At 55.6% G+C, this 224,887-nt stretch overlaps 58 protein-coding genes across 58 annotated transcripts; 27 read left to right on the top strand and 31 right to left on the bottom strand.

Annotated features, from left to right (window-relative positions):
• Positions 1-6,704: 6,704 nt before the first annotated feature.
• B0T26DRAFT_634916 (uncharacterized protein) lies at positions 6,705-12,454 on the top strand (the record flags this gene model as incomplete). The annotated part of the gene is made up of 4 exons (XM_060436672.1): positions 6,705-7,710; positions 7,868-8,351; positions 8,652-10,545; positions 10,607-12,454. 4 exons carry the CDS (start codon positions 6,705-6,707, stop codon positions 12,452-12,454), a joined length of 5,232 nt encoding a protein of 1,743 aa, XP_060302321.1.
• Positions 12,455-13,013: 559 nt separating this feature from the next.
• Positions 13,014-14,544, bottom strand: B0T26DRAFT_684310 (putative cytosine deaminase). Its single transcript, XM_060440835.1, has 6 exons — positions 14,277-14,544; positions 13,920-14,006; positions 13,777-13,831; positions 13,395-13,605; positions 13,199-13,261; positions 13,014-13,109 (listed from the first exon to the last, which is right to left on the bottom strand). Exons 1-6 carry the CDS (start codon positions 14,373-14,375, stop codon positions 13,103-13,105), a joined length of 522 nt encoding a protein of 173 aa, XP_060302320.1. The 5' UTR covers positions 14,376-14,544; the 3' UTR covers positions 13,014-13,102.
• Positions 14,545-21,730: 7,186 nt separating this feature from the next.
• B0T26DRAFT_736377 (uncharacterized protein) lies at positions 21,731-22,969 on the top strand (the record flags this gene model as incomplete). The annotated part of the gene is made up of 6 exons (XM_060443318.1): positions 21,731-21,780; positions 21,844-21,885; positions 21,965-22,223; positions 22,319-22,642; positions 22,711-22,851; positions 22,955-22,969. The coding sequence occupies 6 exons, from the start codon at positions 21,731-21,733 to the stop codon at positions 22,967-22,969; spliced, it is 831 nt and encodes a 276-aa protein (XP_060302319.1).
• Positions 22,970-24,807: 1,838 nt separating this feature from the next.
• On the top strand, positions 24,808-25,068 carry B0T26DRAFT_626865 (uncharacterized protein; the record flags this gene model as incomplete). Its single annotated transcript, XM_060436192.1, has 1 exon — positions 24,808-25,068. A coding segment is annotated over one exon (261 nt), but the record flags the coding sequence as incomplete, so codon positions are not given.
• Positions 25,069-26,530: 1,462 nt separating this feature from the next.
• On the top strand, positions 26,531-27,481 carry B0T26DRAFT_684282 (uncharacterized protein). The gene is given in 3 exon segments (XM_060440834.1): positions 26,531-26,567; positions 26,583-27,070; positions 27,188-27,481. 1 exon segment carries the CDS (start codon positions 26,637-26,639, stop codon positions 27,024-27,026), a length of 390 nt encoding a protein of 129 aa, XP_060302317.1. The 5' UTR covers positions 26,531-26,567; positions 26,583-26,636; the 3' UTR covers positions 27,027-27,070; positions 27,188-27,481.
• Positions 27,482-28,914: 1,433 nt separating this feature from the next.
• Positions 28,915-30,583, bottom strand: B0T26DRAFT_669849 (uncharacterized protein; the record flags this gene model as incomplete). Its single annotated transcript, XM_060439112.1, has 5 exons — positions 28,915-28,965; positions 29,208-29,789; positions 29,865-30,081; positions 30,119-30,235; positions 30,492-30,583. The coding sequence occupies 5 exons, from the start codon at positions 30,581-30,583 to the stop codon at positions 28,915-28,917; spliced, it is 1,059 nt and encodes a 352-aa protein (XP_060302316.1).
• A 754-nt stretch (positions 30,584-31,337) lies between these two features.
• Positions 31,338-32,682, top strand: B0T26DRAFT_20257 (uncharacterized protein). The gene is made up of 2 exons (XM_060433748.1): positions 31,338-31,711; positions 31,793-32,682. Exons 1-2 carry the CDS (start codon positions 31,660-31,662, stop codon positions 32,395-32,397), a joined length of 657 nt encoding a protein of 218 aa, XP_060302315.1. The 5' UTR covers positions 31,338-31,659; the 3' UTR covers positions 32,398-32,682.
• Positions 32,683-35,194: 2,512 nt separating this feature from the next.
• Positions 35,195-36,757, top strand: B0T26DRAFT_19758 (mitochondrial targeting protein). Its single transcript, XM_060433725.1, has 4 exons — positions 35,195-35,337; positions 35,399-35,468; positions 35,531-36,367; positions 36,429-36,757. Exons 1-4 carry the CDS (start codon positions 35,302-35,304, stop codon positions 36,728-36,730), a joined length of 1,245 nt encoding a protein of 414 aa, XP_060302314.1. The 5' UTR covers positions 35,195-35,301; the 3' UTR covers positions 36,731-36,757.
• Positions 36,758-37,416: 659 nt separating this feature from the next.
• B0T26DRAFT_19797 (uncharacterized protein) lies at positions 37,417-39,629 on the bottom strand. Its single transcript, XM_060433728.1, has 2 exons — positions 38,117-39,629; positions 37,417-38,022 (listed from the first exon to the last, which is right to left on the bottom strand). The coding sequence occupies exons 1-2, from the start codon at positions 39,403-39,405 to the stop codon at positions 37,629-37,631; spliced, it is 1,683 nt and encodes a 560-aa protein (XP_060302313.1). The 5' UTR covers positions 39,406-39,629; the 3' UTR covers positions 37,417-37,628.
• A 425-nt stretch (positions 39,630-40,054) lies between these two features.
• Positions 40,055-41,458, top strand: B0T26DRAFT_842659 (60S acidic ribosomal protein P0). The gene is made up of 3 exons (XM_060447564.1): positions 40,055-40,355; positions 40,422-41,185; positions 41,239-41,458. Exons 1-3 carry the CDS (start codon positions 40,182-40,184, stop codon positions 41,243-41,245), a joined length of 945 nt encoding a protein of 314 aa, XP_060302312.1. The 5' UTR covers positions 40,055-40,181; the 3' UTR covers positions 41,246-41,458.
• Positions 41,459-41,702: 244 nt separating this feature from the next.
• On the bottom strand, positions 41,703-45,185 carry B0T26DRAFT_634999 (muts domain V-domain-containing protein; the record flags this gene model as incomplete). Its single annotated transcript, XM_060436680.1, has 4 exons — positions 41,703-43,589; positions 43,724-44,512; positions 44,613-45,009; positions 45,127-45,185. 4 exons carry the CDS (start codon positions 45,183-45,185, stop codon positions 41,703-41,705), a joined length of 3,132 nt encoding a protein of 1,043 aa, XP_060302311.1.
• Positions 45,186-47,623: 2,438 nt separating this feature from the next.
• B0T26DRAFT_745474 (uncharacterized protein) lies at positions 47,624-48,661 on the top strand (the record flags this gene model as incomplete). Its single annotated transcript, XM_060444566.1, has 1 exon — positions 47,624-48,661. The coding sequence occupies one exon, from the start codon at positions 47,624-47,626 to the stop codon at positions 48,659-48,661; it is 1,038 nt and encodes a 345-aa protein (XP_060302310.1).
• Positions 48,662-50,886: 2,225 nt separating this feature from the next.
• B0T26DRAFT_635031 (glycoside hydrolase family 38 protein) lies at positions 50,887-54,207 on the top strand (the record flags this gene model as incomplete). Its single annotated transcript, XM_060436684.1, has 2 exons — positions 50,887-52,776; positions 52,837-54,207. 2 exons carry the CDS (start codon positions 50,887-50,889, stop codon positions 54,205-54,207), a joined length of 3,261 nt encoding a protein of 1,086 aa, XP_060302309.1.
• A 520-nt stretch (positions 54,208-54,727) lies between these two features.
• B0T26DRAFT_669841 (nucleolar protein 14) lies at positions 54,728-57,638 on the bottom strand (the record flags this gene model as incomplete). Its single annotated transcript, XM_060439111.1, has 4 exons — positions 54,728-55,339; positions 55,382-56,755; positions 56,818-57,276; positions 57,339-57,638. 4 exons carry the CDS (start codon positions 57,636-57,638, stop codon positions 54,728-54,730), a joined length of 2,745 nt encoding a protein of 914 aa, XP_060302308.1.
• Positions 57,639-57,976: 338 nt separating this feature from the next.
• B0T26DRAFT_631302 (uncharacterized protein) lies at positions 57,977-59,033 on the top strand (the record flags this gene model as incomplete). Its single annotated transcript, XM_060436334.1, has 2 exons — positions 57,977-58,334; positions 58,414-59,033. 2 exons carry the CDS (start codon positions 57,977-57,979, stop codon positions 59,031-59,033), a joined length of 978 nt encoding a protein of 325 aa, XP_060302307.1.
• A 3,187-nt stretch (positions 59,034-62,220) lies between these two features.
• B0T26DRAFT_736367 (uncharacterized protein) lies at positions 62,221-64,883 on the top strand (the record flags this gene model as incomplete). Its single annotated transcript, XM_060443317.1, has 2 exons — positions 62,221-62,696; positions 62,771-64,883. 2 exons carry the CDS (start codon positions 62,221-62,223, stop codon positions 64,881-64,883), a joined length of 2,589 nt encoding a protein of 862 aa, XP_060302306.1.
• Positions 64,884-66,428: 1,545 nt separating this feature from the next.
• B0T26DRAFT_633453 (serine/threonine protein kinase-like protein) lies at positions 66,429-67,876 on the top strand (the record flags this gene model as incomplete). Its single annotated transcript, XM_060436541.1, has 3 exons — positions 66,429-66,551; positions 66,624-67,227; positions 67,299-67,876. 3 exons carry the CDS (start codon positions 66,429-66,431, stop codon positions 67,874-67,876), a joined length of 1,305 nt encoding a protein of 434 aa, XP_060302305.1.
• Positions 67,877-68,946: 1,070 nt separating this feature from the next.
• B0T26DRAFT_19659 (uncharacterized protein) lies at positions 68,947-72,087 on the bottom strand. Its single transcript, XM_060433717.1, has 2 exons — positions 71,002-72,087; positions 68,947-70,938 (listed from the first exon to the last, which is right to left on the bottom strand). The coding sequence occupies exons 1-2, from the start codon at positions 71,983-71,985 to the stop codon at positions 69,232-69,234; spliced, it is 2,691 nt and encodes an 896-aa protein (XP_060302304.1). The 5' UTR covers positions 71,986-72,087; the 3' UTR covers positions 68,947-69,231.
• Positions 72,088-78,387: 6,300 nt separating this feature from the next.
• On the bottom strand, positions 78,388-82,236 carry B0T26DRAFT_624713 (uncharacterized protein; the record flags this gene model as incomplete). The annotated part of the gene is made up of 4 exons (XM_060436147.1): positions 78,388-78,536; positions 78,602-80,014; positions 80,132-80,367; positions 81,860-82,236. Coding segments are annotated over 4 exons (2,175 nt in total), but the record flags the coding sequence as incomplete, so codon positions are not given.
• A 1,378-nt stretch (positions 82,237-83,614) lies between these two features.
• On the bottom strand, positions 83,615-84,381 carry B0T26DRAFT_669834 (uncharacterized protein; the record flags this gene model as incomplete). The annotated part of the gene is made up of 4 exons (XM_060439110.1): positions 83,615-83,926; positions 83,986-84,063; positions 84,135-84,211; positions 84,273-84,381. The coding sequence occupies 4 exons, from the start codon at positions 84,379-84,381 to the stop codon at positions 83,615-83,617; spliced, it is 576 nt and encodes a 191-aa protein (XP_060302302.1).
• Positions 84,382-87,029: 2,648 nt separating this feature from the next.
• Positions 87,030-88,752, bottom strand: B0T26DRAFT_684234 (PPPDE putative peptidase domain-containing protein). Its single transcript, XM_060440833.1, has 2 exons — positions 88,163-88,752; positions 87,030-88,064 (listed from the first exon to the last, which is right to left on the bottom strand). Exons 1-2 carry the CDS (start codon positions 88,259-88,261, stop codon positions 87,393-87,395), a joined length of 771 nt encoding a protein of 256 aa, XP_060302301.1. The 5' UTR covers positions 88,262-88,752; the 3' UTR covers positions 87,030-87,392.
• Positions 88,753-89,229: 477 nt separating this feature from the next.
• Positions 89,230-90,763, top strand: B0T26DRAFT_745463 (P-loop containing nucleoside triphosphate hydrolase protein; the record flags this gene model as incomplete). The annotated part of the gene is made up of 4 exons (XM_060444565.1): positions 89,230-89,304; positions 89,362-89,433; positions 89,497-89,982; positions 90,212-90,763. 4 exons carry the CDS (start codon positions 89,230-89,232, stop codon positions 90,761-90,763), a joined length of 1,185 nt encoding a protein of 394 aa, XP_060302300.1.
• A 1,322-nt stretch (positions 90,764-92,085) lies between these two features.
• B0T26DRAFT_669831 (uncharacterized protein) lies at positions 92,086-96,357 on the top strand (the record flags this gene model as incomplete). The annotated part of the gene is made up of 3 exons (XM_060439109.1): positions 92,086-92,419; positions 92,527-95,478; positions 95,573-96,357. 3 exons carry the CDS (start codon positions 92,086-92,088, stop codon positions 96,355-96,357), a joined length of 4,071 nt encoding a protein of 1,356 aa, XP_060302299.1.
• Positions 96,358-101,265: 4,908 nt separating this feature from the next.
• B0T26DRAFT_745461 (uncharacterized protein) lies at positions 101,266-103,109 on the top strand (the record flags this gene model as incomplete). The annotated part of the gene is made up of 2 exons (XM_060444564.1): positions 101,266-101,273; positions 101,348-103,109. 2 exons carry the CDS (start codon positions 101,266-101,268, stop codon positions 103,107-103,109), a joined length of 1,770 nt encoding a protein of 589 aa, XP_060302298.1.
• A 1,316-nt stretch (positions 103,110-104,425) lies between these two features.
• B0T26DRAFT_632023 (aspartic peptidase domain-containing protein) lies at positions 104,426-105,876 on the bottom strand (the record flags this gene model as incomplete). The annotated part of the gene is made up of 2 exons (XM_060436411.1): positions 104,426-104,937; positions 105,012-105,876. 2 exons carry the CDS (start codon positions 105,874-105,876, stop codon positions 104,426-104,428), a joined length of 1,377 nt encoding a protein of 458 aa, XP_060302297.1.
• A 3,156-nt stretch (positions 105,877-109,032) lies between these two features.
• Positions 109,033-110,718, top strand: B0T26DRAFT_19103 (WLM domain-containing protein). The gene is made up of 2 exons (XM_060433681.1): positions 109,033-109,434; positions 109,487-110,718. Exons 1-2 carry the CDS (start codon positions 109,257-109,259, stop codon positions 110,617-110,619), a joined length of 1,311 nt encoding a protein of 436 aa, XP_060302296.1. The 5' UTR covers positions 109,033-109,256; the 3' UTR covers positions 110,620-110,718.
• Positions 110,719-111,418: 700 nt separating this feature from the next.
• On the bottom strand, positions 111,419-116,941 carry B0T26DRAFT_634922 (P-loop containing nucleoside triphosphate hydrolase protein; the record flags this gene model as incomplete). Its single annotated transcript, XM_060436673.1, has 16 exons — positions 111,419-112,130; positions 112,246-112,326; positions 112,398-112,864; positions 112,946-113,130; positions 113,194-113,258; positions 113,320-113,370; positions 113,435-113,506; positions 113,582-113,780; positions 113,867-114,121; positions 114,192-114,354; positions 114,427-115,127; positions 115,218-115,451; positions 115,524-115,803; positions 115,894-116,102; positions 116,164-116,701; positions 116,762-116,941. 16 exons carry the CDS (start codon positions 116,939-116,941, stop codon positions 111,419-111,421), a joined length of 4,392 nt encoding a protein of 1,463 aa, XP_060302295.1.
• Positions 116,942-118,180: 1,239 nt separating this feature from the next.
• B0T26DRAFT_632959 (something about silencing, SAS, complex subunit 4-domain-containing protein) lies at positions 118,181-120,047 on the top strand (the record flags this gene model as incomplete). Its single annotated transcript, XM_060436492.1, has 3 exons — positions 118,181-118,582; positions 118,622-118,853; positions 118,924-120,047. 3 exons carry the CDS (start codon positions 118,181-118,183, stop codon positions 120,045-120,047), a joined length of 1,758 nt encoding a protein of 585 aa, XP_060302294.1.
• A 2,179-nt stretch (positions 120,048-122,226) lies between these two features.
• Positions 122,227-124,321, bottom strand: B0T26DRAFT_19138 (inosine-uridine preferring nucleoside hydrolase-domain-containing protein). Its single transcript, XM_060433686.1, has 5 exons — positions 124,111-124,321; positions 123,818-124,063; positions 123,671-123,756; positions 122,938-123,618; positions 122,227-122,868 (listed from the first exon to the last, which is right to left on the bottom strand). Exons 1-5 carry the CDS (start codon positions 124,159-124,161, stop codon positions 122,466-122,468), a joined length of 1,467 nt encoding a protein of 488 aa, XP_060302293.1. The 5' UTR covers positions 124,162-124,321; the 3' UTR covers positions 122,227-122,465.
• A 526-nt stretch (positions 124,322-124,847) lies between these two features.
• B0T26DRAFT_745455 (uncharacterized protein) lies at positions 124,848-126,542 on the bottom strand (the record flags this gene model as incomplete). The annotated part of the gene is made up of 1 exon (XM_060444563.1): positions 124,848-126,542. The coding sequence occupies one exon, from the start codon at positions 126,540-126,542 to the stop codon at positions 124,848-124,850; it is 1,695 nt and encodes a 564-aa protein (XP_060302292.1).
• Positions 126,543-127,304: 762 nt separating this feature from the next.
• Positions 127,305-130,858, top strand: B0T26DRAFT_745454 (uncharacterized protein; the record flags this gene model as incomplete). The annotated part of the gene is made up of 2 exons (XM_060444562.1): positions 127,305-128,451; positions 128,514-130,858. 2 exons carry the CDS (start codon positions 127,305-127,307, stop codon positions 130,856-130,858), a joined length of 3,492 nt encoding a protein of 1,163 aa, XP_060302291.1.
• Positions 130,859-131,262: 404 nt separating this feature from the next.
• Positions 131,263-132,017, bottom strand: B0T26DRAFT_631761 (WSC domain-containing protein; the record flags this gene model as incomplete). Its single annotated transcript, XM_060436386.1, has 2 exons — positions 131,263-131,389; positions 131,686-132,017. 2 exons carry the CDS (start codon positions 132,015-132,017, stop codon positions 131,263-131,265), a joined length of 459 nt encoding a protein of 152 aa, XP_060302290.1.
• Positions 132,018-132,949: 932 nt separating this feature from the next.
• B0T26DRAFT_684163 (metalloprotease) lies at positions 132,950-136,014 on the bottom strand. Its single transcript, XM_060440832.1, has one exon. The coding sequence runs from the start codon at positions 135,547-135,549 to the stop codon at positions 133,153-133,155; it is 2,397 nt and encodes a 798-aa protein (XP_060302289.1). The 5' UTR covers positions 135,550-136,014; the 3' UTR covers positions 132,950-133,152.
• A 41-nt stretch (positions 136,015-136,055) lies between these two features.
• B0T26DRAFT_684162 (apolipo protein O-domain-containing protein) lies at positions 136,056-137,454 on the top strand. Its single transcript, XM_060440831.1, has 3 exons — positions 136,056-136,253; positions 136,372-136,464; positions 136,540-137,454. The coding sequence occupies exons 1-3, from the start codon at positions 136,227-136,229 to the stop codon at positions 137,251-137,253; spliced, it is 834 nt and encodes a 277-aa protein (XP_060302288.1). The 5' UTR covers positions 136,056-136,226; the 3' UTR covers positions 137,254-137,454.
• Positions 137,455-137,577: 123 nt separating this feature from the next.
• On the bottom strand, positions 137,578-139,022 carry B0T26DRAFT_684159 (mitochondrial carrier domain-containing protein). The gene is made up of 2 exons (XM_060440830.1): positions 138,765-139,022; positions 137,578-138,636 (listed from the first exon to the last, which is right to left on the bottom strand). Exons 1-2 carry the CDS (start codon positions 138,848-138,850, stop codon positions 137,721-137,723), a joined length of 1,002 nt encoding a protein of 333 aa, XP_060302287.1. The 5' UTR covers positions 138,851-139,022; the 3' UTR covers positions 137,578-137,720.
• On the bottom strand, positions 139,023-140,896 carry B0T26DRAFT_684155 (vacuolar protein sorting-associated protein 26-domain-containing protein). Its single transcript, XM_060440829.1, has 4 exons — positions 140,219-140,896; positions 139,695-140,167; positions 139,496-139,637; positions 139,023-139,407 (listed from the first exon to the last, which is right to left on the bottom strand). Exons 1-4 carry the CDS (start codon positions 140,433-140,435, stop codon positions 139,286-139,288), a joined length of 954 nt encoding a protein of 317 aa, XP_060302286.1. The 5' UTR covers positions 140,436-140,896; the 3' UTR covers positions 139,023-139,285.
• Positions 140,897-141,647: 751 nt separating this feature from the next.
• Positions 141,648-142,693, top strand: B0T26DRAFT_632191 (ribosomal protein L6, alpha-beta domain-containing protein; the record flags this gene model as incomplete). The annotated part of the gene is made up of 4 exons (XM_060436425.1): positions 141,648-141,693; positions 141,984-142,287; positions 142,398-142,575; positions 142,637-142,693. The coding sequence occupies 4 exons, from the start codon at positions 141,648-141,650 to the stop codon at positions 142,691-142,693; spliced, it is 585 nt and encodes a 194-aa protein (XP_060302285.1).
• A 1,318-nt stretch (positions 142,694-144,011) lies between these two features.
• Positions 144,012-145,154, bottom strand: B0T26DRAFT_669817 (uncharacterized protein; the record flags this gene model as incomplete). The annotated part of the gene is made up of 2 exons (XM_060439108.1): positions 144,012-144,154; positions 144,215-145,154. The coding sequence occupies 2 exons, from the start codon at positions 145,152-145,154 to the stop codon at positions 144,012-144,014; spliced, it is 1,083 nt and encodes a 360-aa protein (XP_060302284.1).
• Positions 145,155-150,667: 5,513 nt separating this feature from the next.
• On the bottom strand, positions 150,668-154,450 carry B0T26DRAFT_631630 (nucleoporin Nup120/160-domain-containing protein; the record flags this gene model as incomplete). Its single annotated transcript, XM_060436373.1, has 2 exons — positions 150,668-153,729; positions 153,802-154,450. The coding sequence occupies 2 exons, from the start codon at positions 154,448-154,450 to the stop codon at positions 150,668-150,670; spliced, it is 3,711 nt and encodes a 1,236-aa protein (XP_060302283.1).
• A 312-nt stretch (positions 154,451-154,762) lies between these two features.
• On the bottom strand, positions 154,763-156,481 carry B0T26DRAFT_684142 (DNA repair protein RAD51). Its single transcript, XM_060440828.1, has 4 exons — positions 156,251-156,481; positions 156,032-156,179; positions 155,715-155,912; positions 154,763-155,676 (listed from the first exon to the last, which is right to left on the bottom strand). The coding sequence occupies exons 1-4, from the start codon at positions 156,344-156,346 to the stop codon at positions 155,102-155,104; spliced, it is 1,017 nt and encodes a 338-aa protein (XP_060302282.1). The 5' UTR covers positions 156,347-156,481; the 3' UTR covers positions 154,763-155,101.
• A 584-nt stretch (positions 156,482-157,065) lies between these two features.
• On the bottom strand, positions 157,066-158,271 carry B0T26DRAFT_633513 (uncharacterized protein; the record flags this gene model as incomplete). The annotated part of the gene is made up of 3 exons (XM_060436545.1): positions 157,066-157,731; positions 157,879-158,154; positions 158,218-158,271. The coding sequence occupies 3 exons, from the start codon at positions 158,269-158,271 to the stop codon at positions 157,066-157,068; spliced, it is 996 nt and encodes a 331-aa protein (XP_060302281.1).
• Positions 158,272-162,336: 4,065 nt separating this feature from the next.
• On the bottom strand, positions 162,337-164,139 carry B0T26DRAFT_18411 (uncharacterized protein). Its single transcript, XM_060433632.1, has 2 exons — positions 163,488-164,139; positions 162,337-163,433 (listed from the first exon to the last, which is right to left on the bottom strand). Exons 1-2 carry the CDS (start codon positions 163,791-163,793, stop codon positions 162,510-162,512), a joined length of 1,230 nt encoding a protein of 409 aa, XP_060302280.1. The 5' UTR covers positions 163,794-164,139; the 3' UTR covers positions 162,337-162,509.
• A 4,133-nt stretch (positions 164,140-168,272) lies between these two features.
• On the top strand, positions 168,273-169,820 carry B0T26DRAFT_634479 (uncharacterized protein; the record flags this gene model as incomplete). The annotated part of the gene is made up of 2 exons (XM_060436636.1): positions 168,273-169,081; positions 169,169-169,820. The coding sequence occupies 2 exons, from the start codon at positions 168,273-168,275 to the stop codon at positions 169,818-169,820; spliced, it is 1,461 nt and encodes a 486-aa protein (XP_060302279.1).
• A 741-nt stretch (positions 169,821-170,561) lies between these two features.
• On the bottom strand, positions 170,562-172,219 carry B0T26DRAFT_18293 (uncharacterized protein). The gene is made up of 6 exons (XM_060433627.1): positions 172,126-172,219; positions 171,919-172,025; positions 171,706-171,724; positions 171,319-171,592; positions 170,775-171,234; positions 170,562-170,701 (listed from the first exon to the last, which is right to left on the bottom strand). The coding sequence occupies exons 2-6, from the start codon at positions 171,957-171,959 to the stop codon at positions 170,695-170,697; spliced, it is 801 nt and encodes a 266-aa protein (XP_060302278.1). The 5' UTR covers positions 171,960-172,025; positions 172,126-172,219; the 3' UTR covers positions 170,562-170,694.
• Positions 172,220-173,808: 1,589 nt separating this feature from the next.
• On the top strand, positions 173,809-175,663 carry B0T26DRAFT_17868 (ChaC-like protein-domain-containing protein). The gene is made up of 6 exons (XM_060433605.1): positions 173,809-173,911; positions 173,990-174,090; positions 174,227-174,258; positions 174,375-174,424; positions 174,610-174,614; positions 174,836-175,663. Exons 2-6 carry the CDS (start codon positions 174,035-174,037, stop codon positions 175,473-175,475), a joined length of 783 nt encoding a protein of 260 aa, XP_060302277.1. The 5' UTR covers positions 173,809-173,911; positions 173,990-174,034; the 3' UTR covers positions 175,476-175,663.
• A 978-nt stretch (positions 175,664-176,641) lies between these two features.
• Positions 176,642-177,144, bottom strand: B0T26DRAFT_622939 (uncharacterized protein; the record flags this gene model as incomplete). Its single annotated transcript, XM_060436106.1, has 3 exons — positions 176,642-176,771; positions 176,835-176,941; positions 177,073-177,144. Coding segments are annotated over 3 exons (309 nt in total), but the record flags the coding sequence as incomplete, so codon positions are not given.
• Positions 177,145-182,101: 4,957 nt separating this feature from the next.
• B0T26DRAFT_669808 (uncharacterized protein) lies at positions 182,102-182,909 on the top strand (the record flags this gene model as incomplete). Its single annotated transcript, XM_060439107.1, has 4 exons — positions 182,102-182,176; positions 182,391-182,633; positions 182,693-182,753; positions 182,800-182,909. 4 exons carry the CDS (start codon positions 182,102-182,104, stop codon positions 182,907-182,909), a joined length of 489 nt encoding a protein of 162 aa, XP_060302275.1.
• A 1,666-nt stretch (positions 182,910-184,575) lies between these two features.
• On the bottom strand, positions 184,576-185,701 carry B0T26DRAFT_632927 (Pyruvate/Phosphoenolpyruvate kinase-like domain-containing protein; the record flags this gene model as incomplete). Its single annotated transcript, XM_060436489.1, has 3 exons — positions 184,576-184,832; positions 184,939-185,586; positions 185,653-185,701. 3 exons carry the CDS (start codon positions 185,699-185,701, stop codon positions 184,576-184,578), a joined length of 954 nt encoding a protein of 317 aa, XP_060302274.1.
• Positions 185,702-185,918: 217 nt separating this feature from the next.
• On the top strand, positions 185,919-187,313 carry B0T26DRAFT_684059 (uncharacterized protein). The gene is made up of 4 exons (XM_060440827.1): positions 185,919-186,191; positions 186,267-186,315; positions 186,386-186,669; positions 186,731-187,313. Exons 1-4 carry the CDS (start codon positions 186,101-186,103, stop codon positions 186,883-186,885), a joined length of 579 nt encoding a protein of 192 aa, XP_060302273.1. The 5' UTR covers positions 185,919-186,100; the 3' UTR covers positions 186,886-187,313.
• A 678-nt stretch (positions 187,314-187,991) lies between these two features.
• Positions 187,992-189,927, bottom strand: B0T26DRAFT_17676 (uncharacterized protein). The gene is made up of 2 exons (XM_060433591.1): positions 189,442-189,927; positions 187,992-189,378 (listed from the first exon to the last, which is right to left on the bottom strand). Exons 1-2 carry the CDS (start codon positions 189,836-189,838, stop codon positions 188,147-188,149), a joined length of 1,629 nt encoding a protein of 542 aa, XP_060302272.1. The 5' UTR covers positions 189,839-189,927; the 3' UTR covers positions 187,992-188,146.
• Positions 189,928-191,780: 1,853 nt separating this feature from the next.
• Positions 191,781-192,866, bottom strand: B0T26DRAFT_625552 (hepatocellular carcinoma-associated antigen 59-domain-containing protein; the record flags this gene model as incomplete). Its single annotated transcript, XM_060436169.1, has 3 exons — positions 191,781-192,061; positions 192,148-192,548; positions 192,619-192,866. Coding segments are annotated over 3 exons (930 nt in total), but the record flags the coding sequence as incomplete, so codon positions are not given.
• Positions 192,867-197,330: 4,464 nt separating this feature from the next.
• Positions 197,331-198,233, bottom strand: B0T26DRAFT_745433 (uncharacterized protein; the record flags this gene model as incomplete). The annotated part of the gene is made up of 1 exon (XM_060444561.1): positions 197,331-198,233. The coding sequence occupies one exon, from the start codon at positions 198,231-198,233 to the stop codon at positions 197,331-197,333; it is 903 nt and encodes a 300-aa protein (XP_060302270.1).
• Positions 198,234-201,621: 3,388 nt separating this feature from the next.
• On the bottom strand, positions 201,622-203,763 carry B0T26DRAFT_684042 (WD40-repeat-containing domain protein). The gene is made up of 2 exons (XM_060440826.1): positions 203,400-203,763; positions 201,622-203,337 (listed from the first exon to the last, which is right to left on the bottom strand). The coding sequence occupies exons 1-2, from the start codon at positions 203,663-203,665 to the stop codon at positions 201,945-201,947; spliced, it is 1,659 nt and encodes a 552-aa protein (XP_060302269.1). The 5' UTR covers positions 203,666-203,763; the 3' UTR covers positions 201,622-201,944.
• Positions 203,764-207,584: 3,821 nt separating this feature from the next.
• B0T26DRAFT_631528 (uncharacterized protein) lies at positions 207,585-209,087 on the top strand (the record flags this gene model as incomplete). The annotated part of the gene is made up of 1 exon (XM_060436357.1): positions 207,585-209,087. One exon carries the CDS (start codon positions 207,585-207,587, stop codon positions 209,085-209,087), a length of 1,503 nt encoding a protein of 500 aa, XP_060302268.1.
• A 972-nt stretch (positions 209,088-210,059) lies between these two features.
• B0T26DRAFT_631259 (kinase-like domain-containing protein) lies at positions 210,060-211,426 on the bottom strand (the record flags this gene model as incomplete). The annotated part of the gene is made up of 2 exons (XM_060436330.1): positions 210,060-210,584; positions 210,653-211,426. 2 exons carry the CDS (start codon positions 211,424-211,426, stop codon positions 210,060-210,062), a joined length of 1,299 nt encoding a protein of 432 aa, XP_060302267.1.
• Positions 211,427-212,741: 1,315 nt separating this feature from the next.
• Positions 212,742-215,583, top strand: B0T26DRAFT_633758 (nitrogen permease regulator of amino acid transport activity 3-domain-containing protein; the record flags this gene model as incomplete). The annotated part of the gene is made up of 4 exons (XM_060436566.1): positions 212,742-213,600; positions 213,676-214,075; positions 214,152-215,217; positions 215,302-215,583. 4 exons carry the CDS (start codon positions 212,742-212,744, stop codon positions 215,581-215,583), a joined length of 2,607 nt encoding a protein of 868 aa, XP_060302266.1.
• A 319-nt stretch (positions 215,584-215,902) lies between these two features.
• On the bottom strand, positions 215,903-218,108 carry B0T26DRAFT_17353 (uncharacterized protein). The gene is made up of 2 exons (XM_060433576.1): positions 218,106-218,108; positions 215,903-217,916 (listed from the first exon to the last, which is right to left on the bottom strand). Exon 2 carries the CDS (start codon positions 217,797-217,799, stop codon positions 216,222-216,224), a length of 1,578 nt encoding a protein of 525 aa, XP_060302265.1. The 5' UTR covers positions 217,800-217,916; positions 218,106-218,108; the 3' UTR covers positions 215,903-216,221.
• Positions 218,109-223,301: 5,193 nt separating this feature from the next.
• Positions 223,302-224,555, top strand: B0T26DRAFT_635315 (Got1/Sft2-like family-domain-containing protein; the record flags this gene model as incomplete). Its single annotated transcript, XM_060436709.1, has 4 exons — positions 223,302-223,524; positions 223,781-223,901; positions 224,201-224,351; positions 224,403-224,555. 4 exons carry the CDS (start codon positions 223,302-223,304, stop codon positions 224,553-224,555), a joined length of 648 nt encoding a protein of 215 aa, XP_060302264.1.
• Positions 224,556-224,887: the final 332 nt, after the last annotated feature.

Here is a 224,887-nt window from a genome sequence, read left to right as displayed (position 1 = left end):
AGCCGACAGGGAACGACGTCGCCCCCCGCCCGCTAGACTCGAGTCAACTTCAATGTCCTTTTGCAGTGTTATCGCGCGGAGAATGGGGGGGAAAGACGGCAACATCGCAAGACAAAAAGCCTACTGCATCACCCCACGTCTCGTCAGACGGGGTCCTGAAAGCTCGACTCTGCTATGGATGTCTGTAGTTAGTGCAATATTTGCAGTGTTCTTGCACGTCAACCGCCATAAGTACCTGGTCTGCCGCTCACCTCCCGTTCTGACCTCGTGAACCAATCGGGCCTCCACACAATAAGAGTCATGCCCTCGTCATTTAACGCTCCAACCACAACACGAGTATCTGCCTGGCGCCCATTGACTTTCCCGTCCTCGGACTGCGGCCAAAGACTGGATAGCCTTGTTGGCGGGGAGGTGACAGGGCCTCTCTTGCGTCGGATTTCTCGATTTCCACGAAGTATAGGAGCAAAAGAGAAATGGAGAGGAAGCCCGGCCCGCAACGGAGCGCCTTGTCGACACGGTCTCAAACACTCACAGTTCTGGGGAATGCAGGTTTCTTTCTCTCTCCCCGCCGGGCCGGGGGGATGGGAAATGGGCGCTTGAGCCCTTCCAATGCTCCCTGTCTCCACCGATGGTGGAAGCTTTGATCTCAACGCACAAAGGCGGCGGACTGACCGGTCTGTCTCAAAACGAATTGATCGAACAAAATATTCAAATCACCCCTTCGAAACTGGCGTTGCCCGCCGCCTTATGTTTAAAAACTACGGCTACTACTCGAGCGTCGGTTTTGGCCGATATCCAACTTCTGTGGCAGGTAGACTTGGGGGCGATGGCCCGCGGGATTATCCGCACGGACAACTCGTGAACTTTTGAGATCATTACTCCACCACCAGTGGCGCTGGTCCCGAACCCTGAGAGTTTCGCGCGCATTATCCGACAACGCGAATGAGTTACCGATTGGCGTCTCGCCCTGGGCCAATGGCTATCAATGTTTGCCAAATGCTGAACTCAGTGATGTGTTTTGAAGAAGCCTGGCAACTCGTCCAAGAAGTCTAGGTACCAAAAGTGGGCAATGGTACGGCGAGGCTGTCAGACATGACGCAGAAAGGTGGGCACTGGGCCGATATGCTAACTGCCCTAGGGGGGCGCTGTCTAATAATCCATCCATTTATCGGGTCGTTTGAATATACGGAACACTCGGCCGATCGAACTTCGACCAGGTCTTTTGTAGCATAGGCCGCCAGCTATTACTCGAACGGAAAAGTCATAGCTACTCTAAGTCGCTAACAGACGGCGATGCATGGACGTGCGTTGTCGAATCGTCGCTTAATAAGATGTATGAATAGCAGGCCAAGAACGGGTTCTGTTGCACAGCATGGCACCTAGGCAGTCCAGTGCGTGATTTACCAGACTCGCACTGGCCCAGAACCTCATCCATTCCATCCCATCTCCTCTCCCTCTCCGGTCCCTCGTTTCTTTCTGGGGGGACCAGGGGAGGACCCGAATATCCGCCCATGGGGTTAGAGTCCGACTCCCAACTGTTTCATCCGGTAATGCGCCATGACGACTGAAATGGGCTCCTTTGGGGCACGGAGAATTGATATCTAAAAAGGCCCGCCTTGAGCCTCACCGTGGCAATTATTGTTCAATGGCGTTGGGCAGCACAAAGACGCCAGCTTGATCGTGACATACGCGTGGCTTGGGCCCAAGAGGGGCGATGTATTCGCAGTCCTTGTAGTTGGTTCGAAAAGGCTAGAACTGGGGGTTTTAATATCCGTCCCGGAGGAGACGAATGGCCAGGGGGGTGGGGGGAAGGCGGCACATTATTAATTTTTGGGCCCCGAACTTCCACGACCATCCCTCAAAACCGAGCGAGTAGGGTACACTGGAGGACAGATTAGTTGCAGTTTGAAGTTTGAAACACAGCAACCCAGTCCTATCTAGCGAAACAAACAAAAAAGCAACAACAATCCATCCTCCGGCGGATAGGGGATGGTGATATTATATACCGACGGCGGTCACCAGCGGCCAGGAAGGGAGGGAAAGCGAGGAGTGGAGACAAACAACAGGTTGCGTGAAGCGAAATGCTAGAGTGTCGTCGTTGCGCCGTTCTAAACTCTACCTAATCGGGTACCTGACTGGCCACTGTCACGCATCCCACCTGCAAGCTCGCGCTCCTACCTGGGGTCATTAGACCAACCTCATGCCCATTCTTTGCTGCATGCCAGGGCTGCGCAATGGATGCCGCTAGCGAGGCCTTCTTTTAGGGAATATAACAATTGCAGCATCGCCACTGCTACCGATTCCATGACCGCGACGCCCCGTATATATTGGTAGGTATGTACACGCGCAAAATGACACGATGTTGTCTCTCTATTCTCGGCCCGTATGTAGTACATATGGTTCATGGCCGACATAGAGCGCATGGAAACGGGAGTCATGTTCACGTAACCATCCATGTCTACGAGGTATGGAAGGATGTACCTGCCCAAATAACACAGTACATATCCGTACATACAGTACGGACTACCGATGCAGCTCGTGTGGTGGGTTGCGCCAAGACGTCGGGGACAAGTTCATGGCAGGGGAATAAATGGCAGACCCTTTCGACATCATCGCCGATCCCCAGGCACATGGGCCGGCCTCAATGATGTGTTCCGTAACCCAGAGCATCCCGCCCTTGGTTAAGATATGAAAAGGGTCGAATTTCGCAGGCGTAGCAAATATAACATATCTATCGGCATGCTGTCATTCACGTTATATGTATATGTACGGTATACAACGTATTGTATGTATGCATGTACTGCAGCAGTACGGTAATACTCGGAAATGCGACGACGAGCAAGATAGGGATAACGTTACGGGGTCGGTGTAGGTTAATTTGCCGCCGTTGGCTTGACTAGAGAACCAGGGGCCGAGGTAGGCAGGTCGGCGCCCACGACGCGTCTCGAATACGCACACAGTACAGCTGTCTTCAGACCTCAAACCCACTTAAAATCCCATTACCGTGGAGCTTATTATACTCCGTCAACCTCCAACTCGCCTTATTTATGTATCTGCTCTCTCTCCGCTTCCAAGTCGTAAGCCTTTGAACGCCGCTGGCGGACGGCCAAGGCGTGCTGGCTTGGTTAGCTGCGGGCAGTGGCGGTGGGGAGAGGGGAAACCGGAGTAGGTAGGAGGTGTCAAAGGGTATTCGACGTTTACGCGCGACCGACACATGGCACGTACAACACATGGCGGGCGTCTGCCGGCTGGCGAGAAGGTACAAGGCAAGTACCTTACCTTATTACCCAACATAAAAATATGGGAAAACGTCCATAGTCGCTCATGCCCAGCCAACAATGGGAAGTCCAAGTCGAGACTTAGGATATGAACAGAAAGGTATACATGTATAGGGCAAAACCCCCATGATGTTTTTTTGCACTTCTTTCTTTGCCCTCTTCTTCCAAAAAAGAGAGTCTCCTACTGTACTAGGCGGAGGGGGGAGGGCACGTAGTACGTATGAGCAGAATCGGCAAACGCTTGCGAACCGAATCGCGATATGCAGCGGCCGTTGTTGGGCGATGGATAGAAGGCGCGCGAACAAGCTGGGGTTGGGTCGAGTGTGACGAACTTACTTGCACGCTGCAGTGCGAAACAACCTTTCATGTATGAAAGTTTTGGCTTTCGCACGAAACCAAGATATCTAATATCTACACGGGTGCCCCTTTTTTCATCCCTTCTCTCGTCCTCGCTCAGGTTCAGTTTTCTTTCTTTTTCAGTCCGATGCTCGTTCGCGGATATGGAGTGCGGCAGGAGATATACTCCCGCATATATATGTGTCCCGTGCCGTGCCTGCCCAGAGACGAGAGATACCACGTCCACCGCGGGGAGACGCATGGGGTTCAAGATGTTCAGTCCTCGCCACAGTAGACAGATATCCGTTGACTAGTAAGAATGGAGTCATCCTCGGTTTGCTATTTGCTGTTCCCACGAGCACCTGGACAGGTAAGAGATATATAAATTATATCTGCCCATCTACGCGCATTCGTTCTTTGCATGGGTTTCTCTTCGACTGATCCCCTGAAAGGGTTGGTTCCATTGGGCTGCCCGCATCGCACAAACCCGGCTTTTGTGCCCGTCCTTGACTCGGATAAGTAGCTAGGTAGTGCACGAGTGATGCGATGCGATGAGCGAGATGCCGTTTAGTTTACGTGTGCGCGCAGGCATCCCAACTTCCCCCCCCTCACCTCAAGTCACCCGGATACACTGTATCATGTCGACGTCTGCCGATGGGGCCCCAAGTGGCATCTCATCCCATCCTGGCCTGGGTATATCAACGCACGAGCGAGAGAGCGAGAGCGAGAGAGAAAAACGCAGAGGTCTGAGGTGGGTCCTACGCCTACGTACTTTACCCTAGGTTATTTGGTTCCATGGGCCTTCCCGCCGCAGGCTCCATAATAATCCCAAACCTCCCACATCAAACAGCCACGCAGCACGGGGACGGGGGACGGGGACGGGGCCGAGGGGGTTTTTTCTTCACAAGTTTATATGCTGTGTGCCGAGTATGCAGAAATGCATCAAGCAATGAAAACAAACCTTGAAAGCCAAGCTATGATAGCGGCGTGATGCGAAAAAGCAGTTGCCCAACTTCACCCATTTCTTTTGAGGGCGGTGGGTGCCAGAGGGGTCGGCCTCTGACCTCGTCGCGCGTGGTGGAGCAGGGCAAGTTGCCACCTCAGTTGGAGTATGTTTGTTGGAGTATGGAGTGAGGTTGAGGAGGTTTTTCTTCGGCCCAGGAAAGAGACAGGTAGCGCGCAGGTACATTGGATACTAGGAAGGTACTGGCCAGGTGGCTGCCCGGGGGGGGGGGAGGTGGGAGGCTTGCCGCATTGCAGCGTGGGCGGTGCGGGAATGCTAATCCCTGCAGTACGCGATATCTTACCTCCACACGCCAGCCCAGCCCTGACCCACTCGCCCGGAGCGGTGTTGGGTAGGCAGGCGGGCATGTTGTGACTTCTAGTCCATGCCCGCCCGTGTGGGCTTCATTCAGGTGGATGGAGTTTGCCGTGTATGAGGCGTGTGAGGCGTGTGAGGCGGGTGAAGGCGCCCGAGATGCCCAGCCCACCCAGGCCATGGCATGGGGCACCGCCTTGTGGTGCCCCAGTGCAGCGGCGGGCAAAAGCAGGTAAGGTTAGAGGCAGGTACTTAGGTCTAGTAGCCTGTAATAACCCAAAGCGGGAGCTAGAGAAAGTACCTCCTAATATACCTGGAAGGTGCCGTCCAGTACTGTGCGCGTACTACTGATACTGGATGTCTGTACGGATGGAGTAAGGTAAGGTACCAAGCACTTTTACCTGACCTTGGCTTTCCTTGCTTGCCATTTGACGTTTCTCGTTCGTCTCTCCATTGTTGCCTTTGCCCACATATCTCTCCCTTTCCTTTTCCTCCCCGTCGCGAACTTTTGCACGTGCAATCCGACGCGGCCGGAGCTTGCCTGTCCTCGACCCCAACGCAGGCACCTCAGTTATTAGACATACCGTACGGATACCCGACCTTAGGTACTTCATAGCCAGCGCACAGGAGGGACGGACAGGCCTTCCTTCCCCTTCCGACCCTCCTTACTTCAAGTTGCCTTACTTACTACGCATTGGGGCATCCATACCATCGATACATACACCTCGCGGCCAGGATTCCCTTAGACCGCGTACGGGCGCTCTGTGGACTCGCTCGCCGCACGCACTTGACCTGAGGCCTTGCCTACTTAGGCTGCTATCTGTCTGAGGTTCATCTGCCTCGCGTACCTTTTGTACTTCCGGTCTAGATCTCTCTTGCAGCGCCGTACATACCGTCCATACAGACCGTCTTCGGCCCCCTCGACCGCACCGCACCCCACTGCACCGCACCTGGGCTCTCCCTGACTTAATACTTCACCACGACATGCCGCCGCTTGAGAAGCTGGCCGTCGTGTAATCCCCCACGCCCTTTTTGCGGCCTGCTGCCTTCTGTTTCCTGCCGCCGTTTTTATATCTCGTCTCGTGGCCGCCGCCTAACCAGGTTCCTTCTTCGGCAACTTCGTCACCGCGCGCTGGCCACGCTCCAGAGCCCATCTGAGATCTGCACTTCGCGTTTTTGCGCACACGTATATCACCACCGCCACATCTTTGTCCGCATTCATCATCTTCCCCCTGCCCCTTCCCCAGAGGCCTAGAATCAAGGTTTGGGCTCAGGCTCAGGCTCCGGATCAGGCTCAGGCACAGTTTCAGAGTCAAGCTTATTCTCAGGCCTGCTGTCGCCCTTGCTTCTCACTCTGTCAAAAATCAACTGCCCTCCGCCTCTCCCTCTGCAGTGGTTGAGCGCCGCCACCACCGGCGCCGCTGCTCTCTCAAAGCCGTGCCTGCCTGCCTGGCTCGGCTTGGCCAAATTTGCACTTTAGGACTAGGTCTAGACGTTTATTCAGCACGGGGCGCCGGCACGCTGACCGTCCACGTCCACGTCTGATGAAGACCGCCATCGTCACATCGCCCCCTGCCACCACTTCGTCTCGTGTACCAGGTACCTGCGTACTTTCCATGTCATCGGGCTTCGACTCCCACCACCAGCCCTTTTTCCTCTCCCTTTGTCTACACATCCTGTTTTGCAGCAAGAACGGCGTCGACGACGACGACGACGCCCCTCTCTACTGACGCGCGGAGCAACCTCCTCCCTTCTGCGGTCGCGGCGCCGCCATGGCCCAGAAAACCCAAAATGTGAGCCACCCCGAGGACCGCTCGAACCCACCCAGTCGCACCTCGTCTGCCAAGGACGGCGCAGGAGGGCCAAGCTCAACCAGGCACTCGGCCGCTTCTGGCTCTGCCTCTGCCTCGGGGTCCATATCTACCATCCTGCCCAGAATGTCAGATCCCAATCCTATTTCTGTTTCCTCTTCAACCACCCACGAATCTCCACAACCCATGGACAAGTCGGCGTCGGCGGGCTCCCACGCCGCCTCATCCGAGGATGCCTCGGGCGGGACCGCCTCGCCTTATGGCACGCGCTCACGGAAGCGCAATGGCGGATCGCGCATCAACTATGCTGAGGACAAGGATATCGACATGGAGCTTTTTGAGATGTATCCCGAGCGAGGGCTCACCGCCAACCCAAGACATGCCGCGTCCTCCAATGCATCATCATCGGCTGGTGCCACTGCCACCGCTACTGCCATCACCACCGCCGCCGTATCGGCAACATCAGCGGCAACAAAGGCAGTGTCGCCCGCGCCCGCGCCCGCGACGACGGTAGCAGCAGCCGCCCAGCCTGCTCAGCGCTCTGGCAATGGATCGGGTCGGAAGCCTCTGCCCTCCTCAGATGACAGCAGCAGGCATCACGCATCCCACCAGCACAGCTCCAAGGAGAAGGAGCATCAAAATCACAGCCACCACCCGTCGCCAGCAGCGTCGACAACGGGCACCGGAGCCAGCAGCACACCAAATGGCTCGGCAAGGTCAAAGAAGCGCAAGGCAGAGCAAATACAGGCGTCCGCCACCACCAGCAGCAGCCAGGCGCCGTCGGTTTCCCATGCGCACTCGTCGGCCGTGTCCAAACGGATTGTGGCGAACTCGTCGCATGGCGCAAATGGCACGCGCAGTGGGGGCGGGTACTCGGAGACCAACCTGCTCACGTTTGATAACTGCAAGTCGAGACCCAAGAATGGGAGAATGGTGGCCGACGACGGCACTGTGCTGGAAGTGAACGGTAAGTTTTGATCTTCCCAATCTACCTAGTCTAGTCTAGTCTACCCAGTCGCCCTCGCCCATGTCTACCTAGGCAGTGGTCCGCCTAGTGCGACTACCAGGTGGCCTAGGTGACGTTATTCCCGGAGAGAATTCGCTGCTGACTCGGGACGGTGCAGACCACGTTTACCTGGTGTGCGAGCCGCCGGGAGAGCCGTACTATCTGGCGCGCATCATGGAATTCTTGCACGTCAAGAACGACAACTCGCTGGCCATTGATGCGCTGCGGGTCAATTGGTACTACCGGCCCAAGGACATCGGCCGCAAGGTGCAAGACACGCGCATGGTTTTCGCCACGATGCACTCGGACATTAGCCCGCTGACGGCACTGCGCGGCAAGTGTCAGATCCGGCACAAGGCAGAGATTTCCAACCTGACCGACTACAAGAAGGCGCCCGACTGTTTTTGGTACGAGAAGCTATATGACCGCTACATCCAGAAAAACTATGAGGTGATCCCGACGGCCCAGATCATTAACGTGCCCGAACACGTCAAGCGGGTGCTCGACGAGCGATGGCGCTATATTTTGGTGGAGCAAGGCCGGGGCAAGGAGCTGACGAGTGCCGTCAAGACGTGCAAGCGATGCACCGGCTACTGCGCGAGGTATGTATATGTGCGAGTGTGTGTGTCTGTGTCTGTGTGCGTGCGTCGACGAGGGGTCGTGTGTGTGTGAGTGGGTGTGCGGGCTCTCTAGGCTGGGTCTGGCTTTTGCGTTTGCCGTGAGCCAGAGTCTACCTGGTCGGTCGGGCTGGCTGTTTTGGGGCAGATGTTTTTTTCTGTGTTATGAGATTGGCTGGCCCTGGCTGCATGTCCTATTCCCTGCCCCAGGCCAGGTCCCGTTGGGGAGCCCAGGGCAAGGGGCTCCCCCCCAAATGTGGAGTTAAGCGCTGACACATTGGACAGCAACGATTCGGTCGATTGCGCCGTGTGCGAACACACGTACCACATGAACTGCGTCAAGCCACCCCTGCTCAAAAAGCCGTCGCGCGGCTTTGCATGGTCGTGTGCCGCATGCAGCCGCGCCCAGGAGCGGAAGCTCGAGGCCCGTAACACGCCCAACGTGGACCCCAACAACCACGACGCCGACGACGACGAGTATCCCGACGACGAAGAGGACGACGGCGCCGGCCTCGACACGGGCCGCACCAGCCGCACCAGCCCCGCCGACGACGACGCCCACCAGCCCGCCACGGCTGAGCAGATCTACCATGCCAGCCTGTGGCCCTACCGCTACCTCGGCATCCACTGCAAGGTCGAGGATGCCCTCGACTACGACGATCGCATCTTCCCGCGTGCCAGCACCCGTCTCGGCCCCCGCCACCAGGCCGTCGTGCTGCCCTGGCCCGGCCGCCCCGTGCAGTACGTCAAGCCGCTGGAGATCAAGAAGTCGGGCCGCAAGGACGGCAAGCTCAATAAGGAGCAGCAAGCCGCTCTTGAGGCCGAGCGCATCAAGCGCGAGAAGCGCCCCAAGTACGTCCAGGACGAGCCCCCCGGATGGGTTGAGAGAGGCGGGGACAGCACCGTCACGGAGCTGTTTAAGCCTCCCGAACGCTGCGGCGTCAGCATGTCGAGTGACGCCATGGACGAGTACATGAACAAGGCCAGGAAGAAGGTCACATCCCTCAAGCTACCCCCACGCTCTACCAACCTCGAGGACGTCGCCAGGGACGTGCTCTACAACAACCTGTTTGACCCCGAAAAGGCCTTGAAGGAGATGGACTCGACCCCCCGGTCTGTCTTCAAGGAGCCGGAGCTCACGCCAGCCGAACAGAAGAAATTCGAAGAAGGAGTCGCCAAGTTTGGCTCGGAGCTGCACAGCGTCATGAAGCACGTCAAAACGCTGACTCCGGCCACCGTGACCCGCTATTACTACACCTGGAAGAAGACGGAGCGAGGCAAGGTGATTTGGGGCAACTACCCCGGCCGGAAGGGCAAGAAAGATGCCAAGAAGGCCGAGGCAGCTGCCAACAAGATTGCCGACGATGTCGCAGACGACCATGACGACTCGGCCTTCGACACGGACAAGGCGCGCGACAAGAAGAAGGAGTTCATCTGCAAGTTTTGCAGCACCAAGGCATCGCGCCAGTGGCGGCGGGCCCCCAATGCTTCAGTGACTGTGGTGGCCGAGAGCGCAGGCCGCAATTCCAACAAGGACAAGGGCGGTCAGTATATCCCCGCGCTTTGCCGGCGGTGCGCCGAGTTGTGGCGACGCTACGCCATCCAGTGGGAAGACATCGAAGAAGTCGCCAAGAAGGTCGCCCAGACTGGCGGGCGCGGGTGGCGACGCAAGGTGGACGAGGAGCTGTACAAGGAGCTCGTGGCGGCGGACGAGATGATGAACAACACCCGCTACCTGACCCCCGACCCAGTCGTTGCGGCAAGCCCGGCCAGTTCTCTACAGGCGCAGGCGACCCAAGAGCCGCCGCGCAAGAAACTAAAGGGTCTGCCAGACAAGGATCCCGACCTGACGGCCTCGGAATCGGGCAGCGTAAGCGGCGCCCCCCATTCCAAGAAGAAGGAGAAGGCGGCCGAGAAGCAGCCAAAGCAGCAACCAGCGCCGCCTCCGCCGCCGGCGCCGGTTGCTGCTCCGCTACCCCCCATTCTCATGGTTCCGAAGCCGCGCACTCTCCCCTGCGCCATATGCCACGAGCTAGAACCACTTGGTGATCAGCATCTGTCCTGTAAGGAGTGCCGGTTGGCTGTACATAGGAGCTGCTACGGCATCATGGAGAATCGCGCCCCCGGGAAATGGACCTGTGACATGTGTCTCAATGACAAGAGTCCCCAGGTATCAATAGTAAGTTTTCCCAGTCTGTTGGCACAGGTATTTGTGCGTGGTTTTACTAACTCGAATACAGCATTACAAATGTGTTCTCTGTCCTGTAGAGTTCACCGAGCATGACTTTGTCGAGCCGCCTAAGGTGTCGCATAAGAAAAAGACGGAAAAGGAGCGCGAGCGCGACCGGATCGAGCGCGATAACGCGCAAAAGGCAGCTGACTACTACCGCAAGAAGCAGGAGGAGATGAACCGTCCCGTCAACCCAAGGGAGCCTCTAAAGCGAACCGCCGACAACAACTGGGTTCACGTCACTTGCGCCGTCTGGACGCCCGAGGTCAAATTTGGCAATACCAAGGCCCTCGGACCAAGCGAAGGCATCCCCTCGATTCCGCGCGCCAGATATGCCGAAATGTGCAAGGTGTGCAAGAAAGACGGCGGGGCGTGCGTCCACTGCTATCAGTGCCGCACCCCGATCCATGTCGAGTGCGCTCACCAGGCCGGCTACGTCCTCGGCTTTGATATCACTCCCGTCAAGGGCTCCCGCCGCGATCAGCACAATATCGTGTCCATTAATGGGGATACGGGTACCATGTCAGCCGCTATTTGGTGCAAGGATCACGCACCGACCAAGACGGTTGTCCATCACATGCACGAGGTAGTGGACGAGAGCGGCATGAACGCTCTCCAGCTCTATGCGCAGAACTTCAAACAGGCCGACCTGACCTTGACGGGCTGTGCGAGAAAGGCAAACCAGATCACGCTTGCTTCCTCGAGGATGTCGACATCGTCAGGAGCGGCTCCGGCGAGCCAGCAGAACCGGCGGTCGTCCAACACCAACATGGTTAACGGAGGGTTTAGGGAACCGTCCCCAAGTGCCCTGCAGCCCGACGGCAAAATCTGCCTGACGTGTGGCTCCGACGTCAGCCCCAAGTGGCATGCTATCGACCAAGCACAGGAGCGAGAGCTCACCAACGGCTACTATGGGAATCTCGGGACCGAGGCACAGAAGTTTGTCGAGCAGCGAAGTTTCCAGTGCCACAAGTGCAAGAAAGCAGGACGGAAACCCAACCCACACGCTCCGCGGGAACCGACACCTCCTCCGGAGCCCGTTCGGTCAACATCCCCGAGGATCCCCAGTCTCCGATCGCCGGCTGGCGCCGAGCAACGACCTAGGTCAATAATGTGGACACCGCCCGGCCAACTACCAGGTGCACCCATTGTACCTGTCCCGCCTCATCCCGGGGTATCAGGCTTGCCGCCCGGAGTCCAGGCTCCGCACGTGGCCCCGCCCCCCTTGCCGCAGACTGTCGTGCCACGAGGACCGCCTGTGCCGACTCACCCATATGCTACAGGCTCCCGGACATTTACAGATTGGCACCGAACCCCGACCGGCCACGGGCCTGCTCCGGTCCATGAAGTCAACGGCGGACCACCTCCTCCACACTCGCCAATGCATCCGTTGGCCCCCCCTAACCACCTCCGACCGCAAACCATGCCAGCTATTGGTCACGGACCGCCGCCGCACCCCCCTCCTACTCAGAACGGGCAAATGGCCCAGCCTTTTGTGAACGGAATGCCGCCATCCCCACGACGGGTTGCCGGCCCACCACCGCCGTCGCCCCAGAACGGCGGACCTTATATTCCATCTCACCACAGTCTTGGTTCAGCTGAGCTGCGGCACCATCATATGCCGATGAGCCAGATACCGCCTGTTGTCCCGGGGCCGATTGCTCCAGAAGCGCAACAGTCTCTCTACCACCTCCGCCAGTGGAACAACCATGGGCCTCCGCCTCCCCACCATAGCAGCCCCCCGCTCCCCCGTGAGAGTATCCCGTTGAGCCGAGAGCCAAGCAATCCTCCGCCACGGGATAATAGGCCGGCCAGCGGGGCCAGCGCGAGCCCATCGCTTCGCAATCTCCTTTCTTAGTGAACAAAGGGGCACAACCGAGGATGTTGGCTCCAAACCCGACTGGGCCCGGGACACGTCAAAAGAGCCGTCCACAGGGGCTGATTGGCGATGGTCTGGAGGCGTACCATGGTCATGCTGTGCAATTTCACCGGCCAGCCAATGTAAAATAAAACAACTGTACTTTTTTCCTGCACAACATTAGATTTTTTTTGTTTCACCTTTCCCGTTCACCCTGTCAGCTGAGTGGTGGTTGACGGAGGTGATGGGGGGGTTGGGAACAAGGAGTAAAAAAAGGGGGAGCAGCATGGAGTCAATTCTTTTTCTTTTTCTTTTTCTCTTTTTCCATGAGGGAGGAGTTCAGGAAACGGTTTTATTTGGGACTGGGACTGGGACTGGGACTAGGACTGGGACTGGGACTAGGACTGGGACTGGGACTAGGACTAGGACTAGGACTAGGACTGGGACTAGGACTGGGACTGGACTGGTGGATGGAGCGGACATATTGCTCTGGCAGTCGCTCAGAGCGCTCGATCTTGGAAGAGATCCAAAGGGCATACATGCATGCAAACAGCGTAGTGTAGCTATCTGGCTAGTTGACGCAAACGTCTAATAAAACTACGGAGTGCCTGTCTGTCTGACTATCCCTTGTCTCCTTGTGTGTATTGTTTACGAACTATCCAAGGCACGATGTCCATTTAGCTGAGGCTTGACAGCAGTTCCCGCTAATGTTTTTCCTGAGCTTGGAACTAGCTGCTTACTTACTGCTGCTCTGGGGCTTTTGCTTCCTTGGAGTAGACGCGCTCTTCGACGCCAATGTCTTCGTTCCTTTGCCGATTGCGCGTGCGTGCATGCGCGTTATGAGTGAGCAAATGTGACGTGATATTTACCAATTTCAAGGGGTTACATTTAGGTAGGTCAAGAGAAAAAACAAAACAAAAAAAGAGAGGAAGGCACTCACCACAGCTCAGGCTTCTCCCTGATAAACCGCTCCATGAGCTCGACGCACGCAGCATCGTCCAGCACCACCACCTCGACCCCGCGCTGCCGCAGGTACGCCTCGCCGCCCAGGAACGCGCGGTTCTCCCCGATCACCACCCGCGCGATGCCGTACAGCAGGCACGCCCCCGTGCACATGTCGCACGGCGATAGCGTCGTGAACATGGTGCTGCCTGTCTCAGCCCAGCCCAGCCCAGCCCAGAGGGGGGGTTGTTGGGGCTGTTTGTTAGTGATGGGAGTCTTGTTTCTATGTGTTGTGTTTTCATGTTTATGTGTTGCTTGTCTATCTGTCTGTTTGTTCCCTCTTGGAGTGGTAGAGGGGAGAAGGAACTTAGAAGGCAGACCTTTGTAAGCGCGCGCCAGCAAGCGGCCTGAGTTAAACAGTGCCGAGGTCTCGCCCTAGTAGACGGGTAGGATGAGTATCAGCCGTGCAGGAGGCATGAAGAAGTTTCGTCTGATATCCCAAGCAAACAGGGGCAAGAATCACATGGTGGATGGCCGAACCCAGCTGCACACGCATGTTGTGTCCTCGCCCGAGAAGCTTGCCGTCGTAGGCGACGAGAGCGGCTCCTATCTAGGCAGCCGGAGAGGCGAGGCGCAGTTGGGTCAGTCATTGGATATCAAGTCTTAGTTATTTTCCTTTCATTTCTTTTGCACTTTTACTATAGAGCCACAGTGGACTTGCATTGCTTGCAAACAACTAGTTCGGAATGCACAGGCCGACCAACAAAGAAGGAAGGGAAGGCATGACTGGAAACGAGAGTCGGGAGGACCTGGATGAAACAAGACGACCAACGACGCAAGAAACGCACACGCGCGTATGGCCCAGACGCATAACACATACCGGGATTCCGCCCTCCTGGTACGACGCCTGCGCTTCGGCAAATGCGATGGCCATGCCGGCGGCATCGTCGACGGTTGCTGGAGTGGCGGTTAGCTCCATCCAGGCTATAAATTGACGATTTGATGTCGCCCTGATGTGGAATAATAATCACGGCCGAGATAAGCCGCGGAGAAGTGGTGCGGAGTTATCCATTACGGTGTACCTTGGTATTCGCGAACACGGTGCTACACGCCACCTCTCCTCATTTAGTTTAGCGCGGCAATTCCATCGCCCCACGCGACTTTGCGTCCTTGCGACTAGTTCTAGACATAAATGAGAACCGCTCCTCCCCGTCGTCTCTTTCTTACATTCTAGACCTTTGCCCTTTTCCTCATATTCTTCGTAATTGCACCAGCATGCAACGCGGCGGCCGCACTTGTGATCCTTCATTTCGGCTATGTCTCCATTCGTCCTTGTTCTCTCTCATACGCCCTCGTCACATCGCGCCGCCGCTTTCGTCTGTTCTCGCCACCATCCGGAACCCACCCCTTTGTGCTTACCGTTCTAATCTCTCACGATACCTGCCATTTCATCTCGATGCCCGCTCAACTCTAGCCTTCGCAAGCCTTGCGTCACTTCGCCCGCGCATGCATCCTGGACGTCCAGTTGAGGATTCCATCGCCTCTGCGAATCAGGTTTCCTCAACTGACGATAGATGACATTTCGGCCGTCTTGGAAGAGGGCCCAGGCCACTCTAGCCGACCGTCTCGTCCACTGCCTCCTGTATATACTCGCCCCTCGTCTACAACGTACTTCAGGGTCGCATAGTATTGAGCGAGGTGGGAAGATGCTGCGTCATCACGGAATCTTTGCTAACCCCCGCTGATCATAGCATAGCCGCTAGTAAGTCGGGTGGGGGACTTTTGGAACACCCCTGCCTATGGAACAGCCCCTGAATCGGACCCCGCACAACACCACAAACTTCAATTGCCAACAACTTTGTCAATTAATTAGCTACAATGATGAAGTCTTCAGTATCGGATTCTCCTGATTCTTCTCTTTCAGAATAACTAAGGTCCTCTCTGCCAGCCTCTCTCTGTGAGGCACGAACCTCCTCAATTCCAGCGAACTGCGTATTAGGGTCGACTTGGACCTTCCTTCTCTTTCGGCCTCTTGTGCGTTCTAGGCTTTTTTCTGCAGCCTCCAATTGATGCGCCGTATTGGCTAGTTGGAAAACCACGTAATCGAAGGCTTTTGCGGCCTTGCGTATGAAAAGTCGGTCGTTGGCAGTCCGTTTCTGGCCGGCTAGAAAAACCTGCCCCTGAATACGGAAATCCTTCGGCTTTTTAGGGGTAAACCATATAGGCCGGCCCTCCGAATTCTTATTTAGAATGGGGTTATGGACCTCTTGAAGGTCTATAGAAACCGTAGAGGTCAGTTGACCAACGTCGCCGTTAGAATTCTTAATAACAAGGCCGTTGCTTAGGGACTTCCTGAGGCTGACCGGCCAGAGGCCTGTAGCTTTCCAGCCGGCTTTGATATTAGATTCAGTCATTCCATAGACCCTGGCTTGCCGGTAGCATTCTAGGAAGGCCCTCTTTTCAGCAACAGTGCCTTCGTCGAAGCCGGAAACAACCTCGTTATGCTTGGCTCTGTACCGGGCTTTTAGAGGGCCGAAAACCGATAAATCCAGGGGCTGGAGAACGTGGGAGGTGTGGGCTGGTAGAAATAACAATTGTACGTTATTAGAAAAGGCTAGCCACATGAATTCTTCGGTGGTATGACTACCGTGGCCATCTAAAATAAGGAGGCGCTTCTCCGAGGGGGTAGCTGGCCGAGTCTCTGGAAGAAAGATATTGCGGAGCCATGCGACGGCAGTATCATCGTCAGACCAGCCGTTTTCAGTGGGTTTCCACTTCCAGCCCTTAAATGGCTGTAAATCGCGTGGATACCATTGTTGTTGAAGGCTTCTACCTTTGAAAATGACGACTGGGTTCAAATACCGGCCGTCAGCGGAAATACATTCGATAATCGAGGTCCAAATTCGGTCTCCTTTCTTCTTTTTCTGGAATTTCTTTCTTTCCTTAGATCCAACAACCAGGCCGTTATCTCCAATGCCAGAAGCAATGCCAGTTTCATCCATATTATACCTATGCTTGGCTGGAACAGCCTCCACGCCTGGAGGCTTCAAATAGTCAAACCAAGGCCGGATAACGGCCTCACAGGCTCGATCAGCACGGTTTGCATGGATTCTCCGAGGCCTAATTGTAGAAATAGATGGATTTCTAGCCAAAAGCCGGCTAGTCCAGCGTTTTCCGAGGGTCTCGTTATCTTCGAGCATTCTTCTAGCTAGTTTCCGAATTTGGGCGTGGGTTGGAGGGTGACCGAGCGACCCTTGGAATAGAATCCATTCGGTTAAGCGTTCTTCCATAGCTGGAGAAAGCTTTTGATTAAGAATTTGGGCCTTGGAGGCTGGCTCGGAACCACGAACCCGATTAAAGAGAGTAGTAGGGGGGATGCCGTGATTTTCAGCAGAGCTACGGAGTAAGCCGGTTTCTGCATACTCTGCCAGCGCATTCTGCAAATCCAACTGAGTATATCGCTTTATCTTTCATTTCTCAATTGAATGGAGAAAAGAAGATAAGTATTGAAGCAGAATTGGTCGAGTTGCAAGCGATTGAAATAGGTGAGTTGGGTGGCGAGCGGCAAGTCCTTGATGACAAACCTTGTTCCAAATCCAGGGGTGTTCCATAAGCAGACCACCTGACTTAAAAGAGAATATATCCAAAACGAAAGGAGAGGTCGAAGTAAGTTGGTGCTACGCCACCTGCGCGTCTCACCACAGGATGCGGTGCCAATTGGTCGCAAGCTGCTTAGTAATACCAGCGATTTGGGCCAGTTATTCGATCTCTTGACCGGACGTTTTCGTCGCTAAGTTAGGTGGGGGGGTAAGCGAACACTACTGATTTAGAACATTCTGTATAAGCAGGAGTCCCAACTAACCCTCCAACAAAAGAAAGGGTGATCTTTTTATTTACAAAACTTCAATACAATCTTTGATATCCTCTGAATCATCCGCTTCTTCCGCATCTTCTAAAACCTCTGCTGCACGCCCTACAGCTCTCTGGGCCTCACGAATAGTCTGAATATTCGCAAAGGTGGTATTTGGATCTTCTTCAACCTTCTTCTTCTTTCTGGCTCTTATTGATTCGAGAGTGTGTTCTAGACCTTCAATCTTTCGCTTCCTAATAGCCAGTTCAAAGGCCTGTTCATCCAAAGCCTTACCAATCTTTCTGAGGAAGAGCTTATCCGCTGGCATTGCTTTGATGATGCGTGCGAACTTCTTTGCCTGCTCAACGTAATCACGTGCCTTTCTAGGAGTCCTCCACTGCACCCGATCGTCTCCATAATCCTCCAGGATTGGCATACGGAGTGTGCGAACCTCTGGGGTAACTATAGTAGTTCTTAAGGGGCGTGAAGTATTAGAATTCTTGAGGAGGAGTGGGCTTCTTAGCGGTTTGTTGACATTCAAGGGCCAAAGGCCTGATGCCTTCCATCCTGACTTAGCATTACTCTTAGTAATTGCCTCTGTGCGTGAAATCTGGTAGCATTCCAGAAACGCACGTTTTCCGGCTACAGAAGAGTCGTCAAAGGCGTTAGCAAGAAGGTCCTCAAGCCGTCTGCGATAAAGTCGTTTTAGGGGGCCAAATATGGCCAAATCTAGGGGTTGGAGGACATGGGAAGTATGGGGAGGCAGATAAATAATGTGAATATTGTTTTTGAATGCCTCCCACATATAATCGGCAGTTGTGTGGCTGCCATGGCCATCAATAATAAGGAGTCGTTTCTCAGAGGAGTTTGCTGGCTTGGTGAGAGGAATGAACACATTTTTTAACCATTTGAGGCTTGTCTCATCGGTAGTCCATCCTTTCTCAGTTGCTGTAAAGAACCAATCCTGAAATGGCTTCATATCCAAAGGAAACCATTGTTGTTGAACGCTTTTCCCCTTAAAAATGACCAAAGGAGGAAGGCAACGGCCAGCTGCTGAGATGCATTCGACAAAAGTGGTCCAAGTGCGGGTTCCAGGCTGTTTTTTTGAAGCGCCTTAAAGGCACGGCTTCCAATGACAAGGCCGTTGGTTCCTCTGCCTTCCATAATACCAGATTCGTCCTTGTTCCAGCGATTCTCTGGCTTAATCGCCTTGATAGCTGGTGTTTGGAAATGGTTGAACCAAGGTCGAATTGTTGACTCTGTAGCGCAGTTGACGCGGACCGAATCGACCCTCTTGGCCCTCTGAGTCTTCAAAATTCGATTACGGTTAAGAAAGGCACGGCACCACCCCTTTCCAAGTGGTAAGGAGTCCCCCCTTTCAGCTAGAATACGGCGTGCAAGCTCCCTGATCTGTGCATGTGTAGGGGGCAATCCTAAATCTTGTTGAAGAAGAATCCATTCGACTAAACGATCCTCTTGGGTCTGTGTAAACCTTTGCTTATCTTGATGAGCAACATTTCGAGGTAGGGAGCCATGTAGACGGCCATAAAGGGTGGAGGGTGGAACGTTCCATTTTCGCGCGACTTTGCGTAATCGATGTGTTCTGACGGCTTCCTCGCAAGCCTTGCGGAGGTCTTCTTCTGTATATGAAACCATTGTCAAGAGAAGAATAAAACGAATTGAAGATGAAGAGAATTGGAAAAGAATTGGTTGAGTTATGGGCTTTTTATATAAGAGGGTTGGTTGTGTTCCTCGCTTATCTAGAATGTTCTGGATCAGTGGCGTTCGCTTACTCCCCCACCTAACTTAATAGTCTCCTTGATGACCAGCGAGAAAAGGTCAATAATCGCGGCTACCAGCAATACCGACTTGTAGACCCGCGAGTGCGATGAGCTCGCCAGGGAGGTCAGCATCATGGAACTGCCGAGGACGAACAAACCATGACACGCCACTGGAGGCCCCCAGGGGAACAAATCGGCCTGCACGTGCCGGGCCAAGGGGAGCACGCTGTTGAAAATGCCCTCGACCGCGGGGGCATCAGCCGTAAGATGTAGGTCTTCCCAGAGTTCCTCGCCAAGGTCGTCGATGTCCTTATCACGCATATTCATGACGCAGTGCGTCTGTGGACTGATGGCGTGGGTCTTGTTGCTCGCGGCCGCCGCGTCCGCCTGCGGGCCAGCTCGTCCGCCTGCGCTAGCAACCGAGAGGCAACCACCTATTAAACAAGAAGGTCAATGAAAAACAAATTCAAACTCTGCCGATCACATGCAGAGCTCTCTGCTTTCAGGGCTTCTGCAACGTACCGAAATACCCAGCTCGCAGATGAACGTCATCCATCGTAGTAGTCTCATAGAACTCGGCGAGGTAAAGCTGGTCGATAGCTGCGGTTGTCGAGACACAGCCCACTATGGCAAAGACTACTTACTTCGTGTATTAAGCGCCAGAGACATGTAATTTTCAACCAGCTACAAGGAAAAAAAAAGACCGGAAGACTCACCGCCCAAGATGATGGTAGCGATAAACAGGAAGGTGAGGGCACATCCGAACAGGCAGTTCCAGAATTTTTAGCTACCTGTTGAGGAAATCTGTTAGCCTGGTCTCTCAGAGTCTTCGCTGTGAGGAGTGGATTACGGCTAGGTGATGCCACTGGCGCGTAGCCTGGCTGCGGCTGCGTCCCGGGGCCCAAGTACTGCATGGGCGTGGGGCTAGCAGACGGCTTCTTCTTCGACGGAAGCAAAGGATTTTGGCGTTTCGGCATAGCGACGGTGGCCAGCTTGGTAGAGCGTTGCGTATTGCTTCGGTGTTTGAAAAACGAAAAGGGTAAACAGGTAGGCCTGAGCGAAGAAGCGGACGGAAGCTGTGAAAGGAGGGCAATATCTTGTAAGTTACCAACCCGGCTGCCACAGCTCTATTTATAGGTGGGAGTCGTTGAGCCGTTGAGGAGATTCCATCTGCGCATTTCTAGCCTATCTCGCCGTACTAAGGCTGTGGGTGCCGCTACCTCGTGTCGTCGACTCCTTGAACTCCTGCCCCCTACGCCCACCGCGTCGCTTGGTGCCCGAGGCCCCGGACTCGTACCACGCCGAGCCAATCGCCAAGTATACGTGGACGCCGAATCTTAGCACCCGTAGCATATAGATTATAGATAGAGTCCCCAGCTTCCCACCTCCCTATACATTGCCCCTGTATGTGGGAGAAAAATCCCTCGTCTTAGCCTCATTGCAACCCGTTGCGGATGCAGGGTGCAGGCGTCGCCGAGAGGAACACTTGACATGGGCAGCCGGATCCCTTCGCCGTATTAACGCTGAGGTTTTCTACCCCGAAGAAACCGTGACGGTGGCGACACCCGGGGGGGGGGAGGGCGATATCGTTAGGCATGTCATTGCTAAGAGGGACGTGTGATGATAAAAACGGGGTGAAGCCGTCCCCGCAGGCTAGGTATTCAATCTCAACAAGAGAAGACTCAGCCGCACAAAGCCTGGCGGAAATGTATGCGCAATATACTATTCCTTCAACCGGACCCCAAAAATTGCGCGCTAGTCTATCAGGTAGTCTAGGCAAACTAACCGCAATACTAAGTGCCTTCGTCTGTATGTCGCCGGCAAAGACTCGTAGGAGGGTGTTGTGATTTCAAAGGTGAACGCTAGTTAGCTGGCGTGGTTGCATCTAGGCCGCTGAAAAATACAATCACATGATGTCGAGGGCTCACTTACAGCCTCGCCTTAATGTCACGTAGGCAACCTGCGATATCACCCATTGAGATTGTTGAGTCTGTTGGATGTGGGCATATGAGGGGTACGGGTAAGGCTACGGATGAGGAAAAGAGTTCCAGACTACCTAGTCCAAACCACCACATTTTCCCCCTCAGCCGAGTTTACGGCGAAGTCCAATTCCATCAGTCCAAACCACGTGGGCGATTTTCTAACGGCTAGAGAAAGAGGGTTCACGGCCGTCCACGTAAATGTGGCAGGGAAAAAAAGGACCACACCAAAGGGTGGGGGCGGATAATGGTGCCCGACCAACTTGTATTGCAACTGAGAGTACCGCGCCAGTTCTACTTCATCTCACCAAACGGGTGATGGGAACGCGAGTAGCAGACCCTCCTCAATGTGGCAGATGACTCGCGAAACACCTCTTCAATGTGGCAGATGACTCGCAAAGCACCAAGGGTTTAATCCGCACAAACGGCGAGCACAGTCTTCGGCCCGTTTTCAAAGGACATGGAGGCTATGCTGAAGAGGAAACTAGTTGAGAAGCCGTGTTTCATTGCCAGCCTTGGGTTTCCTTGGCTCTTTGACAGATGGGTGTGGGTGCGCGCAGAGAGTCTCATAAGTACCTGAGTGAAGAAAGCGGGCAAGATTTACCATGTCTATAGCAACCAACTCCTATTGTATCTACCTTGGGCACTGGTTGGCGTCTTCTCTGGAGCCCGACTTTTGATCAACTCAACCGGCTTGTGCAGCAAGCAACTGGCAAGAACAAACATGGCGTCACGGACCAGAACAGACGATTACGGCGCGCCGCTTCCGCCCAAGTTGGATGCTCTGACGGAGAAGCCGACCCCCTAGATCATCAAGCGACAACTTCTCGGGGTGAGGGTCTTGGTCGAGTATAAAGATTCTGACGACATATTGGCCGAGTAAGGAGCCTGATCACCTACCCCGCGGACTACGAGTCTTGCGATTCTAGACAGACGGCTGACTTGCATATATCGGCAGCGTTGTCGCCATCCACGGATTTGGGGCGCACCCGACGGACGCTTGGACGTTCGAAGGCGAGGGCAAGAATACAAACTGGCTCACCGACGAGACCATGCTGCCGGCTGCTTGCCCAAAGGTGCGCATTCTCAACTTTAGCTATGACTCGATGCAGATGGGGGACAATCCGGCCAGAGGGTCGATCCCAAATCTCGCCATGAAGCTACTATCAGGGCTAGTGGAGAAAAGGAGAGAGTGTCAAACCCGGCCCATCATATTTGTCGGACACTGCCTCGGCGGGCTTATAGCGCAAAAGATGAGCAAAGCATCTCCCGAGCTTGCCAACTTGGACCGGCTCTAACCACGTCTCGACAGGCGTACATGATTGCTATGATGCACACGTCCGACTACCCTTTCATATACGACTCGATCACGGGCTTCCTGTCACTCGGCACTCCCTACAAGGGATTCTCGTCTGCCAAGAGCCTGAAACAAATGTATGCAGAGATCGTCCTCGCACAGATGCGTACAGAAAGCAACCTAGGCAGCTCTCTAGCCGAGGATAATGATATGCTTGTCGGCATCGTCTACGATTTTGCACGCAAGATCAACACTCGCACGTCTCCGCCTGTAGTCTTCTGCTTCTTTGAAGAGAGACTTACCAAGTTCGGGGCTATTGCCGGTGTCGAGACCGACTTGGTGAGTAAAAACACCCGGCACGGAAATGGCCTTGGCCTGTAGCTGACGGTAATTGTGCAATCGTTTAGGAGTTTGTTGTCAACGAATCGTCAGGCACTTTGAACGGGCACCCCAAGGCCGGATTGTCTCTGGGACACTTCGAAATGAACAAATTCGAAGACAGCGAAGATTGCCACTACCAGTCTGTTAGCTATGAGATCAAGAATATGGTAGAAAAGTCTAAGGATATCCTAGGAGGTCGAAGAATAGGTAATCAAATTCCCAAGCTGCTTTCACATGTAACACACACCTTCTCTCTCCAATAAGTCGCAGGTCCCATATCAGTAAAGGGGCGGCGGGCTTTGATCATCGCATTCCTGATTCCTGTCCCTCATTCGCAGGGTGCCCCCCCTTTCTCTCTCTCTTTCTCTCTCTCTGTCCCTCTCTCTCTCTCCTTCTCTCTTTCTCCTTCTCTCTCTCTCCCTCTGACTAAAAGGTGTAGATATCCCTTCGAAGACGTCAACCTCAGAGCTCTCATATTCACTGTCGACGATGCTTCTCTTTAAGGAAGAGCCTAACTTTATAGGCCGCGGGGGGATGTTGCAGCGGATTACGGATAAACTAGGCAAGACGAAGATGGTAGAGCTGTGCGGTGATCCCGGGATCGGGTATGTGTATTCTCTCTCCTAGATTAGAGGATCAGCTCTCTCTACGGGCCCTCTCGATACGACTACTAATACGAAACGAGTAGGAAGACGCACATTGCTATTAAATACGCACACAAGTTCGGCATCGACTTCCCCAGCTCCAAGGTCTACTGGGTCAACGCCGCCAGCGTAGAGCAGTTCGAGCAGTCATATAGGCTCATTGCCAGCGCCTCCCACCTGAGTGACGCGGGGAAGGGCGGCGTGGCCGAATCGGTGCACCACCACCTGAAACGGGAGTCTAGCGGCTACTGGCTGATGGTACTGGACGGCTTGAACGAAGGCGCGGATCTGACGGCTACGGACGGGCCCCACAAAGGGAGGTCGCTTCTGGACTTCGTCCCAAAGTGCCACATGGGCAGGGTCTTGGCCACGACTCGCTCGAGGACAGTGGCAAATCGGCTGGCCCAACAGAAGGAGGACAATGTCGTCGAAGTGCCCGCCATCAACGACAGGGATGCCGCCAAACTCCTGCTAGGGTCGTCGGCCGTACAAGACGAGGCCAAGCTAAAGTCGGCGGCCCGCGTAGCCAAGGAACTAGGGCACTCGCCCGTCGCCCTAACGCTGGCCTACGCGTACCTCGACACGGTCGAGAAGATGCCCCTGAGCCGTTACCTGGACGCGGTCCGGTCGCAGCAGCAGCCGCCTGCTCCAGGGAACCACCACCACCACCACCGCGCCACCAAAGAAGAAAAAGAAGAAGCCGGGGTGCGGCGGGCATGGCAACTGCTATTCAGCCACCTCGCCGCGAAGCGCCCAGAGACGTCGTGCCTGATGCTGCTCTTCGGCGTCCTGGATGTGCAGAGGCTCGGCACCTCATTCCTCGTCGAGGCGGTAGCCGACAAGGACGTCGAAAGGCACATCAAGATCCTTGTGCGGTACGGTATGGTGGAACCCTACGTAAACCGCACTGCCATCTTTGTCACAGACCTGATCCGGCAGTGCACGCGGGCGTGGCTGGTGGAGCACAACCAGCGGCCTGTCTACGAGGAGAAGGCCCTGTCGCTGATGAGCGCTGCTGATCCTGACGCCGAGGCCGAGGAGCACGACAGGTGCGATGCCCTGACCCCGTGCGCCCTGGTCGTCCTCCAGCTCCATGTCCCGTCGTCGCCGGGCGCCGCCGTCGAGGTCAAGCGCAACCGCGCGCATCTGCTCTTCAAGATGGCCACGCACATGGCACACCGGGGGCAGCACCAGGCTGCTATCCAGCGTTTTGAAGACTGCCTACAGGACTACCACGACCTTGGCCTCAAAGACGACGCAGAGAAAGCGCAGCATGCCCTCGGCGAGGCTAGGGCGGCCAAGGTGGACTACCACCATGCCGCAACCGAGGAAACCGAAGAGCCGCCCCCGCACAGCTCTTCCCTAGTTCCGGCCAGCCGAGGAGGAGGAGGCGGCGGCGGCAGCGGCGGCAGCGGCGGCGGCAGCGGCAGCAACAGCGAGACGCACGAGAGCGCGCTCGACGGGTACGCGGAGAACTACAATCTCGCCCTTAAGCAGGCGAAGCAAGGCTATCTCCAGCAGGCCGAGATATGCTACCTCAGTGCCTGGGAAGCGTCGGCCCGACGCTTGGGCGGCGACCACTTCATCACGCTGCGAATTCTCGGCAGCCTGGCGCAGGCAAGGTGCTCTCTCGGGCGCGTGGACGAGGGGTGGCCCATCCTGCAGCAAGTGCTCGCCATGCAGCGCAACCTACTGGGACCCGACCACCCCGACACTCTGGTGACGCGCCACAATCTTGCGTTCGTGTCAGAGCATCTACTAGCGTCGGACTCGCCCATGCGGAGAGCGCCGCAGATGCGTCTTTTGTGAGATGTGAGGAGTGAAAAAGAGACAAGCAAAGGCAGCAGGCCAAGCACCAGCCCCCTTTTCCAGCGCAGAAGATAGGGGGAGGTGGCGGATTTATTAGCTTTTTTTCTCCGACTTTTTTCTCTCTTCATCTTTCCCGTATTGTCAGGCTACGTCTGCCTAGATTGATTGTCTTAATTAGTTCGCTTGTTATAAGTCCCACTTGCGGTCCCCGTCTCGATACTACCGCTAGGACCACATGGATGGTGACGCTCTGAGAGCTGATGCCGCAAGTTAATGCTGCCTTTCCATAACTATCGAGGCCGCGCGCCATCATCGTCGCCGAAAAAGGCGGGAGAGATCCGGCGTAGCTACGAAAGGGATCCGGCTGTCCATGTCAAGTGTTCCTCTCGGCGACGCCTACACCCTACATTCGCAACGGGTTGCATGCAATGAGGCTACGGCGAGGGATTTTTCTCCCACATACAGGGGCAACGTATAGGGAGGTGGGAAGCTGGGGGCTCTAATCTATATGCTACGGGTGCCAAGATTCGGCGTCCACGTATACTTGGCGATTGGCTCGGCGTGGTACGAGTCCGGGGCCTTGGGCACCAAGCGACGCGGTGGGCGTAGGGGGCAGGAGTTCATGGAGCCGGCGATATGGCAGCTGCTGCGCCATACTAAGACACATCGGGTTGCAGCTCTGCCTGGAAATATTCAGCCCCAGTTCGGTGAGTCCAACGATGGTGTGCACTCCGTCCCGCGCCTGCAACCATACAGACAGCCATGACTCGCCTGTAGGAGCCTTGATTTATGTCAGGGGTAGCAGAACCAGCCCTCTCGGCCCCAACGTTGCAAGGCGGCTCTGGCATGTCAAGTGTCAAGTGAGCTTTGAGGGCGCTTTCTAAAAACTACTCATGTCCAAATCTCCAGTAGCAGTTGAGCATGTAGCCGTAGGTAGAGCCAGGGTCCTGGTGCGGTATAAAGATTAGAACGGGCGGCAGTGACTTGGATAACAGGTAGCTGTCTGCATCCCGGCACACAAACACCGATCAAGATCAGAGACCAGCGAGCTGCCCACTAGGTTTTTTTTTTTTCTTTTTTCCCAGGGAGTTGTCATTAACATCACATACCTACAGACAGATCCGGGAGAGCCTCAAGATTAGCATGTTCAACCGCTTGGTAGAGCTCCTCGGTCCCGTATCTGGGGCCAACAAACAACAGGCTCTCGGGGACGGACGCTACGGGCAGGCAAAGCAGAAACCAGCCAAGCGAAGACCCGTGACCGTAAGGAAACATACCAACCTACCAGACTAATAGTGTTTTTTTTTTCTTTTTCTTTTTCTTTTTCTTCACTAACTTGCCAAAAACAGGCGCCACCAAAGACAACGGAACCGGCCGCCAACAAGATGTCTACACCGGCTCTCCCAAACTCCAATGCGTCACATGCGCTGCCGGCAGCCACGGCACCGGCAGCCACGGCACCGGCAGCCACGGCATCGGCAGCCACGGCACCGGCAGCTATGGAACCACTGGTGCCCGCAAATGATTGGCGCTACTACGATCCATTGCCACTGGGGGGTGCAAGCCGGATGAAGCCCCGGGGTCTGCAGGGCGACGCGGCGGCGACGGGGGGCGCGCTGCCGTTTCCACCACCAGAGTGTGGCAGTACACAGCCCCCGGCATGCTCTACCAGGGCAGTCAAAGACCAACCCTTCCAGGGCCCGAGCCGCAGCAGACATCTCTCGACGCGCCCCACCAGGGCAGTCAAGCCGCCTTCCCCTTCCACAGCTCAGCCGGAGAGCCGGGAGCCGGCACCAATGCCATGGCTTGGCAGGGGGCGACGATGGTCGGCCTGGGGGAGCCACCCCGACGTGATGATGAAAATAAGATACCGTACTACACAGTTGTGATGCCGGATGACAAGCGAGAGGAGGAGGTAAGCCCGCCAGAAGAACTAGAAGAGAGTCAGACTGATGAATCTGAAGGGCCGGAAGAAGAGAGCCAGAGTGATGAATCCGAAGGGTCGGAAGAAGAGGAAGATGGCGAGGGTTGCCAAGTTCACGAGACCTACCAAGATGGTGAGGACGAGGATAGCGAAGACGAAGACGAGGACGAGGATAAAACTTGCTAGAAGAGTAGTAGTAAGAGAGTTTGGATCCCCGGGGGGGAGCAAGGATTTTCCTAGTATAGTACCTGTGTAAAATGAGTAAATTAGTTACGATTGCCCGTGCTCAGGGTTGCCCTGGCGGCTCTCTTGAGCTTCCTCTTTTATTGAGTTTCTTTTCCCTACCACACTTCCGTACTCTTTATTACGGTTGCCTCCGATCTCCTCCTTACAGAGAGGGCTAGTGATACGGGAATGGCCTCAATTGCGCGTGTCAATTGTTGACACGGCCCCGCACGTGCATTTGGCACGAGCACCACTGTATAATTACATAATCAGCACCATAGACTACCTAGTCTATGGGCTCCCACTAGGCGCACAGGTCTGTGCGCTTACATAAGCCTGAAATTCGCTTACATAAATCTAAAAATGCATCTAACGCAGCATTTACCCCGCGCAAAAAAAGGAGCTCTCAACACCAACGCCAGTCCATCATCCTTAATTCGCCAACTAAAGAGATCTACGAGGAGCGTTTAAAAGAGTTCGAAAACAAGTATGGCTTGACAAACCTTGTACAGGTTGGCTATATTAAGGAGACATGGCTCCTACCGTTCAAAGAGAAGCTTGTCTCTGCATGGGTCGACCAACAAGCTCATTTTGGAAATACAGCTACCTCTCGTGTTGAAGGGATCCATGCGCTTCTTAAGTCGTACCTTCAGAGGTCAACATTTGACCTTTTTGAAGCATGGAAGGCAATTCGGCTTGCATTGATCAACCAACTCTCTGAACTACGGTCTAATCAAGCCAAGCAACAGATCCGTATACCCCTTGAGCTCGACAAAGCTCTATATAAGGCTGTACAGGGCTGGGTCTCATACGAAGCACTACGGAAGGTTGAGAAGCAGCGGCAACTACAGTGGAAAGACCCTCCTCAACCTACTTGTACAGGTACTTTTACCCGTATCTACGGGCTTCCATGTGTCCATGCACTAACTGGACGTCAAGAGCCTCTTCTTCTTGAAGACTTCCATCCACACTGGCGCTTAATACGTAATGGGGCTCCACTTCAGCTTTTAGAGCCCCATCGTATAGAGCCAAAAGCTACAACTAGTAAGCTTCCAGCGTCAAGTACGAAACGGGAGCCCAGTGAATTCGAGGTCGTTGAGGCAACACAGGCAACACGGGCTAAGCGGCCAAGCCAGTGTACGGCTTGCGGTGAAATTGGCCATATACGGACCTCTCGGATATGTCCGAAGCGTTATTCAGATATTGTACGGATTGATTGAATGGCTGGCTGGATGGCTGGATCGTTGCAGTGTTGGCGATACGTTGGTGTTGAGAGCTCCTTTTTTTGCGCGGGGTAAATGCTGCGTTAGATGCATTTTTAGATTTATGTAAGCGAATTTCAAGCTTATGTAAGCGCACAGACCTGTGCGCCTAGTGGGAGCCCATAGACTAGCGTAAGGCGGGCAAGGAAGCGGTATGTACAGGCAGTACTATTCTGCCGCCTACGTGGGGCATATCCCCGCGGCAGGGCACACAAGCTCCCTTTTCCACCTTCCAACCTTCTACACACATCCAAATTATACCATCTTTGGTCACCACTGCAGCTTTCCCTATCAGTTAGGAAGATACTGAGCACTAACAAGTATAGTCGGTACAATCAAGATCGCGTGGCTCCTCCACACAGCTAACTACTTGACATAGACTCGTTTTAGTTCTTTGTATGGCAAAACCGGAAATTTCTAGCAAAAGACATGAACAAGCCACTATTCAGACTTTGGACATACGCACACGCACACACACGCACACACGCACACGCACACGCACACACACACACACACGCACACACACACACACAAAATACGACAGCCCGAATAATGCTAAAGCGAGAACCACCAGAGTTTCCGTACATAGTCCTTATAAAAAATAAAATAAAATAAAAACTAGGCTCCCGTCCCGTTTCAATCTCGACCGCATCCCATACCGTGGCCACCAAGACGATCCAGGTACTCCCGTACTTTGCAAAAGTCCACATGCACGAGCACCCCCGGCGGCTCCGTATCATCTGTCTCCCATGCGCACACGCTGCTGCCGTTGGCTGCTGGCCGTCTTGGCCTCTGGATAACATAGGAGCGCCGGCAATCCCGATGGTCCTTGGGAAGATGGGATAATGTCGACTGTAGCCCAGAGTCGCGTTGTTGCATTTCTCGGCATGCTCGAGCAGTTTGAAGGACCCGGCGAGCGCCTTGTCCTGGTTCTCGTTGGAATAGTCGAGGAGGCGGACCAAGGCTAGAGGGCACGATGTGATGGCAAACTCATCTACATCCATGTCCGCTCCTCCTCCCGTGTTGTAGTAGAAGCCACCACGCGCTTGTTGGACTTCAAAGTAGCCGAGCCTAGAAATGGCGCAGTGCAGCTTCCATGTTCTGTCTTCCCATGCTAGCAGGTAGTCGCAGAAGCCGCGCAACATGGCCAAGGTTCTCGGATCCGTGTTGGTGGCCGCCGGATGGAGGATCGCCAAGAAGTCTTGGCCTGACGGGTACGGGCCGGGAAAGTCGCCGCGGCCCTGTCAGACGACGTGCAACGAGTCCAGCCCATAGCGCCGCAGAGCGTTGCATATGATGAGGGCCTGGTATCTCACGAGCCTCGCCGTTTCCGACTTGCCAAGCTGCCGGGCAACATCGTGTGGCGGCGATACTCGTAGCTCCGACTCCAGGACCTTGAAGTCGCCGTGGTCGACGACCGAGACGAGCATCATGTCAACAAGAGATGCACCACTTTCATTCTTGTAGCCGTTCGTCGTCCTCGTCTGCCGGCGGGATCCCGGGTCTCGGCTTATAGATGAGCTCGTAATGCATCTTGCACCAGGCGTGCATCAACAGCGTCATCACCTACACCTCGAGTGTTTTCCCAGCGACTGCGGGCTCGGTGACATCGTCCTCCTTTAGGCGGACCCTGTAGTGGCGAGCAAAATATCCGGGAAACAGGCTTTGCCGTCGTTTAGAAGCATCCCTGTCCAAGGTTGGGTAGGGAAACGGGCCTCATTTGGGTGGTATAGGGCGATTCGGAGCCCCGCCAGGTCGTGCATGTCGGAGAGGATTTCCTGTGCCGTCTTATACTTCCGGCCCCAGTCGCCCTGGCGCCTGAGGATCGTCCGTTCCGTCAATGCTAGGGCTTTTGACCCGCCGGCCCCGGCAGACCCTTCTTTCCTAGGTCGAAGACCTCGTGGTCGATTTCGAGCGCATCTAGTTCGCGCACGAGGATCTACTTTCCTCGCTCGCTCACTTTCTCGTATACCAGGTATCCACCATTAGCGTAATTCTTCATGAAGGTCTCGACAACACAATCTCTTGTTGCCATAGTACGTGGCTCCATTCCACAGTCCGTGTGTGCTGTACGTTTGGGGGGCCGCACTTGCTACTCTGTCTGTGCTTAATGACGTCTGTTGATGGTTAGCTGGGAGCGGACTGAATAATAGGGCTGACTGTGCGGCTTTGCACGGCACGACCAGCGTATACACGACACTTATAATATCTGGCAGTGAGTGGTTGCCTTGGTATTCTTCCTAAACGGGGGCCAAAAAAAAAGGATTCACCCCCAATTGCAGATAGGCTGAGATGCACGTGTAGATGTTGTGTTGCCATGCTTCGCCCCCCGCCCACCCCGGCCATTCGGGCTGTGTAGAAGACGGCAAAAGGGCTGACTTGCGCGCCAGATTCCACAGCCCTGCTTCTTATAATGATCTTTTTACCCACTGAGATCACACACCGAGCCTCGCCCCCATCACACATACGCCTGCTCTCTGTTATTGGTTTTTTGTTAACAGAAATATAACCAGAGCCCCCTCAGCTAGCTTCCAAGGGCCACTACGATCCAATGGCTGGCAGCACACCCAAGACCTACAAAGAGTATGTCAAGTTTTGTCAACAGCTAAACCCGGGCGTCGGCGGGGTGACGGCATTCATGGCCGAGAGCCGACTACCGCCGGACTCGTGTCAGCTTTACGCTGTGAGCCTCAACCTCGACAGCAACATGGATGACAACCGTCATATGAGACAAGTACACCACAGCAACCTTCCTTCGGTTCTCGCTGCCACGGCCCCTGGCTGAGCTCTGGTATTGGTTGTCGAAGATATCCACCCTTCCATTCTTGAGATCCTTGGTTCCACGCTGGAGATCGACCCTATCTTTTTTGCTAGCTATATCTCGACAAGCCTAGAGGATATAGAGGTAGACTCGCCGCCCCCCCCTCCGTGGCCCTTACCCCGTCGCAGATCCAGTCTCGGAGAAATTGGTTCCATATCCATTATCAAAAAGTCGTCGACCTGAGCCATGATTGTCCGCCGCAGCTCTCTCCGTGGGTCTTGAAAACTTCTGGGAACGTGCGACGCTTTGTGCGACGCCTGCCGCCGCTCCAAGGCCGGCAGCTAGGCATTATGCGTGGCTGTTGCGCCATCCTGACAAAAAGCCTCCGCCGGTCCATGGTCGGTACGTGTTGGACATATGAGAGGAAAGTTGAGGGGGGGGGGAGGGGGGGGGAGGGGGTTGCGTCACTAACAACCTCAAAAGGCATTATTCTTGTCGATTCGTCGACTTCGGATGTTGTTCCGGACCCTATGACGAGCCCCGATAATGGACTTCGGTTCCGCCAGGTTTCTATTCACAACGGCTTCGAAAACTTCGAAAGTCCGCTGTCGTTTTCATCTTTCCAATCGCTTAGACCCGGGTCCCAGTGCGGCTTCAACAACAACAACAACACCGGCCGTCAGGCAACCATGCTCAACCAGACGCTCAAATACGTCTCCGAACAGCCAACCCTCTTCGGACAGGCCGGCTCCGGTCCCCTCAGCTTAGCGTATCACCCCTTGAAGATCGTTATCTCGAATTGGATGGTGTATAGTCGCATCCTAGCGCGGGTTTTGAAGCACTACGAATACTCCCTCAACGACACGCAGTCAAGAATCTTCCGGGAGGACATAATAGATCTCCAGAAATGGCGACAGCGCGTCATCCAAACGCAATTCAAAGTCCGCTCTACCAGCGAGTATATATCCCACCACTGCGCGATGGAGCCCGAAAAGGCTGCTGCTGACTGGGGCCTGGTGCTGAAGGACTTGGACGGACTCTCGCTGAGTATTACGCAGTACGGCCAGTCTCTCGAGCGCACTATCTAGGTGGCTACAACTATAGCCATGCACCATCATCATCGACGGTCAGCTAGGGAGGCTATGCTTCTCAAGCGTCTCACTTATATGGCGCTCGTTTTCGTCCCGTTATCCTGGGTTGCAGCTCTGTTTAGCATGTCCGACGATTTCGCCCCCGGCCAGCCACGGTTCTGGGTTTACTTTGCCGTGTCTGTGCCTTTCTGTCTTATTATTGTAGTCAGGACGTTAGCGATTTCGAAACTTTAAGTCCCGACCGTCTCAGAATCTCAGCCACAGCAGCAGTTTGCCGCGCGTTTTTGAGCTTGTACATACCTCTGTACCTGTGATTCCCCTCCTCCCAACCAGACAGAGGGCAGGCCCAAAAAGCGCGGCCGCTGACCCCCGAACCACTAGATAATGCTGTTGAGGGCCTAACATAGAATGTATATTGTAGAAGGATGCTGGTGATCGATTATCGGAGATAGGAGTGTAGCTTAGGAGCTCGCCAAGCTGTTGTGTTCGCACGACTCGATATAGGTGATCTGCATACTCGGGCCCGCCATCAAGGGTTGCTTTTGGATCGATTGTATGTGTTAAGGCTATCCTCTGGTACAGCCTGGGTTTGTTGAGGGAGTTGTAGTCAGGAATCCCTTACCTGGGGGGTCCCTCCTGCTAAGGCCTAGAGTCCTGCTAAGGCCTAGAGCAGTACAAAGACTTGTGTGTATGCACGATGACAGACGACGCCTTTGCACCGCATCGTCTGGTCCTTGGACATCTGTACGAGCAAAACGACGTAAAATTTCCCATCCCGTACTGACGATGCAGCGGGTACGTGTGAGTTGGTTGAGCCGATTCTCCTTTGGCGCCATGAGCCATTGCGGAGCCCTGTCGTCTACTACTGGTAGTCACTGGCTCGGGAAGTCTTGGGTAGGCAGCTCTCCCTGTACTTGGGTGTAATTGATTGGGTTTGCCAAATATAATAACGTGCGTTCTGTCTTCGCTCACTCACTCAACAACGACAACATGGCTTCAGTTTGACAGGCAGAGCACTGACATCAATTGGATTTCGACTTCCCTTATACCTGCCTCGTTATCCCTTACTGGTTGTTTCGCTATGTCTTTTCTTCCTCCCCGTGTCCGGTTTTCCAACAGCACGGCTTCGGTTTCTCTTTATCTGACGTGTCCTAACCCGACCCTGGTATCAAATTGGTACTATCAATGGCCAACGACTCTTCTTGCGCGTCTTGCCAGCCGGTGGGCAACCATGCGCGTGCCTGATGATCATCAGAGGCAAGGTATACCCCCCATACAGAGTACAGCGTATGCGACCTTAGTCTTTAGTCATGGCACAAGGATGGGACTAAATTAGAACTGAAACCCCCCTCTCCACAGCGTATCATGAGGTGGCCAAAGGTGCCGTCCTGCTGGGAACTCGGCCAGAGTCTTCTCGCTGCACGTCTGCGTACTTACCTTGCCTACCTACCTATGGTAAGGTATGTACTTACCGACATCGTGGACTTTCCGTACGCAAAGGCAAGGTACGCCACATCCAAGTTCCAAACTTGGTGGAACATTCTTGATAAGGTATGGATAAGGTTTCCCAAAGGTTGAGATGGGCCAAGGTAACTTGAAGTATGCGCCTAGGGTAGGCAGGGCAGGCAAGGCAGTTGACAAAATGCCTACGTAGCGTATTCAGGGGAATAAACTTTGTCGCACGCACCCCCAACTTCCGAAGGACAGGGATGGAATCGCCGTCGGTTGATGGTGAATCGACTTCGTCGAATCTGTTTATCGGGACCCCCTCGGAATCTAGAAGAACCCGCCATTGCGAAACCCACCAGCGGTGTATTCACTCAATGACGGTATTGAGTAGTAGAACGCGCCTAGGGTTAAATATAAATATCTGGACATATGCCTCCTAGACATTCTTGCAGGTCAAGCCAATGCATGCATTGCCTTAGTCTCGCTTATGTGTCGCGAATGCGTCTCTCTTAGTCGGAGTTGTGAGGCCGGTCCGAAGCTGAAGTGAACCCCGCTGTCGGACGGTCGGTCAGCCACTTTGACAGGGGCGACCCCAGCTCGCTTTTTGTTTCCATGTGCATCTTCTGAGGCTGCTTCTAGCGAGATCTAGATAGAAAGGTACCTCAATGACACCCTGGCGGCGCCGCCCTTGGCCCCTCCCGCAGCCCGTCCGAAAGCGCAACATTGGGCATCTGGGCACTAAGGTGGGGGCGGGGCCTGCTAGGCCATGCAGGGTCCTCCCTTATCAGCGTCAGCCACACTCCAGAGTCTTCGATTGATTTCCATCGGGAGGGGCTGAATGCGCAGGTAGAGGGAAGGCGGCGAGTCGATTGGCGTCCCAATGAATTTCAGCCTCCTGCTCCGGCCCCTTGCGCACCTGCCAAAGATTATAAGCTTCCGCAACAGTTTTTACCAACTTCTCTCAACCTTGAAGAAAATCCCCGGCTGCAACGATAATAACTTCCTCTGCATCCTATCCACCGAAATACTGCCAGACAGACAAACCCAAAGCCTTTTTGTTTCAGCTGATTACTGCGCTTACCAGGTATGTGATTGCTCTGTTCAACTCCGAACACTGCCCTCCTACAACTTTTCGCTGCATCTCTCGTCTTTCACCCACCCTGTGCTCGGAACATCCGCACAGCCTTGCAGCGTTGCGAAATCCCTCCTCTGCCGGGCTTCCTCAGAGAAGCCGATGGCATATGATATAGGGGCCCTTCGTTTTCTGCGTTTCTTTTTCTTCGCCTTCACCCAACACTGTTAGCTCACCCCGCTGCCTCATCTAGTCCGGCCATTCTCGCCTCGACGCCCAGGCACAGGCACAGGCACCCCTGCTACCAACAGCAGCAGCCTTGAACACTCCGCTCTCTCTCTGCACTTTATTGCCCGTCAAACGGCCACCACAAATTCGAGATGGTCAAGGAGACCGCATACTATGACGTCCTCGGTGTAAGAAACCATATAACTCTTCGTGCCACTATTTGAAGCCGCGCCCGGCTAACAGACCTAGGTCGCACCGACTGCCACCGAGGCAGAATTAAAGAAGGCATACAAGATTGGCGCCCTGAAGTATCATCCTGGTACGAGTTGCCTCCAACTCCCACTGCGATGTTCCGAGTTCTGACCTAGTTGCCCTCTCTAGACAAGAATCAAGGCAATCCGGCTTCCGAGGATAAGTTCAAAGAAATATCAAAGGCCTACGAGATCTTGTCAGATTCCCAGAAGCGCCAAGTCTACGATCAATATGGCGAGGCCGGTCTAGAAGGTGGTGCCGGCGGCGGTGGCATGGCGGCCGAGGACCTGTTTGCCCAGTTCTTTGGCGGTGGCGGCGGCTTCGGCGGCGGTCTCGGCGGCATGTTCGGTAGCGGTGGCATGAACCACCAGCGCGCGCCTCCCAAGGCCAAGACAATCCACCACACACACAACGTCTCGCTTGAGGACATTTACCGCGGCAAGATCTCTAAGTTGGCGCTGCAACGGTCTATCATCTGCCCTAAGTGCGAAGGCCGCGGCGGCAAGGAAGGCTCGGTACGACGATGCAACTCTTGCGAGGGCCACGGCATGAAGACGATGATGCGCCAGATGGGTCCCATGATCCAACGCTTCCAGACGGTCTGCCCCGACTGCAACGGCGAGGGCGAGATCTTCAAGGACAAGGACCGCTGCAAGCAGTGTGGCGGCAAGAAGACCATCGTCGACAGAAAGGTGCTCCACGTTCACGTAGATCGCGGTGTCAAAAGCGGCACCAAGGTCGAGTTCCGGGGCGAAGGCGACCAAGCGCCCGGCATAATCGCTGGAGACGTCGTGTTTCAAATCGAGCAGAAGCCCCATTCCCGCTTCACCCGCCGCGATGACGACCTCCTGTACAACGCCGAGATAGAGCTCGTCACAGCCCTCGCCGGCGGCACCATTTATATCGAGCATTTGGATGACAGGTGGTTGAGTGTCGACATCCTCCCTGGAGAGGCTATTGCACCGAGTAAGTTGTGGTCACGCAGATTGGCGGCTTCAGAATTGTATTTGCTAACTCGTAGTAATAGATGCTGTGAAGATGATTCGCGGGCAAGGCATGCCCTCCTACCGTCACCATGATTACGGCAGCATGTACATTCAGTTTGCTGTCAAGTTCCCCGAGAAGAACTGGACCACCAACCCGGAACACTTCGATGCGCTAAGGCAAATCCTCCCTGCCCCGGCCGTCGTCAATATTCCTCCGAAGGAGTCCATGTCAGAGCCTGCGGATCTCGAGGATGTCGAGGGCGGCACAAAGGGCTTCAGCGGCGAGCACATGGAGGAGGACGACGACCCCCAACCGGAGCGTGTCCAGTGCGCTTCACAGTAAATGGAGCGGAGTCGAACGCTTGGAAGTCATCAAAACGCCTCACGGGTCGGGCGTTCACGGAATCGGAGACCAAACGCCCCCGCATGGTTTCACGCCATCCTCCGACATGTGAAAAGAGACAATCGCGGGGTGTCTGGCGTGTCTGAAGACGACTGCATGGGCCTGGACTTTGTCGGGTTCTATTCTCGCATTTTGGAGAAGATTACACACACGCGCTACACATCCGAGCCGTGACCAGATGGGCATGGGAGGGACGAGGAACGGAGGGGAGTGGCAGGGTAATGACAAAGCGAATGATGAGGGGCGGCATTCCTGGGGATGGATGGATGGATAGAGGATTTTACACACTTGCACATCACGTTGCTAATTTTTTCTGGCATGCATTGACGGGTTCTGGCTCACCTTTTTGCTTTGTTTTGGTTTGATATATGTGTTGGGTGGATTTGGGAAACCCAGCCTATCGTCTTGTTTTTATCCCCGGACATGAAAGACGGCGTTCTAGAGCGAGGTGAGTGAGAGATAGACATCTGCCTTGTTATGCGGATGCACGTAGAGGCGGGCGTGCTTGCATGCCTACCTTGGGCTATCTCTTCCCTCTGGGACGGTCACGCAACTGCCCTGCCTCTTGTTTCTAGCGAATGGTTACGAGCATGTCATAAAAATGTGATTTAAACTTATGAGGTTTTTTGCCGTACTGTGTCTGTCAGCCAATTGCTTGATCTACATTTATGCTGTATGACTAGGTGACCAGGTATGGAAAGTAGCGGTAGGTTCTGGGGAAGCCAGCGAGCTAGAGCTTCAGCATAGACTGCCGTGCCTTTCCGCCTCCATCGGATACGATATCTGTCTATTTATATACACAGACAGAACAGGGCAGAGTAGAGAGGGATGGACCGCTTCATTCAAAGTCCATCGACGTCTTGCGCAGACTGTCAGTCGAGTACAGGATCTTGTGCAGGTCCTCTGCGCTCACGCCCGCGGCGGCGTCTCCCCCAGCGGCGGCAGCAGCAGTAATCAGCCCCGGCGGCGTCTGCAGTACGTTGCTCCAGCCCGACCCTGGCGCCCAGCCGAGCACGGCCGCGAGGGGAGGGTTTGCTGGCGAAGAAGCGGCCCGAAGACCGCTGTTCGGGTCCAGAGTAACAAGGAGGCGTGCGAATGCTAGTGGTGCGTCGGCGGCGCCGTAGAGCACGGCAACGTCCAGCGGAAACGCGCCGCCGGGAGTGGCAATTGTTTGATGATGCTGGAGCGTGCTGGCGCCGGCGTGCAGCGAGTAGCAGAAGACGGCCGGGACTCTGGGGGTTGGGGGGCTATGTTAGTATTGGGGTCATGAGTGAAATGCGGACTTGGGAGGAGAGGGCTGAAGTGAGTGAGTGAAATTGGACATACCGCTCAGAAACGACAAAGACCCAGTTGGCGACGGCGCCGTCCTCCTCGACGAGCTGGCACGCATAGAGCCGGCTGACGGCGATCTTCTTGGTCTCTGTTTCGTCGGACTCGCCAGGAGTAGTAGTGGTCGTCGGCACCACCGCGGCGTCGTGTGCGTGCTCGAGGATGTTGGCCTTGGAGAGCAGCGTGCCATCTGCCCAGTCCCACACGAACAGGTGGTCGCCGCCGCCGCCCGAGATCAGCAGCTCGGGGCGGCCCGGCGGCACGCACAGGCGGCTGACGAAGTCGTCGTGGCCGAGGCAGAAGCCCTCGATGATGTGGGCCTGGTCGAGGCGGCCGCGCGACAAGCGGATGTGCTCGTCGCGGTCCGCCGTGATGATGAACTCGCGCGGCCCCGCCGTGGCCACCACCACGGCCGTCAGCATCGACACGTGGCCGAGGAGTAGCGTGTGCTCGAACTCGGCGCCGTTGGCGGCCGCGGCGGCCGCGTGCTTCTCCTCGGCCGTCTTGAGCTGCAGCGCGAGCTTCTGGTTCTCGAGCGCCATCAGGTTCCGCTTCGTGTGCACCGTGAACTCATTGGCCTGCGGCTTGAATAGGGCCTGTGCCTGTGCCTGCGCCTGCGCCGTGGCGGCTGTGGTGTCTTTGCTTTCATCTTGGGGCTGTTGCGGCAGCAGGTGCTGCTCCTTCTTCTCGTCTGCGGGAGTAGGGATAAGGGGGAGCGCGTATACATCGCCGAACTTGTCGGCGGACAGGATAGTCTGGTTGTTTGGGGTGATGGCGATGGAACACGGCCGCTTGGGCATCATTCTTCGGCTCAGCTCCTTCAGGTTTCCGGCGCCGTCGTGCTCAAAAACCCAGATGGTCTTGTCCGACCCTGTGATGGCGACAATATGACGGCCGTCGGTTGTTGCCGAGAGCTCGTGGATGAAGGGAACGTCGTGAGGGGACGAGTAGCTGGGCTCATGGCTACCGCTCTTGTTTCGCCTCCGCCTCCGGTTCCCGGGCTGGGGGGTTTCTTGATCTGCGTCTGCGTCTGCGTCTTGGCTGTTGATCACGGGCTCCTGCCCTGCCTCCAGCTTCCTCCGCTTGCTGGGCGGTTTTGACTGCGGAGCGGGCGGCTCTCGGGGTTGCTGAGAATGAGATGGAGCGCTTGGCCCGCTGGCTTGCTGCACTGGATATTTCCAGGTTCCCAGGGGTTCCAAGTTCAAGTTGAACGAGTGGATGCTGCTTCCCCGTGCGGCGAACAGGATGTCGCCGCAGACTTTGAGCATGTGGTATGGCAGAGCCATTACGAGTTATAAAAGAAGACGACCTTGGCTCTGTAGCATTACCTAGCGTTGATATTTGATGCGCCGGTATGTGATTCACTCAAAAAAGGAAAAGGAAAATCCTGTCCTTGTCCTCTCTTTCTCTAAAAGTCAAGTCTTGCCCCTTGCTGCCACAGGAATTGTCTACCTGATGTTCACAATTGTAAGCCACAGTTTCATTTTCTTAGAACAAACATATCTGTCTAACGCACCGTCTGCTGTTGAGCCTTGGAATCAGCTAAAGTCAGGTCAGGTATCTTACGAATACTTGACCACCTTTTTCGTTGAAAATTGTTAGGGGCCGAGCCACGTGCGGCTGACCGAGATGGCTACGGCCTAAGTTCTCAGGGCAAAGAGACTCAGAGGCATCCAGACAAATCACTAGGATGCGCGGCCGACTTCTCAGGAAAAAATTGCTTGAATCGCGGTTTCTAGTTTCTACGCACCGATCGCCGGCCAGATCCACCACCTCGCTTGTCCTCCGAACTCTGTCTTGGTATCCGTAGTTGGTACGAATTAATCCGCCCACGGATACGTATCCGTACCGTCCAAGGACAGCCAATGTGGGGCTCGCGGTTGTTAGCCATTGGCCAGACCCCACCAAGCCCTAGAATGGCTGCACCCACCCACCACAGACCGTGCGCAGCCAATTCGTGCTAAATTTCTCTCGCGAACTTCTCACCATCGAACATCTCTCTCCGTTTCCTCATCCTGCACTTCTCGCCCTTAAACATCCTGCCTTCAGTAACAAAGAAGATATGGGGGGCAAAACTGGAAACAAGGCTGGCTACTTCGACAAGCTGAAGGGCTTGTTGGAGGAATACAAGTCCATCTTCATCGTCACCGTCGACAATGTCTCGTCGCAGCAGATGCACGAGATTCGCCAGTCGCTCCGCGGCCAGGGTGTTGTCCTGATGGGCAAGAACACCATGGTAAGCCTGAAAAGCACTCTTTTTGCGATCGCCGAGCCCCGTCTAATTTTTTTGGTCTGTTTTTAGGTTCGCCGTGCTCTGAAGACCTTCATGCCCGACTCGCCCGAGTACGAGCGTCTTCTCCCCTTCGTCAAAGGCAACATCGGCTTCGTTTTCACCAACGACGACCTCAAGGAGATCCGTGACAAGATCCTGGCCAACAAGGTTGCCGCCCCCGCCCGTGCCGGTGCCGTCGCGCCCTCGGACGTGTTCGTGCCCGCTGGAAACACGGGTATGGAGCCTGGCAAGACCTCCTTCTTCCAGGCCCTCGGTGTCCCCACCAAGATTGCCCGTGGTACCATTGAAATCACCACCGATCTCAAGCTCGTCGAGGCTGGTGCCAAGGTCGGTGCCTCCGAGGCCACCCTCCTGAACATGCTCAACATCTCCCCCTTCACCTACGGCATGGGCATCTCGCAGGTCTACGACCAGGGCAATGCCTTCCCCCCCGACGTCCTCGACATTGGTGAGGAGCAGCTCCTGAAGGCCTTCTCCAGCTCCATCACCACCATTGCATGCGTTTCGCTTGCCATCAACTTCCCGACCCTGCCCTCGGTCATCCACTCGCTGGTCAACAGCTACAAGAAGGTCCTGGCTGTTGCCATTGGTACCGACTTCAGCTGGCCCGAGATTGATGAGCTCAAGGACCGCATTGCCAACCCCGATGCTTATGCCGCCGCTGCGCCCGTTGCCACTGAGGCGGCTGCCGCCCCTGAGGCCAAGGCTGAGGAGAAGAAGGAGGAATCGGATGAGGGTTCCGACTCCGACGAGGGTGGATTCGGTGATCTCTTGTTAGTAACCCAACACCCCTGCTTCCGGTTCATGCAGCTAACATGTCCAACAGCGGTTAAACGTAACGATGTCATGAAGATGTTCCTAGACCAGCAACCTTGGTCTTGGTCGAGAAAAGGTTTCATGGATTTTTATCTACGACTTTATAGAGATCAGTTTGTTGTTAAATCAAGCACATCGCACCTGGCGGACCAGTCTGAGGCCCACTCGCTTGTGCTCTTGAAATATGTGCGGGACTCATCCCTGACGCAGCACCTTATTTCTTCACCGTCAAAGGTTAGTTCGAATTCCCTACCAGTTACCTCACCTTGCCCCCTTCCCGTGTCGATGATTAGAAAAAATCAAAGAGCTTTTTAACCCTGATATCATTGATGAAAACCCATTCAAACAACTACTTATGAGACACAACCCACTTGCTACAATTTATACACATACTATACATTTTGGGGTATCAAGGCTAACTTAAGAAATTATACAGACAGGCCCTGGCCGTTTCCCAATTTCCATGCCATAATACTATGATACAATTGCCGCCGGTTTATGCGTCTCGTAGTCTCTCAATGTGCCCACTGGTAGATCCCCGAGGAGCTGCTGAGCAATCCGTATAGCGGGCCCTGGCAGTCCTGCCAGACGGGCCACTTTAAGCGCGTGACTTTGCCGGTTGACACCCTTTCGTAATCTGTGAACGTAAACAAAGCCGCTATGTTCGTCTTCTTTCACATCGGTGCAGTACGTCTCCACGGACCCTGCTGTCCCCCCATCCTCCAAGCGCATGCCGCGCTCAGTCACCAAGTCTGCGATCTTGTGAAAGTGCGTTGCAAACAACACCCGGCACCTATTGACGTGGACCAGGTGGTGCAGAGCAGCAAAAGCCACGGCGGTGCCGTCCTCGGGCGTGGTGCCGCGGCCGACCTCGTCCATGATGACAAAGGAGCGCGGCGTGGCCTGGCGCAGGATGGCGGCCGTCTCGAGCATCTCGACCATGAAGGTGCTCTGGTCCTGGAACAGGTTGTCGGCCGAGCCGACGCGGCTGAAGATGGCGTCGACCACGCTCAGCTCGGCGTAGTCGGCCGGCACGTAGCAGCCGATCTGCGCCAGCACAGTGATGAGCGCGTTCTGCCGCAGGAACGTCGACTTGCCCGCCATGTTCGGCCCCGTGATCAGCCACGCCCGCCCGTGGCCTGGCGCGCCGACCAGGCAGTCGTTGCGCTGGAACGTGCGCCCTTGCTCGGCGAGCCCGCCCTCGACGGTCGGGTGGCGACCGCCCATGATTATTGTCTGTTGTGTTGTCGTGTTGTTAGTGTTAGTGGTGTTGGTGTTGTCCTTGAGCACGGGGCGCGTCAGCCCCTTCTCGATGGCGAGCCGCGCAAACGACGTGGCGATGTCGAGCTCGTCCAGCACGGCGGCGTTTCGCCGCAGCTTGACCAGGCTCAGCACGACTTGCTCGCGCAGCGCCGCGAACACGCGCTGCTCGGCCGCGCGCATCTGGAACCGCACCTTGTCGAGCCGCTCGCCTAGCGCCGTCCACTCGGGCTGGTGGAACGAGCGCGTCGACCGGCTTGCTGATAGTGTCGTGGTAGTAGCCGCGGCAGCGACGTCTTTGCCCTTGACGTGGCAGATGTGGCCGAGCCCGGGCGTCCAGCGGAGCGTTAGGCTGGCGGCGTTGAGACGCGCGCGCAGCGTCTCGGTCAGCTCGGCCCGGTCCTGCGAGAGCGCTGCCAGCTCCTTGTGCAGGCGGGCCAGGCCCGGCGAGGCGTTGGGCTTCATGATCCACACCTCGTTGTCCTCGCCGTAGTGGTCGCGGAGGGACGTCGTTGCGGCAGCAGATCTCTTCTTGCCACTCTTGGCCGCCGCCGCCGCCGAACTCGTCGCCGCCCCCTTGGGCAGCAGCAGGCCGTCCGCGTCGGTGCCCTCGGTCTTGACGATCTCCTGTGCCAGCGCAATCATCTCGCCCGCCTCGCTGTCTTCGATCTGGTGCTGCTGCACGAGGCCCTCCTCGTCGATGGCGTCTTTGATGCGCTGCGCTAGCTGCAACGGCTGGTCCAAGCTGATGCGGCCGATCATGGTCGATAGGCAATCAGCCTGCTGGCTGGGCTTTGTGGGAGATGGCGACGACGACGACGGTGGTGGCTGCTCCTCTAGTTTGTGGGAGGCGATGGAAGCCTGGAGCAGGTTGACAATGTCCTCAGTTGCCTTGACGGTGCTGGCAAGCCGGAGGAGGTCGTCCGGCTCGCCGCGGTTCATGGCGAACTTCTGCACGAGACGCTGCGAGTCGTGGCTTCGGCGCAGGAGGATGACGATCGAGTCTCGGAGATCCTCCTCTTGGATGAACCAAGAGACAAGCTCCTGCCTTAGGTTGATGACCTCCAACGAGGTGGACGGGGAGCCTATGGCACACACACGCTCGTGTCAGCTAGGTCTTGGGGGGGGGGTCATTTGCGGTCTAATCTCGACAGACAAAAATACCAAGCAGGAGCAAAGAGACAAGCAAGCCTACTTAGCCATTCGTTGAGAAGCCTCGCGCCACTCTTGGTGACGGTCCGTCGGATGGCGTGCAGCAGGCTTCCCCGAAACACATTGTCCCGGATGGTCTGCTTGATCTCCAGCGACCGCATGCTATTCTTGTCGATGCCCATGACCTGCATGCTCTCGAAGCGGAGCGGAGGCTGCAGCTTCATGCTGAGCCCCCGCAAGCGCTCCTTTACAAAGTGCAGCAACAGGCTGCCGGCCCGCACCTCGTCCTCGGTGAACTGCTCGGCCGTCTGAGCCGGGATCTCAGACTCGAGCATGGGCGCCCACTCGGACAAGGTTTGCAGCTCGCCCTGGGGAGAATACGTTACGAGGTACCTCTCCTCGGCGAGGATGGACAGGACCGAGTGACTCGGGCCGGCCTCGAGGGCCTTGTCCAACACGACTTCGCGGGGAGACACGCGCGCCAGCACGGAGCCTAGCGACGAGAGCGTCGCCGGCTGTGTATAGAAACAGCCCGTTGACAGGTCGAGCCAGGCGACGCCCACCAAGGCCGAGTCACCATGTGATGGGCTACTACTGCCGTCTTCGGTAGAAGAGGGAGCAGGCCCGGATGCCCTAGCCTCTGGGAGGTGGATGGCCATGACATAGTTGTTTGCATACGGGTCCATGAAGTTCTCGTCGATGAGGGTGCCGGGGGTGACGATGCGGGCTACTCTGCGGTCATGCAGCAGCCCCCCCGACTTGACCTTTTCGGAGGGACCGTTAGGGAACTCCTCTGCGATGGCTACGTGGCGGTTGAGGTCCTGGACCAGGACCTTGAGGAAACGGTCTAGCTGGAAGAAGGGAAACCCGGCCTAGCAGCACAGCGTCTATCAGAATACAGTCGATCTACTTGGGGAAGAAGCGGGCACGCGGCAGGGCACATGAGAGTCAGACAGAGAGAGAGAGGTATACCATGGGCACGGGGCCAGCGCTAGTCCGCTTCTGGGCGACCTTGAGATTCAGGAGCGGGCCATACTCGTCAGCGTGCTCAAAGTACAGCTCGTAGAAGCCGCCGACACGCGTGAGGAGCACGCAGTTGTCAAACTTTAGCATGTTGCGGCGGGCCTGCAGGACCACAGTCGGGTAGGCGGGGCTATCCTCGGCCTCCGCCGCGGCAAGGGGCAAGGGCGGCTCAGCGACGATGAGGCCCTGAGGCAGCTCGCCCAGCGTCACGACGGTTTTGGTCTTCTTGCCGCGAACGTGGGCCAGAGGCAGGAATGCAGCTCCAGCACGGGTCTGCGGCCCAGGAGTGCCAGTGCCAGCCGAAGCAAGCAGTCCAAGGGTGGCGAAGGGAGTGGCCGTTCTCGTCCTCGTCCTCGACCTTGACCCCGGCCCCGACTTCGACCTCGAAAGCGTGGTCACATTATGGACCGTGAACCGGCCGACAGTGGCGGCACTACAGCACAATGGCGAAAGAGACGCAGACGCAGAGCCTCTGCACGCAATCCGGACGCGCGGGACTGAGTGCGCGCGCGGGAATAGCATCAAGAGTGGCCTGTTCAGTCTCCGTCAAAAAGAGAGTTCGGGGGAAAGTAGCACCGGGTGGTTTGTTTGCGAGGATGGAAACCCAGGAAACAGAGTTTGACGTGATGTGCGCTATCTACAGGTAGAAAATTATTAGGGTGCCGACAACGTGATCGCGAAAACGCAAAAAAAGGAGCACCCCTGTCTTTTCCCTTAGGTCCCTACTTACCTCGCTCAGGTGCACGTCAGTGACACTACCTGGCAATGGATGCCGAGCAAGGAAGACGCCCTAGGAGGCCAGGGGCCGACATCAAGATCAGATCTGTGTCTCCATGACATGGAATAAAAATATGGTGCAAATAAGTTGTGTCGCACTCCGGAATGTAGGTGCCTGGGGACACCAGATGGCTGACGGAGTTTAGAGATGATGAGGTGTTATTCGAACAGCCGCCATCAGTAGCATTGAATGGTAGGGTGGGTTGTGGGTTGGATGCAGCACCACCAGGCTACAGCTTCTTCAAAAGTTCAGGAAACCTAGAAAGGAACTTGACGTCGCACAAGGACAGGCGCGCTCCACCTCACCTCAGTCATTATGCATCACAGCCCTTCCATCCTAGGCGGCCCGTCTTGTTTACTCACCATGTCTCGGAGTGTAGTAATCATTCTGTGTATTTTCTATTCTGTAGTGCACGTACTAATGAATTGTCTGCGGACTTGGCCTACGGATTTGTACACTCCTTACTTCCGGGTTTGTAATCGGGAATATCGGTTATCAATGGTCGGCTGCGACAACTTGCCTTACAAGGCTTTTACTTACTAATTTATGTGGGCCGAATCCTTACATAATCCGGGCCGTTCTAGACCATTTACCCAAAAGGTCTGAAGCGATGCTGGAGAGCGGCAGAACAGCAGCTAATGGTGTAGTGCCAATTATAGACCTGGAATAAGTTGAGTAAGGAGCAGCGAGCAGGCTCAGCAACATTCAGTCGGGATGCCTCGTCTGTGGTTACTAGTTATTATGGTATGGGTCATTATTATTGCGTATGGCATAGCAACTTGGCAAGGTAGTTGGCCGCGGTAGTCGAAATCGGATGTCATGCTCCGTAAAATGGTCGGGAATAGAGGCAGAGCTGCCGATTAGTCTCTGGCTAGTCCCGAAAACCCGATGGGCTCCGGTGGTCTCCGGGATTCCGCAGGGCCCAATGAAAGCCGCCGCCCCCTCGAGCTAGGCTATATGGAGGGTGGATCGGCGACTGCCTCCAAGACTTCTAATGAAATCATGAAGTGGCACAACCAAATCCGCCCACGAAATCTGATTAAATATGGCAAGACCAAATCCCGAAGCTGCTAGGCCTTGTACGGGCGGCAGACGGACGGGATCCTTCGCTCTTGCCTTACCAGTGCTGCTGCTGCTGCTGGGGGCAAAGCAAAGCGAGGGCCAAGACAGTGGAGAACTGGAAATGGATGGGGCCAATGGCGCGCTGGCTCGGGCTCGCCTGATTTTAGGATGGCTCGATTGTCGCTCTCGGCCCAACTGCACCTCGGAGGCCCATTTGCCAGAGTCTTGTCGGCATCGACCGATTTGTGCCCGAGGTGGCCCAGTTCTGTCCTCATTTCCATGCTGTCCCGAGCACCTCTCAGGCCATTTCCCACCGGCTCCGCCTGCTGCCACCCCCTCAGCTTCCCTCGAGCTTGCCTCTTCAAGGTAGCCAGCCACCTGGGACCTGCCTTCCCTCGTGCTGAACTGGCCGCCAGCCGCCGATTTAACGGCCCCCCCAACTTGGCGCTTGAAAGTCATGAAGCCACCCAATTTATAACCTACCCAGAGGTAGGTACCCAGGTAGCCGTCGTCAGGAGCTCCATGCCAGGTGCCAGGGCGGTAGGTCGCTGGGTCCCGTCAGGTCAGACCCCATCCAAGGACGTCACTTTCATACGATTTGTAATTCCATTTAAGGCATTCAAATCAAGGTATAAAGAAGGCAAGTCGGCTTTTGGCTGGCCTACCTGGCACACCCTCGGGGTTTTGCTTAGTCCGTTTAACTCCTGTTTCCTACTTCCTCGCAGTATTAGGATTACCTGATCACCTTGGTCTCTGTTCCATAGATGCAAGTCGTATATACCTTACCTTGCAGACGTATCCGTACATACATACCTCCCTCCCTTGCTGCATCGCATCTTGTGCATCCCATCCCATCCCACCTGCAAATCCCCCGTTCCATCGCACTCCGCCGAGCTCACCCTTCCCGGCCCCCCTACTTCACCAAAGCCGCGGCAACAAGACAAGGCAATCGAAACGAATGTGAAAAGAAGGGACAGCAGAACATCATTTTCATCCTCGAATACCATATCGCAGCAATATAACCATGGCGGCGTCATTGCCGCCCTTCTTCAACCCCCAGGTCCCCATCACCCCTCCGCCAGATCAGCCCATGTTTACAAAGAGGCCGTTCCCCCCCAATATGGCATCCATGTTTGCTCAGGGGGGCAGCTATCAAGCAGCCGGCAACACCTCTATCCCACCAGCCGCCATGTTCACCACCAACCCTCAAGACAGCAGCAACAATAATAACAGCAACCCAAACCAACCGAACAAGAAAGATGCCCCCTTACCGCCGTCACTACAGCAGCAGCAGCGGCAACCGCCGCAGCAGCAGCCGCAGCAGCAACTACCACCATTATCAATGCCGCCCTCGACGGCGTTCCCGTTCGGCGACCACGATCTGGCCAAGGACCCCCGCTACGTCGCCATGGCGTCGCGCATAGCCAGTTACTACCAACAGCGGTGCCGAGCCATCACCAACTACCAGCAGCAACAGTGCCAGGCGTGGGCGAGCATGCATCGCAAGAAGTGCCAGGAGATGATGCAGGCGGCCATGCTGATCGTGGCCTGGTACATCCGCGATCGCATTTCACGGCGGCGGCGGCGGCAGAAGCGCGCGTTCAAGCGGGGGCTGGCGCGCAAGGCCGCCGTCCTCCCCATCTCAGCCTCGCGCAACGGCGCCGGCGGAGGGCGCATCACCAAGGGCGAGGCAGTGCGGCGGTGGGTCATGGAAGTGCCTGTCCCCACCGCGGCGGCAGACAAAGACCGTGACAGCGATAGCAACGGGGCTGCTGCTGCTGCCCCCGTGCACGACGCGCTGGTAGACGAGGAGGAGGCCGCCTTCTTCCTGGGCCGGGAACCTCCGGCGCCCACGGGAGCGGCGGCGGCGCGGGCGGCGGAACGGGACAAGGACGCGCACCTCTTCAGTGTCGCCGATCACCTCATCAAAAGCCAGCTGGCGCGCATCGACGTGCCGCTGCTCGGCGCGCTGTCGTTTGACGAGAGCGACACGGAGAGCGAGAGCTCGTATGATGACGACGAGGACTACGAAGAAGACGCCGGGAACCGCGAAGACGGCGACGTGGATGCCATGGTGGAGGACGGCCAGGAAGGGGGGACGAAGAGCTCGATGATGAAGACGACGAAGACGCTGAAGAGGACGACGACGAGGAGATAACGTCCAAAGGAGTGCAGCTGGGCACCAGCAAGCCTACCACGAGGAGTTCCGTGTCATGACTCGACTTTTTTTTTCACAACTCTATTTTCATTTATTACTTGTTTGGATATATCATGATCATGGCGGGTGGGCTCGACCCCTTCTCGGCCGAGATAACGTTGGGGGTTCTTGCTGCTTGGACGGGGAGCTGGACGGCGCAACGTTGGATTCACAATGTCATTAGCGGACCAGCAAGCGTTGCGTAGATATTCATACACGCCAAATATGTATTTGGTTTATTTACTCGACCTCCCTGGAGGACATACTGTGACAGTATTCAGATAATAATGCCCTACAGCTTGATACCCATACACATACGCTAAACATCAACATTAAAAATCATACACTCACATACATACGTACCTACATTTTTGTGTGTTACTCGTGGCGTTGTTATACGTACGACACATCTACGGACGACACATCTCGGAGTAAAATCGGTTGCGCCGGTCAGACACAGGATCATGTACGCGCCGCGTTTCTCCAGAGCAGCCCACCCATTTTCTCGAGTCGTAGTTTCCGGCAACCGAACACCGAATTGCTGCACCGCCGCAGCTGAATCTACCTAGGTACCTTAACAACATCCATGTGCTGGAGCGCAAAGCGACAACTTCCGCCGATGGCGGCACCGGAGGTAGGTGAATGGGGCGTCAAGGTAAATCCGTAACATGGAATTACCATCGGGGCTTACCTGGGGATATATCTCCGGCCAAGCCGGCTGGGTGCCGTAAGCCCTACTAGCCGAGGGCTCATTTTTCGCCTCTTATTCATCATTTCCAAATTTCCATCGTTTGTTTGATTAATCCTTGAAGAATGAAGACAAATCCCCGGGGTTTCGCTTGTGTTGTTTGTTTGTCATCCTGTCGGATTCGCACTACTTTTTGCGCCCGTCTTCCCGACCGAGCGAACAATTACATTGTGCACGATTACGCGATTATTAATGGTTGGGGAACTTGTGGCCTGTCTAGGGCCCTGGGCGGTCCTTTCCAGCTGGCCATCCATGTTGTGGCCCGCCCGCGCGGCTCTCGTATACTCGCCACGTTCGCCCACCCGTACGGGCACAAGCGTGAAAGAGACTCGGCTCGGGGAGTTCAACTGTGCCGGCGGCTAGATCAGTCAGATCGTGAAAGTACCATTTGCAGCCTATTGTGGGATAGGAGAGAGCATGCATTTGATTTGCTCATTGCGACGCGACGCGGTGGTAGGCCCCTCCTCTTGGGATGGATGATGGGCGTTCGGCGACAACACTCCTGGCTTCGCAAGTTAGGTGTCTTTCTCACCGACTACGGGTGGCGCCACGGGGAACGATGCTCTGCCACTCTAGATCACACCCTATAGGTACCTAGGTACCTAAGGTATCCTGTCTCTCGGACACTGCCTATTGCCTCTGGAGCGTTGCGTATGAAAGGCTTGTTAACTGTTCGCAGTTGTAAAATCTTGAACCCCCAAGAATACGGAGTTCCAAACACGCACAGAGACTACTCCATAAGACGGAACGTTATTGTCCGCCTAGATGGCCACGCGGTTTACGACTTCGGCGCGGTTTCCGAGTCCGCTCTCAGGAGCCAGGACAGTGGAAGAGAGCGATGCGGGACCTGGCTTGGCCGTGAATTGACCATCTTGGCGCTTCGAGTGCCCGCATTCTGCACCAGCTGATCATCCCCACATCGCCGTGCTTGTTGCTGGCTACGGTACCCCGCATCCGCCCTGTGTTTCAACGGCTGACAGCTTCCAGCTTCCAGCTCTGGCGGGATGGAGCTTCCCTGGTCCCGTGTGGAGCACACCTCAGGTGCCTCGTCTCCCCGCCATCCGTCAACCTATCTCTTGTTCCAATCATCACACAACTGCTGAATGAAGAAGGTATCAATTGCTGCTTGGTGCTTGTGTGACGGCACCTATCTGTTCTTGTGAAAGAGTGGCCAATTAATATTTGGCTCGGTCTCTTCCAGCCCATATTGGTTGCTAGCTTTGCTCTTCCGTCCTCTCCGATCCGCATTGTCGTACGGATACCACTTGTCCTTGTCCAAGTCGGCAACAACAAGCAACAAGCTCCCATTCAGCACTTTGCACCCGCAATTCCCCTTCTACGGTCGAGCTACCAACACACCCTCATCAAAGGACGTAGCACTCCAAAAACACCACCCAGAAGCCAAACTTAATTGACTCGACTCGACTTGGCCGACACGATGGGTGGGGAGTCAGTCGCCCAGAGGGCGCCCAAGAGCGACTACCCGCTACGCGCCCCGAAGCCCGTCGGCCAGATGATATCGGGCATATACAAAGAGCGCATTGCCCAGTTCTATGCCGGCGGACAATGGGAGCACAACAACCTTCGCGCCATGATGAACGAGGGCGTCGTCTCGGGCGAGCCTCACGTCAAGCTCTCCGTCTGGGATGCCCCAGACCAGACGAGGCCCACTTTTGACGACGCCGTGTCCCACGAGTTCAAGGAAACGTCGGTTGGCTCGTGGTTTGGCCCGTCCTGGACCACCCACTGGTTCAAGGTCGTGCTCAAGGTCCCCGAAGACCTCCTTGACAAGCACCTGCTCGAGCTCCACTGGGATGGTAACAACGAGGGGCTAGTCTGGACCGAAGACGGCAACCCGCTGCAGGGCCTCACGGGCGGTGGCGAGCGTGTTGAATGGATCCTGCCAGAGTCGTTCCGCGACGGGAGGGAACACACAATCTACATAGAGATGGCCTGCAATGGCATGTTTGGGAATGCAGCTGGCGGCGACGCAATCCAGCCACCCGATCCCAACAAGTACTTCCAGCTCAGCCGAGCCGAGATTGTCGCTGTAAACCCCGATGCCCGCCAGCTCTACATCGATATCTGGATCATTGGAGACGCCGCCAGGGAGTTCCCTTCGGACTCGTGGGAGCAACACAAGGCGCTCAACATCTGCAACAAGATCATTGACACATTTGAGCTGGGAAACAAGGACTCGCTCAAGGCCTGTCGCACGATTGCTGAAGATTACCTCGGGCCCAACGTCAACTCGGCCAAGGTCTACGACACGGGTAAGGAGGCATTGGTGTTTGGAATTGGCCATTGCCACATCGATAGCTGTTGGCTCTGGCCCTTTGCCGAAACCAAGCGCAAGGTCGCTCGATCTTGGTCCAACCAATGCGACCTGATGGATCGGTACCCCGAGCTCAACTTTGCTTGTTCCCAAGCTCAGCAGTACAAGTGGCTGAAGCAGTTGTACCCATACGTCTTTGAGAGGGTCAAGAAGAAGGTCGCCGAAGGTCGCTTTCACCCCATTGGAGGCAGCTGGGTCGAGCACGACACCAACATGCCCAGTGGAGAGTCGCTGGTCCGCCAGTTCCTATATGGCCAACGCTTCTACGAGGGCAACTTTGGTAAGCGCTGCCAGACCTTTTGGCTGCCTGACACGTTTGGATACTCCAGCCAGCTACCCCAGCTCTGTCGTTTGTCCGGCATGACTCGGTTCTTTACCCAGAAACTGAGCTGGAACAACATCAACAAGTTCCCTCATACCACCTTCAACTGGATTTCTCTGGATGGTAGCCAGGTCATATGCCACATGCCCCCAACAGAGACGTACACTGCTGATGCTCACTTTGGCGACGTGAAGCGCAGCATGTCGCAGCACAAGTCTCTGGACCAGGACGCCACGTCGCTTCTCGTCTTTGGCAAGGGTGACGGAGGCGGCGGTCCTACCTGGGAACATATCGAAAAGCTTCGTCGCTGCCGCGGCATCGCCGATACCGTCGGCCTCCTGCCGCGTGTCCACATGGGTAACTCGGTCGATGACTTCTTCGATGCTCTGGAGCGGAAGGCCAGTTCCTTGACGACATGGTACGGTGAGCTCTACTTTGAGTTCCACCGTGGGACGTACACGACTCAGGCAAACAACAAGCGCAACAACCGGAAGTCGGAGATAGTATTGCGGGATGTAGAGCTGCTCGCGGCACTCACGTCCCTCAAGAACAAGTCGTACAAGTACCCCAAGAAGGATATTGACGACATGTGGGAGTCGGTTCTCCTTTGCCAGTTTCACGATTGCCTTCCAGGGAGCTCAATCGAAATGTGCTATGACGATTCCAACAAGGTGAGATAGACTCTTTTTGCTGACCTCTATGAAGTCATGAAACATCTAACATTGTGATAGATCTACGCTGAGCTTTTTGAAACCGCGGGAAGGATACTTAAAGACATCTCAAAGGCGCTTGGTGTTTCCGAGGTCAAGTCCACGACTATCGATAACGGTATCGCACTAAACACCTTGCCGTGGCACCGCAAGGCACTTGTTGACATTTCTGCGAACGAGGCTGCCGTAGCCTGTGGAACCGGTCCGCTTTTAAATCTGCGAGCGTTTAAAACCTCCGACAAGAGTCCCACGGTTACTCTTCACAAGTCTTCTGAGGGAGTCTTCATCCTCGAGAATAATCAGCTCAAAGTCGAGGTGAAGGCTGGCTGCATCACGTCGCTGTTTGACAAATCAACCGAGCGAGAAGTAATTCCAAAGGGCCAAAAAGCCAACCAATACGTCATCTTCGATGACAAGCCCCTATACTGGCAGGCCTGGGACGTCGAAGTCTATCATCTTGACACCCGCGAGGAGCTGTCATGTGGCGAGACAAAGGCGCACGAAGAGAAAGACCACCGGGTCAGCGTCGTCACCGAGACCAAGATCAGCAATAAGAGCCACATTGAAACTATCATTACCCTGTCTGCCGCCATTGACGGCGAGCAGTCATATGTCGAGATTACGAGCAAAGTGGTGTGGCATGAGACCATGAGGTTCCTCAAGGTTGAGTTCCCCGTCGACGTGCGCAACACCGAGGCCAGCTACGAGACCCAGTTCGGCGTCGTGAAGAGGCCCACCCACTACAACACCAGCTGGGATATGGCCAAGTTTGAGGTATGCTGCCACAAGTTTGCCGACCTCTCAGAGCACGGCTACGGCGTCTCGATCCTCAACGATAGCAAGTACGGCTTCGCCACTGTGGGCTCGCTCATGCGGCTGTCGTTGCTACGCAGCCCCAAGGCCCCCGACGCAAATGCCGACATGGGCACCCATCACATCCGCTGGGCCATCCTACCCCACGGTGGTTCCCTCGGCCCCACAACCGTTCGCAAGGCTTACGAGTTTAACAACCCCCTCAAGCTCCTATCCATGTCGTCGGACGACAATAGCAGCGTGGCCCGCTCTATCCTTACCGCGGCCGAGCCCCCGGTCTATCTCACCCCCAACTCAGACCAGTCGCTTGTTCTTGACACCATCAAGCGTGGCGAGGACGACGAGGACATCTCCCACGGCGACCTGCCTGCAAAGGACGGCCGCAGCGTCGTGCTGCGCATCTACGAGAGCCTCGGCGGCCGCGGCCGCGGCACCGTCGCCACCACCTGGAACGTCGACAAGGTCACCAAGACCAACTTGCTCGAGGACGACCTCGAGGAGGTGTCCCTCAAGGACGGCAAGTTCGCCATTGACCTACGACCGTTCGAGGTGGCGACGTACAAGCTGCATTTAGCGTAGAACTGAGTAAATTGAAACCCCAATTTGCTGCTCTGTATGACTGCGTGAGGGGCGGTAGATCTGGTATCCAGGTATTACTTGGAAGAATCAATTCTTGTCTTGCTTGGAATGAGGGAGAATGCGTCACGACATGGATATGGAGAGGATGGGAGGATGAGAAGGGGGGTATGCAGAAACATGCGTCATTTAGTACGCAATGTATTGTATGATTGACCTGTTTTCATTCATATAGGAGTTTTAAGCCTGAACTGAAATATATGCTTGCCATTCTGTTTAGTCTGAACCCCTTACCATCTGAAGATCTCATGGATCATGTTATCTTAATCTCAGAAGGTTATTTGTCAACCAATAAAGTACATCTACTACAATGGGGGAACACTCGCTATTTTGCGGGAACAGAATAATTGCGAGTTTTTGATCAAAAAGCATCCATTGCAATGACATGCGAATATCAAGAGATAGGTATATGCATGTATATATACAAACGCAACACACAAGAAAATAAAACCCCAGTGCGCTCTCACCGGCCCCCCCGGGCTTTCGCGTTCTTCTTCTGCCGCGCCGCCTTCTCCCTCTCGTACTGGTTGGCGGCCTGGCCTTCCGAGCCCTGGATCTCGGCCACGAGACGCTTGTACTTCTTCTCGTAGGCCTCGTCCTTCTCCTTCTTGACGCGGAGGTTCTCGCGGGCCATGAACGAGGCGTCCTTGCGCAGCTCGCGCATGGCGCCCTTGCGCTCGCGCTTGTGCTCGGCGCGGAGCTTGGCACCCTCGGCACGCTCGCGGTCGGGGTCGTAGTGTTTGTTGGGGTCGAACGAGTCCTCGAACTTGGGCACGTAGGTGCGGATCGCCGAGGGGCGGTGGTGGTGCAGCTCGAGCGGCCGGCGCGAGATATTGGCCAGCTGCAGGAGGCGGGCGAGGCTGCTCGTAGTGTCGGCGAGCTTGCTGACGAGAGCCGCAGGCAGGTGGGCACTGTTGGCCTTTGATGTCAGGTGTTGGAGGACACGTGCGGCGGGCTGGAAGGTCTCGTAGAAGGCAGGAACGCTGCACCACGTCTCAGCGGCTGCCTTGAGGACGGCAGCGGTGGTGCTGATAATGGCAACTTTCAGCGAGTTTGCTTCACTCTCAGTAGGCGCCTGTGAGCGTGGTTGGCAGTGTGCACAGTTCAGCTTTCGCACTGTCGTCTCTCTGGCACCCTTGATCCGGATCCCCGTGGCTGGCTCGTGCAATGGGAAGAGCCCTAGGTTCTCCTGGGGTCTCTGGTGGGCAAGAGAACAGAGGGTGTTCAGGCAGAAATTCATCAGTTCCGGCACGTAACGCTTGGAGAGCTGCTGATACTGGAGAGCGAGGATTGACAGGTAGGTGCCCGTGGCGTAGTCGGCAAGAGATTGGGGTATTTTCTGGCCGAGAAAGCGGGCGATGGTGAGAATTGCAGGAGTGGCTACTTGGTGGAAGTGGTCGGAGGTAGGAAACGTTGTTCCAATTGCCGTGAAGATGACCAAATCCCCGACTGTAAGTGCCAGGGGTCTGTTATCCCCAATGTCCTGGATGTGTGCTCGGTAGCCCTTAGCCACTTCGATCGGGAAGGTTTTGGCCAAGGAGTGAATGTGGCGGCTCAGATTCTCCAAAGTAGGAAACCAGCCTGATTCAAGATTGTCGCCTAGGTAGGCGACATATTGAATCAGGGCTTGCGAGAAATTACCGAGGCTCTCCTTGTTTCCGCTGTCCAATTTCGGATGATAAAGGGCTCTGATCCGCTGGACAGCCACCGGAAGTTTGGTCATGTCGACGCCCTTGAAAGTTTCAACCATCTCAGCGAGAGTCTGGGGGCAGTTGAAGGTATAGGGGACTCCATCTTTGTCGTCTCCTTGCTCCTTGGACGACGCCTGGAAAACAGAGTCTTTTGACTCGACCGCGGTCAGGAGCCCCTTTACAAACTCGTCGTCATCGGGATCAAAATCTTGCTCGTCGTCGCTTTCTTCGTCGTCCTCCATATCGTCGCTCTCCTCTAGCTCAATGTCGGAGCCGCTTGTGACTAGGTCATCATCAATGAGGAAGTCGTCTTCGTCGTCGAATCCCAACTCGGCGGCGGTCGGGCGTAATTTTATGCCCTTTCCAAGACCGAACTCGTCGTCGTCGCCGCTCTTGAACGGATCAAACACCGGCTCATCAGCAGCAGCAAGTTGCTTCTTTACTATGTCGCCGCGGTCCTCATCCTCGTCGTCAGAGACCCATTGACCGCGCATCCGCTTAAGCCGCTTCTCCTCCAACTCCTTAAGTCTCTTCGCCGCTTCTTCTGCCTTCTCCTCCTCCGTCTGCGTTCGCTCGGCAGGCTGAGCTCGCTTGTCCGTGGCGAGGAGCCTCACCCGGAGATCGTAGTCCTTGTTAACGATAGATTTGTCCATCCCTGCGATGGTAGCTGAGGGCCTTTCGTCATTTCCGTCCTTTGCAGCTGGTTTTTGCCTTTGGAAAAGCAATGATTGTAGCTCTGGTAGGGACTTGTTAAGCTCCATTATTATGTCTTCATCCTCTTCCTTGGCAGCTTGTCGTTCCTGGTGGCAATGTTAGTATGTATGCGTGCGACAAGAATGAGACGGGCCCTGCGAGAGCTTACATATTTGTGAGACTTTGACTTTGCAATGACCTCCTCGTAGATTTCCTTGCTTGTCTTTTTCTTCTCCGGCTGTTTAGCATCCTCGTCTGCGTCGTCGTCATCGCCATCGTCGTCACCGCGCGGCCGTCGGCGCTTTAGCGATTTCCTGTCGGGATGCATCCCATCGTCGGAATCGTCGTTTGATGGCAGATCCTCGCCATCAAAGTCGTCCATTAAAAGCTCGTTGCCGCGGAGTTTGAGAGCCTTGCCCATATGGGTGAGCTCTTCGGTACCTTCCTCGTCCTCGTCCTCCAGATCGAACATGGAGTTCTTCTTGTGGCTCCTCTGCTGCTCGCGGGTGAATCTCTCGATCATCTTGTCCTCGAGCGACATGGAAGGGTCGCTCTCGCCAAATCGCCTATCGATAATTCCGCCGACCTTGTTGCGCCGCTGCATCTCGACGAGGAGAGTCTCACGCCGCTACACATTGCCCAGTTAGCCAATACTAGCAGCGCACCTGTCTGTCAGAGGGCCGAACAAACCCTCTCCTCGCCCTTGCCCTTGGCCACACCAGGCCGGCCATGAATGCCCTTAGAGGCCCTGTCGTTCGCGGGGCGGAGGGTGGTGACATCGAATTTGGGGCCGCGGGCGTTTGTCTTGAACTGGAAGGGGTTGAATTGCTCGCGGATGCTTTCCAGGGCCTCGGACCGTAGAAGGCGCTTGTCGCTTGTCCCCTTTGCGTCCTGGGCGATCTGGCGCTTCTGCTTCTTCGACTTCTGCGCGCCAATGATCCCCTGATCCTTGAGGGAGGCCTTTAGCCTCTTCAGCTGGGAGCCAGGCATTTTCGCTTTGCAATTGACTTGACTTGCTCAACAAGGGTGTCGAGGACTAACCTTAGCATTCGACCATGTTTTTTCCCTTGCTCTCGAAAAACTTGGGGTTCTGTTGCTTATCTTATCGGATCGCCCCGCCTGTCTGGGGAAAACTTTCGGCGGTGAGCCAGGGCATTATGATGCGGTGAAGTCAACTAACGTTTTAGGCGTCGTGCCACTGGTGGTTGTTGGAGCCTTTGAACCCAGCAATCCATGAACTGGTATTCGTCTCGTTGCTGCTTTCGTTCAATGGGCGCGCAAAGTCGACCCCAACGACATCCATCTTGACCGGGATACATGCACGCATCATGGCGTGGCCTGGCTACGACCGGGTGATTGTTGCGGGCACTGGCCTCTGGATTGCCGGATTGGCCGTGGCGTTGCACTTCTATCTCAAGCAATGGACCGACGAGGCCGAAGTCAAGCCCCCCCAGCCCAAGACTCAATACATCACCCAAGATACCGAGGATTCGCTGAAAACCAAGACACTCGACACACTGCTTGGCCATTACAACTACGCGATTCGGGATACGGCATCCAAGATCGTTTGTGACCGAGCTGTCAACGATGAGTTAACTGTCGAGACACTTCTACGGGGCATCACTCGTCCCGACTACGACGAGCGCATGAAGAATCTACGCGCCCTGGCCATCATCACAGACCCTCGTGAGTCCGGGTTCCCGTCTCCAGGCCTCTGCCGCGTCGCTACCTCACTTCCGTGACCAACCCACTGACTTGGATCTAGAAAGCCTCCCACTGCTCAATAACGAGAAGGCATGCGCCGCCCTGGTCAGGTCGCTGGAACTATCGCTCGACCCAGAGCAGGAGACACTAAACCATGAGTACTGGGACGAATACGCGATGCGAGACATGACAGAGAAGCTCTGCCTTATGTTTATCAGTCAGCTGATGAACCGGTACGGCCCCGAAAACATCGTCAAGGCCAAGTTTGTCGAGAAATGGCTCGCCAAGCAAAATTGGGGAGCCTCGAAGGAGGAGAGACTTCGCAACTTCAACCACCACATAGCCCGACGTCGCAATCGTATTGCGGATATCGCTGGCAGAATCAAAAACTATCCGTCCGGCAAGGACGCACTGGACAAGGTCGGGCTGTACTCGGACGATGCAGACGAGGACCTTGGCCAAGAGGTGGGATCGGGAACTCAGTTCAATATGATTCTTCCTGTTAACCTAGACAGTTTGGCGGAAGATGACCCGGCTCGGATTTTGCTTCAGAGCCTTCAGACCGTGGACGAACAACGAACTAGGAATCGGAACCGCGAGGCCATGGTCCTCAACGACGGGAGCCGCCCATTCAACAGCGACGATATCATCCAGCCGAATCTTGGGTCGCCCTTGGGCTAGCTTTGGCGCTATTTCTATGTATATTTACGACACGAACAATGGTCACCGCCCAAATTTATCCTTGAATACAGAGGCATCTTAGCCTCGGCACTCGACAGAGATGCCCTGGGCGCATATCAGATACCGGCTCAAACTTCTGGAAGTTTTGCAGCAACGTAGCACTGTGCCTCCAAAAGACGGCAGGTTCGTGGACACCTAGATCCCTGTTATCAAGTGCCGGGTTCTCAAATAATATCAGAAGAGAATATCGAATTTGACCTGGCCAGGCAGCGGACGCGGCTGCTGTTTGGCAATGACCGGGATCACCCTGGGTATTTTTTAGCGGTGCCTTGCAGCCAGCAGCCAGCCGAACGTGGTGCCGTTTGATGACGGGACGGTGCTGCCGAGCGAGAAGGCAAAGTCTGGTTTAAGCTTCCAGAAAGCCTGGATCAGGATTCTGTAGCACAGATAGTGTGCATACCCATAAATATCTTTCGGGTATCATCCTTCGAGAAGCTGTGTTTCAAGCCATTGTTAGGTCTCAAACAGCGTTGTGAAGCTTAGGGTCTTGTCACAGCGGAGGAGGTTCATGCCCATGGAAGAAGACTGCCTGGTATCTAGCAGGTATGGATAACCGTTTGCTCAAGATGAAAAACCGAGAGCTTCTTGACACGCGGTATGTGGAGCGGCGTGCCTGTCCTAGACTAGGCAAAGTTCAGACGAAAAGGCGACTCGCGGCTCAATAGCTGATAGCCGACTAAGACGGATTATCCGGGTTTTTGGACAGCACGGGCGGAAAGGCAAACGGCATGGTTCACGCTTGGGCTACATCGCAGCGGCACTTGGGGGAAAAGAGGTGGCTGGTCCCGGTATAAGTCTTGAACATTATTGCTCGGAACGGACTTAGCGAACATCGCGATATCCGCACTCACCCACTGTCGAGAGAGTTGACGGCTAATTATATGGAATAATCTGTCATCCGTGTTCGGTCTGAGGTCGTGGGAGGAGCATCGGAATGGAGTCAACGGACATGCGGGTTTTAGGTGGGGCTGGCGTGCCTGACAGCAAGGGATTCCACTCCCACTGCACCCCTGAAGCTCTGCATCGCCCATCTACAGTACCTAGCCTTGTTTTTCTTACTTGCCAGCCCTGCCCTGGCGGCGGTGTCAGCAGCGGATTCGTATCACAAAACTGTGCATAAGTGCTTTGAGGTTTGATCCGAGAAATGCTGTGCAGGCGGCCATATATGCACAATGGATGAAATATTAGGGCAGATTCCTTTCAATTAGCGCCATGTTGTCCAACAAAGGCCACATGTCAGGCAGGCAGGCAGGCTGGGTGGCTGGCTTTTCTGTCGTCGACATTCCCCACAGAGACGGATCGGCAAGGGGCGTTAGGCTGGTGGTGGGGAAGGGTCCGAAAGGGATATGGATACAACCGAGGTTCATTGGCAGATCTCAACGGGCTGGTGGGCTTAGGTTCCTTTCTTTGGATGATGCACTGGCGAAAATAATAGGTAGCTGCGCCCAACGGACTGTGGCCTACGACGAAACACGAGAAGATGGTGCAACTCTGATCATCTTGGTTGCAGCGTACTACTGGTGCGAGGGCGTTTGTTTTGTTGACTTTTTGTTAACTTTTGTCTTTCAATCTCTCGCCACGAGGCAACAGGGCGCGAAGGAAGAGAAAGGGGTGGGGGGAGGGGGCCGTTCGAAGAGCTGTGTTCGGCACGAGATTGGAAGATTATACCCACGAATACCCACTCTCCTGCAGAAGAGCGGTTGCAAAAGAGAAACGGGCAACCGCCCTACAGCCTCCTACGCTACGCAGCTAGCCAGCCCCCACCTTCCCACCGCCATGTTGCTGAACAAGCCACGCAAATGGGTAATAAATCCGGGGAACCATACAGAGGAAGAGAAAGGCTCGCGCGGCGTGTTTTGAAGTTTATTAGACACTTGCATGTTCCAGGAGGAGCTATAGATGCAAAGAAAACATACAAAAAGACGGTGTCCTCCTGCTGGCTGCTGCGTGTCTTGTTTCGCGGGGGAATTGTTTTCGTTGCTACTACGTACCTCTTTCGTATGTACCTACACTATTTGTGCGTACGCACACATGTACGGATACACGAGAAGTATTAGGTAGGGTAGGCAAGGTAGCTTTTGCGGCCGTTCTTGGATTGCCTTTTATTGTTATTGATTATTTTCCCTTTTTCGTTGTTCGCCTCTTCTCTTGTCAAAACTGCCCGCTCGCCAAAACTCGTTTGTACCATTTCATCCCAGTGCACCTCCCTCTTTTCTTTATCACCCCTCCCATCTTTTTTTGCTTTTTACTTGCCTATCCTCATTCGACCCAATTTACCAGCAGAGAAGCCACGTCGACTCCCCGCCGCCTATCTCCACTGCTGTTTATCGTCAGCCAGCACCGAACAGCAGCTTTTCCGTCTTGTCGCTGTTGATCAATTCCCCCGCCCATCTTCGCCGCTTCCTTCCCGCCTGACTGTCTGACTGGCGCCCCGTCATTCCATTCAAGACACTACCCAGGTGCCTGCCAAGGTGTGGAAGACGGGTGATGGTTGCATCAAATTCAAACCTTGGGACGAGCCCTTTTTTTCTATTTTAGCGGCCGCCTCTGTCCGTCCCCGCGCTTTGTTTTGCAAGCAACCAGCCCGGTGGGAAACCAAGACAGGCTGTCACTTGGATACGCTACAGAAACGTCAGAACACTGCATCAATCAATCAACTAATCAGCCAATCAATCAGCATTCGAGGTGTTTCTTTTTGTCTTGGTACCGGCCAGAAACAGCGACCTCTTCTACCGCCATTTTCTATTAGGCCGCTCACTCGCTCGCTCGCTCGGTGGGGAGCGGGAGTCGTGTGGCTGTGTGGTCACCGTGGGTGGCCCAGTTGGGTGTCAGGTGGGCACTTCGACTGCAGTGGCCGGCTCGATCTGCGGCCCCCTTTCCACCTGCTAGCGCCGAGGTCAAGAGGTGTGTGAGGTGCGGTTCGGGCGGGTGTGCAGCGGTGTGGTGTGGGTATACAGCGGTGCACGCGCGCAGTGACAGCAGCAGCCCCTGTGCCAGTCCAGTGTCACAGCAGGCAGAGCCTGATTTAGGGTGCAGCAGGAGGTTGCAAGGCAAGGTGGGGTGTAAACAATAAAATTAGTGCCACCACGACAAGGTTCCAGCGAAAGCTGGAGACTAAGCCGCCAAGATGTCCTCCACAACAACCTACACCACCACGACTAGACACACGCTGTCGAGACGGACGGGTCGCGGGCTGGGCGGTATCGCTACGGCATCGACTCCCAACCTCAACCAGATCTTTGCGACGCAGGGCTCGTCGTCTCAGCTGCCCTCGTCGCGTCTCGCGCCTCCCGCGCTGTCGCGCAAGGCCTCCTTCGCTGCCCTGACGCAGAATTCTCTCGCCTCCATCCCCGATGATTCCGAAGCCTACGCCTACAACTCGGTCCTGACTAGCGAAAAAATGCCGGCCCCCTTCACCCCGGGTCGCCCCGGCCCCCCGGCCGACGACTTTATTAACATTGGCGACACGGTCGACGTGCCCGGAAACATGCTGGGCACCGTCCGCTTCCTCGGCTCCGTACAGGGGCGCAAGGGCACCTTCGTCGGTGTCGAGCTGCAGCGCGAGTTTGCTGCACGCGGCAAGAACAGCGGCGACGTCGATGGGTAATTGCCGTCATATCCTGTGTTTTTTTTTGTCGTTTGGGTACACCCCTGCTGACCTATTGCGCGACGGACAGTGTCTTTTATTTCACGACGTCGGTACCCGGCGCCGGGATTTTCCTGCCCCTATCCAAGGCCGTGAAGCGGGAATCCCCCCCAGTGTCGGCTAGCACGTTTCCGCTCACGCCCACCGGTCCCGCGCCCGCCGGCGGCCTCAAGGTCGGAAACCAAAACTCAACAAACTACACACCTCCTACGCCATCGCTACCAAAATTCAGCCAGTCTGTCGGCCCTGGGCGCGCTGCGAGCCCCGTCGGTAGGAGGCCGCGCACTTCGCTACAACGCCCTGATTCACCAGTCAGAAAGTTGCAAATGACACCAGCCCCACGCCCCTCCATCGCCACTCCAGGCCCCAAGGTCCCGACTAGGTTTGGAAGCCCAACTTCTAACAAGTTCGCCCAGAGCGTTCGTGGCACTGCTGGCGACCCAAGCAAGCGAGCGCCATCAAATGCACAAAAGGCCAGCGTTGGACCACGCAGTGCGTCTGCCCTGGGCAACACGTCAACGCCAAATTTTACCGACGACGAGACGACGCCCGTCAGTATTCAGAGGCCTAAGCCGAACGGCAGTGTTGGCTCGATATCCTCGTTTGCGCTAAAAACGCGCCCAGGGTCAAGAGCCGCCTCCCGGGCTGGCAACCATGCAACCGACGAAGAGCTGGAAAGACTTCGAGCTCAGCTTGAAGACCGCAATCGGCAGCTCCGAGACCAAGCCTCAACCCTCCAGGACATGGAGAGCAGTCTCACAGAACTGCAAGGGCTGATTGAGAACTCGGACGGGCCGCCGCAGGCTCAGCTGCGCCGCGGTAGCTCAGAAGACAGGGACAACATGCAGCTCCGAGCTTTGCTAAGGGAGAAGAACGAGAAGATAGCTATGCTCACGGCCGAGTTTGACGCGCATCGGGCCGACTTCCGGAGCACTATTGATACCTTGGAGATGGCGAGCACAGAGACAGAGCGCGTGTACGAGAAGAGGATTGAGGAGCTAACGCAAGAAGTCCAAGAGCTTCAGGACAGAACTGCCGACGTGGATACGGTCGCGACACAGCTGAAGCAATTGGAGGAGCTGGTGCAGGAACTCGAGGAGGGGCTGGAGGATGCTAGGAGAGGCGAAGCCGAGGCCCGTGGCGAAGTCGAATTCCTCCGTGGGGAAGTAGAACGCACACGCTCCGAGCTCCGCCGAGAACGCGAGAAGTCTCAAGCCACTATGAATGGTGCGAGCATCCCGTCGAATGGCGGCTCCATGTCCAAGGAGTTGGAGCAGAAGGAGGACGAGATCCGAGGCCTGAAAGCTATCATCCACTCGCTGAGCAGAGACTCGGTGCCTAACGACCATCCGGATAGGACTCCCACCCAGGGCGGCGGGTCGTTCCGCTCGCTTAAGGGCGAGTCGATCGGAGACCGCCTCAGCCGCGAGAAGCTCGAGCGAGAAGTTGCTGACCTCCGCGCCGTTCTCGAAAACAAGTCAGGCCGCGAGGAGGAGCTTGAGCGCGAGCTTGAGATGCTGCGGAGAGGTGGTGCGGGTTCGGGTGGGCCAGGACATCGGGGCAGCGCCATGACGATCGGTAGCACCAATGAGAGGAGCTCCTTCCGCGATTCCCGGGGTACTGTGGTGCTTGCTCCGCGCAGCCCCGAGGCGGCGCACAAGGGTCTCGGCCTTAGGCACAGCCGGGGCCACACGCTTGACACGATGGCCGAGAGCGACACGTACAGTACAGCAACCGAGAATAGCACGCTCTGGTGCGAGATCTGCGAGACGTCCGGCCACGACATCCTTACCTGCACCAACATGTTCGGCCCTGAGCAGACCCAAGCCAACGGCGCCGAGAAGACGGCCGCCCGCGACGGCCATCCTCGGCCAGTTCTAGGCAGCCTCACGGTTCCCGGCGTACACGACGACATTAAGCCTGCACCGCTATCGCCCGTCAAGCCCAGAGCCCCGGTCTCGGCGCCAGCGCCCCCACTGGCGCCCGCATTTGCACCGTCGAGCGTCCGGATCATTCCGAATCCGATGGACTCGGGCCCCGTGGCTGGCAAAGAGAGCGGCGTCGTCGATGCTAGCAAGTGGTGTGCGCTGTGCGAGCGCGACGGTCACGATAGCGTCGACTGCCCCTTTGAAGATGCATTCTAAGAGGGGAGAAGAGGGGGAATTCATTATCGCTCTTGTGCTCTGTTATACAAAACTTTGTAATCAGCATTGTGTTTCTTTGATAATGGGAGAGGGTTTTGGCTGGGTGCATTGTGGGGTGGCATGATGAACGAATCTCTCTCGGGTTACTGTATAGTCTTGTCAGCAAAACAAATGCACTCGTCGGCGGCACGCATTTTGCAGGTTTGTAATCCTCTTTTCCCTCGTCGTGAGTGAGAGGGTTATCCTTTCTGGGGCGGCCAAAATGAGAGAGAGAAAGAGAGAGAGAAAGAGAGAGTAGATAATTGATGGGTCACGATCGATAGGATGGATGGATGGATGGATGATTGAGTAAGAAAAACGACAGTTTGTGTGGTTTTTTGTTTGGATGGTTTATCTTTACTTTATCTTTTGTAATGGATGTTCAGTCGTTGGGATGCAGCAATGAGGCGGGCCGTTGGGGAAAGGGGTCGTGGTAGTTGTGGTTGTTGTTGCTGTTGTTGTGTCTGAGAGAGGGGAAACGGGAGGCTCTCATCGTTTCTCAGACTTTTTTTATCCTTCCTCTTCTTTTCTGCGCAAAATGATACCAGTACGCTGCAATGTTTTATCACTCTTCTATCGCCTCTCCTTCACCTGATGCACTGGGATGGAATAACAGCTCATGTTTGGATGAAGATGCCGGAGTAGGGATGGAATGCTGGATTGCTTTCGTACCTTTTGCGTAACGACAATGATGGAGCAGCATGGGATGGTGAAGGTGCGGTATCAGTCAAGACTAAGCTTCTGACGATATATCAGACAAGGGAGTCCAGCATCTATCTCTGAGACCAGAGTTGTACATGTACAATACACAGATGCTCGGCGATCTGTGGTCTCAGCTTGGCAATGACCTCGGAGCCTCCCTCGAGCAGAAACAGGAGTCTTGTATGAAGGCACAATAATCAAGAAAGACATCCAAGCCCAACTGGTCGAGGGATGGGTCTGCATCAGAGTCTAGATAAGAGTCCCAAGAGAGCACGGGTTGAGCAGCTGGTAGTTGAAATGGTTCGTGTAAGTCAAACAAGGACTGGGACCACTTTATTACAATCGTGAGTTCCGACGCAGTTCGAGGACAGAAAACACGCTAGCCCGGATTCGGTCAGCACCCACTCAGTGACACTGACACTGCCTACAACGGACCGTGGAAATACGTAGTATCCTCGCTGCTTAGCCCGGGCAGGATAGCTCCCTCTGGCTGACCATTCTTCCTTGCTACTCTCAGCCCGTGCAAGACAAACAAAGTCGCCGGTAGCGATATTTTCCCACCTTTATCGACGACTGCATCCCATCCCATTCAATTGACTCGCCATCCTTCGACGTCAAATCCGCAGTCCCTCCTTGCGCAGCCGAGGTGCTGAACCGACAAAGGACAAGTTCTCGTTGACATTGCCCAGCCACGACGGGACGGGCCCATCGCCACAGACTGGACACAAACTAGCCACACAAGATCGCATTACATTTGTATTGCATTCCTCGATAGTTACAGACGTCTAGACACCCACAGCAGCCATGGCGCAGGTCTTTTTCGATATCCTAGCCTCCACCTTTGGAAGCTGCCTGAGCTGTTTCCCGGGATCGCCGACGCTCAAGATCAACAGCCGCAGCTTCAAGATCCTGCGACTGCTAGGAGAGGTAGGCAACAAGTCGCTTTACCATCCCACACGCCCGGCTCACACTAACCACCGCTTTTAACAAAACCAACAGGGCGGCTTCTCGTATGTCTACCTGGTCCAAGACACGTCGACGTCGGAGCTGTTCGCGCTGAAGAAGATCCGCTGCCCGTTCGGCGCCGAGTCGGTGGCCCAGGCCATGAAGGAGGTCGAGGCGTACAAGCTGTTCTCGCGCAGCCCCAGCATCATCCACAGTGTCGACTACAGCATCGCCAGCGAGCGCAGCGACCCCCAGAGCAAGACCGTCTACGTGCTGCTGCCCTACTACCGCCGCGGCAACCTGCAGGACCTGATCAACGCGAACCTCGTCAACCACACCCGCTTCCCCGAGAAGCGCCTCATGCTGCTGTTCCTGGGCGTGTGCCGCGCCCTCAAGGACATGCACCACTACCGCCCTTCCGGGAGAGGAGCCGCCCAGGGACAGGGGCAAGGGGACCCCAGCGGGAGGAACCCCGAGATGCGCGCCAACGGCGTCGACAAGAACGTCGAGGCCGGCAAGCAGCGCCGCGGCAAGCGGCCCATGGAGACGGGCGCCGACGAGGACGACGAGTCGGAGCAGCAGCAGCCGCTCATGGCCGACGAGGAGGGTGTGCCAGGCAGCGAGATCAAGAGCTATGCGCATCGCGACATCAAGCCAGGTGAGTCCCCCTTCCCCCCCCCTCCCCCCCCTTTTTTCCGCCACATATTTCTAACACCACGAGCCCTCCAGGCAACATCATGATCACGGACTCGGGCGCCGAGCCGATCCTCATGGACCTGGGGTCGATCGCGGCGTCGCCGCTGGCCATCACGTCGCGGTCGCTGGCTATCGCGACGCAGGACACGGCGGCCGAGCACAGCACCATGCCGTACCGGGCGCCGGAGCTGTTCGATGTCAAGACGGGCACCGTGATCGACACCAAGGTCGACATCTGGTCGCTCGGCTGCACGCTGTACGCGTGCCTGGTCGGCAAGTCGCCCTTCGAGATGCGCAGCGACGAGACGGGCGGCTCGCTGAGCATCTGCGTACTATCGGGCGACTGGCGCTTCCCCGACGAAGGGGCCGCCGCGGCTGCTAAGAAGACGGCCGCCGCCAAGAAGAGCAGCGCCGCAGCCGCAGCCGCCGCCGCTGCCGGCTCCGGCGCCATCCCCTCTGCCCCGCCCGACGACGACGCCATCAGCGAGCCCATCCGCGACATCGTGCGCAAGTGTCTCACCGTCGAGCCCGCCGAGCGCCCCGACATCGACGAGCTCATCGATATGGTCGAGTGCGTCATCGAGGAGCTGCCCGACGATGGAACCGCGTGAGATTGGTGAGTTGGTGAGTTGGTTTTCCTTTCATTAGCAGCATGTTCATGTTCATGTTTGGTTTGGTTTGGTAATGAGAGCCTGCGCGTGATATGTTACTACACTCGCCTGTGGGCTGCCTTATCTCTTTTGCCAGCCAAGATAGTATCTAGGGATGGATAGCATGGTTTTGGTATTTTTTTTCCTCTCGCGGCGTATCGGGGCGTTTTTGAACGTTTGGGACAAGGGTTGTCGTTATTTACTGGGTATTTTTTTTCTTGTTGCGGCCTGCCTGTTCTTTTCTTGTATCATAGGTTACATTATGTACCATACCTACCCATACAGCTCGTGGGTTAGCTATTTGGTTTGGTTTCCATGATCTTTACGACTTCCATCTTTGGGCCGGCGTTCAATTTTTCGAATTCTCATCATCTGCCATTGCTACCTCCTTTATCTAGGTATGTAGACAGCAGAGCCGCTGAAAAGCATACTCGCGTCATTGTCCGGCCAATCAGTGAACTACTCTGTGCTTGGGATGGATTTATATTCGAGTCTCTGCTCGCTGTTCGCTGCTGGCTTTCGCTACCTAGCTAACCTATCAGAATTATCCGAGACCATTACATCCGTGGATCTTGAACCCCTATTACCGGGCCGCGAACACATCAGAAGCACAGATTGCTCAGTTTCCAAGACTATTGCTTCGATAATATACATGGGCCTCATCGTCTCCCCATCACCCGCTGCTACCATCATTACCACACTGACCGACCAGCTGCCATTATGATTACTCTTCTGTAAGTGTAGCATGCGGGAGACAGAAACGACGATAAGAAGCCCAAAGGAATTGCGCCGGCCCTGGTTCTGTCTGACCAGACATTAGGTAGCCAAAAGAACAAAACCCAGTAACCACACGTGCGCAAAACCGCCCAAAAATAAACAGAAACTGTGTGTTCAGAGAAATTTATTCAGAGAAAGATGAGAATCAAGACAAAGCAAAAAAAGCAAAAGCTCGGGTAAAAAGAAACGTCCGCCCAAATATGTATCCCAAACATGACCAAAGGGTATATAGTATACAGGCTTCCATCCAGAGTAGGAGGGCGAAAAACTGAAAAAAGAAAACAAGGCTAGGAAGATATGGAAAGCCGGACACGGAAATAAGCCGTCGCTATGTGTGTGAGAGGGCATCGAATATGCGTCTGTGATTCGTAGAGAGATCATTGTCCGAAGAAATAGGACGATACGTGGTAGCGCGTAGCTAAAGTTGGACATGGTGGAATAGGAGGGGAACGTGAGCGTTACAATAGATACGCGAATCGTATTATCGTGTGTCGCGTGCCGTGTCGTGAGATGGTTAGAAGCAACAAGAGAAAACCGTGTCAGATCTGCGTCCGCTGCCCCTTGCCCAGAGTCAGCTGGCTGAGACTCAGAGTCCTCGCCGCCTTTTTCCGCTTCGGGTCGTCGGATTCGGCTTCGCCGTCGTCATCTGGGCGCAGTTCTTCTCCGAATGCCCCATAGCTGAGTGGGGGCATGTCCTCTCGCGGCGTCTGGAAGTCGTCCTCGGTGAGGTTGTCATCGGCCACTTCCGACTCTAGTGAACGTATCTCTTTAGCCCCTGCTGCCTCGGTTCTTTCATCTTCATCTTCGTTGTCGTCGTCGTCGTCGTCAGTCTCGAAAACTGACAGCGCCTTCACTGCCTCCGGCGGCGGGACCAACAGGGTTTTCACTGGCTGCGGCTGTAGGGACGAGTGTCCGCCCGGAGAGGGCGGCGCCAGCCGCTCCTGCGACCGTGACTCGGACGGCCCGCGCACCATGGCAAACATGGTGGTTGATAGTGTATTGAGACGCTCCGAGAGCTTTTTGACTTGGGCTTCCAGTGCCTGGCGTGCGGCGCGCTCCGTCTCGAGCTGTGCGGCTAGTGCAGCGTACCGTTCATCGCTATTGCCCCCAGCTTCGCGGCCTACGGCAGGCAAATTCGCGGCTCCGCGAATGGTTGAGTTAGATGCCGGACGGTCCAGAGAGTTGGCAGGAGGGGCCGCAGTTACGGTGAGGGACTGAGACTGTGCAGCGAACGAAGAAGGAGGATGCAGAGAGCCAATGAAAATCGGAGCATCGCCAAAAGAGACCTGAGAGTGTGAGTCCGTCTCGACCGAGCGGCGCGAGGCAGCGTATTTTGGCGTCTCCTTCAGGTCGGACGATATGGTCCGGTAGATGGCGGGGATAGGAGGCGGGGGGCTAGCCGAGTATGCAAATATAGGCTTCCTCGACGACGACTCACCCTGAGATGGCGTCGTGTCGCCAAAGGGGGTCTTGAAGCCGGGCACGGCGTGACAAAGCTGACCCACAACTCGCTCAAGCTTGTGAGCGCGAAACTCGAGGTCGCCAATGCGCGTGTCGATGCTTGCTACCTGCGTGATCTTCATGCCGGCCATGTCAGTTGTGATGGGGCCGAAGTTGAAGGGTTGGGGCGGCGTCTTGGGTGGCCTTTCGACGGCGGGGCTCTCGGGCGCGCTGACATCTATCAAGCCCGTGTCGTCTTCCTGTGCGTTTGACGACAGCGGCGACATGAAGCCCGGGTCGTAAGATTCGCGCCAGTAGCGAATCTCGTCGCTGCGCCGGCGGGCCCCGGGACGTCCCCCCATAAAGTCCTGCAGGCCAGAAAGGCTCCGGGATCGTCGGCGCACTCCGTTACCGCTGTCACTCGTAATGGCGCGACCGATTTCGTTGGGATCTTCGGGCTCGTTAGTATCTGCCAGCCGGCTGCCACGCCCGTGTGAACTGGCCGGCCGCGGCGATAGTCCGGCGCCAAACTCGGTGGTGCGCAAGCGCGGCTGGAGAAATAGACGACTTGTTGTAGTAGCAGCGCGTCGCCGTCCCCCGGTAGCAGCAGCAGCGCCGGCTCCTACGCCAGCCCCGGAACTAGCTCCAGCTGCCTCAGCCTGGAGCGAGTCACGGGCACTCTCGATGGCCATGATATCATCCGGCCCAATCGAGTGCGAACGTAAAGGCATGTTGAACTCGGTAATGGGCAACGAGGCAGAGCGCCCCGGTGGATTCTCTTTGAGTCGGCTTGTGGTGATAGGGTCCTACATGCCCCCTTGTGTTAGCATCGGGTCGCCTCCCGTAGGGGTAAAGGGGTAACCACTCACGCTGCGGTGCTGCGACGAGCCAACTGGCCCCGAGTCGCGCCCCGAGTCCTGGCTGCCGCTGCCATTCTTCTTCTTACTGCGTCCAAATAACCTGCCCAGTGCGGACCGCAAAGTCGACTTCTTTCGTTGCGGTGAGTCCTTGCTCTGGGTGGTCGGCGCTTCGCTGACGACTGAATATCGGACGGCACCTAGAACTGGGTTCGTGGCCCGCCTCGAGGGCGGCGATGGCTGTTTTGTCCTGGGCGGCGTTGTTTGGTGCGGCGAGATATCTGACGGAGACGTCCTCCGGGGCGAGATCCTTTGCGGGGGGGATCTTGAAGCCGGGCGTCCGCTAAATACGCTTGGGCCGGTTGTCGGAGGCGGAGGCGGTGGCAGGTGCAACGGCGGTTCCGGCTGAATGTCAATGTCCGGGTCCGTGCGGCCGGGCTCGGAGATCTTGACGGGCGTCGATGGCAATAACGGCAGAAGCACTTGAGGCTGCTCATGTGCCTGGCCTTGCGCTGGCTCGGGTTGCTCGGGTTCTTGCACTTGCACTTGCTCCTGCACTTGCTCTTGCCCGTGCTCCAGGTCTTTCTCGTTCACTGGTTCAGATCCGGCTTGGAGCTCGTCGTTGAGCTCTTGCTCCCGCTCGACCTCACTAGCTTGCTCGTACGGAGGCTCAGTATCGGACTCAGGCTCGAGCTTAGGCTCGGGCTCGGGCTCAGACTCGATCTCAGGCTCGTCGTACTTGTCGACGGGTGCTTTTATCTCGGGCTCGACGACAGGCGGGATTGTGCTCGCGATGCCGGTCCCTGGCTTCCGCATGGGGAATTCGTCATCGGTTCGTGCGGTAGCCTTGGTCGAACCCGGTCTCCGAATGGGGAACTCGTCGTCGTCAACAGGGACGGGAATCGGGATCGGGGCCGAGATTGTACCCCGGATGGACTTCTGGGGACCGGGCTTGCCGCGGCTGGTGACAGACGCGGACTTCCATAGGCTGGGCATGATGTTGAGCTCGGCTCGGCTCGGCTCACGAGTTTCTGGTTACAGAAGGTGGCGAGGCTGCCGCTGAGGGAGAGGAAGCCCGAGGGGGGTGGGTAGAAGTGGTTGATAAGTCTGTCGACCCTTCCGAGCCATCTGGGCATAACCAACGGGCCGAAGGCGAATCCTGAGTCGTGTGGGCTTTTGTCTCTCGGCGGGCCTGTCTTGGATGATCCCAGCGAGCGAGGAATGCGCTTCTCGTCTTGCTATATTATGCGCCGTTGAGAGATCCACATGGCCAACAATGCATCTCCTTCTTCGCCCGCACCGCAAGTCGAGGATGAGCGGTTTCGGCGGATACTCGTCACTGACTGGGTATGGTACCGTCCGTAGCGTGAAGAGTGTGGTGTCACTGGCGTGTATGCCCGAGCCAGTTAATGGTCTTGTTGATCCGGAGAAGGAGAGGGTGGCGGCACTTCGGGGACGAATAATATAGGTGGCGGCTGACGGGCAAGGAGGGGAGGGGATCGCGAGACAAGCTCATGGATAGCAAGTGGACGGGATTTTAGCAGAACGGAGCAGGCTGGCCCACTACATCATGTATCATGCCCGACTCCTGCGACGGGTTGGTCGACGCGGAGCTGCAAGAGAGGAAAGCGGGCCTACGGAGCACCCTACGTGCTTGCTTGGGTTTCTTTTCCTGCCTGAAGGGGCGAACAACGGCGGGCGAACATGCCCCCAATGAGTGACATGCTTGCGGGTGCCAATGGCAGGTGCCTGGTATTAAATGCTATGTGTCCAACAACATCCCAAAGGTACTTGCAATGCATGCCGGCCTGCCAGGCTTGCCCAGGCTGCGCTGCAAGAGCCAGGATGGACTGGACTGATACGACTGTGATGGAGGGGGGAAGAGGGGTGGTGCGCATTTTTGCGACCAAGGGCTGCAGATGGAGTGGGCCAGCTTGGGTTAGAGTCTTGGCTCTTGGCTGTCACTCTCAGGTCTTGTTGTTGGAGACCCTTGCGCTGCGCTGCGGCGCCCGAGTCTGTGTGCCTGTGCCTCGCCAGCCAGGCCAAGCCAGGCTCGGGCCAGCCACCTCCAGCGGGCCAGCCCTTGTTGTCGCTTATCAGCCAAAGGGGGAGTGAGTCTGGGAGAGCCTCACTCACCCTCGCGTCTTCAAGTCTCGGACGCCAAGACAGATGCGAGTTTCCACGTGTGCTTTTGCTCCAAATATTATTCTGCACATGCCATGTTGTCTGAGAGAGCTCCAGAGCTAGACCTATAGTCTCAGGCCTGAGGCTATTCAGTCTACAGTTCTTGATTTCAGACAAGCAATAATGTCCAAGGTAGGCTGTTGGAAAGAAGGTCGCCGGCCGAGTCGGGGCACAGGGCGGGAAGCGGAAAGCCCTGCCGAGAATGACGAGCCCTTCCCTCCCCTCCACTCCACTCCCTCCCCCCCCCCGACGGAATGGAGCCGTTCCTATTGCTTAAATGCGGCGCGAGGGGGCGTGGTGCGCTTGCTAGTACGTAGAGTATTCCGGAGAGGTCGAAAAGAAGGAAAGCCTGCCGCCACGAGGCCGCAGATGGGCCAGCCAATCTTGGTCGCCTCTCTCTATTCTTTCATATTAGTCTACTTTGAATTCGTGCTCCGTGTAGTATGGAGAACACGAGTGGCATTGATGCTGTGCCCTCCGGCCATGTTCCCGCCGTCTGTGTATTTATGCCGTTCGGTTGGGCCTGGTAGTGATTTCAAGTAGAGTGAAGACGAAGATTGCATCCAAGCATGACGGATGGATCGCTTCTCGAAGCCCCCTCTTGGCTTCCAGGGACACCTGATCACCAACGGGTCGCTCCGAACCTGGCAGCCAAGGCATCGTTAGGGGCTCCGCTTGCTGACATGCCTACCGTGGTTAGCACCGCGCCCTGCAGTGTCGAGGACCGTGTTGTGTTGCGTGGACGGATTACGGATTCTATTCTGCTCCGTTGTTGACGAGCAGGGCGAGATTATGCCAGCGACAATCCGATGGTGTGGCCGGCGGTGACATGAACCTGCTTAGGTACTGAGTAGTCCAAGTGCGGAAAGTCTGGCGGCACAGAAGGACGGAACGACGGTGATCCGCTCCCAATTTCACCTTGCACCGATTCAATGTCTCTGGCTCTGGAGTTATCTCGAGTGAATGGACAGGCACTGGAAGCCCGTTCCATTTCTATGCCTATAATCCACACTATAATAGGTATGAAAGTCAAACCTAATCTAGCATATCGTACAGGAAGGCACGCCCAGTCCAGTGAACATTTCTGGTAGCTATAGGTCAACTCGTACCTTCCACATTGCGTCTTGATCTCAGATCAGGTGAGGAAGGTGCTAAGTGCAGGCCAATCACCTACATAGTAGACCCAACAGGGGCCTCTCTCGATCTCTCCACCAAGGTCCGGGGTTCCAGGCCACACATGGCCCGATCCGAATCGAGCCCAGCACTCGTCATCCACATCCACACTGACACCCTATCTCATCTCCCATGCCCATCATCTCCCTATCATGCGAAACCAATGTGGCACAGTGACGAGGGCAACACGTTCAAGAAAGATCAAAGCTTTCCGATCCTCTCTTCTGCGAGGGCCCGTTTGGCGAGTTTGATCGACCCCCACAGGAATGGGCCTGTGTGCATCTTTGGATATTGGTCGGGGATTGTGTTTTAAGATCTGCTGTCCCCAGACCTTTGAGCATCTGGGAAGCCGGGCCCGGCATCCGTGCCCAAGCCGATAATCGCAGTCATCAACATTCATTTAGGAGAACAGACCAAAAAGGGCTGCAGCGTGCAGATGGCCGACCACCTCAGCTTCCAGTGTTTCTCTCGCTAATGACAGCAACAGCAACACAGACGCCCGCGGTTTCGATTATTACCCCGTTGCATATGCAGGCGCGAGCCGGCAGCAGCCCAGCCAGCCAGCAGGCAGCTTTGCCAACCACAACCGGGCAGGACGACTGAAGCTCGACAAAGATGTTGGATGACTCTTGGTTCTGCGCTAGTTATCAGTCGAGCTGCATGCGGGCTGCACCACTGCAGCGCAGACGCAGCAACAGACAAGGGGAATCTAACGCGCTCAGACGGACCAATTGAGGGCAGAACACTGTCATTTCACACGCGCGGCAGTCTCGCAAGTCGCAACCTACAGTGGCAACACACGAGCGAGCGAGCGAGCTGCACCTCTCTGTTGATTGTCTCAGCAGGGCAGTTGCAGCTTTCTGTTTCGAGGGAACCCAACCACGGCCCCCCTTCCCTTCCCTTGCCAGGCTGCCCAGCTCGAGTGCAACGTCGCTGCCAAGTACAATTCTTCTAGCTGCTGCGCGCACGGGCAAGTGCAAATGTGAGTGCGAGGGTTTATTGCCTATTGTTTGTTTGTGCTCAGGTTTGAGGGGACCGCGGACAATCCCAAGCGATGATACGCTGCTCTCGGCCAGGGCACGCACTATCCAGTATCCAACCCCCAGCCATGTCTAAATACGACGCTCAAACTTCCCCTATTCGTGATCGCACGTTCCGGTCAGATAGAAACGCTAGCGGTCTGTCTACGCTACTAGCACCTTTGACGCCATCCAGTTTCATCCTTGGCTTGTCAGGAACTCGAGCCTCGGATTCCTGGAAGGGTTTATACGAGGAAGTGCCTCGTAGTGCAAGATACATAGCCGCCGCCTCCGTGCGATAACAAAGGCGGTTCAGACAAGTGTTCTACAATTATTCCGGATAGTAAGCCTTAGAAGCTGCATGTACTGTACGTATGAGGGTCGTTGCGACTCGATTCGCCAAAAAGAATCACGGCGCAGGTCCGCTGCCCCCGCCTTGAGCTGCCGGCGCGCAGGGGGTCGTCTCCAGAGAGGATTCCGGTACCATACGGACACCCTAGCAAGGAACTCAAGCCCACGGATACGAAACCTGAAACAGGCAAGGGCAGTGTTGCATCCGTACATAGTACGTCTGAACTTTTTAACTTTTATTTCCCACTTGGTCATGGCATGTTCTCCGGGTTTGACAGAGACTGGTCTTCACAAGCTCACGCACGGTGACGGGGCAAGATTGGGAGAGGAAACAGCCGACCCCTAGTCACGTCTCTGCTGTGCGACCACCCCCTTTTCTCCGCGATTGGAGCCAGAGCTTGTTTTGAAAATCCCCATGTTTGCTGCACTTTGTGGCACGAGAGAGGCAAAGAAATGATTCGCTGCATCACTTACTTGCCCAACAAAGAGAGCCGGGGGGTGGATGAGAGAGGGGGGGGGAGGATGAATGAGCCACGAACCAGACACTACTTCCTAGCTCACACTGGCGGACCACGAGGCACATAATTCCCCGAACGATCCCGAACCAGAACCGTTCTTTGCCCTTACCACAACGTAGCTTCCTCGGATGGATGCGGTGTCAGTGCTCACCAGACGAGGTGGCCGCGAAAATAACAGCTTTAAATATAAGAAACGCTCTTCTTTTCTCTCTTCCTCAAAAAAGCTATATATACAATTCACCGCCCTCGACTGCGCGTCCCTTTCCTCACCCCCTGTACATACATAAGTGACACTAACTGGTAATACACTCCAATCCCTGAATGTTCGCCTGGTACCTGGGAAGAAGGAGAAGGTTATCGCAAATAAACTGGCAGAAAAGACCTTTGATAGGTACTTTTAGAGGCGAGATTGGCCTCTAGAATCCTGGAATAGTGTTCTACTTGTTATTACCACATTTGGCGAAAAACCTTGAGGTCGAGCCGCTCTTCAAATCTTTAAAGGTCCCTCGCTAACAAACATTCAGGAATTGGATTGTAAAGCGGCTGCTAGATTGGGTTTCGTTTTGTCGACAAGGCAACATGCTCCAACGAGCAGGAAAAAAAAGCAACGGCCAAGAAACAAACACAAGCCGTAGCTCTTGTGCCCTTAATTATCCTTTTAAACAAAAACTCTTGAAAGGTTAAATTCTATAATAGTAGTCCCGACTAACAGACATCAAGAACCTGATCCGGACCTCTGTGCTTCATGAACCTCAACTTAAAACAGCACGCCAAGGTGCTGTACTGCTTGTTTGTCTGTCACCGGGAGGCTTTTATCTAGGTGTCCTCCTCTTTGCGAACCACTACAGGCCCGCTGCATACAGCATACATAGACACACATGCACAGAGACAAAACAGCCAGCGCGCTTCGCGTGGGTCAACGTGGTGTGGCGTTCCTATTTTGACATGTGATGACAGGACAGCTTTCTCACGGGGTACATCCTGTGGCATGTAAATCAAGGAGCAATGGCAGTGGATTTGCATTTAAATAGGTATATGCAGAGCCATACCCAGGTGTTTGTTTGTTATTTTTCCTTTATCAGATAGGGTGGTGGGTATAGGCCGTTTCGCTATTATGACAGACTTAACGTTGAGTGAGTCGTTCCTCGGCAGAGTTGAAGAAATGAAGAAACGTGAAAATAGAATAGGGATGAGCATACACTATTTCGCTAGTGTGATGAAAGTAACGTTGCAGCTGTGGAAGTCATTCCTCAATACAGTTGCTGAAGAAATGAAGAAACGGCGATGGGTAAAAGCCGTGTCTCGAACTTGAGTTCAAGGCTACGGCCTACAGAAGCACAACTCTTCAGCTCTGTATGACTGACATGTGAACAAGCTGATGAATAAAATAAAACAAAATATATACACACCGCAAGTACTAGTACAAAAACAATAAAAGGTATTATGAGTAGCCTGGCCTCCCAAAGCCTCTTGTATGTCCCTCAGCGGCTCGTCACTTTATATCTTAAAACAACTAATCATTTGCTTCTTGCACCCCCCCCCCCCCAACCCCCACAGCGTCTAGCTAGCAGGGGAGGTCGGTCATTAATAAGTAGAGAGGCGATATCATGTATCCTCCGTTATTCCCCCTTATTTCCCCTTTCATTTCCCTTTCCCCTTTTCCTGTCCCTTTTTCCCATTCCTACGAGTCCCCTGTCGTCAAGGCACCATCATCAGAGACGCAACCCCCTCAGATCCTGCAGCACGTCAGCCACGTCCTGGATGTTGACCCGCGCGTCTCGATCGCCGCCGACGGCGCGGTTGACGGCGTTGACGGCCAGAGCGGCTGCCACGCCAATGGCCGCCTCGCGAAACCCTCCTCCCACTGCGTCGCGATTTCGGTCTCGGTCTCGGTCTCGAGCTATCGCTGTCGCTTCTCGCTGACGCGCAAGCTCCCGCTCGGGAGACCCGAAATCCGGGGGCGGCCGCCAACGGGGGTTGACAAGGCCGTGGAGGCCGGGGGTTAGGTCCGGGGGGCGGCGGGGGAGAGGGGCGTCCATGCGAAAGACTTGCGGGTTATGGGGCAGGTCCGGCGGCAGTCGCAGCGCCGCCCGCGGTTGCAGGTGTGCGGGAAACCTGCCAGGGTCGTTGATCTGCGGCAGCCGACGTCTGTTCCCCGCCGCGCCGGCGCCCGCCGGGTCGACGAGGTCGGCGAACGGGTCCCGCTCCGTGCAGGTCGGCCGGTGGTGGCAGTACAGGAAACCGTGCTCGTTGCGCTGGAACGGCGCGAGGCACTTGTAGCACCACTCGTGCGAGCAGACGCCTATGTGCATATAGTCAGCAGGTGTGTAACAAGTCGGGAGAGTAGATAGGGGTAGGCAGGCTCACAGGTGATGTGGTTGCAGCCAGTGTACTTGTGCACGGCCTTGTTGCACTCGGGGCAGTTCTTGCTCGTCTTCTTGATCATGTCCTCGGAGGCCTTCTCCTGCTTCTTGCGCTGGCGGTTGCGCCTGTCATACTCGTCGCACGTCTCGCCCTTGTGCCAGGGCACGTCGTGCGCGACGCAGTGGCTGAAGTCGCAGGCGGCGCACTTGAACGTCGGGCACGTGTCGTCGTGGATCTGGCCCGACTCGCACGTCGTCGACAGACACCACCTGAAGTTAGGCACGTCCTTGAGCGCCGCGCGTGTCGCGAGGCCGTCGTACCGCACAAACGTTTCGCCCGAGGCGAATCGCTTCACCTCGCCGTGCGCGAGCACCTGCGAGCAGTCGGGGCATTTGAGCCGGTCCCAAGTGCCGGATTCAAGACCGGACGCCAGCCACTGCTTCAGGCAGTCCTTACAGGCCGTCGGCTTGTGCGTGCACTCAGCGGTGACTTTGACGGGCAGCTCGCTGATGCTCTTGTCCTCGATGCAGATACTGCACGTCTCGCTCTTGGGCAGCAGCCATGTCTCCTCGTCCGAGAAGACCTCGGCGGCATCGGCCGGGAGCTCAAAGCGGTACGTCGCCCCCCAGCTCACATCGCCCGAACTGGCGAGGCAGCCGTCGTCGCCGTCGCCGTTGTCTTCGTCTTCGTCTCCGAGACTTAGAGCAATGCTTCTGCGCGGTAGGTCGAGCTTAGTCTCGGCCCCTAGCGGGCATATGTAGGGGAATATCCGCAGGGCCATGTAGGTCCGGATAGACATCAGGTCAAGGCCGCGCCGCACGTACGACGGGTCGGGGTGGTAGACGTATTCCCTCCCCTGGCCCTTGAGTATCACGTAGCACTTTTCCGGGTTGACGTCGATGGCGATCCAACGGCAGCACCACTTCCCCTTGATCCTGCTGGCCACCCAGCTGTTCCCCTGCAACAGGCCAGGCCGCATGCCATCCCGGCCAATGAGCACTATGCGCTGGGCGTCGGCGATGCCCATGTGGTCGGCAATCTTGCGTCTGAGCTCGCCGACGGTGGCCCCGGCCTCAATGGCACTGACCAGGCCGTCGGTGAGGTCTCCGTCTAGCCGGCCGTTGGTCTCGTCTTGCCAGTGCGTGAACTTCCACCGCTCGGCGTCTTCGGGGCGTGACATGCTGTACCATATTTTGCGCTTTTCGGGGGTGATAGTGTCATGGTCGCCGAGCTCTTGGCCGCCTGAATAGAGGCGAATTTGCGCCGCCGGCGACACGGGGTTCTTCCTCTGTGCATATCGCTGGAATATGTATTGGATAACCTTGGAAATGACCAAGCCAACCCTGGCGTTGAGCTCGAAGCGGGTGTAGCGGGGATCGAGAGGCATCAGTTCCACCTTGACGTAAGGGCGAGGCTCTGGCCGGGGATGCCGGTGGTGGTGGTGGTGATGGCGGGGCGGGGGATGGCGGTGGGATCGTTGTCTCTCCTTGGGGGTTTCCCGGTCTTGTTCACCGTCAGGGCTGGGGCCACGACGAGCACGATGGTGTGTCCGGCCCGGCCCTTCGTCACGGTGTCGGTCTCGATCTCGATCTCGATCTCGGCCACTTTGGGTTTTGGAAGCTCTGCTAACGGGAGCCGTCCGGGAGCCAAAAAGAGGCGCCCAGAGGTTAACCAGTGGTGAGGGTCGGGTGGCGGCGCCCTTGTTCAAGCCTCGGCCGGTTGCCGGTCTCGGGCCCCGCTTCTCGTCGAGTTGCGCCATCTTCGTTTCTCTCCGAGTAGACTTCCATGACACTGCTCCGAGGGAGGAAGCGGGGCGGGGCTCAGTGAATAATGTAGGGTGACGGGTACGGGGACGAAGAGGGTGACGTGGACGGGGAGAGGGGCATGATACGGTTTGGTGGCAAGGCAAGGCAAGAAGGCAAGACAAAGTCTAGATAGAAAGAGTCAGGGCGGGCGGAGCAAAGTTAAGCTAATTAATTGTACTGTTGAAGGCGAGGCTGCGTGGGATGGGATAGGATGGGATGATGCGGCCTTGCCAGAACGGCATATGTATCTAGAAAGCAAAAGCAAAGCAGAGCAAACGCGGGGTGTTGCACGTCAACGGCAAACAGGAGCAAGCAGCAGCAGCAGAAGCTAGGACGAGGTGCTGACGGATGGATGCCCGAGGGATGGGCCCATTCGCATCCCACATTCCCTCCCGTCTCCAAGCCAAATGCCAAGTGGTCGGAATGGCGGCGGCCTAGCCAACCCTTTCCAGCCCTTTCGACCCGAATGTCGGGTGTGAGCGAGTCGACGTCGTTGTCCACATCACGCCTTGATTGGGTCGAGCCCATGCAGAACACGTCCGGCAACCCAATCGTCAAGATAGTTGCCACTGCAGGCAGGCGTTGGGTTCCATCATGGCGTGGCTTAGGACTTCAGGTCAGTCTGAGTGAGTTTGCTCAGGTAGTGCTGCCAGATTTGCAAGTTCAGAAAACCAAAGGGAATTTTCGGGAAGTCTCGAGCATTCCACGGCATCCTTTTTTCCAGGCAGGCACCCAACCCAACCCCGCATCGTCAGCTCAGTGGCGGACGAGAAGCGGGTGCGAAGGTGTGTGTGGCAGCAGCGGGCCGCTCATTGGTCGCCCTGTCAAGGTGAAGCTCGGGATCGAACACGCCCCTGAACAAGGGTGGGATGCCGTCCAAGGCTGAAGGTTGGACGGTATACTTTGTAGGTTGGGGGCAAACTTGCAAAATGGTGTGAAACCGGTCACCAACAGGTACGGCTGATACTGTCGTGGGAACTGCTGTGGGGAAAAAAGAACAAGCCTTCTGGTGCATAGTAAATGGGCATATCGTACATAGGAAACAAATATATTACTTTGCGGCGGCCAAGGCCGCTAATGATGAGAGAAAGTTTTAAAGGAGAAAGGCTTAAACGCTCTTTGAAAAGGGGTGAGGTCTGGATCTAATATTAATTAACTCGAGGTTAGCGTGACTCTAATAATTACGTACCTTACCTAGGTAGGAACGACGGTGAAAAGACTACCTAGGTAGCATCATTCCGGCTCTCGATATCACAAGCACATCAAATATTTACCTCTCCAACGCCAAATCCTCCTCTATGTTGGTGTCTGCGTGGTGATGGGCATAACCCATTTCACTTTGGCGACAGATCTAGGTAACCGTGGAAGTCGCTCCTCGAGAGAACGAGACGAAAGAAAAAATCTTACCCAGCTGGGAAGGCTGCCAATCTAGTGACCTGGTCAGTTATGATCAAACTTCTTGTCAATAAAAATTAGCCTGCCTCCGGGCTGCACGGCGCGCCTGAACATGAGCCACCAGTTAACACCATTACCCGAGTCGTTATACACGACGTCCTGCTCCGGGCCGGGGACGCCGCTCTCGACCTCATCGATAGTCAGGGCTTCGCTGCCGGGGTAGCGGTGGTACGAGCGCAGGCCGGCAATGACCAGCAGCCGCAGCGGCATGCCGGACGACCGCAGCGCGCGGGCCAGGTCGACGATCTCCCGGCGCTCGATCACGCCGTGGCTGTAGCCGCGGCAGTCGAGGAACAGCATCTCGAGTTTGGACAGCTGGCGCCAGTCGACGTGCAGGTAGGCCGCGCGCTCGAAGTCGAGGCAGTCGTGGATAACCTCGAACGCTTCCTGCGCAGAGGGGGACGCCCGATTTGGGATGTCGATGATGTCCTGGGCCTGCAGAAACCACGTCTCGGGCGATGTGGTGAGCATCAGATGGCGGATGCGCGAGCAGATGAACTCCGGGGCAGGGCTGGGAGTGGGAGAGGCCTGCTCGGTGGGGTAGTTCGACCGGGGGACCTGATATTCTGTCTCGTTTCCCTCCTGGTCCTGGTTGGGGGGTGGAAGCGGGGGGAGCCGGTATTTTGTCCGGGCTTGGGCTTCGTCGTCGTCGGCATAAGGCAAGAGCCGCAGCGCCATCTTGGGGTCCCGCAGCAAACGCACGGCCGGGGCCAGCTGCGGGAGCAAAGGGCCCCAGATGTCATTACTAAACCTTGTGATCACCTGGGGGATGATGATCAAACTGTTAGTCGTCCACTCCCGAAATATTTCTCGGTCGTAGAACCGAGAAAGCGATTTAACCGCGAGGGGGTTTTTCAGGATAGCCAATCGCAGGTAGTCTGTCCTGTCATGGTCAAAAGATGTTCTGATACATCCTCCCTGTTCCCAGAACTATGTACGTGTCAGTTCGGCTGCATCGCAAGACTTCGGCGAGACTCCGATTCTGTCTTTTGCAGAATTTCCACCCAGGGGCTATGAGTTCAAAAACGCAAACATCCCCATCGAATTCGTAAAGTTCGAACAGGATCTGCGTGATTATCTCGGGTGGAATGCTTCTAGACATTGTCACAGTGCTGGGAGCCATATAACCAACGCGCTTGGTCTGTAAACTCACGGCGAATTCGAGGGTTGTTATAAGTGCAAAGTATTAATTTTCGTGCCCTGCGGCAACAAAGCAATCCGTGTTATCTGTTTGGCAGGAACAAAGCACTTGTCAGCGGACAGAGACTACCAAATAAGCCCCTTGATTACCGATGCTCTTGTCATTCCGCTCCATGTCGACCATCCATGCCTAACATGATTGGCTGGCCCTTTGGGGAACTCGCATCGCAAACAAATTCGGGGGTGGTACTCGCAAAAGTGCGTAAATATGTTTGCCTCTTTTCCTCAACTCCATAAAAAGCCCCTTCCGAGACAAAGACTCTATCTCCACAGCATCCATAACCCGCCACCATTCCACCTCGTCTGACGTCATCAACTAAGTATCGTCTCCTCGTATGTATTAAGACCCCATAGCTTTTTTTGTAAGGCAATCGCTGGGGTATGTATTATGTGGTCGCGGATGCAAAAAGCCTGTCCAGAGGGTTTCCGGGGGCAACCAATACAAGAAAGGAAGGGAAGAAAAACCGACACGATCAACGCTGTAACTCGCTAGGGTGGGTGTGTTGCTGTACACGCTCCACTGCCGAGGCTCAGGCGTCTGCCTCTCTCCACCTGCTCAAAGCAGCGCGGCAGCAAAGAGGCCGGCAGCAACCGCAGCGACGCCGTTTCCAAGGTAGGCAAGGTTCGTCGGAGCGGCGGCCTTGGAAGTCGAGGTGCTGGGAGCAGTAGTAGTCGCCGCAGCCGAATCCGCGGTGCCGGTGTTGCTGGTCGTGGGAGCGGCGGTGGTGGAAGAGCTGGGGCTAGCAATCGTGGCCTTGGCGGGGTCAAGAGTACCGCATTGGTTCTTGATCTCCTTGCACTTTCCTTGCGCTATGGCATCCATGGCATTTGCCGCCTGGCATCTCGCGAAGGCAGTTTCGCACTCAAACTGTAGCGTCCTCGTCAGTTACACAAGCTCGCCTGGGATGAAGGCATAGTAGCACCCACAGTCGGGATAGTCTGGATGTATTTTTCCAGCTCCGGAGTCTTGCCGTCCTGGCAGGTGCAGGTGTAGTTCAGGGTTTCCTAGACCGTCAGGCCACGTCAATCATTGTTCACCGTCTCTAGATTCACCCAGGAGACGAGGAGGTCCATACCGTTATGCAGTCATCCTTGGTCGGGCTCTGGGCGCAAAGGATGTTGCAAGTCTGATACTGGGCGTTGCACCATTGGCCTAGCCAACCGGCAGTCAGTCTTCCGCTCGTGATTCAAAGTGAGGGACTTGGGGCGCATACCTTTGGTTACAGAATCCACGGAGGCGGGATCGATTGTCGCAGAAAGGTTCTGGGCGGAAGCAACCGCGGTAAACGCAGAGAGCGTAGCGAGGACGACGTTGTAACGCATGGCGAAGGCGGGGTGAGGTGGCTTGTGGTATTGAAGAGTTTTGGAAGTCGATGCTCGTAAACAATTCGGCGGGATGCGGCGAGAAGCGCAAAGAATATTGGGGTGGATATGCAAGACTGAGTATACGGATGCAAAGGCGACCAACGTGGGGGTTTCTTGATCAACCTGTGATGAAGTGATGAAGACGCGGAGGTTGGGTGTTCGGGAGAAGAAGTAGTCCGGGATGAGGGAGAAACGCCGTTTTGAGGAAGGCACGAAACATCTTGTTTGATTGCTCCTGTGTTTTGGCCCTGGGTGCTCGGCTCTGGGCGCGGGAACCCCGGCAGGAGGTGCCCATTTGGGAAAATCAGAGGCGGGAAAGCGCTGGGCCTCACGATAGCACCTGAAAACTGTGGCTGGTGCGGCTTTCCGTCGTTGGGGAATGCAAGCCAACCGGCAATCTGGCACCCAATTGCCCTGACACTGCACTTGCGCTAAGCTTTGGCTAGCCCGGGGTGTGGAGAAATCCCATTTCCCTTCTGTTGGCGATTCAATGCGACGGGCTCGGGCTCTCCCTGCCTGTCTACGCAGTGGTTCACCACGGGCTGCTTTGTGCGTCCAGGCCGAAGAGCCGCTGGAGCATGTCAATCCTACAGAGTATGACTTGAAGGGCTCGAGATACACAAGGCGGCGTGTAATGTGTATGACGTGGCCAGTGGACAGCAAGGACCACACCTTCTTGTCGCAATGTTTCGATCCAAGTGTAAACCACGCTACGACCATCGATTGCTGCGCGTCTCATATAAGTTGCCTTGGCGTTGCGACAACGGGAAAGCGCGATGTGTGTGGCTTGGCCGGGAAATGCGGCCGATAGCTTATCAGTGCAGTAGCCACTGCAGGTACAACACACAGCGGGAGTCGCTGCGTAATTGAAAATATTACCGAGGCAGGTATGGCTCACGGGCCAACCGGGAAGATCTCACGCCCATCGACGGCACAGAGGTTCTCAGATTGGGTACGTGCCTAAAGTATTTAACACCTGGACCCAACACAATGAGTCCTTCGACACTCGCCCTCAAGCGTGCTGCGTCTTGAAACGTAATAGCCTGCCGCATCTCTTTATCTAGTTGTTCGCTGTTCGCTCTAAAGTGCATCGTGACTGATGGACCGTGACTGGCAACAGTCTGATCAACCGAATTGGGTTTTGGGCCGGACTCCAATATCGAAATTTCTTCAAGCCCGGCGTGCGGCTTGCAGCGGGAGCCAAATCTGCCCAGAATCTATCAGTCAGGCACCTGTGTGTCCCCACAGGGTTCCAAAGTGCTCCATGATCCAATCAGAAGAACCAATTGGAGACACGATATGATATTTTTCTTCCGTTTTTGTTGTTTTTTTCTCTCTAATTCTTCGAGGACATGACCTTGTCGAACTGGAGGTCGGCCAGGGATACCTAGTGTGTGTATTATGTTTGTTATCGACTTGCCTCGGTTTTGGGAGGATCCTGAAGCCACCTACCTTACCCTTCCTCAAGCTCAGGTTTCCACAAGTCATATATCTACACTTGAGTGTTTTTTTTTTGGCCCCAGAGCGCATCGGGACTCGATGTGCCATCAAGGCCGGCACAACTCTAGGATAGCGATGTTCACCTCACTGAGGCGGGCACCTTGGGTACCGGGCAGCTCTTGGATGTGAATACTCTAATCAGAAGGTTGACGGTGCACTAACGCAAGAACCCCGGGTGCTAGGTATGGTACGTACAGAAGTAACAGGCTGCGTCAACATGACGCTTCCAGGTTAGCAGATCTACATCGGCTGATAAGCCGGGAAGAACAGACGACATGAGTTTCGTCCGAGCTCTTTTAGTTTTGGGCCACTGCCAAGCATGACGTTCCATGCTGCAGGCTGATTGTTGAATGTTAGTGTGAGGGTTTCGAGCCTCTCGAACCTCTCGGATCTCTCTTTGTTTGTATGCAGATTCGCAACGCTTTGGTGCTGCCTGGACACTGAGGCCAGTTTGAGTATAGTCCCGAGTAAGTTGTTAAGTTGCCAAGCAACTCGGTCGCCAACTAGACCTAAATCCACTGGCCTCCTTGAAAGGTAGAAAAGGGGCGGCGGCACGTGTAAGTCCCAAACGACGATCAATCTTGTCTCAACAACGGTTGCCCCAACTCACCGTGCTGAACCATTTCATTGTGGATTACGCAGCATTGATAGCAATGACACACAAAACAAGAGCGCAATTATCTTGGACAGCTAGCTTGCGAATGACTTGTCTTGTTTTGTGTGACCTGCCCCGTCCCATTTGGACGTCTCTATTAAACTGTCACAGTCATCAAGTATATTCGTGACATTGACTGCATATGCCCTTGGTAATCTAGTCACTACCATAGCTACCTTTCTTCAAACCTCTTAACCACGGGAAATATGGCGTCGGAAATCGCTCTCGTTTCATTTGAGACTGTCGCCGTCTTCGACATCTGCATACACAGCATTGCTGATGACTCCACGGTCAGGCAAAGCGCCGAGGACAGGCGGATTGGGTACAGTGGCGGTACCGCTACTATCAAGGGCTTCTGGGAGCAGATTCTAGAATGGAATGACCACGAGATGGGCAAGGTGTAAAGCCTTGGCAGGCTGTCTTTGATGACCTCGCAGAGATGGGTTTTTTGCTGGAAACTGTCGTGCGTAACCAGGGGAGGGAGACAGTGAAAACACGTACCCGGGCATCACATAGTGATTCAAAGCCATTCTCGCCAAAATATGACTGGAATATACATAACCAGGGCTGGCCTAGTTATAAATACTTAGGTATGCACAAGTGGAATTCAATCTAGACCGGCCTGAGGAAACACGGAAAGCACACCACGACCATCAAGTAATCCAACGAAACGCTTAAGCAAGGGTAATTTTTTACCCTCAAAAATAAACCCCAACTCCCTTGGTATCAAAACAAGCACGAGGGATTCTCCCCAGAACTCCGGGAACAATGCAAAAGATCAAACCCCATATGACCAATGACCATGTTACTGCCCTCATGACGTCGGAGCTCTTTCCGCAGCAGGCAGGCTTCTGCCGGCAGAGTCGCGAGCTGGAGCCTTTCCCTTGCCCTTACCGTTGCCACCGCCCCTACGCTCGTCCTCGCTGTTCCAGTCGATTTCCTCGGCAGCCCTACCCCGGGGCTTTTTTGCCTTCTGGTCCACGAGACGCGGCTGCTCACTCGATGACCTTAACATCCTAGATCTCTCATCTGCGCGGTCGTCGTCCTCGTCTAGGAGCTCGCCGTCGGCGGTATCGAAATCCGGCGCCTCGATCCACTCCCGGGGCACGACGCAGGGCAGCGCGACGCCAATGCTTGCCGCTCGGTTTAGCCATCCGGGGCCGGGACGTCCCGTCAACTTCATACATAAGTATGCAGTGAAGTGGTTGCAGTTCTTCGTTAGGAGATTGTAGGCTGTGCCGAGAAACTCCTGCGAGGCGTCGCGGATGATAGTGTCGATCTCGCTCTGGGGCGAGAGCGTGAAGCCTTGCAAAATCTCACATTTGAACGTGCCTCCAGGCGGCTCCGTCTTCGGCCTCGTCCAATAGACACCCGTCACCCCTCGTCTGTCGTGCCCGCCGTATGCGTACTCCTTCCCGTTGATGACGACACCCGAGTGCAGCAGCGACGTCCCCAGAAACCAGAGCGTTGATGATATACGGCCCGGCTATGATTGCGCATCAGCACCGCACCAGCAAATAAGGCCGGACTTCAGGGAAAAGGATGTCCACAGTAAAAAGCAGATAAAATAGGCAGCGTTCTTACGGGAAGGAGATCGTAGACGTGGATGACGACCTCCGTCTTCTGGAGCGACAAAGTCGACCGATGCGACTTTGCGAGCTTTTGCTGTTTCCGAGGAGGCATTGTTTTAGTTGGAGCTTATGATATGCTTGAACAGGCGGAAAAGCGTCCCTCTCGGAAAGCTTGCGGCGATTGATTGATGCCGAATGCTCCGAGGTTGGCTTGGGTGGGACGAGGCAAGACAATCGCTGGTGCTCGTGGTCTGCCAAGCCCAAGGCTGAAAGACAAAGAGGATACGCCGCAACCAGATTAACTACCGGAATTGGAACGGAAAGCAAGCCTCAATCTAGAAACACAAGATCCAGGCAAACAAATAGGGCAGGAGAGTTAAGTGTAGGTAAGTTGGTGACTTATCATAATGGTAATAAAAGCTTCCTGATATTCGGCGGACGTTAATCAGCCCCAGTCACGCGGGGACAATTGGCGTCAGAAAGAGCGGCCCTGGGGGCTCGCGGGAGGAGCAAGCTCGCCGCCTGGTGCGCGTACTGGCAGCTGGACTGGATTGTATGGAGTATGTACGAATTGACCAATTAGGGGGTGAGCGTAGTGATATGATGTAGAGCTCACTTTACAGTAAGCCCGAGCCCCACCTCAAGCTTGATGAACTGATGAGCTCGGTCAAATAATCTTCCGGTAATCTGCTAGCAACCCCACCCTCAGGCTCACCAAACTAGGCTAACTGGCGCAAAGGATTTTCCCGTCAAAAGCTCAACGAGAGAAAAATCTTGAACGATTCACAAAGTGATTTCCAGCGGACCAGAACATCAGGCGATCGCTGGACGACCCGTACAAACCGGCACTCTTCCCGGGTTGCCGCGGATCCAGAGCGCTCGCTCGGCTCTGATCAAAGCTGGTAGGCAGCCAGTGCCTAGAGGCTCGTCACGACGACTTCTATTCTTCGTTCTCCCTTTTTCGCTTCTCCACTACGTCTCCTTCGAACCTTTGCAGCTAGCTCTGCTTTTTTGAACAAGCCTGTGCTTGACTGTACCGTCATCTACATCTCTACTCGTCACTATAGCAAGCGAAACAAGATGGCCCCCAAGAAGCCCGTCCAAGAGGAGAAGATCCTTTTGGGTCGCCCTGGGAACAACTTGAAGAGCGGCATTGTGGGTCGCCTAGTTGGCCATCGTCCCGCCAACCCTGCTAACCCCCGTGGGCGATAGGTTGGACTGGCAAACGTTGGCAAGTCCACGCTCTTCCAGGCCATTACCAAGTGCAACCTGGGAAACCCCGCCGTATGTACGCCCTCGCCCCTACCCTCCAGATGATAGACGTGCGCCTACTGACTCGGCGCGTAGAATTTCCCATATGCCACCATTGATCCAGAGGAGGCTCGTGTCATCGTCCCCGATGAGCGGTTCGATTGGCTGTGCGAAAAGTACAAGCCTAAATCCAAGGTTCCTGCCAATCTCACAGTCTATGACATCGCCGGCTTGACCCGTGGTGCCTCCACCGGCGCTGGCCTTGGCAACGCTTTCTTGTCGCACATCAGGGCCGTCGATGCTATCTTCCAGGTTGTTCGTTGCTTCGATGACGCAGAGATTATCCACGTTGAGGGCGACGTCAACCCGGTGCGAGATCTTGACATTATCAGCGAGGAGCTAAGACTCAAGGATATCGAGTTTGTAGAGAAGGCGCTCGAGGCCAAGAAGAAGATCACTCGCCAAGGCGGCCAGAGTCTGGAGCAAAAGAAGGCGAGAGAAGAAGAGGCCACTATTGAAAAGATTCTGGCGTGGTTGAAGGACGGCAAGGACGTCCGCAAGAACTCCTGGGCCCCCAAAGAAGTAGGTCCACTTCGTTTGATTTTCTTTCCGTTTCACCAGCCTTGGCCCCACCCCCCTACTTTCCTGATGAGAAACGGCTACAAGCCTGCTATTAAACCCAGCTCGATGAGCACTCAGACAACTTGTTGTTGAAGGTGTATTGATATCAAAAACATTCTCTGAAATATCCCTCAAACATTAGTTTGATCTTGCACTAGCTACACAAGTCAGTCACTAACTATTGTTTCAGGTCGAGGTTATCAACCCCCTGTTTCTTCTCTCTGCCAAGCCGGTAGTCTACTTGGTCAACTTGTCAGAGAAGGACTATATCAGAAAAAAGAACAAGAACTTGGCCAAGATTGCCGAGTGGATGAAGGAGAATGCGGCGGGGGATCCCATCATCCCCATCTCCGTCAGCTTCGAGGAGAGGCTAACGCGCTTCGAAACCGAGGAGGAAGCTCTTGCGGAGTGCAAGGAACTAGGCGTTGAGTCGGCTTTGCCCAAAATAGTCACCATGATGCGCAAAGTCATGAACTTGGGCAGTTTCTTCACTGTTGGCCCCGATGAGGTCCGGCAATGGACTATTCGGAATGGCACCAAGGCACCGCAGGCAGCAGGCGTCATCCACACTGATTTCGAGAAGACGTTTATTCAGGCCATTGTCTACAACTACCAAGTTCTCAGGGAGCTTGGCGATGAAGCAGAGGTCAAGGCGAAGGGCAAGATGATGACCAAGGGCAAGGACTACGTCGTCGAGGACGGCGACATCCTGCTAATTAAGGCCGGTGCTGCCAAGGCTTGAGACCATTCCGACGCTTCCATAGACACGAATATTATGAGCACCAAGAGGTCGTTAAGCAACGCTCTTTGGCATGAACTCATGTCTTTTGAGTCTGTTCGTTAGGAACAGGCTGGTACTGCAGGAAACTTAGCAGATCTGCGGAAGTTGCATGCAATTTTGACCGCAATTTCTATACCGATACCTGTCAAGTTCTGACTTTGGGAACGGAATGCGCCGGATTTAGTCTTTCGGTTGATCTCCTGAATTTCACTAGAGGGGGTCGGGTTCTATGTATCCTTTGCCTCACATATACGGAAAGGATTCTTATAGTGGTAAGGGTAACCTGGAAGGGCTTCCCGTCGGGGAACGATATGGCATTATGCCCGGCGAGACGGCTAAGGTCGGGCTGTGTTTATCACCAGGACGCCGTGCCGTGGATCCAATGTCTCGGTTTCTTCAAGTAATACTGCCGCAATCTATGTTTAATACAATACCGGGCTTGGGTCCGCGACATTGATGGTGCTTTGGTTTCTGGGCAAGTGAAAGAAAGATTAAAGATTAATGGTCAGGTCGGTATCATCCCGTCCCTGTCATGGGACGGAACGTTTAAGCAAGTACGGATAGCTTTCAAAGCTTGATGGTGTAGATATGAAATGGTGCTAGCAGGTCTTTGCGATGCAGAAGCCTCCCTGCAAGAGGGCCTGGGGGTTATTGCTGCATCGATCCATGGCTTGCATGTTGGTGTGCATTGTGCTCTCTTGACTGGAGCTTTTGGTCCTGAGCTTCCAGGCCAGGATGCCCAGGCTTCCACCCAAGGTGAAAGACAGCCCCGCTTCTCCAAGTCCCGGGAGATCGGCGCAAGCCCAAGAGCTTAATCTGATTGGCTGCAGACATCTGGCAGTGCCGCTTGGTGCCTGAGTTACCCCAATATCTGAGGTAGGCTGCTGATTCTGGTCTGGGATGGATTGATTCAACCTTGCAGAACCGACAAATTCGACCTGTTTCAGACGAAATCAGCAACCGAGCCAGCCATTTTACCTAATACACAACAACGCTGACATTGTATCGTTTGCTAACCTGAATAGCGCTGCCCCCAGCCATTGCCGTTTCTGCCGCAGCCCGGAGACTCCGAGTTCCGTTCCCAGACCAACTGCCCGACCCGAGCTCCGCGTTGAAGGAGAACCTCGATCGCGTCAACAGCTCGAAGACATCGAGCCGAGGCCTATCGACCTCGCCTCTAAACTCGAGATAGACATCGCGGCGAGATCGATTGCATGGTGCCAAATGGTGGCCCAGTCGCAACAGAAACTACACCGAGAGGAGTTGCGACGCGCGTTGAGTGAATGCAACCTCTAAACCCATTCCTCGCCGCCTTCTCCAAGAGCCCCTTTCTCGTCCAGTGCTCGCCGGCCCAACAGCACATTCTGCTCGTCCCCTGTACCGATGTCCTCCTAGACTCCCGCGACACCGAGACCGGCGCGCCGCTGCTGGCCTCGATAGCCTCCGAAGAATTCCTGGGAAGCCATGTGCTGCGCATTCCCGCACCAAAGGCGCACGTCGCGGGAGGGAGGGATGTCACGCAGAACCTGCGTGAGATGAGAGGCAAGCCGAAGGTCTACAACACCCTCAACGGCAGGAGCATTGTCATCAAGGATAACTACCTGTATACCAACAAGGGTACGCGCTGGGCCACCCTCCCACCCCCCCTCCCCCTCCCCCCTCCACCCGCTCTCCGCCCAGGACACGCCGCTAATCAGTACTTTTTTTTTCTTTTTCCTTTCTAGGATTCAAGGCGTTGGCCCAATCTAGCCTGCTGAACGATGCCATATGGTACCCCGACACCCTGGATCCGAGGGCCTTTCTGGTCTACTATATATCGCGCCCACTGGTTGGATCATGGGACGAGGTCAAGATCGCGCCAGCCATACTCCCCCCATCGCCGAGCATAAGACCCGGCCCCTCGCAGAATGTTGCCTCCGAGTCGAGCGAGTCTGCCGGGCTCCCGCGGAAAAAGGATATCAAGAGCTTTCACGAGCTTCTCAACAATTTCCCCGTTATTGCCAAGCAGATGCAGGCGGGCTTGGAGAAGCTTTTGCGCGAGTTCACTGTGGTGTTTGAGCGGCCTTTGCCTCCGCCACCGTCTGCTGTGGATATCCCGGACCCCGAGCATGTGGGACCGATAGCAAGCGCCATGATCAGGGCCAGGTCCAACAGCACCGGGAGTCCGGGTGCCACGAGGGGAACGGCCAATGGACACCGGGTTGTCGAGAACTTTTTTGCCGAGGACGACGAGGACGTCATGAGGGTTTCGCTGGAAACGGCCGTAACCGCCGCCATAGACCTGTTTCAGAGTGTCGACAAACACCAGCTGTCGCTGCTCGGCGCGACAACTGAGCTGACCGGCCCCGTTGTCGAGCGACTGATCGAGCGCTATATCACGGAAAACGTGCATCACCTGTTATTCCCGCGACTGGCGGCTCTTCGACGGCCAGACGACCTCGAGTTGGAGGCAAAAATACGGCAAATGGACTTTATTGACATCTCTCAACTGGGTATCCTCATTGATGGGGGGTCCCAGGGAAAGCGGGACGTTCTCTCGCGGCTAGGACGCGCCGTTGAAGAGTTCCGAAGAATGCCCAACGCTACCTGCCCGCAAGAAATGATGGAGATACTCTTGTCCACAACAAAAGCGGCGACCCATTTCACCGATGCACCAACGCCGGGACAACCGAAAGCTCAGACGTCTGAGAAACCCATAATGACCATCAACGCAGATACCCTGGTGTCCCTTCTGTTATATGTTGTGATAAAGGCACAGATCAAACATCTCCAAGCACGGCTCACATACATCCGTCATTTCATTTTCATAGACGATGTGGATAGTGGCGAGATTGGATATGCCCTTAGCACATTCGAGGCTGTTCTCTCTTATCTCGACCGTGAGTCTGGAGGCCTTCGGAGAGCTAGCCGACGGAACAAGGCTCTGTGGGATTCTGTGTCGAGAGGCGACATACCCGAGCTCAAGAACATTATGGAGCCAGACTCGCACTGGGCAGAGGAAGATGATTTTGCCGTCGAGTCTACTCCGTCTTCCAGGAGGGCGTCCTCCAGCGGCTGGAGTTTCACAAATGGAGCGTCCAGGCGGTCGTCATCAGCCTTTACTGTCTCAGAGAGGTTCTCGCTAGGATCTGGACTCGGTCATGTGTTTCCGTTCCAGAACGAAGATGGAGACAGGGGCAATGGCGGCAAAGACGAGTCTCCGCCGCCACCATTCAAAAGAATTAAAAAGGTGTCGATGGAGACTAGGAGCATGTCTATCGGTTCCGAAATCTCATTCCGGTCGATGCCGGCGAGTATCGGCACATTTGCCAGTGGGGTCGAGGGAGACACGTCGATTGAGCGACTCTCACAAACACAAGACGCCTTTGGGGAGTCGGTACCCATGATGGCCATCCAAAACCAGCGGTTAGAAATCCTAAAGTATCTCCTGTCGCTCAAGCAATACTACTCGGCCGAGGTCCTCCTCGACGACCAAAACAACGAAGGCACCACCCTGCTCAGCGCGGCTGTTCAGCTGGGTCAGCCTGACATTGTCAACGTGGTTCTTGACATTCTCTTGGAATCAACCGACGACGATAGAATGCGCGATTGCCTCACGATTCAAGACACCCGCGGGCGTAGCGCGGCTCACTACATATTTCATGCTCCGTTCTTAATAAAGAGAATTGGCAAACTGCTGCCATGGCGGCAAAAGGACAAAAACGGACAGACACCCTTGTTTGCGCTATGCCGGTCCTATGACCATCCTCGCTACCACAGTATGGTGGAGGAGGGACTGGAGGCGGCAACCAAGACACAGGCGGACGGCCGGCTACTTCACCTCGATGACCATGTGGACACCAAAGGGAACACTCTGCTACATATTGTCAACGACGCCAAGCTGGCACTGCGGATTCTCCAGCGCTGTGATGTTGACGTCAATGCGACAAACGAAAAGAGGTTCACGGCGTTGATGGTGGCCAGTAAATATGGCCGCTTCGACATGGTGCGGGTGCTGTTTAGCGACCCCCGCGTCGACGTCACTGCGAGGGAGCTGCGAGGGCTGACCGCCGTAGAGCTGGCCAAGGACGACGAGCTCCGCAACAAAATCGACGACCTGGTTCTCTTCTCCCTGATCCCAGGTCCCGATTCACGCACGACCGGTGTCGTGCGGTCCTATTTCGTGGAAGACGCCTCGATCCGTTTTGTGCTCAAGTCCGGAGCACCTGTCGACAAACAGAGCTATGCCGTTACGACTTGCCGGCGTTCTCTGACCGACTTTGAACACCTGGCGAAGCTGCTCCAAATGGAGAACCCGGCCTCGTGGATACCGTCGCTCTCAGATCTACGCTCACCCACGCAGATCCCGTCCAAACCAAGTAGGGCGGTGCTCAAGGACCTCCAGGTGCGGATGGACTGGTTTCTGCGTGTTCTGTTGTCTCACCCCACCTTTGCAACACACGAGATGTTGTGGGAGTTCTTCCTAGTGCCCGACTTGCAGCTCGACACGATGGCCGAGCGCAGCAAGCTCAAGGCAGATGCGCTCGCCGAAAAGGTGCACGACGAGCTGGAGCCGGTTGAGGACCTCAAAGAAGTGGAGCAGTTTGTTGACCATGCCCGCGACATGGTCCGCAGCGTGCATTTTTCGACAAGAAGTGTCGCAAGGCGGGCAAATGTAATGGGGAACGCTGCTAGTGGTAAGTTTGGAGCAATAGTCCATTCAGGGAGAAGAGGGGGGCGGGGGGGGGGGCAGTTGCAGACAGAACCGCCTCGCGCTAACAACAATTATAGATCTATACGATGCTTCACAGATACTCACCAGAGCGCTCAGCGCGCTGCCCTTCTTGCCCTTGTCACATAGTTCGGCCTTTGACACCTATGTGCGGAGTCTGGCGCCTTCCCAGTCCTCACCCTACGCCCTCTTCTTCACCACGTTTTTCGCTCTATATGGCAACGTAGAGGCCATCCTCAAAGCACTTGCACGGCCGCCGCAAACCATCGCTAAGATCATAGGAATCCGCCGCGAGGTCGAGCGTGGCTACAGCTCCCTCAACCGGTCGTCGCGATGGCCGCTGGGCCTTCTCGACGACACGCGGCAGCGACTCAACGAAGAGCGCGAGGAGAAGACGCGTCGTCACGAGATTGAGGCGGAGCTGCTCAGCAAGGAACTCAGGTATACCCAGCAGACGGTGGCGCTGGAGCTCGCCGGGTGGCGAGACATGCACGAGAAGATGGGCCGCAAGGCCATCAAAGACCTGGCCAAGGGAATGCTCATTGCCGAGAAGATGCGGCTGGACGGACTGCAGCGTGCACTTAGGAAGGTGAGGGATTCTGCGGCTGCAACAGCGCCCGCCGAGGTCGAGGAGCCTGTGGTGGACGGCACGCTCCAAGGCGTTGGGGGAGAGCAGACCCAGGCAGGCTCCTCACTCCCTTCTTCCGTGGCAGCAGACGAGGTCGGAGGCCGCCAGAGCGTGACAACAAAAGGAATGGCAGAACTGCTCACCGACACACCGCTCCCAGCGGATGGCGAAACGCCCGGCACTGGCGAGGAGGCCAGCAGTGGCCTTGCGGCGTAGGGGGGGCGTGTGTGTGAGACGAGGCGCCCTCGAAAAACGAGCGGGATGTCGGATCTACGCGGGAACGAAAGCCCCTCAAAAAATAAGATATCAGCGATTAACCTGTTGGGCGGGAGGGGGGAAGGGGCCGCGTGGCTCAGCTGGGCCGGCCGAGACGAGGCCCGGCGTATAGCGCCTGGAAATAACCTGCATTGTACACATACTATCTTTTCTTGTTTAGTTTGCTTGCCTTGTTCTTTGGCCCCCCTTTGCCGTCACTGACGGCATGAGGTCCTCGAAGGTCTTGTTTTCGACACATGCAGATAATACACATAATATCCAGGCTGACCGACCGGCTTGTCTGTCTGTTTCGGTGGTTGGTAATCAGTTGGACTAATTTTCTGTAACTTTACTTCTTCACTTAGGGAGACGGGAGAAACCTTGGATGGCAACGGGGACTAGGGGTTTCCAGGTAGGTAGGTAGGTAGGTAGGATGGGACAGGACGAGATAGACTCGTCTTTTTTTTTCTGGTTTGGGCCAGCTTTACGAATACTACCTGATATTATAATACCGAGGAATGTGTTACTGTGTCTTTCTGTGTCTTTCTGTGTCTTTCTGTGTGAGTGAGTGAGTGAGACTGTGGGTGAGACAGAGAAACACGAGTTTGAATCTTGCTTCCTTTCTTAGAGGCGGGAGGGCTACCCTGCAACGGTTTGAGATGGTAGACTCCACTGCAAAATGCACGATGAATCCGGGCTGGGAAAACGGGTCGCAGGAGGGGTGAGGAGGAAGTCCAAAGTTCCGAACAAGACGCAGTTGCATTGCAGGTCGGCAGATTGACATGACTCAACAAGAAGAAAGTGAGTGCTTCATCAGCCCGGGAAGGAAAAGAGCGGTCAGTTGCTATTTTAGATGGGTCACCTAAGGTGAGGTAAGTAACTCTGTCTCTCGGAGTTGCGGATACAACGTCGTCTCAAGTCTCAGCCCAGACAACTGACTGACTGACTTGTCGGCTCACCGAGTAATAAACACCTAGGTCTGGTGTCACAAAAGGGACAAGGTACGAATACGTAGTAACAACAACAAAAATGCATGATGCACCAAGGAATCATCCAGAAAACAAAACAAAAAGCTTGGTATTGTGAGTCACCCTCGCCTCGATGGACACAGAAACGAAACGAGACAAGGCAGCTTGCTGTTAGGTTAGACTAGCCCAAGAAAAGCCAACATGAAACAACAAACCGGCCGGAGTCCCGTCAGCGTCGACATCATCTCTCTCTCTTTCTGGGAATGGGTCGCACTAAAGGAAGTAAAAGAGTCATAATTCCCTAAAGAAAGAATCGTTCACTACAATCAGAGTCCTAAAGCGCAAGATAAGTCAAGAGGAAAAGCGGGGTGGCATGTCGTCGGAGCGCTACGAACCAATCGACACGAATGCGACGGGTCGAATGTCGTAAGGCGTCGCGCCGCCATTGGCCACGTCCCCCCGGACGCGCCGCATGAAGAGATGCCGAGAGCGCCAGCGAATCGAGATCTGACGTTGCAATGCGCGCCGGGGGGGGGGGGGGGGCGCTCAGGCTTCCGTCGTTTTCGCGCCAGGCCCAGGCCGCGCCGCCGCGCTGGGCCTTCTGATCGTCGACTGCTTGCTCGTGGGGTGGAAACTAGATGGAATTTTCCAAAGAAGCTCAGGTCGTCAGTTCGGTTCCGGCAAATTTTCTTCCCCTCCTCCAGACCCAAAACAGTGGAGGAGGCAGGGTAACTTCAAACCTGAGGCTTACCGCTCTCACAGAGAGCGTTGCACAGCCACATCCGTCCGTCCCAGGTTAACGGGCGCTTAAGCCGAGGGAGATTCTAGATTGCGGCAAGACGAGACAGACTGACGGCCGATTGATTGCCGGCCCTCTAACAATTTCAGTAGCCGCCAGTCTCTTTTTCAAATTTCCAACGCGACGGGAAGTTGGAACCGACGGGCGGCTGTTTTGTGTTGCCCCCTTCCATCCGTCGACCCGCTGGAAGTGAGGTCTATGGCAGCTGTCAAGTTAGACGACTGACTGTTAGCGCCCAGCACGGCATCACAGCCCACCCCTTTAACAACACCACTGGCAATCTTTTGTATGCGAAACTCGCAACCGCTAGCTGGCGGCGGAGGTACCTGAGGCGGGAAGCGCCCGCGCCTCTCTCGGTCCGCGCTTCCCTTCCCCCAGGCCCTTCCCAGCGCCTAACCACTATCCGCAACCGTAACCAGAGCTTGTTTACACAGCAGGAATGGGCCGCCGGGCCCCTTCGTTGTGCCAATCTACGGCACATATTAAAGTTAGGACGCCGGCAGCCGGGCCCAACTGCTGGTAGGCGCGACCTTCAATCTCACCGCTACGACACGACAATTTCAGTAACCGCTCGCTTCGTTCCTCTCTCCCATCTAACGCTGTACGTCTTGTCTTTTTGCCGGCTCCTTCGTGCAAAATACACGCGGGCGAGTATCATCATCAGCCCGACCAGGGGGGCCCCCCGAAAAGGCTCCGGCTCCCGGTCCCAACGACAGCGTTAGACGGCGCCGGGGGAGACGATCCTGGGCTGCGAGAGAGACCGCCGTCTCTATTTTTGGCGTCGTCATCTGACCTTTGCGATCTCTGTTGTCTCTCTCTCTCCCTCTCCCGCTAGCCTAGGTCCACCCTAGATTGCAAATTGTAGAAAGACACACAAGGCAGCGAGCTCGCAGCATCAGCTCGATTAGTTACAGGCAAGTAACAACCAGACGCTAGGCGACGGCGGCAGATGGATAGATGCCCAACTCTGCGAGCGGGAAAGCAAGCATGCGCTGTCTTAGGTTCGAGTCTGGAGTAGTATTTGCATTGTAGGCATAGTCAAAGTATGATGAGTTGTTTGCGGGGAAGACTTTGGTCTGATCAAAATCCAGGGCTTTCGAAGAGAAAAGTGAAAACCACATCCCGTAGCGTACTACCTTAGCTTGGGTGTTTGTTACATCCGCAGGTCGCACACTCGCCAGTCAAGAAGCTCGTCCCGACTCCCGTGCAGTTTTCGTCGCGGCCTTACGGATCAGGCTTGCAGAGAATGCAGGGCTGTCGGGCAAAAGAAAACGTGCGTATGATGCGTGCGAGTCCATCGTGTCGTGGCTCGAGTCGCCAAAAAGCCGCGCCTATGGATATCCGAGAGTGTGGCATCGTGGCGGCACCGCACCCGTAGACCGTGGAGCGTGAACCGTGAACCGTGAACCGTGAACCGTGAACCGTGAACCGTTGGGCGCGCCGCGCATGGAGAGAGTCGCGAAGCTCTCCTTTTTCCTTACCAAAATTTCATCCCACTGGGATTGATTGACACGGCACCCCACCTTCCCCACATCCGCGTTTGGCGCCTCGTCCCACCACAAAAGGCGGCCGAAAAGTGGGACGGACGCTAGATAGAACTGGGGCTGCCATTGCGGGCTCTCGGTTGCAACTGCAAGCAGCCCAGACGGGCCACTCACAACGCACGCAGGCTTGCTGGACGTGCGAAGCCATGTGTCTAAATATGACTCATAGACGCCCGCATGGCGGTTTGCATGGGCAGTTGCTCCGGGGCCAATCACGGCGCCGCATCGTGCATCGACTGCTCAAGTCTCAGGGAGTAGGGCCGCTTCTCTTGTCATCTGCTTCGTCGTTTGAGGTTTGTCTCCCACTCTCGCTCAGCAGTTACAGCAGCAGCAGGTGTGAGTGTGAGTTGTCAGTTTTTTCGTGGGGGAGGGGGAAAGAGCGAGTCTGAGGTTGCTGCTGGAAGAACAAGGACGAGGAAGGAGCTTGGGCCAACTGAGCTTTCAAGGTCTTCTTGTTTACCCGAAAGGGAAAGCCCGCACTGGCCCAAACACCACTTGCACTTGCACCTGCACTAGACTGACGACCTCTGTTTGCCTACTCTCCGTTCTTTTCTTCCAATCTGCTAAGCTAGTTAAATTGGCAGTCTCTGGCTCTGGCCTGCCTCTTTTTTAATTACTCGTTGTGTCGAGGCAGAGCAAGTGCTCTTGCTAATTTGCCACGCCATGCTCTCTCTGCCGTCTGACGCTACAGAGCCGCCGAAGCCAACCCGCGGCGAGTAGGTACGTACCTACTCCCGCGCTTCTCGGATGTCTGAAAGCAACCTCTTACATGGCTGGGCTCCTCCATCGGGCCCTGCTTGACGTCGAGCGACATGAAGGGTCCTCGGTGGGCGCCATCGTCTCCGCGTTTCAGGTTTCCTATTTTCATCCACACGCCCAGTTGGTACGTACATCGTACATACCTCTAGCTGCAGCTCTAGGGTGGAAGCTCTCTCTTTACATACCTTGGGCAGGGTACATACCTTAGGCAGGGTACGTACCGAACGATGGATGATGCCCGTCGGTTTCTTCTCGCGCGGCATCCATCTGCCCAAACCTAGCCAAGCCAAGCCCAAAGACAGACACGCTTCGCGGTTGTCACCCTCCATCGCCAGTTGTCGCGCCCCGGAAACCAGTGCCTTGCCCGCGACTCGATCCATCCATCGTAGGTCCGCCGCCGTCCGGCCACCCATGGCCTATGAACCTCTGCGCTTCCGGCAACCCTCTGGCGGGCGAGGATAAGTATAGCCTCTCTCCCTCGTCTCATCTGTTCATGTTGTTCATTCTCAAACATCGCCTTCTCTATCCTGTCCTGTACTCTCATCCCTTCCTCTACCCCAGCATATCAACAAGATCTCTCAGGCAGAGGTCAGTCAGGTTGAGAATCGCCGACGACAGCAACACCGCGCCACCACTCCGTTCTCCGTCTCTCCTACCCTCTCTTATTCTATCTCGTCGCTATAAGCCACACCGGAGCCGGCCTCCCTTGTTGTCCTCACGGATACTTTTGCTGTGCTCTAATCTATAATCTGCCGTGTCGTGTGTCGTAGTCGACGCACTGCTTTGATCAGTCTTCATCATGTCCACGTAAGTCTAAGCCGTGTTTGGCTCCCTTTCCTCGTGTCGTCTGCTGTGAGCTGACCGAATTTCTCCGTAACCAGTCTGGCAGCGGATGTCACGTTTGACTTCACTTTTCCACCATGCGATCCCACTACCCCTCCGAGCTTTACTTTTGATCCGTCTCTGCTTGAGATCCCCTACAACCCTGGCCACGCTCGCTCCAGTTCGCATGGATCCGTCTACTCCTTCGAGTCGTCGCCCTCCGACTCGGTCGCCGCTCCCAGCACTCGCCGGACGACGCCGGCCCGCTCCCCCATCCGCACTCACGGCCCGCTGCTCCTCCCCAAGATCCGCAGCCAGGACCAGGCCTTCACGCCCTCGTGCCTTGCTGCCCCTGCTCCTAAGCGTGCCCGCACCATTCCGGCTCCTGTTGCCCGCAAGAGCAGTGCCTTCCGCCCCTCGCACGCCCGCAGCTTCACCAACCCCGAGACCATCCCTTATTCCGCCGCCGTGTCTTTCACTGACGACAGCAACAACTTTCTTTGCTCTCCCGTGAGCTTTCCCCAAGACTCTGCCGGCCACTCTCGCCGCGCCTCCACGTGCAGCCTGGACAATGTCACGCTCGAGAAGTACGGCTTCCCGACCTACCGCCAGATGCCCTCGTATGTGCCCACCGCCCGGTCCAGCTGCAGCCCGACCCCCCCGCCGCAGCCGCAGCAGCTCCAGGCCCACCTTTCCCAACCCGACCAGTTTCTCTTCCCCCAGCAGTATGTGCCGCGCGCTCCCTCGCCGCTGGCCGCTGCCGCCACCATCACGCCCGATCTAACGCCCTCCACTACTCTCTATTCTTACCTCACCTCGTCGAACCCGGCGCCGTCGCTGGTCCGCACCATCTCGTTCCCCCTGCGGGACCCTCACATCAAGAACTTCTGGTGGGACGTTCGTCAGATCCGCCCCTGGAGCAATTTCAATGCCTCGGCCATTCTGGCAATGCCCGGCGCTTCGGCCTGCCTCTCTATGCCCGTATCTACGGCGCTCCTGCCTAGCCCAATGGCCACCCAGAGGCATCCCGAGACCGAGTCGGCCCTACACTCCATCTATACCTCGTACTACCTCCCCAAGCTCAACAATGCCCTAGCCCTCTCATCTCAGCGACCGTTGCAGCTCTCCGTCCCCTCGAAGAGCGCAGTGGCCGCCGTGTCCCCCAATAATTCAGGCATGGCAACCGACTGCATGTTCGTGGCCAATGTCGCGGGCGAGTCCGCCTCTGCGGCTGCCATCTTTGGTGGCAAGCCGACGGCGCGCGTCGTCGGGCTCGTGAAGAGCTTTGACCGCTTCAACACGGGCATGCGCGTCGAGGGCAATGTCAAGCGGGTCGAGTACCTCCGCGGACTTGCACACCTCCACCACGCCATGCGCGAGCACGGCTGCCGCTACGGCTTCATCCTCACCGAGATTGAGATGGTGTTTGTGCGCAACGGTGGCGACGGCACCCCGCACTTTGGTTATCTCGAGGTCGGCAGCGTGCAGCTCGCGGCCGCCGCCCCTGAGGGTGACACCCTCGATGGCGCTGGTGTCCCCACCGACGCTGAGCAGGTCCAGCTTACCGCGTGCCTGACGCTCTGGGGTCTGTGCATGCTAGCGGGCGATGAGCCTATGAACGGTCATGCCCACTGGCGCGCTGACATTGGTGCCCCTGCCGAGGGCACTCGCCGCAAGGCTCTGCCTCGCGATGACTGGATGCCCCAGCCCCAGCTGGCTGAGAAGCGCGAGGCGAAGCGCTCTCGCGGCTGGGTCTGGCCCGAGGATGCCATCGGCCGAAAGGAGCTTGGCAAGCGCGGCGTCCGGTACGGCGCTTGCTGAGTCCTGTCTCTAAAGGGCTCTGGGCTACTCTCTAACCTACGTATGTCTGGACTGGATTCAGACATGCTTCTGCAAAAGTCTTCTGGTTAACGATTGATGCCGAAATCTCTCCTGTCTCTGCTGGGCTCTGATAGGAACAGAGTATATATAACGTACATACATAGATGAGAGAAGACTTATGAGCCTAATTTTTCTTACTGTCTTTTTTTTTTGGCTGGCTCAAAAGAAACGGGAAGCAGAAAAGCTCTTCAACTGGGAGGCAAGATCTCTGGGGCATATTCTTTCCTTTATCGTGGTGTGGTCTTGGAAATGTTTTCGTCTCTCACGGTCATGGGCATTGCAAATGGCAGGGCACGGGGGATACCTGGGGGTAGAAATGATATAGTTTATTGCTAGATATTACTAGTTGTGAGTACTACGGCCCTAGCCTGACCTTACTTAATACAAACTACATACATACATTACTACCTCTCGGGCCTTGCTTTGGTGACATTCTGAAGTGAAGTGAGAGCAGGAGAGCAGGAGAGCAGGAGGCATAGTTGGCTGGCAGACTTGCTTCGTACCTACATACCTTGGGTGGAAACTCGAGGTTGTTTTCACTTTCCCGGGATATTGAGCCGTCTACAAACGAGTTGCCGTGTTGAGAAGTAGTTTTTTTTCTCTATTTGGTAAACACAAGTTCCAAACACACACATAGACCCCATTGTTCCTATCATATCGTTGCTTTAACTTGTGGTCATTTTAGTGTGTGCGTGGTGATGGATATAAGCCATTGATCTAATTATAGAAGTCGCTCCTTGAATAGAAGAAAGATCGGACCAGGTATCAATCACTGCGAAGGCGCTATTGCATTTCACATTTTGGTAAAAGAAACAGAATGGGGGAAAGACGAAGAAAGCCGCAGTAAACGAAGAGAGGGGAACAAACACGATAAAAGCAACAGTCGATTCGTCTATTCAACAGTCAATGGTGTATTGTATTGCGGCGATAGAAGCGAAGAGGATAAGAACTGATCCACAGTCCACATTATGAGAACTCCCCGTGCGCGTGCTCTATGCGTTCCCCCTCCACGGTGATATTCTCTACGCCGCCAATTGGTCGACTGTCTCAAGAGAAAGAGAAGAAGAAGAATGAATAAAAACGAGAAAAAAACAAACAATGCATACCACTCTTTCTTTCTTTCCCCAAAGTTTCAGTTACGGGCGAGTGAGTGGTTGTGCTTCTTTTCTATATACATGGTTTCCTTTACACGCTCGCTCGCCCCTTACATATATGGATATATACATGAATACATAGAATGTCATGGTAGGGCTGTTCTATTCGGGCTTGGGCGCAAATCCCAGCTTGAGGTCGCCGCCGTGGAAGACGGTGAACTGGGCCTTGAGGAAGATGTCGCCGTAGATGGCAAAGGGGAAGCCCTCGCCGCTCTGGAGGCCGCCATAGCAGAGGGTGGCCGTGTCGAACGAGTCGGTGTCGGCGGGGGCGAAGTTGATGAGCTCGCCGGGGACGACGGCCTTGTAGGTGCCAATGTTGAGGTTCAGGTCCGGCAGCTTCTCGGTGCACGAGAAGACATAGCCGCCGATCTGCGCGTTGTTCTGCGCGCTGGGCACCTCGGCGTAGTACGCCGACGTGATGGCGTCGGGCAGCATCAACAGCGTCGTGCCCGTGTCAGCGATGGCCTCGTGCGGCACCGCCACGGAGGCGCCCGTGCCCACCGAGTATCCGTCGGCCGCAAACTGCCAGAAGCCGTTGGTCGTGTTCACGTCGACAAACGAGACGGAGCCAGTGAACTCAGTGGGATCGATAAAGCCAAAGTTGTAGTTGCCCGCTGTTTCCCGCGTTAGCATGGAAGACTTTAATAACCCATTGTCATACGGGGTTTCGGAATTCTCTCTCTCTTACCCTCGGCTTTTTTTAGGTTGGCTGTGAACAGAGGCATGGCCAAATTCTCCATGGCGTTGGCGAAGAAAGTCTTTTGCTTGGTCGGGCTGACCTGATTGATGGTGTCAAAGGCGAGGCCAAGGAGGCCCGATGACGCAGTGTCGTTGGTGAAGGAGCCCGACACTTTGGTGGCAGACTCGACCGCCTGGGTGTCTACTGTCACGCCGCCGACTGTGACGGTGTCCATGTAGACGTTGCCAGAAGAGCCACTGCCGTCTCCATAGCGAATGCTCCAGACACTTCCCTCGAGTAACTTTGAAGTCGTGCTCTTGGCCATGTCATAGAGCTTCTGACCGCTCTGCTGGGCGGCCGGGGTCTCGGTGCTGAACACCCACAGATCAGAGGATCCAGTATCAAAGTTGAGCATCAAGGTCTGGGGCGGCGTGCCGATCTGGACAGGAGCCAGGTATTCGACGTCGAACAGCTGGGGCGTAGCAGAAACCTCGCCTTGACTGTCGTCATCCAAGGTCTGGTTTCCGCCATTCATGGTCCCATTTCTATAGATTCCTGCTCCTGCTCCTGCACCCGAACCGCCGGCCTTTTTCGGTTTAAGGCCTAGCTCGATAAGGAGGGCATCGAGAAGCTCAAGCAGCTCTGGTGGAAAGTCGAGGCCGAACTTGGCGTAGACCTTTGCGAGAGCCCTGGGGCCCTTGCCCAGCTGCTTGAATCTGGAATTGTGGACCTGGGAGAGAGTGAATGTCGAGCCTCCAAGCGTCGAGATCTTGAAGTCCTTGGGGCGGACCTCAACGACGCGCGGGGCGCCAAAGACCAGACCCGCTGAGAAGAGAAGAGAAGCCGCGGCAGCAGCGTGGGTGAAGAATTTCATGGCAGACAACTAGGGGAGCTAGACAGCCACCAATGGACGAGAGAAGGATGGGGAAAATAAATAAAAGGAGCGTGGTGAAAAGAAATACCTATCTACTATGCAAGGAAGGTAGGTAGGTCAAGAGAGTTAAGAGAGAGCGAGAGAACACCGCCAAGACTGGCTGGCCGGCGATTAAGGAGGGGCAGAAGCACAATATCACACGAGCAAAAACGACAAACGAAAGACGAGATGGCAATGAAAATCATCAGAGGGACAAACAGGAAGATAAAGCGACGATGCCCATGCTAGAGGCAGGGTAGGGAACGAACGGGGCCCGCCGTATAGTGGATCTGGGGCGGACCGATGAAGTTGTCAAACAAGCTTTCGCCAACTGATCGCCATCGCCGGCTCTTTCATGCATTGCCATTGTCGACGGGGGGTAGAGGGAGAGGAGGGGGGTCTGTTTCAAGGTGATAGATCTATTCGCGGGCCTATCACAACACGCAATCAAGACGAGACGGCATACTTTCGGTTTGAAAGCGCTAGGGAAATATGGCTGGGTCTGGGTATGGGCCGTCACCCTAGATGCAGATGGCCGGGGGAGCCTTCCACACGCAGGCACTGTTTTCGGCCGACCACTGTACAGGCTGATGTACGCGGAAGGAAGGTGCTGTTCGTACTGTATGTATGTAGTCTGCCTGCCACTGGGGAAGATTCGGGACCATAGACAAGACAAGGGGTATCATACAGTACGACGCCGGTTTTGATTGCCCGTACGGCATTGTAAACAGCCCCGACTTCGCCAAGACTCGAGACACGAAAGGCGACGATCGTCAATGGCTCGGAATCCTCTCTCTTTACAGCGCTGAGCATACTGTACTGTGCGTATTGACGCGATACCGAGTGGAACCGAGTGGGTTCCAGGGACGGAGTAAAATCTAGAGCTAGGGGTTGGCCAGTGGGAGCCGGAATCGAAGCATCGGACAGTGACATGGATTCTGTGGTGAATTGCGGTCGCTCTTCATCGCAATTTTGCAGTAGTGGAATTGATGCCTGCAAACAGGAGCCAGCTTGGCAGTGACGGGCTCCTCTCACTGGTGACGGCACTGGCTGGGCTTACAGCGACAAACGCTCCCAGCCGTTGGGGCGCCCGCCTAGACTTTCCCGCTTGGCCGCCGCGCCAATCGACGCCAAACCCGACACGGAAGCTTGCCAACCTGAAACACAGCTAATTGCGAATAAGCTCCTCAACTGCTTCTTGCGGCCTTGCCAGGCTGCTCATGATAACGGCCGCTTGGCGGCTCCGCAAATGACTGCACCTCTCAATTACAGACTGCCGCGTCTCCCGAGAGGCCTCGAGAATCCACTACACTTGGGCAGTGGGCGACTACAGTACGTACGTACTATGCAGTAGTATTCTTCGAGATGCTGCCGCCGCTAGGAATTCGAGTTTACATGTCAAGGGCCCATTGAGCAAGTTGATTTCATGTGTCGTCTGTGCGTGTCAGTGTGTCTCTCCACGCTCGCCATGCGGGCACATGGCGGAAACCGCCCCGGCAATTGAGCCGAGCAGGCGGGAAACAAGTCTGTGTGAGCCTCTGCGCCTCTCTGGCTAGGCTGGTTCGGGAAGCAGGTGCAACACAGCAACGCACGCCTGTGGGTAGATCGTGGTAGATCAGGGGCGCCGCGAGTACAAGCCACCCGCGGACGGCGGGGTGCAGACGGAAAACACTGCAGTTCGCGAAAAAGGGGAAGGGTGACCAATCAGTGTGCTGCAAGGTCCATATACTACAGACTTGGTCGGCACTCTGTTGCAGAGGAGCATGTATAGTCATGACGCTCTCTTGGTGCAGGTCATGACACTTTTTAATAACGGAGGAAATGCTCGCTCAATATCGAGGGTGGCGACGGTTAGGGATAAGTTGGTCTTTTCATGCAGTGCGTCACCGCGAATGATCCTCTGTCGGGCTTCCTCGGAGCCTGCATCAATGCAAATATTCCGGACCCTTCTGTTTCTAACGTTAGCGAACATTGGAAGGCACGATTCGATGTGTTCATGACTGCCTCTGTGGGGCCCCTCTGTCTGCTCATGACCTGTTGCGTTCCACAGACAGGCATCCCATCCCGAAAAAGCGCAAACCGTGGTGCCGAGCGAACTTGTCAACAACAAACCCGGGGTCAGAAACGTCGGAACGAATCTATGTAGGTAGTACCTCCCTACGGTGTAACAACGGGCAATTTTGGAAGCAAACTTGAAATGATGACCGAAAATCTGTAAGTGCTAGTAGTACCTTCCTTGCCTTGGTAGAACATTGCATGAAGTGGCGCCATTCACAAGGACTCAGTCCCTCCTTCCTTGCACTGTAGAGACGATGTTTAAAGCCAGCCTTTGGCACTGGCGTGTAGACGGGCCATAGCAATGTGATCCGAATCCCGTACCAGAAAGGACGAACCAAATAGCTTCCTCTCAAGTGAAAGACGACGGTGGCCAGACATATACCTCCCACTTAGAACCTGCGAAGTCACCGCAAGCTATCTGCTCGTAATTTGCGACAACAAATCCCTATCGGAGACAAGTTCCAACTATGTGCGCATACCTAAGGTGGTAAGGTAGTTAACTCGCCAGTCTACCTACCTTGGCTTTGTCGGGACGGACCGAGGATCAGAAAATTAGCAGATATGGCACTGATCGAACAAACAAAGACATGAAGAGGCGAGTTTGTTATCTCCTAGGATACAAATGGAATTCCAATAGTAGCAGTACCAAAACAATTAAAAGGTACTAGACTACATTTACCCCTTTAAAAAGGGGCAGCTTTCAGATGACAACTGGAACCAGCTGTCAGTCTATGTCTGCCAGCTGAATTTGCGGTTGCATCAAGCGCCGAGTCGCCAAACATTACCAAGCAAGCCGCCTAAAGTTTGCCTCTCATCAGTGGCCGTCCGCCACTGAATACCTTACCGCCTAGACACTTCGGTAGCCTTCGCCCAGCGTGGGCGGCGACGGGGCAAGGCAAGGCAAAAAGACATGACGTGGCTGCCTGCCTGACACGCAATTCTGGCCTTTAGCATCACGACGTTGCAGCAACAGTTAACAAGTATACTGTAGCTGCTGACAATGATATGGAATTTGGATTAGATTGGTTTCTGGACGGTTCCTTCTGTGAATTCCAAACCCAACTCATTTTATACCGCCAGCGCCCTGCCTTTTAGCTTCAACCTACACAGCCTTCCGGCTTCACCTATTCCGAACTTTGCTGGCGACGCATTTCCACCCTCTTCTACTTGCACCTTTCCACGTTTTCTTCACCGAAAAAAAATCCAAGAGAAATACCAGAGGCAGCAACAAGACCTGGGCGCTTCCGCGTGGGCAGAAAGAAAGAAAAAAGCCATCACCCAAAATGTCTGGCCACGACCCGCTCGTGCTCTCCTTCTCCCACATGAAAGGCTTCGGCCGTGAGAAGGAGGCGCTGCACACACTCAAAAAGATCGCGTCGCTGGTGAAGCCCATCATGCGCGCCCGGGGCTGGAAGGTCGGCGAGCTGGCCGAGTTCTATCCCGACGAGCACAACCTGCTCGGTGAGTGTGTCTGTCTCTATCATCTTCTGAGTTAATAGCTAACACCATCCAGGTCTCAACGTGAATCGCGGCCAGCGGATCCTGCTGCGGCTGCGCTACGCCGGCGACCGCACGCAGTTCCTCCCGTTCGAGCAGGTGGCGGACACGATGCTGCACGAGCTGTCACACATTGTGCACGGTCCACACGACCAAAAGTTCCACGCCCTCTGGAACCAGCTGCGCGACGAGCACGAGGGCCTGGCCCTCAAGGGCTACACGGGCGAGGGCTTCCTGTCCGACGGCTACCGACTGGGCGGCAGCACCCGCCGCGTGCCCATGCACGAGGCCCGCCGCCTGGCCCGCGCCGCCGCCGAGAAGCGCGCCACCCTCTCAACCGGCTCGGGCCGTAGGCTAGGCGGCGCCGCCCCGCGCCCCGGCGAGGACATCCGCCGCGTCATCGCCGGCGCCATCGAGCGGCGCAACCAGACATCGCTGCAGGGCTGCGGCAACACCAAGCACAGCGAGCGCGAGATCCGCGACCTGTCCGACACGGCCACGCGCAACGGCTTCAAGACGCAGGCTGATGAGGACGCTGCTAACGACGCTGCCATCGCCCAGGCCCTGTGGGAGCTCGTCCAGGAGGACGAAAAGGCCCGCTACGGCACCGCCTACATCCCCCCCAGCGCCGAGCACCCCGCCGGTAGCAGCCAACAGACCGACGCCGGCTACGGCCTCGACGGCGGCAGCAGCAGCACGTTCTCGCCGCCACCGCCCATCCCCACCGGAACAAAACCGGACCTGCCACCACCACCACCTCAACTCGACGACAAGGAACAAGAATGGGAAGGGAACGAACCAGCCGCCGCGAGCTTCTGGGCCTGCGACGTCTGCACGCTGCACAACGCCGCTGACCAGACAGCCTGCGACGCCTGCGAGACGCCACGGAAGCCGGCAAACCCGACAGAGCGGACCGTGATCGACCTGACAACGAGCCCGCCGCCGAAACTATCATCCTCATCCTCAAAACCTAGGAGGCGACGGACCGGGAGTGGTGGTGGTAGTCGCGCCGCGAGACTCCCGCCGCCGCCGCCGCCAGCACCGGTAGCTGTCGCAGCGACGTGGCAGTGCTCGTTCTGTGGCAACGTTATGGAGCGGCAGTGGTGGACCTGCAACGTGTGCGGGCGGATGAAGGACAGTTCCAAGTGATAGACTTGGCCAATGGTGTGTGGTCAGTCAATAGGGGCTAGTAAGTCGCTTATGGGGACCGGGGGATTCTCTTCTTTTTTCGCCTTTTTTTCAAGGGGGGTCTTTTTGATTTATTTATTCTGTCACGGTTGGTCTGTCGGTCTAGGGGCGGCGCATGAAAGGGATTGGAAAGAGGGAACCTAGGATTTTGGCTTTCGATGATACCCCGGGTGGAATTTCTGTTATTGCTACGACTCATACTACTACTACATGCTCTTGCAGCTAGTGTTTCTGCTGTTGATGCTGCTACTGATGATGATGATGATGATACCGATGAAGGTAGTACTACTACATTGGTGTTCCGTGGGGGTTTCCCGGTCTATTTGTTTTGTTTTGTCTGCTCAAGGAAGGGTTTGCACAGTTCGATCACCAAAGTGAAATGACTGGTACCCATCACCACGCACACACTAAAATGAACACAGTTAAGAATTTGCCGCGGTATAGCAGAATGTCAAATATTTGAACGGCACTGCTCCAACATCCTAGTCTGCTTAGTTTGACTGTCCCCACCAACTCGTCGAGAGGAAGCCATTCACAAAGGAAAAGGAGTATGGCCTAACCCAGTTTTTTTTTGGCACACAGCCTGCTATAACAGCCCAGAAATGTTTATATGATGTATAGACTGCGTCAATCCACACTGAAAACAGCAAGTTGTTTGTTTTGTGCAATAAAATATCAACCTCGTGAATCCTTTACGGATATGTCATTTCCATTCCTCAGCTTCACGTACTAGTCACAACAGCCAATACTATCAGCAAGACTAGCCACGCACCGGTGACGCGACGACATTCTCGACGCGGCCGTCCTTCATGTACACGACGACATCGCGGCCGGGGCGTATGCGCGCAGCGAACGCGCCTAGGCGGTGCGTCACCGTGAGGACGGTGAGGCCGCGGCCGACGAACTCGTCGCGCACCACGTCGTACATAGCGGCCTCGGTGGCGGCGTCGACCGACGACGTCGCCTCGTCGAGCAGCACGATAGGTTTGCTTGCCGATGACGAGGAGCTGCTGCTGCGGCTTTGCGCCACGCCGCGCGCGAGCGCCAGCAGCTGCGCCTGCCCGCCCGACAGCGCCGGGAGCGACGCCAGCGGCGTATCTAGCACCGCGCTGTTTTTTTGGTGCTGCTGGCGCTGGGCGGCGAGAAGCGGGACGCGGGCGGCGTCGCCGCTGGCGTGTGCGTTTTCGGTGACGGAGTCCTGTGGTTCGGTCTCGGCGGAGGCGAAATGCTGCCACAGCCCGACTTTGTCGAGAATGCCGACGAGCTCGCCGTCGGCCAGCGTGCCGGATGAATCGAGGTTGAAGCGCAGCGCGGCCTGGGACAGGAAGAAGGCGTCCTGCGCGATGGTGACGAAACAGCGCTGCCGCACCGTCGCGCACGGCACGCGGCTGATGTCGACTCCGTCGACGGTCACCTTGCCAGACTGCGTCTCGAGCAACCCCAGGAGCGAGAGCAGAAGCGAGCTCTTTCCGCTGTCGGTGGTTATTCCACAGAGGGGCCAAGGTAAGCAAGTGCGCGCGAGGTAGGGCGGGGAGACTGGATATGAGACGGGGAACATAGGGGTCAAGCAGAATGTTCGGCACGCACCTCCCTGTCCGGCCGCAGACGACAACCGTCTGGCCAGGGGCAACATCCAGAGTCACGTCTCTAAAGGCCTGCGCCTTGTCGCTGTTTCCCATATTGGTTGTCAGCTTGTGAGCCTTCTGACACGCCAAGGCCAGCCACCTCTTGACACTCACTTGTAAGACGCCGAAAGATTCTCAATCTCGAGGTGGCCTGCCGACGGCCACGCCTTCGCCACGGCCTCGGCCTCGGCGGCGCCGTCAGAAACAACACGATCATCCTGCGGCGTGTCCCTCTCGACGGTCCGCAGCCGCGCCACGGCGCCGAGGGAGACCTCGAGATCCGTCCACGACCGGATGAGGCCCGTGAGGGCGGCATTTGCCTGGAGGATGACGGTTAGCGTCACACCGATTTTGCCGCCAGCGCCGCCGCCGCCCGCGGTTGTTGTGTCATGCAGGGCGACGGACAGGGCGACGATGCTGATGGCCAGGCCTGCCACAAGCAGGTCGAGCACCACGTTGAGCCACCGGTGCAGGCACATGAGGAGATACCAAGGCCGGCGGCTGAGATCGAGGTTGTGCGAGGCCTCGTCCGCCATGTTGCGCTGCCAGCCGAATGCTCGGATTGTTTCGACTCCTCTGGACTGTGACGGGAGAAATTTAGGGCTGGTTCATCCTGCAAATACGACAGCGTCAAAGAAGAGGGGGGGGAGACTGGAACTTACCGTATCTAGCAGGGTAGTAAGCACGGCCGACCGTGACTCGAGCTCGAGCAGGCGCAGCTGGCGCGTCGTGCGTAGATAAAACTTCTGCACCACGTAGACGATGGCAGCACAGAGCGGCAGGGTGGCGCCCATGATGGGCTGCACGGCAAAGATTAGTGATGCCTGCATGCCGAGTCTGAAGGCCTCTGTTTCCTCGTAAGCATTGGGGAGCAAAGCCTTCCAACACGGTCTCTAGAACTAGGACTCACGGACTCCCAGAGTCGAGACGGCCATGGCGAGCCGCTTGTCCACGAGCTGGATATCCTGGCTGAAACTGCGGTTCTTGTGAGCAGCTCGCTTGACAAAAGGGAGGCATCAAGCCGCGCAGGGCGTACTGGTTCAATATGGTGCCCGTGTCTGTGGCGGAGAAGTATGAAAGGGGGGCTCTATGGCACATCGTCTCGGTTAGCATCACACCGAATCTATCGGGCGACCAACACGCATACATACCGCAGAACGGTCTCTGCTAGACGCTTGTGCAGGAAAAGGCCTGATATCGGGGCAATTCGCTCCACCCTAAACCTGTCCCGATATCAGCTCACAGTGGCCGTTAGAGGGAGCTTCCAAGTGAAGCTAAGCGGCCCAATATAGGCATACCACATGATGCCGTTGGTAGAGACCCAAGCCATGATGTACAGCAGCGCGTAGCCGACCACGTAGAAGGTAGTGTGGCTCCCGGCAGCATCGGTCCACCACTTCATCCAGTACTGCGGAAACGTGATGAAGAACGAGTACCACGCCGCACAGGTAACCATCATTGCCACGTTCGCCACGCCGGCGCTCGCAAAGTAGTACCCTGGCCGTTGACGCACTTGATCAGCTCCCACAATCTCTATGTATGTGTGTGTGGCCGGTGGATGATTGTGAACAGGCAGAGCATACCGTAGAGAGACAGATCTCCCGTGGCCCGGTTTGTTTCTGCCGACGTCTGCGTCGCCGTCTTAGACGACCATTCCACCTTCTCCTCGACTGCCGTAGCCTGTTTGGAACCATCGCCAGGGACCCGCTGCTCGTCGTCTGCATGGTGGATGAGCTTGGCAATCAGCTGGTCCTTTGCCTTGAGCTGGCTCCAGTGGCCCTGCTCTTTGATGCGCCCATCCAGCACGATGACATGGTCGACGAGTTCGAAATGGTGTGCTACGGCAATGCTGTCAGCGCGCAGGCAGGCTTGGGTCAGACGGATACATGCTGGGCTGTGTGAACATACTGGAATTGGTAATCCAGAAGACGGTCGTCCCCAAGCGCCGGAACAGGCCCCCTAGACCGAGCAGGTTCTTCACGATAAGCTCCTCGGTATTGCCGTCTAAGGCACTGAAGGGGTCATCGAGGATTGCCACGTCGTAGCGCTGAAAGACGGCGCGGGCGAGAGCCTATGGGTTGGAGTGAGCATTTGCCAGCTTCTGCCGCGGGATCAGTCCAGGAGCCTGCTCCGCAATCCTTACCACGCGCTGCCGTTGTCCGCCCGACAAGTTCATGCCGTCGCCGCCCACGACTGTGCCATCTGCCTCAGGGAGAGCGGCAAGGTCCTCGCCGAGACAGCAGGCCTGAGTGACGCTTTGATACCATGTCTCGTCGACGTCGGCGCAGGGCCCCCAGATTACCTCCTTGATGGTCTTGTTAGCCAGCCACGGCGTCTGCGCGCAGTAGGCAACACGACGTGTCGATAGCTCGATTGTTCCAGCCGTGATCGGAGTCTCTCCCAGAATGGCTCGCGCCAGCGTGGTTTTTCCCGCCCCAACAGGACCCGAGCAGACCACGATCTTACCCAGGGCCACCTCAAGGTCAACGCCGTCGAGAACCGTCTTGCTGGCGCCGTTGCGTTGCCAGGCAATGCTCAAGTTCTTGATCGAAATCGCTAGCCTGGCCGGACTGCGGGTGCTGTTACTATGGGCGTCCTGCACGGGACCGATTCGTTCGTCCTGGCGTGCCTCTTGTAGGCTGTCCTGGAGTCGCTCAACACTGGCATATGCGGTCACCGCTCTGGGGCCAAATGTCATGACCATGTTGGCCGAGTGCGTTACCAGGCCCAAAACAGCAATGGTCGGGAACGCCGTCTTGGTGTCGAGAGCTCTGCCAGAAAGCCTCGCGAGCACGGCAAAGAGGATAATGGTGATGACGGGCGTGAACATGCCCAGCGCGTTTGCTTGGGGGTAAGGTTAGAACCGAAAAGAAAGGCCGACCTGGCTCTGGCAAAGCCCAAGACACCGAGTTGGGCGACGACCCGGGCGCTCACCGCTTGCATTGTATATGAAGCTTATACGCCGCACGTGGCCCGCCATGGCAAGCTCGTGTTTTCGTAGTTCGATCATCTGCCTTTCGACGGCGTCTTGCATGCCCAGCATCTTAATGTTCTTGATGGAAACCAGCGCGGCCGTGGTCGTGGAGATGCGCTTCTGTGTTGCAACATTCCACGCCGTCTGGCGGCTCTTCATATGCTTAGCCACATATCGGCTCGTCTGCGAGCAAGCTGGAAGGGGGAGCCGGCTTTAGAACAAGACAGAGCGGCATCAGAGACAAGGGGCTTGGATTCGAGGCCTACCAACGATGATGATGTATGGCACCGGCCACAGCCTCCCTACCTGCCTGTGGAGCAGCACCGTTCCGACGATCACTTCAATAAGTCGAGCCCAGATTTCATGGAACATTTCAGCGGCGCCCTCTACCGCGACCACGTCGGTCGTCACGAGAGCCACGATTCGGCCATGGCTGAAGGCATCGCTTGGCGCGAGTAGGGTACGTTCGTGCATGAGGCCGGTGAGGGCAGCACGGATCATGACTTGTAGCCGGTTCAGGCTATGCTGGTACACGGCTGTTGATGCCTGTAGACATGGTGCTTTTTAGGGCTGACCAACTGGTGGAGATGGGGGGAAGGGGACGGAGCAAACGAGAACCCTCGGGCTGGGACATACTGCGAGGCCTCCATAGACGGCGATGGCGGCAAGCACGACAAGATAGCCGGTATCCGGATTTTCGTCTGCAGACTGGGCAAAGTCGATTGCAAACCTGATGAGGACTGGCTGCGCATAACGGAAGATGACGACACAGAGCCTAGGCACAACAACCGAAACGAATGGGCCGGCGAGGCTCTTGACAAGTACCCGGGGGAGCCATGGTGCGCCTAGAGCGGTCTTCGGTTTAAAAACAGGGGGGAAACACCAGGTCACGGTCATGTCACTTACGGCTTTGCGTCCAGGCCTGCAGGATCCTCGACCTGAGAGGCTCTGCAGCCAGTTTATAGTCTATGGGCGGGAGATCGCTGACGGCCAAGGCTGTGTTGTAGTATCCTCTCCGGAGGACCCCGTTGACCCACAGGAAAAGGACTCTTCCAAAGACGCCGGACCTTTCCTCGGGGGTTGGGACGTGGCCACGGCTGTCGAGCACGTCAGGGCCCTTGCTCAAAGACTCGACAATCAGGACGACAAGTTTGGCGACAGCCCGTGTAGCCAAGACTGCGCGAGCGTGGCTGTCTAGATGGCGCAGCGAGGGCAGCGTGAGATGGACCACGTCGCAGAGCAGAGAGAGCCAGAGGTAAACAGAGATTAAGTCCGAAGGCCTTGCCGATCTCTGGTGCTCGAGACGCGACAGCACGACCAGACCCAGGGCAGCAACCGGAGCAGCGACTGACGCGACCAGCTGGAGATGGGTGACGCTTCCTAGGCGCAGAGAGAGGAAAGCGGCGGCGGCAGTTTCAAGAGACAGGAACAACAGGCTCGCGAACTTGATGCTTGTCAGAATGGTGTCTGATGCTGCCGTTACGATCATGTTCGAGCAACTCACGAGCTTGACATGTCCAAGCCAACCGTCTCTGGCCTTGGCCGGTCGCCGGCTGAGCTGCCGCAGCCGCCGAGGGAGCAACAGGACAAAAGCAACAGAGAGCGCCGGAGAGACGAGATCTAGGATCAGCTGCGGAGATAGGCGCGTACTAAGGGAGGAGGACAACGACGACAAGGAATTCATGGTTTATATATGTGAGTGTGTGCTTCGGATATGTTCTGAGACTTAATTGGGCAGTTTCTAGGCTCGAGCAGCCATTTCAGAGTCACTCATGTGAACAAAAAGGATCACGACATTCGACAACGGCATCGCCTCCTCTTCCCCTCGTATCGCCGTTGGGTGGAAATAGCGTTCCCGCTTCCCGAGACGGCCGTCCGTGTAAAGTGTTAATTACTACCTTTCATGCTTCTCAGCCGTTGCTGGGCCCCAGTCCAGCATTGGATTGGATTGGGGCTGGCCGGCAACTGTTTGGGTTGATAGTAGAGCCAGCCATATTGAATATTGGCGTGTTTTATATCTTCGAATTCGCGTCACTGTAGAACGATGTGGCCACTGCAATTGCAGTAGAAAGGCTATGCAAGGTGAGGCCAGGGTCATAGCAATGGAAGGTAATAACAAGGTCAGTAAGGAAAAGTGAAGTGAGTTGAGGTCCTGGGCTACAGTTGTGGTCGAAATCAATCCACCTAGTCTGAGTGCATCAATGCAAACCGTGAATTCATGTCTCTGCAATTGCCACTGCACGTCCCTGCCTTCTGTTGGTGCAGTACAGGTCAGACAATTCTTCGAATCTTGGGCGGCGATGCGTTGCTGCGAACAATGGAAGTGAAGTGAACTGGAACAGACAACTGGAACTGGAACCGGAGGCTCTAGGTTCTCTATTGAACGTAGCAGGCAGTGCAGTGAGTGGGGTCATTTGGCGCCGGTGCTGATGCAAAACCCAGGCGCCTGCCTCAGTCTCTATTGTCAAGTCAAAACCGGTCAGACTTCCTATTGTCCCTTAATCATCCTTTTGGGGGTTAAGGTTATTTTGCGACTTTGGAAGGGGCTCAAAAATGGTAACAGTGTCTTGGAAATGCGATGGAAGAAATTTTTTTTTGGCACAGCCGCGTGAGCATGCAAAATGCACTTCCCCTCCTCCAGCTGCCCTCCTGGAGTAGAGACCTGAACAACGACCTGAACAGGAAGGGGGCCAAATCAAGCCAGCCGTCCACTGTACAGTACAGCAGGCGCCAACTCTTGACCCCACAACCACTGCAGAGCATGCATTTCAAAACTCGAAGTCGATTTGCGGCACCCGCCAAGAAGCAGAAATCTCAGCCATCGATCGGCACCCAGCTTGCCCCTCCCGTCATTCTATATCCCCATGTGGATCGAGAGACGAGTATGAGCATGTCGGGCGCATCATGAGTGTCGTGTTTCCAAATGGCTATGACATCCTCCATGACCCGCTCGCGACGAGCTGAAGGTCTCCTCCACCCCTCGCATCCCAACATCCATCGCACCCAGCCGCTCGCGACGGCAAAGACGCAGAACCAGCCGACCTTTTCCCCCAATTCCCACCGCCAAAAGCGACAGCTCGATCATTCCGAAGGCGACTTCTCCCTCGTTGTGCACAAGAAGGCCAGGATCGCTGTCGAGATATCATCGAGTTCGTCTCTGCATCCAAAGAGCGCGAAAGCGGCCACCGACGCGAAAGCAAGCCTCCCCCAGGCTGCGCCCGCCAAAACCCCCAAGCCCAAACCCGCTGCAGACGCGGGCCCCAATCCCCCGAAACCGTCACGCGCGCCCCCTCCTCCCGCCGTCGCCACGGCCACGGCCACCACGGTCGCCACAACTACAATCACAACCACAACCACCTCCAAGCCCGTTGCAAATGGTGCTGCCCGGGGCAAACAGCCGCCGGCTTTCCCAAAACACAAGGCGAAGGTGGTCAATGGGCTCAAGCATGAGCTGGACAGGCTGCAGCCGCAGCCGATAGAAACGAAGGAGCAGGGTCGTAAGCTACGGTCGCAAGAGGCAAGCCGCTTCAAGAGCGAGCTCTCAGCCTACTTTCTGGACTATGACGAGGTCATTGGAAACGATCCCAAGGAACAACGTGAGTATATTGCGAATTGCCATCCTGCATCCCCAAAGACGTCAATTGCCAACTCGACATTGTTTGCCAGATTTGCTCAACCTCGACACACCTCTTGTAATCGCCGAGTCGTCACCCTCGCAACCCCACAATTCGGCACCACTTGCGACGGCGCAGGGCTCCTTGCAACCCCGCGCACGCGACACGTACCCGGTGCGGAACTTTGGCGATGCCCTCTTCACCAAACTGGAAGATGCCCAAATAATCGACATGGGGTTCCTACCCGAGGCGAGCCGGAACCCGACGAATACGGTAGAGGACCCGCTGCCAGACTTGGCGTACGAGCCTGCGCATAAGAAGGCCGAGCGTCTCGAGCGCTCAATCCGCAACTCGGAGAAAGGACGGGCTCAGCACGAGAAGGACCAGATCATCCGGCTGCTGGATGGCCTGCAGGGGCCAGATTGGCTGCGCGTGATGGGAGTTAGCGGCATCACGGAGAGCCGCAAGAAGACGTTTGAGCCGGCCCGTGCGCACTTCATCCATGGCTGCCAGACCATCCTGGATAAGTTCCGGCGGTGGGCTGCCGAGGAGAAGCGCCGCAAGCTGGCCAAGGAGCGCGCTGTCGCAGAGGCCGAGGCTGCTGCCACGGCCGCAGCAGCCGCCGCGGCCGAGAACGAAGCCGAAGTCGACGAAGAGATTGGCGACAGTGAGGCCGAGGTGGTAGAAGAGGAGATCGCAGACAGCGACGTCGAGATGGTCGATGCCGAGGACGGCGACACGGACCAAGACGTCGAACCTCCCGACTTTAGCGACATCGACGCCTCGGTGGCTAAGCAGCTCCAGGAGGAAGCCGAGGCTGCCGAGGCCAAGAAGTCAACAACAGCGACGACGAGGCGAACTAGATGGAAAGCGCCGCCGCCGCCGCCTCCGCCCTCGCACTCGCGCCAGCAGCAGCAGCAGCAGCAGCAACAGCAGCAGCAGCGTGTAGAGCAGCCCGAGACGCAAGCCGAGTTCAAGTCCTTCTTCAAGAAGAAGTACCAGCGAGACGCGGCGCTCAGCAAGAGCCGGCGCTCGGGCCGCACCGTCCTGGCGTGGGGCCACCCGGTGCCGGACATGGACGCGGCCGAGTTTGAGCTGCCGGTCGAGTACCTGGACCAAGATACCCTTCGAACACGGGCCAGGAAGAAGCGGCTAGACCGGCGGGCGAAGCATTGACACTGAGCGCATCATTGCGAGTGTCGGTCCTGCAAGGTAGCGGGCTATTATTGTGGTTTGTGTTGTCTGCGAAAGCGCCGGTGTCAACTGCTTTGGGGTTCCTTCTTCATTTCGTTATCCGGAGCGGGAGTCATTTTTTTATTTTTCATTATTACGGGGAGGAAACTAAGTACCCGAATCCTTCAAGATTTTTTGAGGCTGTTGTCAGTATTTATTTCCGGGTTGCATACGGGGCGGCGGGCGGAAGGCGCATCTTTTCTCAAACACCCAGCATAGGTGGGCAGTGAGAGAAAAACACAGAAGGAGCGGAGGGTGGTCCGTAGGTCCTGACGAGTGACCACCGACGGCGCCCGTATTGTACATACAAGCTGCGATCCCACTTGATCACCCTATCCATCTATACACTACCACCTACCCGTCTGCTGGCCTGTTGGTTCTTGGCCATTGGCGGGCCAGCCTGTCATGTCGCGAGCTTTCCGAGCCTCTGTCCATGTCTGATTAGGATGGGTTGTGGATGGATGGCAGGGACGAATCCTGCCAGCCGTGGTCTAGGGAACTTGTCATGGTTGAGTTCATAGGGATATACTTGGTCAAATTCCGAGGTCAAAAGCCGGCTTGCTTCCCCTCTCTTGCTCTGTGTCTGTGTCTGTGCCTGTGTCTATGTGTGTGTTTTCTTGCTTCAAACGCAGCTCAACTCACAGCTCCTGCGTCTAGATCCAGCCTCGGAACACTATTTACAGCAGCCACTTATACACACATAGGTCCTAGTGTTTATTTGTTCCACTCGCCCTCCCCTATCAGCCCATCATCCCCCTATTGTCTCGTCGTTGCCCAACATGCCCACGCTCTCGTCCTCGTGAACCAACACGTTCCCGCCCAAGCCGGCCTTGACAGAGAACGATGTCCCTGACCTCGACCACAAGGTGAGCCTTCCACCACACACATACACATACACGGCCCATACTGACCACACCCCAGGTCTACCTCGTCACAGGCGCCAACGCCGGCCTCGGCAAGGAGCTGGCGCAGATGCTCTACACCAAGCACGCCAAAGTGTACATCGCGGCGCGGTCCTCCGAGAAGGCCGCCGCCGCGATCAGCGCCATCCATCAGGCGGCTGCACCCTCGTCCCGCGGTGTCCTCGTTTTCCTCCCGCTCGACCTCGCCGACCTGCCGACTATCAAGGCGGCCGCCCAGCGCTTCCTCGCCGCCGAGACACAGCTGCACGTGCGGTGGAACAACGCCGGCGTCATGACGTCCGACAGCGGGCCGCTGACGCGCACCCCGCAAGGCCTCGAGCTGAACCTCGGCGTCAACTGCGTCGGCACCATGCTCCTCACAAAACTGCTGACCCCTATCCTGGCCGCTACTGCCGTGGTCTCCCCACCGGATACCGTGCGCGTCGTCTGGCTGGCGTCGTTCGGCACCGACATGTTCGCCGCCAAGGACATCGGGGTCGATCTCGACGTCATCGCCTATATCCAAGAAAAAAAGGCGAGAAAGTGCCCCCCGGCACGGCGCGGTACGGCATCAGCAAGTCGGGCGTGTGGGCGCTGGCGGTCGAGCTCAGGCGGCGGTTTGGCGGTGGTGATGGGATCGTCAGCGTGCCGCTTAATCCGGGAAACCTCAGGGCGGGGCTGTTCAAGGCTCATGACGCGTGCCATCGGGTAACCCGTGCGCTACGGCGCGCTGTCACAGCTGTATGCGGGGTTTGCGCCGGACGTGAAGGCTGAGGGCTTGGAGGGGAATTGGGGTGAGTTTTTTTTTCTTTTTTTTTTTTTCGTTATGTCTTTATTTCTTGTTGGTTGCTTGAGATGTGGCTGACTGATATTGCTGCTGATGGAACTGCAGTCATCCCCTTTGGCCGCATCTACCCGATCCGGAAAGACCTCGTCAAGGCCACCAAGACGGTGGCCGAGGGCGGGACGGGCGGGACGCATGCCTTTTGGGAGTGGTGCGAGGAGCAAGTACGGCCGTATCTCTGATGAGCCTGTTCAGCATTGCCCGCGTCTATATCTATCCCATGGTTTGGCCTCGGTATCGAGCCATATACGCCCCTCCCCCTTTTGTTTCCCAAGATGTACCCACCATCACAGGGATTTTGTTGTTGGGTATCTACAAGCAGTTCGTCCTTAATAGACTAGAAATATCACCTCTCTCTGAAAAGACAACAATAGATGGTCCCTGATCCGCACGGGTAAGAAGAACCATAAGGGCGGGACTCACAAGTAGTGATTCAGTGCTTGCTTGCTTGCTTGCTAGTCTATCAAAGATGCGGTAAGCCAAATAACTCGCTTCTGTCTGTCTGTCCAGCTCTAGTACCATTCATCTACCTACCTACCTACCTACCCACCCATGCCTACACATTCTCCAAGCCAACAAACAAAAGCCCCTGCCCCATCCATCCATCCGCCTGCCTCAAGCGCCAGCGGCGGCAACGGCGGCAGCGGCGGCAGCGGCGGCAACGGCATTGGCAGCATCAGCGCGGGACACGCACTCCTCGAGGACCTTCCAGAAGCGCGGGATGTCGAGGCCGCGGGGGATTCGGACGCCTTGGGCTCCGGGGGGTAGTAGCGTGGTAGTGATCTGGCCGGTGCGGGCGCCGGCGTGGGCATCCTCGTACGTGCCCTCGGTGACGACGGCCACGTCGAAGCGCTCCGCGGGCGGCGATGATGCTGACGCGGTTGTCTTGAGCGGGTCAAAGTCGTAAAAGGGGATCGCGTCCTCTTTGTTGTTATTGTCTGTGCCGATTTCTGTTAGTATGGCTGCGACGGCGAGCGGGTCGTGCAGCGGGGGCCCTTCGGTGATACCAAAGACGTCGCTTTGGGGGGGAATAGTGTTAGCTTTGTGGGTTCTACGGGCAGACCGAGAGAGGTTGGCCAGTACGAACCTGTACGTCTTGGCGAAGAACATGAGCAGCTCGACGAGCATGGTGCGCAGCGTCGTCTTGCCGGGGCCGGTCTTGGGCTGGCCGTCGTGGGCGTGTCCGGGTCCGTGTCCGGGACCGTAGAGGATCAGGTCGCGGACCTCGCGGGTGGTCAGGACCTGGTGGGAGAGGTCGAGAGTGACGAGGGTGGTCTTGGCGGCGAGGGCCTTGTTGTTGAAGATGGCGGCGGCGGCCTCGGGGTCGGCGAGCACGTTGAACTCGGCGAACTGGGTCCAGTTGCCGATGCGCGGCATGCCGTCGACGTGGCCCATGACGGCGGGCGTGAAGCCGCCACCGAGGGCACCGCCCATGAGCGACAGGCCCTTGATGTGGCCGACAAGGTCGGGGTGCTGCATGAAGAGCGCGGCCACGTTGGTGAAGGACCCCGTGGCCACGACCCAGGCCGTGCCGGGCGCCTCGGCACGCAGCGCAGCGGCGGCAGCGTCGACCGCCGGCACTTCCCGGTTAGGGGCCACCAGCGGCTGGGGCAGCAGGTCGGTGCCGTCCAGGCCCGACTCGCCGTGTATGTCGGTGGGCGCGTGCATGGGCGGGCGGGCCAGGGCGTGCGAGGCGCCGACGAAGACGGGCACCTCGCGCGCCTTGCCGATGGCGGTCAGGATGGACGATGCATTTCTCGTCGTCTTCCTGGGGTTGGTCAGTAGGGTTGCCAATGGTTGAGTGTCAGGGCCACACTTACTCGAGTGATGCATTGCCAAACACAGTTGACACTCCGAGGAACCGAATGGTTGGGTGGTATGCTGCGAGAAGAATGGCAAAGGCATCCTGCCATCAGAGCACGATTAGCGAGTGCACTGTTTGCTTGCCAGATGAGCATGATGGTCACTGAGGTAGATATTCGTGGTCGACAACGAGAGGGGGTGACTCGGGCCCCCGGAGAGGTTTGCCGACCTTGGCCGGCATCTGTGCACGGCGCGGACTGTATCGGGCACGGGGGTGACGATGGAGCCGGAAGTGATGCGGGACGGGACGGGACGGAGGGGGGCAAGGAGGCCTGCGCGATAGGACCCGGGGCCGTGAGTGGAAAGAGGGGGAGATGGTCGGGACCACCCGTCGTCCAGACCAAGCAAGTCTGAGGCATGGATAAGATATTTGCCCAAGGTAGTTGCTGTTACTCACATCGTGGCCCGGATCGCAGTCCAGCCAGACGGGAATTGGCGCATCAGCCATCCTCTCGGTCGGCCTGGGGGCTTCGTTGTTGTTGTTGGTAGTTCGCTGAGAAAACAAACGAAGATGAACCTAGATGTCTAGATGTCTATAGTCGCCGGCAGGTTACGGAGTAGATAGTAGATTTGCACGGAATAGTTCGTAGCTAGATCAATCAAACCAACTTGGCAAAGTCAAAGTGGAATTCATTAAAATAAAATAAACCAAGGCATCAAAGCAAAGGATCGACAGCCAAGTCTAGGTCCAGGCGGGATTTAAAATGCTGATTAGGGGACCTCGTGTGTTTCGTTTCTTGTTGGCACTGGCAACGAACGGGTGGAAGCAATGCTATGCCACTGCGGCGTTTATACCGCCGTGTTCCCTTACGTATGTACTAAAGGAAGGTGGGTGACTTGCTAGTGGCTGTTAATGGGTGCTTCGAGAACTACCTATCTGACTTGGCTGCGGCGGGTATCAGATCGACCCACCATTGAATGCGTGGCGGCAAAAGGCGAAGCAACTAGATGCCTTGGCTCAATTCTAGTAGATTTCACGAGTGCCCGATTAGAAAGCTGGCTTATCCCCTGGGGCTCAACGCAAACACTTACCTCGGCGAGAATTGCATCGCTCGATATCCTTGACACGAGACACAAAGAACATCACGGCCCAGTAGTTCATAGATACGGAGGCGTATATTCCTGCCACAGCCACTATGTCTTCTTGTTGCGCTCCACGACCTTCATGACTTCCTCAAAACTGCTCTTGTCCCCCTTCCTCTTTTTAGAACCTCGTTTCCTCTTGGATTTGTCGCCGCGACCCCCGCCGTCCTCGCCATCGTCGTCGTCGTCGTCGTCGTCGTGGCCGCCTCTCCACGTCGACAGCTTCACCTTTGCGTCTTCGGCGTCCGCCTGGTCCTCGGCCCGGCTCGAACCAAAGCCGAGATCTAGGTCGTCGTCGTCCCGGCTGCTCTCCAGCAGCTTCTTCTTGAGACGCTGTTCCCGCTCTGCCGCCTTCTGCTCTTCCTCCGACTTCTCCGCCGCGCTGATTGCCTTTGCCTTTTGTAGTGCCGCCAGGAGTGTTGGGTCGTTTAGCGAAGGCCCCTTGTAAGACTCGGCTGACGTTAACGCCGTCTTGGAGTCCTTGAAGTAGTTTCTTGCCGGGCTCGAGGCCGCGTCTGGTTTTGGGGGAGGCCCCATCAGGGTCGCCGAGGGTTTTGCCCCTTCATCTGGTAGTGCGGCAGTGGCTGTAGAGGCAGGTCCTTGCCCTGCGACGGCTTCCTTGGCTTCGCCCTCTTCTGCAGAAGAGTCGTTATCTGACCCGTCCTCGAGACCTGCTAGGGGATCGTAGTCTGACCCGGCATCATCAAAGATGGTAATCTCCTTTTGCTCTTCGGCGGCTTCCCGCTCGGCCTGCTCCGCCAGCTGCTTTTTGTAAAACTCGGGTACTTCCATACCGAGCACATTGCCTGACGTAAAAGCCGCCGTTTCCTTCTCCTGCTCTTCCCAAGGCTTGGGTTCGATTTTCCGAATCTTGCGTTTTTCGTAGCCGTCCTCGTCGATAATGATCATGACCTCGCGGCCCTTACTATCCCTTTCTATCCTCGTCCCCGGCGTCTTCTTGGCTCCGATCTTTTTGAATTTGGGACCGAGGCTCGACTCCGCCTTTGCTTTGGCTGCATCCCTTGCTGCCTTCATCTCGGCCAGAATCTGGTTTCGCGATCTTTTCTGGCCCGTGTTGAGCGTCGTGGTGGCCAGCTGGCCCTTCTTCTGCACCTTCTCTCTCGTGATCGCATGGACCTCGGCCGACTCCAGTTTCTCCAAGACATCGTCGGGATCCTCTTCCAACTCCGCCTGTGCCTCTTCGCCCGCATCTGCGGATGCCTTTGACTCGTCTCCGTCGCCGCCGCCGCCGTAGACATCCTCTCCCTTCCGTATCCGCTCCAGGAGCTTGAAGTCGAGGCCCTTGACGAGGTGGGTGCTGGACAGGTCGCCGCCGGCTATCTCGCTGCGCAGCCTGTCGTACGTCGCCTTGTCTATCTCCTCATTCTTTAACGACTCGTCGAGGGCCTCCAGGCGCGCCGCCCTGTCGTCTTCGTCGTCCTGGTCCTGCCTCGTCTTGGCGCGGTCGACATAGCCCTGGGCGAACTTGCTGCCCTTGGGAAGCGAGGTTTTGTGTTTTTTCTGGGCCTTCTCGAAAGCCTGGTGCTGCCTCTCGGCCAGCTGTCGAGCAAAGTCGTTCCTCACGCCGCCAGCGGCAGAGCGAGGCGTCATGGGAATGTTGGACTTCAACCTCGAGCCCAGCGCCGGGGTGCTGCTCGTTGCCGGTGCGCCATTCCTCTTGTCCCCGTCGGATTTGGATTTGGCCGCGTTCGCCAGCAGCAGCTTGCGGAATTGTTCGTTGTTCATCGTTGCATGGTTTTTTTCGAGGATGTCGCCTTGGATTTGAATACCTGCTAAGCCCAAGACCTCTCAGCCCCTGGAGGCGAGGCTAGTTCAGCACGTCGGTAGGCTTGGTGTGTAAGTTGGTGCCTTATTTTGAAGGTATCCAGGATGTCTACAGCAGTGGTGTTTGCTCAATCGCAGCGGGTGGTAGTGCCGCATTACGGGTTCGGCAGGCGGGGTGCAGCGCGGTTGGCGGGGAGTGGCGGGGCAAGAAAGACGCTGAGCACGTGCTCACGTGCCTGTGATTCAGCAGGCGACACGTCAAAGCGCCCGTGTGGGTGATACCTCCCGTCAGTTCCCGTCTCCCGAACAGGACCAACCAACGGGACATTGGGAGTCATTCATTGACGGACTTGGCGAGTCCTTGCTGCTTTGCCACCTACAACAACCTGCCAGCATTGCGCATCGCATTTGCTTGTGCGAACCTCGTCCAAACCATGGCTGCCGTTTCTGCGCGCTTTCAAGATACACGGCTGTCGCTATAATATTACATTGGATTCCATACTTTATAATTGCCTTTTGGCGTTCTGAGGAGCAGCTGAACGGTCTCTGAGCGCGTGCAACCCGACACCAGAACGCGGCTCTATTTCATTTCTCTTCGCATTTTTTATATTTCTGCACCTCACTTACTCATTTCTTGCCGAAAGATGCCATGGTCAAACTTGCTCTCTTCGAGATGTTGAGAAACCAGCGAGATTGAGATACACCAATCAAAAGTCGCTCAAGATGGGGAGTCGTCTTGAGAAGAACTCGGCGGCGGTGCGGAAGCGCATCGAGGAACATGGCTTCACTGACGAGGCTGGCGACGAATACGAGGCCAGCGAGTTTGGGGGCCTCGGGGACTATTTCCGGAGGAAGAAGATCAAACTCCAGAACCTCGACGTCGAGCTGCGCACCAGTGCCGATGGCAAACCCCAGATCTTCAAGGGCGTCGTCGCCCATGTCTCGGGCTACACCCAGCCCCCTCTTCATGTCCTGCACAAAGAGCTTGTCCAGCATGGCGCCGGCTTCCTACAGTACCTCGACTCCAAGACCATGGCCACACACATTATCGCCTCGACCATGCCCCCCAAGAAGGCTGTCGATTTCTCAAAATATCGCATCGTCAAGCCCGCCTGGGTCACGGACTCGATACAGGCCGGCAAGCTCCTGCCCTGGACCGACTATCGCGTCATTGACGACGGGCCCAGGCAAAAGACCTTCAGGTTCGATGGCGGCAAGCTGTTCACTCAGTCAGCCCAGCAGTCTCCCCAAGGATACCGCGAGCAGACCCAAAACAGCTTTTACACGGCACAACTGCAAAAGTCGGCCCGAGGTCGTGGCTCCCAAGACCCCAGCAGCCCCTTTCAGCCGCCGTCGGCCAGAAAGCCGCCCTCTGTCTTGGTTGAAACTATACAAGATGATTATGACAACGATGGCATGGAAATCGATCTGCAGACTGAGACCGCCGCAACCCCTGAGCGGTCGCCTCATAGACCTCCCACCACCCCCCATAACCAGCTTGGGGGTCATCTTGGAGAGGCGGGGTCGGGAGAAGTCTCGTACGGCCCAGTGCCTGATCAGGAGAAAGAATTCCTGAAACCCCCTGTCCCCGAGAAGCCGGGGAACGGTACGAGTCTACTAAAGCACACAGTGATGACCTCCGAAGAGCACAACGCCATCTTGCTCTCTGATCCCCACATTCGCAAGTCCTCGACTGCCAACCCAGACTTCTTGAAACAGTACTACTCAGAGAGTCGCCTACACCACCTGTCTACATGGAAGGCTCAGCTCAAGGCACGCATGCAGAGCCTCGCTGCAGAGAGAGGCCCGACTAAACCAATCCAGCGTAAAGGCATGCGCCGATACATTATGCACGTAGATTTTGACAGCTGTAAGTAACGTACGTACTAAGCAGAGCCGAAACTTGGTTGCATGCTAACAGTACGCTGCTAGTTTTCTGCGCGGTATCCCTCAAGCGCGCTCCAGAGTACCGCGACATGCCGGCTGTAGTAGCCCATGGCAATGGTAGTGGATCTGAGATCGCGTCTTGCAACTATCCAGCCAGGAAGTTTGGCGTCAAGAATGGCATGTGGATGAAGCGGGCCCTGGAGCTCTGTCCCGACTTGAAGATCCTGCCGTACGATTTTCCTGCCTACGAAGAGGCAAGCAGGCTGTTCTACGACGCTATACTCGATGTAGGCGGCGTCGTCCAGAGTGTCAGCATCGATGAAGCGCTCATTGATGTCAGTAACATCGTGCTGTCCGAAACGGGTTCCGCGGGTGTTGGCGTCAGCGAAGGAAGCATCTGGCGGGAGCAGGAAAAAGTGGACAAGATTGCATCTGACCTCCGCATCCAGATCAGGGAGAAGACCGAGTGTAACGTCTCGGTCGGCATGGGCAGCAACATTCTTCTCGCAAAGGTTGCCCTCCGGAAGGCCAAACCCGCCGGTCAGTACCAGGTCAGACCAGAGGACGTCCTGGACCTCCTCGCCGAGCTCAAGGTTGAGGACCTTCCGGGTGTCGCATACAGTATCAGCGGAAAGCTCGAGGAAATTGGCATAAAGTTGGTGAAGGACATACGTCAGACCTCCAAGGAACGTCTGATTTCCGTGTTGGGGCCAAAGACGGGCGAGAAGTTGTGGGAATACGCGCGAGGCATGGACCGAGCCGAGGTGGGAGAGCAGCCCATCCGCAAGTCCGCTTCCGCAGAGGTGAACTGGGGGATCCGTTTTACCAACCAGGAAGAGGCCGAAGAGTTTGTCCGCAGCCTCTCGAACGAGCTGGAACGCCGTTTGCTGAACGAAGGGGTAAAGGGGAAGCACCTCACCATGAAGATCATGCGGCGGGCTCTCGATGCCCCCCTGGACCCGCCGAAGCACCTCGGTCACGGGAAATGCGATACATTCAACAAGAGCGCCGTTTTTGGCGTTGCGACGAACAGCGGCGAACTGATTGGAAAAGAAGCCGTTGCTATATTACGGTCTTACAGGTTTAGTCCGGGTGACCTTCGGGGTCTGGGCATCCAAATGACCAAGTTAGAGCCTCTCAAACTGTCCGCCGGTCCAGAGGGAAGCCAGAAGAAGCTGAGCTTTGGAAACTTTGCTACAACTAGGCTATCGAACAAGAGGAACATGGCAGAGCAAATTGACGATGACAGCAGTCCAGAGAAAGCCAAGGGGCACGACGTGGACCAAGACCCCATCACTGTCGACCCCCTAACCCCTCGGAAGCCCAGAGTCCACCCAGCATTAGCGTTAGCAAAGGCGGGTGCTGCGGATGATAAGGCGAGGACGCCTTTGAATATTTCCGGGACACAATTCATCATGCCTACGAACCCCGACCCTGCAGTGCTTGTCGAGCTGCCTCCGGATATCCGCAGCAGGCTGATGAACCAGGCTCAGTGCAAGTCGGTCGTTCAGTCTAGAGAGGCGTCGCCAGCCGCCACGTCGCGTTCCCAAAGCCCAACCTTGACCGATGACATCCCTTCGGATGTTGACCCAGACGTCTTCAACACGTTGCCAGAAGAGATGAAGGCTGAAGTCCTAGCATCCTATGGCCGGAGGCGACGCCAGGGCGGTGGCCAGGCAGTTCTTCCCCAGTCACCAAGGAAGGACAGAGTGGTCCATCATGCAAAGGACAAGGTGACGCCTACCAAGGGGGACATGAAGAATCTATTCAGTCGAGCCCGAGAGCAGGAGAGGCAACACGATACGGAGGCGAAACTCTTGCAAACCAGTTTCGTGGCGGGCAAGGGCGCAACCGAGGCAAACGACTTAGTGGACGAACTAGACCCCGAGTTCTTAGCTGAGCTGCCAGAAGACCTGCGCCGCGAGGTTGTTGAGGATCATCGGCGACGGCGCCTCGCGCAGCGGTCTGGTCTGAACTTTCAGCCTCTTCCACGGCGACGAGGCGCTGAAGAGGCGTCCGAGGACGCGCTGCCAGGGGGGCAGATGAGACTGAGCTTCCCCCAGCGCCCCCCAAAGCTATCGTTTACGCAGTCGGCACTGTCATCTGCGAAAGAGATCAAGACTATGCTCGGCGCGTGGCACAAGGCGACGCAGAAAGAGGGCCCACACAGGGAAGACGTGGAGGTGCTCGAGAAATACCTTGGGCGGGTCATTGTGGAGGAGCGGGACATGGAGAAGGTGCGCAAGCTCGTCAGGTGGCTCGAGGTGACCATCGAAGACGGCAGCGACGGACGCGGTAAACAGGCTTGGGCGGGTGCGCTTGCGTCGATCAAGCGGGCTATCCAGGGCGCCATGAAAGCCAGAGGCCTGGCGCCGATGGATTTTGGGTAAGCCGTGCAGGCGGTCGATCTCGACTGCCGGTATGTTGAATGCATGAAACGACCACCCTCTGCCCACGAAGATATGTACGGCCTTGCCTTGTAAAGCCTGGCAATATCTCGATCATGTTGTAACGCAAAACAAGTCCCAATAATGTACGATATAAATAGAGGTAATATACGCCGAATGATAAGTTAAAACACGCTTCTCTATACATTATGATGTTCGGAAGTAAGCTTCTTCGAGCGCAATGCCCTGCAATACCTTAGCTATATCAGATTCATAGAAACAGCAGCCGCTACTGCCACCAGCCCGGCTGCCCACGCTACTCTCAGAGACGCGGCGCCAGCGACATATACCTAGGACACGGGAAATATTAGTAAAACAGACCGGCGCAGGTAATGCAGACCAACTATTTAACTCACCGTGATCTTGAGGCTCCCGCCGCAGATCTGCGTGGCATCGCCCTCGCAGGTGAGATTGCACGCGCTGTCTGGGAACTGTTTGGACAGGCTAGACAGCTGGGATGCACACCAGCATTCCCTGCAAGGTCGGGGGCGGGGGGTTAGCAACGTCTCTGGAGTTGGCGGTGCTGGTTTCTTTTTATTCTTGTGGTTCTGATGAGGGGGTGGTAGGAGAAAGCAGGAGAGAGACGGGAGAGAGACTTTGGCCAAGTCACATAATTCACAACTCATAGCGCACGACATCCAGAGCACGACATCAAGCAGCACAACGGCTCCTCGCAGCAAGCGAACGGCTCCCAGCATGGCGTGGCACGTACCGAAATAAACATGCACAATGCAACCACCCCCCTTGGACGTAGAAGAAAAAAAGCATACCTAGCATACTCCAGCCCGGCAAATTTATAAACGGACCCGCTGGCGCGACAGAAGGCCTGGCACGTCTGCACCGTCATGTTGCCCGGCAGCACCTCGTTGGTGCCGCCGTATAGCGCGCGGTTGCCGGCCGTGCCGGCCAGGTCCGTGGTCTCGTTGTAGCAGCCTATGTACGAGAAGCCGTTGCTTGGTGATGTGTAGATGCTTGCAGTCGCCGTGGATGTTGTTGTTGCCGTGGTTGTGGGGTCTGTAGTGGTGGTGGTTGCGGTGGCGAGGGTGATGAGGGTGAGGATGAGGAGACACAAGTGTGGGAAGATGCCGGTTGGGTTTGCCATTTTATTTCTTTCTGTTTGTTTTGATCTTCTCAAACGATGTGGCTGGCCGGTGAGATGGTTTCGTTTATTATATGAGCTGACCAGTTTGAATAATGACTGAATATTTCCTCAAATCTGCGTTGGAAAAACAAAAACAAAAGATGAATCGTGCAAAGCAGCTGCAATTATCACAGGTAAAATCAAAACATAGCCACGAGACCCATGTGCGAGGTCGTGTGTGTTGAAAGAAAAAAAAACCTCCCGATTCGAGTCTTTCTCAAGCTTACGGAAAAGAAAAAAAAGGAGGCAATCGCCAGCCACGTCGCGCGTCGGCAGGATAGGACGCTTAATTATATTGAGCTTGCACAACGGAATTCGGGAAGCTAATCTTGTCTTCTGCAGCAGCGGCAGCGCCTCCCCGGTTTTGATTCGACGTCCTTTTCTTCTGATAGGCAAGGTATTGATAAAGATACATATGTAGCACCTGAGCAGGGTAGGTACAGTACCTTGGGTAGGGTAGGGCTGAACCTGTTCAGCTGTATGCATGTTGTGATTGATACGAGAGGCACGGATAGCTTGCCCAGTCTGTTTGCATGCAGGAGCAGTAGCGTGAGGGAAGTAGGTTCGTGAGCTCTTGTCTTTTTTATTTCTCTAGTATAGTAAGTGGTAGGGACTGAGCTTTTGCTTTTTTGTCTTCGATTCGCTCTACAAACACCAAAACCAGTGCATATGAAGCTCGTGGCCGGGCCTGCATTTTGGCCTGGCATACAGTATCCGTACATACATACGGGAATGTCTCAGTCCGACGAGCGGCCTGTCAAAACGAGGGTCGCACTGCATGTGGTGGCTTGCGCCATCATGTCTAGGCAGAACCACTATTGGAGCACCTGTTTACAGGTTTGGAAAGCCTTGTCGAAGGCTCAGTGGCCGCCGAGATGATTATGAAGATGGACTAGTGGATGGAATCTGAGACCCCCATCTTCGAGCTCAGATCAAGAAGATCTATTGCAAAGTGTTGGCAGGTCCGGCACGGGGCTATGGATATTGCGCTGCTGAATGCAACTGTGGGCTTAGGTAGTCTACACTGAAGTGGTTCCCTAATATACATCACTTCCATGTGCTCATACACTACGTATACATATATAACAACATGACCCTACCTGCTGGACCGGCCGCTGGACCCCCAGCTTCCCACCAGAGCCATCGCTTCCTCTCCGCCATCCGCCAGCCTGTCGTCTCTGAGCAGCTCGGCCATACATATCCACGGGTCACGACTTCCGCCCCATTTCAAGAGGCTCTCTTTCAGCCGCTCGCCGTTCGTGAAATTCAGCGCCCCGCCTTTCTCGCCCGAAGCGAACACCACATCCCACACGCGCCGGGCCAGCATCCGGTCAAACAGGTAGCTGTAATATGTGCTCCCGTAACCCGACAGGTGCCCAAAGAAGCCTTGCCACCGCGTGCCGGGAGGATCTGGGGCCATCCTTCCATATGTGCGCTGGACCTCGTGGAACACTGCAGTAGAGTCGAACAAGTGATCCTTGGCCTTTGAGGAGTGGAGCTCTTGGTCTAGCATGGCGAGGATGATCTGGTGTTCGGTGTCGGATGCCTCAAACCTCTTGGAGAGGCGGAGTTTCTCCGCAACTAGGTCGTAAGGAAGAGCGCTGCCAGTCTCGTGGTGGCGCGCAAACAGAGCCAGCACGCTGGGGTCCGTCGAAAAGTACTCCATCAAGGTGGACGGCAACTCTGCCAAATCCGTGGCGCACCTTGTCCCTGACACGTTCTGGAATGAAGTCCGGGCCAGAATGGAGTGGATGGCATGTCCCATCTCGTGGAAGAGCGTCTCCACCTGGAAGAAGGACAAGAGCGCGGGCCGGTTGCTGGCCGACGCAGTCTGCGGGAAGTCACAAATAAGGGCAATGGTGGGAAGCTGCTTGACTGTGCCGGTCTGCGTGGAAAAGGCCATCCCGTCGTTAGCGGCCTCCTCGCGAGACGAGAACTGAGGCATGACTTCGGCCTCTCTGGTCTGCGCGTCGACCTCGGCCAGTTCGCCCTCGAGTATCTCGCGCGAGCACCGGAGAGTGAAATGGGCTGGGTTTGGCGACTTGTCGGGACGATAGAATAGATCGCAGTAGAGGACCGCAACATGCCCATCGGTCTCGGAAAAGACATCGAGACGGCGGACATCGGAATGCCAAGTCTCGCCTGGGGAAGTCTCGGTCGGCCGGAAGCTTATGCCGTACAGACGACTGAATAACCTAGACAAGCCCTGCATGACCGAGCCCAGGGAAAAGTACGCCGACAGAGAGTCGTCGGGGCGCTGGAATACCATCAACGAACGGCGGATGGACTCGGCATAAAAGTCCCTGTCCCAGGGCTCGAGCGTGGTGGCATCTGGCTGGGTGATCTTCTTGACCGCCAGAAGAGCCGCCATCTCGTCGTCCACCCTGGGTCCGTTGGTTTTGGCCAGGGCTCCGAGAAAGCGAGTGACGGATTCGGGGGTTTTGGCCATCATGCGGTCACGGAGGGTGAAGTGGGCGTAGCTCTCAAAGCCCGAGAGGCTTGCCAGTTTGGCCCGGAGATTCATCAACCGCTCGAGCCGGGCTACCGAGGCGGCCGACGCGGTGCGGGTAGCATTGTAAATCAGCATCCGGGTCGATGCGTCCCGGACGGTGCGCAGCGCCCTGGCGGGTCGGGAGCCCATGGTGGGCATGTGTACCTTTCCGCGTTGGGTCAAAAGCCGCGCCTCAACCGGGTCCATGCCCACTAACAGGCTGCTTGGGCGGACAATGACGGTCTGGTCAGGGGCCATGTCTTGGACAAAGTTGGACGCCACCATGCTGATCTCGGACGAGAGCGCGACAAACCTGTCGCGGTCCGACTGGGGCAGGTTGACGCCCGACTTTACAAAGTCCAGCTTCAGTACCTCTGCCACCGCCTTCTCTTCGTTGGACCACGAAGCAGTAATTTCGGGGTCGCCCATGGCCTTGCATAGTTGGGTGTGCAGCCCAGTCATGGTGTTTAGCTGGTTCATGTATTCAAAAACCATCTGCCATGCCTCGTTGGCCTTCTGCTGCGTCTGGTGTGCCGGATGTGTGACCCGCACAAAATCCGTCATGTCCAGCACCCGGCAAAGAATGTCGCTTAGGCGGTCCAGGTCCCGGACAATGCTGCGGTACTCGTCCGGGGTTGACGCTGCCAACACCTTGTCCACGATAGCTCGAGCCCTGTCGACGCTCACCCGGGCGAAGGAGAGAAATCCCTCGGGCCGCGTGAGGAAGGCATTTCTGAAGAGACCGGTATTCGCGGCGCCGGCGGCACGCGTTTTGAACTGGTCCCAGACCCGGGGCGAGTCGAATATACCGCGCAACAGATCGTCGTCGTCGTGCTTTGACCCGCCTTTTGCATGGGTGACAGGCCTCATCTTGCTGGTCGGGGCAAGCGTCGAGTAGCCAAGCCACCGCCGCCGCTGGCCGCCAACCGGCAGACTGCTTACGGGGGACGCGCCGAGACAGCTGGGGCAGACCCATCTCCGTGGTCGGAGAGTCGGAATCATGGTGTAGGCTGGGAGGGCTTGGTATGTATGGTAACTACATCATCGACAACCCTTGGTGTCAGTGAGCTGCTAGCCGAGGACCTCGAAAGCAAGATCTATACACAACCTCGCCCTGGCCGTCTGGGTAGAAAAGAAGCTCGGGGTGCACATACATGCCAATAGGCCTAATGTAGGTAGATTTCTATCTCTTAAGCTGCCTTTTGGGTCAGACAAGAGCAGCTGAGAAGACCCCACCGTTGCGCAGACTTGCACCTGCGTCCGAGCAGAAAATCAAAGATTCAAAATGGTTGAGACAAAACCAAGAGGCAATGCGGTCTTTGCGAACGTATCTGCCTACAACTCGCTCTATAATGGTCTGCTTGGCGTGTGTTTGTCCATGCGGTAAGCGCGGGCCGCCGGTTCAAGTTGCAGCGGACAAGGAGCGTTCGCGTCCCCAAAGAAAAGATGCTTGAAAATAAATCCTGAAACCCCCCTCCAAAAAATCCCGAGCTGCTGGGGCCGGAAATAGCCGCATCTTGCATCTGCATCTGCATCTGCACTGTAGCAGCAGTAACCACAACCCACTTCCAACCAGGTTCCTCCCCGGCGCAGAGCTCGTCTGTCATCGCCGCGAGAGAGTTTCCAAAACCTATTCGCTTCTCGCCCATACCCCGAGGAATCCCTTAATTGAGTCGGCGATGGCTGCCAGAGTGCTGTTCCAACGGGTAAGTAACCCACAAACCCCAACTGAATTCGCCTAGCCCCCTGCATGGACGTCTTCCTTCTCCCTCGTCCGTGATTCAAGCCATTGACTGACGCGCACACTCTGGATCGGACAAACAGCGAGCTGCGCCGTTGACGGCTGCTGTGCTGGTAGGCGGGATTGCCTTTTACCCCCGGATCGCGCACGCCGAAGCTCCTGTGGACCGTCACCTGGTGCGACCTATATTCCGCCCCCCCCAAGTGTCGTTGACTCGCTCACAACCTGGCCATTCTCTAACATGACTACAGTCCAAGAAGCCCATCTACGATGACGACTACGACGTGCTTCCGGCGGCGGCAGCGGCGGCCACACGGCCCCCTTCCACGACGACAACGACAAAAACCACAGAAACCGCATCATCGGTTATCCCTGTCCTAGCAGATGCGTCCACGACCACCACCCCGGCATCCATCTTCGGCCAGCAGCAGCAGCAGCATCAGCGAGGCCCGACGCCGACGGACCGGTTGGCAGCACAGGTCCGGCGAGGGCGGCTGTTCTTGCACGCGCAGACGTGCGCAGCCGAAGACGCCGTCAACCAGGCCATGTCGCGCGCGTTCGACCTCGAGCAGTCCTTCACGTCAACCATCGCATCCCTGGCGCCGCCGCGCGAGAGCGGCGAGAAGCTGATGCCTGGCCTGATCTACGTGCTGGTGGCGGGGATGGCGGGCAGCATCGTGGCGCGCAACCGCAACGTGGTAGTGCGGGCGGCGCTTCCCTTGGCGCTGGGGCTCGGGGCCGCGCGCCTGGCGATCCCGCTCACGGCGGCTAACGTCGGAGAGCTGGCGTGGCAGTACGAGCGGCGGTTCCCGGCCGTGGCGGACGCGCACGTGCGCGCGCGCGAGGGCGTCGAGCAGGGCATCGCCTTCGTCCGCGTGCACGCCAACCTCGCGTCGCGCAAGCTGACCGAGGCCGTGACCGAGGCCCGTGAGACGGTCGAGTCTTGGGTCCGTAAGGGGAAATGAGTCTTTCAGTTCCGCTGTCGATGGAGAGAGGGGGGGGACAAAAAGGGGGAAGACGGGTTGTTAGAGTGAGCGGATTATTAGACGTTCAGCGAGGCGAGCAACCTCTAGCTAGAAGAATCACCTGCTTTTTACATATCCCCTAGGTCTACAATGTATCATATGGGCCCAGGCCAGGGGTGAATATATTAGCTTTGTTCAGAAGCGACCGTCTTTATGCTACTTATGTGCAGTGATTCCAGTTAATTCGCAATATGAAACTTCGGCGAAAAATACTATGTAAGTACGTAATCCGGTACGAGAATTAATCGCACTGCCAAGTTTAAACTGAGAAAAAAACATGAATACAATTATGCCATTATTATGGTAAGCAGTCTATCTCATTAAGTGACGCGCGTCCGGGCGTGGGCCCAATCTTGTGTTGTAAAAGTACAGTATGCGAATAGTCTAGAGTAGAAAAAGAAGCATAATCATAAATCCCGATTCGTCTCCTTTTCACCCAGAGCCATGTAGAAGTGCAGCGCCCTCTCATAGGTCCACATGGTAACGGCGCTGGCCGGGGCCGCTTTGATGAGGCTCACCGTGAGCCCGCGGTAGAGCCCCCGGAAGCCCTCGTGCATCAGGATGGTGCGTACCGTCCCCACCGTACCCGAGTACTCGGGGATGTTCTTGTGAACGTAGCGGCTGCGCGTGGGGCCCTGGACCTGGATGCGCTTGCGGACCAGGTCGAACGGAAACGACCCCGTCTTGGCCACGACCGACGCCACGACGCCGGCGACCGCGGCCGAGCTGCCGCCACCCACCACGCCCGCCAGGAGTGGCGCGTTGTTGTGGTCGAGCCGGGCCAGCTGCGGCCGCAGCGTCTCGTACACGGCGAAGAACATGCCCATGAACGGCACGATCTGCGCCAGCCCGGGGCTCAGCCCGCGGAAGAAGCCGCGCACCCCCTCGTCCTGGGCGATCTGCACCACGGCCCGCCGCAGGCTCGTGTAGACGCGGTCGTTGCCCTGCGCGGCGAAGCGCGTGCGCAGAAGGTCCAGCGGGTACGTGGCGGACGTGGCAGCGGCTCCCGACACGGCGCCTGCCAGGAACGACTCGGCGGCCTGCGGCAGCTGGCTCTCGCCCACCGTCTGGTGGATGGCAACCGTCGCGGACCGGTACGCGGTGAACTGCACGGCGCTATAGCAGATGTAGAGAAGCTCGGCCGGCACGTTGCCCTTCCAGAGACCCGTTATACCCTCGTGCTGCATGACGTGCCGGAGCGTCTGCAGCGTGCCTCGGTAGACTGGACCGCTGCTACTGCCACCGCCATTACTAGCAGCAGAAGGAGAGTGCGTCTGCAGCTGGAGACGAATCTTGACTACGTCAAGCGGCGCAATGACAAACCTGCAGATGGCTACGGCGCCAAGTTAGCGTCGATTGGTTGTGCTGATGCGATGCTCTGGCAGCGCCAGAATGCAGGGGGCACTGGAGAAGATGGGTGGACGGCGAGGGGAGGCAATGGGAGTTCGCACCGCGAGATCAAACCGGCCGTGGCCCCGGCAGCAGTGACCTGCAGGCGCGAGCCTTCATCTTTCAGGCGTTCCGGCCTGCTTGACATTCGAGATTGGTCCAGGCCGCTGCAGATCGAAACTATGCGAGCAGTACTTGAAAGATATTTGGGAGATGTTGCTCGTTCGGACGCGATTAATGTTAGGTCTGGTAGGATAGAAAGCGAAGGAAGTTAGGTTGTTGGGTCTGTGGCTAAAAGCACAGCATGCGGCGCTGTGAGGATAATAGAAGGTATGAAGTAATTGTTGGCCTGTGCTTTCTTGGCGAACAGTTCCTTGACAGTGTTTTGCAGCAAACGGCTTGCTGCCGCGGCGCCAATAGCAAGCGCAGCAATCCGAACAATCCGAACAGTGACGCCAGTGCTAGAAAAATTACGGCAGTCTCTCATGTTACAATGCATACAAATTCGCCTACGTCCCGTAAAAGAATACCCGCTATCGCCTGCCTTTCCCGTCCGAATGCTCGCTTCCTTTCGCTTTCTCATTTACGCCTGCACTGTGGCGAATTTGCTCTCCGGCGGTGCTGGGAACGGTTCTTGGGCGTTGGCCAGTTCTGGAGCTTGTCGGTAGAGAATGATTTCCGACTGCTTGAAGTACCTCCTCGCATCTACACACGCGCACACGCAGAGCCGCACATGTTAGAATAGGAATCGTCATCTTATTGGACTAGTCAGGAAAGGAGAGAGTGGACCTGCCTTCGTCAATCAACACTAGGCTGAGGTAGTATCTTGTGGAAAACTTCTTGTTGACGTCTCGGAACGTAGGCGTGAGGTCGAAGCCGCCGAGGAAAAGTCGGATAGGTATTGTCTCTCCCCTTGACGGCGAGCCGTCCATGATCTGGCAGGTATGGTTCGTCAGCAGTCCGCCAGCGACGTATTTTGGTTCCGTGCTTACCTCGAAGCGCACCAACGTTTCGCTCTCGTTATATTGGTTAGGCGCGGCGCCCGTTGTCTCACGGCGGATAATGCTGAGCTCCATGTGCTTGATCTTGAGGCGCACCAGCAGAAAGTAGATGCGGCCGACGATGACATCTTTGAGGTGGTACTTGCTCTTGCTGTACTCGAACTCGATGTGGAGGCAGTCCTCGATGCCCACGTCCATCTTGATGCTGCTATTCATCTCGGGAGGGATGCGGTAGCTGTAGACCCAGATATCCTTCTCGCGGATCACGTCGGCCATGCGCCTCGACACCGTCACGCGCACAAAGTATCGCAGCTTCACGTTGATGCCGTTGTACGACTCGTACTGCTTCTCCACGTTCTTGAAATTGAAGTCGAACGTCTGCGGGTGTTGCAGCTCGCCCGGCGCGGCGAGCTCTTGCACTAGCGAAAGGAACTCGTAGTGGTTGCCTCGATCGAAGAACATCTCTGTGTAGCCGGTAAGCAGGGCGCGCCAGGGGCTTCAGGGCGAAGGCATACCTATGGTCCCAATGAACTGCACCTTGATTCCCGTGTGCTCTAGCCGCTTGCCGTCCTTTGGCCGCACTGTCACGGCGCCCTTCACCGACTCGCCGTCCATGTAAAGGGGGGCCTTCTCGCGCCGGTTCTTGTCGAGCTTGACGTCGACCATGGACCGGTCGTCGCCATCCTCGAGGACGACATCGATGTCGACGGGTGTCGCAAAGAAGTACGACATGGCGTCTTTCGTTTTCAGGCGTCGGTTCTGGGGAGGACGAGGGATGGCATGCGGGTCGGGTAGATGCTTCACTGCGGAATTACCTTGCCAATTCGGAAGGTCCCTTGAACCGCATGGACATAGGCCGGGGCGGAAAGAAGGCCGTCAAGGTCTGGGAGAGAGGGGCGCGAACGTGAGACAAGCGGAATATGCAGCAATTGTTAACAACTGGGAGGACGCGACAGCAGTGGTGATGTTACAAGCTAATCCACCCATCGGCGAGCAATGCGGCAGGCGGCGTCCCTTTCCCCTACATCGTGGAGAGAGCTGCACTGAAGTGGGGCGCCGTACCGAGCCACTGCTCTCACAGCCAGCTCCAGACCAATGACGCGGCCCGCCTCGCTGACAAGCTCCAATCGGGGGGCCACCAGCTGTCTATGCTCAACGATAGGTAGCCAACAGGACTTGTTCAACGAGAACTGCTTGTTCAACTCGGTTCACGTCCATTCTTATTTCGGTAGGTATAGAAAAATGAAGGGAATAATTGGGATATCAAACTACATGCTCTGTATATATGGGTTTCAGTTTAACTGCCCGAAGTTGAGTTAATCAACCTGGAGCTCATTACGTATCGTGCATCAGGACGGAAACTCCAGAATAGTGGCCGTTGCAATGAAGATAGAGACGTCCACTCATAGCTTGTCGCCTATTGCTTGTCCTATCTAGCCCAAGACACGGCTCAATGGCCTATCATAATGTATCCGTAACTTTCAACCCCATTTCATTGCAATTGCAGGTAACTTGGTCGTGCTCATCTCCACAGCCGAGAGCATCCGGGAATGTAAAAACATGGTGCAGGCAGCCCGAGGCCAAGATAACTGCAATCTAAAGGCACATCTTAAACGACCTCAGGGCAGATCAAATTATATAGCGATGTGGCAAGCCAGAGGCTCTGGCTGTCAAGCCGAAAGGTTGGAGTTTGGAGAGCACGGGCCACTTTAAGCCCCACTCTGCCACCAATCTTCCGCGCCAGCCAATGGGCAGCGGCCCTCGGACGCCTGCCCTAAGGAACGAAACCTAGCCACAGAGAGGCGGCGGCGGTCGGCACACACAACTCGAATTATTCCGGGGTCCCAAATTCGACCTTTGTTTCAGGCCTTGCAATTATCTGTCCACCTCGACGACGAAACCGACACCTCATTCACCCTCCTCACTCGCCATACCGACGCAAAGATGCGCTACATCCACAGTGAGGAGACCTTGGAGGTCCCTTCTAATGGTACGTCCACCAATTCTCCGCATGGCATTTCCCACCCGACGAGACGCACGGAGAGAGCGATTCCCTAGGAGGATGGCCCGCAATCGACGACGACAACAATGGGTCTGGGAATAACTCAAGGAGAATAAGAGGAGGATGGGGGACATGCAACCGTCTATGCACAAATAACGCTGCCGGTCCTTGGGGAACGATGTACTCAAACGGGCTGGCTGGCCCGTTTTGGGCGCGAAGCACCATTTATTTTTGGAGACGGGCGAGAGAATGCTGACCGGTCGTGTGTCACTTTACAGTCAAGGTTTCCATCAAGTCGAGACTTGTCACAGTCGTGGGCCCGCGAGGCAAGCTTGTGAAGGACCTGAGCCATCTGGCTGTCAGCTTCTCCATCCTCAAGCCGGGCGTGATTGGTATCGAGATCCACCATGGCAACCGCAAGAACGTCGCCACCCTCCGTACCGTCCGGACGCTCATCAACAACTTGATCATCGGTGTGACGAGGGGCTTCAAGTACAAGATGCGTTATGTTTACGCCCATTTCCCCATCAACGTAAACCTGAGCGTCAGCCCGGAGACCGGCTGCCACGAGGTTGAGATCCGGTATGTTATATTCGAGGAGATTGGTGGATATGAGGGGAAATAACTAGGCCGTGAAGCTGTCGGCGTGTGGTTGTATCGGACCAGAGGCTGACGTCAAACTTTCTTGGCAGCAACTTCATCGGCGAGAAGATTGTCCGGAGAGTGATCATGCAATCCGGCGTCAGCGTCGAGATCTCCAAGGCGCAGAAGGACGAGCTTATCCTCACCGGAAACTCGCTCGAGGCTGTCTCCCAGAGCGCTGCGGATATCCAGCAGATCTGCAGAGTGCGGAACAAGGATATCCGAAAGGTGCGTCGAAGTCTACTGGATCCTCTTTGTGGCAAGACTTGCATGCTGACATTGAGCACAGTTCCTTGATGGTCTCTACGTCTCGGAGAAGGGAAACATCGAGGACGTCGTGGTTTGATTGGACTTTCGGCCTTGGGTTTCTTTGTGCTTTATGGGTCTCACCGGAGTGCGTGGTAAGGGGCATGGGCATTTGATGTTTCGTAGCGAAAAAAAAACGCTACTGCAAAATGGGCAACCTTCTGGAAGAACCACCCTTTGGTGCTTGCCAAATAGCATCACGGCATCATCGTCGAATACGTCTCTTGGTCCTGTGATGTCAGTATGTGCTCCAATCCGAGCCGTGTCAAAGGAAATGCACAAGCCTCACTTCTGGCCCATCCTCTTACCCCGTACAGAGAGGATATATTCAAGCTTGTGTATCCGTAGTTGTTGGGAGGCCTTTGTTGGTTACCCTGCTAATTAGTATATTCTTACACTCGACCACTCCCTTAGCATTCTGGACTCACTTTAGATACAGATTTTGTCAATATGACCCAGCTAAGGAATACCTTTCATCTCGCAGTCTAGCATATGGCACAGGGGGAGTTTCTCTGCGTAATCAATACTAGCTTCCCATCCAATTCATGTCTTTCATTGAGATCTCGCAGCATCAGATTCTCCTCCCAACCCTATTTCTCCTCCTGCTGCTCTTGTTGCAGTACAGAAGAGGTAGATGCAGATATAGATACACGTATATAGTGTTGTGTTGCGTCCCTTTATGCGACAAGTATGGGCTGAGTTGAGTTGAGCTGAGCTGAGTGACCAAATCTACGGTAGATTGCACCGTATTTCACATGCATTAGGTACTTTTGTGTAGGTAGATATGTATGAATGAAACAAGATAAAATTTCTCATTCTCATGGCCATTCTCACTTTTCTCTCGTCACATATAATCCATCCCCAACTCTTTCTTTCTCTTCTCGCTCCATATCTGGTTTGGTATCCTGTCATGTCGCCGTCTGTCCGTCTGAACTCTTCCCGAGTGTCGTAAATCGCTCTTGCTCTGTCCTCTCCTTCTAGGGCGGCAAATGGTATTATAAAACGAGTAAGGGGGAAAAGGCGAAATCTTTTTTTGTTTGGGTCTTCCGTGATGAGGAAGAATTATGGCGGCCCTGCCAAACGCGGCTTGGGTGATGGGGTGTTTATGTAATCTAGTATTGTGCATGCGTGAAATATGCCTTACGAGACAATGGTATATGCAACGGTGTATGCCACGCAAACACCGTGTTATGCAAAGGGGGCGTTGTAGTTGTCTCAGTACATGAGCCGAGTGAGTATATACAAAACTGCGGTAAAGGGGGTGAGGGCGTTAATGGTGGATGTGGGGTATCATGATTCATCCAGCGTTCCAGGTGAAGTGTGGTCTAGCGGCGAGGAAGACGCGCCGGGCTGCTTGGTCACCTGGGCGATCTGGGCGATCTCGGTGCTGCTGACGGGGCACGCGATACCCGGGTTTCTGTTCTCGTCACCCGACTTGTGCCGCTATGCCGCGAGCGTCGGGTCCTCCTGTCGCTGGTTCTCCTGTCGCTACTCAGAGAGCCTGTTTACGAGCGTTAGCAGTGATTCGTAGGCGCACAATAGGGATTGGGATGATACTCACTCGGACTGTCTGCGGTGTAGGAATCGGACCAGTAGCTGCTGCTGACGTCGCTTCTCGTCTTTCGGGCCGGCTTCTTCTTCTTGTCCTTCCGCAGGCCCAGGAGGAGCAATATGGTGCCTATGGCAGCTCCAATGCCTAGCAGGCCCAAGCCGCTGCTCTTCTTCTTCTCCTTTCGCGAGGCCACAGTGCTTGGTCGGCCGCCGCCGCCAAACCATCCGCCGTGCGTGTCTCGATGCGAGTGAGTTGATCCACGGCGGGTGTAGCGCTCTTCCTCGATTACGGTCTCCGTCTTCTTTTTCTTAGGACCGAGTCCTAGCAAGGCCATTATGCCGTGCCACAAGCCGCGAACCACACAGCACGCGCATATCAGCAGGAGCAGGGCGATACCTGCAAGTGTACCGATGACGATGCCGGCAATGGCGCCGGGACTCAGAGAACTGGCAGTGCCGCCTGGCGTCACGGCGGCGGTGTTGGTCGTGGTAGCGCTAGCGGCCGTGCCCGTGAGGACGCCGCTGGTGACACGGAACGGGGCGCTGTACTGCGTGGTGATAACCTGCCCGCCCGTGGTAATCACAGTGGGGACAACTCCTCCTCCACCGGGGCCGAGAATGTTATCTAGACACTGACCTCTCCATCCGCAGTACTGCTGGTTCGTGCAGCAGACGGGGCCGCAGGCAATCTGTCCCGAACCTGCGACAGGCACGCAGTCTGGACCTCCACCGCCAGCCACGGGCCCTGTCGGGGCGGGAATGAAGGAGCTATAAGTGCTGGTGAAGGTCTCGGTGAGCGTCCATGTCGTCGTGTGTAATTGGTAGCCGCCGTCCTGTCTGCGAGCGGGTTGACCCTTAGGATAGGGAACGGCAAGTGCGCGGTGTGCTGAGGAGGCAAGTAGCAGCAGCAGTACTGACACCACGCTTGGCGAGGAATGCGATCGCGGCATGATGATGGGCTGGCAGGGGTTTGCCGTCTCGGATCAGCGGAGTCGGGTGCGGGGTGATGCGAAATGCGGCGCAAAAAGCCAGCCGGAGCCGCTCAAAGACGATGTCGCGAGCACAAAGCTAAGCCCGGCGCAGGCCTTCGCTGCCCGATCTCGCCCGTGCCGCCGAGCACCAAGCACCTGCTCTCACCGTTGAGTCCCCACTAAGTTGAAATAGCTCTCTTGTGGTCCGTTCTTGGTGTTTATAGTACAACAACGCCGACCGTTGCGAAGACCGACTCAAGTGGGTTTGCCAAACCCAGTTGAAAAAATAACGTCGCTGCTGCAAGTTGTGGCTGGATCAAAAAAAAAAAGGCGCACGCAGGGTTGGTGAGTGTGCGGGCAATGAGCGCAGTGGATGAGCGATGAGCGATGAGCGATGAGCGATGAGCGGGAAGCGACGATGCGATGAGTGAAAGGAATTCAGACAGTGTCTCCAAAACCCCAAAACTCGGATAGAATGAGAGAGTCGGGAAATTCGCGAAATCTGCAGGTCCGGGTTAATTGTTTTAGGCCAAGGGAGAGGAATGTAAGAAGAGGAAAAGGTCGGGAACCTGTCAGTGTGGTAATGTCTGCAGGTTTTTAAAAAAAGATATTAAGCGGTGGTCGGGCAGGGTCTGCTACTTCTCCCAACCTCCCGAAGCTGTCGACGACACCTCGCACTGCGCCCAACCCCTCGTTTTTGCGGTTTTACAGTCTTTTCGGAGGGGGCGGCCTGCGACGCTGGACTTGCTATTAGACCCTAGCCTGGTTATTAGCGAAGAGTTCCTTTCGCTTCGGGACTTCAGGGGGAACCTGTCCTTTTGGCCGTCTTCGTAATTGAATTTGTTCCTGGTGGTGTGTCAATCGGTCTAAGCTGTCAGTCGGTCGGTAAGGTAGGCACGGCTCGTCGCGCATGAGCAGCTTCCTTGGATGAGCTGGCAGAGAGAGCTGCAGGACCAAGGTTTGCGCTAGTTCGCCTGCTCCTGTCTAATGGGGGGACGACCGCAGCTCCCAGCATGTTTACTCGTGCAGCTTTCCCCATCAATCCACCTTCAGCCCGCTCACGGGACGATTATCGCTGCCCCTCCACACTCTGGCAAGCTCTTATCGTCGCGTGTGGTCCATGCACCCCTGTCGGTCACGCCCACCTCCGCACCTGAATACGCACTAACCCGTACACGGTGCGTTGTAATGGAAGCAATAGAAGCATCCCCTTCAGACGGTGTCCATGGGACGGGCGGGCCCGTCTCGGATTGAGACTGGACGGAACTTGAATGCAGTTGCCTCGTATCTGGAACTTTTTAAAATGTCACGCACAATCTAAAGATTGAATATTTCAGACACAGTCTTAAGCCTTCAGGCAGATGCGCCACAGACTTGATTATGCCCACTAATCTAACCTGTGTACAAGTATCCTAGAGGAGAAAATAACCTCGCGATAGCATCGCAAACCGCCCAGCTCAAACGCCGCCCGACAATGCAGACTAAATAAACAACAAAAAAAAAAAATCGAAAGCGGGCTTCCCAATCCATAAAACCACAAAGCGACAAACCTAGGCCTCCCAGCATGCAATAAACAGCCTCGACACTTTTGTTGTTATATACAGCACACAACCCCTAATTCACAGAATTTAGATATCATCCTCAACCATGCCGAGCACGTCGAGCTCCGTCCGAACCATCCTCTCGAATTCTTCGCGGTCGATGCCCGACGCACGCGACAGCATAAACAAGCTCCTGATGCTCCGCGAGATGTGCTGCTTGACGCCGAACTCGCTCTGGTCCCGCTTCTCGGCGCTCTCCTCGAGCTTCGCCACCATTACAGAACCGTTCGAGCTCGCGCTGGAGGCCGGCCGAGGGTGCAGGAGATTCGGGTTCACCGCCTCCTCGTCTCCTCGTGACCGGCTCGAGCGTGCTGACGGCGACCGCGGCGGCTCTGCCAGTGTCCAGGCGCCGCTGGTCTCGTCTAGCTCGGTTTGTTCCATGCTGTCATGCGAATAATTCGGGGGCCGCGCCAGCCCCAGGGGCGGGGGGGCTTCGATACCTTCGACCTCCTCGTCGGGGTCGTGGTTGTCCATGACGGGTTGGACAGAGTCGTACTGCGCGTAATAGGCGTCCTCAGCAGACGAAGGGCGGTTCCCGTTGGCGGGTTGAGAGGTTTGCGCTATTGACTGCGGCGCAGGAGAGCGCTTTATGGCCGGAGTCCGCGCTGGTGTTGCATCGTATCGACCCCAATAGTCGTCGTCGTCGTCATCGTCGTCATTGTCGCCGTCGTTTGCATCGGCCATGGAGACGCTGCTCGCCCCGTTTGCCCCGTGGGAGCTGGCACCGTTTGGCTGTCTTCCACCCACCGAGCTTGACGCCTCAAAGGCCTTCTCGGCTTGGCTGACAGTTTCAGACCCCCCAAAAGAGGCGAGAGGAGAAGGGTCGCTAGCAACTCCAACTTCGCCGACACGCCATCCATCGCCGCTTCCCTCCTTGTCGCCTGTGCAGTGCACCAGGCGCACGAAAAGGTTGAATTCGCCGAGGACGACAAGAGTCTGCAGTGTTTCTTGGTCTAACCTCCGATACTTGATCTGAACATCGTAGTTCCAGTCCACTTCAATCTCGCCAGACACAGGGTGGGGCTGTAGGCTCTCTCTCTGGGCGATCACCGTGAGCTTGGACACCTTTGCCGTGTCATAGGTGAGCAGGCGGATCCACGGCTCAGTGCTGGCCGAAGACAAGAGTTGAACACGTTGTCTGAGAATTGGAGAGAGTAGCGGCAGAAGGGTGGTGGGCGGCCGGGTCGAGACGGCTGCTCCAGGCAGCGCGGAGAGCAGAGGCGCAACAAGGCCTCTGACATCCGGTGAGCTGATGCCCGTTGTGCTCATGATGACTGTTGGTTCGCTGTGTGAATGTTGGCTGCGATGATAAAGGCGTGGTCCAAAGCTTCCTGTCGTCTGGTCTGATGTGGATCCAATTTCCGGTATAGAAAGGGAGCGCAACGGCCAAAATATGAAGGGAGTGTTTCGGCTGGTGAAGGAAACAATCACATGCCGGCCTCGTCACTTTCCGGTCTGAGTCAAGCTGGTTGGTTCGGTGTGCCTGTAACAACGGCTAGGAAGGAACCTTGAAGGCCTGTCGTTGGTAAGGTAAAAAAGGTGTGTATAGAAATAAATAGGCGAGCGAGCAGAGACGAGAAAAACAACAGAGCTTGTTGGAAATAAACCTGCTAGCACCTAACTTAGGTATGAGCTGCAGAGAAACGTCAGGAGGTCTAAACCCGTGAGCCGGAGGCTCGTCTCGACGGTTACTTTAGGCCCTACAGATCCACGAGGATTCAATGGATCCCGGGCAGTACATACCCCACCCAACTCGATTCTGTTTGACTTGCTTTGCCTTGCAGTTACCTAACCTCACCCGCCTGCCTGTATTGCTAACACGCCGTGTGGCCCTTGCGGTTGGCCGCCACAGCGCACTGCAGCACTGACCACCTGCACCTTATCCACTGCCACTTCGGCGTGCGCTGCCGCTCGTCTAGTTTCGGGGCATTTCAGCCAATTCGAGCCGGCCCCGCAATGTTACTTCACCCTGGCCCCCCTTTCGGGCGGAGGGAACAAATGTTAGCGCCTTGCCCCTCACAGGCAGAGGTCTCTCTTGTGTCTCTCTCTGCGACAAATTGCCCCCTGTAGCCGGTAACACAAACAGCTTGCTCCTTCCATTACCGTAATTACCACGGAAGTAAATTGCTAGAAGCGGACGGCCTGCCTACCTGCCGGGCCAACCACACCAGACTCGAAGGCGGAAGACGGAAGCTTTCACGTGGAACCCGAGACCGCGTGAGCAAAAAAAAAACCGGACTGTGCAATTGCATTACATTGCATGTCTTTTGAAACTTTGCAGACAGGCCTTTTCAGAACTCGTGCTTGTCTCGACTATACAAAAAGGGGGGACACGTACGTAGCCCTCTGTTACTTCAACTGTTAAACAGCATTTTTAGGTCCGTGAGGTGAGGTGCACGCAGGGTCCAAGTTTCTACAACTTTAGTTCTAGCCCTTCGATTTGGGGTTAGCCTGGCCTGGCTGTGGGGGAATAGATGGGTAGATGGGTAGATGGATAGATGGATGCACAGAAACCTGGAAAACGGGTTTTTAATGGGTGCCGATCTCTGCTGTAGTAGGCATGTACCTCATGGGTTATAATGCGTGTCTTGTATACAACACCAGGTCTGTTTTAGTGTGTGTTTGTCCACGAAACCACGAAACCGCGAAACTGCGAAACTTGGGTAACTGTTCGTCGCCTGAACCTGACACCTTGGCGAGGGGAAACGACTTCTATTGGAACTTGGGTGACTGTTCGCTGCCATAAACCTAACCTACCTTAGCTACTAGCGAGGGGAAGGGACTTGGGCCTAGAGAAGGAGAGCGGACGCGTGATGTGGCGCCGAAGCGCTCGCTCGACAGAGTTTATGACGTGGGCTTCGCAGCTAGAGGCGTAGCTCACCTTAGTCTGCATGTCCAAGTGCACAGAGAGAAGTCAACCTAGCAGCACAGCCTCGTGGCGAGAGACGAATCTCTTCGGCGTCGTTTCTCTTTATTATCGAAGTCTAGTCTATTTTTGTCTCGCCTTGCCTTACCTTGCGTCGTCTTGCGTCGTCTTGCAGAATCATCAGAGGTATACTCATGAGATGTCTGTGGGTTGCAAGGTAGTTGCCGTGGGTTGCCAGAGGAAAATGGTAGCTTGAAGAAGACAATGACCGAGATATCTGTGGGATACTGTAGAAAGCAAAGTAGTTGCCGCGGGTTACCATTTCCATTTCCATTGTTTAGGTGGTGGTCAGGTGGATGGATGGACGTGCCCTACATGCATAATATCTTATTCTTCTTCCTGTTTTCAGGTCTCGTTATTTCGAGAAAGATTTTACTTGCGTCAGCAGAGCCAGTGACAGGTCCTGGCGCAGTGGCCGTGTGTCTTTTCTCTCTTCCTTTTTAAGGTCGTTCACGATCATCTCCCGTGACGACATTCCTCTCTAGCTTCACAGGTTCTAGAATCGCAGGGGTCTATGCATTCCGGAATCCGAGGAAGGCTGCTGTGTCGAGAGCGAGTCTGACTGCGTCAAACTGTGCCTAACTTACTCAGACCGCTACTCAAATATTTAAGGCCCTAATAGGTAATTCCCGAGGGCTTTCCTATGTCTCTCGGGGGGAAAAGAAGGAACAGCAAAGTTGGCCAACAAAGCTCTGGCCATATCCGTCCGCTAGTTCCCCAACGGAGACCTTGTTACGATCTTTACATCCTGTAACCGACCGAGTTTGGATAACTTCCCGGCCCGCACTACACGGAAGCTGCATCAAAAGACATCATCATTCCTAGGGGTGGGTGGTTACATAAAAGGTTTCCCCTGTTTATTATCGAATCGTACACGCAAAGGGTCCTTTTTTGTTCCCTTACTCCTTTCCCGTGCCTCCTATGACGCCAGCCAGCCAGCCAAGGTACTTTACCTAAGGTAGCTATCAAGCATCACCCATCAAATCATCCTCGGCCGAAAATCCAAACTGGTTATTCTGGATCGCCACGATCCTATCCAGTTCCTGCTGATATTGCTTCCGGATATCGCTGAGCGTCAGGAACCTCCGCCTCTGCGGGTCCTGGCTATTAATGCGTGCAGAGAGCCGGTCGATCTTGCACTGCAGCGCATGGTCATCGCCCTCTTCCTGCTGCCTCTTAGCCAGCGGCTGGGACGCAGCTGCCTCTGCCTCGAGCCTCAGTGCGAGGTCTCCCAACTGGCTCTCCAGGTCGTCGCCTGCCCCCTTTGCGGGCCTCGTTGCGTCGTCCTCGGTAGGCACGTCCTCCAAGATGTAGGCCTCCTTCGGAGCAACGCAGCTCAGCGCGTTGATGAGCAGCAGGTACTGGCGCGTGACCTGCGTGTCGAGCGGGTCGTCGGCCCCGACCCTATCGCCCTCTCCCATCTGCCGTAGTTTCTGCAGTCGGTCGAGCAGGATGGCCGCTCCGCCGCGGTAGTCGTTGTGGCTGATCCTCCAGGCGTAGAGGACTTGATGATACGGCACGTTGTTGAACATGTCCTTGGTTGCCCTGCACTTCTCGAGCAGTATGTCGTCGACCTTATTCTGCAGCCCGGAGAAGGGCAGGCTGATGAGTTCCGTGTTCTGGCCCGTTTCGCACATCTTCTCCACTAGCTTCCGTAGATATGCCCTCTGCATCGCCTCGTCTTTCATCGAGAGTAGCGCCGAATGGGCCACGTCAAAGTGGGATATCGTAGTTGCGGCCGAGAAAAGGCGACTCAGCATTTCCATCTTGGTTCCTGCCGCATCCTGTTTGTGGCCGTGGGCAAACTGGAGCGCTAGACGTGAAAACTCGATGACATACGAATACGCCTTTTGTTTGTCGTACAGATTGACGACGTGGGCGTAATAGTTGGGAAGCCCACTGCTAAGGAGATTCCATTCCGTGTCGTCGAGAAGCCCCGAACTGTGTCGCTCGACACCATTCTTTGATATGCTCAGGCCGATCGACGCCTTTTTGAAGTAGAGCGATGCGGTATCGTAGTCTTTGAGCGCGAGGAAGACACGGCCTTGGACATAGGTAGAAAAGGGGCCGCGTTCGGCGAACGAGGTAAGCTCCAAGGCGAGGTCAGGCCGGTCCTGCTTCAGGAGTCGGCACTGGAGGAGCCATGTACACAGCACGATAGAGCTGCTGGGGGAGCATAGGTCAAGCACCACCTCCGTGATGCTAGTGAGCAACGGCAAATTATTGCTCTCTGGCAATCCAAAAAGATGTCCAGTGAGGCCTTCGAGGGCCGTGATGGCATACGTGTCCTCGCCGCCACGTTTTCTTAACGGAGAGGCGGTGCCAGAGCCAGAGCTCGCCCGGTCCGCCTTTGGTATAGGTACGCTCAGTTCCGTCTTTGCCATCCACCTCAGATGCTCCAGTCTCCGAAGAGCATCGATAAGTCGCCGATACTCGGAGCCGATATCAAACCGGCAGTGGAGGGCGTCCTCTTCGCTCTCGGGATCAAATTCCATGTGGAGGAGGAGGATAAGCTGGCTGAAGAGAATGCGCCAGTGGAGCTCGATCGTCTCCTGAACAGCGCGAACGACTACCTTCCTCCCAAATCGCGTAAAGGGCTCTCTAAGCTCCTGGGAGTTGGCGTCGCTGGACGCGCGAATCATGCCGAACAAGTCGTCGTAGAGCCTCGGTGTCACGATTCGGAAATTCTGGCCAAGAGCTTCGACGACGGGGGCGCAATCCTCTTCTGAAAGCTGTGACCAAAACCCAGCCTTGTCGAAGAGGCTCTGGATTCGATCCTCGTCGGGCTCGGTCATGTCTTCGAATAATTCCGCCCTCAGCGCGGCCCTGCTCTGCTGGACCATGCTGTCCGAGAAGGTGTCCAGGAAGTTCAGCCCAGCAAAAATGAGCGCCGCTACATCCTCGTTTTGCTTGTCGGGAGAATGGAGGTTGTAGTAGATACGGTCAAGCTCGCTGCATTGCCTGACGGCAGAGATGCAGTCGGCACATGCCACCCAGATCATTCCCTCTTCGGGATCGTATACCAACGACAGGGCCTCGCCTCTCTGCTTGTCAAGCTCGAGCAAAAGACGCCAAAACCGCATCCATTGAGTCTCGCTCGTGCCCCTAAATTGCTCGTAGTCTACGCCCCCGTTCGAGGTGCGGTCCAGTGTTGTGGATGAGCCGAGGACCGAGCATATGGATTCCGCGATGCTCTTGCCAGCCCTTGGCGAGGTCTCTTTGTACGTGCCTAGGCCTTTCTCATACATGCCGAGCGCCGTCTCGATGGTGGTCTTTGAAAACCGTCCCGGGAAGAAGATAAGATCGAGCCATTTCTCGGTAGAATCTACCGGATCGCAAGGCCCCGATGTCTGCGCGGCAGGTAAGGCGTTCTCGACGAAAACGCCCTTCCATCCAGCGCCAAACGGCGCCTTGGTGTTTCTCGGCTGCAGCTGCAACTTTTGCACTCGGTAAGTGGTGTTGTTTTTCCACAGAGTCCATAGCTCAGGGCCCTCGGCCTGCTGCGCCACTGAGAAGTCGGCCAATGTCCACACGTCGAGCGAGGACGGGCTTGGAGGTGTCAATTGCGCTTCTGGGAAACAGTCTGCGACATGGATGGATCCCTGGTCGTTGGCCTTCACTTTCCAAAACTTGAACTCGCCGGCTCCGATCGGCGAGTACGTCACAACGAGGCACTGGCCGGGCGAAGTGTCTAGAATCTGGATCAGGTTGCCCTGAGAAGGGTCGATTGTCCATTTGCCAACCTCCTGGGGATCGCGCTTGGCATTGAGTATGTCGCCCGTGTAGAGAATCTGACCTGACTGTACGTCCCAAACCCGCATGCGATGGTCCAGACAGATTGTGAATAGAAAGGACGTGTCGTCGCCGCCTATGCTCGTTATCGCCGTCGACGCAGCCGCCGTCAGCTCCATGTTGATCTTGTCGTAGCGAACAGTCGGGTTCCGCTGGAAGGGGACCAGCCCGCGCAGGCTCTGGCCCCATCCCGCAACATTGTAAATGGTTTCCTTCCAGGACGTCGCATTGGTAGCTGGGGGGAGGAGGGCAGAGTCAGTAAGCCAATTCAGCAAAGCGCAGCAAATCTGGGCCGCGAGGAACTGACCGTCGTGGGACCGATTCCTGTCAAACTTCAGGATGCCACCATCATGCATAGTGATGATCAGCTGGTTGGGATTGACAACGACTAGCTGGTGCGGGTGCTTGAACCCGAAGCCAGGCGGCGAGAAAGCCTTACAGGCCTCGCCCAGGCCGCCCTCCGAGATCGACCGCTTTCTGAAGTGCTCTGGCCGGAGGGTGATGGAGTAGAACTGGCTCGACTGGTCGACGACAAACACGTAGAGCGCATCGTGGTCGGGGCTATCGGCGAACCCGACGCAGGAAGGGCGTATCGGGGACGGAAAGGCTAGGTTGAGGATTAAGGGCGCATCTGCGTCTTTCTCCTGCTTGCACACATCGGCGGCGCGAATGCTCAGGACCGTGCCATGCTCCAAGACGCGCCAGAGGAACGCCCGCGGGGAGCTGCGGTGCTTGCGGTAGTAGATGGAGGAGGCGGTGGCGAGATTTCTGGCGCGATAGAGCCTCTCGTCGTCGTCGGTAGCGGCAGCGGCAGTAGGAGCTCGTGTCAAGGCGGAGTAGGCAAAGGAGGCGCTTTGGGTCTGGGGCGCGACGCGGATCTGGGCAATCGACGACTGCACCGGCTCCAGATTGAGCCGCGCTTCCTTGTAGAGAACCTCGAAATCCCTGGAGCTCATCTTGCCCCCATGCGCATCTATTGCCGGCAATTGACGAGTCTTGGCGTGTGGTTGCGCGTCGTATGTCGTGTGGGTGCAGACGCGGTCTCGGTCGGGTTGAGCTTTTTGGTAGGCAGAATCGCTGCCGGTATGGTTGCTGTCCAAACGGGACTCAGGCTCAGCTCAAGACTAGGCGGATAAGGCAGATAACGATAGTCGCTGCATCCAGTCTGCTAAACAGCGTTTTCGGGCGATTCAAAACTGACAATTAATTCAGCGAGCATAAAATTCATTTACATTGGAAAGGTAGATAGAACCTATCTTTAATAAAGAGGCTAACAAATCAATACTAGTCGCCGGGGAGATGAAAGTGGCTAAAATTTCGTTGATATGTGGTATCAACCCCCGATGCGTAAATCTCAGTTGCGACTCTAGAATAATGCTTATTATACACTTAAATGCACCAAGATCCTGAGCAAAGTCCCATTCCGTCATAAAAATGCCAACACCTGAAGCCAGCACACCATGCCATGCAAAAACAGAAAGCTCCAAAGTCAGCCCGCAGAATCTCTCTCATTATCCCATGTGCCATGCATCGAATCATTCCATGTCTCCTCACACCTCACAACAAGGCTCCGTAAGTCCCTTCAAAAGATCGCCTCAGAATCCTCCTCACTCTTTCTCAAGGTCCTTGGGAGCCGGGTCGCCAATGCCGTCTTCGTTAATCGCAAACAAGCAATCGCTTTCCGGTAGACACGGGCTGTCGTAAATCTTTGCTATTCTTGTTTCGCCGCGACCCTTCTTGAGACTAATGCGCGTCGTACTTGCGTGGGCAATGATGTTGCCGCCAATCGGTTTCTTGGGATCTGGGTTAAACATGGCAGACGGGCCACCGTCGACTTGCGCCACCACTTGGTTGCTGATCACAACAGCAATGCCGAACTCGTCGGCAAGGCGCTGGAGTGTGCGCATGAACTTGGCGAGATGGGTCTGCCGCGAGCTCAGCTCGCCTCGGCCCACGAAATCCGTCCGGTACAGAGAGGTGGCCGAGTCTACAATAAGGAGACTGAACCGGGTCTCGCACATCATTGCCGCCGCTTGATTCAGAAGCTGCAGTTGATGGTCCGAGTTGTACGCGCGCGCATAGGCCACATTGTCGAGAACCTCCTCCCCGGACAGGCCGTACCGGTTGGCCACCGCCAAGAGTCGGACCGGACGAAATGTCCCCTCGGTGTCGATATACAGAACTTCCCCTCGCCGCCGCCCATGTCGAACGGTAACTGACACGTCACGGCCAGCGTGTGGCAGATTTGCGACTTTCCCGTTCGGAACTCGCCAAATATCTCGGTCACGCTGCCCGTCTCGACGCCTCCGGCCAGGAGTGTGTCGAGGTTCTTGGACCCAGTGGTGATGGATATCAGCTCGCTGCGGCGCTGGTGCATCTCTGTGGCTGTGGTGAAGCCCATGGGGACGAGTTTTGACGCTTCAGAGCGCAAACAAAAACAGAGTCAGCAACCACGGCGCATCCTTTTTTTTTTTTTTTTTAAAAAAAAAAAAAAAAAAAAAAAAAAAAGGAAAAAAAAAACCATAAAGCGAATTTACCTTCAGCGAGGATCTTGCCGGCCTTCTGCTCCGAAATGCCCTTGATCTGCTCTAGCATCCTCCGCGGCGTGTAGGCCACAGATTCGACAGTGTTGTACCCGCCATCGACAACCAATTGGATGTCGCGCTTCGTGAGGCCAGAGACTCCCTAGAGACGCGCGTCAGAGCGGCCAGACTAGACAGTACGAGAAAATGAAGAGAGCCATGGCCGCGACATACCTCGAGGGCTGAGAGCGGAGTTGGCGCGCCAGGACCGGTCATTCCGCCATCGTCGCTGTTGACAGCATCTTCATCAAACTCTTCGTTGGTCGCCATATTTCACAGCAGTCTTTATGTGAACACGGGGTCTTTTGGTTTGACAAATAGTAGGGGACGAGATTTGCGGCAGTCAAGGCTTGAAACCGCATCCGGCTTTTGGTCTGTTGACAGAGGCAAATTCGCCAGGCGCGGGGCGCGTCAGCGAGGGGAAGGAACGAGACACGGAAGCACATGACCACTCTCAGGCTTCGGTCTCCACTTTTAAGCCACTGTGACTCGCGTTTCCCCAAAAACCCTAACCCCGCGATGTATGGCCAACGGCAGCAACGACGTAAGACCGTTGATTTCAAGTGTAAAAGACTCGAGACAACTCCCCTAATTACGGCATAAGGTTTTCAACGCGTATGGAAGCTTCAGTTAACGAAGCTTCCGGTAAGTGAAATCCCCATATGTATTTGTGTAAGTATCTTTATCCATTTATGCACCAGGACTGAAAAGAGAAATCCAGAGGCCACAAGAAGACTTCCAAATTTATGCAGTAGACTTCCACCCTTCTAAGAAAGAAACAAAAAGAAATGCCTTCTCCAGATGGCAGGTAATCCAGGGAGCCGTTCATATGCAGACGGTATGTAGGTAAATATCAGGGCCAGTGTGGCCATGCTGGGAATAAACCAACCCCTCCCAATTCATCTCTTCTTTTGGGTGGCGATAACCGCCGTTGATGGCTTTCAGCGCTGTTCGGAATAGGCTTGCTCAAATTGGCCGACAGACTTCTTTCACAGCCGGTTCGAGGGCCTTGCAGCCCAATCACCCCGGCCTGACTCGTGGGCGCCCTCCAGATCCGTGGCGCCAACGCTCCCAGAGAACTCGGGCGGTATGCCAAAAGTCCCGGCAGAGATAACTTCAAACCCATCATTGACTTTGCGTGTGGATTTGTTGAGGTGCAGGTCTCCGGGCCCAAAGATGGGCTCCGGCACGGACGGCGGCTCCCGGCTCTGAAGCACGGATGAGAGGGTATCGCTCTGAGAAAGAGCCGAGAAGCCGCTTGGCGTCCGGGCTAGGGTGTCGAAAGGATCGCGAAGATCCTTTTCCTGCCATCCTTGGGGCACACCACTATACCCCAGGCGGTTTTCGCGGAGATTCCTTGCCATGTAAAGTCTCGAGCTGCGCGATGATGTGTAGCTCCTGCCGCTTGCGCTCCTTGCGGACCGCGGCTGGGACTCCGTCGACTCTCCTGACGAAGACACCGAGCTCCGCTGACTAGGCTGGCGCGGGTTCCGTGGAGCAGACGTTGGTATGTAAGTCTCGTATGCGGGTTTCGGGTGGGCTTGGTGCTCCAACTTCTTCAGAGTATCTTCGCTCAAAACGCTGGCTTCTCGGTTAGGGCGCCTCTTGGGTTGCGTTGCGAACTGGGAAACAGGCGGCACAGGTACCTGTGGTTGCTCCGCGGGGTTCAAACTGGCTAATCGTTGAGAAATGGAGGCTTCAGTTGGGCTTTGTCTCGGCGCTGCTCGCCCGAGGTTCACAGAGGAGACCGGCACTGGTCTTGCATCGTAAAGTTCGTTGCCTTTCTCCGAGTCCAGGACCACAAGAGTTGTGGAATATCCCGTCTTCGGCGTTGCCGTCTCGTTGAGCGACGGCGGCCTCGAAATCCATATTCCGTCAACTTCGACGCCGCTTTGGATGGCTCGAATTCCGAAGGGGATGTCATTGGTCCGCTTGTGAGGGATGCCCGACTTGCGCATTTCCTGCAGCCGCGCCCTCTTCTCCTCTTCTAATATCTCCTGCTTCCTCAGCAAACGATTTGACCACCACAGCTTGACTAGCCCAGCGCAAAACACCACCACCATTGCCATTGCGAGAACCTAGCCAACAATCAGCGAATAAGTTCTGACCCGCGCAAACGGGGAGAAAGAGAGAAATCTTACAAAGGTCATTTGCTGCCATAGCGCCCAAGATATGAAGAAAACCGGCCCCGCCATCTCGGTTTATCGACACACGGCCGGAATATAGCTAGATATTGAAGGGTCTTGGTAGCTAGATGTTGATCCCCGAAGCTTCAAGAGGATAGCGAGCGGCCCAGCTCGCCGCTGGGTGAGGAAAGAACAGCAAACCGCTCGGTTACGAGTTGTCCCGTGCGTTCAGGTGCGTATGTTGAAAGGAAAGAGCGTCAGAGCAACCAAGTCCGCTCCGCCCAGACCCAATCTGGGGGGTGCAGCCTGGGGCAACCTGTGTTTTAAAGTCCAGACGAAAGCCCCTGCTAACTCTTTTGAAGCTCAGCTCACGCACTCCGAGATGCTTGTCGGGGCAGATAAACCACAGTTCAGCTCTGGGTCGTCTGCATTTTGTGGATTACTTGATAAGTCTGCCGGCAAGCAAGCACCGCAGCTCAGCCAGTACAGGGGATGCAGCAGGTACACGGTGCTCTTCGGGTCGTCAGGTCCAACTGCCAGCTCGCGAGCCCAGGGCTATACGAAGGCGTGTAACGAGTGACGTTTGAGTGCCGACGGGGCTCTTTCAACTCGCGCTCGCGCTGAGATATCCGGATGGCGGCGTTGGCAAGGCTGATGGAGCAATGCAAGGGGCCGCCAAGTCGAACAGTCGATGTGCTGCCAGCAACAGTGACATAAGGGAGCGACAAGTTGCGGTAGGGGCGAGAAGCTGTGAAGCGCAAACGAAGGGCGCTTGGGGCAGGATGAGATCTCACTTACACGGCGCCAATGGAGAGACAAACGGAAGAAATAGCCATGGCTTTGGCCGCTTGGCCGTCAGACGGGCCTGGGCAGGTTCTTGTATGAGACGGTCTCACGGATAGCAGCAGGCACTCAGATAAAGCGCACACCGCAACCACGGTCAGGGCAGCGTAAAGGCGACCCGTCACAGACTGAGAGCTGACGAGTCTTGCCAGGCTAGAGCACTTCATCCATTTTTGCCACTGCACCCTAAACCCAACTAATTTCCCCTTGCTGTGTACCTAGGTGGGCAACACGTCTGCCATCATCCAAGGTCTTCTTCGCAGGGCGGGGCGTTCCTTGCAGCGAGAGCCGAATTCGGCAGGCTAAATAGGCACAGGCAAGGTATAGTACCTTAGGTATCCAGCACGAACCAGAGAAGGCGGACGGCTAGGGTCATGGACTTCCAGATCATGTTAAATTCCCGACCACCAAGAAAACCCGGCTCGTGGACCAATCGTGCAGCCACTAGGCGGGAATGTGCTGGTGGTGAGGTACAGTACATACAGTACAATGGAAGGAGAAGATTCGGGGGTCAGGTCAGGGCCGGCTGATTTGGTGTCCAAGCAAGAAAGGCAGGTCGCGCCCGTGTGAGAGGGTTATGGTAGTGCAGTCTGGCCAGCGATGATCACTGTCCATAGGAAGCACAAGTATAGTATTCGCAGTCGAGACTTGGGCCTGACCCACCCCTCGACCGACGTTTCTGATATTGTCTGGTATTCATCCAAATTAGGGCCGCCCTGGGGGAGAGTGTCTCGTGGGTCATCAGCTGTCGCCCGGCAATTTCATCTTTTTCACGGAGTGAAAATTTCGATGGATGCTATACTCCCTGCGCGCATCCATGACGGCGAGGAACGCGATGCCATCGTGGATGGTCCTGTTGATGTCGATAGCCTGGGCGAAAAGCACAATTTGTGGAGCGAGGAGTTGCTCCGAAACCATTCTGAAAGGGGGGCATTGAAGGCTTGAGAGGGTTCAAGACCTGCCTAAAAGGGAGAGTGCAGCGGAAAGTTGAACGAGCGGAATGACAATATTGACATGAGTAAGGTCGAATTTAATACACGAGGTTTTTTTGTAGAACTTGACGAGAGAGCAAAGCTTGCCCTGTACAGATAAAGTGTTCCTATTCGAGGAATCAGCCGGCCCCATCACCCCGGATAATTGACTCCGCAAAAAGAATGATGGGCGGATCTGTCGTCCTAGGTTCCCCAGAAACTGCTGCGTCAGCCAAGCCCAAAAGGGGAATGCCGTCTGAACTGACGGACTGGGTGGGGCTCATCCGAAGACTGAAGAATAATCCTTTCAAGTTTAGAAAAGTTATTGATATTTTACGCAAGCCAGAGTCACGCCATAGGCAGAATCTTGACCACATTGCCATCTGCCACCAGCAGCTAACACAAAGTGTTGGAAATGATTCCTGGGAAACCCCCCATCTTTTGACAGATATAATCAACACTTTGCAGCTGGCCGATGGCAGTAATTTAAAGGCATTAAACGGTATCTTTCCAGCTTTCTGTCTAGGAGCTTCCACAACGTGAACCCAGAAAATACAGCACTCATGGGATTTGAACCCCCAGAGGGTAAACTCTCAGCAAGTAGACGAAAGACAGTTAAAGCCATCGAAAGGCAATGTCGTTTTCTTCAAGACATAGCTAGAGAAAGATCCACCTCTAAATACAGGAATCCTGCCTCAGTTACCAACCGCATAGCCCCTCCGTCATAGCGAATGAGCCAATATTCTCCGAATGGTCTCCTTATCGTGTTCAGTAGTAAGGGAATATGAAGAAGGGTTAGGGTTAAATGCATACATCCCATTGTCAAAAGGGGTTCGAAAGGGAAAGGGGTGGATACCTACCCTGGTAATGTTGACAAGCTAGTTAGAGCGAGCACAACAACAAGTACTCTACAGACATCCATATTGTCGGGAAAGATTTCCCACTACGAAGAGTAAGGAAAATAATGTCTACTTTATCCAAATGCCACTCCCATTCGGAAATAATAAGTGCCTACTTGGACGCCAACCAGCATCTACGAACTCTCCTCAGCTTCCTCTCCCCCTGGCCTAGCAAATCACCAAGACAACAAAGATGGCCGACAAGAAAGCAAACAACCTTCACATCTCTTTTTGATGTCATTTTATAAAAAGAGTTAGACGGTAACAGCACATCCAAGGAATATCAGGATTCCACATTGCATTTCCCCCCTACAGCCCCGAAGTAAACACCACTAGGTAATGACCTAGTTAGCTAGTTTAAAGTGAAGAAATCGAAGCCCGGCCTCTTTGAGGAAGAAATATACAACAGAAAGTCCCAGAAAAAGAAAACACCACGACTGCAGATCAGCGAGTAAGCCACCTTACCTTGTATTATCATCCCTAGCGGCGGTGGCGAGCTGGCGGTGGCGAGCTGGAAGTAAGTTGTGCCGAAACGGTCCATGGCAAGACGTGAAACAAACTTGATTGTGGCCATGAGTAGTGCGATGCAATGCAAAAAGATGGCAAGATGGACCCTGAAAAGATGAGAAAACTTCTCTCATTCCATGACCCCAGGGAAAACTGCCAACGGAGATGGTGATCGTCTATCCATGTCCTGTTCAAGAATACATATCTTTTTCACCAAGAACCTCAAATTTGCAAACATACCTAGCCAAGGCAAAGCTAAAAAAACGAAACGACAGAGCTGCCAAGGCGCAATCGAGCAAGCCACAGGCACTCCGTCCGTGATTGATGTAGTAAAGTCTTCATATTTCTCAAACACCTAGCTAGCTACGCTGTGAAGCCCGCCGAAACCCTGCATTCGGCAGCCTAGGAATAGCTCCCAGAGACAATTTGATTCGCGGTCAACAGCTAATCTTTCAGTCAAGATCCGGCATCAAGACCTCCAATCTTCCCGGATTCGGTGAGATGCCAAAGTTACGTAAAATAAAATAGAAAATCAAGTTAAAAAACCAGAAACTCCAGCGTACGTACCGAGGAGAAAAAAACATGATGCGCATGACTGCCCCTTTTTGGCTCTCCGCAACGCAAAACAAAAATAGGGCCTATACCTCCTAGATCATATATGCATGACGAACAGAGCCAGTGTTGAAAGTGTCGCGGGTATCCTAAACGAAGGTAAGAAGCGAAGTATCCGTACCCGCTCATGAGATATCGTCAAGTGTGTGTTGCGCAAGGCCGTAAAGGAAGTTTCTCTTCCTAAGATTCATCTTTCCGGAAAAGAATAAAATGCGTGGGTTCGTTCCCATGGCTCCGACCCAGTCGAACCCGTACAAGCCCCGCCACCCAAGCCCACCAGCTACATAAATATACGTAGATATATAGATATGCTCCCCTTCCCAATTTTGACGCCGAACATGTGCCCTACCAAGGTAAAATGCAAAAGGGACGGGAAAAGATAAATGTTTTTTAAAAAAAAAGAAAAAGAAAAAAAAGGAGTTGAAACAAAAGGAGCCTCTGGTGCAGTCCCGACAGATCAGAACTACCAGATGCACTACCGGATGTCTAGTTGAAAGGGCTTAAAGCGACCTCCTATGGTGGCGCAGCGGGGGCACTTTCTGCGCGCGCCTTGCTCGCCCATCAGAACGTCAACGCAGGCCTGGCAAAGACCGCATATACATTCCGTACAGGCATAAGACTCGCGCAGGAGAGAGACCCCTTGACAGGCGGCGCAATATATCTGCGTGTTCTGGGAGTAGCTTGGGGAGGAATCTGACAAGCCCCTCGACTCTATGTGGAAGTTCTCCCCGCTTTCGCCGCTCTCGACAGATGGGAACGGATCGGGAGCTTCGGGATTGTATGACGGAGGTGTGAGAGCTTGCTGCAGCGGAGATGCTTGGTAGCTCGTAAAGGCATTTTGCGGGAAAGGCGGAAGAGATGCTCGGTGGATGGATATGGGTGATTGTGGAACCTGGCTTGTCAGGCGTGGGTCGAACATTGAAGGGAAATTCAGACTCACTGGAGTTCTGTCCTCATCTATGCCTTCCGTAGCCGAAGCCGCCGCGTCGATCAAATCCTCCCAGCGTTTGCCAAAATCACTCGAAGGCTCGGCCGAGAGTGCTTTCCTGTCATTGGCTCCGGGCCTCAGAAAATCAGGGTTACCGTCATTCTGCAGCCGGCGAAGCCATTCTGCAGCGGCGCCCTTTGACTTTTTCCTCTGATGGCCCCTCTTGGTTACGGACTGCTTCCTCGGTCGGTTGGGGCCCAGCGGTCTGTGCAATGGTGGCAGCGTGGAGGAGCGACCAGGCGGAGAGTTGGAAAGCGAGGCCGAAAGGATCGAGGGCAAAATCTCTCGTCGTCTTCCCAAATCATGGCTAGGGAACGGCACGCTTGTCACGTCGCTGTTGGCCAAGTGTATGGGCGGCAATTCGATCGACGACCTCGGTACTCTCCCTCCTTCGTGGTCTGAATGCCAGTCCTGCAGAGCAAACTGTTTAGCAAGAACGGAGAAGCGGAAGTCACCCACACTCACCCCCTCTGAGTCCCAGCCGGGCTCGGTCTTGTGGTTGTGCAGCTGAGCGAGCGCGGCTGCAGCGGGAAACATGGCACCTCCCGAGTATTCATCGAGGTTTCGCGGCGTGCCAGGAGCGCTGGAACCGTCTCGGCGATAGGTGTGGTTGATGCCCTTTGCTTGGTTGACATGCGGGGGGCCCAGGGCTGGCTGGGTTTGGGGTCGCTCGCTCGGCGGGGTGTTGATCATGAGATGGAAGCTCTCTTCGGTCGCAGGCAGCTTGGAGATGTAGTGTTCGGGGTGAGCTCGTCGGATGTGCTCCTGCATGGAACGGAACCTCTTTTCCTGTTTTTTTGGACGACATTGTTAGCCAGCTGCTGCGGCGCTTGGCCTCCTTCGGTCCCATTGTCCATGGAATGGCGGGCGGCCTAGGGAGCTCCGGAGCAAGGGCGGGGAAACCGGGCGGGATTGGCCGCCGTAGGAAAGAAGAGCTCGACGGCTCGTGGCGTGGGCAGCAACAACGAGAGCGACAGCGACTCACCCCGATGCAGCGCTTTCGACAGCTGGAGCCATCTTGATTTCGCAGTGGACACACGACCTCATGGTTGGCGTCGGTTACTGAAAATGACGAGGTGAGTGACGACCTGGGCGGCATCTTGGACACCCCACCACCATTCAAAGCCGATGGGGCGTGGCGGGGAGCGGTCGGGCGATAAGGTAGCTGGCGATAAGAATATGTAAGGTTAGAAGGCCGTTAACTGAGACTCAATTGAGATGTTGCCGGCTCTGGAGAGCGAAGCTGTCGCATTTGGCCTTTGTAGGCTCTAAGCTCAGAGGAGAGTGCTCTGCTCTGGGGGTGTGTTCATGAGAAGGTAAGCTCCAAGCTCCTCTTCTAGGTGTAACAAGAGGTGTTTCGAAGAATGTGGGTGGTTTGGTAGAGGCAGTGTGGCCTGGGGTGGGAGCATAGAGGACAATCAAGCAACTTGAATGGAGGGCGGGGTGGGGAGGGGACGGAAAGGGATAGAGGGGGGGGGCGTGTGTGAGAGAAATCAAGGACAGCACACAAGCACTGCCCTGACTTGACATGACTGGCCTGGACCGAACTCGACTCGACTTGACAGTCTCGACTTTACTTGACCAAGCACCTAAGCACTTGCAGCGGCAAGCAAAGCAGAGTAATCCGTATGTACGTACATACATAGATCCATCCATCCATGCACAGAGCATCCGGACAGGTCCTGACTCCCGACTCGATTTCGGGTGCTGCTCAAAGGGGTGTCCCATGTACCTAAAACTGCCAATGGATCTGTATGAATGACCGAAAGCAGCTCACATTGGGAAGTCCCATCCCCTTAGTCTAAGTCCACGACTTCACGCACTGCAATTGCTTTGCAACAAAGAGGGAGGAGGGAGAATAAGGACGGCCCGGTGCTGACGATGATGACTTGTAGTAGGAGACAATGTAATCAGGCAGTGCTAGGTAACCCGTTGTGCACCAACTGACAAAGACAGTTTATGTTTTTTTCCCCACCGCACACTATGTGCGAGGGGATCCCGTCGTCCTAACAGGCCCAAGTTAAGGGATTCCGTGGTGGTTGGGTGTGGAAGCGGATGGCCGAACAACCTAGGCTATGTCGTCAGGCTCGATGGGGGCGGGAGAGGGGGACAAGTCAGGTGCCGACTCGCTGTGTCGACAGCACAGAGCTTGCAGAGGGGAGGATAGAAGCTGCGAAAAGGGCGGCTCCAAAACCCACCCACGCTTGATCTACCGAGCGCCCAGGGTTTGGCCCAGCCGCCGTGGGATCACCCCGGACGATGCACTGTTACAAAGCTTCACCGTAAATCGGCTAGACCAGCGCTACACTCACTCTATTTCCAGGCTGGTTTGTCTTCCGCCCAGCCCAGCCCAGCCCAGCCAAGCACCAAGCTGACTGAGCTGGGCAAGGCAATACCTACCTACGTAGGTAGGTAGGGTGGGAAGCTAGGCAGTTGTGCCCAATAAGAAACGAGGAGGCAGTTGTCTGGTGGCTGTGGATTGTGGCTGTGGGTTGCGGCTCGAAGTTTGCGCTGCTCGCCGACTCGACTCGAGCGTGTTGAATGACATGAATGGCTTGGTCTCTTGACTCAATCAAGGGTTGGATGGCGAGCGGCCTAGAGGAGGGGGTGGGGTACAGACATTTTTAAGAGCACTGCTGTTCGAAGACGGAGCCGAGAGGCGGCTGTGATTGGGTGGTCAGCGTCTCTGGAGCTGGGGGTAGGTACCTAAGGTAGGCAGGTCGAGCTGGGGGATGTCAAGCTTCAGGTTCCCAACGAGCTAGGGAGCTCCCAGACAAGCGGGCATGGCTGGACGGGGGGGCAGTGAATAGTGATTTTCTTGGTACAATATTCCGTAGAAATAGCCCGCCCAAGCTGCAGCCACGAGGACTGAAATAGCCCACAGAACTCACTACCATCTAGCGGCGGCAGAGCAGACGAGAGTCTTGAACCCATCTTCCCAGGCTAGTGGAAGTTGCAGAAATAAATGGCCACGGTCTGCGGCCCTCGATTGACAATGCAGTCCACAAACCTGCGCCCTCGAGTTGGAGTTGGCCCTCCTAAGCTCGGGGCCCCTGCTCAGCGCGAGCGATTGAGGGGTATGAAATCCCGTCATTGTGGGGCTTCAGGGTTACCCTATGCGGGTCGGTCTAAGGGCTTTTGGTGGGGCGGCGTCCTTAGTCAAGGCGAATTGCCCCTCACCCGTTGGCACCACAATGCACGCCAGAGAAAGCTTTCACATGTTGAAGCACGGGTCTTGCTTGCGAGGAAGCTCGGGCATGGAGGGGCGAACAGCATGTAGGTTGAAGTATTTTGAGCTGAAACTGCAGCTATGTCGCAGCTTGATCGACGCTGTTTGGTAGATGGCGGTTTGAACAAAACCAGCTGCACTCCTAATATTCCCATTGGGTGTTGGAGGCAGCAGTGGGATGTCAAGGAAGCTACTGCGGGCGTCCTGTCTCCGCTGAAGGCGGTGAGGATGCCGTGCGGGTGCGAGGTGAGAAAGCCTTCTGGGCCGGTTCCCAGAACGTCAAGAACGACCTTTGATTGGCGCCTGTCATCACATCCAATTCTCTCAAAGCAGAGCTGGAGCTTTCCAACCTGGAATCTATCATTCCCGTTTGATATCGCCGGAAAACCGGTCGAGGACAAAATACCGTCGTGGCCCACAATGGCACCAGCCACTCCCTCACCTGGCTGTGGTGATGGCTGGGCACTGTCCTGCCAGCAACCCCTCAAGCGCTCAATTGACTGTATAATCCATAAGGTTGGTGTGGATGGCACTTCCAATTTAGTCCAGAGCCAACCAATATCGCAGCTTGGAGCTGCAAGCTACGGTATGTGCGAAGTACGGTTATTGGTACTTATTGGAAATTGTGTAACAGGGTATCCGTATGGCGATTGGTTTTGATTGACAGGAAGCTGGCTCACTCACCTGCCTTACCTGCCTTACCTGCCTAGGTAGGTACATTGGTCAATGCGAAACCACGACATTGATACTATCATGAACACCCGACGCGTTAGGTTCTCGGGGATATTATATCATACCTCACTCGAGGCTAGACTGAATTGATCCCATCCCTTGCCTTGCACTGGCGTCTCTCAGGTCAACGGCGGCCCAGCCATTGGAAATCCCTGCCGGTCGATCAAACGCCCCTTTCCAGAGCTGGCGCCCCGGGCTTTGAAACCCCAAACGAAACAACACTCGAAGCGCATCGAATTGCTATTTTGGGTCTCCTCTGTGGCGGCTTTCTAGCCCAGACGACCGCTCCGGCTGCCCGGAATGCCTTCGCAGAGCTGTGCGAGCATCGAGGACAGCCACGATGGCCTAAGCGTCAGTCTGAAAACCCGAAATTTGGTCCCAGACTCACAAGTCGTTTACTGTTGTCTCGCCTGGCTTGGCTGGCCATGATGCCCAAGTCGAAAGGTTGAGCTTGCCACTTCGTCATTGCTGTTTCTCGAGGTGGCACAGCTCACACCCTGTTTGGCGGCCCGATCGCTGTGTGTGTTTGGATCTACACAACACGCATGCGGCCAACCCGAGGAGAGGGTCACGATGTGTTGCTGCAGCGGCCAGGGACAGTCGGTCACAGACGACAGTGCTAAGTTTAGGGCTGCAAGGGACAGACAGCTAGGGGAGAGAGCAAGCTTGACTCCCTGTCGGGTTATTATTTATTTTATTTGTTATTTCTTGCTCTCTTTGGCCGGTTGGTCTGCCCCGAGAACTGCAGACCGGGATTGAGCTCGTCCGGCCACCACGGCCCTTCACGAGTCTCGGATCCTCGTCGTCTCGCGTCCAACTTCCCAACAGGCCATCCGCCCTTCCATCCATTTTATCCCTTGGCACGGCACGCACGACCTGGGCGCTATGAGGTTGTGCAAAGCCTTTTGGCCACCGCGTACTCTGGAAATTCGTACGACGGATTCTGGATCGCACCGGCCTTTTGCAAGCCAGCCCTTGTTTGGATCCGTGCCATGTTGCTGCTTTTGGCCCTTTCCTTTTCTCTTCTTCTCGTTCCGTTCCGGGGCCCGGGTTGGTGATTTCGATTCGCACCCACCGCCACTTGCACCTCTCTCTCCCTACGCGTCCCTCGGCCAGCTCATCATGTCCCAGGTGTTTCGCGTCGTGCATATCAAGTCCCAAGTTCCTACCGCTGTCTCTTGTCTTCAATTGCCATTTTGGCCAAAGCTGGCCCTCTATATCCAGAGCCTTGTGTCGTTCCTTGACTTTGACATATTGGTCACCGTCTCGCGTCGTAGGAGCCGTCGAAAATGGCCTTGACAGTCCGACATCTCAATGGCGATGCTTCGTTTCTGCTCACCTTTGAGCCCCTAACACTCGAACCCAGTTTGAATGGCGGGCCCTCCCAGAAGCCCTTCCATATCCTTCTGGATCCATGGATCACGGGGCCGTCGACCTACGTCCATTCCAGGATATCGATAACCACCCACCAACACCCGCCCTGCATATCGTCACTGCTCGAGCTGCCAGAACCCGACCTGGTTATTATCTCGCAGAACATGAGCGATCATTGCAACCAGGCCACATTAAAGCAACTGCCTGCCACGGGGACCAAGACCATCATCCTCGCAGAACCGGCCGCAGCCCGCACGATACGCAGCTGGAAGTACTTCGATAGGGGAAAGGTCCGTACGATACCGAAATGGGAAGACCCTCGAGTCGCCAGCCGCCAGACTGTTGTGCGGATGGCCATCCCGTCCGCGCTCCCTGGTGAGCCGGGGGAGGTGACGGTGGCCTTTATTCCCCAGCGAAGAGACCTCTCGGGGCTCCACAGTGCGGTCGGCATCACGTACCGGCCGCCCTCGGCGGTGCTGTCGTCGCATCTCCGTCAATCTCGCGCGCCAAGCACTACGTTATTCACGCCCCCGGCGACCCCTAAGTCCCGTCGATCCATGGGCCATCTACGGACCGCCTCCTCGGACCGGAGGGCGGCGGCGGCAGCAGCGGTGGTAGTAGCACCACCACTACCACCACCACCAGTGCCAAGTCAACCCCCGACGGCCGTGACAAACTTCACGCTGCCGACCCCACCGACCTCTCCCGGTCAAGAGTCCCTGCGGTCAGTGCGCTCCGTGTCGTCGCTGATCACGGCGCGCAGTAGCTCGTACTCAGCGGCGTCGCAGGCGTCGCTGGGCCGGCCGCTGAGTGTGCTCTTCTCGCCGCACGGCATCGACTACGCGTCGCTACAGAGCTACGTGACGAGCCACCTGATCTCCGAGGCAGCGCTGCCACTGACGGCGCTGCTGCACTGCTTCGACTCCATCGACAACCCATGGTGGCTGGGTGGCAACATCCTGCTCGGGGCGCCGGCCGGCGCAGAGACGGCCAGCCGCCTCGGCGCGCGCGCCTGGGTCTCCGCCCACGACGGCGACAAGCTCGTCAGTGGCATCGCCACGGGCTTCCTGCGCACTAGGAAACGCCGCCGCGAGGACGTGCTAGCCCAGCTGCGCGCGTCCGAGGCGCTGAAGAGAGCTACTGTGTTAGCCAGGACGGCGACCCCAAAAGGTGGGGGCGCAGCCACTGAAGTCATAGCCCTGGACACGGGCGAGGAGGTCGTCGTAACCAACGAGGCGGTCTGGGGGGTGGATGCCTGGGGAAAACAGGCTGCGGATATGGGCGACAGGCCAAGCAGCAGCCAGCAGCAACAGTACCAGGCGCCCCTTTCAGGAGCACAGGGGCTGGCGGTTGTTGCTGCTGCGCGGAGCCTCCCGCCGACTCTGCCGCCGCTGTCGCGGGACAACGGCCAGAGCTTTGCCATCTTGGAGGAGGTCATGGCTAGACCCTCCGTGCTGAGCTAAGCAAGTGAATCACTTTCACTTTCACTTTCACTCTCTTTCATTACGGAGATGGCGGTCTGTGTGTCTGAGAGGGAGTGAGAGAGTGGCTGGCCACCCCGGTATACGCCTCTGTTTCTTCTCTTCGGCTGTGTGCGTGTCGATTTGCTCGCACCTCGTTCATACACTGTATATATATTTTTAATACCAATTTGAGCCCCCATGCGGGTGGTTGTATTGTATCTGCTTCACTTCGTCGACTTGGTTATATCTTGGCCACGGCCCTTTTATCATGTCAGGCCATTGATTAGGACATTTAGACAGACCACAGCCACCGTTGATAGGACTGAAGGTGATTGTCACAATACAAGGACCATGGTTCGTCACAATGCATGCAGCTGGCTTTCCTTAGCGCTGACCTGCAGAGTCCGAGTCCAGAATGTCATCAAGGCAGATAACTCTCCTATCTGAGGACTCGCTTTACTTCTAGATCGCCGGGAGAAAGATCGCCGGGAGAAAGACCGCCTATCTGGCTGACCAAATAAACACACAATACAGCTTTGGATTTCAAGACGCGACGCGACCCCTTCGTTCCCTCTCTGTCTCTCTCTAAACAGTCCGAGGGGTATCATCTCTCAGTCTTTCATTTCTTTTGGCTCTTTCCCTCTTGTTTCTCTCATCTAGCCGTGCTCGGCCTCGTAGCCTCCCCACTCGCCATGCTTGTCTGTGGCTGTGCCTGACGATGTCCCCCCCCTTCCAGGAAAATGCAGTTTAAATCCAACCAAAAAATGCCATTATCGTCGTCACAGATAGAGAAAAAAGAAAAAAACATGTCCACCCAGTTCAGCCAATGAGAAAAGAGCAAAGGTCATGCAAACCGCTTAGCAGCCTCGAATCATCAGTTGCTACCGCCACGCAAAAAAAGTCAGGAATGAAAAAAAAAAAAAAGGTCCCCAGGCTTTGCTTCAGGATAATTACTTGATTTGGCGGAGAATCTCGATCAAAAAGTCCTCAAAACTCAACGTGATAAACCCGTCGCGGTCTTCGTCGTACTTCTTGAAGACGTCGGTCATGCGCTTGAGGCTGATGCAGGCCTGGACGAAGAGGTCGAAGCTCATGCCGCCCATGCCGCGCTTGTCGTAAGTCTTAAAGAGGACGGCGATGAAGCTGTCGGTGAGGCGGTAGCGGAAGGCAATGAGGGCGGCCTTGAACTCGTCCAGGCTGATGGTGCCGTTGCCGTCGTTGTCGAACCGGTCAAATAGCGTGCGCCACGAGGCCAGGAACGACCACAGGCCGCAGAATTCCTCGAAGCCGATGGTGCCGCTCCGGTCGCTGTCGAACATGCGGATCATCATGCGCACCGTCTGCGGGTCGAACGGGGTCCAGTCGCCATTGACGAGCGCCGCCGAAAGCTCCTTCTCCGACAGCTGACCCGTGCCTGGTATCGCCCATACCCAGTCAGCGTAGCTGCTTCCTTTTACATGTCACCCCCAGAATGCCGTGGGCGCACGCAGAGACTCACCATCCTTATCCACGGCTCTAAACAGCGGCAGCAGAGTCGGGTCGGCGCCCGTGTCGCGAGGGGCAGGGCTGGGCGGGGGCCGCGATACTGTTATCGGCGAAGGCTGGCCTCCGCTAGTAGGAGATGGGTTGGTCATTTGGTAGCGCTCCTGGGGTCTCGGGGATAGTCGCTCGGATCGGTAGCGGTCGGTGGGAGGAGGTCGCTGCTCAGATGGGCGCGGTGGGGGTGGCTTGTTCTCGTAGCGCAAAGAGGGAGATGGCGCAGGCTTGTCTTTCTGCAATCCGAGGAGAAGACTAGGTCAGCTTCCTTCTGCGACGCAAGAGATTGCGCGCCAAGCGCGCCGCGGCGCCTTATGGTGGTTGAGGTGTAGGGGGGAGGGAGGCTCACTTGCTCTGGTTCCGCGAATCTAGCAATAGCAAGCAGGAAAACGGTCAGCAATCAGTATACCCAAGCCTTGTGTTGTTCAGGTTTGTCGATTGTTAAGAAATAGACGCAAATGAAGAAGCAAGCGGGTGATATTCGTAGAGCAGAAGGGCGGGAATATGGTAAGTCAGGGCACCGTTCCCTCCCGTCCCGAGCGCATAGGTTGCTTAGACTCACCGAGGCAGCTCGTCCGGGTTGTAGCCTCTGTTGTAGGCCATATTTGCAAAAAGAGCCCGTCAGGAGGGCGACTCGGCACGGATCGACTGTTCTTGTCGTTCTTCTTTCTATATGTGACGGTGTGTGTCAGAGGCAAGGCAAGGCGGGGGGGTCTGGAAGTTTGGGAGGGGCGCATAGGCCCGCCCGAGGGGTTCCTTATTTAAGTACCTCTGTCTAGTGTTCCTTTCCTGTAATCGGATTGGTCCCAGCGGCTTCTACCCCCAACAGTCACTGCAACCGACTCAGCCGCACACGCACATCTTCGATCCAGAAGCTACAAGGCTGTTGCGGCGCCAAGGACGTCTTTAGGGGCGTGGTGTCCGGTGCTCGTACGTCTATACGGGATTTGAAGAAGCTGGGGCGAGCTTTTCACAGCGTCTTCCCGCTTCTGTAAACTTTTAGGTGCTGCCGAGCTACCTGAGCTACCTCCCGGCCCCTACCTTATGACAGTGCCTGATGCGACCAAACCACAACCCAATGGTGGAGAGTGACACATCCCCAGGCTCTGTGGTACAGTATATAAGGTACCTTGGATACCTTACACAGTAGTCGAAAATGAGCACCTTACGGACTATCCTTAAGTTCCAGGTAACATCGGGCTGGAGATCTAGACTAATAACAGCAAGCAGAACGACGTGAGGCTGAGAACCAAGGTAGGCATCTACCTGACTGCCTCGCATTCCAATTGGAAACTGCTAGGCGGCACAACACTGGGCACTGGATCTAAACCCCGACCCGTTACGTTGGCCGGACGCAAATACACAGAAAACCGGCGCGGCGTCCCCCCAAGCAGAAGCAAGCGCGAAAGGTGGGGCGGATATCGTCTCCTCGTTGTTGGCCTGGGGGAAGGGCAACGAGTCCATGTGAGACATGGACATGGTCCCGTGCAGAGCGAGCTAGTAGGGAAACCCGATGCAGGTCATTTCGAACACCCAGCAGCAAGTAACGGATTTAAGGAAGTGCCCAAGTGCCACTATTACCTATTGCCTCGATGCACCCTACCTGCTCTGGAACTCGGGATGTGCAGGAAGGGGGCTCTTGCCTTTCACGGTTTCAGCATGAGTTTGACAGCTGCAGCTGCACGTGCTGGCCCTCCTTTTCTTGCGTCCGCCTTGCTCTCTTCCATGGAGATCGGGAATCGGGATTGAAGCCTCTGGTTCCACCGACAGGCACCTTAGATACTGGCCTTAGTATTGCACCTCATATTTGAGTTCCACGCGGCCAAGGCAACCTAAGCCCCTCAGGTAGGTGAGTTACACCTAGTCCCACAACGCAATAACAAATTTGGCCAAAGTGATGGCGGCCCGATGGGGGAGCCTTGGTCTCGGGAGGCAGGGATCGGTCCGGTCGGCTTTCCTGTTTCCGGGAGCACCTCCTTTGACGGAATCTCTAAGTAAACCGAATTACCTAAGGTTGCCTTCTTTACAAAGCGCAGCGTTTCTTCCAACTTCAAAGTGGCCGGGAATTTGCCAACAGGAGTCGGAGGACCCCTTTTTGGAAATAAAAGAATGCCGCCTCTCCCATGGTCGGCGTCTTGCGTGAGGTCTCATAGGCAAGTTAGTGACCGACCGTAACTCTATATCCGTACCTGCCGTGTGTATGCACATCCATGCTTGCCCTACGGTACACTCACGGAATGACCTTAGTGGGGCAGACGACGTAAAGGCCGTACATACCAGGTGCGCCTGCCTTCTGGTTTCCATCTTTCTACGTGAACATACTTTCTATACCTTCCAGTTCGGGACTCGGAATCGCGTTGGGAAAGTACACCTAAAGGCTTTGGACGGGAAGGTCCCTGGAAAAGCGAAGGGCTCGGGCATAACTAAGGTCAGATACACGTGCGGAACGGTTTCGACTCTGCGGCTTTTGCGCAAAACCCAACAGGGACATCAAACTTATCCTTTGACGCAACTCTGTATGATCCGACACTTCATTTTCTTTTTTTAGGCCGAAGGTTGCATCTCCTTCCAATCCACGGCTACGACCGCGGGAATTATGAACGAAGCAGCAGCTAACTGTTGGCCCCTTTTAGCCCATTGAGTTTTTTTGAGGGTTGTTGAGGCCAAGTCGAGCGGCCATGTCAGACAGGGCTCCTCCCGCCCAGTCCAGCGACTTCTGGCTGTTTGGATACGGGTAAGCAAGCGACCATCACATGTTGTGGGTGAATCGCGGTATCTCGCGCCTCGACCGCCCCCAAACAACAGAAGGAGAAAGAAAATAGCCAACAGCAGCATCTGTCCGTGGGGGTTCTTAACTAAAACCTCTGTAGAAGTTTGATCTGGAAGCCACCGCCACACTTTGGTAACTCACCTGTTCCCAAGCCCGTCCCTCCCCGATACCAATTTCTCGGCTTCGACAACCCAACACCCTGACTTTTCTGGCTATGGTTCGGTAGCACGGCAGCTAACCAGGCCAAGATAGGAGAATCCCAGGCTGGGTGACGGGCTATGTGCGCCGGTTCTGGCAGGTAGGTTAGTGTTTCTTACCTGGCCTCACAGCCCCCTGCCGTCCTCTTTGCTCTTCCTCGAGGAACAACACACTCCCATGCCGCCTAGGGGGGTCGTCCATCATGCGGTTCGGATCTCATCTCAGTACCAGTTGCCCGGTTCGTCACCCCCTGATCGGATACTTAATACTAAATCTATCCTATAGGCGAGGTAAATTAGTTGCACCATTGCTCCCGATGCCGATGGCTCACAGAAGAGGACACGCAAGAAGAGGCGAGGCACCAACGTCCGGCGGCCCCGTCAATTGAGTCGTATATATGCTCTTTTGGCCAAACCCAGCCCTCTAGGGCTGCCTCCAATCTCCAATGCAAAAACCTTTCTTTGCCCTTTGCTCAGCCGACTGCAACTGACACTGCTTTTCCACCCCCCAGCGAAGACCACCGCGGCACCCCGGAGGCTCCAGGACGCGTAGTGACGCTGATTGAGCGGTCCTACTGGGAGACGCTGACGGACCATCATGACTCGGCACCCAACCGAGTCTGGGGCGTCGCGTACCGGATCTTGCCCGACCGGGTTGCCGAAGTGAAGGAGTACCTCGACATCCGCGAGATCAACGGGTACTCGATCCATTACACGCCATTCCACCCAGCCTCCGAACTCCGCCCCCATCCCGTCGTCTCTCTGCAAGCAACGCAACCCGGGGCTCCCATCCAGGCTCTTGTCTACATTGGGACACCAGACAACGACCAGTTCGTCGGACCTCAAGACCCCCAGCAGCTTGCCGAGCACATCTATCTCAGCGAGGGGCCCAGCGGCCTAAACCGGGACTATCTTTGGGGGTTGGAAAAGGCTCTAGACGGTCTCAGCCCAGAGAGTGGGGACGAGCACGTCACTGATCTGTCAAATCGGGTCCGGGCGGTTGCGGCTCGGTTTGCGGAAGGGAGAAACGATCAACCTGACAAGTTCTTGCGTCCGCCCCCTTCTGTTGTGCTTGTCAGTCCGGCCCAACAGCATGACTTCAGAAAGATCACCAGCATAGATGAGCAAGAAGAGACAGAGAAGACTTCGTGATGAAGTGGAAGCTTTTTTGAAAATCAGCAAAGTTTCTTTGTTTCCCTTCCCCTTTTCCTTACTGTCTGGGTTTCCAGCAAGAGATCCCCCAACTCCTACCATTCCCCTTTTTTTGCTCCTTGTCCCGTACCAACTTGACATTACCAACACCGCCGATTTCCTCCTTTCGGGGCTATTCTTATCCGTCCCGCGCCAGGTCAGACCATGGCCTAGTTTCTATACTCACAGTATAGAAAAAGTAACGGCACCAACGTAGGGGTCGTCTGGATCTTTATTGCAGTCATCTCCTAGTCTCCCTAGGCAGTCCTCGCCCTTCGGCCTAACCGACTAGATCCGACCCGCCGTAATCCATCCTGGTGCAGAAACAGAACACCCATTTTTCGGCAGAACACAGCATCTAAAGCAACGAGAAAGGGCAAGGAAACCCCAAATAGTTGAAATAACAACTCGAAAACGCAACACAAAGACAAAATTACCCATATACCCAGAGGAATGGCCGAAACATGATTCCTTGAATATCCAGGCACGGCCAGCCTAGCTGATAGCGGTCACCAGCAAGTCCAGAAAGAAAGATAACAGAGCACAAGGGGGTATATGGTGACGATCACAAGAGCAACCAACACAGCCTGAATCGTACAGGATAGGATGGTCAACGGCATACTCGGCAAACCAATGCGTCGCCGCAGGGAAAAAAAGGTCCTCAAAAGGTACGTGCTCTTCTCGTTGTCGACCCTAAATTTCTTGCGTTGATGCACTGGCGTCCGCGTTCTCGACATGGGCTACTTCGGAGCCCTTGTCACGACTCCCAACACCGATCGCAACTCATGCTTACTCTAATATCCCTGACCGTTGTTGGGAGGCTGCTGCTGCTGCTGTTGCTGCTGCTGAGGCGCCTGCTGCTGCTGTCCTTGCGGGTCGGGGTAAGGGTACGGGTTGGCGACCCATCCTGGTTTGCGTTAGCAAAGCACCCTGCTCTCTTCTTCTGTTCGTTTGGTTATTTCCTTACCCTGAGGAGGAGGGGAAGCATATCCCTGGGGAGCGGCCTGGGGAGGATAGCCTCGTCCATACGGCTGACCGTACACATTCGGCATCTGGTATTGCTGCTGCTGGGGAGGAGATCCGTATCCTTGCATGGGGCTCTGCGAGGGGTAGCCGCCGCCGCCACCACCACCACCGTTATAGCCGCCACCACGGGGCGAGCCGTAGCCGTAACCGCCTCCGCCGCCACCACGTCCGCCGCCGCCTCGCGGACCACTGTCGGCAGCCTTGTCAACACGGATCGTCCGTCCGTCAAACCTAAAATTGTCCAAGTCAGTCAACGTTTCACCCATGTCAAGACGGAGTACCAGGTATATTTACTCGATGTTGTTCATGTTCTCAATGGCCGCGATGGCATCGGCCTCATTCTCGAACCGAACGAAGCCAAAGCCACGGCTGCGACCAGTGTCGCGGTCCTTGACAACAACCTACAAGTGGCGCAAGGGGGGAACGCGTTAGATTGCGGGTAGTCATTGCGCAGACGATGCGTAATTTGAGAAAAGGCAAGAAGGCAAGCGAGAGCGTGGCGTCAATGTGAAGGCAGTGTGAGGTAACATACAGCTTCCTCAACGGGGCCGAACTCCTCAAACTTCTCTCTCAGCTTGTTCTCCTCCGTGTGCCAAGCAAGGCCTCTGCGGATCGGTTAGTCACCAACTGCGTCAATGGGATTTATGGCTAGCACGCCTGTCCCTTTCTTTTTCGGGTTGGAAGTTCTTACCCAATGAATAGCTTCGACATCTTTGCTGTGGGAATCGACGAACTGTTTGTGTCAAGAATTGTTCAGCCAGCGGTCATTAAGGAGTGACCAGGTTTGTCAGGGTCGTGTCAGCTTTTTAGGGCGACAGGATTTCAGAACCCCGCCGCGGCAAAAAAAACACGGGCGACGAGGGTTAGGTTAGGCCTAAGGATATGCGGCGGAGATTTCGCAGAAAGTGGTTGCGATATTCTCGACGCCTCCACCGCTCTCACGGACAGGCGAAGTTGATGGCCGCGTGAAGCGAAGCAGTCAAGGTAATCAAGGAACGGAAGGTGCCAGTGACGGGCGCTTTGGAATGGAAAGGAGAAGACGGACGAGGGACTCACACTGGGTGCTTTCCTAATGGTCTGGAGGAGGGGCAGGATCTGGCGACGAGCGAGAATCTCTTATCCGGGAATGACTGAAGATGTCGTGGGGTGGACGGCTTGATGAGTTCAGCCGGAGAGGTTGTTTGATTTCGATAAAATCGCAGCTCGAGGTTTTCCAAGCGAAAAATGCGAGGATGGCAGAGGGAAAGACCGACAACGGGCAGAGGACGGTGGGGTGTTAGTGTAGCTGTGTTATGTAGGGAAGGGTCAGGGTTCTCCAAGGCCTCCTATCATTACCGGCTGGTTGGCGGGAGTACGGTAGGCTGGGGAGGGGAGGGGAGACGAGAGGCGGTCGGTCGGTAGGTTGGGTTTTTTTTTTTGACGCTACCCGTTTTATATGCTAGAAGGTGGGTATTTCTTTTGGGGGGGGATGGATGGACGAAAGGCACCGCTTTCCACTGCCCCCCATGACACACAGCAATGAGCCTATCTAGGGAGCTCCCAGACAGGGTAATTGATGGCCAGTCATTGTTTCGACCAGCATGATGGTACGAGCATGGCAAGCATGGTCAGCCCCCAAACAAGTATCAAACAGACGAAAGAATCGCAGCCCCAGGAACCTAACGGTTTGCGATTTGCTGCTTGGACTCTGGAGGGGCAAGCGGCGAATTGCCCTCCATCGCTGCCCTCTCGTCTCTCCACTGCCGTACAGTACCAATGTAAGGCAGGTAGGTCGGTACCGTACCATAATTACCGTATGGACGTACCTTCCATTCCTCCTTGGGCACCACCTGCCGCTCGCTGCAAGTCCCCTGGCATGCCAGCCCACAGAACATCTCTCGAAGTGTTCGAGATTAACACTGCCCCTCCGGAGCGCTCCCTAACACTAGCCCAAGTATCCCCCCCGCCCCTGGCTTCCTCGCCGACCAAAATGTAGGATTGGTCAGAGACTGTTAGTAAGTCTCTGAGATCCTTGATCAGCCCTCCATTCCACCCAAAAGGAGCCTTTCGACAGACAACCCCACACTTGGGTCTTGCCACCACTCCCTCCCGTTTGGGCTTCTCCACACATCAACGGGGCCCAATGTCTGGGACTCGCGGTTTCGTCATGTCATCCATGGATATCCTTGCCGAGACTCGCTAGCTGGGAAACACGCCATCTGGCAGTTGAGAGCTAGGTGCTGTAGGTAACCGTTATCCAGGAAGGGGGCATTCCTCTAGGGAACTCGCATCCAGGTTTTCTTAGATGTCGCCCGCGCTCCCGTTGGCCCTAGCGGTATTAATAAACGCCAATATTCACAAAGGCATTGGGGGGGCAAGATTTTGCCGGCATTGGCAAATATGCAAGGCAATTATGCAACATCACACATCTTTGTTGAGAATGGATTTCACCAAGTCGAAGTGTGCCGCCTCGCCCTGCCTTGGGATCATATCCACCCCAGACGACCAGACCAGCTGGTCGCAGAACGCGGTCGGCGGCACCCTTCCCGCTTAGCTTGCGGGCACGGCTCCGGGGGGGGAGACCAAAAAAAAGGGGGGGAAGAGGCGTCCCATATCGATAACGACATCGTCCCTGCGGAGGGGCTAGACCCGCGGTCCGCTACTAAACCCCGACCCGGCACAACCTAGAAAGCTGAAGCAGCCGCCTCCATCTGCGTGTCGTGTAGACTCTCAAAGAAGGGGTTTTTCTTATTCTTATTTTTTTTCTGCAGCGGGGTCTTGGGATCATGCTGCCAAGGCAATCAGCCCTTTGACATTTCCCTAGTGGGCAAGGTAAGCAGACAGGGTTGACAAGCCGGGAAGTGCCATGGTGAAGGGCGACACGCCGCCCACATCCATGATTCGTTTGGGAAACAGGTTTGCGCCAGCGTTTCTCTCCCCTCGATCTTGAAAATGTCGCCGCCATATCGCCGCCGCACGTCCTCCTGCAAGTCTATGCTCGTAACCTTGGTAGCTTCGGAGAGAGCACATGGCCGGGGTTGGGGTGGTAGTGACTTGGAAAGGAAAAAATGTGGACTGACGGCATGAATCGTGGTTGGAGATCCTGACCAGATGCGAAACTGACCGCAGCTTTCCACCACCACAACGGCCTAGAGCTCAAAGCGCCCAACCGGTGGGCGGGGAGCCCAGTTTCAGCCTCTCCCAGATTTACAGTCTGGCTGCTTTCTGGCCGTTGTCGCTTTTGAGCTAGGGGTGGAACTTGGACCATCTCCCATGTGGCTTTTTGGCTTTTATCGAGAGACTCGATACTACCTCGTCCCTCATATGCTCGCCGGCGACGATCTAATTGAATAATCCCAACAGTCGATCCTAGCTCCCTTATGTTCTGGAATAGCTTAAGCTCTTACGCCATTCAATCGCAGGCAAGATGTACAAATGCTGGTGGCTAGGGAGGTTTGTCAGTCGCCTAGTTTGGCTCCCATCGGGAAGTTCAAACCTGGAAGCCCGCAGTCTTGTATAATCATGTGATGAAATAGGTCCTACCACTCGCTCCCGGAGTCTAGGCACAGCCAACGAAGCACCAGAGGCTACCCGAATCGATGCACACAAAAAAAGACATGCGCGCACGCTGGCATGGCATCTTGGGGCCGTAGCGAAGTCGTCGGTGAAGGTGCGCCGATCTTGGGGTTTGAAAGCCTCGATACGCGTTGCCAGAATCTGATAAAGAACAAAAATGCAAGGCAGGGCAGGGCAGGGAATGGCCAAGCAAGTATTGGCCGGCTTGGACGAGGTTGCGACCCTGGGACCTGATTGGCATCCGGCCAGAGATTCGACACGCCGTGTGTTCCGCAGGCTTACCAGAACAAGAGGCCGTGCGACCATCTCCAAGCGCCCCGCCACCAGTCAACTCCTTACCCACACAGTCGGCCGTTGATCGCCTAATTAACCGGGTCGCGCCGATTTGGAGACGGCCTTAACCGATGGCTAGATGGGGCTCGTTACATTTGACCCAGGCTTCAGAGCTTCATCTAGAGCTTCAGTCGGCGGGGTAATAGTTACACACAGTGTTACTGCATTCCATGAGCTCTCTCTGTGTATAAACATAAAGCGAAAAGGCCGGTCCGGCCGCCAAGACTTGGTCGCTGTCGATTGAAACACGATCAACCCCAGCTATATCCAGCCTCAGATCTCGTCGGCTAGCGTGAACTTGGTTTGCTCTCTCTCTTGATATTTTGAGGGTGTTCTTGCTTAGGAGGGGGGAGGGGAGAGGTTGGCTGGGAGCCAGAGCACTTGTTAGTCTCGATAGTTACGACTAACAACACGGACAGTAGCCCGTACATCTCCCCACCCCCTACCTTGGTTGTGATACCTAGAGCCAGAAGGTTAAGACAACTAATATTGAGCTTGGGGCTCATGATCTATCGGGTCCCATCTCATCAGTGCCGGGCCAGGAGACGTCAAAGCGGCGGAGCCAGCATACTAGCTTCTAGTGCGTACCACCAGTGTTGTCCCGCAGATGCGTCCTGCAGATGCATTTGACATGCCTGGCACGGTTCATCTCATCTGGAAGTTCCCGATCACTCTCGGCAAAGAGGCCGTGGGGAAGCGACCGCTACCCTCCCGCCCGGGCAGCTTGGGTTCCCGCCCCGGCGTGGAGGGCATGAAATTAGAGTTGACATGTTCTAGGGCCCTGCGGGCCGGTTCCGGAGCCTCGCTTCGTTATCTTCTTCGTCTTCAGGAGTTGTAGTGGATCGATCCGAAAAGCCGAGTCTCATACTCACCAAAGAGTACACGGTGAGCCGGTGCTATCGCAGCTGACTGGCTGAGCATGGCTAAAACGAGGTCAAGGCTCTGGATAGTGTTGGCCTCGTTGGCGGACCGGCTCTCGTAACAGGCGCATGCTTAGCCGTGCTATCCATGATGAATCGTCCAAGCTACTAGTAGTATGTACAAACGCCCAACGCTTTGTTGCAGTACGTATCGCCCTTGTAACGCACATTTCTCGCCCTCACAGGCAGAATCGTCTCTTGAGAACCTCGGGATACCTAACGCCATTCTGCACTCTGGTGGTTAAATGGGATTTGCAGCAGGGTTCTTGGAGCGTAGAAGAGTTCGTGGAGGGTTAGTACGACTTGACGAGATCGGATCCTTCAAGTTATTCTTGGATGGATCTGCAGAGTAAGACTCGGACGGGAGCGTTTGATGGCGGCTCCTGCCGTTTTCTCCCCAAAGTCGGGGCTCGAGCTCCCTTCCCTGCCTGTTTGTCATCACGAAAAGGAACAGGGCGACACTTTAAGTTTTCAAAGGCTAGAGCACCTTCCCCTTTCGTCGTACTCAGACGCCATAGCTTATGGGGCTCGGTGAACCGAGACAGACTATCAGCGGTAAGTAAGGCAAGAAGCTGGGAAAAGCTCGACCCTGTCGGGCTGGACCCAGCCATGGAATCTGCGCATGATTCAAATCGGGCGGAAGGCATAAGCGGCGCTCCAAATCCAGTCAACCTCGTCGGACACGATCAAGCCTGTAGGTCCGCACGGTGTGCTCGTTTGTGTGTCTTTAAGCCATGAAGCCATCGAGGTATCATGCCCCAGAGTCGGACTCGTCGATCCTGCCCGGATCCCAAAGCCAAAACTATCATCGCCACAGACGAAGTGGCCGTAGCCCTGACGGCGATGGGCACGCTCGCCACACCTTTACTCGCGGGAACTAGAGCATAGGCGCCGCCATCCAAGGAGCCGTCTAGAACCTCAAGCCCACCTAGATCTTACGAAAGACGAACTTGTTCAGTCTTGGCTGAGTCGAACACAGCCCCATCACCCCAAATTCCCCGAAGATAGTAGAATTGAAACCTTGCGGCATTCCTCGTCACAGGCTCTTCCTGAGACCAAAAGCCAGGACAAGAGGAAGAGAAGAAGATTGTCTTCAAGGGGAGTTTCTGCGTTTGCCGAGAAACGCAACCAACCTGAGGCTCGCTTCGAAAAGAGGGCCCGCTACAAGACTCGAGAAGACAAGTATATCCAGAAACTCGACGTGGGTCCCAAGAGAAGTGACGTGCGGAAGCAGGCCGTGGAGAACGACAGGAGAGAAAAGGTCACCATCAACGATCGGCTTTCGGTGAGGTTGCATGCTATATACCAAAGAAAAAAAAATATCTCGAATTAACATTATGGTAGCGTCGCCAGTCGTCAAACATTGGAAATTTCAGAGCAGGAGGTAACGAGGGGTTCTCGCAAGGTAAGTAGTTCTAGCCGACGAGCAGCAACCTGCTGACGGAATACAGCCAGAAATCATGAATCCGATATCGTTGTCTCTGGGTCCCCGGTCATCAATGGGGGAAGGAAGCCATCGGCCCCGAGAGGCAAAACCCACAAGATACTTCCTGGTGAATAAGAGAGAAATTTGGAGGAGATAGGAGCATTTTTCTCTAACAATGCATCCAAGGAGAAACAAAACGCCGTGGGTGGTAGGGAGAGAGCTCAAATAAGGCATGCGCATGGTACCCGGGATCGCGGCAACCCTCACCAAATCTCCAGGGGCCGAAGAGATCATGTTTCAGGTTACGACCCCCAGTTACCCAGGAGAGGCGGCCAGATTACCGGTCAACGGGAGCACGGATTCCGCCAAAGCGGCCTTGACCAGGGACCGGAAGTTCGCGGTCACCAAAACGCTCCAAGAGACCGCTCGAGCAGCAACACAACAGCCTGTTTCACTTGGTCGACAACCGACACTAATCTCGAGACCAGGGCCAACCATGACGATTTCTTCTCGGAGGTGACCACTACCAATGATCACACCCCCGAGTCCGAAAGGGGTGCGTTTGGTGAAGGCAGCGTGGGGAGCGCCAGATGTAAAAGATCAAGGCGACACGCCCTGGGGTTATCAAATCGTCCCGAGATACACGGGGGCTACAGGGATGCAGCATCGCAAACAGAGCCATATACTAAAGCCGTTCCGTCATCTGGTATAGAAACAAACGATCCGCGACTCAAAGGCCAGAGGCTCAGTGCTTCAGGTGGTTGTGACACAGCAAATCCCCCGGTCTCAGGACTTGTTCAAGAAGATCAGATTCCGGAGACGCACGTCTCCTACCGTGTCACAAATGCTGAGCTCCTTCAGCCGAACCAAATACAAACACGGCCAGAGTTTTCGATTGCCCAGGGCCCGGGAACCCTGTCTACGGTCGTATCGAATGAAGCATCTTGTGGGCTACAGCCCCGGCAAGATAACCGACGAGATCGGAATGGAAGCATGCAATTGCTCCAATGGACGGAGCCGGCGAGTGTTGAACCCCTCTTTCATGGGCAGGGATCGACGAGAAATGCAATCCCCGAAGAACTTGACTCGGCCTTCAGTAGAAGACCATTACATGTACGAGATCACAGCCTTGGTCAGGCTGGAAATGATATTCTGGAATACCAGAGTGGCTTAGATGCCCAGCTCTTGTTCCGTCCGGCTCATCATATCTCTGTCCCATTCCAGGGTAGCCAACATGGTGCCGCCCTCTTCAGAAACCAGGTCGCCCCGGCCTCGGCCATGGCTAGGCAAAAGCCTGTATTGGAGAGGATGGAAGACTATATCGAAAGAATAGAACGAGAAACTTTGGGGACAGCAGCCCAACAAGAGGAGCATGGCGCCGGCGAGTATAGTAACTTGAGCCTCATGGACGCGCTAGTAGACTCGCCTCGGGTGGTTATAAACAACGAGGAGAGAACACTACTGACAGAACCAAACGTAGATTAGTTTCCAGCCGGTCCTGATCCGCTGACCCGAACCTCTACTAGTCTCACAGCGCCAAGCTGTGACGCTTTCAACTTGATCGCTCCGTACAGACCTATAGGTAGAGATGGCGATACCGAGGATCATGGAATGGGGTATTTGCCGAGAATCTGACCACAAGGCTATCTATCTTATGCTTGTCACTTTTATACCTGTCAACTGTTCATACCTGTCAACTGTTCATACCTGTCAACTGCAGAGTGTCTCGACGCGTGAGTATACGAATATGCAGCAGGTGGCCAGTCCTGAGAAATGCGCACTCCGCCTTGGTAGCGTTGGACTACTCAGGCTGTTGGTGTTGCCATTTGTTTCTCACGGCCGCCATATCGAAACCGCTCTTCTCTGCTGCTACCACAATGGCAGCGGCCTTGCCGATTACAGGCGCATCGATCATCTTACTGTCCAAAGTCCAAGCACCTCGCCCTTTAGCAGAAGCCCGCGCGTCGGCAATAACGACACGTATCGCCCATTCGACTTCCTCCTCAGATGGCCCGAACATAGTCTGGACGGTACTTATTTGGCTAGGGTGGATGCATTCTAGTTGATGCCAATCGCCTCTATAGTTAGCGAGTAAGACCCCCCTGCAATGCCTGCTGCCTATGTAGAGAGACCGGGGGTGAGAGTTTCGGGAGGGTTGACATACGCTTTCCGTTAAATCCCATCTGCTTACCATTACGGCACTCGGCCCTGATTGTCGACTCGGCGTCGGGGCCCTTGTATGCCGTGCAGACCATGTCGATTGTACTGGGGATATTGAAGGCCCTGGCGGCGGTGACTATGGCGCTCCTGGCAAAGAGGAATTCGGTTAAGCTGGGCGTCCGAGTGAGGGACAGGTCTAGGGCGAAGTCCTCGGCGGCAAAGATCAGGCCGTCCAGGTCGGAAGTGGCATTGCATATCTCACGCAAATCCATGACTGCCCGAGCGGACTCTATGAGGGCGATCAACCTGGGCCGCGGCGCCGACTCGGACCGCGAGGCGTAGCGGAGGTGATCAGCTACAAGCTTGAGTTCACTGGCGCTGTTGACTTTAGGCACGACCACAGCATCGAGTACAGGGAACTTCTTGATGGCGGCGAGGTCGTGGGCTACCAAGCCCGTGGAGACGGCGTTGATGCGCACAGCTAGCTCACCGACGCCCGGTGGTCGCTGCCGAAGGCCGCCGAGGTGGTGAGCGAGGCGTTGGCGGGCGGAGTCCTTTTCTCCCAGAGTGACCGAGTCCTCGAGGTCGTAGGTGATGTTGTCACAGGTTGTTTGGAGAGACTTGGCCAGCATCTTCTCACTACTCGAGGGAACTAGCAACAAGAGTTAGCGAGGGTTGTTTACATGCTGATGGACGGTGATGGTGGTGTTTTAAGTACCATAGAGCAGTGCCCGCCGCAGGACAGATAGCGCTGATTGGGTTTTCATCATGGGCTGCTATCTTCGTTCCAGCCGCTATTCCTGAGTGATTGCTATGTCGCTAGAAGATGTATTTGATTCCGTACCCAGAGTCCCCCGCTCACATGTCTCGTCCCCTGGGAAGTGGATGAAGATAAGTGTCGGGCCGGTGGCAGCTGCGCGCGGCTGCTATTAGTCAAAGCCAGCCCGTGCCTGTCGCTAACTGCAGCCCCTGCTACGCCCTGCAACCAGACAGCGTCTTGGGTTACGTACCTTGCCTCGCAGTTTCGTGTCCACTCTCGGCGCAATTAGATACGTACCTCGACAGCTCGCCTCGACAGCTCCCCAATAAGTCGACCAAACCGGGCGCGCATGGTCTCTCGTTGCGCTCTGCGATAGCATCAATCCCGCACCTCACCTGCGCCAACCATGGATCTAGAACGGACAGGCCCGGGCGCCCTCAGCTGGCGCCTGAGCTCGCATCCCATCACGCTCTTGACCTTTCTAGCATTCCGAGTTTGTATGCAACACGCACAGTACCTATCCTGTTTGTTAGAGTCGAGCTTGGTTTGCTGACGAGTCTGCCGTCCTGAAGCTAGTTTGCTCGTCTATCTGTTCGGCCTCCTCCTCTTCACCGACAGCCTGTAAGTTTGTTGTTGAAAGCCTGCCTCTCTTTTGAACCTGTGACCGCTGACCGATGCTACAACCCGGCAGCGTCATGATCTTCATCGCCACGATCCTCCTCCTCGCGGCCGACTTCTACTACCTCAAGAACATTGCCGGGCGGCGGCTCGTCGGGCTGCGCTGGTGGAACGAGGTCGACCCCTCGACGGGCGACTCGCACTGGGTCTTTGAGAGCAGCGAGCCCGGCACAAAGGTCATCAACGCCACCGACAGCCGCTTCTTCTGGCTCGCTATCTACGCCCAGCCGCTGCTGTGGTTCGTGCTGGCCGTCGTCGCCCTGTTCCGCCTCAACTTTATATGGCTGCCGCTTGTTGGTGCGTTCCTCTGAACATGAACATGAAAAACTGTGAGTCGAGGACTGACATGACAATACAGCCATTGCGCTCGCCCTAACCATCACCAACTCGCTCGCCTTCTCGCGGTGCGACAAGTTCAGCCAGGCGTCCAACCTGGCCGGGAGCGCCTTTAGCTCGGGCAACCTCGCCGGGAGCATCGCAAGCAACATGTTGGGGAGGTTCTTCTCAAGATAATACCCCAAAAACGGGAAGCCGGGGTCTATCTATCCTGGTGGACGTGTGGTTACCAATACGAAGCTTCACTGTCGTTTATTTTTATCCTATTTTTTTGATACTCTTTTTTGTCGCGACACTTTGTTCCAAGGCGGCGCCGGGGGGTTTGGTTTGGTTTAGTTTGGGACGCTACTACGTATGACAAGACGGGATAAAAATTGTAAGAATTAATTTATTTTTTGATCTCTTGAGAGAGGGACAGTAATTGGCCACGGCTGGCTGGCAAAGTGTCTCTTTTCTATGTCAGTGTGTGTATGATATGATGCGAGAAACTCTGCGTGTATTTGAATGGTGGCGGTCAGAGTTCAACGCCAAAGTCAAAGAGTCGTTTCTGCAAACACTGCCAACACTTGCAATACTCAGCCAATCTTACCACCTGATATGGATTGTGAAGCGGTGGTTGAGGCATCGAATTAGGGCACGCATTTCCATTCTTGTCTTCCACCACCATCCCAAGCCCCCTGGTGTTATGTTATGTTAAGTATTTTATGTACAACACGAAATAAGATAAGGTAGGCCATGGTCCTTGTTCTAGTCCTGCCGCTACTTTGCTACCCTTTAAGTAACTACTTATGTATGAACAAAATGTATGATATATAGTATGTATGATTGTATGTTTGTATGTCCTGATCGCTGACTGTGTGAGGACGCTCTCCGGGGGTGTTGAAATAAACAAATATCCCGGTGGCGGTTAGCAAATGAATCGAGTGTTGTGCCAGGAAATTCTGTGTGAGAAGGGCATCGTGGTAGAACGTGGCTCTGACGTTGTCCCGCTCGTTGTTTGCCGTATGTTTGTTTGTGGGCGTCGTGAAGGGATGTAATGGAAAGAGGGTGACAGACGAACGAACGGGAAAAAGTAACAAGGCAAGGCAGGGCAAGGCAAGGCGACTGCAGCGACAACAACCACCCCCATTCCAACGAACCCTACCCAAAATCTTCAAAAAGACAAGCACGACAACAAGAACTCCGGCTCTCGCTCCCCTTTCTCTTCCTCGCGGGAAGGACATACAACAAACACACTCACAAAACAACAACACCCACATATTCCCCGATCCCGTATTCGTAGATACATACATACCGCTGAGAGGTATAAGACGTAAAAATAGCTATGGGCAACGTAACACGAAATAAAAGAGATATATTTTCCAATATGAAAGAGAATAAGAATAACCCCCTTCCTTAAAAACACACAAATATAGGACTATGAACAATAAAAACAGCCTCAAAACCTCCCCCCTGCGGTGTGGTCATGCAACGCCGCCCCTCCGGCCCCTCTGCCCGACGACGACTGCTCAATAGCTGCATCAAGCTGCCGCTCCTCCTCCTCGAGTCGGTACAGCTCGTCCTCGGTCATGCCCTCCTCAACGAGGTGGGCGTACTGCGCTGAGACACCATGCGGCGTGACGCGGCCCGGCGGCACGGGGCTAGCCATGGCGCTGCGCGTCGTCGTCGTCGTCATCGTCTCATCGGCCACGGTTGTTGTTACTGCTGTTGCTGTTTGCGGGCTTGATGATCCTAGCCGCGAGGCGGTCGGCCGGTCCGAGTACGGCGTGTAGGACCGCGACGACTGTTCGGGAGGTATTGGTGAGGATGGATGCTGTTGTTGGTGTTGCTGCTGTTGGTGTTGCTGCTGTTGGTGTTGCTGTTGAAGCAGGAGTTGTTGCTGCAGCTGAGCTGCTGGGTGGCGGCGGTGTACTACGACTGGTGCGACAGGAGTTGCACTGGGGGCGGCGACGACAGGCGGGATGATAGTGGTGGGGTGCGTTTGATGTAACGAGGCCTCGTGGTAGGGGGTACCTGTACCTGTGACACCACCACCTACAGCAACAGCGACGCCGTCGTCCGAGTAGGGCGAATGCGGTGAGCCGTCGACGTCGACGCCGGCGCTGGCCTCCTCCTTCTCGGCCATGATCAGGTTCTCGGGCCGGTGGTGGCGGTCGGTGCCGTACGGGTCCGCGGCGCCGCCCAGCGCTAGCCGCGACTGCTGCCGCCGCCGCCGCCGCATAATGAGTAGGATGATGCCGGCGATGACCGCCAGTCCCGCGACGCCCGCGCCCACGGCAATGCCGACGATGGCGCCGATGGAGAGGCCGCCGGCGGACCCACCGGCCGGCTTGTCGGCTTCCGGCACCGCGACGGCGGTGGTGGAGGACGTGGACGTGGACGTGGTGGTGCTGAATGTTCCCGTCGTTGTTCCGGCAATGGGCGCGATGCCAGTGGTCAGAGTCGTGTTGACCTCGGTGTGGCGCGGGTTCGGGTCGGCCAAGATGGGGTTTTGCTGGGCTTTAGTTAGGAGGTCCAGTCTGGCCACGTCGACAAACGTGAAGGCCCTGCTGTAGCTCTTGCCGTCGCCATTGGGCCACACGGCCTCAAAGTACAGGGCGACCGACTGTATCGCAAGGACGTTTGTCTGATTGGTGAAGAAGACGACGCCGCCGTTTTCCGTCGAGTCGACTGTTTGCCATGCATGTCTCTGTTAGCAAAGCCCTTGAGCGGAGGTCCCGTGTTCAAGCCCACCTGTAAGCGGTATCCCGTTAACGGTGCCGGTGAATTGCCGCCTCTCGGGGGTAGCACCAGTGCCGGCGGCGCTGGCAGTACCAAGGCCTCCTGCGTTCCCGCTCCCGATGGCCTGGCTGGCGGCGGCGGCATTGGCGGTGCCGTTGCCAATCTGCTTCTCGAGGTTGTTGTCGTCGATGTAGAACAGCCTGATCTCGTTGACGCGGATTCCCGGCGACAGCCAGCTAAAATTCTTGCTCATCACTGCCGTTTCATCCGTGAGACTGAAGATGGCTTTTTGCGGGTTTGCCGGGTCGCTTCCCGTGAATGTCATTTCCTGAAACTCAACGGCGTCGCTATTGGCAGTTCCTAGACAAAGGGCGGCCAGCAGCCAGGCCCTCCCTGCCGATATTCGCATTTCTGGTCGTCCCTGACTATGGCTTCTGCGCAGCCGCAACACTTCCCGGTGCCCGAATCAATATCTCGCCGTCGTCTTGGGGCGAGATTATTTTTTGGGTTTGTTCAGGGAGGTGGTCTCATCGCCCCGTCCTCGCTCGGTCCTAGCCCTTGCACGTTTTCCGTTTATTTAGCCAATTATGTCCGCGCCCGGATGCCGTCAATCGAGCCCGGCCGGGCGTGTTTGTGGTTGTGGCGAAAGAGGCCCTTTTGCTGTTTGCTGTTACCGGCGTGCTCAATGTAACAGTCGACGGCTGTGCCCGAGCGACGCCTTCGAGAAAGAAGGGATGACACGGAAAAGAAAATAAATGGAAGGGGAACACAAAGAGAGGCACCGCCGTGGGGGAGAAAAGATTAGATTGGAAGGGCAAGGCTCTCTCCGCGTGTCCGTTCTGTCTCGCAGTCAGCACTCTGATGTAAACTCCCCCACTACAAATTCCCGCCGTGCCCCCCGGAACTGAGAGCCTTCAGCTGAGAAGCAGAGGATTACGCTTGTTCCCATGCCACCGCCCAAACCCCAAAGCCAAGCGCTGCTGCCAAAGGGCTCGAGAGGCGCAGCCTCACCAACCAAACGAGCTCCCCGTCTTTAGTTTCCAACCTATGCCGCAAAGGGGGGAAGATGGGAAGAGGGGGCATCGGACCCCTGCTCTCCTGGCTTACTTGGCTCTGGTACGCTCTTGGGTCTGGCCACTTCTGGAAAGGGCCCTCGGAACCAGACCCCCTCAATCGGAAGCTGGCGTACTTGAGACGCTGCAGTGACTCGGATATCTTTGTTTCTACCCATCACCAGCATCGGAAGGAGGCACAGATAATGAGAGAGAACGGAGTAGGAGTAATCAATTAATCAATAAACAGAGCAGTTCATATGCTATGCCATGTTCTATAATTCTATGTAATTAGCTTAGGTTGACAGACACGAGTAGACACCCAAGTATGTAGATACATAGTACTTGCACACCATCACACAAGAACTTCAAACGGCTTCCCCAATGTTGCTGATTAAAGATGCCGAACGACGCCCCCCTCCCCGGCCGAATAGAAAGGCGGTGCACCAGCAGCCGACGGGCATCGTCCTTCATCTGGGCCTATTGGGTGCAAGAAAGAGCACGGCTTCCTTCCGCAGTCATGTACGTTTGCAGAATGATATGTAAGAAGACGGACAGACTCTAGACAGAGCAACACGCATGTGTCTTGGCACACTGTGGTCCGCGTATACATTAAAGTGGCCGACCTCCGTCTTGAGAACCCAGCGACCCGCACTGTCCAAGAGGGTGGGTAGTGGTCTTTGGTGGGTGTCAGCAACTGGGGGGCTGAGCTATTTATTGCTGACGATCCATCCTCCCGTCAAATTGTAGTTTAGTGTTGGACCCCTCACGCTCCAAAAGGCTCTCGGCAAGCAAGCGGCTGATCCTGGACTGCATTTTGATTAGTGAAGTTGGCGTGCCCGTCTAGGCCTGTGCTGACGGTCTTGGCCCGTTTCGGAGAATTTCCAGGTGGTTGCTGACTCGCTGGAAACCCCAAGTCTGCAAGTGGAACCCCGACTCTGGTTCCGGCTCCGATTCGGGTCCGGCTCCGGATCTTAGCTTCTTTCCGCGAAATTCAAAGCACAATCCGTGACATTGCAAAGGGTCAAGGCTTCAGGACGAAAGCGGCTTTTGTTGTGATAATTTAACATTTTGTCGTATCTGATCCCGATCAAAAAGATGCTACGCGTTCCTCATGAAGCAGATGCGCATGGTGTTGAGACTCGAGAGGCGTCAGCACTTGTGTAATCGCAATTAGTCCCCAATTCGACGACCGAACTCGACTCGACTTGCGCATGCTGCAGAGAAGGGCCGTCTGTTCGTGCAGCGCTCAGTCGCCCAGTCGCTGATAGCTAGCCTTGGTCATACTGCAATGCGCCCTCATCTCTGCTTCCTGACTTGTTCCTTCAGTAAAAGATCTCGCATAGCTGCCCTAGCGTTGCGGCTACCACCTAGCTTGGGGCCCTTGAGAATCTCATCTTGATTCGCCTTGGGGCGCGGCACCGCGTTTATAGCAGGCTTCCTCCGTCGGTGCCTCTGCGACATGGCGTCCATGAAGTCGCGTCGGAACTGCTCCGCGATCCGGTCGTCTGCGGCCAGTTCTTCTTCATCCATGCCCGTCTCAGGGGCAGTCGTTTCAGGCGCCATGTCGTAGACGTCAACTGTATCATATGTCAGCACATTTATTCTCTCGAGGGAAACGTTTTTACCCGATGAGTACGGGGCTGAGGCCGAGGGTTACACTCACGTCTGTTTTCGCTCAAAAACTCTTCGACGAGCTGATCACGCTTGATATCGTCACTTCCCCTCCGGTTCCTCGGCCGCCACGGCTTGCCATCCGGTCCGAGGCGGGCTTTCTTGGGTGGACTGCCAGGCACCTCTTCATCTTCGGCGGCTAGGCCCTGGAGGCGTCGCCTCGCACGCTCCGTCATGGCGATGTTGCGGGCCCGAGCCTCGTCGCCGAGATCAATTTCCTGGAGCTTCCCAAGGAGGGCGCGCTGCGTTTCGACCTGCTTGCCGCCCACTGTTGCCACCGAATCAAAACCGCGGGCCGACTGCGATGTGCCGTCCTGGTGGCTGCTTTGCTGCTCCAACGCCTCGACAGCGTTCCGCTTCCGTCTAGCCAGCTCGGATTCTACATATTCCTCCCTTGCTTAATCAGCCGCTGCCCGCACTGGTCGCGCCCCTTGGGGGGTCTCTGTTAGGAGAAGTTACTCACATGTGCTTATTGACCAGCTCGCCGGCCAGGCCCGTCTGCGGGGCAAAGCGCTTCGGGATGCCGCCTAGTATGAGGCCATCCGCGGCATCGGCCCCATCGTGCAGAACCATGCCCTGCTCCGTATTCCCGTTGGGTGCGGGGCTGTCGTCGCCATGCGAGAAGGCGCCGGCACGGAAGCCGACGCCGCCATGCCTGTGCTTTCGGGCGTTGCGCAATTTGAGCGCTTCTGCGACTACCAGGCCCTGCTCGGCATCGGCATCGTCTGTCTCGGTGGCTGGCCCAGGGGTATTGGCGACTAGGGGTGCTGAGGGGCGGTCGAGGTGGTCACTCTCGGCAGTTGCTGTTGACACGCCGTCGGATCGCTGGCGGTACATTTTCCTCTTTTTGCCCGGCCGAAAGACCACCTGCGGTACTTCGCTCAGTGCTTCTGCATTTGAAGTTGGCGATGCCATGTTGTGGGTTGCTGCGGTTTGATGATGCTCTGGCGTTGAGCGATGCGGAGGGAGCGCTGCTAGGATTGTGATTTTAGAGATGGCGGCGGCAACCTGGCTGTACAACGGATATGGAATTACGGATAAGAGGTGGCGAAACCCAACCACGGCGCAGGTCGGGAGTTAGCCTCCTCACCCAGTAACCCTAACCCTTGATTCTAGCGAGCGAGCGACGAATGATGACGAACTGAATGCGGTAATTGTGACCTAATGTACATCAAACGCCATAACAACAACTTCGTATCTCAATCTCTACGACCAACCAAGTATATTCATCACAGCGATGACAAGTTATTTCTTCAAACTTTCCCGGCTGGTAGCCGCGAAATATACTCGAGAGCCCACCAACTACGCCGGAGAGTACGAATTACTAAATATCCATACACGGCGTGGGTTGTTGCTCTGCCTAGACAACCGACAAACTAGCCATCTGTCACAATTATCAGCGGAACATCCCGGATGATCATCCAAATAAAACATACTATATAGTATGCCATTGAATTCAAAGGATCTAATATTGTATATTGTATTTCGTCTGCTCAAGAAGGGACTTCCACAGTTAGATATATTACCAAATGAAGCGGCTTATACCCATGACCACACACGCTAAAGTAAACACAGTTTCAATTTGCCGCAGTACAGCAAGAAGTCAAACGAGTGAACGGCACTACTCTGATAGATTCATAGCGGCCGACTCACAAGCCACCATGCAACATCAAGGTTTTCGCCCGGGGCATATAAAGCGCACCAAATGTCTAGCTGCACAGCTTCTCTCACCTTCTCCCTAACCCAGTACACACCAGTCAATCCACGCTTCAGTCAGCTCGCGCGACCATATCAACCAACGCGCCAATCTAGCGCTCAGGTGAGCTAGCAATCCTCTGGCTCAAGAGTTGTATTGCTAACACCTGCTCCCAGACCAGTACGGGTGCCCAGCTGTACCCTATAACTGGGCCACTTGTACCAAAGGAACGAAGGACCAAGATATCCGTCTACCTGGGGAACCTCCTGAAGGGAAAGCAGTCCCCCTCGAACTCAATGAACAACAACGCATTATCTAGGTCTTTTTACGGCTTTTCCACATTTTCTAGTCGCTTCAGCTATGCCTTCAACCTCCTCTCTTAAGCTTTGACCGAAGCGGTTGTCAACGCCTAGCCTTAAGTAGACGAAATATAATATTATCTCATTACGGGAAGGCATGGGCTTGGCATCGACAATCACAGCGACCAAAGCTGAAGAGAGGAAGTTGAAGGCATAGTTGAAGCTACTGAAAGATGTAGAAAAGCCGTGGGAAGACCTAGACGGAGATCTGGAGGCCTGGGCCTCTTGGCCCGGGGATGAGTGTTTTGGCTGTCAGTGGTTCGGTTCAATCAACGGATTCTAAAATGTTCAGCTAGATGCAGTATGTACCACACTCGCAAATGGATATCTCAAGACACTGTTGGTGCAATTTTCTACCATGCCCAAGTCCGTCAAAGGATCTAATATTTTGATGCACGAGCGCGGCGATAACAAACCGAGAAGTTGCAGTTCAAAACTAACCCGAAGGCTGGGGTGTGTTCACTGTTAACGACCTGGAAGTACAGTACATTACAACCCAAGAAATCGTGACCTCGACTGCGCCTCCCCCTCACATCGTTGCAACCCATCATCTGCCTGTTCTTCCCCTTGTTCTTAGCCTGCCCCGAGCGCATGTCAATTGGACAATATGTCGCCGACTACACATCGCCGCATCAGCCCTACTTGTCGCGTTGGACCGAGCGACGCGCCATCCGATCCTAAAATGCCGACTAGAAGTGTCTTCGAACGGCGTAGAACTTGTTCTGGTTGCATCACCACGCGAGTTGTGACGCCCGTTCAAGGCACGACGCAAAACCCACCTTCACACGGAATACGGAATACAGGCGCCCAAAAGTCATGTGCGCACCGCAACCTGAGACTGGCCGCCAGGTGAAAGAAGTGTCGAGGCCAGGCGGGTAGGTTGGCGGGCTGGGTAGGCAGGTCACAGGCCTCAGCCCGCGATATTTATTTATTTATATAGGCTTTTTAGATTGCACGCGTAGAAAGACCGACCGAGTGACCAACCTTCTGGTCTGCAGTACCCAGAAGGCCATTTCCTGCATCGCTTTCCGTCTAAAAATAAAAATAACCGCAAGGTTAGAGACCAGTAACGGCCCGCCCGCCCGGGTCGCCGCCCGCGGTCTGCCTAAGTTTCCCATGTTGCAGCCTCGCCCGAAATGGCGGCCGGTTCAGATACGGAGGCTGAACTGTCTGTACTGACATGTTCTCTTCGGAGCTGCAATCCCCTTCCCAAAGTCAAAAAGGCTGGTGTGAGACTGCCTCTCGCCTTCTGCATTTCTTCTCGTCTTGTTTTGGCCCCCCCCGGCCGCCTATCACGTAGCCGTTGTCAGAGAATCTGTAGATAGGGCGAATCACAAGCCCGAGCCCGGAAGTGGTCCTGGCGCGCGGGGCCCTGGAAAATAAATTCCCACGGCCTCGGAGAGGCCCGCCCGGCGATCACTGACGATCGCCGACCCCACCCCCCTCCTTCATGGGGCCCGACATGAAAAACGGGCCAAAAAAGTCTCTCCCGCATTTCCAGAATACAAAAACCAGGCCGCCTCCGGCAGACACGGCAGGGCCAGACCGGGTTCTTGGGGGCTTGGTGGTCGTCGCCCACCTGTTTTTTGTTTTGTTGGCCTGAAAACTCGGACATGCACTTGCATTGCCTGAAGATGGACGTCCACGTGCAGGTACTGCACAGGGCCGCTATGTGGAACAAGTTAAGGGGGCACGCACTCGTGACAGACGTCGTTGGCATCAATAGCCTTAAAAAAGACAGACAGACGCCTGCCTTCCTTGCTGCTTGCAGTCTACGACACGATTTTGAAGTAACTCTCTCACTCAGGTACACAAACTAACTCTCCCTCTGTCCTACAAACTGACAGGACCTATTAATCCACCCAGTTCTCCAGAAGGGGCCCTTTTGACCCGGTCCTCGCTCGGGCGAACATGCCGTGTTGTGTCGTGTCATGTTGCGCCATGCCATGCATCGTGTGCTGTGTCTTTCTGAATGTTGCTGTGTGTATTTCGTAGATAGGTAGGTAGACAAACAGACACTGACGGGCACAGTACATAAATACATACAAAGGCACTTACACTATGCTTGCCCCTCTGGCTAAAGTCGCCCGCAACAAGAGTGTGTGTGAAGGACGCGGGATCGCCGTCGCATCTCTCGTAGAAGCCATGGGGAAGAAACCCTCGAAGCGTCTTTTTCTTCTATTCCTTTGACTGCCAAACGCCTAGTTCACGGTCTAGTCAATGCCTTGGACTCTCGCGCTCCCGGTTCAAGACCAAAAACAAGCCAAGCGAAAACGCCCCAAACGAATATCCCAGAAAGCAAAACGTGATACTACTACCTGTTGCCGGTTTCATTAACCCTAGCAAAAGAAAAAGAAAAACGAGTCTGAAAATCACCTGACCGCCTCTAGGCTCCTCCAGACTTACCCAAGCCAAACAGTCAGATGCACAGTTTTGCTGCATGGTGATGTTAGTCAAAATGCGACTGTAGAGGGAATGACGTCCGAAAATATTCGGCGAATGGCAGTTTAGCAGGTCGGCCGTGGCTATTTTGGTATCTTACCAGCCCTCGGGCCACGACCGGCCAATATTGGGCGGCGGGCCGGCTCTGCATGTTGCTCCTGCGACTGACGCAAGAAGCCAATCAAGGTACTAGTCCTGCTCGGCCTGCAGCAGCACAGCACAGCGCGCGGCACGGCACATGCATACATACATCGCTCACGGCGAGGACAGCTGTGTGCATAATGAACAGAAACAATGTTTGGTAAAAATCGAATACTGCGCAGGCGAGTATCTCAGATCTAGGTTATGAACGAAGTATCCTTCCAAACGCCGCCGGGGATTTCCCGCCTGGCTGCCCCTTATGTAACTGGCTTTACCGCAGTGACAGTAAAGCACTCCCGAATGTGCAAAAGGCTCCCTTGTCTTTTGGGGCTTGTAGTAGACCCTCATGGATATCATAATAAACACCACCCTCATCAATAAAGCAATCGCCCCTATTCCAGTAACGCATGTGGGCCCCGCATGCCGCGTAGACATCGGAATCGCTGCGCCTCGTCCCTTTCTACAGCTCAAAATGTCGTTGAATATGTACAGAGAATTTTGTGTGCAGAAGCTGCCGTTGTTTTCGATCATCGTCCATCAAATCCACTGTGCCGCCCTGACTGGCCTTGAATCGCCAAAGAACATGACGGCCAGCCCTCGGATCTCGCCCAAGTAGTCTTCAGGACTAAACTTGCATAGCCCTTTGGCGAGAAGCTCTTGCTCTTCGGCATCAACCTCGTTCAGCTGCTCCTTGACACCGTACTCCTCGGCAATCTCTGTGACTTGCGCTAGCTCCTGGCCGAATGGATGATGGGCTTGCGAGGCGTCTTTCCTGTGCTGATATTGCGTCTGGGGCGAAGTCATGTACGAGAGCGAAGGGGCGTTGATAGTCCCGGTTGACATGTTGGCTTTGTGATTAGGAGGAGCCGAGCTCGCCGATGTGACAGAAGTTCCCGTGCTACCTGATGACGACCGGGAAAAGCTAAAACTCGCCTTTGTCGAGAGGCTGTGGCTGGACTGCTCCGACATGCGGGAAATTGACCGTTGCCGCACTAGGTTGTCATACGACTTCTTGGTGTGAGAAGTTGCCCGCTGCGGAATGCGCGGTGCCTCTGTCGGGGTGGTGGGCACGGTGGAGTGTCCTGGTACAGTAAAATAACTTGATAAGTGATTCGGCACTGGCGACAGAACTCTCTTTGGCGCTGACTCAATATCCGGACTCGTTGGAGGAGTTGAGCCGGCAGTGGGCGCACCGTCCGAGAGCTCATCGTCGGATCGATGCGAGGAGCCAGTCGAAGACGCTGTCTTTGGGAAGAGGTCTGGCGCGTTATATGACAACATGTTGGTGGTGTGGATAAGCTGGACAGGCGCAGAGATCTTGTGTCGGATAGACCCGATCGATCCCTTAGTTGAATTGCTCCGCTGCGGTGCGGCGTCAGCATCGCCTGTCTGGAGGCTCTGCTTTAGCCGCCGTGTCGTGAAGGCTCTTGCGATAGACATTTTGGCCGTCGGCTGGCCTAGCCAAGAAATCGAAACGCGGTTGCGTGATGGTAGGTTGGATTGCTCCAACCACTGAAAAAGGAGGGAGTGCTAGTCGCAATCCCGGGCTCTTTATGCCTGGGAGCTGTGGACTGGGGTTCACCAAAGTGAAAAAAACCTGACGTGGCTCAGAAGAAGGCGAGAAAATCGGAAGTTCCTGCGTAGATTGTTACAGAGAGGCAAGCGGTGCTGTGTCAGAGGGCGAACGACAGAGTCGATGGAGCCGATAGAGGAGAGTCCAGATGACCGAAGGGTGGGTGTGACGTTGCGCCTGCTGAGGTGCACTTGTGTTCCCCGTCCCAGCCTTCTTGGGGAAGGTTACCTTGCTCGGTTCAGACGACCTTATCACGTCGGTCGAAAGGGATCCGGGTCACCAGAAAATCACGAAAGGATGAACCGGGAGCTGAGAGAGAAGTGAGAGACAGTCCAGATATAGGCTCGACTGAACTGCGGAGAACTGGCAACAGGCCGGCTTGGTAAGGTTGTTTCTCGGGATGTTTCTCATATGGGCTGAAATGTTAAAAACGGCCGTTCCACCAAATCGGAATCGAAAGCTGGGTGACGGCGGCCAGTGACAAAATCAAGCCGAGGAAATCGAAGATAAAAAAAGGTAAATTCTAGCTAAGGTACGTGTACGTTTGTAGTTCGGGTCGTCGCGGCGGATCCAGTCCTCTGCGTGGTACGAGCTGTGTGTGAGGTCGTCGATTCGACTGTGGGAAGTGAAACCCCGGTTGTGGAAGAAGGTTGATGATCAAGTGCCGAAGGAATATCGTACTCGGGTCGAGGAAATGTTGTCGGTGAATATACGTGAAAGGAATGTCAAATGATTGTGAGGCCGAGATGGACTTTCAATGACGACTTCTGAGGAGTTCAACACCTGAGAAGCCCGCAAAGGAGAGTATTTGTCGGTGCGAGACCGAGAGAAGGGACTGATGAGAATAGCAAGGTACGGTAGACCAGCTTGGGGGAGGGCACAACAATAAAAGACGGGGACATGCGATGGAAGGAAGGACCTGGCTCGTCGAAAGACACAGGGGTGCAGCGAGGCACAGACCCTTTGGGCGCATCGGTCTGTACATAGTACTGGTACTTTGCTGGTGGCCCCACACCAGGTCGCACTTGAGGTAGCGTTACGCTCATCCCCCGGTCCGGTGGGCTTCACAAGGGGTGTGAAAGCTCTGGGATCCCTGTTCCTAGGACCGGGCCGGCAAAAAACAGACGGAGGAGAGCACACATCCGCGCCCAAAATCGCGCCCGTTTTCCCCTCCCCAGATGCCGCTGTCTTCGCCTAAAACCCTGATCCTTGCATGACGTGCCGGCCACTTTCCTCCTTTCCTGTGGTTGGCCAGCAAGTTAATGCAGCCTCAATCGTACCAATGGGAGACCATGGAAACACTTCTGAGTTTCTCCAACCCTGGTGGTGTATCGGGGCATCACCACTGGCACCCTTTCAGATTCCGGAAGGGCAGTCAACTTCAATCCTAATGCAGAGTGGCAACTCATCGCGGCGCAAATAAGAGCATGATACACATCTCTAGGTTCTGGAGAGTAGCAAACCGGCCTCAATGGGGGTGTGTTCTAGCGAGGTATTTTTGGAGCGAGTCTTCCGCCGTCTGCAAGTCGGGCGCCTGCGTAGCCTTTGTGCGGTTGAAGCACTACATGTCAGTCCGCTTGCCTGCCGCTCCTCATTGGCCCCAGGGCCCGACTCGGGTCACTCGCATGGTGTGCAACTGCACGCGCTGTCTGTGACTGTCTTCTGCTGCAGCAAGAGGTTCCGACGTGGGTTGACGACAGAGGGTCCACGTTACACGGTGAGGTGTGTGCTAATTAAGTGAAGGTTGCAACGCTCTCGGGATTTCTCTTGTCTAAGTTAGCCTCATGCGCCAGCTCGCCTTCTCATCATTGAGTCATGAAAGAAGCCGTCTGGATTATCGCGTGGGCTGACAAAGTCGAATAATTCCTGATTGAGAGGATTGAATGCCTGTGTACGGATACCTCCGTAATGACTAGGGAGACAGAAAAGGCGAAGTTTGTTTCGCACGTCCCTATTTCTGAGAGAGGGTCGATCCAAGGCAGGACAGGGGAGCCGGTGACGACCCACCCGGCACCTCGAACCCGCAATCTGCCCAATAGGCATTCGAAGCCCGGGTCTGTTCCTGCGTTTGAAACGGGCTAAAATATCCAGGGGTCTCATTGGCCAAATGTTCCTATCTGGCACTTGCTTCTGGAAGGGTTCCTGGTCTGAAACCAAGCAGAGCGAGCCCATCAGAGAGCCAGGCATGGCTCTCCTTTTTGCCCGCCTGCCTGCACACTCAGCATGCGCGCGTCGGTGAGCTATCGAATTGGACCTTTCGGATACATGAAGTGCGTAAATCGCAGGCAGCCTCGGAGTCCAGCTGACTGTTTGTTGAACTAGCAGGCAAGCAAACCACCTCAGCTTGGATGCGCAGTCCAAACCCTGAATTGATGTTGATGCGGTACTTGGTATGGACAGTACCCGCAGTAGGGATCTGGTGAATAAGATCATCCGGGAATACTATACTACCTAGGGTATTCGTAGGAGAGATACGGATTAAGACTCTATGAACTGTTGCCTCCCTCGGAGCAAACCTTCAAGGCGAGCGACAAGGCAGCGAAGTCTCCCCATCTCAGAGCCGCCGGTAACAAACATCCAGGTATTGGACTGCATGTACGGAGTACATTCCCAACTACACGTACTTGGAGAGTTTGCCGGCGGCCAGGTCCGAATAGCTTCATCGATAATCCCTTCTCGGGGGGCGGATTAGGATTCTGAGATCCATGTTTGCCTTAAGCCCACTACGGAGCAGGAACTTCGGGCTGATTGTTTTTCTGCGGAGACCCCGCGCGCATGAAGTTCTAGAAATGAAATGGCGTTGCGTTAGGATCGCCTGAATTTGCGCATGTTTGCTTGTGGCGACAAAAAAAAAAGGGCGACGGACTGGCAACTCAGGAGTCATGCTCCCCTCCCCCACTCTTCATTCATTTGGTCAGTGCCGAAGCCATCCATTAGGCGGCGGTGCAACGGCGATCACATCAGATCGATGATCAATGCACGGCGGGTTTCGCTCGCTTTGCCGTCTACGCACCTAATTTTCCGTGAGGCCCATATGAATAAGGTTACGGAGAAAACGCCACTTGATGGTGCTTCAGACGCGTTCTTCTCCAGTGTGCGGCGTGAACAAATTCCGGGAAGTCTTTGCCGGACATTGACCGACGCGACACAGTCCTTGTGTGCGTGATTCAGAGCTTCATTGCCAGGTGCCGAAGATGCTCACAACACGACGATGCCAACCAATGAAAACGCCCCTGGAAGCCGACTCCGAGAACACGCGAGCGCTGTAAGTAAATAGTAGGTGACTATGGCTTATGATATTCACTATATGTCGCCCCCCCCCCTCGTAACCCTTTCATTAGACTTGATATGATGTATGCGAGTGGGTAGGCTCAAAATTCTAGCAACAAAAGATAGCACCGGAATCCTCGAGTTTGGAGCCTGCCTGATATACTGTTTTACCCTATGCTCCACGCCCGTAGACCGGCTCGTTTGGTTCCAATTAGATCTGCGTGCAGATCGGATGAACAGCACTCTACTTGATTACAGTTGCGCAAGATAACTAACTACCAGATGCCAGAAGCGAAACCGAGCTACGCTTAATCCTCGTCTTCATCCATCGAGTTTCCGTCTGTCACAGCACCGTCTTCATCCTCGTCCTCCTCCTCGGAGCTGCTGCTCTCTCGGCCGTCGTCTACGCCTACAAGTTTATCCTCGACTTCGCTGTCTTTGCCAGCACGCTCGGGTAGCTTTTGGGCAAAGGCTTTCCGAACGCCAGCGTTGGTACTTGTGTCCCAGACAGACACTGTCCCGTTGCTGCCGGCCACGGCTAGCCTGAAGGCAACCTCGGGATCAGGACCAAAGATTGTTGAAAAGACCTTGCCGACATTGAAGTCCCGAGAAACGACAAGCGAGGGCCCCCCTGAGGTGATATTCCACAGCTTTACTGTCTTGTCCGTCGAACCCGTCGCCATGTATCCTAGGACCACGGGGTTTAGGTCGAACGACGAGATTGACTCGTCGTGTGCCTGCAGTGTCCAAGCCGCCTTGCTAGTCGAAGGGTTCTTGGAGGCTTTGCGGGCATCAAAGTAGTGAATTATGCCATTTTCAGTCGAAACAAAGAAGTAGTTGGGATCATGGGGGTCCCATCTGACGTTCTCAACGTCGCTTTCCACGCCTACTCTAGTCGGCAGCTCGTTGGGGGCGCGCATATCGGCGATCGCTACGGTGCGGTCGTAGCTGCCCGTCAGCAGCACTGTTGCCTCAACGGGATGCCAGGCTAGCGAGCACACTTTATCGGTGTGGTAAGAGTAAGACTTTGCACACTTGGCCGTGTTAAGGTCCCAGAGCTTTACTGTCTTGTCGGCCGATGCTGAAGCCAGCAGATTGCGATGCTTCCTGTTGGCGGCGAGGGCCAGGACCGCATCGACGTGGTACTCGTCGTTGGCCTTCTTGGCCTTCTTCTTCTTCTTCTTTTTCTTGTCCTGCTCATTGCCTCCCTGTCCGAGGATGGCGTTGGGGTACATGCAGTCCACAGTGTCCAGATCCCAAATCTCAATATCCGGGTCAAAGGTTCCGATGGCAACAAAGTTTGCGGGCGTATCCCTGTTGACATTGGCCTTCCCAACCGATATGTTCAACCACTCGACACACAATGGTATCGCGGGAAGCATGATGTCGTGGTGAACGTAGAGGTTATCGGCTTCATCTTCATAAACGTAGACCTCGAGGTGGGCGAGCTCGTCCTCAACCTTGGCTGCTAGTAACAGGTTGTCTGTTGCCAAGATCTGCAACTCCTCGCGCTCGTCGTCCTCGTCATCTGCAGTTTCCTTCATCGTGATATACGGGTCGTCCTTGTTGGAGTCGTAATAGGCCAGCGACTTGACATTTCCAAACATGCCCATATGCTGGGGCTCAGCTAGGTTATCCTCATCATCGTCGTCGTAGTGCTCCAGGTCATACTCTTTTAAATCCTCGTCAATTTCGATGCTGCTAGATAGGGTCAGTGGTGCGCTCTCGAAGCGGTGTAGTGGGGTTGATTGATAGACACGTACTCGGGATCAGGGTCAGGTTTCGCAGATGCCTTCTTCTTCTTTTTGGATGACTTTACCGCTTTGGGCGACTCGACTTTTGCTTCGGCTTCAGCTTCAGCCCCGGCCTCGGCCTCTTGCGCTTCTTCCAGTTCTTCCTGGGCGTCGTCAAGCTGCAGTTTGGCCAGACTGGCAATACGCTCGAACTCTTCCTCGTCGAAGTTGTACTTGGTGGGGAAGGGTGCCGCAAAGCCCCGCGGCACCCAGGCTGTGGTCGTGATCATAGACATGCTGGAAGTGGCAAATGGACCGCCGAGCGAAGTCTTTAAAAATCGCGCCTCTATTTGGACGTGACTGGCACTATCTACGATGATGGAGGGGGCCGACAAAATTCAAAGATTTCCTCCACCAGCAACTTTTTAGTGGGACAGCGGGGCTTATCTTATCAGCTAGAGATCGACAGGCGAGCGTTAGGCTCGCCCACCCACGGCTGACCGCTGGACAGTGTGTGGACAGCTAGCTTTTGGCGGGCAGCCTTTTGGTTCCCATCTAATTACAGTAAAACATTGCTTGGGTTCAAGAGTCCATGTTGCCAAGAGCTTGAAATATTCACCTCAAGTTGTTAAACGACGCAGCGAACAAGCTAGCCAACTTGCAAGCAGGATCTGTTACTTTGGTGAGATACACTCAGACGATCAATCAATCGCTTGCTCACCACAACGCGCCGGCGATGGGACGCGAACATGAGGAGGACCGGTTCACCAAGAGACGGAAGCTGGACTTCAACCCTCTGCGCTCCGACGGCCGTTTTGGCGACCTGCCATCACGCTCCCAGAGCCACGGTCCCCCCAGAGACCCGAATGCGCCGCATCGAAGCAATGGCTCCTTCAACCCGCGGGGGGTGACGCCGCGCGCCGGGTCCAAGTTCTCGGGCGCATCGACGCCACGGCAGCGCGAGTTTGACGGCCCCGAGCCGGGTGTTGCCGACGAAGAGGTCGTGAACGCCCTGGACCGTGACTGGTACGGGGGTGACGACGACCTCGGCGGCCACACGTTTGGTGACGACTCCCACAACCCCTTTGGCGATGGGGGCGGCTGGGCGGCCCAGGAGCGCGAGGCAGTCATGGCGGAAAAGAAAATCGGCCTGGTTACCCGGGGCTTAAACGCGCGGCAGATGCAGAAACAAAAGGACGTTGATGCCTGGGAAACAAACCGGATGCTCACTTCGGGTGTGGCGCAGAGGAGGGATCTCGGCTACGACTTCGAGGACGACCAGGAGGGCACACGCGTGCACCTGCTGGTGCATGATTTGCGGCCCCCTTTCTTGGACGGGCGCACAGTCTTCACAAAACAGCTCGACCCCGTTCCAGCCGTGCGGGACGCCCAGAGCGACATGGCCGTTTTCAGCAGGAAGGGCAGCAGGGTCGTCAGGGAGAGACGACAACAACGGGAGCGCGCAAGGCAGGCGCAGGAAGCGACAAATCTGGCAGGGACTGCCCTAGGAAATCTGATGGGCGTCAAGGAAGAGGACACCGACAGCGCCCTCCCTATTGCGACCGAAGCCGAGGCTTCCAAGGCGCAAAATTCCAACAAGTTCAGCGAGCACATGAAGAAGTCGGAAGGCGCAAGCAACTTCAGCCAGAGCAAGACGCTGCGGGAACAGCGCGAGTTTCTTCCGGCATTTGCAGTGCGGGAAGACCTGCTGCGCGTCATCCGGGATAACCAAGTCGTGATTGTGGTTGGCGAAACGGGCTCGGGCAAGACGACGCAGCTTACCCAGTTTCTCTACGAGGACGGCTACGGCAAGTCGGGTATGATTGGCTGCACGCAGCCCAGGAGAGTGGCGGCGATGAGCGTCGCGAAGCGTGTCGCTGAGGAAATGGAGGTGAAGCTTGGTAGCACTGTGGGCTACGCTATCCGGTTCGAGGACTGCACGAGCAAAGAGACCGTCATCAAGTACATGACGGATGGTGTCTTACTCCGCGAGTCTCTGAACGAGTCCGACCTTGACCGGTACTCTTGCGTGATCATGGACGAGGCACACGAGAGAGCGCTGAACACGGATGTGCTGATGGGCCTCTTCAAGAAGATTCTCCAGCGCCGACGAGACCTGAAGTTGATCGTTACCTCTGCCACTATGAATTCGAAGCGGTTCTCCGACTTCTACGGCGGGGCGCCTGAATTCACCATTCCCGGCAGGACATTCCCTGTCGACGTTCTGTTCCACCAGTCGCCCATCGAAGACTACGTGGATCAAGCGGTGCAGCAGGTCCTGGCCATCCATGTCGGCAAGCCCACCGGCGACATCTTGGTGTTCATGACGGGCCAAGAGGACATTGAGGTGACGTGCGAGCTTGTTCGCGAGCGGCTGGACGCTCTGAATGACCCTCCCAAACTCAGCATCCTACCCATCTACAGTCAGATGCCCGCTGACCTGCAAGCTAAGATCTTTGATCGTGCGGCTCCGGGGGTCAGGAAGTGCATTGTGGCCACCAACATCGCCGAGACCAGCTTGACAGTGGACGGTATCATGTATGTGGTCGACGCAGGGTATTCTAAACTCAAAGTATACAACCCCCGGATGGGCATGGACACGCTACAAATCACACCCATATCGCAAGCAAACGCATCGCAGCGCTCGGGCCGGGCCGGGCGTACGGGGCCGGGCCAGGCATTCCGTCTCTTCACCGAAAAGGCGTTCAGGGACGAGATGTACATCCAAACTATACCCGAGATCCAGAGGACGAACCTGAGCAACACAGTGCTGCTCCTGAAATCGCTCGGCGTCAAGGACCTGCTCGACTTTGACTTTATGGACCCGCCACCACAGGACACCATCACAACCTCACTATTTGACCTATGGGCGTTGGGGGCTCTGGACAACCTCGGCGAGCTGACGGAGCTTGGGCGGAAGATGAATGCGTTCCCCATGGATCCGTCGCTCGCCAAGCTGCTCATAACGTCGGAAGAGTACGGGTGCAGCGAAGAGATGGTGACGATTGTGTCGATGCTGTCGGTGCCCAACGTCTTCTACAGGCCCAAGGAGCGGCAGGAAGAGTCGGACGCGGCGCGCGAGAAGTTCTTTGTGCCCGAGTCGGACCACTTGACGTACCTGCACGTTTATTCACAGTGGAAGGCCAACGGGTACAGCGACCGGTGGTGCACGCAGCATTTTCTGCACTCCAAGTCGCTGCGGCGGGCCAAGGAGGTGCGGGAGCAGCTGCTGGACATTATGAAAATGCAGCAGATGGAGATGATCAGCAGCGGGACGGACTGGGACATTATCCGCAAGTGCGTCTGCTCAGGCTACTATCACCAGGCGGCCAAGGTCAAGGGCATCGGCGAGTATATCAACCTGCGCACGAGCGTGACGGTGCAGCTTCACCCGACGAGCGCGCTCTACGGGCTGGGGTTCCTGCCCGACTACGTTGTGTACCACGAGCTGATCCTGACGTCCAAGGAGTACATGTCGACCGTAACCTCGGTGGACCCGCACTGGCTGGCCGATCTCGGAGGCGTCTTCTACTCGGTCAAGGAGAAGGGGTACTCGGCGCGGGAGAAGCGCATCACCGAGACTGAATTCAACCGGAAAATGGAGATCGAGGCGCAGATGGCTGCCGACAAGAAGCGGGAGGAGGACCGGCTGCACGCCGAGGAGGAGCTTAAGCTTGTCAAGAAGACGGGGCCTGCCAAGGAGAAGAAGACGGTCACGTCTGGTGCTGTGGTGAAGCCGGTCCGGAAGCGACCGGGACGGGGCTTTTAGTATTAGTAGCTTCTCGGCTTCGAGCCAGTACTTTTTTTTTTTGCGCAGCACTGCTTTCCATCCGGTGTTCTGAGGCGATTGGAGGGGTGTAAGTGAGGAGCGACCGATACGGAACAAGCCTAACATGGAGCCGCCCGGGGTAGCAACCACTAAGTGGCAGCACCACCAGTACGTCACCGAGGTACTTCGTACATGTACATACTGTTCGCACTATACCAGGTACAGACGAGCACTACCAGTAACCGACCCCTCGGCTGGCTGCCCTTTCCAAGTTCCGAGCCTCCGATCGGCCTGGATCGGAGCTGTCCCCTCTCGTCCTCACCCCCAGAAACAAACCACGAGCTTGTGACACTGTCGCAAATTGAGTTACAGGAACCAAGACGGAAGGTATAGCCCGCTTCCAAACCCGATTAGAAGGCCATAGTAAGGTCTCAATTGGCGCCGCAATGCACAGCCTGAGGTCGGCCGCCACGGCCAGCGCCCTTCGGAGTGCCTGTCGCCGTCCATCCCACACCGCCAAGCTGCTGTCAAGCTCTGGCTCCAGCTCCAGCTCCAGCTCCAAGTCGACTGCCCTCGTCTCGTCACAGCCCTACATCTCACGACACACACGATCTCTCGCAACTTCAAGTGCCACCAGGCTACATCACCGCGTCGCTTTGTCGCAGCACAATAGCAATAGCAATGGCAATCGCAGTGGCTCCAACGCGCCCCAGACCCGCCTTGCGTCATCCTCGGCCTCGTCGCCGGAAGAGCTTCAGAAGACGCCACTATATGACCTCCACCTTGCCCATGGCGGCAAGATGGTGCCCTTTGGCGGCTTCCACATGCCCGTCCAGTACACAGGGCTCACCGTGAGCCAGTCGCACTCCTTCACACGCGAGCATTGCTCCATTTTCGACGTCAGCCACATGGTGCAGCGGTGGTTTAAGGGGGAGGGCGCCATCTCCTTCTTGCAGCGCATCACCCCGAGTGACCCCGGCGCCCTTCAGGACAACCACAGCACCCTCTCATGTCTGCTGCACGCCGACGGCTCGGGCGGCATCGTTGACGACACCATCATCACTAGGATAAAGCCAGACAGCTTTTACGTCGTGACTAATGCTGCGTGCCGCGACAAGGACGATGCCTATCTCGACCAAGAGTTGGCCAAGTGGAACGCCGAGCCCGACCACAAGGATCTGAGGGTCGTCCAGGAGCAGCGTCCCGGCTGGGGCTTGGTGGCTTTGCAGGGTCCTGGCGCCGAGGCCGTGCTCGCCCCGCTCCTTAAAGCCGGCCAGGACCTGAAGACGGTGTACTTTAGCCAATCCTTCAGCACCCGACTGCAGCTCCCTAGCAAGCAGCTCAGCGCCGAAGTGCTCATCAGCCGCAGCGGGTACACAGGTGAGGACGGCTTCGAGATCTCCATACCCCCTGCGGATACAGTCCCCGTCACTGAGGCGCTGCTGGCGTCGGGCGGCCCGGACAAGGTCAGGCTCGCTGGGCTCGGCGCACGAGACAGCCTCCGGCTCGAGGCCGGCATGTGCCTGTACGGTCACGACTTGGACGACACGACGACGCCGGCCGAGGCCGCCCTCAGCTGGATCATTCCTCCCAGCCGGCGGAAGCCTGACGCCGGCTTCTACGGCGCCGAAGTAATAGCCCGCCAGCTGCTACCCAAGAGCAAGGGTGGTTCGGGTGTAACGCGCCGTCGCGTTGGGCTGCTGGTCGAGGGCGCTCCCGCCAGAGAAGGCGCCGAGATTGTTGACCCCAACGACAAGACAGTCAGCCTCGGTTCCGTGACGAGCGGTTGCCCAAGCCCCACGCTGGGTAAGAACATTGCTATGGGCTACATCAAGGACGGTTTCCATAAGTCTGGCACCCAGGTGGCAGTGTTGGTGCGGGGCAGGCCGAGGGCGGCCGTCGTGGCCAAGATGCCATTCGTGCCTAGCAAATACTGGAAGCCCACCTAAGTATTTGGGGGAGATCCATTACTGCCACATATATAACGGCATGGAGAAGACCTACTCGCGTAAATCCTTTTTTGTTTTGTTCAACACAGCATTTTTTGCCCAACAAGGCTGGGCGCGCCCTCACACAGGCAGGGCAGGGCAGGCAAGTTCACAAGGCGTCAAGACTTTTTTTCTATATTTCGCATACCTGGCCACAGGGTATCATATTAATTCCTTCAACGGGAGTAAAACATGAAAGGGGGAAACTAAACTTTCAGGCACACGGAACCAGATAATCAACTAGACAGCAAACTGTTATCGATTCGCTAGATACGTACTCTGCTCTGCTCTGCTCTGCTTGATCCAATGCATTAAGTTGATGCACTGCGTAAATATGCTATTGAGTATTACCTAGTTTTCGTGTGCTCGTCAAAGACAAGTCTGTAATTGCTCTAGTGTCAGTCGCCATAATTAACCATTATCCATCTATATCGATTAATTGAGTTAAACTCGCCTTGGGGCGCCATGCTCGAGGGTTTAAAATATGTCAAACTAAAAGAAAAAAAAAAGAACAGACCCAGACGCGAGAAACTGAAAAAAGGAAACCCCGAAAGTGTTGAAAACTGCGATTCTTTTTCTCATTAACCTCCCCTGAGCCGTCCGACTGGCGCTGACTCTGACTCTGCTCGCCCATCCAATGCGCCACAAAATCAACCGCTGCGGGAAATCTGAGGATCGGCAGCTACCAGCTACCAGCAACGACAAGATGAAGGTATCTATAACTGGAAAGAAACAAAGAAAAAAAAGAAACAAGATCCCATGAGGGGCATTCCGAGCCCATGTTGAATGATCGCCCTGTACCCATGCGAAAGCTACCACCCACGCCGTGAAACCAAGATCGAACCTGAATGAAGCATCTGTAGATGGTTGATAACCCCTAACAAACCAAAGAGTATTTTTGCAACTTCCCATATTCTCATTATTGTTTTTAAATCACACCTCCTGCGCCCACCTTCTTTCGCGAAGTGGAATCTCTTTTCCGGAACGCTGGCGCTCGCCTCTTACCTCGCCTCGCCAAGCCCAGTACTCACCAAGTCTAGTCTTCGCATATGAGGCATAGTCAAAGTCGATTTCGGAGATGGTGGCCTGGATCAGGGCCCATACTCCCCAGTAGAATCCAGGCACCCCCCGGTAGTGGTCTACCTCGTTGAACAGCTTCTCGATCTCGGCAGACTCGTCAATATCGATGGGCTTCTCTGGTAGCATATCGAAGTATGCGCGCACATATTCCGTGATGAATTCGCGACGCTGGGCACGTGTCGGCAACACACCATGATCGCAGTCAAAACCACCCCACTCGGCAAAGTGGTTTGCAAGGTCGAAAGCTGCGGGGGACGGAGTGGCGTATTCGTAATCGATGAAGGTCACGGTTTCCGCCGACTTGTCTCCGTGCACAGCCTGCGACTTCGGGGTTACGATGACGTTGCCACTTAGAAGATCACAATGTGCGAAAACGAGCTAGTATTCCCGTTAGTAGGCTGTGTATTTCTGGTGCAAGACTCGTCCGATTTGCCTAATAAACGTACCCCATTAACACCTAGGCCGGGCCGCTGGCTGAGCTCCGAAACTAGAGTTCCAAGCTCTTGCTGGAGCTCTGCTTGAGCAGCTCTCTGCTCTTCTGTATCTGTAGGCAGAGCAAAAATCCACTTTTGCATGACAGTCCACACATTTGGCGACGGTTTTCCTGGCGCCACACCGTCAAGAACCCATTGAAACTCGGCATCCCCAAGAGTTCTAGAAGGAGCTGGAAATCCTTCCGTCTTTGAATTTTTGCGGCTGTGACCAGTGCGGCCGGGGATGCAGGGAACGGTGGCATGCCACTGAGCGAGTCGGCGGGCAACGGCCTTGTAGATGGTGGGTTTGCGGAGGTCTTCGGGTTGTGTGACGGTTCCACGGACAAAGCGATACATCATGCCATTTTCGAAGCGTGCTAGAAGTTCTGGGGCCAGGCCGTGGCGCATAAGCAGCTCGTGATTCTGCGCCTCGCGGTGCCTGTCGATTATGACGTCGGTACCGTTGCCGTATGCCCGCAGGAGAATGGCGTCCTTGTCCGCCTCCTCCTTGGAGAGACCAGGCCTCCTCTTCACCGCCTTCAGCAGCGTGTTTGTGATACCGTCGGTGAAGCGAACAAATTCGACTTTGGAGCTGGCATCTTCCCATTCCGGTAGGACGGCCAGCACGAGTCGGAGGGCTGAGGCATCGGAATCGGTGCTCGAATACGAACGGGGGATGTACCGAATGTGGGAGTCGCCTTTCAGCTCTCCGTTGGCAGTGCCTCCGTTCTCTCTTCCAACAGCCATGGCGAGAGAAGAGGCAGGTTTGTCGGTTGCGGGATGGTCACGATTTACCAGGCGAGGATGGAGGGACGAACGTGCGAGAGCGACCGAGGAGAGGGTGCGATAGTTCGGGATTCTGTAGGGATTTTAGGGCAAGAATTGAAGGCGAGATCGGTTATGGCTGTCAAGGGGTATTGCTGCTGGTACTGATGGTGGGCTAGACTGAGCAGACGACGTCTGCGGGTTTTCCGTGAAAGGGATGGGCGAATGAGGCAATCTCGCATGGGGTAGAAGCGAAGCGGGTGGGAAAGAAATCCTAGGAGCAGGAGCAGGAGCAGTGGAACTAGACAGGGCAGCGGCGACTTCGAGGTCTGATGAGGCTTTCAAGTTAGGTAGGTTCCCGGTTGCCTTGATTCTAAGACTGGCACTTATACGTTGTCGACACGCACCTTCCGTCTTTTTCGCAACACAAACAGGCAAAAAAAGAGGGGCCTAAGGAACGGACGAGGTGGGTTGAGCACGCCTCTCTTCAATTAGGCCAAATGAGTGTGGGCTTCCTGTTCCTGCTAAGGTACCTTACTAGTTGCTCACACGATCTGTTGCCGTTTGCTCCAAAAGCACGACTCGATCTAATCCGTAAAGAAATCGTCATTTGCCAGGCACATGACCTGGACGTGCTTGTCATTCAGACCCTAGCCAAGGGTACAATACAACCAGGGCCCTCCCACTCCTGGGAGTGGGTAGCAGTGAGGGCTAGGCAGGGGAGAGGGGCCCAAGCGCTGAAGACTGAGGTGAGGGGAGAGTCCTGCAGGTCGGAACCTGCCTGGGCCCTCACCTCAGGTTCCCAGCAAGGCTGGCTGCAGGTTCAGTAACTGCAAGCCACAGCACCTGAATAAGTCCTCCGGCGGCAATTGGTTGGGCATTCACAGCACGCGGCTGAACGCAGTTGAGCGCGCATTTACGGAGTATAGGTACGTACGTATTATACAATCCCATGGCAACACCGATTCGATTCACCTATCGTCCATCGGCGTCCAAATCACAATCCATCATCCATCCAATGGAGACTCCTCATCCCCCCACATTACGGACGGATAGGTTGTCATTCAATCCATTGCTTCCCATCGACACGCCCTAGGTAATCGTACATATTGTTGATCTTTCAATGATAGGGCAATTGGAAGGACCTTTAGGTATGTTCCGACAAGGCAGAAAAGCCTAGACGCGGGCGCACTGTAAGCCTGCTGCTCATTGTCCTTGGCATTCGTTCACATCTTTGTGGACCTCTTTAGACCGGCTACATACGTCTATCTGCCTGCGGTGCACACCCCACACCCTAATGGCGCTGCCCGTGCTGCCCAGTTCGTCCAACGTTTTGGCTGTTGCTCTCGTCATCAACCGCTCTCGTGATGGGCCGAGGATTGTCTTCCACTATCCGCCGCACGTTGTGCCTCCCCAGGACGCCGGCACCAGGATGGACGGCCCCAGCGCCGACAATGTTGATGATGATGATGATGATGACAACGACGACCTCCTTCTAGGCAGCTCGTCCCGGGGAGTCAACTTCGAGACGGTAGGCACATCGTCCGACCGTCAGGCCGCCGACCTCGCGCAGTGGAACCACGACGACCATTTGGTGACGGAGAGCGGTACCCAGATCGTGCCTTGGGAGCATGTCGCCGGCTTCCCGACCAAGGATCTGGAGAACATATTGACGCCCGCCCGAGCCTACCATAAGCGCCTCTTCCAGGTCTCTCTGGACCCGCTCCTATGTGTGTCATATCCCGTTTATGTGTCTGAGAATGGCGTGTGGCGCAAGAAGAAGCGGCAGCAGCAGCCCGAGCCGGGCCCACCCAGGAAGGACGACAATGTGGGAATGCAGGCAGATTCTACTGAAGGTGCAGGAACCGGCGGGCGAGGCAGCCACCGGGGCTCTGCCGACCAGGACCAGTTCGACGCCAAAAACGCCGGCAAGGCAGCTGACGAGCCCGAAGACAAGAAAAGCTCTATGACAATGTTCAACCTAGTCTTTCTTCTCCGGCCAAAGAAGCACGAGGCCAAGGATCTGGTCGATATCTTGTTCTCCCACATAATCAAGAAGATCAACAAGGCGTACAGATACTGTCAGCAACGGAGCGACTTTGTGTGGAAGGAGTCAAAACGGATCCTGATACTCAAAGACAAGGGCCGCGAAGACAGTGCGTCACGTCCCCCCTATTCGTAAAAGCCTAGCTTGCTTGCGACCTCGCACGTGGACTGACGTAGTTGTGTAGGAATGAAGATGAGCTTGTTGTGGAAGGATATCCTGTCTACTTCTTCCTTGGCTGCGTCCATGAAGGACATCTACAACGCTGTGTCGCAAAACAAGATCACAGCCCTCCAACTAGATACAGCAGGGGGCATGGTTACCCATTCTGTTCAAATCCCCATGCCATTCCATGTGTCTGACTTGCCGCAAGACAGTGAGGAATGCCAGTGCGCCGGCCTGTGGCTAACAACGGCGAACTCCCTCATGGACGACGATGTTGTAGATGACCCGGCCTTCCTCGACAAGAACTTTGCCCTTCTACTCTTGACTGACGAGAAGAAGATCACCGCCGAGCTGCAGAATGATCCCAATGCAACAACAATCGCCATGATTGAGTTTGTGCACCACTGCAAGCCACATCTATCGTAAGTTCTCCCAAGTCGTCGTCTTCGTATATCGCCCTCTCCTCACTCCAGCGTCCATCTTGCTGACGATGTCCAGTTTTCACCAGGTTGGACAACTGTCCAGCAACGTCCTGAAGCCAGCTCAGGTGCGCAAATTTGCTCAGCATTTTATATTTTGGCGGCGTGCCATTGCCATCCCCCCGCTCCACGCCCGCGATATGTACATCGTCAGCCCAAATTGCGACCTTCGCAAGCTCCCACAGGCTGCAGCAAAGTGGGCGCGCCAGTTTCCCCTAGCACCCGCGCTCCCAAATTTCCTGGCCGAGCTGAGCGTCGCCCCGCGGCCTTACAAGTTACACTGCCCCGGGAAGGCCCACCGCCCGCTCTACATGGCTATGCTGGCGTGGCTGATGCGCGGCGGCTGGGCTACGCAGCTGTGCACGTTTGCCTACGTTGTAGTCTGGCCTGAAATAATCTACGAAGTCGACCACGCGCTCGAAGCTGAGGAGATTGCGCGCGCAAGGCGTGTACAGAGCATGAGCCGCGAGCCTCGTATGGAAGGCGACAGCAAGTCCGCCCCCACACCCGCCCCTGCCTCGGTAGGCGTCTCAGCCCTAGGCGATGCCTCTGTCGCCGGCTTTGGGTCGGGATTCCTGCCTCTGCTGGACGACGAGTTGGATCTCGGCTCGCCTACAGCCACGACGGCCCTTCGCGACCTTTTACTCAGTCACCCCCAATCCCTAGTGCGCAGCTCCCGTAGCTCGAGGCTGGCAGACCCGCCGTCGCCCGACTCGGAAAACTCGCCCCAGTCGCCGACATTGTCGCGGCACGGAGGCCGTGGCTCCCAATCCCGCTTAGCGACGGCCGAATCCTTCCCGCCGCAGACAACGCCCGCCGAGCAGGCCGCCGAGAAGGCGCGCCTCGAGCGCCTCGCGGACAAGGCCGCCCGCGAACTGGCGGAGCGCGCCATGGCCCACTCCCGCAAGGCTCTGCCAGTGCAGACGGACCACCCCAGTGTCAACTCTGCCCGGCACCTCGCGGGCATGTCGCCCCACATCATTCTCGATGCCAAGAAGGCGACGGGCAAGGAGAGTCTCTACCTCAGCGCTATAGGGCGGCGGTTTCGAGACAAGGCCGCCGCCGAAGCCGCTAGACGCGGTGGAGTCGGGGCAGGGGGAGGAGGAAGGGGCGGAGCCGCCGATATCGCCAGAGAGAGCCAGCGGGGCGCTGGTGCTGGTAGACTCGAGCAACAACACATGGATAGAGATGTTCTTCACAACCGTGGGGCAGCAACCGTCATTGGCGAGCAAAGCAAGATGGGTGGACCGGCCGGTATGGCGGCTGACGGTGCTCGAGACAGTGCGGTTTGGGATGACCGAGTTGCGAAAGCTTGGCCGCAATTTTGCAAATTCTTCAACGGTAAGTCTGCACTGGAACGTATTGCGCTTCAGGAGGAGATGAAACGAAAGGATGTGTGGAATCTGCTCACATCTATGAGTGAATATCTCCTTTGCGTCCGTCATTGGTAGACAGATGTAGGCGCGGAGAGCAGCTCGTACGTCGACTAAACAGGAACCGCGGCCATGCGCAGAAATATTTAGGAGTTGTGTAAAGAGATACGGATATGAGCAAGGGATGCTATCAGAAGCAAAGGATCTTTATTCCAAGCCTATATAGAGCGATCAAGCCAAATGAGCACAAGCGTGTTCATGTAACCAACGGCCAGGCAGTCCACAAATCCATCCCAATCCTGTTAGGTATCATCCGAGACTAAAGGAATACCGGGAGAGCCAGTACAAGAAAAAGAGAAACCGACAAGTGCCCAACCTATCTCGCTAATGATGAGTCTTTCAACTATGTCAAAAAGTCCAACCTGACTGCTGTTGCGCCGCTGTGCCAAACCACCACCGCTCTCCAATGACCCATAGAATGCTGGAACCCAAATACGAAAAAAAAAGGGGAGGAGTTATAGCAAGACAAGAAGAACCGAAAACCAGGCCCAGCAGAAAGGCCAAAAATGAAAAGGGGAAGAATAGAATGAAATAAGGATGTAAAATGATCATGGCATGTATCCACAATGCTGAATGGAAGGGGGGATAAGAAGGAAAAACAGACACCCAAAAAGAAAACCGGCCCCCTATCCAAGGAAAGCACTGCCTCTCTAACCTCACTGGGTCAAATCCATGCCGTACTCATCCTCTTCCTTGAAATTGAGATCATCATCCTCGTAATCGATAAATTCTCGAGAGTTGAGAAGATCTGCGCTCGCTCCGTCGAGACTATCATCGTCAGGACTAACAGAGATATGGCCTGTTGGGTTGCTGCCATTTAGCGGCTCGCCCTTGTAGTCTGTGTGGTGGGGCACACGAAGCCCCGAGCCAGCGGTGCGGGAGTATGAGAAGGCTCTGGGCTTTCCGGGGCCTTCTTCATTCCTCGATATTGCCTCCATCAGCTCGGTCTGCATCCGCTGCTCATCTTCGGTGAACTCGAATGGGACTGAGCCTCCGCGATCGATGAGGGCATTTATTAGCTCCTCTTGTTGTTGGATCTTGAGATGAAGCATCCACATCAGATCCCGCGTCCAGCTGACAGCGCCGTTTAGGATATCCCCCTTGTTTGGCTGCTTGTCTTTGTCCTCAATCGGGAGACCAGTGGTGATATTCCCTGCAGTTCCGCCAGCGGCCCGTCGAGCACCAGGGCCGGCAAGAGCCGATGTCGCCTGAGCAGGACTAGGTACGCCTGTCAGAGTCGGTGAGAGGGGCGTGTTGTTCTGAATTGCTTTGCGTATCTTATCATCTTCCAGACGGTGGCCAGGTACCAGTTTGCTTAGATCCTGAATCCGCTCATTGATATTGTCCCGTCTTCGTCTCTCGACGAGGTTGTGGGACTCACGTCTCTTCTTCTTCTTGAGATCTTGAGGAGACGCAGTGGTGGCCGTGGCGCCAAGTTTAGCCGGCATCGAAGTTCCGCCTTTGAGCAGAATATCGTTTATTTGCTGCGAGTGCATGTTCGGCTGGAGAGGTGACGAGAAACCGGACGTGGGGAACGAAGACAGACTATTCGGGGTATGAATCCATTGCCCCGACAGTGATTTTTCGTGACGGGCGCCGGCTGTTCTGATCGGAAAGCCCGCTTCAGAGTTCATGGACAGTGCGGCCATCGGCGCCGTTTTCGAGGTCAGGGGGTTTCTTGTGCCTGACGTCTTCCGCTGCATGGACTGCGACATTCGTGCGCGAGCTTTCGCATTTAAATAATTTGGGTCCCCGCCTTCGTTCAATTCGGCCCCCATGGGGGAACCGGGAAACGAGAGTGGGGACTGCAAAGATCCTCCAAAGGATTGCGGGTGTTGTATCTGTCGATACTGTCCGAAGTTGTGAACGAATGGGCTTTGAATGGGGTCACCATCAGGCGTGCTCGAAAATCCATTAACGTGAGCTTGATCCATCGGCAGCCCGTGATGTGAGCCGTAAACACCGTGGGCATATCCGATGCTCATATCACTCATGCCCGAAAAGTCCTGCCCATGGCCCTGTACTGCCGATTGAGGCTCCGTCGGGCTGCCAAGACCATCCAGGAGTTCGTCGTCGCCAAAGAGGGCTGAACCAGTTGAAAAGGCGTTTGAAGAATTGTTGTGCCCCGAGTAGTTACCCTGGAAGGAGGATTGGTAATTGCCGGACATAGCGAGGTCGGTGGGGTCGATGGCGCTCCCGCCATGGCCACCCATTTGGAAGCCGTGTTGTGCCATCCTGTGCTAGTCGTCTTTTTGAAGTGGGACTCGTAGGATGGTCGTTCTGGAGGCTGCCTTTCAACTCCCCAAGGAAGCGCTGACAGCCTTTCGCTCTTGTAGGATATAATCAGGAATCTTTATACTAAGGTTAGTCTTGTCAAGAAGCCGTGAAGAGGTAGAGGGGCGTGAAAGGGATAGAGGGGCGTGAAGTGGGTGGTTGTGCCCGATGGCGGCTAGGACACGCTCAGAGGTATGCTAGAGGCACGACCGGGCACGGTGCAGTAAAGTGCCGAGCGCAAACGATGGAGGCGGGGTGGCGCATACCTTGGAAGATAGATGTAGTTCAGATCCTTAGTCGAGGTCAGCTCGCCATGAGATTGCGTCAAAAAAATCGGTGAGGTGTCAACCAAATGAAGATACGACTCGACGCAAACGGTGAGAGTCGCGATGCGGGTAATAAGAAGAATTGGCGCAGTAAGTGTTGAGCGACCGAAGAGTTGCAAGTCGAGAAGAGGACTCAATGTGAATAGAGTTGTTTCATTCAACACGTTCTCGAGGCCGGTGCAGCGTCTCCGTCGGCGAGGGTTTTCGTTACAATGCGACCGCGATGACTCGGAAAAGCGGTAGGTTGGTAGGTGCGGGCGCAGGCGCAGGCGAAGGTTGAGTGGTGCAGCAGCCTAACTTTGTTTGGCAATAAGCACGCAGCGAAAAGGCTGAAAAGGACTGGCGGGCAAAAAGACGGCGGACAAAGAGCGGAGGCGATGGAGGGGTGATAAGTATTTTTTTCCCCCTTGGTCCAAGTCGACTCCGATGCAGCGCGGCTTACAAGCGGCAGAGGACCTGTATTTGCGAGACTGGGGTGCGAGCTGACGGGAGGAATACAACCGACAGGACAGCAACAAACCGAAGCGCAAAACTGGCGACAGAGGGATAGAGAACTGAATCTTGGTTAGGTCGAGGTTGCGGGACGTTGCACAACGAAACGAACGCGAGGAGGGTTTGGTTGGTTTTTGGGGAAGTGCGACAGCGGGGGAGCAGGGCAGGGAGCTGCAGTTTAAAGTTGTGATGCGTGGAAGAAGGCGGGCTCCTGGGGAGCTGGGGCAAGTTGGGGGGAGGGAGGGATTAGGAATGGGGGGCGCTGGTGGGCCGTGCTCCAAGGTAGGTAATGAAGGGGCAATGGAGGATATTTCTACCTTAGCCCCAGAAGAGCGGTAAAGGTAGCCTGGGGTTCCAGCGCTTGGGGGACTGCGAGGCCGCGTTAACGAGGCGGGTGCAAGAGGTTGGTTCAAAGTGACCCGAACCCAACCCCAGACCCAACCAAGGTTTGCTAGGTTCCTCGGAAGAGTGTAGAGCCTTCTCAGGTGGAGAGAGGTACACGGGGGGGGGGGGGCAAAGGTAAGCTCGCTGGTGCTCGGAGGGTTGGTGATGCGGGAAGCAACTAGGGCAAGTATGCAATTTAACGCGGGAGCAGCGGCTGGGGGGCTGAGCGGTCGTAACAAATTCTGAGAGCAAGACGTACGTGTGTCAGTCAATCTGGCAATGGAACTTAGGTCAGCGCCGAGTGTGCCGCTCAAAGCCGGGGCCATGCACTACTGGGTCGGCTCCGTGGATGGGAGTTTAAGTGGGTGGTTGTGTAAGAAAAGAGAGGAGCAAGCGGCGTCAGCCCCACAGGTGGTCAATAAAAAGAGGCTGCGATGCAAATATGTGTGGCAATGTGGCGGGCAGTACGCCCCGTGATTAATGAAGTGAAGTGAGATGTGATAGGCAGGAATGAGTAGTAGCCCTTTCTAAAGGCTGGACACAGGAAGAGAAGCGCTCGCAACCTTCTTGTCCTGGCTTGACTTGCTGTAAGTTATCCTGAGATGAATGATAGATATTCTTGCGGCTTTTGGGGAATTTGAAGGTGGGGCCTTTGCAGGGCTGGGATGCCGATTGGACGGGCTTCCCGGGGGTTTCTGGTTTCTGCAACTTGCAGATATGGGGATTTGGGGTTTGTCTTACCCACCAAGGTGATTACGGCCCAGTGTCTTTCAACACCACGTCGCCGGCGCCGCGATTGTTCGGTGGTCAAGCCGTTCGCCGCGAGATCCGAACTAGGCTCGAAGCAAAGTGATGCGATGTCTGTCCTTGGGCCAGCATGAGGATACCGTGTAGTGACAGGAAGTGGAGGCAGGTTCCAGTCTGTACCACTAGGCATGCTCCACTTATTTAGTGGGAGCTATGAGAGGCTCCTCGGGTCCCAAGGAAACTTCCCCACACTAGATGAAATGTTTCTTTTAATAGTGACGTGACGAAGTTCAAAGCTTCGTTGTTTCTGCCACCCAATCACTCCGGTCTTCCTAGCTAGGCAGTTGCTGAAGCCCTCGCACACTGCCCACTATGGGGGATGAAATTGTAGATTGATGTCCCTGCAGGCGACTGGCCAGTGAGGAAGGAGTGTGGAAATCGCCGAGGGCCAATCGTGGAGAAGCCCCCCGCGGACCCGGCCTCCAGTGATGCTTGGTCCAAGCTTACCTTACTTAAGCGGAAAGCTGAACTAGCCCGTAAAGGGATAAGACCCGATCCTCGATCCGCCGTCTGCCGATGCCTTTCGGCTTTCCGGGGGGCTCGCTGGGCGGATGTGCGATCTTTGCCGATCGGGGTCCCTGTGTTTGTTTAGCGTTGCGCTACCAAGAAGGCCAAAAGTCAAGGAGGGGTCGGGCAGCGGCTTGCCTCCTGCCGCAAATTGAAAAAATGTCGAGACTCTTCAATAGCAGCCTCAAACCAAAGTAGGTAGGTGGGTGCCTAGGTCGATCGCTAGGTCGCCAAAGATTGTTGGAAATTTTGATAATGAAATCAGCGGCAGGTAGCGGTTTTGATGTATCAAAAGAAGCTGTTCTTGCTGTCGGGGTTGTGATTGGCCGTCGAGTCCTTGTTTCACGGGATGACTTGCTTGAGCCTCGTGTGATGTGAGACGAGAGCGGGAACGGTGGGTCAGGGTGAGCGAAACAGGACGCGGTGAGTTTGCGCGTCTTTGTAAGGTAGATATATAAGTGCACGGGCAGATCTCGGAGACAGCCGCTTCACACGACCGATGGGAGGCCTGACGACGCGGCGAAGAACTTAGCAGTGCAATTAGGACTAGAATTGGTGTACGGCGAAGCAAGCTCGAGGACAGCAGGGTCGCCGTTTTATGTATGGGAACCACACCAGCGTCGCGCAGCGCAGCGATTTATAATATTGAGTAAGTATCACTTCCTCCGTTGGTTCCGCTCGCGCAACGTCGTCTGACTCGGCAGCTGGCTAAGTTGGTGTGTTGGAAGTACTGTTCCGTAGAACCAAGGGCTTCTTCACCTTGCATGGCCTGTTGTTTTTGGCGGCTTCCTGGCCGTAATCTGGACGGAAGCCAGCTTCACCGAGAGGTTTTCATGACGCGGGCGCTCTCACAGAGGTGAAGGTGGGCGGAATTCATGGCATTGGAGGGCCACACTCAGTCATCAACGTGACTCGACGGGTGAGACAGCAAGGCACACCAAAAACACGAAGGAAGCAACCTTAGGCCTGGCATTTGGTGGCAGCGCCGGTTTCTAACCCATGCACCTGAAATTCCCGAGCTTCAAATTGTCAATCTGTGTGCCCGCCTGTACGGACACACCAGAAATACAATCTAGTCCAGGAAAGCTAGCAAGATGTAGTAAACAATACCTAGGTAAATTCTACACAAAACAAATGGGGATCCACCTTAAATATAATACTAGTACCTACCTCAAGTAGTCGTGATATCTGCAAACGAAGCTATCCTGGCTCTTTGATTTGAGGTGGGGGGGAAGGCTCGGCAGCAGACGAGCAGCTACGAATGTACTCCGTCGACTGCCCCGGCAAAGCTCCCGTCTCTGCATGAGCCGTTGCAACTTGCCAGGAGCATGCATATATGCCGCGCGATAGCGCCTTGCAACGGCGGCGCCTATCACAGTGGCATCGCCGCGCAGGAACCGCTCTTCAGATAGAAAGTCTCCGCTGTTTTGAACGTGGCGGTGATCCTGGTAGATACCTAAAATGGCAGGGCCGGCTGAAGTAAGGCAGGCCGAGACCGCAACTGCCTGGAAACAAGTTCTTCCATCCATTACATCCATACCTACCTGCCTGCCACCTGCCTAGGCGCCACCTACCTACTTAGGTATTCCAGCAGCTTCAGAGGTCGTGTGGGTAGGCGGCCTTCTTCAAGGAACCCGTGCCTCGGTGGAATACGGGACTCGCGGACGAGATGGCAGGATCCTGAAAGCTCTTGATGGCTCCCGTCCCTACCCTGCGGAAGGCCCACCTTTAGGACAACTGCGCATTACCTACTCGTCTTGCCTACCTTACTTATCAAACTAGGTGCCTACCATACCCCGTTTAGAGTTAAGTATACGCAAACAAGCTGCGTGGCCGTACATCACCCACCAAAAAAAAGGCTGGGGCCGGCTGTTCGAGAGCCCGGGTCGGTATAGGACTTCTTAGTGGAGGCCGCGCGACCGGATTCGTTTCCTCTTCCACGCAATTCTTGAAAATGCCATGTTGCGCTGCGCCACATCCCGCGCTGCCCCGTTGACAAAGGGCGTCTTGGGCATGTATTACCGTCCCGCCTTTCACATGGGATCAAAGACATTCTGTATGGACGCGTACCTTCAATCGTAGACCTTCAGTGTAGGGGGGGTCTGGGGCAACCAGTGGCGCACCCCCCAGGGCTGGGGATGTCACCCTCGTTGGGTGGTCCGTGACCACCTTCTGTGGGGCTGGCTCCCCACACCAACCAACCACATGGCCCAGAATAGACAGGTGCTTGGACGAAGTGGTACACCTTCCCGACCACAAATGCAGGATGGGCAAGCGTCAGCAAACGACCAACTTCATCTCATAGTACTGCGTAATTCCATCAAGCATTCACACTATCCAGCCCGTCCCAGCCCAGCCCAGCCCAGCCAGCCTGCGCACCATCGAACCCGGTCTATCAACTGCTCTAGCGAAAGGCTTTTGGCCATTCTATTGTCGCGCGCGCACCTTGTTTCCCGATAAGCCGCCCCTGCCCAGTGGCGGTTGTTGTGCGAGGCCCTTCTCAAGGTTAGCTAGTTATCTGGTTAGTTATCAAGCCGACAACAGCGTCGCCCAAATCATCTGGGCGTCGTAAAAAGACCATCTTTCCGTTTCTGCCCCATGACTTGGGACTGAATCAAGGAAGCAAGTAATCACGCTAACCACCGACTCGCTAGAAACATTGTCGTCTTCCGACGCTTCCCCTCGAGCTGCTAGCCACCCTCCTCGATTCCGTCCATCCCACACCTGCTGCGCATTCCCCATCCGCTCGGCACCTATATCGCAGCCCAGTTCCGACCTTACTTGCTGTCGGCTGTGTCTGGCAGGGCCAGTCACTTAGCACACCACTTCTTTCTCTCCGGCCCGCGCAGGGCACCTCGAGTCTTGGGGAGCTACCCACGGGCGCTTTCCTCTGTGTTTCTCGACTCTCAACTTGGAGAAACAGCATACGTATAAACGGGGAGAGCCATGGCTTCGACCTCCTTTCGAGACTCAATCAACTCGATGGGTTGGTCGCGCCGCGATGCCGATCTTCATGTAGACACTTCGCAGCAGAGCGGCCTGTTCTCGTCGCTGAAGTCTCTCAACCCTTTCGGCGACCGTGGCTATCTCCAGCTTCCAATCACCGAGGGAGCCGGTGCGCCTTTACCTGCGCCTAACCGCCGTGAGGAGGAAGAGGCCTGGTTTGTCTGTGAGTCAACTTGTCTTTCTACCTGGCCTCCCCTCGGGCATATTCCTTAGCAGCCTCACATTGCCCCTGCAGATAGCATTGCACTGCATGGCATGTGCTTTGTTTGTGCTGCCACATGTCTCAGCCACCTCCACAAGAACGTGATGCTCGGCTTTTTGTTCATATGTGATATGTCCTACCTGCTCTGTCTCCCCATGCCGTGTAGCCAAGCAAGAGACATACTACCTGGCGCGCGGAGGCTAACCAATATACGCAGTGAGTCGATGGGACCGGTTGCTGATATTCGGTGCCTGCAACCTCGCCGCGCTTGCCTGCTTTGTCCTCTGCATTTTTCTTTTTCCAGCATTGTCCTTGAAACCACGCAAGCTAGTTGTCCTGTAAGTGCTCTTTCTTTACAGTCTTATTCCTTTTTCCAGCACCCCCTTACCACTGCGCCTCCACCCTAGTCTCCTTGGAGTCTTCATCGACTCGTCAGGCGTTCCAGATATGGGGGCGTGGCTTGACGCATCTACCCGTGATACATGCGCGGGGACCTTGCATGGTGCCGGACTGTCATATTCTCACCTGGTGACCGGAAGTGGATGACCGCGAGGGTGTAGCTGGGCAGATTTATGACATCATATCCCTGGATGCATGGGTCAGAGGCTTGAAACAAGGCTAACAACTATGGATGTAGATGGACACTTGGATCAGTTCTATTTCTTACATCTTTTGCCGTCATGATGGGCCCTTGGGCATACCTGCAACATCTGGCCTCAACACCGAGGCTTCCATTCACGGCTGCCTACTTTGGATCTCTCGGTTTGACATTGTATTTCTCGGTCGGAGTGAGTCATCCCTCTCGTGCATTCTCGGTCAAACATGCTAAGCCCCTCCAGTTACATAGCACAATCCTCACGCTCTTCTCGGCTATCGTCCAGCTGGCCTGCCTGATCTGGTATCTTGTGAGCTACTTCCCGATGGGTTCTACTGGGTTGCGACTTGCAAGCAGTTTTGGTGCCCGCAGAGCAGCTGCTTGGATGACAGGGTAAACAAACAAACGCACCCTGTGTAAAATATTCTTCTTGACGATTTGACGCTCGTGTTTCTGATTTGGAGTTTTGTTGTTAAAAATACTCTGTAATTTCATGGGGCTGTTATTTCGGCACAGCCGCACGCTTAACAAACATTCTTGTGCTAGAAAAGCATATACCGGCAGCCGGGTTTGGTCCTGGCAGCAAACGAGGGTTGGAATTCCCGATGCTTCAATACAGAATCATATTACGGGACCTGTTGTCGCGCAATGCGAAGGACATGCTGTATTCATAAGTATGAGATAAACTAGGTAATATCAATATATTCAAAACCGGTCTCAACCTAACTA

Source organism: Lasiosphaeria miniovina, assembly GCF_030549165.1.
Source record: "Lasiosphaeria miniovina strain SMH2392-1A chromosome Unknown B0T26scaffold_1, whole genome shotgun sequence".
In the NCBI taxonomy this organism is placed as follows: domain Eukaryota; kingdom Fungi; phylum Ascomycota; class Sordariomycetes; order Sordariales; family Lasiosphaeriaceae; genus Lasiosphaeria; species Lasiosphaeria miniovina.
This window is presented reverse-complemented; position numbering and strand designations above follow the sequence as displayed.

Coding starts and splice junctions, on each gene's coding strand:
- B0T26DRAFT_684310 (XM_060440835.1), bottom strand. CDS start 14,375: ATGGAGCTAACCGCCACTCCAGCAACCGTCGACGATGCCGCCGGCATG. Junction 13,832..13,919: donor TGGGTTCGGCCATCCACCAT/GTGATTCTTGCC, acceptor CCCGTCTACTAG/GGCGAGACCTCGGCACTGTT. Junction 13,606..13,776: donor GCTGGCGCGCGCTTACAAAG/GTCTGCCTTCTA, acceptor GGGCTGAGACAG/GCAGCACCATGTTCACGACG.
- B0T26DRAFT_684282 (XM_060440834.1), top strand. CDS start 26,637: ATGGAACCACTGGTGCCCGCAAATGATTGGCGCTACTACGATCCATTG.
- B0T26DRAFT_20257 (XM_060433748.1), top strand. CDS start 31,660: ATGCGTGGCTGTTGCGCCATCCTGACAAAAAGCCTCCGCCGGTCCATG. Junction 31,712..31,792: donor CCTCCGCCGGTCCATGGTCG/GTACGTGTTGGA, acceptor CAACCTCAAAAG/GCATTATTCTTGTCGATTCG.
- B0T26DRAFT_19758 (XM_060433725.1), top strand. CDS start 35,302: ATGGTCAAGGAGACCGCATACTATGACGTCCTCGGT. Junction 35,338..35,398: donor CATACTATGACGTCCTCGGT/GTAAGAAACCAT, acceptor TAACAGACCTAG/GTCGCACCGACTGCCACCGA. Junction 36,368..36,428: donor TGGAGAGGCTATTGCACCGA/GTAAGTTGTGGT, acceptor TCGTAGTAATAG/ATGCTGTGAAGATGATTCGC.
- B0T26DRAFT_19797 (XM_060433728.1), bottom strand. CDS start 39,405: ATGGCTCTGCCATACCACATGCTCAAAGTCTGCGGCGACATCCTGTTC. Junction 38,023..38,116: donor GTCTTTGTCGTTTCTGAGCG/GTATGTCCAATT, acceptor CCCAACCCCCAG/AGTCCCGGCCGTCTTCTGCT.
- B0T26DRAFT_842659 (XM_060447564.1), top strand. CDS start 40,182: ATGGGGGGCAAAACTGGAAACAAGGCTGGCTACTTCGACAAGCTGAAG. Junction 40,356..40,421: donor TGATGGGCAAGAACACCATG/GTAAGCCTGAAA, acceptor GTCTGTTTTTAG/GTTCGCCGTGCTCTGAAGAC.
- B0T26DRAFT_19659 (XM_060433717.1), bottom strand. CDS start 71,985: ATGCCCAGCCTATGGAAGTCCGCGTCTGTCACCAGCCGCGGCAAGCCC. Junction 70,939..71,001: donor GCTCGTCGCAGCACCGCAGC/GTGAGTGGTTAC, acceptor GGGGGCATGTAG/GACCCTATCACCACAAGCCG.
- B0T26DRAFT_684234 (XM_060440833.1), bottom strand. CDS start 88,261: ATGCCTCCTCGGAAACAGCAAAAGCTCGCAAAGTCGCATCGGTCGACT. Junction 88,065..88,162: donor ACGTCTACGATCTCCTTCCC/GTAAGAACGCTG, acceptor GCGCAATCATAG/CCGGGCCGTATATCATCAAC.
- B0T26DRAFT_19103 (XM_060433681.1), top strand. CDS start 109,257: ATGTCTGGCCACGACCCGCTCGTGCTCTCCTTCTCCCACATGAAAGGC. Junction 109,435..109,486: donor CGACGAGCACAACCTGCTCG/GTGAGTGTGTCT, acceptor AACACCATCCAG/GTCTCAACGTGAATCGCGGC.
- B0T26DRAFT_19138 (XM_060433686.1), bottom strand. CDS start 124,161: ATGGCTGATGCGCCAATTCCCGTCTGGCTGGACTGCGATCCGGGCCAC. Junction 124,064..124,110: donor ACTGCGATCCGGGCCACGAT/GTGAGTAACAGC, acceptor TCCATGCCTCAG/ACTTGCTTGGTCTGGACGAC. Junction 123,619..123,670: donor TTTGGCAATGCATCACTCGA/GTAAGTGTGGCC, acceptor GACCAACCCCAG/GAAGACGACGAGAAATGCAT.
- B0T26DRAFT_684163 (XM_060440832.1), bottom strand. CDS start 135,549: ATGATTCCGACTCTCCGACCACGGAGATGGGTCTGCCCCAGCTGTCTC.
- B0T26DRAFT_684162 (XM_060440831.1), top strand. CDS start 136,227: ATGGCTGCCAGAGTGCTGTTCCAACGG. Junction 136,254..136,371: donor CCAGAGTGCTGTTCCAACGG/GTAAGTAACCCA, acceptor TCGGACAAACAG/CGAGCTGCGCCGTTGACGGC. Junction 136,465..136,539: donor CTCCTGTGGACCGTCACCTG/GTGCGACCTATA, acceptor ACATGACTACAG/TCCAAGAAGCCCATCTACGA.
- B0T26DRAFT_684159 (XM_060440830.1), bottom strand. CDS start 138,850: ATGTCAAGCAGGCCGGAACGCCTGAAAGATGAAGGCTCGCGCCTGCAG. Junction 138,637..138,764: donor ACGGCCGGTTTGATCTCGCG/GTGCGAACTCCC, acceptor AGCCATCTGCAG/GTTTGTCATTGCGCCGCTTG.
- B0T26DRAFT_684155 (XM_060440829.1), bottom strand. CDS start 140,435: ATGTCGTACTTCTTTGCGACACCCGTCGACATCGATGTCGTCCTCGAG. Junction 139,638..139,694: donor AAACGTTGGTGCGCTTCGAG/GTAAGCACGGAA, acceptor CATACCTGCCAG/ATCATGGACGGCTCGCCGTC. Junction 139,408..139,495: donor CCTAGTGTTGATTGACGAAG/GCAGGTCCACTC, acceptor GCGCGTGTGTAG/ATGCGAGGAGGTACTTCAAG.
- B0T26DRAFT_684142 (XM_060440828.1), bottom strand. CDS start 156,346: ATGGCGACCAACGAAGAGTTTGATGAAGATGCTGTCAACAGCGACGAT. Junction 155,913..156,031: donor CGGCAAGATCCTCGCTGAAG/GTAAATTCGCTT, acceptor TGCGCTCTGAAG/CGTCAAAACTCGTCCCCATG. Junction 155,677..155,714: donor CCACACGCTGGCCGTGACGT/GTCAGTTACCGT, acceptor GGCGAGGGGAAG/TTCTGTATATCGACACCGAG.
- B0T26DRAFT_18411 (XM_060433632.1), bottom strand. CDS start 163,793: ATGCAGGAGCACATCCGACGAGCTCACCCCGAACACTACATCTCCAAG. Junction 163,434..163,487: donor CCGGCTGGGACTCAGAGGGG/GTGAGTGTGGGT, acceptor TTTGCTCTGCAG/GACTGGCATTCAGACCACGA.
- B0T26DRAFT_18293 (XM_060433627.1), bottom strand. CDS start 171,959: ATGGCCTACAACAGAGGCTACAACCCGGACGAGCTGCCTCG. Junction 171,235..171,318: donor TAGAGCCGTGGATAAGGATG/GTGAGTCTCTGC, acceptor GGGCGATACCAG/GCACGGGTCAGCTGTCGGAG.
- B0T26DRAFT_17868 (XM_060433605.1), top strand. CDS start 174,035: ATGTCAGACAGGGCTCCTCCCGCCCAGTCCAGCGACTTCTGGCTGTTT. Junction 174,091..174,226: donor TTCTGGCTGTTTGGATACGG/GTAAGCAAGCGA, acceptor AAACCTCTGTAG/AAGTTTGATCTGGAAGCCAC. Junction 174,259..174,374: donor GAAGCCACCGCCACACTTTG/GTAACTCACCTG, acceptor AACCAGGCCAAG/ATAGGAGAATCCCAGGCTGG.
- B0T26DRAFT_684059 (XM_060440827.1), top strand. CDS start 186,101: ATGGATCTAGAACGGACAGGCCCGGGCGCCCTCAGCTGGCGCCTGAGC. Junction 186,192..186,266: donor CTTTCTAGCATTCCGAGTTT/GTATGCAACACG, acceptor GCCGTCCTGAAG/CTAGTTTGCTCGTCTATCTG. Junction 186,670..186,730: donor TATATGGCTGCCGCTTGTTG/GTGCGTTCCTCT, acceptor ATGACAATACAG/CCATTGCGCTCGCCCTAACC.
- B0T26DRAFT_17676 (XM_060433591.1), bottom strand. CDS start 189,838: ATGCGAATATCGGCAGGGAGGGCCTGGCTGCTGGCCGCCCTTTGTCTA. Junction 189,379..189,441: donor TAACGGGATACCGCTTACAG/GTGGGCTTGAAC, acceptor CATGGCAAACAG/TCGACTCGACGGAAAACGGC.
- B0T26DRAFT_684042 (XM_060440826.1), bottom strand. CDS start 203,665: ATGTCTATGATCACGACCACAGCCTGGGTGCCGCGGGGCTTTGCGGCA. Junction 203,338..203,399: donor AAACCTGACCCTGATCCCGA/GTACGTGTCTAT, acceptor GACCCTATCTAG/CAGCATCGAAATTGACGAGG.
- B0T26DRAFT_17353 (XM_060433576.1), bottom strand. CDS start 217,799: ATGGCACAACACGGCTTCCAAATGGGTGGCCATGGCGGGAGCGCCATC.